At 45.6% G+C, this 288,358-nt stretch overlaps 1 protein-coding gene across 3 annotated transcripts; it reads left to right on the forward strand.

The window, feature by feature from the left end:
* The first annotated feature begins 4,730 nt into the window (after nt 1-4,730).
* On the forward strand, nt 4,731-236,541 carry FGF12 (fibroblast growth factor 12). Of its 3 annotated transcripts, XM_075157091.1 has the most exons (6): nt 4,731-4,838; nt 4,941-5,099; nt 153,033-153,143; nt 161,201-161,304; nt 225,938-226,136; nt 236,050-236,541. In XM_075157091.1, exons 2-6 carry the CDS (start codon nt 5,087-5,089, stop codon nt 236,166-236,168), a joined length of 546 nt encoding a protein of 181 aa, XP_075013192.1. In that variant the 5' UTR covers nt 4,731-4,838; nt 4,941-5,086; the 3' UTR covers nt 236,169-236,541. The 3 variants fall into 3 exon arrangements, with proteins under 3 accessions (XP_075013192.1, XP_075013191.1, XP_075013190.1); XM_075157090.1 differs by having other exon boundaries at nt 4,731-5,099; XM_075157089.1 differs by lacking the exons at nt 4,731-4,838; nt 4,941-5,099 and adding an exon at nt 130,027-131,413.
* The last annotated feature ends 51,817 nt before the right edge of the window (nt 236,542-288,358 follow it).

Consider the following 288,358-nt stretch of genomic DNA (forward strand, 5'->3'; position numbering starts at 1 on the left):
TTGGGTTGACAGTTGGACTCGACAATCTTGGAGGTCTTTTCCAACCTTAATGATTCTATGATTCTAGGTCCCCTGGCCCTTGAGATAGTGCCTCTGTGCCTGGGTTTATTGCTGTTTTGGATGGTCATCACCAGAAACTGGCACTAAGCAGATGAAATCCCACCACTGGTGGGATTGCTCCCTCCTGGCACATCCAGCCTCACGCAGAAGTGCCCCATAAGGACGTGGCAGCATGTGCATGGCTACATGCATGACCTTGCAGGCTGGCTGGTGCCTCTGCCCTCATGAACGGAGGCTCCCTCTAGAGAAGGAGGCACTGTGCCAGGGTAGCAGATGGGCAGGAGCAGCAGCAGCTGGGAGACCATGTATGATCATCACGTGGGCTTACTGTCTGCAGCAATGCCAAAATGGCCACTTGGCTTTATCATGTCTGTGCTCAGGTTGCTCCTAAGCCAGCTGCTTCCAGAGGCAGGGTGCAGAAAGGGGGCAGGAAACACTGACTGCCGCAGGCAGTGGGCTCTGCCCGGCATCCACTATCAATGGGGGAAGCAGGAGGTTCCTCAGGGGCTGGAGGTGTGGACAGTATTTCCAGCTCTGTCTGGAGCACCATCTGAGAGCAGCCAAGCTGAGCCCTTGCTGTTCCCTCTCACTTGTCCAGGCTGAGCTCTTCTCTGCCAAGTAGAAGCCTTACCTCCTGTGCTGGTTTTGGCTGGGATAGAGTTAATTTTCTTCCTAGCAGCTAGTATGGGGCTATGTTTTGGATTTGTGCTGAAAACAGTGTTGACAATACAGGGATGTTTTAGTTCCTGCTGAGCAGTGCTTACGCACAGTCAAGGCCTTTTCTGCTCCTCACCCCACCCCACCAGCGAGCAGGCTGGGGGTGCACAAGAAGTTGGGAGGGGACGCAGCTGGGACAGCTGACCCCAACTGACCAAAGGGATATTCCATATCATACGATGTCATGCTCAGCATATAAAGCTGGGGGAAGAAGGAAGGTACGGGGGGAATGTTCGGAGTGGTGGTGTTTGTCTTCCCAAGTAACCGTTATGCGTGATGGAGCCCTGCTTTCCTGGAGATGGCTGAACACCTGCCTGCCGATGGGAAGTAGTGAATGAATTCCTTGTTTTGCTTTGTTTACGTGTGCGGCTTTTGCTTTACCTATTAAACTGTCTTTATCTCAACCTACGAGTTTTCTCACTTTTACTCTTCCAATTCTCTTCCCGTCCCACCGGGGAGGGAGTGAGCGAGCGGCTGTGTGGGGTGCAGTTGCTGGCTGGGGTTAAACCACGACACCTCCATACATGCCATCCTGTTCCTGCTGGGGAGAGGGGGTAGCTCTAGGGACTGCTGCTCACAAGTGAGTTGGTCTGGTGGGGTGGGTGGGTCTCCAGTTGCGCTGGCTGCCCAAGAGCCCTGCTGATAAAACAACGGTGCAGGCAGCCCTGAAGAAGCCCTGTGTTTGCAGCCCCTCGAAACCACTCAGGACTAACATCAAGGATGAATAACTCTGCCTTTCACAAATGGCGATCTCCCTGCCATGACTGGAGCCAAGGACACACTGAAGCATTAAGAAGGTCTGCATAGGGTGGTTTGTGCTTGGACTGAGCCATCTCTTTATTTGTACCATGATTCCAGCTTACTTCAAAAGCTTGAATGTGCGAGGAAAACAGCTGACGAGTGAGGGAAGCCCTGCTGGCAACCCTGTGGACATGGTACAGGAGAGCGGTGCTTCAGAAGCTCTCCTTCCACTTTGGCTCAAAAGGTGTGGGTGGGAGGGAGTCCAGGCTCAGCACATCTGCATCTCCCAGGTGCTGCAATGCTTTGTCTTACTGTGGTTTGGAGAACAACTTGATGCATTACATGCATTAATGGCATCTCAGTATCTTTATTTGATGCTTGTTACTTGCAAAGCCACAGTAGACACAGATCTGACTTTCTGGAGGGGCTAGAGGAGAAACAGTGATTTAACTCGAGCTGATCCAGCTTGCTTGATACTTTAATGCAGGATGCACAATTGAAATGTAGAGTACAGCACTGGCAATACTATATTCCTTTCTACTGCTAAGTAGTTTGAAAGGTGACCTGTGATTGGAAGGGGAGGGAAAATACCCACTGGATTTGTTCCCTTGAATTTCCTGCTTTGTATTGAGGAGAGAAGGCTTGAACAACTCATCTGTGTTCTGCATAGGGAGGGGCTTCTCTCTTCAAGCTGGCTTCTTATTTTAAGAACATGGATCTTAAGACCTTGTGATGGTTTCATGAACTGGAAGGGAGATTGTGATGTCCCAGATGTGACTCGGAAAGAGATCTGATAAACTGTGATTGAAAATGAATGTGTGGATTAGTGAGTTCGGGTGTTTTGCTTGAGTTCTGTTCATACCTGCTGTTACCTCAAAGGAAGAAATGCTTCAGAGTGCAAAAGCAAAACAAAAAATATCAGAAATGTTTCTTTTGCCTTGCTCCCCAAGGGTGAGCCCTCTGAACTCCTAATTCATGTCCTTCTCCATTGAGAGGACCTCCACAAAGAAAACAAACCCTAAGAAGAAAGCAACCTACCTTTACTAATGGGGAGCATGTTATGGCTGTCCCTTTCAGGACATTGGAAAAGTATATCTCCTATGTTTGAGAAACTTGGTTCTCATATATTCCCTTGGCAGTGGGGTACAGCCTGATGCTTGCAGGTAGGAACTGTTGCCCAGTTTTTCCTGTGAAGCTGAATTATTGATGGCTGTTGGCTTTCCAGGGAGTGCACAACTTTGAAAAGAGTCTCTTGGTTCCTTGGTCCAGTACCTGATAGTACAAATGGTGCCTCAGATCACGATGTTGGTAACTAGCCCAGCTGTACCTTAAAAGTTAGGGTGTTTCTTTGCCCTTGCTTCTTTCTGTTGAAAGTTGTTCTTGAACTTGGATGCCAGGAACCGTAATGTCCTCTGAGGGCTTGCCTGGTTTTAATCTGTTGGAGTTCATAACTTGAGTCCAAGAGTTTTAAAAGAACTGGCTGAGGAGTTATTGAGCACTCTGGTGAATATTCTGACTGTGTTTTGGAACATTAGTAAGGACTGATAGGCCTTGAAAGAGCTATTGTTTCATTGCTTTTCAGAAAAAGCACACAGGTGGACCCCAGAAGTGTAGTCTGGTAAGTCTGGCATTGAAGATTGGTAAAGATGCAGCAATGGGGAAATAGGATCCCACCAGTTAATGAAAGAAGCAGAAGAAACAATAGAAATTTAATTTGACCTTCTAGTCAAATCATGAAGTCTGTCTGCTTTGTCAGTTCTCTGTAGTGCATTTTGACTCAAAGTTCACCTACAATACCTGAATATTGAGTCCTGAAATAAAACTAATGTTATTCTTCATGATAATGTAGGACTTAGTAAATGGGTTAGGAGCCAGTTAATATGTGAATTTTACATGGTGGGTCTTCATCCAGCTGGGCTGTTTCTAGTTGATTTTCAGGGGCATGTTCTTGCACTAATATGCCATCTCTAACTTATGTGCCCTGCCACCTTCTGGGGTGGTAGCTGAGATTGGAGCAGGTGTTGTTCAGAACTGCCTGGACCATGTACTAAGGTGGGATCCTGTGCACGATGTTCACTTCCATAACCAAATTCAGGGTTGTGCTTTGGGATAGGGAAGCCTGTAGGCAGTGCCTGCAGGATGGCTTACAGTAGCTTGAATGAGGAGCGTGAGAGCCTATGTAACCAGTGACTGGTTGGCCAGTACTGGGCTGCAGGTGAGAAGGTGAATATAAACACCAGGATGTATGAAGAAACAGTGGGAGAGAGGAATTACTGTTCCTGTATTTAAAACTTAATGTAGTGCTGGAGCCATCTATCCTCTACACGTGCAGCTCCCAGCACAGTGGATGCCTTGAGCTGCTTTTTCAGTAACACAAATCATAAAAATAAGCACAGAACTGGGTTTTACCATCCCCATCATACCAAAGTTGAAAAATCTGGAGAAACTTAAGGGCTACAGAAATAATTCCAGTGTGGAGAAACTTCCTTACAGGGCCGAACTTAAGGAGCTCAATCTATGTTCTCCGAAGAAGTGACTTGGTATGAATGTTTTATCAACTTCTTGTTAGCAGGAGACTGCTTATTTTATTAAGCAAAGGGAGAACAAAATCCAGAGGCTGGATGCAAAAGCAGAAAAGCACAAACTAGCCATGGGGTGGATGTTTTATGAATCGGCATAATTAATCTTGAAACAACATATCCAGAGAAGGCCTGAACCTGAGACTGGGCATCTCCTAAGATCTTCTCCGTGTTGGCAGGTGTTGTGGGCTCAGTCTGGTTTATATGATACAGGGAGGCTAGGGTGAGTGGGGTGATCCCTCTGACCTGACCACTTTGAGTGTTGTGGCTGGGGGTTTGCCTCAGACCGTGTGCAATGCACGCATCACCTGTGGAAATCAGCCGGTGTGTATGCAGCAGCCGGGATGTGTTTTGTATTGTGCTGCACAGATGCCATCTCCGTGTACCCAGGAGATGATTTATGTGCCCAGCTCGGCAAGGAGGACTCCAGCAGGACTCCCACAATAAATAAGGGGCTGCTTGTGCCCACGTTGCATAACCCAGTGCTCCCGCTTGCTGGGCGGCGGGGCGCAGCCCCCCGGGGGAGCGGGGACGGGGCTGGCCCAGCCCAGCCGAGCGGGCGCTCCTCCTCCGCGGCCCGCGGAGCCCGCAGCCGGGGGCCCGGCGGTGCCGCGGTGCGGGCCGCGGAGGCGGGGCGCGGGCGGGGCGCGCATGCGGGCGGCGCCAGGCAGCGCGGCGGGCCGCGGAGCCACTCGCCCCCGCAGCACCGCTCGGCCAGGGACAGCTCCCGCCGGCGCCCAGGTAACGCGCTCCCCCCGCGGCCGCGCTCCGCTCCGCGCCGCTTCCCCCGCGGCGGGGCTGTGGGGGGCTCGGCGGCTCACGCCGGTGGTTGCTTGCTTGCAGCTCCGAGGCTGTGACGGCGCCGTCCCCACCGCGGAGCAGGCAGCGGCGGCCGGCTCTGCCCGCCGCGTCTCGGGGCTTTCGGCTGAGGAGGGAGCGCGTCTTCCGGCAACTTCCCGGCAACTTCCCGGCGCTCGCAAGGCTCCGCGATGGAAGGGAAAGGTGGGTCGGGGCGCGGGGGGGAGGCGGCGGCGCAGGGACCGCAGTGGCCGGGCTGGGAGCGCGGCACGGGGCCGGGAGCAGCCGAGCCGAGCCGTGCCGCTGTGGCGGGTACATTGCAGCACCGGCAGGGAAGCGGGCTCGGGAGGCGCGTCCCTTCCCGCTCCAGCGGGTGGTATTCAGCCAGTTGCGTAGTGGAGTGTGGTGAAGGGTGGGTTTTGGTTTTTTTTTAAATTTATTTATTTTCCTTTAGGGTGAAACAGATGTTAGTTAGTGATTTGTTTTCTTAATGCTAAGGATTTGCATAATAAATACGAGGTCTGTCCCATGTTTTTTAGTCAGTCGGCAATAGGGAGGTTTTTAAGAGATGAAAAGCATTTCATAATTAGAACGGTTTTTAAAAAATCTCATTTTTTTTTTCTGAAATAAGAACAACAGAGCTATAGAGCTCTGTCCTCATTACGTTGCATATTTAACACATCAGAACATCCTGATAGATCGGGTGAAATGCGATGTGTATTGTGCTATTGAACTATCCACCTTAGAAAGAGGAAATCATTAAATATTGCCTGCTAGCTTGTGTGTTTGCATACAAAGAGACATATATCTAATCCAAATATATCCCTTCGTGTTGGCATATCTATTTTGTTTCCATACATAGTGATGTAGTCCTGCACATTATTTACCTGTCTACCTCTACAATTGCATCAGACATCACACATTCAACTGGTACATGAACTCAAAATCTGTAAATGTTAATTGCCAATGAAATATTGATGGTAAGTCAGTCCATGCAGTAGAAAGGCTAGTTGCCATTCCCACCTAACCCTAGCTGCCAGCTCTCCTGTATAACGCAAATCTGGTAGCTATTTAATTGATAGCGATCAAGGCAGTGGGAGAATATGGACTATATTAATTCAAGGAAAATGATGGTAGACTTGTATAACACAATACTACATACCTTCCAGGGAGCCGAGCAGGCTATATTTAAACCTCAGGTTTATTTTTGTAACTATCTTGTCAATCAGGGCTATAGTTCTCCTGTGTGGGAATATCTGATTATATGCTGATTAAGGAAGGAAGCTATTTCAATCATATGGAGGCAGTATGTGCTATAACGTACAGTTTTTTGTGGACAGTGATCAATAGAATTACCAGGACTTGAGGACAGGTAAGTACCTTTTTAAAAAAGTGTATCTGCAAAGACTTGACTTAGATTAAAAGCTCACAGCAGTCATGTTAGCCTTGATTTTTTTTTTTTTGGCTATCCACACTGTTTTCACAGTTAATCTGACATGGGACACCTTTACCTCTTTGTATGTCCTATTGGTACATGTTTTGATGCAAACAAATAGACGCTGACTTTAGCATAACACATGATGTGCCTTGTCATGCGCTACACAAGCAGGCGAAAGGCTTTCCGTGGAACTTCTGATGGAGCTCATGGAGCTTGAGGAGTTGTGTGAGGTGCAGAAAGGTAACATCTGCAATAAAATAAAAGAAAAAGGGTCCAGCTAGCTGGTGGCGAAAGCAGCACCTGAGAGAGCGTCACCCAGTTCCTATCCTGCGCAAACAGATAGCGACTGCTACGATGCCGTCGCTGTCTGAGTTGGCAATGAGCAGCTGAACAAGGCAGCCTTTCGGGCCACTGGTACTTGTGCTTATTAGTTGCAAGACAGGCTCCACAGCAGTCCCTGTTCCCCTGCTCTTGGCTTTGGTGGAAGGGTTATCAGGGGGTGAGACAATCCCAAGAGTCACTGCTCTGTAATCTTCTGCAAAAAATTCTCAGCAGTTTGCTCTGACTAGAGACTTTCCTTGATGGGGTGGAGGTGGGGAACAAATACTTTCTGCGTTTCATCTATCTATGCAGAAAAAGGGCTGTTCAGAGCAAACCAGCAGAAATCAAAGTACTAGAATGGGACAGGTCCAAAATAGAGATGACCTTAAAGGGAATACACAAGCAACTTTGGTATCTCAGTGGGAAAATGAGAAGGCAGATGAAATCTGCTAACGGCAGGGATCCAGTTGTGTTGGCACTAAAGTAATTCTTGAAATTCACTTAATGTTGGAGTAGCATGACAAGGCCTATGGTGCACGGATCTAACAGACTAATTCTGTGTATATGTATAGTGAGGGACAATGCAGGATGTCTCCCCTGGCAGGTATGAGCCAGCCCAAACCCTTCACATTTTCAGCTTTTGTGACTAATCCTAGATGGACTTGCAGCTGCATTGCCTTACTAGGGACTTGTTTACATTTTATTTCCATTACTAACCAAGACTCTGAATTGCAAGTCCTGTGTTAAGAGATTGCTGCGTGTATACGGTGTTTCTCTGAAGTCATCCTTATGTTTTTAAATGCTTCCTCCTGCAGCCCTTCTCCCACCCCCCCTCTGGTCTTCCTCGGTGCAAATCTTAGAACATTTCAAACTCAGCGTTATGCAGATACTGGGGAAGAGCGTGTGCTATATTAAGCAACATAAAATCTGTTTAAGAAAACCTACCTTCTGGTCCCTGAATTCATCTGTCCCTAGTGACTGCTGTGGATGTTTCTGCTAGGATTTGCCATCCCTGGACAACTTGGTGGTTTGAATGTGGCTGATGCTTTGCAAAGCCTGCAGTCCTGTGTAGAAAAAGGACTCATCTCTGGTGCAGCTCAGAGCAGCTGTAACTGATTGCACTGATTGGACTCATTCATGAGAATGAGGGGAGAAGGACATATCCTAGTTTCTGTGCAGTGGGGTGCAGGACTAAGGACTTCACTGTTCGGACTGTTGCAGTAAGAGTGCAGGCAGGAGCATCCTGGTGTGGGCTGAGGAGGAGGAGGTGGTGGTGCAGCCTGTGCCTCCTTCCAACAGTCAAACCTGGCTAGAGACGAACATCTCTATCTCTGTGCTCCCGACTCCTAAAAGATAAATAATTGTAGCACTCTGTGGATCTGCAATGTTACCAACACATCTTGGTGGTCTAAAAGTAACATTTGGCCTTGTCTAATTTTCAGATTCTTCAACTTCCTCTGTTCTGCACATTCACTGTCTCCAAACCTTTTCCAGCAGTGAGAAGCTTAAAAGTTGTAGCTGTTCCCAAAGCTCATTAAGGCAATAGGGGAAGGGAGGCCATTGTGGGCGAGAACTCTGTTTTGCATCTGCTACCTGATCCCTGTTCTCTGAATCTCGCCACTACAGCAGTTCCTGTAGGCTGCAGCAGTAAGCGATACCACTCCAGGCATCCCAGGAGCTGGGCTTTGCCAAAGCTAACAATAGTTAATGTGGAGGTTAAAATACCTGGTCATTTGCCAGATTCTTCAGTCACAGTCAGAAAGATGCTTAGCAGGGGAAGGAACGTCACAGTGATGTTCAGACTCGGAGGCTGGGAAAGAAATCGGCCAAGCAAGAGTCAAGCTGCACAGTGGGGAACGTATCCCTGGGCTTCTGGACGGAGCGGAGAGGGACTGCAGGCTAGCCTTGCTGCAGGGAGAGCTCCTGTCTTCCGAAGGTGCTATACCCTTTCCTGTAGCCCTGAAGACACAGGGAAATCCCTTTCTGGCAGTGAAAAAGACATATTACTACTTTTACCTTGTCTGAGGAGGAGGGTGGGGACTTGTTGTGTCAATGTTGCATGGGAGCAGGGCCATGCTGCCTGGTGGGCTCTTCTGCAAGGGCCCAGCCAGTTCTTGGTGCTCTCTGTTCTCCCTGGAGGTCAGTGGTGGGCACTGATGGCCCTGGTGAGGTTTCACCACCTGGGTGCGGGGCAGGCTGCTGACAGCACAGGATGCATGCTGTTAGCTGGGAAATACAGCAAGACTTGTTCTGGCCAGCTGGTCTACTGGGACAGCAAAGCTAAAGCACATTGCTGGCTACCCCATTGAGGTCTGGAGGTGCTCTTGTCAGTCCTCTGAGCATGGTCCTGCCCTGTTGGATAGTAGTGTCAGGTTGGAGAGACATCTTCCATGCAGTGGGTCTTCCCTCTGGAACACCATCCCCTGTGCTCAGAGGCTGGGGTGGTAGGAGCCAGGAGATCTGGCTGTACAGCTAGAGACCCCCAAAGCAGCAGGGCTTTGAGGAGATGTCTGCAGAGGACACCTCTGCAGAGTGACTGTCCCAGACCATCCCAGGCAGATGCTGCCACAGAGGTGTTATCTGAGTCATGTTCTCTTTCTAGTCACAAATGCTGGGAGCAGGCTTTTGCTTTTGCAGGAAAGGCACAATGCTGTTGTTCATAGACATGCTATGTTCAGGCGTTTAAGTGAGGTCCTGTAAAACAGTAGTAAGATCCTGTTTATCTTGGGCACAGAGTTGCCCTTCCTGGGACTGGCAAACAGGTCTGAGCTCTTTGCATCCTGCTGTTTTGTGGATATGTGGATGGACAGGGTGGTTTGATCCATCTCTCCCCTTCAGATTGCTCTGAAGCCTCCTTGGCCAGACCCAATGTTGTGGGCCAGTTTTCTCTGCGTAGCTCTGTGTGTGCTATGTCTGTAAAGGACAGAATCTTCACCTTGAAGAACTTGTGATCAAAACCCAACAAGAGCTGATGAATGCTAGGATTGCAGATAGGCTTTGTGGACAAGGTGAGAGAGGGTGGCAAGTGAGAACATACAGTTCTGGAGATCGCTGTGCACTGTTCCCACCTTAGTGGTTTTCTTCAATGATCAAAGAAAAGATCTTATTGATCCCAGTTGTAGTTCATGTCCTGAAGCTGTTTGGGACGCTCACATCAAAACCTACCTTGTCATGCACCTTCCTGACATGTTGTGTATTTGTTAGAGGTGAGTCTGCAGCACATATTACCTGCTTAAAAACATTTGTGTGTTGAAGTAACGCAGATTGCTTTGGTAAAGACTGTGTCACACAAGTCGTCTTGGTTACTTCTTTGTAATGGAAACCAAGTAGTGGCACAGTCACTTCTGTTATGAAACTGTTCCTTTCTTTGGGAACATTTGCATCTCTGTCAAGATGGTCAGAGGCTTCTCCAAGAAGCTCATTTTCCATGGAGAACGTAGCTGCATGCTCTCTGCGATTCACAGTGATGTGCTGTGTGAGATCAGGACGTGTTACTGAGGCCAACAGTTCTCAAACCGGCTGCTTGAAGTCTGACACAGGGAGGCCTGTTTGGAGATGTAAATAAATGGCCTGATTTCTTTAGAATCTCCCCTGTGCCCTAGGCTGTGCATTTCAATATGGGTACCAGCTTTCTGTATAGCAGGGGAACGCTTTGGTTGCCTGACCTTAACACCTTATCCCTGAGGCTGCAGTGGGGTGCTGTGAAGATTGCTTTGCTCCTGTGCGCCTCAGACTCAATCTCCGCTGAAAGATGCGGGAGGGGAGTGTAAAGCACTAAGCTAGCACCGCATGCATGCTTTTCTTTAATGCATTTCAGACAGCAAGTGAAATGTCCGTTCTTCTTACATTAGGAATCACATTAAACACAACACAAATATGACTGTGTCCTGGGAAGGCTCAAAGATGGTGAGAGCAAAGGTTGCTGTGTGGGACTAGCAAATGAGCCAACCTTGGCTACGTGCTGCCACCTAGAAGAGCAGATAACAGCTAATACCTTTATTGACCATCGGTTGGTAGGTGCTGAAATATGGTGGAGAAGCATCTGCAACTCCTGGATGAGAGGATGACCCAAGCCTATCTGATGCTGGGGGAAGTAGACATGGTACCCCAGAAAGCATCTGTGCTCTAATGGGCCCCATAACGAGGAGGGAAAGGTGGCCGTGCTTGTATTCCTTCATACCTACAAACCCACCATATTATTAAAACAAAGGGGAAAGAGGACCCTAGTAATAGGATTAAATGCTATAAAAATGAGAGGAGGACTTATTCATCTGGCTATTATTAAAATACCCAAGAAGCAGACAGATTCCTCCACCCCACTTCCACGAGTTACGTGGGAGCTGTGGAAATTGCATTTAGCCTGAATGAAATGCTGGAGTAATTAAAATGATTTTTTAATGCATTAAGTTGTTCTGATGTACCACTTGTATGTATAGTGGCTGGAAGCATAATCTGTGGATACTTTGAGTAATGACCTGCATACAACTGTTTCATGCTTCGTTCATTTAGGGTGCAGAAATTAAAAAAAGGGACTTGATTTTTTTAAGTAGCTTACCGCAAGATTTTTCTGCTCTTATCTTTCCCTCTCTATCTACTCAGATATTCAAATCTTGTCTGAATTACATTCATTTCTAATGTGCCATAAAAATTGATATGCAAAAGCTAGTTATTTAGGGAGAAATGCAGAAACTATTTTAGTCTGTGTCTTTTGACCTATAAATGAGATAACATGATTAATTTTTACATGGAAAGCTTGGTGTTTATTAGCATGGTAAAAAGCAATTTGACAATGAAAAATATTACTGATGGGCATAATAATTAAAGCTTTCACTCGAAGTATAAAGATCTTAATAGTGCTGTTATACTAAAATGATTGAAGAAAGAGTTTACTATTTTTCTGTCAGTGATACAAGGAAGTTCCTTTTTTATTTCTCCTATATCCCTGCTTTTTCTAAGTGTTCTTTATACTCAATAAGAGTAGAAATCATCACGCTAATTCATTGAGTTTCTTCTCCTGGGTCCCAGGTTTGGATGAACCTTATGATTTGATATTTATGCAGGCTAAACATTGAAAGCTACGGCTTTTTTCTTCAGTTTGAATTAAACTATTTACAGTGTCGTCATGTTTCAGTAGAGATCTTGTGGCTTGAGATGATGGCTCTTTGCTGAATAGAGTGTGGAGGGAGCAATACTGCGGTGTGCCTTGAACCACGTGGCCGAGGGAGGGCTGTGTATGCATCAGGATGTGTACTTTCAGAAGTAAGGCGTTTTACTTGCTATTTTTAATAGCATGTGCAAAGTGAGAAATCAGGGAAGTATGGAATAGCATTTCTAATTTGGAAAATTGTTTTTCTTGAGCTGTGATTCTTCCTCTTGTGTTTCATCCCTCTGTTGGAAGCTGATTTAGACTGGCTTTATCCGCCATCAGGCTTCAATAGGTAAGGTTAATTTACTGAACGTAGCTACTTGGAGGATTTAGGAAGAAAAGCCAGAAGTGCTGAATGTTTTATTGGTATAATGAGGGAAAGTTGCCTTGCTTCTCAGTCACTGAGAATGTATTATTAATGCAAAAACACTTCCCTTGAATTTAATGCTATTTCCAAAAGAGGCTGATGAGCTTCAGGAAGATTGAAGCATCTGGTCACTAAATCTCTTATGCCATGCTTATTCCAACATAAAGTGCTATCACTGATTTTTATTTTTATTTCCAAGTCCAGCCAGCCAAGGGTTATTGGTAGGATGGTTGTGCTCAAGTGTTGTGAAAGTTCCTACTCAAGCAAATGTTGGGCTAGAGACCTTGAGGTCTCTTCCAGCTGACATTGGTTTCTGACATAATCCTACTGAGGAACTTGAAGTCTAAATCTGGTTCTGAATCCTGTATCCTGCCTCTTCCTCCTCCCATTCACATGCTGGTCTGTACCCCCTTCTCATATCTGAGTGTTTATCATTACTGGGGCATTGAAGAGCTGGATCCAGATGTTGTGGCTGGAATCTGGCTGTGGTTTACTGGGGGAATGGGGAGGAAATTACAGGTGGCTATGCAGTTTGAAAGATCCAACTTTTATGAAATTCAGCAGTGGAATAAACTTCTGCCTTGAAGACCTTGGAGCTTCATCCTTTATTGATGTGCAGTCCTCAATGTGTATTTTGGGGGAGAGCTTTAGTGAGTATAAAACTTGTCCAGCCTTCAGTTAAGAGTATCTTGCAGCAATGGCTCTAGGATGGTAAGAAACAAATACAAAACACCAAAATATTCCAGATGTCCAGAATTATTCAATTTCATTATAGGCGATATTATTTTGAGATTCAGCTTAGTTTTCTGAAACTTTGTCTAGGAAAAGACGTACTGTATGAATTCATTCTTTACTTGAGAATCCTTGCACACACTGTGCTTGCTACGATGCAAAAGTATCCATTTCACTGCCACTTTAGAATAACCCCAAATTCAGTCTTATAAATGCTGGTGGCCCCAACATACTGTAAGCGAGAGGGAAACAGCAGTAATGCCAACAAAATGAGGAAACGTAGAATCCAGCACCTTCTAGCATATGGAGAAAAAAATTTCTTGTACATAAAGGAAGACTTGGATTTCCTAATTTGATACTAACAAGCCGTTGCAGCATAACTGGGTTGACAGTAGAATAAGCTTCCTCAGCAAGACCTGCTTTCTGTAATATTTCCAGCATATTTGATCTCTTTGAAGGCTGAATCTGAGCTTTTGAGATATCTTCTAGCCTTGAATTCATATTCCCTTTTAACATTGACCAGTGTTCCTGGTATTCTGAGATTGCCTGTTAACCAATGCCATACATTATCAAATGATGGCATTGATGAAGTCAGCTGTTAATTTTTCACCTTTTTACTCTTCTCAGTGTGTCCTAGTGGAGAAATTACATACTAAGTCGTAGCCATTTTGTTGCCATATGAGAAGTGAGGGAGAAATCAGCAGAGAAGTTTAAAAATGACTGTCCTGAGTCTCCTCTTCTAGTCAAGATTTTAAATAAAGCCTGTAGAGCTACTCTGGATTTGCACTTGTGTAGGTAAATGCATCATTTGGTCAGTAGGCAAAGGCCGGGTCTTTAATGCCTTACCTAACTGAAAACACAATGGAAATAATACTGATTATATGCTGTAAGACCTATTTAAGTGCCTTTAGACCTTAATTATTAACTACTTAAGAAGTAGTAAAGGTTTGATGAAGTCATTTTATATTTGTTTGAGGAAATGTTAAAATAATAAACAGTTGTGGCTTGTTTACCTTTGACTTTCTTCCTGCCACTTTGAAGGCAGTTTACTTTATTGGTACAAATTATATAGCTTTGAGGCTTTTGTGTTAGCAACTGCTATTAAAATTGCTATATAGTATCTTCAAAAGTCAGAATATCCACCCCATCTTAAAAATTACTATTAAGTACACTTATAACAAGTGGCTCCCAGCTGAGACATGTCTCTGCCGTTACCACCGAACATAGTACCAGGTATCTAGAATTACCTGTCAATTTTATTTGCATGATTCATGTCTTGGTAACATGTGTTTCAGGCTTTCCTACCAAAATTGTATTTATAGTGCATTCCCCTCCCAAAAAATCAACATCTAGGAATAGCATGCCTTTGGTGTGGTTTTTTTTTTTAAAAAAAAAAAAAGCCAGGGTTGAATTTTCCACCTCCTTTCATTAGAAGATTCCCAGAAATAGTGAGGACAAGCCTGACATACTGAAGCAATGCAAGCATGCAGCCGTGGGCAGTATGCAGAGACAAAGAACAGAATGTATTTAAAATCTTAATTATTTATAGAAAGAAAATACTGGTTTTGATTAAGTTGTCCCTTCTGTGGTACCACCCAAAAGTTGACAACAGCAGAACTGAGTGTAGAATTTAGCGTCATGTTCTGCTGTCTGTGGAATTGAGAACAAGGTATTGGGGCTGATGCTGAGCTTTGCATGCACAGGGATCTTCTAGTGCAAGCAATGCTCTGTGCTGTGCAAGTCAGTCAAACGATAGGAATTTTTGGATTGATGGCCTGTTATAGACATACTGCTATACATGCAAAGACACAGGCAGTTTCTTTTTTATTTAAAGGCTTTCAGGAACAGTGAGTCCAGAAGAGTCTCGCTGAATCTCAGCACCGTTAAAGTTGGCATCGCCACCACTGAAATGGGTTTATGTTCATATGGAGCATGAGTTCATACTCGGTAATCTCAAAGGCAAGGCTGGCGTACAGCTACTTTATTGCTTCTGTCTTCCTGAAGTCATTTTTATTACCCAGAAGCTGCACAGCAGCTTGGTCATCCAAACCAAACTGAGTTTCTGAATGCAGCTTTCCATCTTATCTTGAAAGTGGCTGTGGTGGCTTGGAGAATATTAGGAAGGACCGTGTAGGTGGACATGTCACACTTCTGTCCCTCCCCTGTACCTTCATATCAATTCTGTATGTTGGACTTTGGCTTGAAGCCTGGGTGGGGCATCCAGGAGGTGTGTTTAGTGCCTTGCTCTTCTCCCTGGCTTCTCAGATGTGTGAAGGCGTCTTCTGCAGTTTCCCTGCCTGTGGGCAGTCCCTCTTCTTAGTGTCAGGGACTTCTGTTCAGCCTTAGGGGTAGTCAGTGGTCTAGCAAAGGATAATATATGACACTTCTGGGCTGTCCTCTGCCTGTCAGGAACACTGAAGTAAGCATCTGCCTCTTCTTCCTCCTATATGCAAAGGAGCTGCCTAAAAAGCAGGTCTTCTATTTTGCAGAAAATCCCATTTCCTGAAGTTTCTGTGCTGAATTGGATTGAACCCAATATTCTTATCCTTTAGGCCAGTCAAGGGCTTCCTGGACTCTGCGCTTACTGATGGGTTCTGCCTTAGATCCATGAGAGTTTGTCCACACCTGTGGTATTATGAACAACAGAACTGAGGTTAGAGACTCATGTTTGTCAGCTAAACAAATTTCCTATGTGCTGTTTTTGTAAGGAGGTATCACAATAGCCAACTCTTACTGATCTCTGAGGGACTGTGGATTTCATGGGATGCTTTTAAGGCCTTTGCCAGTGGAGGTACATATGGACCATAAAGCCTTATCTTGTATTATTTCCCTAGTCAACCTTATAGCTCTTCTATCTCCTGAAGTATGGAGGTTGAGTTGATGGGAAAAATGGTTGTTTCCAGCTTTCCATTTTAACTTCCTTTGTAAAAGAGAAACAGTACTGTTTGCCAGGAAAGGAGAGCCACATAGTCGGAAAAGCCTGTATATTCTTTTCTTCAAAAATACTGTATTTCAGTCCTAAATAACATGTTTTAGTTTGAAATAATTTTGAAATTATTTCCTTTGGGGGGAAAAAAATATAGAACAAAAACCATTTTAAACAGAACAAACTAATGTTTCATTTAAAACTTTACAATTTATATTTTTTTCATGAATTCCCCAGGGCAGTTCAACAGAAATGATCATGAAATTGTAAGTGTTACAATTGACTATATCAAGTATTTCTGTGCAGATGATGCCAGCTGCAAATGTTCTGCCCATGCTTTGCCAATGGTTACTGGCTCAAATGCCTTGCAAGGCCATGTGAAATTCTTCAGTTCCATGAAGATGGCTGATCTGGCCTCACCTGGATGGATTATCCTGTAGCTTTACCAAAAAAGCATCACTCAAACCAGATTGCGTTGTCTTGGTTTGAACTACATCGTTTTCACCCCATGAACCAGAACAGCCCCAGTTGGCACCAATAGCTATGAACTATGTATATTTATAGTGATGCTGCAGGGTACCAGAAATAGTGACCAAGGTGGTTATCGGCCGATGGCTGCTGAATGCCCTGAGTCTAATGAATTGAAAAGCTCATGTACCTCCTTGAGGGGAAAATTCAATCAGATTGTCTTTAATTATGACCCCAAATGATGACAGAACAATCCAGGAATAGCAAAGCATGGGCAGTGAACTCCCTTGATATAAGACAATCCTGGATGGGTCTGGTATTGGATCCTTCTTTTTCACTGAAAGACCTATTGGACTGTCAGTTCTGTTCCTGGAGGGGCTAGTTAAAACTACATGAGGCAATAAATCAGTTCCTGCTCCTCTGGAAAAGAAACTTCTTGGCTTTCTGCTCAGCCCCTGCTGGCAAAAAAGTGTGGGGATGGAGAGCCAGAGTTTGACAGAGCTGTGCCAAGTCCAAGACACCAGCTTGTAAATCACCTGGGTTCAGCCCCTTATGTCTGTACTCTACAGTGGAAAAATGGCTACAGAAACCCAATGTGATTTTAGTGTCTTACCCTGCTGATCTGAGATCTTGCTTGGGTAGCATTTGCAATTCAGGAGTGGTTGGATCCAGATCCTGATGTTGTGTGGTTGGCTAGAGGGCTTAGGGGGCTTTGGGAGGAGGTCTTGTGGTGATAAGGAAGTGGAAGGTACAGAGCAGCAGGACTCCTGGGTTAAAATCCTACCTCTGAATTTTCATGTGTTGAAATCGCTTTTAAACCCCCTCTGTGCTGCTGCTGCTGAATGGTATGAAGATTGGTAAGGTAACGCAGCCCTGAAACCAGGGTACCGGTGTCTTGTTTTCTCCTGCCGTTTCAGGTTTTGAGCCATTTTACCACTAAAACATCTGTTTAGCCTAGTGGGGTGCTGTTAGCTTCCCTCTCTTCCTTTTTCTGAAGTTCATAGCTCAAAGGTGCTCTCTGAAACATCTCAGATGAGTTTAACTGAAGAGATGCATCCCCTGCTACTTGCCATCCTACCTAGCGAAGTTAGTTTGCCAGTTATTTATTCTTTGGACGATGGATCCTAACAGTTTTTCAGCACTTCAGCAATAAATAGAGCAGCAGTGTTTAATAAAAGAAGGTAAGAGCAGAGTGTCAGGCCTGGAGGCGTGCATTAGTGCTGCAGCATCCTAAATGGTGGTCAAAGATTGTAGAAGGATGAAAGCACATCTGATCTGTTTGGCAGGATAGGTAAGGACATTAGAAACAGAACATCTGTTCTGTTCTTTTTTCCTCTTCCAGGTGATTGATATTGTAATATGTTGTTTTGTTCTGTGTTTTTTCCTCGTAGCTGTAGTCAGGCTTGTATGTTTAGGCAGTAGTCCGATGTGGATATGATATGGTAATGTCGCTCCTGTGCCTCAGACAAAGGCCCTGATCTTCTCCCTAGTAAAGATGGTGAGGCAGAAAGCTCTGGAAAAAATAGAGGTCTGAGAACTGTTTCTGTAAGTGTGCTGTATCCCAGAGGGACATCCTTACAGAAACAATGCATGGGCTGAAGTTGCAGTCCACATAACTGTCACTTTTTTGTTACAATTACTAATCATCTGGCATTTCATAACGTCTTTTTCTCCTCCTGTGCTGTCAACTCCAATATCTGCTTTACAATCTCACATTCGTTGGGATGGCGGAAGATTGGGATCCCATAACTGCTTGATAGTTGGTTTGCCGTGAGACCCAGTAGATGGAAATTACCTTGAATGGTAAATGAAGTTACAAGTGCATGTGATCGAATGCCAGTGTGCATCATTGCCCTCTTCGTATTTGTACTGCATGTGTAACTTTTCTATTAGCTGTAACTGAAGGACTTGTTCATTTGTTTGCACCATTTTGCAGGATATGCTAGACTGCTGTCTAAAAGATAATCCTGAGATTTTTTTCTACTGAAAAGGCCTGATTGATATGTACTTTCTGGTGGGATCTAAATCCTTCAGTAAAGAGACATTTCACTTACATAAAACATTTTATACTTTTAAATATCAGAGAATCTTTATAGAGCTATGAAAATGTTATTAATATCACATATAATCTGACTCTTAATTTTAAAATCTACAGATGTTTTATAAAATTATTATAGTAACCTTATTTTATTAAGTTTAAAATAGTGTAGCTGGTTTGAAGTAACAGTCTGTAAAGTTTCCATGCACAGTAAATCTCAATTTTTCAGGCAGGAAAAAAAATCTTCGAAGACAAATATTTGCAGTAATAGAAAAGGCAACATGGAGAAATGGTGTCAAAGAACATTATTCTTCATATAATTGTTTCCTTTCTATTCCTTATGGATCTTTGCTGGAGGAAAATAGCCAGGGCTGTGTGTGGATGTGTGTGTCTCTAACAGGTGGCTAGTTTTAATCACCTCTCTATGAGGGGAGAGGATTGGGAATTTTGAATGACGGGGTAGAGCCCCAGGAAATGAAAAGCCTTTTCTGAAAATGTTCCATTTTGTCCTGTTGCAAATCCCAGCCAGGAACAAGCAGTGTCAGCGCCTTATGGTGTTAGAGCGCTTTTGGGGTAACGTGGCTCACCTTGTATGTTCAGCAACTGTCCCAGCAGTCAATTAAAAATATTGGCAAAGGCAAAGCCTTTCAGGCCTTGTATAGACTTGAATAACTTTTGGAAGACCCATCTCCTGGAGAGTTCAAGAGTTTCAATATTAACTTTTGCCCAGACTAAGAAAAAATGGAATGGGAAATTTGTGGCACATGAAAGAAGTCAGTTCAGCAATATTGAATTGCTTTGTTTTGATACTTCTGTTCAAAACCAGCTCAACATCTCAAGGATGTTCAGGTGACATGTGTCATATGACATATGTCATTTAATCTTTTGCCAAAAGAGCCCAAAAACTTCATTCTCATTTTCTCCTAATGACATATGGCTTCTGGAGCCGAGTCAGGCAGCTGGACTCTACTCTTTCCTCCCCTCAAGTCAGTCTGCCTGGTGAAACACCAGCCTTTGTCATGTACAACACAAGTTGTAAGTTGCTGGATAGCTCTGCATTCATGGGTATCAGTGCTTCAAAAAGGAAGCCAAGAGCTTTATTGGTGTTACAGAGGAAAATGAGGCACAGAGTAGAAGCAACTTGCTCAAGGTCACCCTCTAAAATGCTAGGATAACTCTCATTCTACCACAGTTAGCAATAAAACACCTTTTTCATGATACTGTGAGCTAGAACATCAGAAAATTCATATCCTTAATAAAAGACAGGGAGACTCCTCATTGCAATGTGGAAGATGTAATTCTCCAGGGACTTTCCCTCAATAAGAGAAAGGGGGGGATGAGCTACAAGTTTGAAGCACTGTGTTAGCAGGGAAAGGCAGCTGAATTTATTAAAAATATTCTTCAACTATTTTGGGTTATTTGAACATGGCAGAACATTCTTATTTGGCCCCGTATGATACTTCACTGCAGTTACCTTGAGAGACTATCTCAGTGTTGAAAATGCAGGTTTTTTCCTTGCATAACGGGTCAAAAAAAAATCCAACAGACAATTCTCAATGGTGGTAATGAAGGAAGCCTGGGGGCTTGTTGAGGAAGCATGTGTGGATCTGGTTCATAAGCAGATGACTTCTCTCTGAGTGAGGATGACATTTTGCCCTCCTCAGCATATTGACTATTGTAGGAAGGTCAGCCTGGAACAGCAGTAAGTCAGCACAGCATTTATGCCCACTTCTAGCACTTATGATTCCTGAGGTTTAGGGGCTTTGAGGAAGTGGGGTGTTTCCTGTTATTGACCCAGGTATGTACGTATCTCTGTACATATAAAGAGATTAGAGGATGCAGTTCTTAGTCTTAAATGAAGATTTTTGCGGAGTTAAGAGAAAGCTAGGTCTCTAAGGTGTTCACTTTCTTGCTCCACCTTCCAGCATCCTGACCATCCTCGCAGGAGTACTGTGGTCCTTATAAACCGGAGTTCAGTGCCCTACATGCGAGCTTTTGACTGCCTCCAAACAGCAGCCTCCCCAAAGGAGTAACACTGACACAGAAGCGGAGTGCGCTGAGGACAGTGATGCCTTTGTTCGGGGTGGCGAGTGGGGGGGTTGTGCTCTCGGAGGTATAACCCAGCCTTCAAAGCCAGCCTTTGAATTGCAACTTCAAAAACAAGTTACCTGCTGGAAAATCAGGGAGTCCAGGGGAACAGTTACATAATGCAAACTTAAATGTGTATTTTTCCTAGAGATGGGTGTGAGCCGCTCGGCGATTTAGAGGTGAGTGCATGTTCTTTAGGATGTGTCTTTCAGTAGGTAGGACCTGGGGTCCCAAGAAATTAATAGAAATGGAAGCATACAGAAGTATCTATACAGAGGGTGACACCGCTATCTGTTATGGAAAAGGATATATCAAAATATATAGTGTTTATTTCTGTAGCCTACACATACAAGGATATACGTTGTAAAAAGATAATACAGCTTTCCTGGTCCCCCAGTTTTTATGAAGTGTAGCAATTTAGTAATTTGTTAGAAAGCCTAGACTACCTCCATTCAGAAAATAACAGATACATCTGGGCAGTTTTGGTTTTTGCATTTACTCTGAATTCAAACTGTTCACTCCCAGCAGTTCAATGTCTCATGGCTGATTGCTCTGTATGGAAGATGGATATTTCTCAAAGATCTTTGCATATTGTTCACAATATCAGCTGCTGTCTAATCTCTGCTCAGATAGTGTTGAAAAGCAACAAACAAGTGGGAAGACACTTCTCAACAGTTGAAGAAAAAGACTCAAGATAAGGACTGTTTTATAGTGTGTACTTTCTTCAAAAAGTAATGTATGCCAGAAGAAAGGATTTGTGTAAATCTGTCCTGCTGGCTGGTTATCTTCAGGCAACGTACCCAGGTGACAGGCTGTTTCTTGTATAAGTCCAAAAACCTGGTTAAGTGTTAAATTCCACCTGGAAACCAGTCAGAAGCCCAGGGTGGACATGAGAACGTGTACTGTAGTATATTCCCTGCATGAACTGTTGCTTGGTAGGTTGGTAGGACCATGGTGTATTAATTTAAGCTCTGGATGCTTTCTTTGTGGTGGTATCTTAAAAGCAAAGGGCAGTGTTCCATCCTGGGTGTGGGTGGTGGTCCTGGCTCCATAGGGACAGATGAAAACAAGCAGGTTTATCCTGGGCTACAAACTGAGCTACCTGAATGAGTGCAGAGCTCCAGGATGCTCCTGCTGCTGCAGAACTAGTCATACTTTATGACATGGTCTCAAAACTGGTGCAATCTCACTTTTTTTGAGGCTTGTGCTTGCCTTTTCCCAGGTCAGAGTCTTGTGAAACAGTGGTCTGTGCTTAGCTGCTGTGGAGATGTATTGCACTGTGGCAGCCCCCTGTTGCTGGTGGGAGAACCCGGTTGGGAGCCTCTCCAGCAAAGGTTGGGGTGTGCAGATGGAGACTGGGATGCTGGCTGGGTTTTGGAGTTGTCTAGCTCTTGGCTGGGGGAGAGTGCTGGATCCAGGGCCATGCTGTGAGAGCTTGCCTCCTCCCAGGTCTGCAGTCCTGGTGAGATGTACCGTGGCCGCTGCGCGGAGCAGTGGGAGAAGAGCTGTCAAAAGTGTCAGCTCTGATGTGTGCTGTGGTGCAGTGGGGTCCTGCTCCCACTGCTGTCTTGCCCCGTGCCAGCACTACTGCTGGAAAGCTATTTAACCAGGTAGGGATTTACTTAATCTCCTGCCCCATGTGAACAAGAGAAAAGAGGGTGCTAGCGCTCACAACTACTGGGCACCAGCATTACAGATTAGCTTGCCTTTGCACTTCGTCCTTGTGCTTATTTTTGAATATGAAATAGCTGTTCATAGATTTGCCAGGCCTTTTCTGAAGCTTAACCAACAACACATTGGATGTTTCTGTCATCAAGAAATCCCTTCCTCTGGTTACTTGAGTTTATTGATTTATTTTGAACCACTGCTTATTAGCATGTTACATGGAATTATTATGTTGAGAAGCATCTGGTAGATCTAGAGGTTCCTTCCTTTCAGTCTTTGTATAGTCATTTGAGGAAAAAAGCATGACAACCCCAACCTTCACTCATCTGTAGGCCATCCTGCTTGCTAGCATGCCAGGCAATAGCAGGGATGCCCAGTGGGATGGTGACACAGAGACACTTGGTATCCCTATCTGTCCAGTCCAAGAAGGTTTCTTCCCAACTCATGCTTCATCAAGGTGTGGCAACAGCTTGGCTTGTTTTGGGAGAGCCAGAACCCTTTGGATGTTCCAGAGGGAACAGAAAGTTACTGACCAAAACCAAGCTGAGTTGAGGGTTGTAACCAGCAGGAAAAAAGGGGCATTTCCTTCCAGTGTGTACGAGAACCTGCAGCCCCTCACAGAGCAGCAGTGCTCATAAGGTCTCTGTATGTGTGACTTTCCTTCTCTGTCTCTGCCTAAGAAAAGAAACCCCAGCAGATACATCTGAGTGTCCTGAGGCGTTTCCAGTGAGCTGTTGTTAAAATGTACTTGGGTTTGGATGCACAGAGAAGAGGGGTCAAGGTTTGGTTGCAAGGGACAGAAATGGCTGCAGTTTTTATTGCAGAGATTTGAGGGCGAGAAGGTCAAGCAGATTGGATTTAATGGCACAAAAGTCATTGCAGTTAATGGTAGGCTGGACAAATTAAAAAACATGTATTTGATGCTGTGCAGCTTGAGCAGCTCATGAGTTGCTCTCAGATGCGTTTGGCCAGCGGAGTTTTAGCAATGACTTTCTGGCCATTCTTGAGGTAACCAGAGAAAGAACAGGGCCAAATCCCTACCCTGGGTGTGTATTACCCATAAGTCTTGTACGGACACATCTCAAATCCTTCTCGGGTGCCTTAGAGGAGCTAAATGAATAATGTACAGCCTTGAGGAGAGTGGGGCTAATTGTTTAGGAATAACCCTTGCTAAGGCAAATATATTTTGAGAGTGTCAAATGTCTGCCTCAGAAAGCAGCTTGCCTAAGACACCCTGATAGGCAGGTGCTGAGCTCCAGTAATTCTTTTGTGTGAATATAATGAGACTGCTTAGGTCTGCTGTAATACGCAATAGGGTGCGGTCAAAGAAATTACAAAATCATTGTTTGTCCTACAGAATATGGATCTGTGAAAGCCTATTTTCCAGCTAGGCACTTTGGAGAAGTTTTAATGGATCTGAACACTGTCTTGGCATTGTATGTGTGTTTATGCTTTTGCACCCCACAGATTCTCATTTGCCAAATAGATTAGTGTCTCACAGGTGACTCTTTGGAAAGTGAAGTCATCCCTGAGTGGTCAAAACCAGCTAAAGATGCCCTGAAATAGGAGAAATCTGTCCTCATCTTTCTTGGATACTTCTGAGTTTCTTCCCCTCAAACCTTGTTTTGTGCTCTTCTGGAAAGTCCCAGAGATTAGGGTACAGCATTATTGATGGTGACAGCTTGCCCCTTTTCAGAAAAAGGGAAAATAATATTTTAATTGATTTGTTAATTGCAGATCAGGGTCAGGCACTGTTTGTGGAAAAGCAATTGGCTTATCTTGATCTGATTCCATATTGGACAAGTGTCTCTTCCAGCATTCATTAGCTGCTGGTACCCCTGTGCTACGCAATGAGACTGTGGCGTTGGGGAACGAAACAGGCTGGGAGGGGGGCACGGGCAGCGCCTATTGCTGATGGAGCACATGGTACCTGCCCCGGCGAGAGGGGTGGACGTCAGTCTCGGGTGGCTGCTGCTCAGACAGGCTTTGCCAGCACAGGATTCACACGTTCCGAAGGTGTTGTTTAGAGGAGGTTGATTCCCAGGGATAGGTGTTGCTAAGCCTGTGCAGCTCTGATTTTAACAGCTGATGTCAGGACCGGTGGTCACTGTGTAGCTGTAGAGAAGAATAGAGGAGGGGGATGGGGAAAGGTGATCAACTGATTCCCTGGTTTGAACTCCCCAAATAAGCCTGAAATCTACTTTATTCTGCTCTGAGAGAATATTCTCCTTGCCTGGGAATTAACATGGTTGTGATGCTACTCCAGCACCTCAGGTGGGATCAAGGCTGTGATGTTCTGTGTCCTGGAGAGTCACTGCCTCAGAAATCTGCTGGGGCTCTGCAGTTGCATCCACATTGTATCGAGATCCTTGGCCTCATCACTGTTTCAGTTCGAAGCAGCATGGGCTTTTGATCGTAAACCGTTTTACTTTCAGGACAGCATGAAGGAAACTGCATTATGCTTTGCTTGGAGGAGCGGAGGGAGAGGACTGTGGCTTTGTGTGTATTTTTGCAGCACACTGAGCCCAGACCTTCTAACTTAATGGGACAGATTTGCAAATTCACACCTGCAAATTCTGCCTTCCCAGGGTTTTTGTACGCAAGCTTTTTATTCATGCTCCAGAGAGCAGCCTGCACCTGCTTCATCTTGCCTGTGAGACAGGCCGCTCAGATCAAGTGACAGTTTGCTCTCGCTGGTAATAAATGCCTCATCCTGCAGCACTGACCCCCTTTAGGGGGTAGTGAGGCTTGCCCAGGTGAGCAAGGGCCAGAAACACAGCCCTGCCCATCCATACACTTACTGCAAATACAGCACAAGTGCAATAGAACATGTATAAGGCCCTGCTGCTGTCTAAGCTCACAGATCTCCAAGCTGTCAAGAATGGCTTTTTTTTTTTTTTGGCTAGTGCCTGCATGTAAAACATCAAGGAGCTGTAGTACACAGCTGCCCATAAGTCTGGCCTTGTTTCTGCTGCTTCCTAACAGTGGCTCGTGCATTGCATTTTTCCTAAGATGGGAAGCTCAGGCTCCCATAACCATGGAAACCTGGTTTGTCTTCCCTAATAGCTTCAGCTGTACTCAACATCTGTTTCTCTGGGAAAAAGGAAGGCTGCAAGCTACAGGTTAGTTGTGTGCACCTCTGGGGATGCTAAAACTCTGGAGCACCTCCAGCAGGATCCTGGCCCACCAGAATGAAGCAGCAATGCTGAGATAATGCTTGAGGGGCTTATAAAAGATATGCCAGGCAGGAGGGGAAAGTAAGGGAGGGAAGGAAGGCTCTCCAGAGGCAGGAAGGCGTTATGAAGCTGAATAAGAAAATGCTGCATTTTGGTTGTCTTGCTCTGTGTGTGTTGGCTTGACATGCTGGGCGTGTGGAGCTTTCTGTTGTGACTTTAATGCTTTAAAAAAGCCATTTTCCATTTTAAGTTAGCAACCCTTTAAACAGCTTGTAGCAGAGAAGGAAATCTGGGTATAAGCTGGTGAGCATAAAATAAGCTTTGTGATGTGGTAGTGCCTCTCTTTGGTAACTGCATGTCTCCATATAGCCCCTCACTTAGTTATTGGAAGAATGGTTGCTGATAATGTGTCTCATGGCTCTGATTTGGTGCTAGCAGTGTTGCCAGACTGGTTAACATGGGGAAAAGTGGGGAGAAGTGTTTTAAAAAGAGGCTTAAAAACTAGTTCAAGGGGGTTCTTTCTGCTGCATTTCTGCAAAAACGTGCATGCATCTCCTACAGGCTGCAACTGAAACTTTCCTCTTTGACTTTGAAAGCTAGATACGTCAAATAAAAGCTAGGCATAGTTACAGCCCTGGACTCCAGGCTTCTAGGAGAAGCCCTGCAGACCACCAGTCTCTCAGAAAGGCATCACAGGAGCTGGCAAAGCTGTGCTCCTTTCCTGATGTGCTGACTCCCATGCCTCTGTTAAATGCAGGAGCAGGCCTGGTGCAAGCTTTTGGAAATGTGTGGGGAAGAAGTGCTTTCCTGCACCAGGGAGGTGTTTGGTGCAGTGACCTGTGCCAGGGCGCTCTGTAAACTGGCGGCAGAAGCAGAAATAGAAGCAACCTTGTCCATTGGCAATTCACAACCTCGGTGTGTCCATCTGTGAAATGGAGGTGGTAATATTTCACTGTGGATACTTTAAGACTTAGTGTTTATGAAATGTTCTGAACTTTTGGATGGTACCTGCTGTAGAGGGCACTTACGGTCCCCAAATGTCTTTGTTGACCTAGCAGGCACATGAAAACACTGCATCGTCCTAGCATAGAGTATACAGTGATGCTGGAATTGCTCACAAGTTAAAATCAAATGTTTCTAAAAGAAACCTATAATATTAATATGACAGCTATCACCTGGAGATGTCATGAGCATGAAGAAAAGGAAAATAGTAGCAGGTAAAATCCAGGGTTAGTGCCTGAACAATAAAAGCTGTTTGGGAAATGCTTTGTACCTCTGCTTAATATAGCTGTTGACGTACTAGATTTCAGCACAGCCACTGGTCTGTGTGATGTGTCCACATTTCTTCATAGACATGACAAGCATAAATCTCTGCTTTCTCCACAGCAGCCTGGTGGGAGGGTTTTCATGCCAGTTGCTGCAGTGTTAGATTGGACCAAATCAGGGAGCCAGTACTCTAAGCTCGCCCTCTCAGTAGGGATTCTGGCCAGCACTGCCGTGCAAGATGTAGCCTCGTAATAACAATATGCTTCACAGAAACAGTTTTTAGTTTTCTGGCTCCTTGAGTGTTTGGTGAGCAGAGAAACAAATGCCTGCCTCTCGTCTGCAAAATCCAAGTAAAGATCTTGGGAATTGATCCTGCCTGTGTGCATCCACGTACACAGCAACTGCTGTAGGTTATTTTACTGGCAGTTAGAAGTCAATGTTTTTTCTCCCACAGCTTTTTTGGTATTATAGATGCTTTCTCACTCCTTGTTTACACAGAGTGAAATGATCTTTGATCAGGATACCTGGATCCCCATCTGTTCAGAGTACTAGTCTCTATTTCCAACCTGGACCTGAGGAACCTTTTCCTCAAGTAAATTTAATCAAGATTGCTCCTTCTAATTAAGCTTCAATTAAAAGGCATTTTATGACCAAAAAACCCTTTTTTGTTAATGCAAGAGCCAGCTGGGAGCACTTTTTCCCTGTAGGAGCTCCTGGGAGCCAGCAATTCCAGCTGTTGGCTGTGTCAGATGTCAGAAGTGCACCAGAAGTGCACTGAGCTGTTTCAGTGTTCGACACCACTGTTGGAAGGTACCCTGAATTGCTTCAGGTTTGTAATTATTTTGTCTTCTTGTAATAGGGATTTCTCTGGTAGTACCAAACAGCAGCTTTATTTGTTCAGTGACTATGGACTAGAATATACATACTCTGCATTTTTTTGTGGGTGTGTGTATACATATATACAAAAAAATACATATGCTTTATTAACTTTGCTATAACAGCAGCCATTTACCACACTAGCCATGCAGCTGATGGGATGTAGTGATGGCAAATGTTACTTGAACTATCTCTGGTAGCAAATTAGCTTAATTAGAGCAATATTGCAAATAGTGCTGCTCTTGCTCTAAGCTGACTCTGGCATTTATAATGTAACACAAGTAAGTTCAAAGCTAATCTCTGTATCAATACTTCAGAGTTCAGATTGCAGCTCTAACAATATTCAGTTGATCTAGCATAGATGTCAGGTGTGTGTGTGAGAGAAATAACCCCAGCCTGAAGCGGACACAAAGTTGGACCTTCTCCAAGTTGTGCTAGAAAATAGCTATTCTTGTGAGTCCGTCTGTACTTAAGTCAAGATTTGTACAATGACTTTGAGTTGGGTCTTAATAATGGAGATGAGATAATGAAGGAAGTGCATTCATGATGAACAAGTCAGCATCAGGAACTGGGCAGGTGATTCTTGTAGATCCATTGAAGTTGCCAGGGGTGACTCTGGTTTGCTAGTGCTAGGTGCTGCTCCTCTCTGCTGAATTGCATTTTCCTGGGGACCTGTTTCTTGCTGACCCAAGTCCATTTATGGATCAAATGGTGAATGAGTGACTACTGTTGGGCTACATTTGTGGACCTGAGGAGCCCAAATGAATGCGATGCAGAAGTGACAAATCCATCCCATAGTTGCTGAGGAGAATATCTGATCATGACTGCAGCTGTGGTGCAGGCTCCACTTATTGATGCAAAAATGTTAACAGTAAGATAGGTCTGCAAAAAAGTGACAGTTAAGTGTCAAGTTCAGCAGGTTGGCAACTGAGCAGGGAAGGAGAAAGTTGCTGGGATGGTTTCAGGACACCCTGGTAATAATCTTGCCTCTCCACTTATTTGCTCTGTGACCTTAGTCAGGTCTTGGCCCTTTACCGTGCTTTTCATGTGCAGTCAGTTTTTTTTATTTACCTGTTGAGACTGTAAATGCTTGACAGGCACTCTCCCTTTTTGTCTGTGTATGATACTTAGTGCTTTCAGTCCAGATTCCAATCATTCCTTAAGGGTATTACTGAGCTGGAAATGGTCTAGTAGCAGTTATGATATATAAAGGAGCTGAATGTGACTGTCTAGGGAAAGTATCCCCCCCCTTCAGGGGACATGTCTTTAGAGAGTTTGTTAATGGTTTACATGTTTCTGTAATGTCTAGTAACAAGCTCTCTAAAGCTGAGGGAAATCTGGAGGCAGTGGGCTGATCTTATTAATGCATGAAAGAAGGGAGAATGGAAAACAATGAGGAACTGGGCAAAGCTGGACACCTCTAGCTTCCAGAACTAATGCAAGGCTCAGACCTCTTCACTCCGATAGCCTGAGGCCAGTTAGAGGTGGCTGTGGCTCATTCAAAGCAGCTCCAAGCAGTAGCGGTTTGTAAGGCTCCGCACGGGGCTCAGCTCTCTGCCGGAGTCAACTTAGAGCAAAAAAGCGGCAGAAGTGCTGCCCCCCTTCAGTGACTTCAGAGCTGCAGCACGCAATTACGCTGTGGCAGCCTGAACTGGCTGGTCAAATATTATTGGCTATCTTGAATTACTGCCTCTTAATTCATACTAAGAAATTACGGTGTAGTTACAGATGCTAAAGCAGATGTGTGGCATCTGAGCCTAAAGCATGCAGATGGAGCCACATGCAGAAAGGTGTAAACCTGATATTGTCCCCATTAGAGAGTGAGGACTGCAGTGAGCTAAGCAGCTATGTAGCTTGCTTGTGCAAAAGTCAGTGCTGATCTCAGACTAATGGGATCAAAACACAGTTTTTCTTAAATATTTATGGTTCAGAGATGCTGCACTCTTAATTAAAAAAATAAGACCATTGGCCTATGCTCTGCAGTGCAGACTAAACCACATTACTACAGTGACTTCTTTTGGACTCAAGCTAAGAAGTGATATGGGTTGTTTTTTGGTGTGTCGTAGGCTTTCTTGCTAGAGGAGGGTGTGTGCAGGTACATACTACGTCAACATCCTATGTTAAAGGAGCATTCTTGAGTTGCGAGGAGACCTTTAGTTGGATTCCTGTTCTGGTTTTCCAAATAATAATCCGTCTCAACTTGAAAAGATCCAGTGACAGACAGCTTAGCTTGTACAACACACAAGGCAGGGAGAAAAATGTGAGAGCTTCTCTGCTTTTGCTCTCGGCTCTCAGTTCCTGCAGAGTTTGGAGGTCGGCTGGGTCTGAAGCTGCACTTCTCCCAGGAGAAGGGGTGCATGGCTCCTGCGGCATGGTAAGGTCACATGTGCCATAGGGCCTGTGCTCAGCAGATGCAAAAAGCTGCTTCTCTGGGCAGAGGAAGTCAGGGCGGGAACCAAATGGATCTGAGTTGCAATGCCAAACTTCTGGCTGTTCTGAGGTTTCAGTTTTGGGTTCGGTTCCAAATGTAGAGATGCTTTCTTAAAAAGCAAGTCTGAAAAGTCTGAACTACCCTGTTTTTAAAGCTACCATGCATGTCTCCATAGGGTTACTGCAGTCATTGCTGCCCTGTGTGACCTGGGTGTGAAAACATACAGTGAAAACGTGGCAAGGTATGGGCAGAATTTTCTAGTGGTTGGGGGCTGTAGTGCCTCTTTTTTGAAACGAAGTTGAAGATGCTTTGAAAGGTAACAGATTTGACAAATGATTGCATACTATTTTAAATGCAATTAAAAGCCATATGAAGTCTCAATTTAAGGCATCCTCAATCACCAGTCACTTATGGAAAGTAAGTAATGTTTCATCTCATTAGCAGTGCATACAGAGCTAGAGCTATATAACTGAGCCTGGAAAAGGACCTGATACAAATCCCTTAATCACTCCCTCCCCAAATCCAAAAAGGGTCAGAAAAATGCCTCTAATAAAAAGGTTCTTCAGCTGGCCGGTTGCTTGCATGTTCTTTAGAAGAACAGGTTCTTTCCATCTCTTCCTCTGACAAATCTCCCAACACATGCTGTCAGTACCTCCCTTGCTTTACTTGCTAAGATGCTTAATATTGGAGCACCAAAAACCCATTTTTCTGTTCGAGAAGGCTCCTACAGAAGCTGAAATAAATAAGTGAAGAGGATGTAAACTTAAGCCCATAGAGCTTCCACAGCTGAGTAAAAGCTTAGGGTCCATGAATTTTAAAGTATATTTTGTCAATGTGTTTTGATCTCGTAGTAGTTACACCGCACAAAGCGAAACAGAGCCTGAAAGCCCTGGATTTCCATGGTTAATGTGGAGGCTTCTGCTCAGACCAGCACCTAGAGGTGACAAGCATCCCTTGCAGGAAGGAGATCTGTTTCATGTTCTGTCCAGCCCTGTGGGATGTGATAAGCTGTTGCAGACCTGCATGGATCTCAGAATCAGTAGAGGGTAGAGTGGGCTCCAGACTGCAGCCGTGCCGATTCAGAGCCTCATGTCTTTAACTGGAGTTATTTCTTCAGGCCAGGTTGGGACTAGGAGTTGTTGGTTACTCCAAACTAGAGGGAAAAGGATCAGCTCCAGCTGATCCAACACAGCTGCCTTCTTCCATGAAGAGCTTGAGGGTTGTGCTGTTTCAGATGACTAACAGGCTCACATGGACTGACTGCAGAAGCTGAAGCTCGTGAGCATCCAGTGAGGATGCTCCAGTTTTGTTTCTAGTTATTTATGTCTGCTGGTGCTTGGAAACATCTTTGTGGGTCTCAGCTACTATGGAGCCTTATCAAGGAGACAGATTTAAGTCTAAAAATTCAAGGGCTCTAGAGACTGAAGTCAACCTCTAAGGGAAATGCAGTTTTCCTCAGCTTAAAATAACTTTATTTATAACGTGCTTCACTCTCCAAGGTCTCTTTCAAGGCTCTGCCTGGGTTGCATTTTGACTTGTGCAGAGCAAAGCTCCTGTGAGGAAGGAGGGTCAGGAAATTCAGGGAAGGCAGTTTGGGGCAGGCAGGGGAAGGGAAGGGGAAAATGCTGAGAAGGGTGACGAACAGTTTCACCTTCAGGAGTGATGAACTGTGGGAGAGTTGGCTGCGTTGAGGGTCTGGCACAGCTTCAGCATGCGCACGTGGGGATGGATCAGCTGAGAGAAATGACTGCATTTATTCAATGAATTTACATGAGGTGCCTGCGTTGCCAGAAAGGGATGGGCTCCCTCCCCCTCCAAAACATCAGCAGCTCTGTGCAGGAACAGCAGGAGTGGAGCAGCAGGCTCAGCAGAGGGACTGGACTGGGAATTTTTCAACAGAGCCTCTCCTGTGAAGGCTGCTGCATCAGGCACCCACACGCTGCGTGCGGTTCAACCTCCCCCCTGCTGTTCCTGGGGTCTGGCTCTTATAAACTGAATTAATAAATGGTTACCCATAATCAGCCTGCTGTTGGCCGCTCTATAGGCTGTTTCTGCCTCTAGCCAAACTCCCTCTCCCCTTCTTCTCCAGGCCCCCATCTCTAGAAATCCCCCAGCAGCTTCTTGCACGTTTGATTTGAGGTATCAGCTTCTGCTCTGAAGTTGTGTTTTTCTTAAAAACAGTGCCTATATGCAGGGTGTAGGGCAGGAAGCATTGATTTGCAGTAAGTGTAAGGGACAGAAGAGGAGGAATAGGTCTGTACTATAAGGTTGGAGCCACAAATGCTTTCATAGCATGTGGTGAGAGAACTGGGGCTTGAGGTGGGGGGTCCCAAGGCACCTCATGCATCCTTCAGGCTCCCTCAAAGTATACCACGCTCTGCAAAACAAACTCCACTTGCTTCTGTGCTCTTATTCCTGGCCCTGAGGAAATGTCCTGCCGCAAACCTATAGCATACAGGAGATTTTGTTAGGAAAACATGCTGAAGAGGTTAAATTACTTATTTCTTAATCCTGCTGGGTTGTTAACAAGGTGACTGTTAAATAGGCTGCCCAGGCCTGTGATTGGGATGCATTTATCCTAAAGGCTCCCCCAGGGGCTGTTCTCAGTACAACCTATTGGGCCAGAAACAACTGGCCCACATTGGGAACTAGTGGGGGTCCTGCAGCTGATGCTCTGCTCCCTCAGCTTCCAGAGCCAAAGAGCATTTGCAGGAAAGCTATCTCCCCCAATCCTTCTAAAAGAAATTGAATAATACACAATGAACAATGAATATTTAATCTAAAAATGGGATTTCTTTAAATAAGGATTGGATTCTTCACTTTATGCCTGGTTATAGCTGTGCCTTGCTGCATGGTCCAGGGTCCTGCAGGATGTGAGCTGAAGCTCCACGGGGTTTGGGCTCCATGTGAATGTGCATGTTCTACCCCCAGTAATCACGTTTTGTCGGAGATGCTGAGGGATGAGGTACTGTGATAAATACTAGTTTGGCAGGGGAATGCTGGCCCGCCCATGGTACATCAGAGATGCTTCAGTCTTAAACTTTCATTCCTGAGAGCTGCCAGAATGACAGAGCCTGTCCCCAGTGGCACACCACAGTCCCCACGTCGGAGCAATGCTCCCGCTGTAGGGGCCTCGTGGGACACGCAGAGCTGCTCATGCAAAGTCTGTGCTAAAATAATTCCCTGGCTGCTCTGAATTAATTCCTTTTTTAGCTAGAAAGCTGCATCTGAGTAGGAAAAAAAAAAATCATCCCATCATGTTTTTAACGTGTGATGGAGAATCCATGACAGCTTTTACTGTCCTGCATTCAGCCTTACTGACAGGTATCAGTAGTAATACTGTCAACATTAGCATTAGCTGATAGAGTTAACCATCACAAATATGTATTGTTTCGGGCCCGAGTTTGTCTGGGTTTGTATTGCCTCTTGTAAGACTGAATTTGCTAAAGGACAGAGCTCTTTGATCAAATTTCTGTTCCTTACGTAGGTACTTGCAAACTGTGATCAGATCGTCCTATTAACCTTCTCCCTTTGTTAAGGAGAACAGATGGTACTTCTGGAGCCTTTCTCTAGGCTGAGCTTTTGGTCCTCTAATCATCCTCTTGGTGGTTCTTTGCACTAGATCCAGTTTTTCGATATCCGTCTTGAATTGCAAGCATTAAAACTTATAATTTTGATAGTGTTAATGTCAAATGACACACACAGATTTTTTTTTTTTCATTTGAGCATCCCCCATCCAAAGCCTCTCTGAGCTCTCTTGACCACAGGACCATTCCAGCACAGTGTGCTCAGCTGCTATTTTTCCATGTTGACCAGGAAGTTCCTGCCAAAATCAATGGCTTCGCAGGATGCTGTTCCCATCACTTGTGTTGCGGTGTGTGTGGCAGTACTGAAGTCTATACTGTATTCTTTGGTGCAGCTTATTTAGCCATGCAGATCTGTTGGTTTCTTCTCAGTTATTTAGCAGTCCCACATGTTGTCATCTTCAGGCTTGATAAGTAATGATTTCAGGCTGTCTTCACTCATTAACATACGTGTTTATGCCATAGGGCCAAGGACCAGCCTCTGCCAAGTCCTCAGTAGGAACGTGCATGTATACCTGTGGCTATTTAGTCACCACTGCATGAGATTCTTTTCATCTATTAATACATGTCATATTATTTCCTCATCTTAATCAAATAATCATGTAGTGTGAAGCTAAAATGTATGGAAAATCAACAATGTCATTTTAATGACAAAAGAGTAAAATCATGTTAAGTAAAAGTTTGTTATTTTATCTTTTTTTTAAAGTCAATAATACTAGATAACTCCCTGTTCTGGAGAATTTCCAGTTTATACAGATTAATTCTATTGCTCTTAGTGGAGATCATTGTTAGGAATTTCTACTTACCTTTTAAAATTCTTAGCACATCAGCAGGTTTTGTTCCAGCCATTGCAACTTCCATGTGCCCAAGATGTGTTTAAAACTGATATCAATAATACAGAGTGTTTCAGGATGCTCTTTTAAAACTGTGGTGCAAGTCATCCAAACCTGCTGAATTTAGGTTCTACTTAATTAGCTGCAGTTTAAGGTTCTGCGTAGTTGGTAGTAGAATAAGGAGCGCAGAACTGATGATACAACATACGCATACACCACCTAACTACTGTCCCCATGCAATGAAAAGTGTAACTTTTTTACCCCCACTGTGTGGAAATGATTGAAATAGCATTGGAGTAATCTTTAATTGTCTCAAAACCCACCTATATGGTTCTTAATTTTATTAGCTAAATTCACCCCTGTGCCTTTATTTAGTAACTTACAGTTCCTAGCTTTTGGCTCCTTGTCATCACCTTCCCCTTTCTCCAGGGTGATGTGTGTTTAATCCTGTGCTTCTAAGTGGCTTAGTGTTGGACACAGCACTTTTGAGTTAGTACGTTGTCATCTGGATGGTGGTGTTAACATTTGGAGGGCATTTCGGTAACAGCCATGTGGGGCCTCCCGTTTTTCCGTGCTGAAATCCACTGCGATATCACAGTTTTTATTGTTATCCATTTTCAGTGATGGTTAAAGAACAAGAGTAAAATCTCAACTTTATCTTTTTCTGAGCTATCATTGACTCAACGACAGGAAATATTAAGAGTCACTTAGTTTCTTCTCTACTTACCATGCCCATATTCCTGTTGTGTGACTGTCTGCCAGGATGCAGCACTGAGTAGTGGAGTTTTCAGAAATGAGCAGTCCTGGCTCCTCTGATGTGTTGTAGTCCCACTTCTGCTGTGTAGACAGATAAAGCAAATTAACCTAATAGGAGACATGCAGAGAAGAAAAAAATCCTCAGGTTTATTTGCTTCAGTTTTTTTCCTTGGGTATCAATGTTTTGCTATTGGTTTCTCACTTGTCTGGCCAAACCCAGAAGAAAATATCTTTCCTTTGCTAAGAGATACATCCCACTTCTGAATCTTCATGGAGCATTATTGCACAAAGTCAATGTCCTCTGTGCCCCACAGGGTCCCTGGTTCAGCACTTGTGAGCTGAGAAAGATACTTTTGAAGAACAGTGAGGAGTTCTCTTCCAGTGAATTGCTCAGACGCAGCTGTATGCAGTGAAGCACTGCTATTAGTCCCTTAGAATATTTGCCAGCCAACTTCAGAAGCCCTGAAATTTGCATCTTGTCTTGGATCTGGGAGGACAGCAGGCCCATCCAGTTGTTCTCTTGCCTCCCTGAGGAACACTTTCCATCCAAGTTTCAAAAGCTGTCAGTGTAGAGGACTTGTGGGGATGAAAATGCATCCCAAATCCATCCCCCATGAAATCACCATTCATAGTTAATAGCTAAAACCAGAATTTTTAACACTTTCACAAGGACAGAGTAGTGTATTCTTCCCAATAGCTTGACAGCTTGAGCTCACCTGTATGTGTAAGTTAGTGTGGTGCAAAAATCAGCTAACCCAGAGCACGTACCAAGTGCGCAGCCTTTGGGGCAGAGGAGCAAATGCAAGGCAATTCGGGCAAGCTCAGCCATCTTTCACTGAAAGCTGAACTGATTCGAGTTGTCTCCTATTGGGCTTGAGCTCAGGGTTTCCTCAGCTCAGTGTAAGCAGGGTTCCTTGATTATCTTGCTGCCTTGTGCCTTATTTGTCTCAGTCTTATTCTTTGAGAAGAGAGGGAATTCTTTGATGGTTTGTGTGGCACTCAATCAGTGGGATTTTTATAACAAGAATCAGCTGATTTGTAGAAACAAACAGAGAAAATATTTTTTAAAGGCTTCCTTTGAGAAAACAGTGTCTGAGTGTTATGAGTGACCTTGATATCAAAACAACAGATACAGCACACAACTTCTAAGTTAGCCTTTCTGAAATCTCATCTGTACTCTGCATTTGAAGTAGTTCTTTTAAGGATTATCTCCTCCACCCTCAGCCTCTCTCCTTCATAATTGAAAGTTTATACAGCAGACATGTGATTTCAATATGGGGAGTTGGCGAATGTGACATCTTTAATTCTCTCCCTATGCTGTGACGTGGTGGGAATGAAGATGTGTGTTGTTACACCGGATAATAACTGTGCAAAGACTGTTAATGTGGAACAGTGGTGTTGCCAGATGAAACAAGTGTTCAAAGTTGCATGGAATTTTTCCCTATTGTTTTGACCCTCCCACCTGAATTGGGCAGAATTGAGATAAGATGAGCTCAGTAATTAGGTGTATCTGCTTTAACCTGCTTGGTGTTGCAGAAGGCTAGCTGTAAGTCTGAACGTCCCAGGCTTGGAAATTTGAGCACTCGCATGTGACAACTGGCAGGTCTCTGTGGGGTTAGTTCTGTATTATTGGCATGTATGCTTTCAACCTGCGCTCTGCTGTATTGTAGCTTTTAATCAGTGAATATATATGGAATGAAATATGGCCTTTGTCAATGCTGCTAGTAAGGTGCACTTGCAAGTCGGAATCCTTGAGAATAACTGCAGGTGTCTCCAAGCACATGCTGTACCTGCAAAAGGGAAGATGTCCTCTGCAAAACAGAGTCTCAGATTATGGGTGGTTAGGAACTGATGCTTTAAATCGTAGTCTACTGGAGATGGGAGTTACAAACAGCATTTTTCTCTCCTTTGCTTTTTACTGTTTTTTCTGTGCTGTAAGCGTGCTTCATCTGAATGTGCTCTAACCCTCCAAAGCAGTATCGGAGAGGGTAGCTACAACCATTCTGTCTCCTAGCCATGGACTGGAGATACTGAATCTTTATTAATTAGAGCAGTGTGGCAGGATCTCTTTCCCTGAACAGTAGCATCCACAGTAGTATGCCGTTGGAATTTTTTCTTCTACCAAAGACATAGTTGCAAGCTTTAAACTTAATGTAGCAAATCCAAGACTTCAAAGATTTCTTGGAGGTCTCATTTGTTGTTGAAGATGCCGCCTCTGGTGTATGATGATTTCTGAGAGCTGGCTACAGTCTGCTTTGGAGAAAGTGCCCTGTGCCCATGGGCAAGTCTATCTCCGACACCCTGTTAGCAGTGGGGTGTGAATTCATTGCAGGGTAGATGTTATTTGAATCATCTCAGAAATGACTTATGGTAAATCATCTTGACTCAAGATCGCCTTCAAGGGCTGTGTTTTTGCCATGCTTAATGCTATGTTTGAGATCAGATTTTTCAGATGTTTTCTGCTGGAGCTGAGAGCTGCCCCGTGAGGAGGGTGGAGGCTGAGTGGTGTGCACAGGACGTGCCCGGGGGCCAGTCAGCCCCAGCTGGCACGGGGCTGCTGCCTGCCTTCAGCAGGGAGCGGGAATGGTTGTTCCTGGGGTTCAGTCTCAAAGCTCCTGTGCTTGGTGTCACAAAGCTGCCCAACGTGAGGTCCAAAAGACTGTCATTGGAGCAGGTATCAGCTCCAAGGACATGTGTTCTGTCAGCAGAGCAGCTGACTTTGGGCGTGACGCAGGTTTGTAATCCCCTGGATAGAGCTGGTGCCTCTGAGCATCACCAGGGCTCTTGCTGCAGACCTGTGCTGACCATGGCCAGGAAGCTTCACTCCTGCATCCCCTGATTCCACTGTGCTTCTAAATTGATACTACAGGGTGATGTTGGAGCTGAGATCCTGGCCTGAGATTGTTCTGGGAAGTGGCTCAGGAAGGAAATTCAGGTGCACCTGAGCTCTTCGGCAGAGGGAGGAGGCCATGTGGTGTTGGCCACATCTGTCCCAGGACAGCTGCGCTTGTCAAGGGAGGTGTGGATGGGGTCAATGAACACTGTGGATCCCTGAATTCCCTGAGTGTTGTTCAGTAGAAATCATCGGTTCAGGAAATGCTGAAAAGTGGAAAATGATCAGTGAACATGAGAATATTAGGGGCAAGTAGCTAATATGTATGGTGTGTACCTAGATACCTTTTCCTGGCTCTCTGCTAATACCCTCTAGGAGATGGATACTGGTCTATGCAGCCCTTTATGTTGAGAATGGAGAAATCTAAACAAACTGGAGTTGTTTATGACAATTCACACTCTGTTAAACTTCATGTTCCTCAAGTGGTAATCATTAAATGAAATACCCTGATGCCAGCTCTGTATTTTTAAGTATACCAGTATCTCAGTTCCTTCTTAATGCCTCTCCTGTTTTGTTCAGAAAGACAGTTCTTGGTATAAAAGATAAAATGTATTTGTTCTCATTGTTAATAAACATCTCGTTACGTTCAATGACAGGACAATGAATCGGTGCAGCAACACGCTGAATATGCTGAGGCCACTTCTCAGATACGTGATGCTGCAGTTCACTGTGGACTGAGCATGAGTTCCTTATGGGTGTATTGTTTTCTGCTGTCCAGCTCAGTGAAAATTAATTACAGAAGAAGATAAAGGGAACTTTTTTGCAAGCTACACATGCTGTGAGCAAAGATGAATGGCAAAAGGGTTTTGAAAATACCTGAGTCCTCATTTTGGAAAAGGTGGAAAAACGATGTTGGTTAATTCATCCCTGGTGGGATTCTGCTGCTACGGAGTTAATCACAAGACAAATTTGTCCTTACAGGGTGATATTTCTGTAACAGCACAAACTTGCTTATTTAGTGGATAGAAAAGGTTTTACAGCTTAACTATGAAAGAGGTGAGAACCAACCTGGCTGCACTTTGGAAGAGATGTGCTAATGTGATTTCAATGTGAAATGGTCCCAGACACTGTTCCACGAAAATATTTTCATGTTTTGCAACAGTTTCTAGTTTTAGGATTTGGGAGGAGAAGGTGAGATTTTTTCACCTAGATTCCCCTTTGGACTAGACTGTAGCAGAAATTAAACCGTTTTGCTTGAATTGACAAAGAGGCAAATCACTCTTCCATATTGTAATAGACTTTTTCTTGTTGTTTGGAGTAATTACATGGATTTATTTTTGTCTCCAGGCTAAGAATATTCTCTTGCCCTCATTGCTGTAGAGGAACGTAGGTCCTGGAGTCTGTGTCTGTTTTTCAGATTTTTCCCTATGGGCAGACTTAGCATCAATAGGGCTTTCTTCCCCTGTGCTACTCTGATCCACACACAGGTAATGATGTCTAGGGCTCACCTCCCTTACACACTGGAGCTTCTCTCTTCACAGAGAAGAATCCAAAGAATTACTTGTAGTAGGGAAATAAATTCAGTGTGGAGTTTCATGTCTGATTTCTTTTCATCTGTGCAAATTGTTATCCTAGCAAAATTGAACTGTATATAATTTGTCCTTAAAAACAATTACTTTAATTATTTTTTGCTATGCTGCACTGTGCTGATGGCATATGTGGCCAGTGGGACTTATTTTAAATATGTATGCTCTTAATATCAGCTCATAAAAAAAGGTATCTCAGCTGGAAAAAATTAATGTAATGTAAAAAATTAGATTATTTTTTCCATCTGACCTTGCCTCTATTTAGTTATCTCTGCTTTTGATGTTGAAATTTACAGATTAATAATTGTAGCTGCTTGAGCAAAGTCAGGGCAGAGAACAATTACCGACCGCAAGCAAATCCCTCTTCTGCTTTGCCTTTCCCTCGGTTGGAGCGCAGAGTCTACAGCACTGTTGTAACTGTACACACGATTACTCATGTTCCTAATAACTCGGGGAAAACTAATTACCTTTTCAGGGCTGTTTGCTGCCAAAGGAGGGTTTTCCGTTACCTGGTGTAGCTGAGGTCTGCAGAGTATGTCTACACTGCATCATCATGATGTCAGGCCCCAGTTTATTGTACCAGAGGTGCCCCCGGTGGCAGCAGCAGCCCAGCCCAGGCAGCGCAGAGGTCTGGTTAGGGCTACGCAGGGTTTTCAGGCTGTTTTTGCAGTATGTGCTGAATTTTACTCAGTCCTTGCTAACCTGCTGTCCATCCCTAGCTCAGTGCTTTGAAGCTAGCTTGTCTCGCTCTGATAGATCGCAGTTGGGCTTTCAGTGCTGTGCGAGCGCACGTCCTTGCTCTGTGCTATACAGCATGCTGTGACAATACCGGTGACGCCAAGCCTGCTTTATCCTTGGAGGTGTGTGCTTTGTTGTCATCGAGCTCTCAACTCATCCTCCCCTGGGCTAAGTTTGGCAAATACTCGTGTATCTGCTTGATTCAGGAACACTGACTATAAGATGGTCCGGTTTGTATGAGTAAGAGTCACTGTTGCAGGTGCTGGCATGCTGTGGCCGAGCTACACTTTGGGTACTGCATAGATGATGTTTAGAGATTGAAGTCCAGAGATGCTGCAATTATTGAGGCCATGTACCGAGCTATAAAGGTCAAGTCCGTCAGACCCGTAAGAGCTGATTGCATGTGACTGTAGGCGTGACTTCTTGAAAGTGCTGTTGCAGACAGACCTTGCAGTGTGCAGCATGTTTCCAGAGTACATGCTGTTCTTGGAAACTAGATCTGAAACTGGCTTTGCCTTTAGGGTTTTGTGGTGGAACAGCCTGTTACCTGAAATTTGGACTTGGAAAGGCTCTTAATCATCTCATAAGTCTAATCAGTGCTGTAATTTTCTGAAAATTCAGGGTTCAGTTTGGAGCTGAAGCCAAGTGTTCTTGGAGAAGATCTAAATCTGTTGAAGAAGGCGAATCCTTGAGCTAGAAGAGTGATACAGAAGAGACACCTGTCCTCACTGTTGCTGACAAATTGAAGAGCTGTCCCTCATGCTAAGCTGTTTTTAGTTTGCATCTGTAGGCTTGAGGGTGCTTTTAACCCAGAGCACTGCTCACCAGATCAAAAGCATGATTGGGAAATCAGCTGTTTAATTATTGCCCCATTAGATATATGGGGACCTGTTGTACAGAGCCTCCCTCCTCTGCCCCCCAAGTTGTTTCTAAAGATCAAACCTTTAAATACAGGGGTCTTCTGGCCACTTAAGGCATTTCTTAGCATTAAAGACCACCTGATTTGCCTGTGCAATTTGCAGCCCAGCTCTCTGTTCAAGGCTAGTGGAGTTTGAGAGCTGACTTCGTGCTCTATCCAAGCAGGAGTGAAACCCCTCTCTGAATAAGAGACTTGAGTCTTTCATGCCTGCCTTGCTTCATATCTCCCTGGATTTCTGCGAGTGTGAAATGACTGATAAATTGTGGAGTTGTGAAGGTATAGGTGCAAATAACTGCAGTGCTCTTTGAGAAGCTTTCCTGTGAAGTGGTAGTGAAAAGCAGTAAATGGCTATTGCTCCTTTGCGCACACCAGATACAATTACCATGACACCAGCCATAGCTGCAGTGCTGCTATAATTAGCTGATGGCATGGTGAGTGCTGGTGAAATAAACTTTCCTTGGGCGTGCACCAGCTACATACCCTAACACATATTGCCTTTTAAAAAGACATCATAAAAGAGGCTTACTCAGTCACAAGTAGCACTATTTTACATGCTCTGTATGTGAAAGGATTTCCATTTTCTAATTTAGTGATATATCCAACTAACCACCTCACTAATAGAGCAGAAGGGAGTTAAAGCAGTGAATTTAAAATAGCCTTTAAAATGAATTTTTTCTGATCAGTCATTCCAGGAGCTGGATTTTGCCATATGCCCATGTTCCTGTTCCTACCAGCAGCCTGTTGGATCTCACATAGATGCGGTTTTGCATCCTGTCATATCCTGTCACAACATATGACCCTTCTCTCTACCCAGTCCTATCATTGACTTCAGCGTTGCTTATTCTTCATACACGTGTGAATGGCTCAATACGGAGGAAGTCTTGGAGATGGGGACAAAGCCTGAACAGAAGGATGCCCCCTCTCCTCAGCTACTGCCAGCCAAGCCATTAGAGGAGATACAACCATTTTTCTTTGCCCCACTATTTGCTCTGAGTTTGCCTGCAAGATTTCGGTGCAGCTGATCCCTGTGCAGAGCATGCAGCCCTGTCCTGCCTGCATCCTACCTCGTGCTGTTGGCTGTGCAGGGTTTTGGGGCTGTGGAAATGACCAAGCTTTGATGCTGGAGGGAGGCATAGGTGCTGGCACAGGGGACTGTACATCCGTGGTGGAAGGCTGCTCGTTCAGGTGGATAGAAAGGCAATGTCAGCCCTGAGCATCACAGCACTATGCTCTGCAGGGCCTGGGAGGATTCCCCATAGTCCTGCACTGTCCCACTTGTTCTGAAATGGGCCCTGGGCACGGGCAGCAGGAGCTCTGCCTGCCCCTCGCCTGGGTCTCTGAGCGCAGAAGTGAGCTTGGGCACAGGACTTGGGTGGGAAGTCCCAGAAGTGCTCAGGGCAGTTAGCACAGCTACCTGCACTCAAAAAATACTTGGTATTTGCTTTGACCTATTTCAAAGGGTGCTTCTTACTGAAGAGATGAACATGTGAAAAACATCACCATCCTGGTCAGAGGTCCCTTATCACATGCAATCAGGAAATAACACTACAAGTAGGGATCAAATCCCATCTCTGGGAACTGCTCAGTTTTCAGGTCTGTATTACAAGCCCCTGTTTCTGTAGCTTCTGCAAGCCCCAGCAGAGGCAGGAACTGCGGGATGCAGAGGTGCTTGTGTTGGCAGGCTGGTAAAACACTTGAGTAAACACTTCCTTCTTCGTATGGTCTGCATTTAAATGCAGAAAAGATGTTAATGAAGCGAACCTAGCAGCCTCATTTACCCATATGAAATCATTACCAGTGGATAATTCATTCTCCTGGAAAATACAATAATAGTAATGTAATATACAGAACACAATACTACCCTCTAATAAGTCTGACAGGCAGATTGCAGTGTCTATTTAGACTGTATTAGCCAGCCAGCAATTTCAAATGCTTTTATGTGCAGACCCTTGTTGCTCAACTTCTGCTCTTTGCTGGTTGAGCTAAACTAATTGAAGAAAAATGTACTATAGCTGGGAAGTCCAAAAAAGCTAAAAACAACCTTTCTAAAGAAAATAACCCTCCCAAATGAACAGCTTTCAGTTCTTTTTGCAGAAATGAAAGTTGCTTTGTTTTTCTTCAGGAATGGACAGGGCAATTATGCTATGTTTAATAATTTCTTCAGGATCTTGGGTTCATAAACCTCTATTGCAGTCTGCAGGCACTCAGAAAGACTTGTATTACCTGGCTCTTTTGCTCTTGCAACATGAGATGACAGTTCTGTTAAGACAAATGCTACTAGCCATTGTTTAGTGTGTGATATATGGACTGTAGCCTCTGAACACCAGCACTTCTGATGTATGTTTAAGGCTCATTGTGGCTGAAGCTTGCAGTGCCTGGGGGCTGCCTCGACAGACTTCTTAGAGCATGTAACCTGCTAAGGGCTCTCCTGTTTCTCCTTTGTGCATGCAAAACGCTGCCCCTCTGCTTAGGCTGATGCCAGCTGCCAGGCAGAGGACATCTGTGTCCTTGATGGCTGTGGTGGGAATATCTCCCATTTCAGGTGCTGGAGTGCTGCTCAGGATCTGCTTTGCTCCAGGCCAACAAACATGTTAAGGGCTTTTGCGAGGAGTGCGTTGCCAGTAGAAGGTAATGCCAGTTGTTGGAGAGCTGTATTTACAGGCTGCCAATCAGCTGAAGGCTTTACGAGTATGGGAGATAAACTAGTTGTAGAGGATGTCCCCTCCTCACTCGCACAGCTGCCCATGGAGCAAATATGGGCCAGGAGCACAGGTGGAGGTGGGATCTGTACTGAATTGCTCAGCAGAAGTACTGTCCTGATCAACCTATTTGTGAAAGATGGTGATGATCTCACATACCTACAGGAGTCCTCTCTGCACCCTGTGCCAGTCTCCAAGTCAGAAGAGAAACCAAAAATCCTAATGTCATCTATTTATATGAAGACTGCTTGTTTCCTTTTTGGATATCTTGATCTGAAGAGCGCTTTATCTTTCTGCAACAGTGAACTCGTGCTTTTGTGTCTCTGGATTGCAAACACTGCATGTAGCTAGGACTGTCCTGATGCATTCACTGTTCATCTGGGTTAAAGCATCGCAGAGAGACTTGGGCAGGTTCAGGCTTTCCCTCAGTCTGTTTGAATTTTACTTGAGTAGCCTGTTCTGATCATCTCAATGGTGAAAATTGCTCCAGAGCAGGAAAACTTTTTGTCTATGAATGTAATGTAGAGCCAGTAACTGGTTACTATCTTGAGCAGTGCTTGAAGTCGAACTTCAGAAGCTGCAGCGTTCAGCCTGTTCACTCTGCAGCCTGAGTTTAAGATGCGTACCCGTTTGGCGTTCGAAGAAATACTGGCACAATGTACTGTTGAATGCTGGCCCACTTCAATTACTGACGGAAAGATAAAACACGTTTTGCTCTTGGCTGGCTTCCTCACTTGCTGATGCTAATAACATCACGAGCTCAGCGTTTCAGGGGTCATCTTGAAAGAAGCAGAGACCTGAACCCCCCACCCCCCCCGGGTCCTGCCTTCCTGCTGCCATTGCTGCTGCAGGGAAACATTGCCGGCTTGGAGACCAGCGTTTGCACTTCAGCAAAGCCAGTTCCAGGTGACCGCAAGGGCTGCTGCGGAACGGGAGGCATGATCCAAAGTAGGGTGGTGGTGGTTCTCCTTCTGACTGGCAGGTTTCTCCATGCACATCTTATGTTTTATTTTGCGCTTGTCCGAAGGTCAGTTTGAAAACCTGCAGAACTGCAGCTTTCACAGCCACCTCTATAGGATACATGGCTGAGGAATACATGGTCGTGTATGCGTATGTACATTTTTCTTGTCCTCTAGGAAGTTTTGTAGTCTTTTCATAGCACCCCAGGGAGCTTCTCTGTCTCTGCCAATTAATTTACTGTGGTTATTTCAATTTTGTTCACAACCTGCTTGACAAAAACTCTTTAAAGCTAGACTCTTCACGTGGAGGGGGAAAAACATGAAGCTGATCTGGATCACCAGTAACAGTAGGAGATATAATGCTTAGCCATAAAACTGCATACATGCCTATAAGCTGACACATGGAAAATTCAAGTGCTTCCTCAGCTGCCTGCCACTATGAATGATAAAGATGATAGAAATAAACTTTAACTTGTTCATTAGTGTGAACATCAAACAACTGCAAGGCCAGCTTTTACTACATTTCTCTTTGTAAGAGTGGTTTTGGTACAACTACTTAATGCCAGTTACTTCTCTGCATGTTGTTGCCCCACCTGGAGAAGTGAGGTGCTTTCTTCTAGTCCAGCAGTGGGATCTTGTGCTTTTAGCGCTGGTGATGGAGACTTTGGTTTTGCCTGGACACCCAAGCAAGATTGTGGAGAAAGGGCAACACATGTGGTGTCACCAGTGGGAAGTGTTCGTTCCTGCTGAAGTAAGGTGATAATTTTGAAAACATTTCATTGTGAAATAAACACACGAAGTAGTGTCTAAATGTCGAGCTAGGTATGTCCAATCTCCCTTTTGTCCCTGAAAGAGGAATATTGAAAGAATTGTTCAGGAATTCAATGTCTATGCTCTTCTAGCTGCTCTTTAGCAAACTGCACGAGCCCACAGGTAGCAGGGGGCAAGAGCTGCTGCGCAGTGCTTGGCTTACCTGGGGGACGCTGCTTCATCTCTCCCTGGTCACACTGTCAGGCAGGCTTTGACTCATGGATGTTAATTAACCCAAAATCGTTTTTCAGCCTCCACTGTGGAATTTGTCTTTCTCAGCACTCGGACTTGTGTGTGGAGTTGGTTTGTTTATCCCATGTCCCCCCAGAGTGGAGAATTTTAATTTTTTTAAGTACTAAATGTCTCTTCCCCCCCCCGCCATGGCATTTTATTAGCCTGCTGCTATAGATCAGTAATTAGCTACACAAGTAATGTTTGCAATCGTATTTTCTACCTGGGGGAGTTATGGTAGGCACAGGATGGCAGCGATTAAGCAAGTCCATATACAAACATCGTATCACCAGCTCTGCTCCTGCTAATGCTCTCTCCTGGCAACTTCCTTTAAGGGTGCTGCATAATTGCTCTGCTGGAAACATTTTCATTAATAATGGGATTTAACTTCATAACATGCTATTAACTAGATTTCCTTTTTTTTTTTTTAGGTTGACACTAATTGTGGTGGTTCATAGGCTTTTTTGTGTGCACACAAATGTAATTGTGTGCTGAACTTGGTCCTGTCACTTGGGGTGATGGTTCCCAGGGCCCTCAGTGAACTTTGTTGGCTGATCTGAGGCGAGGCACTTGGAACCTGCAAATCTGACTTCTGCAAAAAGATTTCATGTTGTTGAACTTAAAAGTGTTAAAAAGGCTGCTCTGAGAAAGGGTGAATGTCCTGTGTCTCAGTTTCCTCTAGTAATTTTAGTCCAGCTGATAAAATAACCTCAGTCATCTGGAAGTTTTGATGCTTCAAGCTAGTCATAGTGATTTAAAAATTTAAAATTGTATCACCTCAGTTGAGGATTTACTACCATTCAAAGATCAGCAAGCTCATCTCCCACCACGAAGAGCTGGCTTGATAAAGTTTTCCTTTGCAGACCCGAGGAATGGTGAGGATGACCTGTGAATCCAACGGGACCTCATGTCCCTTCCTGGGAGAGCAGCAATAGGTGGCTGTCCATGTCTCATCTCCCCTAAGGGAGTCAGTGTTCCTTAGCGAGCTAAAAGCCATGTCAGCTATGCTTATCAGAGAAGGGATTTTGACTGTTTTTAAGTTCCTTAAATTTATTCAAATCTGTTTTCTTTCTCCTGGTTATAAATTAAGGCAGTGCTTTCAAGACTCCTTAATTTGGGCTGTAACAAGGCTCATCATATCTGGCAATGATGAATAAAGAGTTTGACTAGAGCATATGTTAATGCACAGAAAACAATGACACTTAAAATAAATGCCCCCAAAGTGCCATATTTGGCAGCGGCTGCAGGAGATATGTAGCAAATGATGCAGTGCGGCTGCTGTGCTTATGAGGGACAACAGCAGCTTCTGGCTGGTTCGAGGATTTAATTCCACTGAGCTCCAGCAGTCGTGCGGGCAGTGACCTGCAATGAGTGTCTTGCAGCCAGGTTTTCAAAAGTAGCCATTGGTTTGAGCTGTGTAAGAGGTTTGTTGCAAATCTCCCTGCAAAAGGCTGTGAATGCAAGGCACTTCCAGCACCAGATGCCGGGACTTTGGGGCTCTGGGGGCTCAGTGGGTTTGAAACCTGGGCTGGAATTTGACTATTTTGTTGAGGTTTCTAGGCTGAACATGGTCAAGATGCTGAGTGTCTATAGTTGCAATACAGATCTTCTCCCTGCCTCTGCTGCAGGATACCACCTACCAAAAAGTGTCCCTGCAGATTTATTTGCATGTCTGCTGTGTAGCTTATATCATTTGGGTAGAAGAGCAAAGTGCCACTTGCACTAAGACACAGCTTTTGCAGTAGCCTGGTGTTTGTACCACAAGCAGAGCTATTTAAGCATAGCAAATGACACTTTCCTTTGCAAGATTGCTCTTTTTCCTCTCTTTTGCTCTTATATTTTCTGCCTTAAGGCGTAACTGAAACAAAAAACTTATTTGCCACTTGCAAGGTTTTGGTAGTAGCGGTGTGATGCCCCTGGAAAGGCACATGTAGTAAAAGCTTGGGGGGGTTGTATGCTTTTTGATTAGTAAAAGACTTATTTCTCTGCTGTGTAACAAAACTTTTGTGCCCACATCAACGCATTAATCAGCTTAAAGGAAGCCAACAAAGTTTGCTAGCAAGCATAGTGCTATTTTGAAATGAAACGAGGTCGGGGGATGCACAGACAATTAATTTATGTAGTAGGCAGCCTGTAAACTTCGCCAAAAGGCTTGTGTCTCCTAGCACTGCACCCATTTTAGGGGACAGAAAAAAACCCAACCTGAAAGCACAGGTAAAGTCTGTAACCTCATGTTTCCAGAAAGGGGTTAGCGCAGAGGATGGGGCAGCATAAGGTAGAGAGAAGGGCTGATTCAAGGGGTCACCTTCTGCTTGAGAGGCTGGAGCCACGCTGGCCTTACAGGCTTCCCGGCTAGTGCATCTGGAGACACAAATCTGGGCGCTCGAGCTGCGGGGCTGGAAGCTGAGCGGGGTGAGGGGAAAGGGAGGGGGCTGCACTGGACGTGCCGTGGGGGTCCGTGCTACGCAACGGCTCCATCACGGTCGTTTTGCCATTGCATAATCGTGTGTCTGCGCTTGCAGCATTACCGAGGCATGTGTCGGGCTGGACACGGGCAGGCCGCTCTGCTGTGGCGTTGGAGCAGCTCCAGCATGCCTATGGGAAATGGCATATGGGACAGCATGTTGTTGGATGCTCTCACACAGGGTACCGTGGCTGGGCCGGGGTCCCATCCTCCCAGGGAAATAAACATTGCAAACTGCGTGCTGCGGCTTAAACCCAGCCTGCTCGGAGCCTGTGCTTGGTGGTGTATTCAAGCTTTTAACCAGACTGTGCATGGGCATGCAGGACAGTGCTGAGAGCCAGCCACTTCTCTCAAGTGAGCATGTCCAAGCCCTGTGGCAGGAGGAAAAAGCGTGGCAATATTTCTTCACTCTGACAAAGCGAGGCTGTTGCAGATGCTACGGAGAAGATCAGTGTTAAACAGCTTGCAGCAACCCCCTTGCCATGGCCAGAAGTGGGCTGTCGAAAGCTGAGTGGGAGAAATATATGCATGCCTGTGCCCCTGGGGAGCCCTTTTGCTTAAAGGAGTCGGGGTGAATTTTTACCTGAAATAGCTACAGATATAAATTTACATGGTTACAGAAAAAATTTGTATCGTTACCCTAAAGAACTGCTATGGTGTGGTGGAGAGTAAAGGGAATTTAGGATACTGTGAATAATAAGGGGGGGGGGGGGATATATATACTTGGCTGGTAGAGGGATTTCTGGTTCCAAACCTCAGTTGGGTGCCTTTGCACCGTGTTTCTTGTTGCTCCATGTTCTGGAAGGTCTTATTAAACCAGCACAGTGCTGCAGGAGGTCTGGCAGACGGGTCAGATCTTCCTGGGCTTGTTAACTCAGGCCAAAAGTCATGACAGAGGTGACAAACCCTGCCAGACCTAGCTGGCTTCCATCAGAGGTGCTGGTGGTGTTGATCTGCAGCCTGGGGAGCCTGCCCGTGGCAGTGGCTGGGTTTCTCTAGCATAGCTGTACAAGCATGTACAAACACCAAGGAGACAGAGGCTGCTACTTAAGATGAAAAAAGAGACTTTTCTCCTCTTTTCTGAAAATAGATCTTCCCTAAACAAACTCTCAGTACTTCAAAGAACACCTGACAACCAGCCTGGCTTTTGCAGCACACTGGGGTTTAATGCTTGGTTCACTGTGAGTAGTTGTTTTCTCGGTAAGATTGTGCTAGTGAAATGCATTGTCAGTTCAGCAGAGAGAGAAATTAGACTAATCCTCTGGGAATTTTCCCATTTTTACTCCAAGATATTGCTTTATTAACGAAAGAGAAGAAAATAGAGGATTTCAGAATTTCTTTTACGGAAACACTGATAAAATGAGCTTGTAACAACTTTTACTTTGAATGAAGAACTGATACGAATTAACCAAAATATTTGTTCAATAGTCTTGATTTTTGATCTGTGTGGGAAAGGTAACAAGTACAGACCTATCTCAAGACTAGAGACCTGAGCTGGAAAATCACCTTTAAGAGAAAACCGATTTGTTCCCCCAGTTGCAGCTTCCAACCCACCAAAGCTAATTAATGGCAGAAACATGAATACGTGTTTGTACTTGCCCACCCAGATGCCCCTCATCTGTAGGTATGACATCTGCCCCCAGACAGTCGCTGTAAGCTAAAATCTCTGGTTTTCCTCGTGCTGTTTCTAGCGCGTAGCTCTAAGCAGGCTTCACTGGCGACTTGCATGTTTAAAAGCTTTTGCTGTAACTTATCTTCAGTTGTATTAATTGATAAAGTTCTTTGATTCTTGCTAGTGTTTCACTGAGCCTGGGCTGCATGAGAAGGAAATAAATGTCACTGTCTTCTCTAGGACAGCAGGACTTTGCGAGCTTGCAGTTGAACTGAGACATCCCTTGGGATTGCCTTACGGGCAGAAAAAGTCCTACAGACTGCATATTAAACTTCCTATTTTTAACTTTATGTCAGGTTTAGAGAGCATAGCAAGGCAACCCGATTTTCCCCTGAGGATTCAAGTAGAAATATCAGTCTGTCATTTCAGTTCGCTACTTGGGGATAATTAATTACCGCTGAGGGCAATTAATCATTTTAAAGAATTTGTTTCTTGAGAAGGACAACTACAAGATAAAAGTCTCTGGCTGACCCCATGTGAGGCCAAGCCAAGGCACTGTGATATGTTAAATATAATGGTTATTTGCTGCCCTGAGCCTTGGTGATTCAGAGTGGCTTTAGTGATGTTTGGGTTCCTTGGTCCTGTCCTTGATGGGTGGAACTGTAACTCAGTTGGGATGGACAGTTTCTGACCAGTTTGTTCTGTAGTGGTTCCTGATTTCGGGTGACTCTGGAGAAAGCTCAGCCTGTGGCAAGAGCCAGAAGGGCTCCAAACCATATGACTGACTTGTCCCTGATGTGCTGTGTGGCCAGTTGAGGATGAAAGGGCCTCCTGCTTTCTTCTCCGTCAGGCCAGCACCATGAGCGCATCTAGGAGGAGGTGTGACAGCAGCTGAGGTTGGCTGGATGGCCTTTGCTGTAGGTGTGATTGGCTCTGGACTGAAAGATCTCCGAGTGCTCAAACCTGTCTGCTATCAGCTGCTGCTCTCCTACCTGTCATCCCATCTCACACCGATTGCTAGATGCTCTGTGCGTTGCAGAGCCAGCCTCCTGATGACATGGTAGAAAGGAGCTTGATATGAACTGCTTTTCCCCAAGTTCAGCTGTGTTCTCTCTGTGGTCTTGGCAGGCCTCACTGCCATGGTGTTTATCCCCAACTTTATGAAAACTAGGGAGTCGAGTGATTCTTTTCCCAGGGCTCTCAGCCATGCCATAGACTTGCTGGAAGTAGACACCAACCTTCAGAGACCCTGCCCTCTTCCCCGCACCACATCTGAATGTATGTTTGATCTTGGCAAAAGCATCTTTCCACTGGTGCTACTGGTACAAGTTTGGTGCAGGTTTGTGGTGACCCACTCATAATCTGATGGTAGTTCTGAGCCCCAGCAATCCTCCCAGATGTCACATCTGACACTTCTAGGCTGTGTTGGCAGAGGGCACACTGATAAACCAGAGGGAGCACATGTTCTTATCTTCAGGGATTTCCCTCTGAGCTCAGGACCACCTGCTCAGATCGTGATGGTAATGGAGTCTGTGGAAGTTTTTGCTATTGCTCTTGCAAATATCTGCCAGAGGTTTCTGAATATACTTGCCATTGCTTCTTCACTTGGGTGAAGGTCAGCCAGTGCTAAGCAATTTTACATTTTCAGTGGTAGTGAGCACAGGTTTCACCCTGGTGCCTTTAGTTTGGGGTGGCTGCTGGAGGCTAGGGCAGTTTGGAGAAGTTGGCTGGGAGGAGGAGAAGCAAGTGTCCATTCCTGATGCAGCCAATGAGACATTTGTGTTGCAAGAGGTAAAAGGAGAAATGGATGGAAAACTTTCCTGAAACTCTGGTGGCTCTGGCTCTCTAGCAGGATGCTAGAAGGCATCTATTTTCCTGTTTAATTATTGCATAGCCTCTGTTTCCCCTCTTACAAGCCCATGAAATCCATGAAAGCATTTTGGAGTTTCTCAAGCTCTGTTTCACAAAACCCCGTAACCACCAGAGGTTGCACAGTTGGCTCTTGGGGACTGCTCATGGGGCATCCTTCTCTGTCGGGAAGTGCAGGGAGCAGCAAGCACCAGCACTGCTGGTGAGCCTGAGGATGAGGAAGGCGGGGAGGCAGACAGCCTCCTAGCGTGCCCGCAGAGGCTTGTCAGGGTCTGATACTGCCCTTCAGTCATCATGGTGCATGTCCTAGGCAATCTCACTGGTTTAATGGAGGATTTACCCAAGGGTGATGTAAAACCATATTTTTTTTTTTTCCTCATTGTATATCCATCTTCTCTGACCTGCTTGCTCCTGGAGTATCAAGAGCTACAGTATAGACACAGGACAATGGGGAAAAGCAAAGGGTCACTGAAGCCAATAGTATAAAGACTTGTCTTGTAAAAGTAATATTATCATTTATATAATTTTTAGACCATTGGCCCAGTTTGAGCACTGGTCTGATCCAGTAGTGCATCCACAGCATTTCAGTGCATGGCCCAGCCCATCGCTCCCAGCCATCCATGTTGTGAGCTCATCCCAGGTCTCCTACTGGGGAAAAACGTCATGCCCCTCAAGTGGGAGAAACTGGTGGTACTTACCCAACAGGCCTGTCATGCCTGTGGTTGCTTCTCTTTCCCTTCTTAGGCCATGCTGCAGGTGTTAACTTAAAAGCGCAAATCTCTTGATGAGTGTAATAACAGGACTTCCACAGGTATGTACAGGGCAATTATTACATGTATTGATTTCCAATAAACAGATGTCTCAGAGCTAAGTGGAACATATTTTGGAAACATGTAAGATCAAGTACACTTTATAAATAAATCATAGCTGTGATATGAGATTATCTTATGAATAAGTTTGCCTGGGGTCAAGCATGCTTTCTTTAGGTCATCATAAATGTGACAGAGAAAAGCCAGTTTTCTGTCTATACTGTAACTTGTCTAGGAAAGCGGGGCAGGCTCTACGGTGGGAAGGAGCACCAGCAAGTTTCTAGTTATAAAGGAAATAATCAGATAATGTTGCCCTGATATTTTTCAGAGAAATTTCTCTCTGCACTTAATAGACAATACTTGAGTTTCTCAGTAGAAGTCCCACAAGCTATGTCAGTGGTCAAATAAACTTCTCTCTTAGTTCACTCTGTCCCCAGTTAACCTTGTCTCGTCTCAGTCTGGCTTCTCTTAAGGAGAATCATGATGCAGCTGTCAGCTGGTTTAAATATTCTGCAATAGCAATTGCAATGAATAATTGGTATTCTGAGATCCAGGTGTTTGGAATTGTTTCCTGAGGAAGCACAGAGAATAAATATAGTGTGAAAGGGTGTCTCCAAGCGGAAGTTCCCTCATCTTGTAAGCACTTAAGTAGAAAATATGACCGCCTGTGTGCCCAGACATCTGTCATGTACCCTGCAGCTGGTGTCCTCTCTCTCCTGGGCAGTTCTTGCTGGACCAAAGTGGTGCTTTAGCATCTGACCTGAGTTAGAGGTGAAGTGCTCCGTGGGCAAGGACAGTGTCAGAGCTGGGTCTTTGCTTCATTCATGCAGCAAAAGGCTGGTACATCTCTTCTTACTGCAGATGACTTCCTTAGCCATGGCTGCTTTGCTGCTGGCTGTATTTTGCTCAGGGCCTACAAATACTGTTAACTGATGCAGTGGCATTTTTTTTTCCTGCACAGGATTGAGGACAGCTGAGCTTTTACATAAGTAAAGTTTACTCCTACATGCATACATGCAAGCCCCAGTGCTGGCTCTTACTTGAAGCCGGCAGGTTTTGGCTCTAGCCCTCCATTAATCAAATTCCTCAGTTCCTAGTTTGTTCTTTTTCCTGTCAAACCTTCACTGAGCTGAGTGGGCATTTAGCAAGAGTAAACCCTAATAAAGAACAGCTGTTATTATCTTGAGAGAAATATCAATGTGAATTTTCCCTCAAGATATTTGTTTCAAAACAGAGAGAAAATGTTTAGACAGCAGCTGGCCCATAGGTGGGAAACCGAAGTGTGTTTGGGGAGAGGGGACTGATTAAAATCCTCCTCTGCCTTGGCAACCTGCCATTGCAGCAGACAAGGAGCGGCAGAGACCTCCCAGGCCAGCTGGCCTGGCTTCCTCCCATTGCTGAAAACCACAGCGTACACCGCATTCATGAGCTCCAAGTGCCCTTTTAAAAGCCGTATTTCTGCCGGGGAAACTGTTTCAGAGCCTCCCTGTGCTGATCAAACCTTTCCAATTTCTAGGTTATGTGTATTCTTGGCCATATTTATTTGCACTGGGCTCCAACGCTGTCCTATAAATACCTCGGGGATGATCATATTCCCTCTTGCATTTGGTTTTGCTAGGTTTAAATGGGCCAAGCTGCTTTAGTCTTTGTCGCGCACAGCTCCCTTCGTCGGCTGATCCTGCTGACCCTCCTCTGTACCTGTTCCAGATGGACTTCATCTCACTCGAACACTGTAACGCAAGCAAGCCATTTTCTTTAAATATAAAAGTCTTACAGGTTGACAAGCTTAAAGATCAACATCTTGTCTGGCATAAGGCTGGAGTCTGCAAATTCAGCATTTGGACTTAAATAGTTTTTCATTTTTCACACATTTAAAAAAAAGGAATGCACACACTAAGCAGATGATGCTCAGCAGGGCATTGTATAAGCTGCTTTCTGTTGTGTATTGCTCACAGTGATGGATGAAATTAGGCTTCAAGAGTCACTGGCAACCTTTCTTCTGGATGTTGTGTATCCAGATCTATAGCAGGGGATGTTTTTTGGTGATTTCATTCTCAACTCTTGTGCCAGCACTTCTTAAAGTGCCTGTTTAGCTCTGCCAACCTCCAGAGAGGCTGAGGAATGTAGAAACATTTGGATCCAAATACCTTGAAGGGTTTATGAAGTTCAGATCCAGATATGAGCCTGGCAAGCGCCAACCAATGGAAACTATCACACTAGCTAAGACTTATGGTTGGTTTTGTCCATGATTTCTCTGACAGTGTCTAAGGGCCAGTGCTTCACAGGGACCTCTCGCAAAGCAGCAGCAGATCAACGCTTCTATAGGAAAGGCGTTTTCCCAGCCTCCAATATTTGGCTTATTCTCTGAAGCAGGAGTGTTATATTCCTCATAAAATGTGTTAGCCAGTACCTGTGGATGTTTTTTTCTTATAAGTAGATGATCCTTTGTGGATTTGTGCCAGTCTTTTCCAATATAAGGCACCATTACAGTGAGTTTCAAAGGTTTTTATAGATGAATTGTGCAAGGTGAAAATATTATGAATTTTGGAAATGCTGGGATCCAGTTATAAGTCAGGCTTCTTTGCATTTATCAATTGCATGGAAAACATAGAACTGTGCAACACATTCAGTGAAGGCTGAGACTTTTGTAATAGAAGTTTTTCTCTGGTCTTTATTAGGAATTACATGAATTTATTGAGGCTTGTATTAATATTCTTAGTTCCACTTTGTTACTGAACCTTAAATTAAGCTCAATGAATTGGTAGAATAAAAGATTACCAGGAACATGGGAGTTAAATTATTTCTGATACTTTTCTGGAATGAGTGTGGATGTGAATGAAGCAGCAGAGCAGCAGTTTTGAGGTGACTGCTTCCTGAAGCTGGTGTAAGCATGCTCTTAATTAACATTTTTGCAGCACTTTGAAAATTTAAATTGCTCCAGGAATGTTAAGTATCATTATTATGGCAGTGCTGAAAAGTAACAACTTAATCTATGAAACTATGAGTCCGTTCTTCAGAATTACAAGTGGGACCATGATGTGGCTGCTAGAGCAGCAAACTGCAATTCAGGACACTGGGTTCAGCTCTTGGGGCTTTTTAGTGGGGTCTGTTTGAGGTCAGCTCGTGGCTGTTTGCTGCTTAACGATAAGTGACTGGAAAAAAGGGAAAAGAATATGAGGACAGATCATTTGAGAGCCATCAAGTTGTTTGGTGAATTTGCACAAGCAAACGGTATGTAAAGTGTTACATATAAAAGCAGGTATTTGGGTACAGAGGATTGAGGGGGTGGGCTATTTCTGAGAAGCAGCAAGTCTGGAAAGGTGCAGGGCCACTGACCAGCCACTGAACCAGAGCTCTCAGGATTTAATGTGAGCACTCCCTGTTCCCATCCCTCGTGTCTGCACTTACGGGTGCAGTAGGGGCGCGACTGCTTCCCCAGCAGGGCAGATTCAGCCTGGGGAGCTCCTTGCTGGTAACTGACTACAGGCAAATGCTGTCTGTGGGAGGGCAGACACAGAAATTTGGAGAAGGAGTAAGGTGATCACGTTTTCTCTGAAATTAGCACCAGTGTGATCTCTTGTAAAATAACCGAGGCAGTTTCTGATACCTGTAATCAAAAAAGGATACTGGGGGGGGCAGGGAGAATATCAGAATAGGATGAGAATGACTGGAAAACATGACTTATAATGAGAGACTCCAGGAATGTGATTAATTCAGCTTATCGAAGAGTGATTTGATCTGTCTGGTATCTAGATGGAGAACAGCTCTTTAACGTACAGCAAGATCTAGTGGCTGGAAATAAAAGGTGGGCACATTCTGACCAGAAATAAATTGAAGTTTAACTGTGAAGGTAATTAGCCATGGGAACAGTATCTGATACTGAGGATTATGGTGAACTCTCTATCACTAGAAATGTTAAAATCAAGATTGAATGCTTTTCCGCTCCACTTTTCATAGAAATTGATTCAGGATTATCTCTTGGTCTGTGTTATGCAGAATACCCAAACCGATAATAATAGTGGCCCTTATTTATCCATTCACTGTGTGGCTTTGGGCAGGGTTAGTGGGGACGTTGTACTATCAATGAAGTCCCAGCTCTAGGGGAGTTCAAAGGCAAAATTACAACTGAATTTGTCAGGGCCAAGATTTCCATTCCAAAGTCTATTCATTTCAACTGGAGTTTGCTGTGAAAATATAGCAGGCAGCTGGGAAAATCAGTGTCCCCAGAACTGGGGGGGGCAAGAGGAGCCACTTCAAATTTTGCTTTATCCTTGCTGTGAGGATGAGTTTAGCTTCCTGTGAAACAGGAGTGAATATTGACTATTATCTCCCAAGGACGTGTACGTGACCTAATGAGCGTTTGGAGCAAGTCTCACAGAAAGGTGCGTGCAGTTAAACCTGTCCCCCGGCGCTGCCAGGCGTCTGACGCTCACTGAGCTGCCTGACGCAGAGCGGCTGAGCTGACCGGCTGTCTGGCCAGAAAACACGAGGTCTGTCTTGCACACACAAAAAAAAAGTAGAGGTCAGGATTTGGTGTGTGTTATCTGTATCGGAAACTTTTCAAACTCTCTTGTGTAAAACCCTGAGGAGAGGCTGTGCGGGTGATGCATCCGAGCGCTGCTCCGAGCTGGGCAGGGCAGGACTCTCAACAGGCGGTGCTGCGGGAGGGAGCTTGAGCTTCCACACCTCTCCCTGGTTTTTGTTGGGTTTTTTTTGTGTGGTGGTGTTCTTTTTGTCTGGGTAGTTTTTTGGAGTTTTTTTGTCTGGTGTGGTGGGGTTTTTTTTTGTTTAAACTGTAAGCTCCATTTTTAACAGCAATTCCATTGAAACAGTTTAGTTTGAATGAGTTGGTGTTTTCCAACAGTGGTATTTTTACCTAAGCAGTTCTTGGTAACAGCAGAATGGTCCCTGGCCAAGGAGACCCTTTGAGGTGTGTTGCCTCTCACAGGGATGGAGATGGTTTGAGGCAGGCCAGCTGGGCAGGGATGGGAAGGTTGTTCCTTGCATTAGTGTGCACGTTCCCCAGTGCAGAGTGAGAGGATAAAGGGGATTTGTGTTCTTAAGGTTTCCTTGGTTTGCCTGAATTCATCTCTGTCATCAGGGTATCTGCTAAGTGAGGGATGTTGCCGTTACTGCTCTCTGGTGGGGTTCAGCAGACAAAGAACTAGTTGTCACCAGAAGATGACAATATCAAAACGAGACCCCCTGTGCACAAAATGTTTATATTTGCATACAAACTGCCTACCCCGTTATTAGTGGATACATCTTGCATATATGGGGAACCTAAGCATGGGCAGTCACTCCAAATGAACAGGCATCAAAATTTGACCTATGCAAAGTCACACATTGAAGCAGGAAGCAAAAGCCAAGAATAGATTCAGGGTCTTGAACTTCCCCAACCTCTAGAATGGGAGCCAAATTTCATCTCTCATTTGTAATTATGGTCAAAGCCTGGGCTGGAAATGAGAAGCACTGATTTCTGTTTCTGCTCTGCAATAGATTTACTGTATGACCTTGGAGGAAAATGTGTCCTTCTGTGTCTCAGTTTACCTCCCCACTAATGGAGATAATTGTACTAGTATGCAGTAACCTTTAATGGACTTTGTTCCTGCACCTACTGAAGTTAATGGCTCTCCTTGCAATGGGAAGACGACCAGATGCACCATTTGTAGAGTGTCTGGATGAAAGGCTGTTGCAGAAGTGAGACAGATATTTGTTTTAACATATGGGCCCAGATAATAGCCACATATGCTTGAGAGGTGATTGCTCACATGGATAGCACGGGATAACGATTCAGTCTTGAGAACAACAGCTGCCTTGACCCTCCTTGCACTGCTGCTGTGTGCACACGTGGTCTCACCTGGCCTGCTACTGGGAGGCTTGCGGGGGGATTTCTAAGGAATCTAAGACTCAAATCTGTCAATAATTCACTGAGCCAGGTGAGTGCTACACCTTGATGCTAATGCATGGTTGTAGTGAACAAATACAGCGTGTAGAGAGTTCCTGGCTGAGCAGGCCTTTGCCTTGTGCCTTATTTTCCTCATTAGGAAAATCAGCCCATGCATTCCTCCAAGCTAGTTGTTTTTCAAGTATACAGAAATGGGACAACTACTTGCAATGATAAAGCTGACACTGACTCACCACGGTTCATAATGCTGAGCTAGAAAAGTTAGCAGTCCCAGCACCACGGAAAGGAGTGCAGCATCGTTTGTTGCTCTGCATTCCCTCCTGTGCATTGCAGTGATCCGGGTGGCTCTTCCACAAAACTAAGCTAATGTTGCGAAGTGCATCTGATGTGTTTCCTGGTAGTTGGTGTCACCAAGCTGAATATTTCTGGCAAGTGGAACAGCTTTTCTCTGTTCTCCTGTTAGATGAGGTCTAAGCATTACTATCAGTTTACACCTTTTGTGCTGATTCTTTGTTTCCTAGGCCAAGGGGAAATAAATCATCATTCAATCTGCTGACCAACCAAAGTCTGTTCAGGGAAAGTATCCCACAAAGACTCTTTCTGTGCATTTTACTTTGAAGTTTTTCAGAACCTGATTAAGAAGTCCCTATTTTGAAATATCTAGGTTGGTCAGGTTTCAGTGTGTTAATATTTCCTCAATGCTAGCACTGGGGATCCCTGGAGCGATCACTTACTGATGAATACTTGGTTTCCCTGCACAGCATGGGACTGTGGTTGCCTGATGGAGACATGCAGCTACATCCAAACCTGTGTTACTGCTCTAGTTTGTCAGTAACTGCAATAGGTTCCTCTGAGATTTTACTGGGTGAACAATTGTATGCTAAAGACAGCCTCCATCCTAAAAAGCTTATAACCTGGAGAAGACAAAGGGAGCTTTAAGTCTCCAAAGTTCCTGTTGTCAGGTTGCAGTCACAGCACTCTCCATTCCTCCTATCCAGGAGGAAGGACAGGATCATTTGCTTGCCATTATGAAGCTTTACACATTTTCATACACCCTCACCATCACTTTTTTTGATTCTAAAATGATTTTCTCATAAAGTTGCCCTTGATCTCCAGCCTGGGACTCTGATGAATATTTATAACCCTTCCTCTGCACTTTCTTGTCACTTGACTTTACCAAATCCCAGTCCTTGTCTGAGTTGATGATCTAAAGCACAAGCTGCAGCCCAAGTGGGGATGAGGGCTGGAAGGACTCTCTTGCTTTGCCTTTACTCTGTTCTACTTTGACCTCCAGATGTGTAAGGGGACACCATTTTGCTGCCTGCAAATGAAGACATCCAGTGGGATGTAACCTGTGCTTAGCCAAATCCCTCCAACTCCAAGACATCTGGTTGACTTCCACTGCACAGCTAGCTGAGGTCCTCCGTGGGCAAGCAATAAGTGGCAAAATCCCCCAAGAGAGTCCTTCTGCCCCCAGATCCTTTCCAGGTATATAACCCTACGACACTGCAAAGCAGAGGCCAACTCTTAGCTGGTGTTAATTGTCACAGCTTCACCACCTGATTCAGTTTGCCCTCACAAAGGGCTCATGCCTTGCTGTTCAGCAACAGCCAAGAGAAAATCGGGATTTGTCAGACAGCTCCCAGTCTCGGGAGCCACACCGGGGAAATCGGGCATCAGAAATCTCGCACCTCAGCCCAAGCGGTGCGCGAAGCCCGCATCCCAGCCAGGCAGCCTCCGAGGCTCGGGCCGCGGTGGTGAGGGTGCTGACAGCCTCGCAGCTGGTTTCCTCTGAAAGGGTCCCTCGTTTCCCTGAGAAGCAGAGCACAAAGCAGGACAGCATTGCATCGCCAAGCTCTGGGGGTTATAATTCTGCAATTCAGTGCACCATGCACCGTAATCCCAGGGACTTAAGACAGCGCAGCAAGCTGGGGGAGAGGCTGTTGGGAAGAGCTGTAAAACGGCAGCATGTTTTACACTCTGTCCTTGGATGTGAGTCATGGAGATCTCCATATGCTGAGGGTAATGAGCATTTGTATTCAGATGGTTTCCCAAGCTGCCTATTGTTGAATGCTGGGGAAGAAAAAGCGTTTACTGTTGTTTTTCCAGGCACGGACAAAGTGCAAGGTGGTCTGTGGAGCTGCTTTCTGAAAGCTGCTCTTAGAGATGCATTTATTGGGCTCTTTTGCTTGTTCTCTGCTTGCACAGAGACAGTCAGAGCTCTCTGTGCTTTCTTCTACCCGCTGTTGGTGCGAGACAAAACATGATTCTCTGCGCAGATCTTAGCAAAAGGCCTTGTTACGGTTGGACAGGTGGGTTCCTACCTGCTGGTCTTCATAACATAGATACTTTTGGTGCCTGCTAGACATGAAGCATATTCAGACAGAGAAACACTACCTGCCTTCAAGAATTTTGTTTTTTGGTTTTTGTTTTTTTTTTTTTAAACTGCAAAATATTTTTTGCTATGGCTTGGACAGGGGCATGACTTGTCCTTTGCTATTTGACCTGTAAATGTCAGGGCCCTAGCATCCTGTCTTCTGGGGAGGAAAGAAAAATGTCTTTCATGAGCTGTGCTGCAGAGCTGTCAGCCAGGATTTGCTGCATGGGTGTCCTCTCCTCCACTTCTTTGCGTTGCACTGTGATGGTGCCCCAGCAGAGCTTCTCTTGCTGGCAAGCTTTCTCAAGGGGTGCTGAAAAAGAGGGGAGGTCTCTGAAGTCATGGAAGGCCCTTTGTGTCGTAGGCTTTATCCATTGACACAACACCTTTTGATGATGCAGTGACAATTCAGGACTGGTGCTGAATGGGATGCTCCAGTTGGTGCCTTGGGTCAGCTGTTGACTGCTGGCTGAGAGCACAGCTAAGGCCACCCCACTGAATTCACCAGCTGTGTTAGTTAAATGCTTTATCAGAAGCTGCTGTTTTTGAAAGCCATAGAAGCTATCATCTCCACTGGGAAGACTATTTCTGAGCTTTTCCTGTAGAGCAGGTGTGAATTTTAAAGAAGTGGGGTCATCTTTAGTTAAGTGCCCTCAGCATCAATCAGTTACCAATATTTCAGCTCCCTTCCCTGGTGCTTTTGGAGGCATCCAACATCCATCAAATAAAGCAGCCTCCAGATGGCCCCAACATATGGTCCATGTCTCGGAATAGCTGAAATCTAAATGCTTGCCTCCTTGGGAAGCTGCGGCCCCTTGCTGAGTCTCGGCATCCAAGGGAGATGCCTGCTGCTTTAATCAATGTGTGTTCTGTTTTTTTCTGCTTTGTCATAGTCATAATAATAAGCAAGTCTCGCTTCGGCATTCCTAGCTGCAAGAACCTTTCTGTGCTTGAAATACTAAATGCCTGTCAGTCCCTTTATTTCCTCTTGGCTTTTCCCTCGTCACTAGGACCCTACTGATCTTCTCAATCCTGACAGCGCTAATTACCCTTCTCTTCCCTCCTGCTATTGCTGCCTTTCCTTCCTTCTTTTAATCTCTTATTTGTATAAATCACCAAGGGTGAAGGAAGAGTAAATATCAATAAAGCAATTCAGGCTGCTTGTGATGTTTCTAAGTACTGCCCAAGCTCCCACCTGGGGAATGGCAATTAGTGATGGCAGCTATTGGTCTGTCCCACTTTGCACCAAATTTTGTCTCTGTCATCTCTTCCTTCCTTCACCCTTGCTCTGCTTTGTATTGTGAAATGGCAGGGCAATTTCTGAGCCTCCTGGAATATGCTTCAAAACTTGTGCTTCCTTAAGTCTTCTACCTGCTGTTGATGCTGTAGTCCGACCGTGCCTAGGAGTGACACGGCATAGTGCTAGGAGCTGGGCAGTACCCATGGAAAAGCAATTTTGCAGCCTTTAGTCACCATTTTCCTTGGCTCTGTTGAAACCCGTCTGGAGGGAAAGTCTCCAGAGGATGATGTGCTTCTGTAACTCCTGCTCCCTGTCAAAGTAGCAAGTTATTTAAAAATAATTTTTAAAAATAAGTTAAATTATCGAAGCTGGATGGAAAAAAGTGCCTGCACAAAAACTTCAGATGGAAACCTTCCACTAATTCTGTAAATACAAGATGAAAACATGGTGTTCCTTTACAAGAGGCACATGTGACTAAGCATGTGATGGTGTTGCCACATTTAGGATATGTATGTAATTATGATTTGTACCTATTTGCTTTGTGTGCAGATGTATTTGGCCAAGACTTACCTAAATCAAAATTTCAGTTAAAATTTCCATTGATGAAAAGGCCTGTCTCTGCGAATACAAAAACTGAGAAGGAGTTGTTCCTGCAGCAGTAGATCTCTGTCATTCTGTAAGGTTTATAAACTTTATAAAGTTTACCTTGTGAGCCATGTAACTTTGTGTTGCAGATGTCAGAGGCTGAACAACTTGCCTGGGACTCCAGCGGCCAGGTCCCTAATGGCCTTGACCCTCTGAGCTTTGCACGGGATCATTATTGAAGAGCTGCATTCACGCACCCTCCAGACTCTGAGATTGCCATTCAAATGGTGCAATCTACTGGTATGACACCTAGCCTTGTGTGCTCATCTGTGTAATCTGTGGCTCAGTAATTTAGCCTGTGGCATCCACTCAGAAGACCACTGCTTTTTATTTAGCTTGGTGGTAGTTCTCTGCCCCGTGTTTGAAAATTAAGGCAGATGCTCTCCAAACTGTAGCTTTGATTTTAAGTTTTTGAAAGGGGAGATGAAGGTGAGATCTGCAATGCAGGAAGGAGTTACTGGTACCACGGTTTCTCTTTCACTTTCCGTGAGCCTCCATGCTTTGCAGAGCCCAAAATACGAAGAAAGAACAGTCTCACTTTCTCCAGCCCAGGCTAGTCTTGCCTGCGAAGAGGTGTGGATTGACAGTCCTGGGGCCTCATGTCCCAGCACTGTGACACAGGTCTGAGAGGGGGTGATGTGCAGCCTGCGTCTGGGCTGTCTCTTGGGATGAGACCTCTCTTTAATCTGCCTGTTTGCTGATGCTTGTCCTCTCTGTTGCGCCTGCCGGCAGGGATTCCTGTTAGCACTCACTGCTTTAGTAGATTAAATCAGATATATCAAGTTTATGTTACCTAAGTTACCAAAGAGCCATCACACAGCAACAGCTTCCCAGTGTGACCTTACAGCGGCCCCACCTCACCCTCTCCCTTCCCCAGAGGCAGCAGCAGGTACGTGTGTGCTGTAGAGCAGTTCCTTTGTGTGCAGATGGCAGCATATTCATGTCTCCTGTAAATAATTTATAAGTCTTGATGTGTATGGGCAGGAGGTGTAGGGCCTCGTATTGTGCCAGTATTGGGATTACATTAATAAATTTAGGCTTGAAGATAGAAAAAAGTTTGTGATGAGGAAAAGGGCAACATTCTGGAACAGCTTCCCACAGGAGCAGTAACCTGCTTGGGTTTTTCCAGATGGTTTTTAAGTGTTTATGGTGAGCCTATATGAAGTGATGATCCATGCTAGCTAAATATGGGTGTGTGGGACGGGGCATTTGACGTTTTGGGGCCATAGCAGTTGTCTGTGGGCCTCATTCAACATCATATGTACAATGGCCTCACTTAGTTTCTCTTTCCAAAATGAAACTGCAGTAATCTGGATTATTTGTGATCACTTTATCCAGCTCGCAGAGTAACCGCGCCTCAGGTGCTGTCACTGGGGTGGCTCTGTGCGGAGCAGCAGGGCTAGAGCCCGGCATGGTGCTGTGCAGCCATGGCCATTGGGCTTTGGAGATGTTTTTGTACCTGGAAGCATCCCAGTGACACTTGTGTGAGCATGAGGCACTAAGCTCCCGTGGGTCTGCACTGACGGTTACCTTTGTGCTGTAGACACCTGGGCAGGTTTGGCTTCAAGGAGCCCTTCCTTGGCTGTGCGGGGCAGGCTGCTGAAGCAGGTCAGGAAAGCGTCTGGGGTGTCTCTGCATCTCAAATCCCATATTTTCCCTGTACCTGCATCCCCCCTCACCTTCCCCCTGTGCTCCCAGATACTCCATCCCTTCTCTTCCCCCCCTTCTCTTGCAGCCCAGTCACGCCTCTCTACTCTGCACCTCGTTGCCAGCAGCAGAGTTGCATAAGTAACTCCTTTAAAATGTGCTGGTGCCCTCTCATCAGCGAGCTGGTGGGAGCTGCCGTAAGCACGGGCAGCCTGATGCCTTCCTTGCACCTCATCATACCGTTTCCAGTTCTCTGTCGCTGAAGGCAGATGCCTTTTATAATTGATGCTGATAATGGTTGTAAGATACGTCGTTTACAAGATGTGAGGTGGTAGCTAGCAGAGGGAGAGAAAAATCTTTCTAACCATATGGTTGTATCAGCACAGTTTGATGCCAAGGTTGGCTCTTGGTTAAATTGCGACCCCACTTTGCATGCTTATGTCTGGAGGAAAAAAAAGTTTGTGTTGGGGCCATAAAACTATTAACTTTTTTCATAGTGTTATTTCTATGCTCTCTTCCTATATGCAAAGCATACAGCATAAAAAACATTTCTAAGTGTAATATTCTGGGCTGACTGTGGTACTATACTAAGACAAGTCAATTCATTCTGTCTCCACTGAGAAGTAGAAAGAAAATCTCCATAGCTGTCATGCTCCATCAGCTTTCCTAATCACTTTGAACATGTATTTCTGAAGATGCCATCCCCATTGTCTCACACACCAAATAATTTATACTGTGAAGACAACTGATGGAGTACGGGTATAAAGGAGAGTGCTACATCTCCAGAAGGCACTCAGGAAGGTTTCAAGGGTGGCAAACTCATTATTTCTGTGGTTATTTTCTGTGCATTTATAGATAGGTAGATGGGAATGAATAAAAGCCTGTGGTTTTTCATTGAGACCACGTTGGGTCTGTTCATGAAAATGATGCATGATGAAAGAGTAGCTTTTGTTCTTCTAAATTCACCCTTGAATAAAAAAAAACAAAAAAGTTGTTGCTTGTACAAGCAGATACTGGAAGAGATAATGTTCTGGGAAACCTCATGAAATAAAACTGGGACCTGGGGAGGAACGGCGGTGGGAGGTGTGGAGGGACTTTTGGCACAGTTTATTCGCATAGGTGTGGGGTCTGGGACCGACTTCCCTGTGAACACAGTGCAACCAGGAGGTGCTTTTCCATGGATGCTCTGGGTTGGTTTTATGCCCACCACGTGGTGTGCCATGACTGGCTCAGTATTCCTGGGCGGTCAGAGGTTAAACTGTAATTCACGTTTTGAGTGATGCAGAGCCTTTTGCCTGTGTTTCAGACTGTGTTAAGCTGTATAGATGTAGCCAGTGTGTTTTATTCTAAAATTTTGGATTTAGGTCTTTTTCTGCCCCACTTTCTCTTTAAAATCTTCATTTACAAAGCTTCATATCGCAGTTTTTACCAGTTGGAAAGTTATATTAAAATCAGCTAGAAAACGAAGAGGCTGTGAACTCTCAGCACATCTGAGATGGGATATGCTAGGGATACTGATCAATTTATGACGAAAAGGTTTTAAATGCATTAGAAGAACTCTTTGGGTGTGATCTGTCTCAGCCTGTGGCTTCTCCACTGCATCATGTGAATGCACTGAGGGCTGGTGTTGAAAGCATGCTCACAGCATGGTTTTATTGTGGAACCTGGAGTCATTGCACACTAAACTCGGTACATAGATAGAATTATGAATTGGATTTTTTTCCTTATGGTGTTCTATATCTTCATTAAAAATACATACATTTGCCATTTGGGGATATTAGGTATGTATGAATCAGAAGCTTACAGATATCACATTTTGAGGATACTCCATTTCTTATGCAGCAATTAATCTGAAATACTGTAAGAAAATCTGTATTATCGCCTCTCTGAGAATTTGCAAGTAGGGCTTTGAACCAAAATAGAGCTTTAGTGGAGGCAAGTATCAGTTCTCCAGGTAATCTGACAATCCTTTCCTGTTATGCCACATGCTCTGCAAATGCTCTTTTCCCACACAGTTTTTCTTAGTGGGAAATGTGAACTTTTTTCCTCAGTCAGCCAAAGTACTGTACTTCTTCAAAGCTGGGAAAAAGTCAGGCACCATGGCATTTTTTCTAGAGAATGTCATAACAAGCTGTTTGCAGAGAAAAAAAATTATTCAGCCTGCACTTGCCCGCAGGTATGGCAGAGTGCAGACTGGGCACACGTCCTTATTCCTGGGCTTGTGTAGCCCCCAGACAGGCATCCTGGATCTCCAGCCCTGAGACATGGGCTGTGTTCTTCTCTATGTGGATACCAGCCAGACCATGTGGAAATGCTGGACTATTAATGATTATGCAAATGAGCTCACTCTCCGAGAAGCTGTATTTCAGGCATTGCAAGGTCCCTATCAGTGTTGCTATTTTTGTGCAGACAGAACAATTGAGAGAGAACTGCAATGTTTTAGGGCAAGTGCTGAGTCTTGAGCAGTACCTGGCAGTCGTTATTCCACATCATCTCATCTGGCATGTGTCCGACTCATTTCAGGGAAGGTGTTGGAATGGATGGGGCAGAGAACAGGCAACACGTTTCTGAGGTGATGCTCTTAGAGACATTTGGGGCTGGGCTAAGAACTGATATAGCAATTTACTGTTCAGCCTGACACGAGGTTTTTAGCAGGAGCGGAAGCATTTGCTGACAATGCTGGCAAAACCGTTCAAGTAGTGTGTTGTCTGAATAAAGGTGAAAACAGGCCTGTTGAGAAAGACTTCATGGGCGAAGTTCAGTTGCTGAACACCAGTGTCAAGTGCTATTTCAGTCTCCCCAAGAAGCCCGAGATGTGCACATTAGTGCAGGCAGATGTGGCACCAGTGCAGGCAGAGCTAGTACAGCCTGCAGGCCAGGCAGGACACCCTATGGCTCCTTAAGTGGCACTGGGTACATATGTTAGGTGATACAGGCGATTGATTCCTCTTCTGTGTGTGTGCCGCTCTGTGAGGGTACATCTGAATTTGCTTCCTAATGTGGTCTGCCCTGGGATTGAGAGAGTAACTTGTGATGCCTGACAAGGCTCTCGGCCACAAGAGGAAACAGAGGTGAGCAACTGAATGAATGAAGCAGAAACCTCAAAGCTCTGGGTAGACAGGAGCGCATTTTTGGTGCCTGTGGAAGCCCACCAGCAACATCTACACAGCTATGATAGGAGCCAGAGGGACCAAATGGGTAAAATCCCACCGAGCTGTGTAAACACAGCGCTTTGTGCTTATGTACCGACCTCTCCCCAAAAAGGTCTGTAAGGCATGCGTGGCACTATCCAGTTCTCTTGATGCACTCACAAGGTCGCCTTATGTGGTCCCTAAAGCGGGGGGTGGGGTGTGTCTGTGAACACTAGCAATGGAAAACACCTCTCGGGAGAGGAAGGCTCTTGTCCAGTTTCAACTCCCAGTTAATCTCTGCACCACACACTGCTCAGTGGGTGAGAAACAAACCCTGTCTTTCCTGGATAGCTCTCTGGGGCCAAATGTCCAATGAACTGAAAACTCATTGAAACCACATAGTTTTGCTTTGTTTTTCCTTGAACCATAACTGAATCTGAACCACTGTGTGGTCTGCAACAACATGACTAAAAACTGATTCTAAAACTGGGGCGAGATATTAAGCAGGTGGTAAGAGTTTTACTTTGAGAATCTTTTAGTACAGTGATGCAAAGGTGCAAAGACTAAAAGAATTGAATGGGCTCTCTTCTTGCTATGTGTTGTTGTGGTGGTGTGGGGTTTTTTGTTGTTTTGTTTTGTTTTCCTGATAGGATAACTTCCATTATGATGGGATCTCAGAACTTTTACAGGAGAGGATAACAAGAGCTTACAGTGTAAGGCTCCAGCCCTCAGGCCTTGTCCGTACCTGGCCTATGTGGGCTAAGCTGCTTCATCTCGGGATTTGGCTCTGGGAGTCACGGTTTCCAGGCCGGGGTCTAAGGGCTGAATGGGGAAGATACGATATGTTGTCTAGGCAGTGCTGTGTGTCTTATCACAGTCATTTTTTCTAGACTAAGGCTTCTTCTAAACCCTCTTTGTCCAAAATCTTGCAGTCTGAGCCACCCAGGCAGGCTCCATGTGAACATGTGCTAACCACTGTTAGCAAGCTTTTGCTTTTATTAGCCTTTGGTCCAGATCTCATACAGTTCTCACTTATTCAGATCTGAAAATGATGCCTTTGTCTTCCCACAGCACTTTTGTGCTTCTTCTGTCTATGTAAACTTGGTTTTAATTCCTCTTTCTGATGATTTGATCATCTTTCCTGCACTGCCTTGATCTATATTTGCCTACTATTGATTTTCCACTTTGAATTTGCAAGAACTAAAAGGAGTTTAGGAAAAAAATAGGCTCCTAGAGTGGATGTTTCTTGAGCGAGAAGCTAACTGTGTTTATTAGGACATCATGAATATCCTAGGCAAGGGGTAGCCTCATCTCTCTGTGCCCCTAGAAAGCTAATATGTCCAAGCTTAAGCTATAAAATTGTCAGTCAGTTGTGCAACAACACTCTTGATCCTCTATAGAAAGGGAGTGTTTTGCCAAGCGAGGGCATCTGCTGGGCAAGAAGGACGTATTAATGTACAAGCACCTTCTGGCCTCTGTCCCTGCCTTCAGGGCTTGACGCAATGTCCTGCAGAAGTCAGTAGCAGCAAGGCTGGAAAAAGGCTCTGGACCTCCTGGCTAGGTTTCTTGTTTCCTGAGCTAAATGTCAGGCTCCTTTCCATCACTGTTGTAATTCTATGTTTGTGCAGACATGTCAGCGTGGGGAAGGTCGTTACCTTAATGGCTTTCAATTGTTACATAAAAGACTGACAATGAGGAGCTATAACTACTCAGAAGTTTTAATTATGGCCTGACATGATGTTATTGTCCTGGCCTTGCACACCTCTGTGGGTGTATTTCTGAAGGAGGTGGTTTTTGTTGCTTCAAGCTGACTCCTCCTCCCGAGAAGTCGTTCTCTCCATCAAGGTGACATTCAGGAATGACAGTGCGACACGTCACCGAGAAGGAGGAGAAGTGCTTGACAGGGAACTGTGACTTCGATGTGATGTTTTCCCATATTGCCACAGTCTTTTCCAAAGGGGATATTAGTGATCCTCCAGTTTTTCCTGTGGCACCATTCCCAATAATACTCCTCTTGATTATGAAGAGAAGTTGGATCCTCCTAAGCCACTTTGTGAGCAGCCATAAAAATGGGTCATTTGCAGCTTTCTTATTGCAGGTGCGTTACCAATCTAGGGCTCCCAGAGTCCAGGGAAACTGAACTGCATCCATAAACACCTGAACTGTGAAGAGGATGGACGAGAGCCTGAGAACGGCACATGGAGCCTTGTGCTTTGGTTAGCTGGTAGCAGCTATCTCTGTCCTCTTTCCCCTCACCAAATAGAGGTCCAAATCACATCTACTGGAGATGCAAAGTAGTATCTGCCCTATCTTGAACTCCCCAGTCTCTCAGATCTTATAAGTCGGGACATTCTTCCCAGAAATTGCACAGAGCTGCTGTCTGTATTCACACAATAACTTTAACTGGGCTCCCCAGTAGAAGGTTAAGAGATGGGTTGAACCCCTCAAGTTAAGACATGTTGGCAGGAGTACTACAGACTGTGTTGTGACAAGACAGTAGCCAGGAGTGGACTTTGAGGGGTGCCCATCATACTCTTTGCCCATCTTTCAGAAAAAGGAAAAATTTTATTTGTCCTTTTTGCAAGCTGGAGAAGAGATAGTGTACTTGATTTGGTGTAGCAAAAATCAAAGAGGTTGTAGCTTCCCACTGGAGGGGCAGTGCCAGTGACAAGAATGCTGGCAGTGAGATAAATGCAGTGTGACTGTCATGCAGGTGTGTAGCAATGAAATGCAGCCCTCCTTTTCTAAACAGGTTCTGCAGCTTGTTTTTCCAAGTATTTGTTATGTTTGGGACTGTCAACAGCTTGTGTGTTATGAAACACACAAAGATTACTGGGGCAAAAATGAAGAAAAGGAGTGATTTTAGTAGTTGGAAATGTGCACACCCAACAGTTAGATTGAGGAAGGGTCTGTTTTAGCTCACTGTCTTGTCCCAGAATATCTCAGACTGAAGGTCAGGTAGAACTTGGTTGAGTGGTTTGTAATAACAGATTAATTTATATTAAACATCCAGATATATTGGGGGGACCAGGGTGGGGAAATCTCAAACTGAGATGCCCATGCCCTGACTATCCTAGCAGGGATGCTCAGTGCTTCCAAAATATATTGTCCCTTTGAGGTGTCCTCACCTCAGCCACAAGAAAAAGATAACACCCTTATATATTGAATACTTTCTTTAAAAAAAGTCCATAAATGGATCTTGCCCAGAGTGTGCTCTTGCACTGTGTGCTGCTTCACATTTGTGATTCATGCAGAAGATGTAATGGAGGAGTAAGCTGCTAGACTGGATTTAGATGATGCTAGAGATTTTTCATAGCGCTACAAGAAGGTGGTGCTGCTTATGTCTTTAGCTTTGGTGTCTGCTTCAGGGAGCTTGTGAGTAAATATCTCTACTGTTGCTGGGGCAGGACTAATAATCAAGTTCTCTACAGGGAGAGAACCTTTTCTGTAGAATTGGAGGTCTGCAAGAGCCTTTCCTCTACCTCCCATTGCTTCCTGACAATGTGGCAAAGGGCTGATCCTCAGGTGTGGCACAGCACCTGGGTAGAGCAAGTAGGATACTCCAATTTGGGGTACAGTTTGCGGAAAATGTATTTAATGACTTCCATCCATCTGTAATAGGCACTGAAGGCAGCTGCACTGAACAGCTATAACTTGACAATCAGTGCAAAGTGTCAGCTGCACTACAGCGTTAGCCTATTAGGTGAGACATACCTGTATTAAACAAATAGGATAGACAAGGGAAGGTTAGTTTGTCTTATTTTTTAGCAATGGGTAGATATGAAAGAATTTCTGATTTAGGGGCTTGAGGGTTTATTTGAGCTTAGGTCTAAGTGAACGGAAATTTTCAACTCTGCAAATGCAGCTGGATGAATAATTTGTAGTGAATAATATATCTGATGGCTTTCACTGCATTTGGAATTGACAGCAAACACATCACAATTTTAATTATAGGGAATGATTTACTGAAATATTCAGGAGCTATTTTTGGTTCCTGCAGACTGTGCATGAAAAAGTTAGCTATTTAAAAGCCAGACTCATTTTTTTTCTGAGCTCCTGGCCGGTCTCCTTGCTTCATACAAGCTTTTCTGTTACCCTCTTTGGAGCTCTGTTGTATTCTGGCTTAAATAATCCTGGTAAGAATTTCATATACAGGAACTTTTTTTTTTAAAAAAAAACGTTACTGCAAGTCTTCCTACGGTAACAGCAGAAAGCATCCGAGAGGGATCAGGACACGGTTGGTTCACTGGCTTCTTGAGGCACTTGCAGGGATGAGGATTTCTGCATAACTTGGTTGGGAATCTGCAAGGTGGAGAATGGAGACTTCTGGAGAGGTGGGGAAAGTGTTACAAAAGTGATATGTCTGTCTCTCTCTCCTGTACTTTTCACAGCTTTGAGAAAGTCAAGACCTCAGGACTGGCCATCAACAATTCAGCCTGGGTGTTATTTGAATGCTGCATAAGCAAGACTGTTGGGGTAATCCTGACTCCCAATGTAGGGAGTTAATGATGCAGCCGGTTTCCCAAACTGGTGGAAATCGCTCTTTGCCCTCCTGCCCCTCTTCCCCTCCTCACACCTCCCCATCGTGTGGTACCGTACCATTGTACCATCATGCCATCCCAGTATGATGTTGCACGCTGCCTACTGCTGCAGGGGGGAGTTGGCCAGGGGGGTGATGCAGACACTATGAAGAAAATCACGGAGAAACAAACTTCTTCCCAAAGAGCAGGGCAGGAATAATGAGAAATATAAATTTTCCTTCTCATCTGCAAAGAAATAAAGGCAGCATTTTGAAAAAGGAATGGATAGGGATGAACAAAAATGTTACTTTCCTGAAGAAGTGAAATAGCAACCAGAAAGTAAGGAGGGAGATGCAGGTACAGATCGGGCTGCTTTGCCTGGGCTTCTGTTAGCTGCTCTCTAAAATGTTCTGCTACCCTCTGGTGGCTTTCTGAGGATTTGTGCAGTATAGCTTTCATTCCTTGTACAATCCTCTGCCAACTTTTTGAGACGGGTTGAGAAACCCAGATCCTGCCGATGGAGGTTTTTATTTTCTGATCCCAAAGCAGCAGTACCATAATAATGGAAAGGCAGCTTTGGGTTTGTTTGGTGTTTTTTTTCTTTTTCCTTTTGTTCATATCCAGTCTCTTTTGGTCTAGAGTTATAATCACAAAGGCAGGTCGGTTGGGAGAAAAAATGAAATGAAAGAATAACTTTGTACCTAGGTTGGCTGTGTAGTGGGACTGTTCAGTGTTTGGGAAAGACACAGGCTTCGCAACCCTGCAGAATGCAAACCCGTGTCCTCTACTTATCTGCAGAGGACACAAAGCGAGTACCAGTGAAGTCAATAATAGCAAAACTCCCATGATCTCCAGGAGCCCAGAATAGGTCCTATTCAGCCTGGTGCAGGGGCAGTGCTCAAACCTCTGTCTTCCTTTCACTGTGCCTCGGTCTCCATTATTCAGTAACTTCTTGTTTTTTCCCTTTTCCATCGTCCCTGCTCTTTAATTGATTCTTTGTTGTGGCTTCATAGCAGAGGAGTTGTAGGTAGGGATTTAAAGGGCAGTGGTTTGACAGATTTTACAAGAAACTCCTCCCAGGCATTAATTCCTGGGTTATGGGGTCAGAGAGGCTGTTGTGATCTTCTCAGTCTGACCTCCTGCAGAGAGCAAGTCACAGGACTGCCCTCAATTGACTCCTGCTTGAAGTGCAGCATTGAATATAGAAAGCATCCCCTCTCGGTTTAAAATTTTCCAGTGATGGAAGATTCACCTTGTTAAATTGTTCCAGTGCTTTATCACCTTCAACGTTAAATACTTCCGCACTTTACTTTGTTTAGTTTCAGCTTCCAGCCTTGGGTTTTCTTGTTACTTTGAGTTTGAGAAGCCGTGTGTTGCCGAAACTGTGTCCTGTCCTCATGGGCTTGATCGTGTTGCCAAGCAGGTGGAGCTCTGAGAGGCATCTTGGTTGTAACAAATGAAAAGCTGTTAATGTTCTTGATTGAGACGTTGTGGGGTGTGATGTGAAAGCACAAACTCATGGCACAGAAGGCACAAAAAAAGCAATACGATGGCACTGCTGGGGGGTGTGTGCACTTTCCCAGTCTGCACTGGGTATTTCTAGGGTTCACATACTTAAAACATACAGTTAGTAACGGAGGATTTATACAGGTTTTCAAATGAGATCTAATTGCAAAAGCCCTGCAGAGACTGAATTTCACAAGAGATGAAATATAAAAGCACTTGTTGTTTTGGGTGCGTTTTTTTTGTAAATCGGCTGTGCTGAGGTCCTTTGGGATGTAGGCTACTACATTCAGCAGAATGATTGTTGTTAGCTTCTTATGCTGTTCAATTCATGGTACATTTTAAAACCAGCTCCATCCATCTCACAACCTGGCAGACATTTGGAGTGGAGAGCAGCCAGTGCCTTTTGGGCTGGATTAACCTACAAAAGCCCTGAGAGAGAATAAGACCGCAAGCCTGGTGGGGCAGTAAGCCCAGCTAGAAGGCTACCTTAAAGGAAAAAACAGGTTTTTGTGGTTCAGGCAGGGGAAAGGGATGCAGTAGATTTGGGTTACCTCAACCACAGAATATGCTGTGACAGCAGATGACCCAACTCCTTCTGTGGTTTGACCTCCATCAGGCCAAACTTGCTGGTTTTAAAGCCACTCGAAACCCCACAGATGATGGAAAGGCAGTTAGTGTGGAGGTGTGGGACGTGCTTTTAGGTTTCAAAGTCTTGTTTCTTCTTGGCAGGGTGTCTGAGCCCAGCACGTGGGACGACCAGCAGTCTTGAGTGCAAAGCACCTTTCATGGTCTTGTGGGCTGCTTGTGTGAGGCTCCAGGAGCTGCTTACTTCAGTCCTGCTGCGATATCCCTGCTTGTGAAGAGGGGACAGAAATGCCACCTCAGCATCTCTGCCAAGGCGAACTGTCAGGATTTGTTAATATTGTACACAGCTGTTGTGGGAACAGCTCTGCTGTTGATGTTCAGCATCCCCAATCCATCTTCTGGCATGGATGCTTTCTAAACCAAAGAAGTGTTTTGAGCTGATGCCAGTAGTCATGGGTACGTCTTACACGATCTTTTGCAGCCAGATGCAAACTTGTTTGGGCTGTGTTTTGGGCTGGCTGGACTCAGTCTGGTTCAGGACTGCAGGCTGTCTAATTGCCTGGGTGCCTGAGCTGATAAATCCAGTCTCTCACAGACATAAATAGTTAAGTGTAGTGCTTTGCTGACGTGGTTACAAGGCTTTGGGACTGGAGACGTTTTACATCCATCCCTCTCGGGGAAGCTTCTCACCTGCCAATAACAGAGAGCATAGACCCTTCTGAAAAGAGAGCACATGCACCAGCCTTTGAAACCCCCGTGCTCTCTTCCTAGGCCCAGTGACCGAGTGGATGGCAGAGTTAAAACTGAGAAAAGGCCTCAACTGAGATATTTTACACTTTAAAATAACTCTTTACTTCCAACCTCCACCTCAATCCTTTCAGACCACAGCTAGTTCTGGAGGAAGACAATATGCAGACTGATGGCTCCAAAGTAAGGCACTAAAGTTGATGTCAGGGATGTGGGTGAGCACCTTGGCAGTGGGAAACTGGGACTGCTGCACTCCTGTCTGTGTGGTAACAGGAGAATATTTTTCTGCAGAAATCGGGAGGATTTTGGGAAATTGGGATTCCTGCAGGATCAGCAGGAAAGCACTTTGCCACTTGGGGATGAGGGTCTATTTGTGATCAGTGGGAATTCCTGGAAGCTATTGCATTGCCATGCAGAGAGACCCTTTTTGTGCAAGGTAACCTCTTCCCCAGCAGCATATGTAAGAGGCTGTCAAAAACAGGTGTGAAAAACCAGAAAAAGCAGTGTTGCATCACCTACTGCTCCAAAAGGAGAGGGAAAGAGACAAAGAAAGGGAAAAGAGGGCTCTATGACTTTAAAAGCCACTCTTTCCCATCAGTTTTGGAAACAAAACTGACAATGGTTAGGAAAGAACAATCCCATCTAAAAGCTTCACCAGTGGTGTTTGGCAGCTCAGTACTGAGGGAAAAAATGCACTCTTGAAGCTATGCTCCTCCCTGCTTTCCAGGGGACTGCACCCTCAGTCTGCGAGTGCATCAGACAACTTTCCCAAAAAGGCACTTTGGGGATGTAGCCTACATCTCTGGAAGGAACTGAATGGGGAACATGTCTCTGCTAATGAAAGCTGCAGCCAGAAATAAGAGTTCTGGAGGTTGAAAACTAGGTTAAAAGCAGCCAGCGACAGAAAGCAGCTGAAGACGGAGTGGGTTAAAGAGCTCTCCAGCATTAGACAGTGGAGGATTTGCTTCACTCCAACTCCTGGGTAGTGCAGTCCTGGCAGACTGACAGGGCTTCTGGGGTGAGTTGTCACAAGATGCTGCAGCTTGGTTTTTTTCCCTTAGTTTTTTATTTTTAGTTGAATTCTCCCACTTAACACACACTACAGTGACCCCTACTGCTGCCAGCAGTAAAGGACCTATCTCAGTGCAATTATTAAACTATGGGAAAGTATTACCTGTAGTCTTATAAACAGATAGTATCATTTATAACCCTTAACTATGCAGAAAGTCTGCCGCTCAACCCTACACCACTAAAGGAGAAAACTTCTGTAAACCCTTTTGATGCTTAAGCTGTGGTCATAGTGTCTGTGTAAAGAATAAGAATCAGCCAAATACTTCACAACAACCCTTTTCTCTTTCCAAGTAAGACTGGAGAGGACATGCTGACCAGTTGGATCTCCCACACTGTAAAACTCCTGTACTGCATCACACACAGGAACAGCATCCTTGTTGCTCCTGCCTGGCCCCTCCACCAGGGCCCTCTCCCATCTTTCAAGAGCAGTTGTAGGGTGGGAAGATCCTGACAGCAGTACTAGCATGAAAGGACATTCAACGCTACTGCCCTTGCAAAAGTAGATGGCAGCTATTCTACCTTCTGTAACTTCTTGTGATGTGTTAAGGGAAAAGCTTTATACTGGGCTGTGTGCAGCATTTTGTGTCTGTGTTAACTAACCTGACCCTGGGCTGAACCATCACCTGCTTATTTAATCTCACTCTTTTCAGCATGATTTTTCTGGCGGTGAGTGAGTTCTTAACAGGGACATGGAATTACAAAGAGATCGTGACGGGATATGAAACGTGCAATGTGGAATAGAAGGAAGTTGGGATATTAAATCTAAATAGCAGGGTCTGGGTGAAGTGCAGTGCAAACACAGCTGCTGTGCGGCAGGCTGGCCGAGCCACCACGTGCCCATCTCCATCAACCCTAGTCAGTGTAAACACCCCTGAGAGAAATGGTAACTGTCCTCAGCAGGCATCCTGCATTAAACATCCCTTGGTGACAATGGCACTGAGGAAGAAATCATGGGATACCAGAGACATGACCCAACAGTTTCTACAGGATGAGAACCTAACTGGGAAAGCAAGCTGGGAAAGAGCAGAAGGAAAAAACTTTAAAATGAGATTATCCAGGCACTGCTGCCTGCATCCCTGACAGACCAGTGCAGGCTTTTCCCTATGGCTTGTTCCCCAGGAATTGCTTTGTTCTAGTTTTAGCTGCTCAGAGAGTATCCCACAGGCTGGAGCAGACGTCAGCTCAGAGATTGTTCCCGATTATTAATTTACTCTGTCTTAATGAAAGCCCATTACCAGGCGCTTCCCCCAGTGGTGTGCAAGTAAAGGTGGTGTCTGTTCTGCCTCTCATCAGAGGCAGCTGCATGTTTTACTTGGAGGGGGGGCTGTCACGTTTTCTGTGCCTGCTGAGAAATGTCCCCACTTCTTCTGGTCCGGATAAATGGGCAAAGAGGCACACCGGTGCCCTCCTGCCTGAGCCCAGACGTGCTCTGCCAATGGTCACGAGGGTGGCTGAGCACTGGGAGGCATCCCTGGGTCTCCCCAGGAGCGGTACCTGCGCCTCTGCATGGACAGCCTGCCTCCCAGCCGTGCTGTATCTGGCAAAGGTCTGTGGACTCTGGCAGGAAACCCACTTCTCCCCTGCTGCCCAGGTTAGGGATGGCTCGGGTCTGGGGAAGGGCAGCTTGACGGAGGTCCTAGAGTCCCAGTTAGATCCTTCAGAAGTTATCTTGGACAGTCTGTCCCCTGAGAGCATCATCCTGAGAACGATCCTTCTGCTTTTGCCTGCTTTCCTCCATGTAGTTTGGTGTTGGCATGAACCATTTTGGACATTTGTGGTCTTGCCTGGCAGCTCTCGCTGTAAGCGGGGGGGTGACTGAGGCAGCAGGGTGAGGAGCAAGGCTTGTCTCTGCCATGCCTTGCTCTCGCTTGCCATCGCTGCAGTTCAGGGAGTGCAGCAAATAAAACTGAAGAGCCAGGCTCTCGGTATCAGACTCTTCTCCTTCCTGCAACACTGCACACTACACAATCCAGCTCTGCAGAGTTGGACCAGAGTGCTTTTGTACACTGCTGAGTGATGCTGGATTCCTTATGGTTTCATTATGGCTTGACACTAAACACAAGGGAATAAAAAAACAAGATGATGTGACTGTGACACTTGCTGTAACTCAGCAGGGGAAAAGGAAAGACATCCCCCTGGGAACATGCCTTTCCATTCCTCACACCCTCAAATGTCATGTGCTGCCTTGTAGTGTGCTTGGCACTGCTCTCAGGAGCTTGTGGCTCTGTCGTCATGAAAAGCAAAGAACTAAACTTGTGTTTTGCAACAAGCTAGTCCAGTGAGACTTAAGCAAGGATGAGCTGGGACTGTGACAGAGAGAAGCAGCAGGAGCTGTGGCTCGGGCAAGAGGTCCCCTGCTGTAGGTGTGTTTTTCCTCACAAACCAACCATTGCTTCCCTCTCCCTAGCACAGCAGCCCCAATCCAGACTGGTGATGACCTTCTGGAGATAGGCAGTGATCGCTCTATAGCAGGAGAACATTGAGCTGGCATTCCCTAGGTCTGAGTCATCCTGCTACATCTGTGCACAGCAGCTGGGTGAGAAGGGGAATTGGGGGGTGGTGATCCCTTATGGGAGTCAGGATAACAGTGAAGGAACCAAAGTGGTGGAGAAAGGGCCAGTCAAGCCTGAGTGATGGGTTCTGAATGTGTGGCTGGCCTTCCAAATAACTAGGTAGAGCAAAGGGAGGCCTCATGGCTCCTTCCACTGCTCCCAGGGAGGTATGTAATATCTAAGGAGGGTGTATGTGAACCCCAGTACTGCATAGCTTCAGATTGCCTCTGTGTTGGGGGTTAAGCAAACGCCAGGTGGAAGGAAATAATTTTGGCAGCAGTCTGGGAATGGATACATGACATGCAAGAGCTTGCTCAGAATATTTTTACTTTAATTGGCTATTGTTCCCTATTGTAACTACTGTTTTGCTGCTGAATTGTAGGAGGCAGCTCTTTGGGAATGGGGAGTGATGGCTGTGGTTCCACTTGCTTGTGAGCCCAGTATACCCGGTAGGACCACTTGTGCAGGGACAGAAATGGCGTGTGGGGCCAGGCACACTGAGGATTTGGGATGACTGACGTCTGTGCTTGTGTTTTTTGATTCTGCAGGGGCTTTCTAATCTAAGGGTTGCAAAGCACTGGACAGACTTCCTAAAATTTATGCTGCCATTGTGTGGCACTTGTTTGGACAATGTCTGTGGCTGTCCTAATGTAGACAGGCAGGACTGGCTGGAGGTCAAACATGTCGTGCAGCAGAGTCGATGCGGTGGCTCTGCCAATAGCCTAAGCAGATAACATGCTGTGGTGACTTTTCTCGAGTAGCCGGAGAAGGTGCATTGGCCACATGCCATTCACAAGCTAAGGTGAGAATTAGAAAAGGTGTGTTTTAGTGACTCATAAATAGCTTTAGCACATGCTGACAGGGTAGCAGCTCAGGTTTATCATTCCAGCTTTGAATCCCTAAAGTGCCTGTAAAAAAAACCAAACCAAAAAAACAGTGCCTGAAATGTATGGGCTAAATTCAGACCTCATGGAGCAGTGTCTGTTTATAGCAGATCTGAATCTGGCCCCAGCTCTCTAGTGTTATTGGTAAATCCTCTGCAGCCACCTCTCTCTCCTCCAACCCTTCCTTGGTCCATTCTGCTGCTGCAGTTACAGCTTTAGCTTGTGCTGAGCTGCATTACGTGCTGTGCCAGGTCCATCACGTGTGCCTTGTGTATGGTTCAGGTTTTGAACTTTGCTTGCGGGAAGTGGACAACCACTGCAGTGATTGACCTTAAAGGCCTTTGGTAACGCCTTGCGCATGTTTCCCTGCTGACAAAGGAATGTCTTGCTGGTTTATCTGCTCGTACAGAATTATTTGCCTCCCATATTTTATTTCCCTCTTGAAATTCCACCCGTTGGTCATTCATCTTTTGTGATTTCCTTTCTTGCTGTGCTCTGCAGCAGTCTTCATAGAATGATGCTTCATCTTTCACTTGAACACTTTTCATTCCTCCCCAATTTTGCTAGATTATGCATGTTTTGAGATGGGACTCACTGGAATTTTTCTTCCAGCATAAGTGAAATATCTTCAGCTGCTGAGGAAAGGAGGATTTTTACCTTCTTACAGGGGAGCAGAACTTCCCAGGGGCTGATAATCAGTCTGAGCTGGCACCGCTCTGTTTTCAGCAGAAACAGAGTAAGGCCATTACCGAGCATGTCACAAGTCAGCAATGATTCCTGTCTCTAGGAGCCAGCCATGTTACCTGTCACGATGTGATTGTTGCAAACTGGTGTTGCTAACTCTTAGAAGATTTGGAGCCTGTCCTAAATCCCCAAGCCGTTATGTAAGAATCACAACATTGGCATATTTAGATATTTTCTGGTTCTAATGGCTGCAGAGAAAAGTTAACAACAGAAACCTTAAAAGACCCTAAACCTTGAGTCAAATGCAAGAACGAACCCCAAGTATGTTACTTAGATTTGTTTTTACTCTCATAGCAGAGGATGGAGGAGGGGGTCTGCCTTGTAGCTGGCAATGTCGGAGCCTGGTAGTATCAACTGCCTTCACCATTTGTCCTGAAACTATGAACAGCAAAAAATCTCCTCTGTCCTGTGAAGCCAGTTTGATACACCGTATCTGTGGTACCGTGTCACTGTGCACGGGGCCAGGGCTGCAGCAGCAGTGTGGAAGTTATGGCTTAATGGGGTGGGAGTTAAGTTCTTCCCTGTTCACACCAGTGTCAGCCAAACCCTCCTGGGTATTCCTCAATTGTCAAATTTTGTTTGAGAAACTTATGGAAGTGTTTCATTCTGATAAGGTCAAAACCTTTCCTGGCAACTTTATTTTCATAATATTGTCAAAATATTTCAGCAAAGTTGAAATACTTCAGAAAATGTCATTTTAAGGAAAAAACGTGTGTTGATTTTTTTAACTTCTTTGGAGCATCTGCCCAAAAGCAACAGTGTTCCCTGAGAAAGAAAATCTGAATATCTTTTTCTTTCTTAACTCTCTTGCATTCTAGTGATGACTACACTGTGCGAGATGGTCTCAGAAAAGGAATTTTCCCAGACAAAAAGTCCTCTTAACTAAGTTCACCTGGAAAAAATGTATCCAGTAGGAAGTCCTGTCCTAAGAGGCCGGGATTTCAAGGTTGGCTCTTATAAAGGTCTTGTAAATCCAGCCTTCAATTCTCTTGAAACATGAACTTTCCTTTACATATATAGCCACACTATAACTAGTCTGTAATATTATTATTTAATGCCTAGCTTTTGTCATTTTCTGGCCTTCAGAACCAACAGGGACAAACCTGTGTGTGGGTCTGGTAAAGACCCTGCTGCTGTAGCGATGCTATGCTGGAGGAGCTGGGAGTTGCAGGCTCCAGAATAGCAGTCTTGGCAGTGCAGTCTGTGTTTCAAACACATCTTCAGGTGCTCTTCAGCCACAGTGGCCAGTTAATGAGGGTCTGAACCGTAGTGCCCTGGTAGTGGCTTTACTGTGATCAGAGAAACTGTGAATTGGAGCAGAAAGCGTTTCTTGTACTGTCATTCCCCAGGCAGGGATTTAGGCAGGCAAGTACTTGCTTGTCTTGGTGAGACTGTGCCACACATGTTGTATTAGTGTGCCAGAATAAATATGCTTCAGATCTGGACGACAGTAAAAGGCTCTGTAAGTGTCACTGGAAGGAGGCAGATGGGGAGGTTTGTACTTCCACGGATGCTGCTCCCGACCTCAGATGCACTCCTGAACAGTAGGAGTGAGTTTGCTGGAAGGGAAGGGGAGTTGGCTTCTTCTAGAGGTGGTTTATCATACTTGCCCTCAGACAATCTCCTTTATTAAGCCTCCCAACTTTTCCCTGTGAGATGGATGGATTAATTGCACTGTTAGATGAGGAAAGCCAGTTGTTCACGTTTCATGCAGTGAATCGGGGGGAAGTCAAGAGCACGTCCTGGTCAAATTTGGAAGACGTACCTGTTCCAGCGTTGGCTTTGCCTTGGCGGCTGCCTGCTGAAAGCAGAGGAGCCAAGGTGCTGTCTGATGGACAGAGCCCCCGGTGGCCCCGCCAGCCAGTGAGCTCGCTTGCCTGCCCACCTCAAAAGCCTGGAACAACTGCGAGCTGTTGCCCTCTAAACTTGGGTCATGCCTCTGGCAAAGTCATCGTTGCCTACCATGGATTAATAACCTCAATTCCTAGGGTGCTGTGGGTCAGATCTTCCCCCTCACCGGCTGCATAACGGCCCTTTAATCTGCTTTTCTCTCTCATGACCTCTGAGCCTGGAGGGATTGGTGGATGGGGGAGATCTTCTGCATGGTTTTACCTTGTGAGGGTCTGCCGAGACTGATCGGATGTAAAACAGCAAGCAGAGCTGGCGAAGGAATCGCACTCACCGCCCAGAGGTGCCTCTGCAAGGTGCTTCTGCCACTCTTGGGTGCAAGGGACAAATGTGGCAACATCTGGGGGTTTTGCCCTGAAATTCAGCCACCTGCAAAAAATCACAGTCCCCCACCCCACGGGGGTCTGGCAGTCAGGTTTGGCCATCTGGGGAAGCTCTTACAGGGGAGATCATGCCTCCCAAATCTCTTGGTATCCCCTGAGCATCTGAGTAAAGGTGATGCAGATGAGGTCATGCACTTGAATTTCTAAAATGCTTCCCTCACTGCGTGTTTCCTTTAAAGAAAAAAGGTCAGGTCTTGTAAGTGGGGAAATTGCCAGTGGAAAGGGACAGGACTGTGCAGTCCAGCCTGCTCCTAAATGATCTTGAACAGCGAGGGGATGGAGAGGAGATAGAGTTTGCTGAGCAGAACAGTCATTTGGAATAAGAAAACCAGAAGTGGACAGGAAAGGGTTGCAGAAGAATCTCCTGATACCGAGCGTCTGGTAAACTAATGGCAGTATAAACTGAGGAGTGCAAGGTAAGGCACCCATGGATAAAAACCGAAAAAATACATATTTATGGTCACTCAAAGTAAGGGGTGCTACTGGGGCCATTTCCTCTCTGGATAAAGGCCTCAGAGACAGTGTGGATCTCTCTGAAAGTGGTAGCTCAGCAGAGGCAAGCAGAAATTATTGGGAAAGGTGCAGAGAGCAAATAGGACCCATCATCCCGCCATGCTAGAAATCCCTGGTGCACCCACACCTTGAGCACTGTGTGCAGCTCTAGTTCTCCTGTCTCAAAAAAGATGCGATAGAACTAGAAAGACACGGGAACCAGCGACAAGGTCAGCGGAGCATGCAGAATAGCTGCTGCCCGGGGAGCGATGGAACAGATTAGGAATTTTCGGGTGTCTTCAGAAATGAAACAATTGAGGAGGGAAATACGACAGAGGCGTATAAAACCATGACTGTCATGGAGAACATAAAATTACCATTTCACAGTCTAACCACTAAGGTGAGCATTAAATGGAACCACCGAGAAGCATTTTTAAACTAATAAAAGTTTTTCCCAGCACATGATTAACCTGTAGAATTTCTTGCCAAAAGACAGTGAGGAGACCAACAGTATTACTGGCTTCAAAAACCAGTTATACAAATTTGTTGCAGAGAAACCATCAAGAGTTCTTAAACATACTGCGAGACATCCTGTGGATGAGGAAATTGCAAAGCTGCAGGGCACTGGAAGCGGGTGGAAGGAGCAATGTATGGCTGCCCCTTTTTCCAGAGCATCTGTTCTGAGCCTGCTGGTACTACTATCAAAATGGGTTTGGAGAAGTCCTAGAAGTTCCAGCTTCTGAGGAAGTGTCACTGTGCTGAAAAATATCCAGAACAACCACTTCTCACTAATTCAGATTGGAGATATTTGATACAAAAAGCCTTCCTTACATGTAATACTAGATTTCTTAATGTCTGGAAATGCAACTACTAAGCACTCATTACTATGAGCTTTTTATGTGTTTGAGGATAAACCTATTAAACGATCAAGGCTATGGGACATCTTTTTCTCCTGAATCTGCTTTGGTGAGCTGAGAGGAGACTGAGATTTTACCAAGTCAGTCTTTCCACCGGGAGCTGGAGTAGGTGGTTTCTGTTCCCTCTTGTTCATATGATAGCACTGCTTTTTGACCACAGAAAAGCAACCAAATAATTGGTCTTTCTCGTCTGATGTACAAAATCAAGCTATGTTTTTGTTTTTTTTTTTTTCTGTCTCATCTTCCACTTGCTGTCAGAAGGTGTGTGGTATACTTTTTCCATGGTAGAGTTTCCAGCAGAATAGCTGCAATCTTTGCCTTATAATGAGTGCAATTTTATACTCATCAGGAAGAGGCTAATCCTCTCATTAAATCACCAGAATGAGGACTGACAGATGATTCCCTACTTGGCCACAAATTTATTGTGTGACCTTCAGCAAACCCCTGAACTTTGTGCTGCAGCTCCCACTGGCCGTGGTGTGAGTGTCTGTGCTTTGGTGGAGCTGGATGCAGTAGCAGCTATACGTGGTTAGGATGTCTCTGAAGCAGACCCTGCCATCCCTCCTTGTCAGCAGTGCTCTGCGTCACAAAGAAGGGGCAAAGTGTAAGCAGAAATACTCAGAGAGCACAGTGATGACAGTGGGGTAAGTACTTGTTTGCACTGAAAAGGGCTGTGGTTTTTGGCCCATTCCAGGGTAGATTTTGCTCAAATGGCTCCTGTAAAGAAAGGTGCTGAGAAGTGGTTATCTGCCATCACTGAGGATTATACCATCACTGATCACAAATAGATCCATGGAGTGAGTGTCAAAAAATGAGCAGCAAGTGCTCCCGTAGGAGTTTTGTAAATTTACAAAGAGGGACAAGGTCTGAGATCTGCATCAGAACCAGCTTCAACAAAGCTGTTGAGGCTAATGGGTCATTTCTCTCCGTATCCGACTGTATTTGGCCGGAAAATACAACAAGGGCAAAGACTTGCGAAAAAACACCAACCCACCTGCACAGCTTGTTTATCTGTGTACCAGTTGCAATGTTCAAAGAACTACAGATAGGCAATATGGGTGAAAACAGAAGCAGAATGGACCCAGCACCTTGAAAGATTATTGCCTACTTTTGTATGAATACAAGGAAATTACCTTTCCTGACTAGTCTCTTCTTTGAGCTTTTGTAGATTTTCTTTCTTTTTTGGTTTTTGTGACTGATGAACTCATGCACATTATGCTATTTTAATAACTAGCAAAGAGCCTTGTCTGCTAAATCACCTTATTTTTCTCTGATCAGAGCACAGTGCATTCCTCTTTTTAGTAGAAGGTATTAATTTAAATTCCATAATCCCAAACATATTCTCATTTCTGTTCTGTGCTTCAGAAGGCCAATGGCATTTTAATTTAATAAGGGAGAAAGACACATGACACTGTGTTCCCTGTAACTGTCTTCTGACCTCAATGAGTCTTTCACAGCTTGCTTTGTGTTCCAGCAAATGCAATCTCTGCTTTTATTCAAGAACACTATCATTTCTAATACCCATGTTCTACCAATGGACAAAAATTTAAATATCTGTAGCATTTTCACAGTAACTTTTGAGATGTTATTTGCATTATTATTTAGTAGTGCAAGCCCATCAATGGAGCCATAGCAAGATTTATGCGCCACTTATGTCCCATTGAAATATTGTTTGGGTACATGCTGTCCCTTTGCAGAGAAATGAATTTTATTTTGGTTTACCTTGTTTTTGGATTAAAATGAGTTAACTCATCTAAGAATATCTTGATTTATGTCAACTCCATTTATCTTTCCAAGTTCCATAAGCTTTGTTTACTGGGTTAAGATTTACCTAATTGGGTACATGATATTACTGAGTATTTTGTGGCATGTAAACACTTGAGTCATATGCATCACAGTTCCTAAAGAATCATCCTTTGCCATTTTCATGCTTCCATTTTGCTGTTTAAACTTACTTAAACCTACTCAGTTTGAAAGAACATGTGCTTGTTGCAGTCCTCATGGCCCTTCTTTGGAAATGTCAAGTAACACTCATTCATTCTTTTAACTGGTTTGATTCTGCTGCTCTTTACTCTGATGTAAATCAGGAACTGACCCTTGGAGCCTGCCCTGCAAAGGCAGAAGTCCTGTCAAGCCTGGATCATCAGCCTTGCTGGAAGGTGATGGAAACCCCCCCAAAGAAACGCGGGTTATTTTATTAGTGGTTTTGTGGGTTATTCTGAGCAGATTTTCCAAGAACAACTGTGTTAGTTTAATGAACAGAGGTCTCAAACTTCAGCTACCTGTTGCATTCTCATTTTTTTCTTCTTACAAACATCTGTATCGTGTCTGATACACTTGTCCTTGCATGTCCAAGTGAGAATGCCTGCCTGTTCCCATGCTAGCTTAATATGTGTAACATCTAAGTGCACATCTTTCCTGGTACCTGGTGCTGTACTTCAGTACAGGCATCTTTAAATCAGAGCCCCCTCATTTACAGCTCCCTGTTGGCTGCTAAGCAAGGGGGGCACCTTGACTTCAGATCTCACTGTATTGTCCTTGATCTGCCAGATCCAGAACTGTTCTCATCTCAAACATGCTACTGATGTATTTGCAGAAAGAGGACTGTTATTTTTTGTGCTATTACAGAAGTACCCAAGAACCACCAGTTGTGTTTTAGGGCTTCACTGTACAAACTACTTCTGGCCTTGTTCCAGATGGGCTACAGGCTTGCTTGCTGATCCGATATAGCGGAGAACTGAAGGACAACTGTGGGTGAAGGGGAGAGGTAACAGCTGTAGTCTCAGTTTGGTATCTGTCCTAACATGGCACGGTAGTGTTTCGTGATTGCTGTAGAGCAGGTATTGCTAAGGAGTGTAGCTGGAACAATGATCTTAGGTAAGTGAGGACATGTAGAGAGGAGGGAGAAGGGCAGTTTCATTTAGCTTTTTGCTGTGCCTTGGTGCATGTGCAAGGTCCTGGGTAAAATAGCTTATGAATTAAGATATAGAGAGTGATGATTTTCAGCACGAGTCACAGCAGACAACAAAAACTGAGTTTAGCATGGATCTCAGGGATTAGTTATTAATACCTTGCATCCTTTTAACAGTCTTTACTGCATGCTACTGGCTCTGCTTCTAGCTAAGTGCTGTTTTCAGTGTATGAAGTAGGGTTGACTGGAAAATAAGAGCTTCCATTTCATGAAACATTTAGCATTTTAACTGTTTTTCTTTTTTTTTCCCTATTCTAGAGAAAAACTGAAACTGTAGGTTGTTTACTGAGGCCATGAAAGACTCCAGGTTCTCTCACAAATACTGGTTTTGCCACAAATCCTCAATAGATTCTCTCACTAGAACAGCATTTCTTTTGCTATACCTCGTTTATGTGCCTTGGTACTCTGATCTCCATGTATTTTATAGCGTTTACTGTTCCATCCTAATGGGATTGCCAGTGAGCAAACCAGTGTTGCACCCCATATCATGCTGACTGTGCCTCATTCTTTTCGTTTGGACTTGAGAGACATCCTAGCAAGTGGTAAGAACAAAGTCTGTATCCCCACTCTCACGTCCCTGCAGAGTGTTGGCCAAAAGCCTGTTGCATCCTAGAGTGCACTCTCTAGAAAAACTGGTCAGAGAAACCTGGCCACTTCTGCCAGGTGCCAGGCGAAACAAAAAAGCAGCGAAGGCTTTGAACGGTGGTGCATGAGTAGGTAACCCTGCTTGAGCACAAGGTAATCCAGGTAAAAATTCACCTTGTGCAAGGTTCAGATTTGTCCCAGAGGCAGCTGCTTTTTAGTGGAGTATTGGAGTCTACTCAGGTGAAAGAGTTCATTTGAGAGGTTTTTGTATATACTAACACTATTTCCTCTGAGGAGCTTTCTGTGCTCCTGTGCTTTCCAGCCTTGTGTTGTGGGATTTGCACCGTTTAATTTCGTGACTGAAGACAGGTCTAAGGAGAGCATCTTTCCCCAACCTTCCTTGCATATGAAATATGGGCCCTACCTTTCTCTGTGCAGCGCAAAAACTGAGCCTGGTCTCAAGTCTGCAACCCTGTAATGGTGATAGTTTAGAAATGGGTAAAAAGGAGTGAACCTTCAGTTTCAGTGGAGTGACCTTTGCAAGAAGCAGTCGCCTTCGGGTCTGTAAGTGTAAATAAGGAGCCTTACAGGAACACCCCTGCTTCTCGGCACACGCTCCCACTGGTGATTTAAGAGGCGTGTCTTCTTCCCAGCCACGTTGCAGGTCCCGTGGTTTCTGCCAGGCAGGGAGCCCCGGCCGGGCCGTGCCCAGTGCCCCCTGCACGTGGTGCCTCCTCCCGCTGGGAACACCGCGGCGCTCCGAGCCTGCCTGGCCCCGCAGAGCAGCCCCGGCGCCTGCGGGCGCGGGCGGCAGGGACGCGGGGCCGCCTCCCTCCCTCCCTCCGCGCCGGGACTCGGACAACTTCAGCGCGGCGCAGCCGTGTGCGGCGGCGGGACCAGGCTCTCCGCGGCGGCGGAGGGAGCTGCAGGGGGAAGGCGAGAGCCTGCGCCCGCCTCCCGGCCAGCGGAGCAGAGCGGCCGAGCCTGCCGGCAGCGGCGGGGGGGTCCCAGCGGCGGCTCCCCGCCCCGGCGGGGGCTGTGCCGGCAGGGGGCAGGGCTGGGAGCCGGCCGCTCGTGTTTCTAGGGCTTGACGTCCTTCCAGCTAGCCCGCCCCCCTTCCCGGCAAAGCCTGCCCTCCCCAGCGGAGAAGTCCCGAGAAGTGGCGGCGGGGTCCCCCACCCTCCCCCGGGCGCGGCGGGGCCGCGGCGATGGGCCGGGAAGTTTGGCGGCGAGGGGGGCCGGCGCCCCGCCGCTGAGAGCCGGCCGCTCCGGGGCCGGTCCCTTTTCCGAAGAGCGGGAGGGCGCCACAAAGTGAAATCCATGAGGATTCTCGGGCTTCTCCTGGAGAAAGGCTCGCATATGCTGCAGTGTCTCTGTGGAAGGCGCCTGAGATCCAGCCACAGCCCAGGTGGGGAGCGCGCGTCCTTGTCCCCGCCGCCCTCGCCTCCCCGCCCGGGCGCCGCTCGGCCCGGGCTGGCCCCGTTTCCTCGCCTTCCTCCCTCCGCCTCCGCCTCGCCGGCGCCGCGCACAGGTGGCCGGGATGGACCGGGCGCTGTCCGCGGTGCTGACCCCACCGGGCATCCCCGATCCCGGGTGCCCCTCAACCCGCGATCCCCCAAAACAGGTTCCCGTCCGCCCCCAGGTTCCCCACCCGCGGCACCATCCCCAACCCAGATCCCCATCCACCCGAGGCCTCCACCCCACCTGTGTCCCCCGTGCTTAAGCAAATTCCACACCCTACCTGCAGCCCCCACCCAAACAGAACCCACACCCGGCTCCTTCTTCCCCGCACGGATCCCTACCTCACACATGACCCTCACTAGTGTCCCCCATTCCATGTGCAGCCCACACCCACACAGGTCCCTCTTCTCCACATGGGATCTCTGTATCTCCCATCCCACCTGGGACCCCCAACCATGGCCTCCATTACCACCTAGTCAGGATAGGGATAACCTCCCCCAGAGCGCCTATGGCCCCACGCAACTCTAGGGTTGGGCCCACTGTAAGAGCTCCCTATACCTTGTGTTTGTAGTAGCGATGTTGCAATGTTTTTCTGGTCGAGGGCGTTGAATGCGTTTTTGAGCAGGGATGCCCCTAGAAGCAAAAGGGAAATCCCCGGCCGCTCCTGAGGGGGGGCCGGGAGATGCCCAGCACCTCTCTCGGCTCCCAGCCTGTTGGGGAGGGAGCATTGCATCCGGATGGGGACAGCAGTGGGGTGAAGGGCTGAAGGATATGCTTGATCTTGAGCTGTACCTGAGCGCTTTTTGAAGAGGGGAATAAGCGCACAAGTGCCTTGATTTGATGTGGCACTACCCCTGAGTTTTAGGGTGATCTTGTTGAAGCTTTTTAAGTGGTGTCTCTGCAATTTCTTTGGTGCTACATGTGTCTCATGAGTCTGACTTTCCCTTTCTACAATGCTGGGTAAATGCCTGTGGAAAGAAACCTCATGTTATTTTAAGATCTCCAGAAGTTACAGCACTAACCCTACTGCTTTGAGCTTAACTGGGTTTCAGTTCCTACTTGACTTTTGAGTAGATCTGCTTATCAAACCCTGACCATTGTAATCTTCGGGCACCGGATGCTTACAAGGATGTCTTTTAAAGTATTGCTTACTAACTCTTGTGCTGTGTGATCTTGGTCCTAGAGGAGAAAAATTTCCATGCCTCCTGCGTAAATGCTTGGTGTTGTCCATTGAAGAGAAAGGCGGTGCTTGGGGGAACACTGTTGCTGAGGTAGCTGGATTCCCTTTTGGCCTTGCTAAGGAAAATTTGTTAATGGTTATAGCCACCTGTTTATGCCTCAGTATCCCCTTCCCTCCCACGAGACTCGTGTGTGCAAGTTGTTGTCTGTGACTGGCTCATGGCAATAGCGGATGTGCTGGAAATCTTTGAGAGAGTAGGCTTGGCTGTTTGAAAGTATTTTGAAGAATGATATGATAAATAAATAGAATAAATTGTGGCTGTGCTTGGAAACATTACACGCATTGTTCTCTTTTCAGTGAAAGAATATACTGGAGTTTTCTTCATAGTGCTATGCACGAATGTTTGTTTTGTGTCCTTTGGAAACCCGCGGCAGTAAAGAGTACAATAACCTGGTAAAAATGGGGCGGTGCTCAGGCCATAGGGCATGCTAGGCTGTAACTTCAGTGAACCAGAAGCTGATGATAGTGTCCTAATAGTTGCCCTGCTGAGCTGGTTTGGCTTTACTGTGGATCCTGTACTGAAGCATGTTTGATGTATATGTGCTGACTGAATCTTTCCTTATGTCTCCCGCTCTGACGGAGTGATACCGAACATTGCATAGTCTTTGTATTTCATGATGTTGTGTTACAAGGAGGCAGTCCATGGGAATGATCGCCCATCGTTATCTCCAACTGACCTTGTTCCCCGGGTGCTAGCCCCATGCCACCATGAGCCTGAGCACTCCAGATGTGGTCTGTTGCTTTGAATCAGGCTGCTAAAATACGTTCTCTCTTCTTGGCTGCGTTTGTTCCTTTTCCATTAAGATAGGGCTTTATGTTCTTGAAAAATGTCCAGTAAAAATAAAAGCTTCCACCTATAAAGGGGTCACTGTGGGCTGGGCCTGCTGGAGGGGAGATCTCCTTGCTACTTCTTCAAAAGGTGAGCCTCCCTCAGGAGATAGGTCTATCCTCCTGCAGTAGCCCTAAAGGTGTAGTGCTGTGACACTGTGGGGCCTATGCCAGTCAGAGATGTAAACCAACAGAAGGATTATAAATCACAGGAGAGGAAGGACCATGGAAACGTGGACTACAACAGCGCTGGCATAGAGTGCTGTGAGCTACTTACATGCCCTTGATCCTCTGAACTGAAGAGTTATCCTGATAGTATGTGATTTATGACAAACTCTTTGGCACTTTGTGCCCTTAAGTTGAATGACAGATTGACCAAGCCATTTTCCCCTCCTCCTATCTATGTTTTCTTTAATGCAAACAAGTCATAAAGATGTAAGCACGTTTAAAGTCAGATTCATACTTGTGTATTGTGCTGTGCTGACTCAGAGCCTTAGACCACTCCTGATTTTGACAGAAACCAATGCATGATACTTCAAAGAAAACTAGTGAAATACTGAAGGTAGTTGTAGAGTACTGTGCAGCTCTGTTGTGATGCTAGCAAAAATATTAGCAAGATTTTTGATACTGTTATGCTAAGACCTCCCACCTTTTTACTCTTAGCTAAGTCTAGCCTGTTGTTTTCTTATGCTCCACTTCTGACGTCTGCAGACACTTGTCTTAGTCTGTGCAGGGGCAGGCTTCTTTGGTTGTTTGAGCAGCACCTTGCAAAATGGGGCTTAATGGGTCTCCAAAGCACCACAAAAGTGCGAGTAATTCGTAGCAATACAGAGCAAGAGATTTATTCCTAGTTCTTTGTGTATTTCTTTGCAAGTATTTTAGCACAGCAATGTCTGGTATAATCTTTCAGGTACTTCACTTGTTATCTTAGTTTCAGAATTTGTAAGCTGACTGATTGTATTGCATGTGCAGAGGTATTTCCCTTCTTGATGGTGCAATCATAATTAATTTTGTTAAGTATTTTTTAGTTAATTTATTTTCTCTGCTAACACCTTTTTCCCCTTTGCTTGGGAGGTGTGGTTTGCCAGTCCAGAATTTTTCCTAGTCAACATTATGAAATAGATAGCTACTACGTTGTTAAGTTTGAGGTAAACATCAGATAATGATCATATTGTTGATATAACTGCAAATGGAGTTGTGAAAAAACATTTCAGGTGACCTGTATGTGGTTTACAGCCACTTTGATGCAAAAGGCCCTGTACTCGTAGACTACGTTAATAGCAGCATGGAGATTTCTGCTAGTGAGTGTTTCGGTCCTCCTCCATCAGGACTTCTTATTTGGCTGTATGAGTGATTCTGTCTCATGCCTGTTCTACCCTTGGCTCCTGTACAGACTCTCCTGTGGGATGCATCATTGCTAAAACCACAGATACTTCTCACATCATCATATCAACTAGCAGCAACACTTAGCAGCAATGCATTTTCAGCTTTGTTTTCAGTAGTAGAGGCCTGGTAGTATCCAGAGACTAATCTATTCCCAAACATTCAGGTAAGAATACTTCTCAGTTTAAATCCCTATTCTGCAAATTGATGCCTTCGGTAGAAATTAAGCTTATATTAAAATTAAACCCTGAATTTGGCTTCCCTGGGACTCTCACACTGGTAAAATCTGGAGATGCTCCTGGAAATATGCTGATTGATGCTGGCTTTATGGCAAATTAAAACGATGTTTGGCACAGTAGGTCTTCATATTTATGTAGGCATCACAACACTGAGTTTGATATTTGGGGCAATAGGAACAAGCATTGTGTCTAAGCAGGCAGGGTCAGATTGTGGCTCTGCTATGCTAAGCCTGTCTGTTACTGCCAATACACATCTTTGCATTTGTCCTGAGACTATTTGGGGCACTGCCATAACGTGTCTGCAGTGTCTGCACGTGCAAGACGTCTCATCTGCAGATGCAAATGGAATCACACACATAAGAGGTACAATTGCATATTCAAGATTAGCATTTGGCTTATGAGCAGAACAGTCATTCCTTGTTTTGCTTGTGCAGTGGTCTATTCGTTCACGTACACTTCACTTGCATACACTCGTTCTAGAAAATTTTCCTACTGCTGTTTATTCGAGTAGGCAGTGGGTTATAGTGCATAGCAAATACTGTGCAGTCAGCTTCAAATTAATGGAAGCAATAGCTCTGCGTATGTAAGTGACAGACAGTAAAACTTGCAATTCCTTGCTGAGTTTAGGGAGCACTGAGAGCCCTTCTGGTCTGCGGCAGTTCAGTGTGGTATGTGCGTTACTGGTGGGAGATGGGAAAGGTGGCTTAATGCCACCGAACTGGAGATGGGAGTGGGTTGCAAGGCTGAGAAGCAGTGGTGTTGCACTGGGGGTCATCAGCGCTTTTTCCTTCCTGCACCAGGTCCCTTGCCTGCCATTCTCTGCCACTGCTCAGAGTGTGTCGGTGTTCCTGCGTACATTTTGCTCAGGCTCCTTCTTCCTGTTGTGTGTCTTTGGAAAAGTAACGCTTGCTGACCAGTGGAAATGAAGTACCTGTGCTGTTCGAGGATGATGCCTATTGTTGACACTCATATGCTAGTGGAAAGAATACTTTTGTCTGATTTAGTTTACTTCACCTGGGAAATGAATTAAGCAAAACTCTGAAAAATCTTTTTTATTTTGTAATAGGAGCACTCCTCTAGGGTATTATTCAAGAATAGCTATAGTATTTTAAATCCACACTTTCTTTTATTCTGAAGTAACCCTCTCATGTAGACATATGCTAAGCATCTCTCCTGGAACCCCATAGTGCTTGTGCATCTTTCTAAAAAAATCTATTCTGGCTGAGCTAGAAATGATGGCTTTAATAGAGATTTTATTTGGTGAAATTGCTTGGTTTCTATCATACAGAAGTTCAGAGATATAGATTACAATAAACTTAAAGTTATAAGCATGTATCTTTTTTAAGTGCTCACAGCCAGTTCTGTGTAGTTATATGAAGGAAAGTCTTTGATATTATGCAGGATTTTATTGTTCAGTTTGCAATACAATATTTCATAAATCTTCAAAAGCAAATGCGGGTCTGGGGACTCCCTGGCTGTAAGGTGCTTTGGCAATGTATAGCTGTCAGCCAGCTGTCTGGGCTTACAGAGCTGGGCGTCTGGAATTGCTGGATCTTCACCCAGTCTTCTGAGTCTTGAAACTTGTCTGGGTCCTACCAGAGCGTCACTGATATCGAATCATATTTGTGAAATGCTTTACTTTCAGTGAATGAGCAAATTCAGGCAAAATAAGCTTCATCTGAATTTTCTTAAGTAGCTGTAACCAGGACGATAAACAGTACTCTGAAGCAGAGGTTGGCTGGTTTTATGGCACTTCTCACCTGGAGGTTTACATGGTTTTGCAAAGCAATAAAGCTTAACTTCCTTCACTTCCCAAACTAAACTAAGGAAAGAGGAAGAGTTTGTCTCAGTTTAAACACCATGTGCAATTGTGACGTTATAAACTGTAAGTCTGAGTGGGAAATGTTAACCATGAATTTAATGAAAGATTTTTCCAGCTTTTCCATTGGTTTTCCTGAATAATTGTATACACAAAATACTGTCTTCTGTGTTCCTGTTTTTCCAATTGAAAAGTAACAAAAGAATCCAGGTTCATAAGCAGATATTTAAAGCTGATGACTTTCAGAGCAAATGCTTTCAGCTTAAGAGCTGTGTGAGGATCGTTAGGTCACGTCCACTCAAAGACCAAGGCGCATTTCCGGAGGTAGGTCTCAGTTCAGCGAACCGTCTAAGTGCACATTTAACTCTACACACGCACCTAGTCCCATTTTAAGATGATCACGTGCTTGAATACTTACCAGAATCATTGTTTTAGATGAGTGGCTTTCAACCTTTTTTAACATGTATCATCCCTAAAATTCTTCCTGTTTTCCCTGTCCAACAGGTCATTGATGGTACGCTTGTTTTCTGTTTCCAACAGACCCCTCCGGAGGTATTCGCAGCCATCAGTTCCCAGTTGAAAAGCCCTGTTCGTTAAAGAAACTCAAATCCTACTGCTTTGTTCGTGAGAATGATCTACTTCTGGCTTACTGAACTTTATCTCCAAACCAGTCCATTTCTCTTCCCACAGCCCTTTTTGCCGCTTTCCAAAAGTAACCTCTTCCTTTTTTACCAAATTGGTGCTAGCTGTAAACATCTTAAGCCAGGTGGTACAGATATCATCAAAAGTTCAGCAGGCTCTGAAAGCTAGATGAGATTGCTTATGCGATGGTAGTGCACAAAGCTTTCAATTGTATGAATAGATGTTTGGTTAAAAGGCCTTTAAATAGATTCTTGCCCTTGGAGGAGAAGAGATGTTTCATAATAAAAATAGCGTTTCTTCCCATAGCCTGAAATGGCATGGAAGGAGGTAATCATGTTTTGTATGGCAAAGCATTTTTCTAAATGGCATGTTTATGCTTTTCTAGTATTGTGGCTGCGATTGGCTGCTGGGCCTATTTGCATGTGCTAAATTGCAGTCCTGGAGATCTGTGAAAACACAACCCAGCAAAGCCAATCTCAGCTGGGAGCATGGAAGCTGCTGCTAATTTTGTGATGAGCCACCCACAGGCCCAGCGTGAGTCATTATCATTGTTTTGTTTTCCAGAAGTCGGCACTGAATGCTTCCAGGATCCAAAGTGTGGATTATCTCTGGAATTGTATTTATTCCCTCATAGCTTTGTTTGCTCCAGATAAGAGGAAAGAGTAGGAGAAAATCCGTTCTAAAAAACATGAAATAATTAATTGTTTCCTTATTAGTGTCCTCTTCCTGCTTTAATGTGCATCCACAGCCATTTGTTCACTTGAAAACTCACTTGTGCGTAGCCCGGCAATCGCGCTGCTCAGTCCTAATCAGCTTGCTTTGTGCCGCTGAGGGGATGGGTGGGCAACAGTAAGTACAGTGAGATGAAGCGACTTGACTGAAGTCATTGCTTGGCTCTGGCAGAGCTGAGATGGGGAGTTTCTGCTCTCTGTTCCTGTATGTGTCCCGCTAGTTTCTCAGCGAGTCTTTTCATAAAGCCACAGCTGTGCACAGGACCAGCTGGGGCATCCATTTGCTGTAGGTCAGGAGTCTTTCGTCTGAGAAATGCACTGGCCTTATCTCCAGGGTAGTAGGTCTGATACCCACTTGCTGAGGTTGCTTGTCCTCCTGGAGATAGCCCAAGGGGTTGAGAGAACAAGAAAATCCCGTGCCCTGTGCTGGGATTGTGACAAACATAGTCAATTTGGTCCCAGTTCCTAGCCCTTCTTCCAGGGTGTCTTCTCAAACAGACTTCTTTGGTGTGCCACTGACCGTGCCAGTGTACCTGCAGGGACCGTGGGCAGGATGCAGAGGAAATGCTGGGTCCTTCAGGGGAGAGGTCCAGGAGTAGGAAAATGCATGTGTGTGGGCATACAGAAGGACAGAGAAGTGTTTTAAATGCAAAACTTGGACACATGGTGGGTAGAGAAGACATGGACAGTGTGGGAGGGCTGCATCAGCATGGGAGTGCGATAAGGAGCTGAGAGCACTGAGGAAGAGGGATGGAGAAGGGGAGACTTTTAATGAAACTGGCTTAAAAAATGTAACAAGACCTGCTGTGCTTTCTTTGTGAATCAAAGTACCCAACACAGTGCTCCCTGCTCTGCTGAGTCTAGTGGCTTTTCAGGATGGGGAAGTCTGCTGGGAGGACCCAAGGTATGCTAGGAGGGAGGCACAGGCCATAGCAGTCTTCTTTACAGGGCTTGAGTTGGAGCTGGGCGTACTTAAACAGAGTATTCAAACTGGAAAAGCACAAGGATCAAAAGTGTCTGTGACACTCTCACAGTGGCAATACTCAAGCGTCCCTGTGATGTTGGTGTGTCTACAGATGCCCACTGGAAAGGTATTGCCAAGTCCTCCATGCTGCAAATTCCTTCTCAAGTTCTGGATTTCATCTTTTGTCGCAATGTGAAATGAAAACCAAACCAACCAAAATTATAATGATTATACTGCTGGTGGGACCGGGCAGCCAACGTGCTGCCACTGCTTTTCTGAGTTCCTGTGACTTACTGTTGCCATTGCTTATCCTGTTCCGTGGTGTTTTTTTGCTGGTGGAGATAGCAGCTTTTCATTTTATGCGTGGATAGCCCTGAAACAACGGGCTCTGGTCTCTCGTGGGAGCATGCAGACCGTGGACATTTATAAACAAAATCAAGTAGCAGTCAGGGCGTGTTTAAGTGCAGCTGACCCTACGTGGAATCGCAGCAGTGAAATTCAAGCGCAGACCCTGCCAGTCTGGGGACGCCTTCCTCTGCCCCGGTGCACGGTGCTCCCCTTGCTCCCAGCTCGGTGTGCCCCAGCCCTTTACTTACCTGCTTCTTGAGTTTAGAAACAGCTTAGGGGTATTCCAGTGGTGTGTTGGTGAGGCTGGAGGGACTCTTAGGTGTTGCTTTTGAGAGGCTGATTTCCCCAGGTATTTATGTTCTGTGTAAGCAGGGTATAACCTTTGTAAATATTTGGTTGGTTGATCAGACAAATACGTATATAAACATTCACGTATGGCTCAACGTTCTGTGGCTGTGCTCGGGTGTTCCTCTCTGATAACTGGGATTTACCTTTTATGGAATAGATAAAGAAACTCGGTTTGCTTTTTCCTCTGTTTCTGCGTTTGCTGGAGCTTCTGTGATGAATCCTTTACCGCTCTCACCCTTAACCTGAAGAGGCAGTTCTGGGGATATAATTCATGTCTCCACGCCGCTTGCAGGCTGCTCAGCAAGTGAAATGCACCTTCCCTGCCCCCACTTCACCTGGTAAATGGCTGACACACATCTTGCAACATTTTGCTGGAGATCTGTTACTGCCCTCCAGCTCATTCACAGCACCTCGGCCAAGAAGGTGACGTGGCTTTGTTTTTTTAGGGTTGGTTTGGGGCTTTTTTTTTGAGATTAGAAAAGGTGAATTAGAACAATCAAATTTCTTCAGATGGTATGTGAAGCATGAATAAGAAGCACAGTTGAGTGGGAGCATGTCCTTTTCTGAGGAAACACTTTAGTGAATGAATTTCGCACCTGTTTGGCGTCCCTGGCAAGTGGTGGGTCTTGCTGAGAGTGCTCCCATGAGAGCTTCTCTCCTGCCCATCCACAGCTCGTGCCCTTCGGGTCGATACTTCTCTGTCTAACGCGCTGGCTGCAAGGCAAGCTCTCCCCTCAGCAAGGGATGCTTCAATCTCCCAGAGAAGGTCAGGAAACACAGTTTCTATATGATAGTCTGCTAAATAGAAAAATACTCAAAACAGAGGTTTTTCTTTGTCAGTAGTGGGGAAAAAAAAAAAGCAAACTGGAAGAAAGATCCAGACAGGCACACTGCTTTGCGGAATAGCCAAGGGTGCCTCTTGGGGACTGTGCTAGGGGCTGTACCCACACAGGGTGGCCCCTGCGCTGTGGGGAGAGCTCATTGCCTATGTACATGTCCACTGAGAGAAAAAAGTTTTAGTAAGAAAATCCTGTTTTGACAAGGGCCTCGCAGGGTGCAGAGAGAGAGATGCAGAGCCCTGAAGTGTGCTGGAAAGGCCGGTGTGGGTCTGACTCCCACCCAGAGCAGAGAGGAAGGGCTGGGTGCATCCCCCTTGCTCAGCCTGGAGGGGTCACTTCTCTTTCTCTCCTGTCCCCCGGCTCTCTCGGGTGAGCTCCAAACTCCGTGCAAGTCTCAAGCTCACTAGCCTGTCCCCGCTGCTTCATTGCTACTAGGCTGTAGAAGGGGAGGACAGCACAGTGCTGGGGAGGAGAGAAAGGCATTGCGCCTCTATTATTTATGGGAATGTTCGTTTGGCTGGTGAAACACTGCTGGGATTAAACATTAGAGAGGAAAGATGTGCTTGTTACTCAGTGAGCACGTGTTGCCCCACTAACTGCCAAGGGATGGTCTTCTGTTTTAGCACTTTTATAATCTCTCTTTAAGCCTTGAGACCAGGAGCTAGTGTGTCTTACGCCCTATTTCAGCTTCACTTTTTCCACAGCACTGTTGTGTTACAGAGCCAGATCTTCACTGGGTTTAATATCGACTGGAGAGCATTATTTGGCAAAAAAGAAGCCTCTGTGGAAAAAGTCACCGAAAAAAAGACCTATGGAGGCAGCATCAATTAACAGAAAAATATGACAGCAATTAAACTGGGCCAGAATAAAGTGTCCATCTAGCCCAATATTCTTTCTCCATCCACATTAAACATATAGAAAAAAGTAAGAAAACAGCAATATGATGTGTCCCCCAAATGCTCTTGCAGCTGCTACCCATTTTCAGCTTAGGAAATTTTTGGAGTCAGCCATGGTTCAATGCACTTAGAAATTCTCAGTGGATTTCTCTTCCATGTACTTGACCAGACTCCCCTTGAATTCGCGTACATTTTTAGCATCATGGAAAGGATTTCCCCAGACCTGTTGCATGAAGAAGCTCCTTCTTTCCTTTGTTTTGAACTTGGTCCCTGCTAGCTTCTGTTGATACTTTCCTGAGACCTAGTACAGAGCGAGCTGGTAAAGAACTGATCCTGCCCTCCTTTCCTGCACTTTCGATTTTGCGGACCTCAACCATACCCCTCCTAAGCTGTCTCTCTCACAGTCTAAAGAGTCTTTGATCTTCTCTGCCTTTCTCTAAACGATTCCCACTTCTAGCAAGTGCTTGTTGCAATGAGAGGAGCGCAACAGCACGCACAAACTATAGCTTGAACATTGGAGAGCTAAATGGGAAAAATTAACTGAAACCTCCTCTTGTGCATCTTTCTAAATTTTTTTGCCCTTAAATGATTTTCTGATTCTTGTGCATGGAAGGGAAGTACTCCTGGGTTTACTGGTGGCTCAGATTTGCTGTTGATATTCTTCCCTGTGATTTCTCCCCTCTGTGGCTGTCAGCTGCATGCCCAGCTCTCCAACAGAGGCTGAACTAGAGCTGAAGGGGAAAGTGGTTGCGCTGTCAAACAGCCCATCTCTGCATTACACTTCCGTCAAAAAGCTCAAGGAGATATCTCACACAAACCAGTTTGCCATGGAGGAGAAATGAATCCTAGATAAATCCAAGTCCCCACAATTGCCCAAGTTCAGTGTGTCCTCCAGAACAAGAAGTCTCTTTTTGAAGAGCAGGAGGACCTGAGCCAGACTGGCCTCCATGGCATGCCATGTGCAGTGGCACTCCCCATCCTCACCTGGCAGGGCCTGCTGACAAAAGCAGCTCTTCCATTCGTTTCCTGGGGCCGTAGGCAGGTATCTCACTCCTTCATTCCTTCACTTGCCTCAAGCACCAAGAAAACCAAGGTAAGACATCTATTTGCTTTGCTTTCATTTACGATGGACTGGATGGGACCCTGCTCCCATCCACAGGGGATCACAAACAGTGGGGTCAGTTCAGCTGGAGAGGTGGTAGTTGTCTTGTGGGGTGCAGAAAGGAGAGCAGGCTGGTGAATGGGCTGTTACGGCCAAACGATGAGTTTCTGTATGTGTCAGTCCCTGCAAGCCTGTGATTAACCTGGTATCTCAAGCCGTGTGTGGACACAGCCTCAGTCAGCCGTTTAGCCGCGTCGGGAGATGAGGATGGCCGTGCCGAAAGCTGTGTGTGTGACGAAGCGTGAGAGATCACCTTGAGACATGGTTTCATCTTTTGGGTGCTTTGCACTCCATTCTGCCTGGCGAGCTGCGGTGGCGGTCGGCTGCCCGCAGACCAGCTCCGGGGAGCCAGTTCCGTGCTGACGCGAGATGGCGGGGCGAGGGGCGAGATGCTGCCCCTCCTGTGCAGATCTCTGCAGCTGACCTGGGCTTGCCCCACAGCCAGAGGAGAGGAACCAGAGTATCTGGGGTACAACTGAGCTCCTTTGTAGTACGCATCTCCTGCATGGTGAGATGAGCTGCAGCTTAAACCCCATTGATTGCATTGACCGGGTGTAGGGGAAGCCAGGGAGAGTTGCTCAGTCTGGAATTTAGGCTGTGGGTGTCTGCACGTAACTCCACCTCCACAACTCCTTCTGCCTCGTTGCCCCTGTACAATGGAGACGGTACTGCCTTCTTTGCAAGGGAGCTGTGGGACTAACCCAGGACCTGTACGGACCACTGAAGAACTGTAAGTTTCCAAGTAGTTTACTATTACTCTGTCTGGACACTGGAACTGGGGGAATGGGTTAGGATTTTAGGTATTTAGCAGAAGATGCGCTGTGAGAATTTTAAAGTACAGTTGAGATTCCTCATCTGTGCTTTAAGAGGTGTTGGAGACTCCCAGCCGTTCAGTAAGCTCCCATTAAAAGCCCATGCATTATAAATTTCTCACGTAAAAGTATTTAAAGTTCGGTAGGAGCGCAGCTTGCCAGGGAGAATATGTTGGCTGCCTGTTAAGAGAAACAGATGAAGGCAATTGCTTTCTGAGGGTTGTGTGTGACCTATAAGCCAAGGCCTGCAGGGTTAGCAAGTGGCCAGCCAGCAGCTGGGATAGCGCAGTGACGGACGTGTGGATAACAAATGCCCCGTCCTTCCGTCCCTTCAAAGAGAGCCTTGCTCAGTGAAGGTTTCCAACACTGAATCAGTGACAGCACTGATTTTAAAGTGCTCAGAGTTATGGCTTCCGCACACTACATGTTAATGGAGATGTCTCAGGAGGTAGATTTCGGAGAAAACAGTTTTCTCTGTTGTTTGGGGCTTGCTTATCCTCTTTACATCACCTGCAGTAGCGTGCTAACGCATAGGCAAAGTGGGCTGTGACCTCAATCAGCTAGTTAATTTTAAGCCCGTGCTTAAGTGATTTGCTAAAACTGTGCTTATTCAGAGAAGGAAAGCAGACTGTATTTTCAGTGCTCAAGTTAGGTGAATTATAACATGTTGAGTGATTTTAATGATGAAAGGGTAAATTACGCTTTGAAACAATTATTTAAATTTCCATAAAGAATATTAGTAGCAGTCAGGATGTCAGATGGTAGATAGTCATGTTTATACTTCGATAATAGCCCTTCAAAGTTACTTGAAACATTCTATTGTGCATTTACATTTTTATCTCTGTATTTTTAAGATGAGAGGAGCTCATTAAACCAAAGTCCCTTTATGACTTGTGTCAATAGAAAATGTTCTTTTAAATGTTCTTTTAAATATTCAGAAGGAATTGGTTACAGAAGCGTGGGAAAGATAGGGAAGAGATTGTTTTCCTTTCGTGTTCAGTATATTCTTCATCCTTTTGCTTTTTGATGACTAAACTGTTCTGTATTTGCAATTGAAAACTGTTGATTGGAAACTCTTGCGAGAGTAACACAAATGGGGCTTGATTTTGAAAAATGCGTTCATGATTGTTTGCCTAATTTGTGTGTGCAATTAGCATGATTGCCACTGGAAATGGCCATCTGAGAACAGACTTTTGGAGATTTCTCTCTTTTCTGATCTGTTTTCTCTCTCTTCTTCTTAAGGTGCCAGCTTCTATGATGTCTAAATATTACCTATGGAAATTTAACTTGGTAATATGTTTATTGATCTCCTTTCATCTCTTACCTGTCCACTTTCAGATGTTTGTTAAAAGCCTGAGGGTGGTTATTCCCTTCTGCGTCCTTCTCCAGTCCACTTGACGCAAAGTAAGAGAGGTTCTTTCATCTAAGTGGTTGACCTTGCAGTTTAGAGAGTCGGATCCCATTGGGGTCTCTATAGATTCTTAAATGGCTATAGTAGTATTTAAGCAGTTTCCAGGCACGCATAAAGGATTATGGCTGTCATCTGTCAAGCCTCTTACTCCCTCCTGAGGAGACCTGTGCATGCAGGGGACATTTACTGGTGACAAGGTGGGATTTTTTTGTTTTGTTTTGTTTTAAATATGTGATGAATTAAAAAGGTAAGATAGATGAGTCTCTAGAGTATTCTCTTCAGGGAGGCTGAGAAACCTGGTTCAGGTGAGGGATTTGCAGGACACGTTCAATCTTTGAGCTGACTTAGAGGCTGTTCTTGTGGGAGCATGGTACCTCAATGGCTTCACTGCTGTGTAAGAGAGGGGGACGAGCCTGCGCTCCCATCATCTGTGGGCACATACCCTTATTCCCTCCCTATGCTGATGCTAGTGCTGGGTGGTAAGCCAGAGCAGGAAACTAACCTTTTTTTTTTTTAAAAAAAAAAATTATTTTTGGTAAGGTTAATTTTCAATCAAATCAGCCTTACCTGAATCATTATGTGGCCACACAAGCTGTCGGGAGGGAAGCAGCAGGAAAGGTGTAGCGGGAGGCAGGGAGAGGAATGGGTGGAATTGCTCCTGTTAGCAGCTACCCACGCCTATCTGGGTTTGAAGCGATGGGTTACTGTCCCCCTCCTGGTGACATTCACATCGCATTCATTGCTCCTGAAATTTTCTCCATCCCGAGATACAACTAAGTAAAATCTAAAGATTAGGTGCCCCTCCCGTTTTGGGATGTGACTCAGACCTATAGCTGCAGAGGGCAATGGCAGTGCTGCAGAAGACCAATATCCCCTGGGTCATTAATGACGGGATGGAGAGCAGACTGGCTGATTGCTTATTGGCTGTGGTCTTTCATTAAGAGTAAACTCAATTTTCCCAGTATTGACAGCTGCCTGATGGAGGGGCCGTGCTATGTGGCAGGCACTGAAGTGCCGAAAGCAAACACCCAGATATAGCCACATGTCAAGAATGATACCAGCAGTGTATTTCCTTCTTTTCTTCTGTGCTCTCTCTCCTTGTTGAGAAGAAACAACTTCTAGGGATGAGACGTTAAATATGCCAATCCTGGCCTGTCTGCTAGCTAGGAAATGCTGGGACGTTAATGTACTTTAAGTGGGGAAGCTGGTTCTTTTGTCCTTGCTCATTCCTGGCCTGCGTTGGGACTGATTTAATTACAGAAATGTTGTACCATTGCCAAAAAGTCCCCCAAGCCAAACAAAACCTTTGTTTTCTTCTTGCCCAGTCTTTCTGATCCTCCCCAAAGCACAAACATTTATTGTGCTGTGAGGAAGAACTTTGGAAAGAAATAAGCAGAGCATATTTTGGCAGAAAGCATCAGTTTCTGCTGGCCCCAGCACTGCTTTCCCCCTGCCCTGTCCAACTAAGGGCCCTCTCCATCAGCACAGCTTGCTCGAGCATCTTTCCTCCTCATTCTGACAGCTGCTCCAGCCCTTTCCAAACGTGTAATTATAGACATGAAAAAAATAAACTTGTTCTTATTCAGCACCCGATAAAATGGTGACTCAGGCATTTTCATTTTGCATTGGAAATGCAAGTTCTCACGCGTTCAGAGTGCTCACCAGCATGCCGTCTGAATCTTAAAAGGAGCTGTGTCTGCCCACTGGAAAGGCAAAATGGTTACAAATGCAGAAGACCATGTGGAGGCTTTCGTAAGTAACTTCATTGGGCCACATGATGAAGCAAACCAAGGTCACTTACCTGTCTCTGCACTTACCCTTGCAATGTAGTTATCTCGGCAAGACCCTGACCTGCACCTAGCAGTGGGCTGTGGAGATTTTATCTGTTCCTGATAGTGAGGATAAATATCCTGCCCTTGATATCAGACAGCCTGCAGTGGGTTTTGCCAGGCAGACCCCTGCTAAGGGGATCTATGTTCTGCCAGCTACGCAGGAAAGCAAAGCAACTCGGTGAGTGCAGGGAAACACAGCAGAAGTTGGTACTCGCAGCCCCTTGCTGTACCCACTAGACAGCACTTGTGCAGCCCCATTGCCTCGGCAGGAGGGAGCGCAGCCTCAGGCACGCGAGGTCTAAAGAGATCTGCACTCCTGGGTGATCTTCTGGGCAGTGGGACCCCTAACACTGCAGTGTCATGCTTCAAAGAAAGATGTCACATAAAGCAGAAGAGCAGGAAGGAGAAGTCTTGGAGAAGGCAATTCCTGGCTTGTCCCCACGGCAATTCCTGGCTTGTCCCTGCAGACAGCTTCACCCAGGCTTCCGGAGGATTTACTTAAGCCAAACCTGCACACAATCCATGGGGCTTCATATAGGACTGCCCATGTGCAGCTGTGTGACCTTTTGATGCATTGGCAATCAGGTTAAACACACAGGAACGAGTGAGAGGATTGAACCAAGCCAGCCTGGCAGCTAGGACCTCTCTGGCCACTGGGGCTGCAGGTTCAGCCCGGCGTTTGAGACAAATAGTGGAGCAAAGACACCTGACCAGGTTTAGGATGGCCCTTGTGAACAGGGTGATGACACCCTGTTCCTAAAATAAAGATGTTTCTATGCTGTGTCAGGAGATCGCTGGTATAAAGGCTGGAAGCAAGGTACTTGCTGAAAGGCATAAATCTTTCTAACCCGCTTCAGTTGGGTTATTTTTAAGCTTAGGGCAGGCAGTGCTATGAATCCCATCCCATTAGGGCTAGAGGAGTGTCATCCAGCAAGGTGGGCTCTCTGGAGCATGAGTCCCCTCTTCCTCTTGCCCACGTGCCCTGTGCCATGCAGAGAAAGTCCCTGGGCTGTGACAAGCCTGAAAGGATAACGGGGGCAGCAACTGAAGCAGCTGTGCCCTATCTCTGCCAGGCTTTGTGAGGGAGGGCTCGAAAGTCCTCCTGGTAACCTGCGTAAGTACAGCATGTTGTTTGATTTTGTTTTAGAATTAATTAATTAAATGGTATTTTATTGTGTGCCTCTAGAGCAACCAGAGTTGTAGGATAAATATTTATATAGAACAGGTGCTGGGTTAAGAAAAGATGCAACAGATGTACAAATATATGGTTTTGCCCTTGCTTCTACCTGAAGGTCCCTGAGGACTTGACTCGATGATCGTTATGGGTCCCTTCCAACTCAAAATATTCTATGATTCTATGACTTTGCTGGAATCAATTATTTCTTATACCCTTTCTGGACATGAGGCTTTTTTATGTTTTCATATAATTCAGGAAAAAAATGCATCCATGAGGCAAAAACCGAGTCCATACCTGCTTCTCCTCCATCTTGTGCCCAACCTGTGCCCAACCTGTGCCCAAGCCCAGCACTTCCTGGCAGCTTTTCACAAGAATATACTGAACCAAACCCAAACTCGTGGCTAGTCCCTCTTTCTCCAAGCATTTACACTTGCATCAAACACTGATGTAGCTGAGTAAACAGGACCCCTCATGGGAAGGACTGTAACATCTCTGAACATGAGCCAAAATCCTTTAATCATAAAGAGATAATCCACTAAGTAATTTGAGCCCAGCAGTCTGCAGGGCATGGGGGATGCTTTCTGGCTTTGCTCCCAAAGATTCAAGAAGTTCTCTAGGAAGTGCTGCCCTAGTGAAGGAAACAGAGGGGAGAGCCAGTAGAAGAAGACATTTGGATTTGGGGTTTTGTTTTTTCCCATGGTAACGTAACTTGCTAAGTAAAAGAATAAAAAAATCTTGCTTTGTTCTTTTTTTTTTAGTCTGTTGGGGAAAGATTGACATTTCTTGTAGAAAGAAGGATCTTTCCACAGGGTATTTCCTACATCTGATTATCCTCTGACAAAATGTGGGTGCATTTTTACTGATGAAAAAGTCTTTCCCTAAATGTTCACGGATGTGGAAGCAGTGGTGCTTTACAAATCACACCCTGTCATGAAATAGCAGGTGAGCGTCTGTGTATTTGCGCATGGGTTCCCACTGCCTGCAGCGCCTGGGGTGAGCGCTCACTGGCTGTGAGCCCAGTAGCATTAGCAGAAATGGCTCCCCAGCTCGGGCCGGGGGGGGATATGTTCTGGAAGGGCAGGAGCCCGGGGTATCCATCGTGTGGTCCAGTCCAGGTTAACGGCATGCAGGGGATCCGTCACCGTGGCTCGTGTGATACGGAGCTGCAATAACTCCGTTGCTTTGGCTCTGGTGATCAAACACAGAGTTTCCTCCTTGTTTCTGGGAAGTTGGATGGGGCTCACAGTGCATGATCCAGCAGCGGGTGGGAAGTCCCTGGTCTCTCTACAGACGTCTCAGGTGGTCATGTGGGCCTGTCCTACACAGCAGTTCAAAGGAGGTTTCTGCCTCTTGCAGGGCCTAGAAGGACATTTGCAGGCAGCCTTGCAGGAGAACGACATTGCAGCAGGACAGCCGAGTCCTTTGGAGGCGTACAGGGCGGAGGAGAAGTTTGTCAGTGGCCCAGCAGCAGGATGTTGGTCAGACCCACAGTTCTTGGCAACCCCCTGGAGTCCTTTAAACCGCTGACAAGAGGCTGATAATGGGAGAAGGGATAGAGACTTGGCATGGTGCTGTGGTGGGGTGGGGCCTCCCTTGACCCTGAGCGATGCTGCAGTCCCGTTAGGAGAGCAGGGACGTTTGTCAGCAGGGACCCAAGGGCTACTGGGAGTAATCGCGCCTCTTGGTACGAGAGGGTCCTTGCTGTTCCCCTCTGTCAGAGGGGTGGAGGCAACTGTGGCGGTTGTACCTCTCTCTGTTGAAGGCTTTCTGTGTTATGCTGCTTTGGGTATCTTAGCTCAGCAGAGACAGCCTCCTTGGAGGCTCTGTCCTTGAGACCCAACCAGCCCCTCATGATGCAGAGCTGGGACCGCCAGCCTAGGACTCTGCGTCACCTCTGTCCCCTCCTTGGGCAAGTCGCTTTTGTGAGTAACATCTTACGATGATGCTGTCTCCTGGAGTGTCCATTAGCAACCGCTGGTCTTGTACGTCTCCCCATCTTTCTTGTAGTAGGAGTCCCTTTTTTTTTTCCTTGAGGATGTTTGCACTGAATTTGGGGATGTGCAGAACAGAGATTTGCATAATTTGCTTTAATCTAGCTAGGTCCAGCAGCAATAGCGGTGTTGATGTGTTCATCGCATACGCACATATCCAGAGCAGCCAGTGTGCTGGTATAAATTATGCTGCAGCTCAAGCATTTTATTTTTTCTGCTGTTTTTATTATCCAGGATAAATAGATTATAGTTAGATGTGCCTACCAATAGCTCAAATACACCTTCAGTTCAATTCAGTAACACTCCACCTCTGACCCATCCTCCATGCGACTTTTCGGTCAAACTTACATCCCATAGGAAGCACCAGGATTACTCGTCTAACCATAGTTAGTATTCTTCCAGTTAATGTGATCATCCCCAGAACAGAAAAATTTTAAGCAACCAGCTATTTTCAGCCAAGCCCCTGATGTGCCCAGCTTCTACCACTTGAAGGGAATGTCAGATATTGTCACTTCTTTGACAGAAAAGCGTGGCCAAATTATTTTCTAAAAAATATTCTTAACTTTGTGGCTACTGTTTCTTCTGTACTGGATTTCAATTTCTACTTATTCTTGAAACTAGCAAGAGATACATATCCAAATCTGCTAGATAGTTTTTCAAACTATAACCTAGTTGAGATGCATGTATGTACCTTTTATTTTAATGATAGCCCTCGGCAAGCTTGAAAATTAGTGATAGGGACTGATAGCTATTCCTGCAGGCATCCGTAGCCTTAAAATATCAGCCCATGTTTCTGTCTTTTATTTCCTTGTTGTTTTTTGTCTGTACTGTAATATTCATAGTGAAGCAAAATAAGGAATCGAAAAGGGCATTTTTATGTAATTTGTGATACCTGTTAAAGTGCTGTGCATACTTATCTGAACGAATCAGTTGTGCAAAATTCTGTGCTCTTTCTGCTTTTTCTGACATTGTGCAAATATCTACCTAATCAGTGTAGGGAACCAAAGTAAGTACAATATGGGGAGCAGAGATGCAGATGGGGAATATCCGCTGTGAATTCCTGTGATGGTCAGGAAAGAGGAGCCCATCAAGCCGGTTTTGAAGAATGTCCTGTCAGAGCCGGACTGAACTTGAATGTGTCCTGGTACATTTCCATAACGAAGCAAAAAATCCCGCAGCAAGGCAGGCGGATCGAACCCTGCCGACGGCTCACTCAGCCCGCGCAGGAGCAGCCTCCGCACCTCCCGTCTGCAAACTGGGTCTGAACAGGGTGGGAGCAGCCGCGGCTTTGAAATGTTCCTTGCCGTATGTTATAGTGCTACTTGTGCTCGGCAGCCTAACCTGCAGCTGTGCGTGACACAAACAAAATCCAAGTCCAAAAGATGCCGGGCAGAACATGGGATCCTTTTCTGCCTGCTCTCCAAAACACTCGCCGTGCTTTTTGCCTCCGTTAGTTTCCACTTTTTCATCACCTGCAAGTCACTGGTATTTTCTAAAGGCCGGAAAGAAAAAAAAAAACACAACAGCCTTCTGATTGCTGCCCGTGCTGTGGCTGCCAGCAGCAGGCAGGCCCCTGTGGGCATTAAGGCCAATGTCACCCACACCGTTACCCAGCCGGGAGGCAGCTGCTGGCAGGGGGAGCCGCTTTCTGCGGAAGCAGGGAAGGGCTGCGGCTTCTCAGTGCACAGATGCTTTCCACCAACATATGCTTAATTAAGAGGCAAACTCGCTGCCTGCTCTGCAGCATGGGTATCTAGGCTCCTTTCAGACAGGTATTTGCTTTGCCGGGCGCTTATGCTTTTTAAAGGGTCTGAAAGCGCTGGTGGTTGTGTTTGTGCAGCTGCGCTTCAAACCCCACGCGTCAGGTGCTGTTAGCATGCAGAGCTGCCAGCTTCATTAAGGTAATTGTGCCCAAGGCCTTTCCTGCCTTCTCCTGGTTTAATGAGGAGCTGGAGCATCCCCTTGATGCCTCCCTGTGGCTGCTCGGCCGCATGGCTTCAGGGAGCTGCAGGTGGGTGGGAGCTGGAGCGGGTTTGCCCTCTGCCCCTACAGCCGCTGGGGCTGGGGAGGGTGCTGCTGCCATCACCTACAAAGCCCAGCACTGGGAAGGGGAAGGTGAGCTCCTAAAAGCATATTTTGCTGCTTAAACAAGTATCTTGGCTTCTAAAGATGCAAAGAAATTTGTCGCTCCCTTTTGAACTCTCACCCCTCTTAGGAAGCTGCGCAGGTTTGGAACCCCTCGTCAGCCCTTCCCTAAGCCTCCATCTCTCAATCAGTGGCCAAATCCCCGGCGGAGCTGGCAGCGTTGCGGCAGCCCGGCAGGGATAAATGGGCCATGCACTCTGCAGCGCGTTGGTGGCACGGCGGCAGGGACAGATTAACCCTCTTTTGCAGAACCAGTGCAGTGATGGCAGCTGGCGGGTGGCTGAGAGCCCCCTCGCCCTGGGGGGGGACAGCCTAAAATGGGCACGTGGCTCGGGGAGCTCCAAATACCCACGCTTAAACAGAAGTCGCTTAATGTATCTGCCAAGCCGGGCCTGTTTTCCTTCTCTCCACTGTTCTCTTTGCACCTGTCACAGGAATGCCTTTTCCACAGGGAAATGCATTTTCTGTGCCCAGTTTGTGATGCAAGTGACATCTTTAGTGAAAATGAACATTTCTCCTACAGCATTTTCAGGTTTCTGGATCCCAAGACGAGATAATGAACAGGGATTTCAACCCGCAGCCCCAGGATCTCTCACTAGGGAGTTCAGGGAACACCTGCAGAAACGCACATCTGTGCCCCGATCACGGAGCCGTGTTCTTGTGCCCAGCAGGTTTCCAGCCTTTTCATTCATTAAAGATGATCCAGGATGAGGACAATTAATTATTCACTAAGAGTCATTTTGAATTTTCGCTGGCTGCAGGAAGGCGCCTGTGGGACCACAGGAAAACAAGCATGGCAGTGAGACATGGGCTTGCTCCATGCTGGGACACCGGGTCAGAGCCCCCCGAGAGCCTGCCAGACCGGCAGCTCCTGCCTGGCCAGTACCCCGCTCCCCAAGGGGCGGGCAGGCATGGGGGGGCTGAAGCAGCGTGCCAGCTCACAGAGGCAATGACAGCAGAGCCTGAACACTCCAGGGACCCCAGGAGCCTACTTGGGTTGCTGTGCTGTGTTGCAAAAAGCAAAGCTGTCCCGGAGCCACGTTTTTCCAGCTGTGCAGACACAAAGAGGAACCAGGGGCTTATTGCACTGCAGGACACATTTTTCCCTGCTGTGAGACAGAAACGACCAGCTCAGGTACCGTAAGGTGAGAGGAGGAGAGGGAAGCCCACAGCCAGCTTGTATTAAAGGATGTTATAAAGATACCACTGTGGTTTGTAGCTGAACGAGTTTTAGGCAAGCTGGTTTGTGTACCGTCCGCAGTCCAGCTGCTGAGGACGATACCAGCCCGTGAGGCTATGCTGAGCTGCAGGCTGCGTGCCGGCGTTGTCACCGGCACCCCAGCGCGCACGCAGTAGCGTGCGGCACTGTGTCAACAGCATGAGAAATGTGAGCGGGGGTCGGCTTGCTCCTGGCAGCCCCTCTGTAAGTCCAGGGTGACTCTCCAGATTTCAGCATAAGTAGGGGCGGCATTTGCGCCTCCTTCGCTTTTGGTGGGGCATCGTGTGCCTGAGCCAGGGTCCTGCTCAAGCAAAAATGGCTGCACTTACTGCTGTTCATGTTGGTGTAACAGGCATTGGCTGGGAAGTCTTTGTAATTACTTAGCACCAAGAAAACTGGAAGAATCTTGTAAAATGAAACTATCTCATAGAAACCCTAATTACTTCCCCTAGCATAAAGCTAACAAGGTAGAGCACTAGCTGTGTTCTTTTCAGGTCATTTTATTCCAAATGGAGTTCATCTTATACCTGTGCTGTGCCCAGGGCTGTGCTGCAGGTACACAGGAGGCTGTTCTGGCTGTTCTTACACCTTGTTCAAAACAAAATCTACTGGAAAAATTGCTAAGAGGAGAGCTCAGTGTTGGCCTACTGAGACTTTGCAGCATCCTGCGTGTACTTATTATTTGCTGTGATCAATGACACTGCAAAGGCTGTGTCCCAGAGTAGGAAATGCTTAATTGTATAAACAGGCTATACTGGGAAGGAAAATAGTACCCAGGAGAGAAAGCAGTGGTGCATTAGAAATAATAGGCTCTATCAGTGTGATTTTGTTGGGCAAGGTAACCTCAAAGATTTATCAAAATAGGCCAGAATGTGAGTGACTGCTACATTCTCACTTTGTAATACGTTTGCCAGTCAGAGAGCAGCTAGAAGTAACGCCACTGCTTTTTGCAGCGTAAGTTCATTTAAACCATGGCTCTGTAGTACTTGTTCTATGGTGAGCTAAAGCAATATCCAACACATTTCTCTGTGTAGGAGAAATGGGTATTCAGACAGAAATAGCTGCATTTGTGGCTTTTTTCTATTCATTTTCTGCAAATTCTGAAGATCTCCTGAAGAACAAATATTGAATAGATCTGTTTCCTGAGAAAAAAAAACTTAGATGATCTGCCCCTGTGATCTATTGTCAGTTCTTGCTGTGGAATCAGGATGTGGGACCAAGACGAGTGTGGAAATTTCCTTTTCCCAGGCAAGCAACTAGCCAGTACAGCACAAATCCATTTTATTCCGTTGAAATGGAATATAGTTCTTGACATTAATGCTGCGGTGGAAAGCTGCATGCAGCCTCTTTCCTATGTTAATTTCCTATTTTATAGGACAAATTACAAATGTTAGGCTTGCATGACTGGCAGAGCAAGAACTGCTCAAGGCAACATAAACAAATAGCTATGAATAACAGAGCAAGTGGGGACTTCCACAACTCGCAGACAAATGAACAAGCAATACAGCTAAGGCCAAGCTAATTAGCTAATGTTTTTCTTTGTAATCTGTGCACCTACATTACCCTGCAGGTTGCAATATCCAGAGCTGATGTGGCAGTACAGCTGTGTGAGTGGTGTCCCTTATTGCTTGGCGGCATACCCAGAGGCACTCATCAGATTTTGCTGGACGTATATTCAGACAGCTAAAGTGCAGAATCTAAGCTTCCCAGTTCTTGCCATTTGTATAGGATGACTATGCTAAAACGGATGGTAAAGGGGCAAAAGCTGCCTCCCTTATTGTAAATTTTGTGTATGAAACAACTGCAGGTCCAGGTTTGGGAAGCTGCCTCCTGCTTCTGAGTGAGTCCTGGCTTGCAGCCATCAGGACCAGGCAGGAGGGAAGGAGCATGTAAGAAATTGTTGCATACCCCTTATGCAGTAGAAAAAAGCACTGAAACCCATATGGCCTCTCTGATTAGCTGTAAAACAAGGCCAACGTGTTTAATGATGCCTGCGCTGAGGCTCTGGTCAGCTTCTGACTTGGCTGCCAAAGGCTTGCTCGAAAATCCCTGTCTCCTCCGCTGTGCCGGTGTCTCCGGTCCCCTGGCCGGTCTGGCAGGGACATTGCAGGGTGTTGCTCTGCACTGTTAAAAGGGTGATTTGTTCCACCCTGTTGCTAGTTGCATTTTCAGCGGGGAGTGAAGGTGACCTTGGTACGTACTCAGTTTTCTGGAGTCCATAAAGCAGAGCAAGATCTGTGGAGGTGAGTAGGCATTTCCAGTGTCAGTTATAGACCTTTGCATTTAGCAGCAAGCAATTCTAGCTTAGAATTTGCACTCGGATTTGCTAGGTATGGAGCACAAGGGCTGCGTGCTGCGAAGGGGAGAGGCAGTGCTGGGGGAACAACAGATCTGGAGTTTCGTGCAGTGCCAAAAAGTTTGGAGGGAAAGAGCGAGATTTGAAACACTTAGTCCAAAACTCCCACAGAAAGAAACACACTTTGTTTCTAACTTGTTAAAAATACTTAGAATAAAGCACCTTGAATAAAAGAATAGGCAAGTGTTTGACTTGCAGAGAAAAACATTTTCCTTCCTTTCAGTTCTTCCAAGTTTTTTTTCAAACTAGCACTGTGAAATGGCACAAATTCACCAAATATTCTGGTCAAACCACATGCAGATGTCTTTTTTAAAACGTGGATGTGATGAGACAGATCATTTCATTGACCTGTCACCTGCAGCACAGGGCACCTGCGCCTCTGTCGCAGAGCTGCCAAGAGCGCAGAGGCTCGAGAGCTGCTTGTTACCTGCAGGGAAAAGCCCCGCTAAGAACGACACAAAGCTGTAACGCTTCAGCAGGAGCAGGTGGTGGCCCCGGGCAGGCAGAAGAGCCACGGTATTACTGGAGAAACTCTTGCACTAGAAAATGGCCTAGGATAGATAGGTCCATCTGGGCAAGGTCCGGTGTGGGTTGCAGATGCGTTGCTGGGCCGCTGCTGAACATGGGTGAGTGTGAGCGAGCGTGTCCCTGCGAGCACCAGGTGGCAGTGCCGCCGCGGGGAGAGCCGCTGCGGGGGCGGCAGGGCCCCGGGCTCCCCGCTGCCCCCGGGCGCTTGCCGGGTGCTGGGGCGCTGGAGAATGTCCTGCTCGGGGAGCGGCCCGGCTTCCCCCGGCAGAGTCCCTCAGCCCCCGCCTTTGCAGGTGCTGAGTATCTCTCTCTCCTTTCACTGATTTCCAGGGCACGCGTATTTTCCAAGTTTGAGCCGAAACTGTTTAAGTTTCTGTTCAACAGAAAGCCCTCAGCTTGCAGGGCGTGAGTCTGACAAGTTTTGTCTGGGATGTGGCGAAGGTTCTGATTTGCTCTATGCAGCGAACCGGGGTTGCAAATTCTGCCTGGTGGGAAGCGGGGTGGCGAGCTGCCCAAGCTCTGCCCCGGCTGGCCGTGTGGGGCTGGAGTGGATCCCTCATTTCCCTCTCTCCTCTGGAACGCAGGTGTTTAGAGGAACATTTCCCTCCAGCTGACCCTACAGCAAGTCCTGGCCCCTGGTAAAATCTCCTGGGGCAGCAGCTGCCTGCATGACACCCAGCTCCTTGCTGCAGGGCAAGCAGACAGCGGAGGGGTGCCCGGGCCCAGCAGCTACGCTAGGGCATTGCTCAAAAGGTGGACGCTGTCCAGCTCCCAGTCTGGCTTGTGGGGTGTGGGTGTGCAGAAGTCCCGGTTTAAATGAATAAAGGTCTTTCAGATAGTTGTAAAAAACCTTTCTCTGCATTTATACTCTAGGTTTTTTCTTCTTTTTTTCCTTTCTCTCTTTTTTCCCTCTTCTCTCTTCTCTTTTCCTTTTCTCTTCTTTTGTCATTTCTCTTTTCTTTTTCTCTTCTTTTGTCTCTCTTTTCTCCCCTCTCTCTTTTCTCTTCTTGCTCTTCTCGCTCTTCTATTTTTTTTCTCTTTTTTCTCTTTTTTCTCTTTTTTCTCTTTTTTCTCTTTTTTCTCTTTTTTCTCTTTTTTCTCTTTTTTCTCTTTTTTCTCTTTTTTTCTCTTTTTTCTCTTTTTTCTCTTTTTTCTCTTTTTTCTCTTTTTTTCTCTTTTTTCTCTTTTTTATTTTTTCTTTTTTCTTTTTTCTTTTTTTTCTTATTTCTCTTTTATCTTTTATCTTTTTTCTCGTCTCTTTTTTCCTCATTCCTCTTTCTTTCTTTTTTCTTTCTTCTTTCTTCTTTCTTTTTTCCTTTTTTCCCCTTTTTTCTTTTTTTTCCTTTTCCCCCCTTTTTTCCCCTCTCTTCCCTCCCCCCCCCCTTTTTTTTTCCCCTTTTTGCCCTCCCTTTTCCCTTGACTCGGGGGGGGGTGGAGGTGGGGCGCAGGCGACTCCGCGAGCCGGGATGCTCCTCTTCGGGGGTCGGCGGTACCTGCGCGGCTGCGGAGCGGCAGTGGCGACCAGCGGCGGCTTAGCCGCCGCTGGGCGGCACTGCCGCTCCGCAGCCGCCCGGCCTCTGTGCTTGGTAGCTTTTTTATCTACTGTTTATATATGCTGTTTGATAACTGGTGCATTTTTTGCAAGCCCTTGCAGGCGTTAAAAACGATGGAACGAAGGAAAGGATGGGAGAGGGATACTTCAAAAAGGGCGTAGTTTAAGATTAAAATCATTAGTGGTGTCCTTCCCGTGTAAATTTAGGGATGCATGCACCTATCTGGGCTGATGTAAATAGGCGGTGATTTTTTATCATCATTTTCTTAAATCTGTGTGGGTTTGAGTGGCCCCTCAACGTCTCTTGCAGCATAAAGAGCGCATGCTACTGCTTAGGGCACAGGAGTGGTCTGCTGCCAGGTAGCGGGCTTTTTGTGTCTCTTGGTGCAGTGGAGGTACGTGGTACGTGGTCAGCCCCAGGGGGACAGTGCTGTAGCTTGGTGAAAAGAAACTCAAACTTGTTTTTTTCCTCGTTTGGTTGGTGATTCTTGTGTTTTTGCTCAGTTTGGGCAGCAGTGCTGGTGTGGTCGGTTCACGTTGCATGGCAGGCTTTCTCCCTTTCCAGCTCCCATATCTGGCTGCCTTCCTCTCTGTTACGTGTCAGTCTGTGGATCCTCATGCCCTGGGATCGTCCACCTTCATTATAAAAGGGATTAATTGAGCCCCTTCAAATCTCAATTAAAAATACCTGAATCGGACTATTCCATATGGAAAAAGAAAAAAATAGCCTTGCTGTAACCCACAGACCATTGGAAACAAAACTGGGAAAGGTTTGGCTTAGATGCAGGGGTGACCATGGTGCCTCCAAAACAAAAACCAATGTTGGATTTAGAGGCAAAATGAGATCTCTTCCCAATTTTAGTAAAAATGCATAAAATCATAACCTGGGAAGCTTTACTTTGTTCCAAATCATTATCTAATTGCACTTCAAATTTTTTCATGAGAGACAAATTCCAAGATATTTTGCAATCTACCCTCCCCGCCAAAAAAAAAAAAAGACATTGGAGTCTAAAAAGTTTTGTGTTTTCCTCAAAATTAACCTTTTAAGGGTTAAATAATGTGGAAAAGAAATAAGATTAATTTCAAGCAAAATAAAATAGTTCTGTGGACCCAATATTGTTTTCCAGAATTTTTTAAATTCATTGTAGGAAAAAAAGATGACTCAATGCAATGCTATGTATTTTTCTTATTTTTCACTCTCCCCACATGCTCAAAAAAAAACGGTGAAAAATTTCTGAAATTGCCCATGCTGAGAGCTTTAATCCTACAGCCGTTTGGGGCGCAGTCGCTCTTGCTGTGCTGCTGTATTCAGATCCCTCAGTTGTTTATGCAGGATGAAAAAGGATCTTTCTGAGTGGGAAACATCTCTGTGAAGCCCTGCTGCTTCCCAGGGGCTGGATGGAGGCTGCAGGTCTGACCGCCCTTTCAGTCTGCTGGAAGGACGGGGTTTTTCCGATACCCATGGGGAGGGTCTCTTACTAGTCAGAATGATTTTGTTGGTGCAACCTTGAGCCCTGCGAGGGTCTGGGTGGGATAACTGGGTCACCGCTGCTTGCCTGGTGGCTGTTTGGGCACAGGGTCAAGTGTGCCCCAGCCTTGGTTGGCACCTCCATCTTCTTCCCCTGCTTCTGGGCTGCCGAGCTGGTGTGTCATTGTACTGGGTGCAGAGGGACTCTGGGGCTAAAAAACGAAGTCCTGGTGAAGGGAGGTGGCCACCTTGTCATTTATAGCAGTGTCACAGAAATCCTGTGGGCTGTAAATATGCTGGAAGAGCTGGTGAGGGGGGAGAGCACGGCCGGTGGGGCGGGGGCTCCTCTGCACCAGCGGTGCCAAGCCCTCTCCTTACGCCTTGCAGCAAGAGGTAAGATGTGGCAGAGTCTCGGCTCATGGTGGAGAGGAGCTGAGCTGGATGCCGAGGGGATGTTATGAAAGGTGTCAGCTGAAGAGCGTGTCGGTCCTTTCAAAAGGGGGGGCCCTTCCTGACAGCTCCATCTGTGTGAGCGTGGGGGAAGTGGGGGCTCCTCCGTTGGCACCCTTGCCTGCATTGCTTGAAAAATCCCACCCTGAAATCCATCTGACGCCCCAGGAAAGTATCTTTGCAAGCTTTCCTGTGGTGAAGGCTCACAAAAGCAGTATCACCGCCTTCATTTTATGGATGGGAGGAATTTGAAGTGTGGGGAGGAGGGGACGCACCTGTGGTCACTCTGCGGGTTGGTGGCGGACGTGGGAGTGAAAGTGAAGCCTGTCAACTTGGTGCTTTGCTCTTGGCATTGAGGATGATCTGCAATGTTTGTGTCTCAAATGCTTCAAAGCTGTGCTTGTGAATCAGGCAGAAAGACTGCTTTAAAAGCAGGCAGTCTAGTTTTAGAGCTGGCGTAATCATAATTCCTATGTCACTCGGAGCAGGGGGGGAGGAGCAGATAAAAATCAGAAAATTAGAATTTATTACAATAAAAGCCAAAGTGCTAGAAGCCAGAACTGTCATTGTAATGCAAGCTCTATTTTGATAGTGTCCTATTACATCGTGTAAGAGGTTGAACGCGCGTAAGAATATCTTGGTTGTAATTATCTGATTTGTGATATGTAGCTAATGTGTATTTGTTGTTCTGCTGTACATTATGCAGCAGCAATTCATTTCTAAACAACATTAACTGGCAATATAGCAGTTCAGTGCAGAAATTACAGGCATAAACATAAGTTTTACTTAGGCTGAGTAGTAGCTAAGTTGAGAGACCAGCAATCCTGGTCAGGGGAGATCGTCTGGGGTGAAGAGCTGAAGGTATGTCTCTTCCTAACTCACCCTGCCAACAGAATACCCCCCCACCACCAGATGATACTGGGTATCCCCAAAGTATCCGGCGAGCAGAAAAGACATATGCAGACACAGGTGGGTACCAGCTGGCCAGGGGACCCCACAGGTGGGAGCTGACAGTTTCCCTATTCTAGAAGGAGTTTGTAGAAAGTGGTGTCTCTGCAGACTGCACCAATCAATAGCAAAGATCTATAGGAGTGGCTTTCAAATTAGATAAGCTTTGGAGCTGATGTCTGAATGATAGTAACAATATAAACACTTGACTGAATGCCCTCCTGTCATTGCATCCCTAACAACACTTACATAAGACCATTTGTCTTTTATGGGATCTTATTTTCTTTTGCTTTATTTAACGACGCCACTAAATAAAAACACTCAATAATTGCTGTTGCTTACTTTAATTCATCAATTAAATGAGCAAGGCTATTAGGATAGATATATTTTAAGATGGAACAATTAGAAAAGGTTAAAGGGACAGTGCTCATTAAAAAAACCTACTGAGTGCGCATCACATGTCTCCCCATTCTTTTAAAGACCAAAAGTATTGGTGCTACAGATGAGAGAAAGGGTCTTTTCATGGTGCCCACTGGTCCTGTTGGAAGTGTCTTACTCCTCTGATGGCTAGAAACCATGTCTAATTTCTAGTCTAAATTTATTCTTGGCCAGTTTCTACCCGTTCTGCTGGCTCTTGTGCCAGCATTGTCCTTCAGCTTCTCTGTCCTCTGGCTGCTGTAATTTATGCCCTGTTTACATTTCTTTCTGCCTGGGCAATGAAGATCTATGAAACATGTCCGTTCTGCTTTAGTTTGTAGCCAGTTTCACTTCCTTAATTGCTCCGATGGTGGGGTTTCAAGCAACACGAGGGAGCATCCTTTGTTTAAAAAGAAAAGCTTTCATTCAAGCTGGACAATATTGTGGGCCTATTTTCTGTTTGATTGAAGGTTTATGAATGCTCCTTTTTCACCACCACCACCACCCCCCCACACACACAGAGACACAAAATTGAGAAGCCAGGCCAAATTCAAGCTGACAGAGTCCATGTGAAATGGTTAAATAAATAACAACAGAAAGACGACTTTTCAGACCCTACATTAGTTGCTGGAGCCATCCAAGTGCAAATAATAAGGCTGGGAGTAGCATGTAGCCTTTTCTAGAACGAATGCCTCGTACCTGCCTCCTTACGTCAACTATTTTTTTTTGAAGGGGAACTTTGCAGGAGTCAGTCTGGCATGTTTAACTGGGGCGAGACTGGTGCATGCTGTGCAGGGATCTCTCGCACACCCCTCGTTCAGCACAGAGCATTGGTAGCGCAAGGGGCTGAGGCTGGAGCTTGCAGGGGGATCCCTGGAGCATCAGTGAGATCTGGAAGTCTAGCTCATTTATGTCCATTTTGATAAACTCAGCCCACGTTTTTTGGCTCATGATAGTTAAGACTTGCTGATGAATAAGCAAGGACCTGAAAGTTGTTGAAGGTAATGAAGTGCCTATGAAATATGTTCCTTCACAAGGACATGTTTGTGTTGCGTATGTTCCTTTTACTGCTACTGTCTTCAAGCTTCTTTACCTGCATCTTTAATGAGGAGGCAGGCACTGCCCTGGTGGATACAGATCTTCATACTTAATTTTCTAAGTGCCCGAGTTTGTCATGAGGAAGTTGCTCTATTTCTGGGTTACTTTGTTGTCATATCAGTCTTTTCATGTGAGGGCACCTTCTTGTACCCCGCATTTTACAGCATTTGAGGAGGGCTGGAGTGGGTATTAGAGACACCAGTTCCTAGAACTGATATAAGAAGAAGAAGAAATAATATATTTGCTTCTTAACACTGAGAAGGGAGCATGTGTTATTGGCTTTCTTTAAGAAATTGAAAGATCCCAAAAGCCAAGCAAATGGGAGACAAAGCTTGCATGAGGCTTATGAAAACAAGTCAGGGAAGAGAGAGCAAGCATCCTTGGAGCCAGGTCACAGCTAACCTGCCCACGCCACTGACGGGAGGCATAAGCCAACCCTCCTCAAGGCTGGAACTGCCCAGCACATTTTGCTTCAGTTCCTTTGGATGGGGAGGTTTTCCAGGAATTCAGGGCCTCTGGAGCTGCTGAAAACAGAGGCACCAGCAGACCCACCTCTGCTGAGGAAGAGGGACCTTGAGAGCTAGGTTGCTTCATAAAAATAATTTTGTTCATCCTGTTCCCTGGTGTAGAGGGTCTGAGACTGTGAGGCAATCAGGATTTCGGCTCCTCTATTGCCCTGGCCTTTTTTCAGCTCTGAAGGATGCTCTTTCGGCAGAAAATCCCAACATGCCTCTGCAGCGAATGGATAGCTGGTCATCTCTGTGTGGAGTGCTGATGATCTCTGTTGCCATATTGCCACCTGTACCCAGCACAAAGACATGTTCTCCTTAATTACTGACAAAAATGTCTCTTCAGAAGCCTCCCAATAATTACTCAAGTACCCACTTAAGTGGCTTTTAATTTAGGCTCCCCACCCCCACACTCGTACATTTTCCAATTGCCAAGCACAGCTAGTCTTATGGATAAGCTTCTGCCAAAAGAAAATGCAAATAACTTGCCCCCTGGTTTATACTACCTTGCATGAACTTCTCTGAGCCCATAGCATCTCAGAAGATGGTATTTTCAACAGGCTAGAGGAGGAGCATTCAATCATAATGAAAGATGAAGGCTCTTACTGTGAGTTTCCCTGCATCCGACAAAACTTGGCAATGCTACAGCACCTTTTGTCAGAGTGCTGCTGGCTGCCTTGCCAGCTCGTCTCATTACCAGAGGCTGCCCCTTGCCCCTGCGCTGGGGCGGGAGTGTCGCACAGCAGACAGCTGCCCTAGGAGTGCCCATGGGCTCCTGTAAATGCCATGGGGCAAGTGGCAAGGATGAGCCATGGCCATTGTGCTGGGTGCCAGAGGAGGGGCAGCTGACGCTGTCCCTGGGGCGGGGGTGAGGGACCGTTCCCAGCTTTGCAGCCTTCTTTGTCGGGGTAGAAAGGGAAACCCAGGGGATCCTGTCCTGTCATCCGGAAGGACCTGGCTGCATTCGAAAGGGAATGCTTTAGGATGTGACTTTGATGGATAAGCAGGGTCCATGCCTGATAGAAGGCATTGCTCTCTCCACTTATTTCTACTGTTTTACAGGGGTAGTCTCTGGATACTGAATTCAATCAATGACTTGTCTGTAGCAGGCTCCAACAACCCTTTAACTGAATAATGGTTTTTGTGCTACGTGATGGAATAAGACCAAAGAGACACTAACTCTTTCCCTGAAGTGGGAAAAGAAACATGCATATGAAGGGAGAGGGCAGGCAAGCATGGCCAGAGAGGAGGAAAGAAATCACACTGCACAGGAATTCCTTGTGCAAGACAAGAGCTGTAGAGAGGTCATGAATAAAGGAAGCAAGGAAACAGGGTTGCCCATGTCCAAAAGCTGTTTTTGGAAAGCCCAAGAAGAGTCCTACAAAGTGGTTGGAACAGCTATTGCAGCTTCTGCTTTAAGCACTTCTGGAGTTCAGCAGTCTGAGGGCAGAAAAGGCCAAAACTGTAATTCGTGTCAGGGAGACATGTATGAGTGATACAAGTCGGGAAGCTGTGATGGATGCCTATAGAAGGAGCAGCCGAACAGTTGGTAGTGGTGCTTTTTTCCTTTGAAAAATGCCACTTTATCAAAACTATGGGAGGGAGAAAGGAAATAGTCATTTCAGAGGAGCCTGTTGCAACAGGGATTTAAAGACCCAGTTTCATGCCCCTGCTCTGCCTAGTGCAAAAGCAGAGACTTGAGTCTTGGTCTTGAAAGTGGTGAGACCAACAGTTCTACCACAGCAGTGTGCTTTCTTGCTCTTCTGGCATTTCATAGTGAGCTCCGAAAGGTCTCATTTTCATTCCTCATGGGGAAGAAACATAACTTTGAGCCCAAGATTTTCTGCAAAGTGAGTTTCTGTTCATATTAGCTCTATTACTCACTGACGCCGGGTGAGTCTCAGAAGTCAGGCGGAAGGGACTATCTGTGACTGCTCAGTCTGGTTTCCTGCTTCACTCAAGTCAGGACTGCACAGAACAAGCCCAGTAAGTCCTCTGTGACAGGCATATCCATAGGGCAAGAAACTTCTAGATAAGTGGGATTTGGACTAGATGTTAGGAAGAGCCTTTCTCAGCGGAGGGTGGTGCAGAGCCGCATTCCCAAGGGAGCTGTGGGATTTCCACTGCTGCAGGTCCCTAAGCAGGGATCCGACCAACCTTGTCAGCGATGATGAAGGTAGGTACTGCTGGCACAGTACAGGGGTGACCTCTCCAGGGTCCTTTGTACCCCGTGTGCTATGATATCAGCTCATCTATTTTTGAAAGAGGTTGGCTCTTAGGGTGAAGTGATAGAGAATCCATCACAACTCTTGCCATATCATTCTCTTGATGAATTACCTTTGCTATTAACAATAAACATGAGCCTTGCCTTGACTTATAGCCTCCAGATCTCATTCTGACTTTGCTGGATTGAAAGAGCTCCTCCTTTCGAAAATGTTCTTACTGAGAAGTGAGAGATTTATCAGTCAGGGTTAAGACTTCTCCGTCATTCTCTTGGATACAGAGGATCTCAACCATTTTTCTTCTGTGGCCAGATTTTCAGCAACCGCAAACTATCAGTGACCACAGTACTAAGAGGCTAAATACAGCTGAGTACCAAGAGCATTTTCACAGGGTGGCCCCGTGTGAATACCCTGTAGATGTGCTTATTACTGCAACAAAGAGACTGAACTGCTCGAGTCTCTCACTATATCCATATTCTTTGTAGACCTCAGACCCTCTTGGAGCTATGTTCTGACCCCTGCCACTTCTGAAGTGTGGCAAGCAGACTTTGTGACTTGTGTGATACCGGTGTTTGCGGCACTGGGTACAAATGCGACAGAGCATTTCTGCTTCTGTGCTCCCTGTTGCTCCATGCGTGCACCCATGGGTTTGGGCTCTCCTAGCTGCAGTTCTGTGGAGAAAGCTCCTGTTCAGCTGTATCTCTCTCATGGTTCCCAATTCCCAGAGTCACTGCTTTCTGGGAAGAAAAAAGTGCCCAATCTTGAAGTAATACAGACTGCACAATTTATCCCCAGAGGTTTGATCTGGCTGCGTTAAAATGAAACTTGTTTCTGTGAACTCAGTTTCCACGTCAGTTCAGTTTAGTCTCTTCACCAGACCTGCTGTGATCATTAATTACTACTGCATTAGTCTTTGTACCCTTGGCAAACTTAGATTTACTTCCAGGCCACTGATATCTTTATTGGTGTCTGGATTGCAGTAGCTGTGAGAGTCTGGGGAGAGAGGACATGGGATTTCATTTTACGGGGGAGATAGAAAAAATAATTTATTGCTGGGGAGGGAAATAAATTACAATGCAAATAGCAAGAAGTGTTTGGAGGCCAGGGGTATGTGAGGGAAGTGATGTATTCACCCAGATCCTTTTTACCCAGCACTTTAGGTCAGCAGGGGATGAGGGAGTCTTCAAACCTTGTCCTAGCTGTATGACAGCTGTAATCTCATATTTACGTTTAGTGTTGAGTATGCCCTTGCAGTATGCGGGAGGAATAAGCAGGTTCGGTTAAATAAGATGCAATCTCGGTGCATGTAACTTCAGAGGCATCCTGAGGGCAGGATTAATGTTCCAGCACTCCTGTTCTGCAGAGCTTGATGACAGTGGGAGTACCAGGTTTTGTCAGAGTCACTGCATTTCCTGCGAGCTCTCCGAACTGCAGGGAGCCTTTGCTGAGTGACAGAGCAATGGGCTGCCCCTTTGAAGCATTGCTTTTCTGACCCAGCAGGATTTGGGATATGACCTGGCTCAGGCTGCAAGTGCTGGGCTGCTTAGGGATTTGGATGTTGGATGAAGGGACCAGCGAAGTTTGCGGTCAGGGAACTTTCCAAGGCCTTTTTAGGTCTGGCAGAATCTATTATATGCAGATAGAGAGATTTATGGGTCTGGAGGGAGTTTGTTATTTCTCCTTGACAGCTTCTCTCCCTTCCTCCCCTCTTGGCCTATGCCCGTGCAACATCCGTGCATTAAGGAGGCTGATGTCTCCAATCTCCAAGCCTTGACTTGCTGTGGAGCAGACGGTCCCACAGCCCTGCTGGAGGAACACGATAGCAGTTTTGTTCTCCCTCCCTTCTTTTTATCGTTCTCAATCACATAATCGGGCTGTTTTGCCTCAGCCAAGATCTAATCAGGAAGGATCTGTTTGACTTTCAGCAAAGTCAACTTGATGGAAACTTTAAATTAAAAGGCTTTTTCCGACATGCTTGAAAACACTTTTGGTTGGAATCAGTGTCTGGCTGCATGGTTACAACATGAGGAGGTTTCACAGCTTGAGCAGCTTTCCTTCCTCCCAGGGAGGGGGGAAAAGCATGGGCAGCCCCTTAGACCTCCTGAGCCCAGGGGTTTGGAAGCCCTGGGCCTGAAACTGTACTGTGGGGTCACACTCCCCTCTCCACCCAGACCACATCACCATCAAGCAGGTGAGATGTAAAGCCAGACACAACCAGGTTCAATGTCCATGGGAATTGGGCACCTCTTGCGTTATTGAAACTGTAGGCCAAAATGGGCTACAGGCTGTCATCAAATAGGATTCAAAGAGAACGATGGGGATGGCTGACCTCTCCTAGGGAGGAGAAAGTTGTAGGAGTTGTCTTGTTCATGAAAGTGCTGCTACCCTGAGGTCTGAGGACTAGGTGTCTGCTTCAGACAGAGAAGGGCATGATGCATGTGTATTCAGTCTCAGGCTCACAACTGGGGTTGTTCTCTGGTGGCTATTTCTTGTATTTCAGCCTCAAGCTCCTGCTTTGCATTAAAAGCACAAGGGATGTGGTCTTTTCCTCTTTCTTGCCTGCTGTGAATGCAGACATAGAGCTGGGACGAAATCTCAAGTCCACGCTCTCTCTCCCCTTCCAGTTCCTTGCAGTTCCTGTGGCTTAGGGCTATTAGATGGGTGGCCACGGGTGAAAAAGTCCCTAAGGGGGCAGATGCTGGGAGAAGCCCAGTGAGGAAGAGGAGGCAGAGGGAGGAAGGAAGGGAGAAGGCTGTCTGTCCTGTCTTTTAAATTCAGCAGCTATAGTACAGACAAGAAGATACTTGAGTTTTCTTTCCATATGTTTAGGTGGGTGCTTCTAAGCCTGGAGCAGCTGGTTGGCTGTGTGTCCCTTGCTCAGGAAGAGAGGGCAGTTTTTCATGCCCTGATCCCATTGGGGAAGGCAACGGCAGAACGGCAGGACTGTTGGGCTGGGGTAGTAACAGCAGCTTTGAGATGAGCACGTCTTGAACAAGCCCCAGGTCTTGCTCTGGCATGTGGGACAGGCGCTGAGCTGTCTGCAGGGAGGTCTCTCTTTAGATGTGGGAACGGTTTGGAGACAAAGTCTATTCAGCCATACAGAGGCTTCTTGAAGAGAAATGCATCATGGCATTTTCATTCCTAGACAGCCACAGTTGCCTTCAGCGAAGCGAAGCTTTCTTGTGTTCCCCTGCCTCCAGCTGGTGTAGGCAACAAGTCACTGAGGAGAAATAAAACCTTCTGTTAAGTAGAAATCCTCTCTTTAAAGGAAAAAATATATATGAACATAGAAAATCCAAGTAGAATTATTTCTTTTTCTGGGCTCCAGTTGGTTTTGTTGCGTTGGTGCTGCTTGTGGCCTGTTTTTTGCAGCAGTGGTTTCATTCTGCAATCTGTGTAACTGCTTACCTGCCACTTGCTTTAAGACGCAGACAAGCCCAACTTCTCCCCAGGCTAGAGCTGTTTTTAAAGACACTGGGTAGGCTAATGAATGCTCCTCATGATGAGTTGCAAATTCTGTTTTAATTGAATCTTTGAAGCCAAAAAAGGGGGTGAGGGGCCCATTAAATATATTATTTTAATATAGCAATCAAATGATGCAGGCTCTTCAGTGTTTATTAAAAGGCCTAGTCAGCTCAGAGCTCAGCTGTGCGAGAAAAGCCCAGAAAGCCAGCCAGTTTTCGTACTCCGCTGCTGTTTTAGTGCCAGATCTCTCTCCCCGAACAGCATATTTTTAAGTGGCCATGTGAATTCTTATTAGGCATCCAAACATAGATATAAAACCATGCATTGTAAACAGAATTACCCTGCACATAAAACGAGCAAAATAGTGAAAGGTCTTTTCTTTTCTTTATCAGGTTACCCAGGCATGTTTTTTTTAAAAAAGTCCACCCACACAGTGAGACTAGGGAATGCCAAAGCCGTATGAATTTTAATTATGCTAGACATGCAACAAGGGGCTACCTTGTAAAGAATAAAGTTAATAAAACATGGATATGGGCTTAATTCTACTTAATAAGCAGCCCTGGCAAAGCACATTTTACATGTAATTTACACAGTGTGGAAATTGGGTACAGTTCTTAAAGAGGTGTCTGCATGCAGACTTTCAAACTCAACAGTGCCTTCCTATTGGAAGAGATTTGTTGCTATGCTGCTGTAATATGGTGAATTAGGCCATTCATAATTACTGGCCAGAGATGGGCATCTTTCTTTTCCCCATTCAACTACAGCAATATGCATATACATTTTAAAGTGGTATAAAATTTAAATCTCTTCTTTAACTTTCATGCGTGCATTTTCAGTAGCTATGCAGATAAAACAGCAAAAAACCTGCATACACTTCTAGCTGTAGTTAGCTCTGTGTGTACAGAATTAGTAAAGCAGAGATATGCCTAATGACTGAATCTACAGAACATAGCCCATGGCTTTTGAAGGCTCTATGAAAAATAAACAGGATATTCTGTTAGCAACCCTGCGGGAATTATTGCAGTTCGCTAAGGAAGGATGCCAATAACCTCCGTTTTGACCTAGATAGATCATTCTGTTTAGGAAGGTAAGGGAATGCAATTCTAGATCTCTTCTCTGTTCAAGCCACCAAAGCCCTTCTGAAATTCAGCCAGGCCTTCATTTTAAACCTCAGCGCTGAGGACAGAAGAGTTTATTTATCAAGTGAACAAAACCTCAGAAATGACAGCGTCTTGAAACGTGTATATTGGCCTCCTTCCATAGCAAGTGCCTAATGCATAGGCTCCTGTATGCTTAGGGTGGGGTGGGGATGTTTAATAAGCATTGTGAGTCTGATTCTCCAACAGCTATGGGGAGTCTGACCCTCTGCCTGCTCCTGTGTGCAGGATTGGGGCCTTTCTCCACAAACTGCGGGAGGAGTATTGGCATCTCCCTCCAGCGTGATCAAAACACTGTCTTGCTTTTTCATTTTATGAATCAGTGCTATTCTCTCCTTCCCTCTTCATGGTGTGCGCTGTGCAGCTTTCCAGACTGGGACTGGAGGTGAGGAGGGAGCCCGGGGCAGAATAGGCAGGGGAGAAAAATTACCTTAATAATTATATAATATAGATATTATTATATTACATTATATTATAGTATATTACATTATAGTATATTATAGTATAGTATATTATATTAAATATAGGTAGATAAATATATAAAAACAAAATATGTGCCTTAAGGAAAAATGCCATATTGGCCCAGTTTGATCAAACAATTCAGCTTCCAGTGGTGGTAATGAGGAATGCAGCCCCTGGATTCAGCAGGGGCTAGTTGGGATGGAACAGCGTAGGCTGCACTACCTTCAAAGCGGAGTAGCTGATACAGATGAAAATGGGAGATGTTTTGAGCCCTGTTTACCCAAACGTAAGTTGAAGGAGAGAACTTGTATTGGCAGAGACCAAAGCACATGGAGGCTTTTCTGTTTCACTTGGCAGCCCACCAAAGGTAACGTTTCACCTACAGGAATGACAGTGCAGGAGCAGAATGAGGTTGGCCTTCAATTCTCCAGCTCAAGACCACTCTGGGCTTGCTTGGTGTTTATAAAAGCATGGGCTTTTCAGAAAATGTTGTGAAGTTGGGGCATGATCCCGAGTGGTGCAGACCAGATGCGCATACCAGTAATGTCACCAGGAGTCCATGGCACTGTGCCCGCGTTCAGAACCAAACCCCATGGACTCCTTGGCCATCCATAAATAAAGACAGACCTGCGTGTTAGCAAATGCAACATTATATTCAGTTTCACAAGCTCTGCTTTAATTTGATTCCATCACTGCAGAAGCAGAGAGACCTAGGAGAAGCATTTCTTCTTAGAGTTGCAGCAGCTGTCTTTTCAGATCCACAAATCACCGGAAAAAAAAATACTGTGACGAACTTTATCACTGATTAGGATCATTTTTAAGTGCAGAGCTGCTGCTCCTAGTTTACAGCTACACAAGAAAACAAATTAGTCGCATGTCAAAATAACTGAAATTTATCTAATATGGGGGGGATAAAACAGCATTCTTTCACCAGAGATTTGAAGACTACAGGCAAAAAAGTATCTTTATATATAGATGGAAAACCTCTTTCTTGGGAAGACATCAGATTTGCTCACATCCTTTGAAGATGAAGCTTTGGGTAATTCACTGGCAGTTCAGACAGTGATTCTCTGATTGCAAACAGCTTTCTTTAGGCCATGCCTGTACCTTGTACTGCAACATTCTTTGATGTCAAGTGAAATAATCTGGCAGAGAAAATTAAAATACGAAGCATTTTAGTTACAGGAAAGGGAAGAAAAATCTTTATTGATTGGGACAGTGAAATCTGCTCAAACAAGTTGGCAGCAGTTAAAAAGAGATCAACAGCCAAACATTTATATCTCCCAAATGGTTTTGAATATCTTCCTCCCCTGTTCTCTCCTGGAGAACCTGATTCTACCTTGTTTTGGCATGCATAGGGATTAAGAGTGAAAATCAGGAAGTAATGCCAGAGTTTAGTTAATCTTTATGGACTTTATAGTGGGTGGTTGTTCCAGTTGCCTTTTTTCCCAATACCTTAAAATAGTTTAGAGCTGAAGTTCCTGCAACAAAGTAGTTACAAAGATTACTTTGCTGAAGTTGATAATTCTCAGGAGGTGTCACCAACTGGTTAAAGTGCCCTCTTCAGCTGGGTACATGCTTCACCCCCACACCTCCAGAACTGGATTAGTCTCGTCCTGCCACTGGTTCTCACCAAAGTGTAGCTGGGGCAGGTCTCCCAGCCGAAATCCCTTCTCCCTCCACCCTGCCCGCTGTGCGCTCCCCCAAGCATCTTGCTCATCACCTCCTGCACGTACACTCGTTAGCTGATACTTGAACCTGAAATCTGGAGAGCTCCGTTCTTATGGCAGCAACAGCAGTTACTTATCTGGATAACCAGAGACCTATTTCTGCACTTTACATTTTGTTCGGTGCAGTTTTATGGCTGGAGATACGAGGGAGCCCGCCCAGCTCCTGCGGCTTGGCCCGAGCAGAGCACCTGCTGACAGACTGGTGGTCTGCCTTGGGACGGCTCTAACCAGAGGAGCCTGGTAGTGCCTACCGCTGCAGCCGGCTCGCACGCCCCCCAGAAGGCACCGACCCACCCGGGAGCGCAGCCCTTGGGGCGCCGGGGGCCGTCGCCCTGTCTCTGCTTGCGCGGAGAAGCAGGGAAAGCCGTGGAGATGCTCGGCTGCTGAGGCTGGGTGCTCGGGCACCTGCAGCAATGGCCGCGGAGGTGCCCGGGGTGGCTGCACGAGTCGCAGGCGGCGCCCTCGGAGGGGGCGGGCGGGGCTGCGGCTCCGGGGAAGCCCGGCTCCCCGCGGGGCTGCCCGGGCGGAGAGGCAGAGCCGCCGCGGAGCTGCAGTTGCCTCGCTCTGCCTGCGCGATTTTTCTCATCCAAACCTCGATCACGTAGGATTGCGTAGAGGAGAGCGAGCGGGAGCAGCTGCAATTCTCCCCGAGCCCGGACCCAGCTCCCGGCCGGCACCGACCCGACCCGACCTGCCCGGCCGCCGCGGGGCTGCGGGGCTCCCCGCCGCCTTGGCAGCAGCCCCGCGCGGCGTGGGCGTTCGGGGGGGCTTCCCCGGCCCCTCCCTCTCCTCTCTCCGCCTCGCCTCGTCCTCCCCCCCTCCTCCCGGCTCCCGGGCCGGGCCCGAGGATGCGGGCGGGCAGCGGGCGCGGCTCGGCTCTTCCGCGCCCCGCCGCCGTCGGGCGGCACCGCGGAGCATCCTGAGCCCCGCACGAAGCAGCAGCAGCGGCAGCCGCACCCCCCCGCCCTCCTCCTCCCCCTCCACCTCCTCCCCGCCTCGCATCGCTCCTCCCGCCGCCGTCCCCGCCGCGGCAGCCGGGCCCGGGGCCGCCCCGGTACCGAGCGCTCCGCGGCCTCCCGCCGGGCCGGACGATGTGGGTTGCTGCCGTCGGGGAGAGTCGCTGCCGGGGCAGAGGCGGCGAGCAGGGCTGGGGGAGCTGCGCCCGCCATGGCGCTGTGAGCCCGGGGCGCCGAGCTGCGGCGATGTGAGCCCGCACCCGCGGCCGGGGCGCTTCTTTTTTTTTTTTTTTTTTTTTTTTAATTTAATTTTATGGTATCGCCTTTTTTTTGTTTGTTTGCTGCCCTGGTGCTTTTTCCCGTGGCTGCTTTTTCCTTCCCCTCCCGCCCTCTGTGCGAGCGGAGTGGGGAGGGGGGGAAAAGAGGAAGAGGAGGAGTGCAAACAGAAATGCAGCGCGGCTCGCCCTGAGCCCGGCCGCGGGAGCGGAGCGGAGCCGCGGGACGCGTCCATGTGCGCGCACTGCCGCGCCGCACCTCGGAGCCACCGCGCTGGGGCCGGGGCCGGCCGCGGGCCGGGGGGGCTCTGACTCATCCCACGGCCCCTCGCCGAAGGGCGGCCGGCGGAGGAAGCGCCCTCGCCTGCGCCCGGGCGGAGCGGCGCCGCGCCGCAGGGACCCGCGGATCCTCCGCGCACCCCCCCCCTCGGACACAGCTGCCGCCGGCGGACCTTTGCAAGCGGGGCAGCCGCCTCCCGGATTTACAAGAAGCGGGGGCGCTGCCAGCCCGGCCGGGGGTCTCGCCGGCGGCCGCCCGCGCCGGGATTTGCGCTCCCCGGGGACAGACCTATGGGCGGCGGGGTCCAGCGGCCAGCCATGGTTGTTAGCCCTGGCGCCCTGCTCCGCCTGGCCGGCTGAGCTCTCCCCGGCGCCGGGACTCAGGGCTGCAGCGCGTTAAGCGGGGTGTCCCCGTCCCCGCGGGGCGCGGCGGCGGCTCGGCCCCAGCGCGCCCGGGCGGCGCCCCCCGGAGCGGCGCGGAGCGGCGCGGGGGGCCCATGAGCGGCGATGGCAGCGGCTATCGCCAGCTCGTTGATCCGGCAGAAGCGGCAGGCGAGGGAGTCCAACAGCGACCGGGTGTCCGCCTCCAAGCGCCGCTCCAGCCCCAGCAAGGATGGGCGCTCCCTCTGCGAGAGGCACGTCCTGGGGGTCTTCAGCAAAGTGCGCTTCTGCAGCGGCAGGAAAAGGCCGGTGAGGAGGAGACCGGGTGAGTACGGCGGGCCGGGGCCGTGGGGACCCGCTCCGCGGGGTGGGGCAGCCCCGAACCTGCCGGGATGGCTGCTCGGTGCGGGGCGGCCGGCCCCGGGGCTCCCCCGGCACCGCCGGGTGCCGTCTGGGGACAGGCTGGCTCCGCGCTCAACTTTGGCCCGGGTCCTGGCGGGTCTCCTTCCCCAGGCTGGTGGGATGGGTGGGCACATCCAGCAGCCAGCATCCCTCCGGCGCTGCCCGAAGCGTGAGCAAAGTGGGTCCTCCGGCAGGAGAGACCCTGCGGCTTAATCCGTGCTAGCTTAACCCAGAATTGTATTTTTCCCTCTTCCTGTAGGTACACTTTTGAAACAATCTTATCTTATTTTCTGCATAGTGACAAAGAAATCGATAAACTGAGGATCGATTGGAATTGTGGTTATTTGATAACTAGATCTATCAAGTGCTATTTCTCAAGCAGAGTTGCATAGGGAATTTTATTAGCTCAGAAAGCTTTCTAGATGGCAGCTGCACGTCTGTTGCGCCTAACAATGCGCTTGCAAGGACCTAGAAATGCATCTTAGGGTAGTCTTCTTTTCCTTTCTTTCCTTTATTTTCTTCCGTGTGTGCTCAGTCTTGGTTCCTTGTGGAAAACTTCAGCCCTGGTGTACGTGTTGCTCACATTTGCACGATGAAGTCCCACCACCCACAGTTTCAGTTCTGAGCAGTGCTTTATGCTCTCAGCTGTCCTTGGTAGGCTCGAGAACTCAATACCTGGCAAGAGTAGGCCCTCTGTGATTTCTCAGTAGAATTATTATTTTCTTCTTCCTTTATTTTTTCACTGCTATAAATCACCACTAAGGTAAGAAAACAGCGACTGGTTTGAGAAGCTGCTGTGAACATGTACTTTTCTCAGATGTCTGTTAGTATCACGGTTAAAAAAGAGTGATACTTGTTTACTCAGCTCTTTGGGAGGTACTATCAACCTGTGTAATCCTCCCGTGTTTTCCATATACATTAATATTTTGTTTGTTGATTAGTCTCTTCATGAAGCCCCTTCTCCACATCTGAAGTCTGTCAGTTATGACTCTACAGCAAGGTGTCAGAGCTAGCTGAGGGCTGCTCTTCTGGCAGCCCTGTAGATTGAGGTACGTGGCCTTTACTTAAGTGAGGAACAAAAAGAAATAGGGGGAAAGCCTCTCAGTATAGAAGGCCACTTACTGTTGTCAGCAAAGGGGAAAGAATAATTACTCTGGGTTGCTGTCAGCACCCCCGATTCACAGGCTGTGGGGCAGGGACTATGTTTAACTAGCAAAATACTTCAAGACTTGCAATGCATGGGTTAGGCTGTGAAAACCAGACTCTTTAATGGTCTGTTTTAAAGCAGTTACCAAAAGAGGATGCAAAATATCTGAAATATAGCATGACTTGAAATACTAGAAGAGAAAAAAGTTGCTTCTTTTTTTTTTCCCTTAAGTTATGATGAGTGGTAGCTTGCTGGACCGTCCTATATATTAGTTAACCTGTGCGCCCAAACCAAAAGATGGCCTTTGCCCAAAAAGTGTGGTCATTTTGTCTCAGGAATCACGCTTTGTAGGATCAAGAGTGGGACCTGGGAGTCTCACTGATGAAATCTTTTCCCATTCCTTTTTGCTCCTCATCTCCATCTGCTGTTGAATGAGGTCCCCCAAGGACTAAAAGGGGTGGGAAGTCTAGACTTGTTACCTAGATTTCAAGATGCTTCGTCACATTAAAGTTTGAGTGACTTTTACAGCAGGGTGTGGTTGGTGAGCCTTTATTGGTCCTACCACAATGCTCCCAGCTGCACAGGTCCAATTCTGCTTCCTTTGGACTCACTAAATACCTGTGAAGAATTCATGAATTCTAAGAGTTCCCTCAACTTGCATGGACTTTCATGCTGAGGAAGGTGTTCAATAACTTACAGACCAAAATGATTTAAGGAAGACTTTTTATTGACTTAGAATAAGGATCAATGGTACTTAGTGCTGTAAAAATAGAGCTGTTCAGTCTTTAGAGCTGTCAGTCGATGGCTCGTAACCGGTACTGTATTCATTTTATAAAATTAAAGTAGAGGAATTAAGTTGCTTTAAAAAAAATTCAAGTGTCCTTTTCTAGGCTATGGATTGTGTCTGCTTTAGTTCCCTATATCCATCTTTTAAATAGAGATTTGTTTCAGTGGTACGTCCTATTCCTGGACTCTGGTGCGCTGCTCAAAAGGCAGCATGCCACTCGGTTTGCTGCTACTTGGATTGTTTATTCAGAGAGTGTATTGTGCCCAGATAACTTATTCATTGCAGAGTCGCACTTCTGTATAGAAGATGACATGCAAATGAATTGAAACTGGTTTAAAGAAACGTGCATACATTGTGCAGTGACCCACAACCCCAGTGATTATGTGTACTTAATGATGTGCTGGCTCAGTAGTTTGCAAGTCAGTGAAAGGAACGTGAGAACATCCATGTTCAAAAGGGGTACAACCCCATTTGGAAATGGTACAGTGCTAGGGCAACTATCCTTACCTTTTTAAACGTGACCTCATTTTATGGCTGTGGGGAGTAACTGTCAAAATACTTAACATTTACAGAATGATTTTCATCTGTAGTACTGAACAAGCTCTACCAAATGGAGAGGATTCTTCCCATTTTACAGAGGGCGAGACCAAGGCACGGAGCGGTTACCTGACACAGAGACCTAGTTCCGGATGCTCGCTCCAGCACGCCGCGCTTTGGGCCCTGCGCTGCCAGTGAGGTTACAACGCGGCAGTGGTGGAGCTGTAGCAGCTTGCACCATTACAGAAATATATTCTGCTGGTGGTTCACGTTCCCTTTGCTTTTGTAAAAGTAACTGTGTGAGCTTATGTCAATTAAGTGTATTTTAATATGCGACTCAGTGCTGTAACTGAAATATTCAGTAAAGACATGTAAAGTAAAGAGCAGAGTTACATTTTGCACTGGTTGGCACCTTGTGCTTCATTTCGCAGCTTGTGTGAAGCGGCAGTGAAATACTCTTGCTCTTGTATGGGAAGGGAGAATTCGCACCCGGTAGAAGTTCAGGCTCGCTCGGCGGTGGACATGAGTAGTCACAGATTTTGGCAAGCTACAGGGAACCAGGTCCGCGCAGGGACATCTTGTATAATCAAAGCTATCAGGGAAAACAGACTGCAGAAACATCTCATTTGTCGGTTGCAATAAGCACCATGTTACAAAATGAGCGCTTGTTTCGTCTGCCTTTTTGATGGGCAAAAGCAGCTCTCTCACATGCACGCTCTATGTTCTTTTATATATCTTGCATGCGTTTGGCTCCAAGATATGATTTATCAGTTTAAGATAGGCTCAAATAAGGACGTTGAGTGCTGTGGACTAAGCTGAAAATTTGGACACATGGGCTTAATCCCATTATCGTGAATTGATACAGGTCATTGGCCACAATTGTGCAGGTACCAAGCAAAATATGTGTATGTTGAACAGCACGTGTACAATTATATGTATAAAGTACAGTTAGAAAAGATTAAATTACATATTTTGCTCTGACCATAGTAACTTGAAAAAGGATTCAAAAGAAATTGCTGTATGGCGTGGCTTTGTGGTGCAGGTTCAAGAGATGGCTCCTTCATCAGAGAATGATAGATCTAAGAGGTGAATGCAGAAGACTAGAGAAAGCAGCTTTCTCTACATGCCAACAAATGGTTAAATGAAATAGTTTTATCCCTTTTGCGGTTCTTCATCCCTTCTTCAGCTGTTTTGTGACAGGCTGGAAGCCCTGGGATGGTGGGTCCAGCTTGTTTGTGAAAGCTGTGGCTCTTGCTTCACCGACCATCTTCTCAGGCAGAGCTCACCTGGAGAGCTGGGCTGGAGTTGGCCTTCCGTCATGCCGTGGCCACTGAAGGGCTAAGCTGAGGAGTTTGGGGGCCTTGCATGAAGGGAAACAGGCTGGAGCATCAGGCACAGCATCTGTGGGGGTTGGTAGGAATTTTACCTGTGTGAAGCCTGCTGAAAGGGTGTCGTTACTTGGGGAAATCATATTTGAATTCAGACGGCTGTGGGTCAGGCAGTGCCAGGCATTGTGTAGCATCGTCTCCAGCCCTTCAGGCGTTGCTTCTGTAGGAGAGTTTCCAGCTCAGAATGCGGATTTTGGTCTCAAACGGGTTTTTTACCCCAAGAAAAAGAAAAAAATTCTGCATTGGTTTTTTTTTTTTCCTTTTTTTTTCCCTCTGTCTGATATATATTTTGTGCTCCTCCGGGGAAAGGATGCTTTTCCTTAAGGAGATCTAAAGGCTTCTTCCAAAGTGAAGGAAATGGTTCACACACAGAAAAAAAAGCAGTAACTTAAAACATGTTTTCTCTTTGTGGTATTTCTCATTTTGAATAATAAATGGAGACTTGGAATTTAAAATATAAGTATGTAGATATTTTTGCAGCAGTGTAAGTAAAATATGAGAGCAACTTTAGTTGAAGGACACAGAAGGAGTTTGTTCATTTGGAAATTCATTTAAAACATTTGAGAAGTCTGTCATCTCTGTAAGCTGTTAAATTCCCTGAGTTAAATTCTAAAGTCCTTTCTGATTTCATGCAGGGTGAAAACGATGATGGAAGAAAATACCTTTTTAGCTCCCCGTTAAATTTGTTGTAGTCCTTGCCTGCTTTTACGGAGTAGTTCATGTCAGAACAGCTGTAATATCTGCCTAACCTGTGGAATTTGGTCCCACTGTTGCTACAGTGTCCTGATGCCGGCTACGTTATCTCAGCACATAGCTGCTGTCTGCAGTAGGATTCGGGCTGGATCCCCGCGCTTTTCCACAGCGTGTGTATGCGTATCTGGGTGTGCGCCCAGCCAAGGGGGGTCCGTCACATTCTGCTGCCTGCTCCTCTGCAGAATTTGGTGCTGTGCCCCATCTCTGAGTGGCTGGGGGGAATGGAAATGCCTGGAAATCCTGGCATCGCCTGGCCAGCAAGACCCCTTGGAAGTACTAGCTGAGATGAGGGCATGTATGCCAAGTGGCCGGCCAAGCACGGACCTAGATAGCGTCAAGGGGAAGGGGCACAGCCTGGAGGGCCTGCGCCCTTCTTCTTTGGGGCAGTCTGTCGGTGAGGTCTGCCGTTGGTGCTGTAAGCTCCTTCTGCACCCGCTCGTGCTAATGAATGCTGAAATAATCAGGAGTGGGGAAAAAGCTTCCTCCTGCTCGTGACAGCTCGGCAGATGGGTTTCATTTTATCAAATTGATCCCCGGGGGTGGTATCGCACATGTTCGTGACTTGCAGATGTGGTGACTGTCATGGTGTGTGTCTGTGCTTGGTTACTGGGGGGGGTCAGATAGCAACCCCGAGCTCTCCAGCTCTAAAATCTGGGGAAGAACTGCAGGCTCCTGGCTTACTCCAGAGCACGGAAGACTCAGCGGCCAGCCCACTTTGCAACACAGCTTGCGGGTGAGCATGTCAGTCAGTAAGCCACTTCGTACTAGTTCTGGACTGGATATGGTTGATGCCAAGAAAATCCATGGAAGTCATCCAAGCTCCTAGAGGGATGGATATCTTCTCTCCCCATGGCCTCAGGGCTAGCTATACTTGTGGGAGCCGTGAAAATCATTAGCCAGCAGAGGAAGTTCACCATTAGAGCGACACAAATGATTGATTTCTCCGTCACCAGCCAAATGGAAAACTCAGGGCAAAAAGAGGTTCATGAGTGATTATTTTCCTTCCCCATAAAATAAAATATCCATATAAATCAGTTTGTCATTGACTGATATAACTCTTTGTTGGGGAGGGGGGAAAGGTGCAATTTCATTTAGAGAATTTTTATATGTGTATTTTTCTTTAACTTTCAGGTATACTTCTAAATGGAATGTTGCTTTGAAATAAAAAAACAAAAGCTTGAGTTCCAAAAATACCGAAATGAAGACAAGATTTTCTTCCTCTCTTCCTCTCTTCCTCTCTTCCTCTCTTCCTCTCTTCCTCTCTTCCTCTCTTCCTCTCTTCCTCTCTTCCTTGCTTTGCTGAATGAAGCATGAATTTAGAATAATTTCAGTAGGCCAAATACTGCATATTTTAACAGATAAGATATCTATTACAAAAAAATTTCAACAGCTTGACTCGGGCAGTGTGGAGAGCAGAGCTGCCACAGGAGCTGAAGAGATTGTAAGAATCTCGCTCCTGTGAGAGACAAACATGATCATGAGTCTCACTATGTCAGGAGCAAGTGCAAACTCACTTGGGCTTATCTTCCTTCTTTTCCCTCCCCAAATGGGCACACCATGAACTGGCAGATAGCACGGTGGCCAGGTAGGCGTTTGTTCCATCCCTCTGGCATTCATTCCATTTGATCCATCCCTCTGAAGTCATGTGCAGATTATTTCTGGGAGTTTCCTACTCCCGCACAGTTGAAGCCAAGCTGTGATTTATTATTATTAAAATCAAAGCAAGAATTTTAACAAGCAAAACATGTAAGAGATTGACATCCCTTTCATTTTTGCAAGCTGCGTGGCTTGGCAGGAGAAGGTGACCAAGAAAGCAGTTCAGGGAAAGCAGCTCAAGAGAACTAACCTTTAAATACGCATACACTTCAGTGTGCTCCGTGTTCCCGTGTTCTGTCCTAGTATCATTGCATAGCTGCATTACTGTTGTGCCTTAATCTTTGAAGTCCCTTGTGAAGTGACCTGTACCAAAATCATCTACTCTCTACCTGGGCTGCACACACTGCAGTCTGTCAGGGAACAGTACCTTTGTACTCTGTTTTTGTCTTTAATACACGGTTCGTTTCTATTCCATAGCTAACACAATATTCTTCATATTAATACGTTATCCTTTCTGAGCATAAAGCAAACTACTACATCTATTGTTTTACCTTTGCCCTGTTCTGACATGTAGCAGAATCCTGAAATAACTTGGCCTTTCCGGAGGCTGGTTTTACTTTGCATCTCTATTAAAAGCTGTAGTAGAGCCACGGACACACTTTGTGCCCCTCACCCAGGGAACACCGCTAGCGGGGGCTCCCGGAATAAATTATTTTTAAAGGGAGGGGTTGTGCTCTGAGGGGAGTCAACGTGGACACTGAATTTTTGCAGCATGGTAGCAGGGCTGTAGGACTACAGCTTCCTGACAGCACTGACTCTGAAAATAGGAGCTGCAACACATATTTTAAAATGGTAAGCCAGAAGCAGCTTTCTAGAGAGCTGTGGAACACGACTCTGGTATTCACTGTTCAAGCAGACCACGCTGGCTTTTCCAGCACCAACGCTGCAGCATAGGCAGATATCTGCATGCTTGTTCCAGGTATTGAATTGGGGCTTTTTGAAACCCTGATGGAGCTTACGTGGCTGCTGAGAAAACTCAGCTGGATGCGTCCTGAAACCTGTCAACACCTCTGCTGTCCTGTGCTCATTCCAGCATGTCCTGGCTAAAGATGGTAGAGGAACAAAGCCACGGGCTTGGAGGCAGGGTGATGGCACAGGGCAGCCAACTCCAGAGAGCCCTTAGTGTCCTCAGGTATGAGCTGCTGGCAGGTTCCTGGCTTGAGGGCTGGGACGATGGGGAAGGCTGGCTCCATGCAGCACCTCCGGGCATTTCTGCTCTCTGCCCTTTCCCCATGGAGCGGGCTGGGCTGCGAGATGGGGGTTAATGCTGGAAACAACATCATCTGCTGAATGGGGCTTCGCAGCTCTGTTCCTGCATCTGCTCTGTGGCTTTGGGTTTGTCCCTTTCCCTGGTATCACGGGGAGGTGACTGCACTGCTGTGCCTGGGGTCCCTCTAAGGAGATGCCGTACGGGGTTGTGCTGCTCCTGGCAGAGCTCTAAGTTCGGAAGAGCGTCGAGCTCTTGTGCAGACCCTGTCTTGGGTCGGGGCAAGGGGAGGTAGCAATAGCAGCTCCTCTCTTTTCTCAGCAGCGTGTGCATCTGTTGTACCTGAAGTTGTATGTGGGAGGAAGGGGGGATTTTGTCCAAGGGACACCTCCTTCAGAGTCTGCCTTGCATCGGCGCCCCCTTCTCATTCAGCGTTACCGAGCACAAGGATGAACTCTGTTTTGGATGGTCCTTGGCACTATCATGTTCCCAAAGAGGAACCCTCAGCTGGGGACCTGTGGCACTTCTCTGGCCAGAAGGAGGGCAGCTGTGGTGAGAGGGGGGGCACGGTTATGCTGCTGCCTGCCCACGCTCCCCATCTTTCTTTCTGGGGCCTTTTCAGTGCAGTAGTTCATGTCTGGAGTGCTTGGCGCCACTGGTAGATGTCAGAAAAGGGGAGATGGGAAATGGCTGGTTGCCTTCAATGGCAGGGGGCTGGATTTGAGGATGAAGATCTAGGGCTAGATACAACTGTTACGATGATGGAGAGCAGAGAGCCTCTCCCTCATCACACAGCAGCATCCATGGAGCGCACTGTGCCGAGCTCTCTCCCCCTGGCACTCCTGTCTCACTCTCCCTCCAGCAGCGTGCTCTGTTAAGGGGATGTGTTACCTCCAGTGAACGGCTACATGCTGTGAACTGGCAAAATATCCACAGAGAAGCAATATAATTCTGTTACTTGTTCCTCTTTCCCAGCTAAAAGCTGATTATGGTCATGATAAAGATGAAAAAAACCCAAAATGTTCCTTTCTTGAAATATTTAAGCATTTTGGATTGAAATGAAGGAAGAAAAGAGCTAGGTCTTGGGGTTAATAGAACATGCTCACTTAATTGATACGTATCTAGAACAGCACAGTTTGCAGTCCCCTCTCCTGGCTGGCCGCACAGATAGTTTCTTTGCTTAGCAGTTGCCACCCGTATTGCCTGAACTGCCAAATAAATTTCCTTCATTCCCCAAAGCAAAACTGTTTGCAAAAGGTCAAGCAGTATGGGACTGCTGCAAGTGAAGCCAGGCTGCAAAGAGCCAGTCCACATCTTCCAGAAAATTGAAAAACAGGGAGAAATTAGCAAAAAGACACAGCGGTTTCGGCTTCCAGGGACTGGCTTCGGGTTGGGAAGCACATGGCGGTTGCTGAAGGATGCTCCCTGGGGACTTGGGAGCCGCTGGGCTGCAGGAGATGCAGGGATCACACATTGGCAGGCCAGGGGCTTGGAGCGTCCACCCGCTCCCGAGCCGGTCCTTTCCCTGGCACAGCTCCTGTAACCAGATCCGGCTCAGAATTGCTGGCTGCCTGCACCCTCCGCCGCAGTTATCGATCTGCAGCCCTTCGTGCGGGCATCCTCTGGTGACCGACGTCATGGTCTTGTGGGGATTTTCTGGGACGGTGGCTGAAAGGGCTGGCAGAGCGTGCAGTATAACTACCAGTGCTCTGCTGGCTTTTTATAGTTTGGTTTTATGCTCTTCAGTACAGGGTCTGCCTGCTGGGTCTGCCCGCTGGCTAACACAAGTCTTCGTTACTGAAAAATTTATAAACATTTGTTTTGGCTTTTATTTCATCTCCTTCTGTGCCACTCCTACCTTCTCCGCTTCCTTAAACATTTATTCTACTGTTCTTCTTTCTGTTTCTTCAAAAACACAGCTCTACTTGCTATTAAATAAATTTCAGGTTTTAGAGCTAGAGCCCAATAGTGGCTCCTGAATGATTAGAAACCACCAGGTGATGTTTCAGAGCTCCTGAACCCTGAGCCCTCCGGCGGTGAGTGGCTCCTGGGCAGCTGGGGGAGCAGGAGCTGTGTTCGGAGACCTGTTGGAGAGGCAGATTTTCCGTTTTCGCTCCATCTGCGCTGTGTCATCCTGAGCACACGCATCCCTGGGCAGGGAGCTCGCTGCTTACAGCTCTCGTCTGAGACGGCAACAGGGCGACCGGTGAACCTGCCTGTCTCGCTGGAGTCCTTGGGGCCACCCGACATTGGGAACGAGGTGTTTGTAGTGAGATACAAACGTGAAACACCATCCTTATTTAAAACAGAGCTTTAGGTGGAATGATGGCTTTCTTACACTGCGAGTGTTTTTATTAGGTTGAAGGAAACCTCTGGCTCAGATGGAAAATTAAAATCATTCTGCAGGTAAAAAAAGGTCTATTTTCACAAAGCAAAAGGGAAGAAGAAAGAACTTTGAGTCACGTGGTGGGTTTTGGCCATTTTTAGCATGATCTTGCTCTGTGAAGTGTAATGTTGTTTCAAACCAGAGTGGCACAAGCAGCACATTTTCTTTATGAATTTGGATGTTGTGTAAGATTTGTCGAAGTTTAGTGACGTCATAATTTTGGGTCAAAAAATGCTTGCAAATTGCTATGGGAAGGCTTAAGCTGCATTAGTGCAATAAGCAAAAAAATTCTTATAGTATAACCCAGCTGATTCAAGCTTTAAGTTTTCCACATCACAGGCTCATTACCTGTTAAAGAAAGAAGTCTCACACCTCTCATCCCTTTGGAAAAATGCTGAGGGAGTGCATGAGGGAGACTAGCAAAAGGGGACGTTATTGCCTGGTGTTATTGAATGCTTGCAGAGTGACACTGTGACCCAAATTGTACCCTGAGTTGCCATCCAGTGATTACCCAGGGCTCTTCTGTGTGCTGCTGTTGGTAGGACCAGGTACCCTCCCCAAGACCGATAGCATCTTAAGTGATAAATTTCTGCTCAGTGCGTGTTGATAGCATGTTCTGTCCATTTTCTATTTTAATAAATTTACTTTTCTACGCATGCGGAGCGGGGTGGAAGAATGATGTAGTCATTTCTATAGTGTGTTTTGTTTGTGTGAGGGACTTCTCGGTGTTTCTGCAGTATTTCAGGCCTGTTGGATTGATGGGGGGAAGCGGAGAGATTTAGCGTCTGAGAATAGCACAAATCACAGCGCCGTGGCAGGCGTGAACAGCAGGGATGGCGTCTGCTCTGCTCGTGTGAGGACTATTAGTGATCTAGTGCCTTGTGTGGGGCACTTCAAGGTGAGGGGAGCTGGGCACTCTGTCGTGGAGCCCTTCAACAAACTTGGGGTGCAGAAGTGTGATAATGTCACCAAGTCGTGGTCTCCTAGAAGCAAGGCTGAAGGGACCCTCAAGGTTGAGTAGTCCAACCGCAGCCCTGCACTGACACCAGACGTACATTCCCCAGACAGATGGTTTTTAACCTGTTTTTTACATGCTCCTATGGAGCAAATTCTAGGTAGAAAGAATTTCGTAATATCCAAAGCAAATCTTTGTAGGAAACCAAGAAGAAATCTGCTTAATTGGTAGTGAAGAAGTTTTATGTTGCACATTAGAGTCAACAAAACAAACCACAGCCTTTCTAACTGTACAAGCGGCAAAGCACTGCTGCAAGACTGCCCAGGACTTCTGACCCATCAAACAACTCCTTAGGACACGTCTGGGTGACACATGGCCCTGTAGGAAACCCTCTCCCCCTCTATCCCCGTTTGTAGGGTGAGAGGTGCTGCAGGCATTGGGGAGAGGGCAGAGCTGGTTTTCCCTTTGTCCCTCCTGCCAGCTCCAGGCAGCAAAGCCCAGCAAGCAGCACCTCCAGGCATCATCCTCCAAGCCTGCCTTCCCACCTCCCTTGGGAACAGCATAGCTGTGGCCCCTTCTTTGCTGGTATGAGCTCAATCATCCTTCAACCCAAAGGCTCCGCAGGGCAAGGTACCTGTTTGCTAAATCTTTGTTCAGCACTCGAGCTCTCAGCGCCGTGGGGAAGGTGTAGATTTTACTCCTGATGTTTCCCCTTTGTGGGCACCCGCTCAGGAGCTGGTGCAGCCCATGGGGACCAGGGAGAAGCCCCCGTGAAAGGGGAACACGCTCAGTTGGTTCATGGAGTCACATTTGCACCCAAGTGAAATGCGCTCTGTGATTGTGGGCTCACACATAATATTTATGCTATCCCCTGTTTCACTCTGGGTGAATATGCTGTAATTTTGGCTAATTACACAATACATCAGGAATAATTGCAGGGTGTTCCTCAAAGTAAATAATATATCTTGCGTGCTTTGCTATCCATACTTATGAGCGTGCTTTAACCTTCAGTAACCAAGGCATTGACTGTGCTGGAAGATGACAGCTTAGGAGCTGTAGCTACAACTTCTTTTCCATTAAACTTCTCGTTTTTCTTAATTCCCTTATCTGAAAAAGCTCACCCTGCATAACTTCTGGAACAGCTGTATGTCTCTCCTTTATGCTTTCTGTTCCTGTCAGGCTTTGGTTTTCTCCTCATTGGAGCTCAAGTCAATAGAGGTGTAGAAGTTTGCTCTTTAAAGGGAAATGTTTTGAAATTTTGGCTGCTGGTAAAACACACTGGATCAACAGAGCAACACAAACCGTGTCCTGGGGGAGGCAAAGACAAACCCAGGGGCGTAGCTGTATGAAGAATTGATTTTTTAGTTCTCTGGTTAAATAAAAGAAGGTTGTGGGGAGGAGGGGATTCAGATCCAATGCAATATTTCATGCTACTTAAAATGAAACTTCGGCTTTCATCTCCAACTCTTCTAACATCTTCTTTTTTCATTAAATTTAAAAAAAAAACAGTCTCAAAAGAAAAAATCAAAACTTTTACCCCTTTCAGATCTCCTTTTTTTCCCCCATTAATGAGATGGAGTTTGTGTACAGCTTCAGCTGCTCTTACTCTGAATTTTTTTTGACAATAAAAATACTGAGCTGGACAATTTCACCCAGAGGTAGTCAGCAATTCTATGCCAAAATAACTGGTGGCCATCAGTTGTCTTCCATTTGCCATCCCATTGCTTTCACCTGTGGTGATCTTCAGGGGCCTCTTTTGGCCCTGCAGTGCTGGAGAGGGCTGTCTCGTCCTTAGCTTGTGTGCAGGGGCTGCTCAGAGCGAGTAGCTCATGTATCATGTACGTTAGTTTGGCATTTACCTTCTAGGAAAACCCATCCAAGACTTTGGACCCCTTTGTCCTTGAGCCGTGGACCTTAGGTGGCTGTCACACAGGGTAGGGAGCTTGGAGAGCAAGTGAGCTGCAGGGTGATTTCTCCAAGTCCTAACATCCATAGGCTCCTAGGAAAAGGGTGGTCTGGGAGAGACATGTGGCAGTGGCCCCATGTTGCACCCCCCGTTTTCAATGCTTTATATGACTCCTTTCTCTGCCCCTTACCTCGGACTTGTATTAACATCTGTGTAAACCTGATTCCCTGGGTATGGGAGGGCCTGCGTAAATGCCAGTGCCGTGCAACCACATCCTTTCCACCTACTCTACAAGTGAGAAATAGGCTTCCCTGGAGGGACTCATCTTTGTAAGAGCAAAGCAGGCGTAGTGCAGAGCTTTGCACATGTCTGCTCCTTGGTAGAGGGGTGCAGGCAGGCAGCTGTGCTCAGTGCTGGAGGGCTAATTACTATTCCTCCTTGCAGGCATCAGCACAGAAAAGGAAATCACTTCTCTGGATGCTCTTTTTGCCTGCAAGGTGCCATTCTGCTCTAGTGACTCACTGATGGTGACAGGAGGCGATTGCTTTGATGGGTGCTGTCATCGGCTTGAGCCCATCATCCCTCTGAGTTAGGGAAATGTCATTTTCGGAAGCTTGTCCTTCAAACGCAGAGGCCATCCCTCTCAGCACAGCCTGTTATTCCGTGTAATGCATCCTGGAAACACCAGTTGTCTCTGTCTAGTTATTAGCCCTGGGTGGACATATTCGCACTTGAGACGAGTAAATACACAAGTGTGCCGTGCAGCCCTGTTGTCCCAGAGTCATTTTCGTCTCAAAATAAATTCCCTGTAATTGGAGGGTGACACTAACCCTGTAATCACATTCAACTGGAGATGGGGATGGCATTTATTCTGCATCATCGGGAGAGGAGTTGGGATCAAATGTTTGGTGCCTCCGGAGTCATAGACCTCGGGAATAAATTTCTTAGCATCAGTCAGTCAGTCTGTTTACATCCCTCCATCCTACTCACAGGCTGGGTGATGTGCCCATATGTTAAGCTGAATGGTTGTATCTAAACAAAGGATTCGTGGCAGCTTTGCAAGGTGGGGCTGGATGCCCGGCTTTGCTACGGAGCCCCTCCTGATGCTTGGGCAGCTGCCGTTGCCCCCTGTGATGTGACCTCTGTGCAGGCAGCCTGAGGAGGTGTCCAAATGCAAGTACTCACCAATGCTCCTTGCCTCCTTCGGCTCTGCAGCACATGCATTCATTTGCCCTCTCCCTGCATGTTCCTTGGGATGCTACAGGCTGCATAGCCCAGTCCCTCCAGCCACCTACTTGTGGGCTTCCTCCAGGCAAAGCGTGTCCTTCTGCTCCAAACAATTTTGCTTAGTTTAGCCATGGAAGCCACGGAAAACATTTTGTGGGACTGGGAAATGTCCTCCTTGCCTCTGCCTGTGTGCTTTTCTGTACTCAGTGACTCTTGTGGGAGCTGAAAATGCTCAGCACTTTGCAGCAGGATTTCCTACCTCTGCACCCAAGTGACACAGTTGAAGTGTCCTCCAGGATCCCTGCGTGTGGCTCAGGAGGCTTCGACCTGCTTCGTGCATGACTCACTGCAGGTGCAGTCGCAGACACTCATGCGCAGTGTCTGCTAAAGGCTCACGTTCTGCCGTGGTCACAGCTTGGAAGAGTTGGGCAAGGTGTTCGGCTGGGGGAGATGCACCCTGGTCTTCAAGGGCAGCAGCTCCTGTTGCAGCTGCAAGTGCTGTTATTCCTGAGGTTCCCAGTTTGTGTGGATTCAGTGAATCAGCATAGTGAGTTGAGCTATTAAACTTATGCTGACAGTGATGCATTTAATTGGAGACAGCCACTTACTTCATCTTAACTCCAAACACCCTGGAGAACTTAGCAGCTCCGGGATGGGGAAAAACCCCAACATTTTTCTCCCTCAGTTTTTCATTGTCTCTTTCTCCCCCAGTTCTGTGCTGATGCCTCTCACCATAGTAATCTGCATGGAGTTCACTGATGCATTTTCGTGCCGAGTTAATACAAGCCTTCATTAATACTGTACTTCCAAAGGAGGGATTTTGGTGCCCTTCTCTGTCTGCATGTGTTTTCAGTATTTGGCTTATCGAGTATTCTGGAACCCATCCTTTTCAGGGGAGGGGAACTGCAGTTTCTATGATGCCACTTTAAACATGAAGTTAATATAAGTAAATTAGGAGCAGTTTACGCTCTGACTTGAATGCTGGTTTTGGTGCGTTAAGGATTTGAGTGCTGGTTGGGCGAGTCATAAATCAACCTCCCATTATGACAGCCGCAGCCTGAATGGGGGAAAATAAGAATAATGGAATGTGTAAATTCCAGGCTAAAATGTTTAATTACAATAAACAAATATTTAAAGAACATTTAGGTGAAATATACTCCTGAGATGTATTATAGGTCCCCGTTTGCAGTCACATCCTCAGCAAAACAGTTGCACAGGCACAGGAGAGAGTCAGCGGTGTGCCCAGCCATGGTTCAGATCAGGGCTGGAGATGCTTTCTCCTTTTGTCAGACCAATGTCCTGAAAGGTACCAGAGGGGCTGTTTTGGGAGCCTGCCGCTGGCATCTCTGACAGCCCTGCTGTGCTAAGACCAGGCAGAGGTGTTGAGTCAGAGCATGTCCTGCTGCAGAAAAAGAGAGCAAACAAACAGGCAAGTCTCCTGTCGAAATTACGCAGTAGGTATCTTCCTTCTACCTCATTGCAGGTTGCTGAATATAAAATGGCTGCTTGCCATCTGAGCTAGCGGAGTCCTCTGTTGTTTGACAGCTCACTGAGCGGAGAACAGTAACCCCAAGAGCTTCAGAGTTTATGCCATAACCAACAGAGAATATCGCTGGCACCCAGCACAGTAAGTTCTGGAGTGGATTTAAAAGCAATTCTGCACCAGCAACCTCAGGTAGAGGCCTGCCTGCCAACCGGAGCATCCCTATGAGTTGCAAGAATCCTTGGAGCCAGTGGCTCAAATCCCTGAAAGGTCGCTAAGCCCTTCATCTGTTCAAGAGATCATTGCAAAGCAGCCCTTCTGAGATCCCTACCATTAGCTCGGAGAGTTCAGATTAAGGTGTGAGCAGGGTCTTGTCGAGATTTCCCCGCCCAAGGCAAAGTGAGGTCTGGCTTGCTGCACCCTCAGGGGATCATATTGCTGTAATGAGAGGTATTCTCTGAATTGCAAAAAATGAGGCCGTGGCAGACTGCCTTCCACGATGGAGTCTCAGCTGGAAATCCATGTTGTGCCCTACTCCTTGGTCCTCCAGAGCGCAAGGTTTGGATTGGATTGAGCCACCCTACAGCGCTTGATAGAGTAGGGCACCGTGGGTTCCTCACCGTGAGGTTTATGCTGCTGCGCGTGGCCAGATCGTGTTTGTGCTGCTGCTTTGCTGATGGGAATAAGCAAGAGTTAGTGTCCTCAGTGGGGCTTTGCTAAATGCAGCGTTGGTGCATAACCTCATAGGTCCTCTCTGCCTTAAGGGGAGTTATCCTGCTTGTGTGTTCTCCATTTTCCAGTTAATGGGATGAGTTCCGTATTCACTTTAAATAGCAGAACTAAAAGAAAAGGTCATTAAAGAGCCAGTGATATTTCTGATAGGAAGCATTTCTGCTAGTGTCCCTGCCAGAGCTCTTGCTCGTTTCCCCATAAGCACACAGTGAATATCTTCAGCAATGCCTGTTGTTTGAGGGATGTGACTCTGTGGGGTTGCTGATTTGGGCATGATCCCCTGGCCTTCTGTGAGTGTGTCCCTGGAGATCAGACAAAGTATGTGTGAGCACCTTGCACTTATCATGTCCTTGGCAAGCCCTAGGAGAGTGAAAATCACTGTATAGCTGTACACTAAGGCAGGAAGCCCAGCAGCTGATGGTGAACTGAGATGACTTTAAGGCTCAGCAGCAGGACAGCTGAAATGAATAATGGCAGCATCACATTACCATTTAAGTAGAGACAAGGAGATTAGCAATCAGATCATGATTTAGTTAGCCTCAGCTGTGTCAAAGGGCTCAGAAAGTTAAAAGCAGGGCAGGCAGAGCTGGTGGGTTTGGCCTGTGAAAAGGGGAACAATGGGATGCCCTTCAGTGGATGTGCAGTGAGCTGGTCTCTGGATGGCTGCTCTAAGAAGGGTTATTAGCTGAGGACCCTGTCTTCGCCCTAGGGAAGAACCCCCAGCCTGGCAGACGCTGCAGACCAGGAACAGAGCCATGGCTTAGCTCTTGCTCTTATTGGTCTGTTCTGCACTGTGACTGTGCCCATTGGGGATGCTTCCTGGGATGATCTCCTCCATCTTCTGGGAGCACCACCTTTGAAGGATTTAAGATCACTGCATCAGCATAAGGAGAGGGTCTGCTGAGCTTTCTCCAGCACCCTCCAGCCCTGAACAGCTGTGTATGAGCAACCAGAATAGGATCTTTAAAGTAAGCATTCTAAAGCATAACAGTATTGCTTATAAAATAAGGGTAAAAATATCCCTTTGCGTATATTGCATGGGAATCCTAACAGCATGGGGTCTGCACTGGGAATACGCACTGCGTGGAAATCTCTTGTGTTTAGTTGGTACTTTGGGATCAAGGCAGTCATAACTTCTTTCTTAAGTCCCTTCTGAAATACTTGACTTTGTATTTAGGGAGACGCTAAGTTGGTGCTGAAGTCTTGTCCGCATTAGTCCAGTTCTTTTTCTGCAGGGAAAGCTGCTCCTACAGCAAAATAGAAGAGTGTATGGAGGAGCCTGAGTGGGAGGAATAGGTTTATCCCAAGTGCGTTATGCAGTGTTGCTCCTTTAAAAGCAAGAGGATCTGAGTCCCCCTTGCTGTGCCAGAATGAGGTTAGAGAGTAGGTTTGAGTTTGATTCCTGGTAAATTCTGTGAGTTATAGAAATGCTCATGGCAGGGTTTGTGCTTATCTGCGCTGCATTTTTTTTTTCTTTGTTATGGTTTGCTTCTTTCTCTTGCTGGTTATAGCCTGGAGCAGTATCATTGAAGGAACTTAGACAAATAAAAGTATCAAGGTTGTGAGGTTTTATTTTAATTTTTTTCCCCCCAGTGCTCCAATAAGCACTGGGAATATTGCCTGCTGGGAAGGGTTTCTCTTCCTTTTTTTATTGCAAAACTGTGAAAAGTTCTCAGTCTATTTCATTGTCTTTCTGCCTTCTGTTCTGACTTATCAGGGTGTCCCACCATCCTTAATTGACAAGGAGACCCGCTGGTTTTGAGATTTTTCTACAAACTGAGGTTTTCAGCATGATTGCTGCAGCATGAGGGATAGCAATGCTGGAAGACTGTGATAAAATTGCTTTGTAGGTGGAAAGAAGTGATGTTAAAATACATGATACAACAAAAGTAGGGAGTCTCTTAAAAGTCATGTGCAGAGTTTTGCCTCTGGGCTAGCAGGAAAAGTCCTGTCCTGTGATTATACAGTTCCCTCTTCAGGTAATAACTCTGTAGTGAGTTTTGGGGAGAAAGCTGGGTAAATCCGTGTTCCTTGTTGGAAGCTGCCTTCACTTCAAATTTTGTCTGTAGGCCTCCCAGCCACATTGTTTGCTATATGAATGACAAATCCCACTATCTCACTTTATGCCCAGACATGAGACAGGAGATTCCCTGGTAGGAAGCAGCTCTTCTGCCAGCTGTTGTCACTGGTGTAGATGTTTCTGTTCGAGCTGGTCCCTCTACAATCAGTGGAGAGATACAGGTGGCTTCAAGACCCTATGGGCCTGGCCTGGCTTGCCTGTTGATTTTTGGGATGCAAAGGGAGCCCAGTTCAGGTGTAGGCATGGCTGTACCAGGTGAGATAAATCAACTATTGCTGAGACAACTCCTTAACCCTCCTGGGCTGTGCTCTGTGTTAGAGGAGGGAACTTGGTGCTGGCTGCGCATGTCTCTATGCTGCTTTTGTATTTAGTTGAGGTAGGCACCCAAAGGTGCAGCTGCTCACCAGCACTTCTCCCCCGTAGAAAGACACCCAAGGAAATACAGAAACCAAGGAAGGAGAGATCTGTATGTCTCCAAAGTGCTTTCTGATTTTTTGGTGTCTGGAAAAGGCGTTCATTTGTGGTGCTGCTTCCTAAATGAATCTGGGGAGCAGGGGTGCTCATGCAGAAAAGGATCTGTGCAGTGCGGAGAGACGGGAACACTGCTGCTGTCAGACCGTGTTAGGGCCAGGAGGAACATGGTGGTTTTATGTATGGCTTAGAGCTCTCTGCTTCACTCCCCTTGAGTTTTATTTTGAGTTTGGGTGTGAGCCTCAAACTTCAGCAAAACCAGGTGAGGTCAGAAGAAAAAGCACATGTAAAATAAGATTTTTCCTTCAACCTGTCCCAAGGCAGGCATTGACTCAGAAAAGCTTGGGATTATGAAAAGAGCAGTTGTTAAAGCTTGAATCAGACCTGACTGTGTGTTTGTTAGATCAGTAACAAAAAGGGGTGCTGGGGCTTTACCCTGTGTTTACTGTGGTGACACTTAGCCTTCTGGTGCAGCAGCATTTGCATCTGTAGCATAGATGCAGGGGGACCTCAGGGGATCTTTGGTGCTGTTTGGCTAAACTCTAAAAATGACATGAAGCTACTAATGATGAGCAGATTTGCTCTATATTTCACTCAATAGGCTATTTAGTAAAATTAGGAGAGGTTTTCATGTCCTTCCAAAATCATTTGCATGACTGAAGTATAGTTTGCACCCTGAAAAGAAGGAAAGGGCATTCTATCCTGTAGCCAAATCATCTTCCCAAGAAACGGGAAAAAGTCAGGCTTGTTTTTTATCTCCACTTATCTCCACTACTCTTATCCTTGAGGAGCTTTAAGACAAGATCTCCCCCCTTCCCCACCACACAGAAAGCCTCAGGCTGCAGGAGCATCTTCTAAATCTCTCCTGCTGGGAGCTCTTCCATTTTGTGCAAAGTACTTAAACATTAAAATTTAACCAGAGAGTAAAAACGAGGCTAAGACTCATTCAGGGATTCAAATGTAGGTTTGTCATATCAGAGAGTGCCTATTAGTGCCTTTACTATTGTGGTATTAGATAAAAGGGAGGAAGGGGACAGGCTTGAGGAGGGTGGTGCAGTCATCTGTGCCTGAGAATACAGCTTTTCATTTCCTCTAGCTTTGATGTGCTTGTTAGAAAAGCAAGTTAAATCAAGCTTCTGTGTTCAACAAAACAGATATTTCATTTTGGTAAGAAGAAAGCAAAACACTTAGCTCAATCTAAGTCTCAATTTGACATACTGGGTTGACTGATGTTAGCTCTTAGTAGATGGCTAGTACAATTGTACTTATTTACTGTCCTGGAGTTGTCTTGCTGGGAGAAAGCCTGCCTGCAGTCTACAACACTTTGGTTGCTATGAAATCACTTTTTTAAGGCAGCATAGAAACCAGCTGATACTGATTTATTCAGCAGCTTTTGTAGCTATGAAATAGTACCTGACTCTCCCCTGGCTGGTCGAGGGGTTGCCGAAGCTGGAATCCTTTGCACCTGCAACCTGTCTGCATCCAAGGTCCCTGCCTGTCAGGAGCGCGGGCTGAGGGTGCCATCCTCACAGGGAATTGTACAGCGCGGTGCAAAATCGTTAGAGACGAGGGCTCCTAATGGAAACACTTAACGCACAACGTGACCGGAGTTATATAACGACTGTGGCTTATTAAACAGCCTCACTAAAGGCACGAAAGATGGGAGGCTGATGAAATTTTAGTACGCTACGCTGGATTTTTTCATGTCTATTGGGCCAGCAATAACTAGGTCTTAGTTACTTTTGGTGTGGTCACATAAAACTAAAAGCTCCTGTCACCTAAGGAAGATCTCTGCCATCCAGCTAGTGTGTCTGTTCACGTGTAGCCAGCTAGCTTGCTTTCTAGAAGCGATGCCTGTGACAAATTTTAAGACTTGCTTGATTAAAATTGAATTTATTTTTGACCGCTTAATTTGTGTTTGGTCGGTTGGACAGCAGGGAGGCAGGCAGTAATGCTGCAGACCTCTGTCGTGTGAGTTCAAATTGTTTCTGCTTTGTTCGTATTTTCCTTCTCCTCTTCAGCACAGGTATAAAGTGTTGCCGAGGCAATAGGGAAGCCTCTAGCCAGTCCATGGCTGGTTCACGATGTACAGGGGCTGGGAAAGGACCCTGCTAGAGGCAAAGAGTGATTCTCATCTACCAGAGTATGTGGCATGTGTTTTGGGAGCGAGAAACATGAGGGATTTTAAAACAGAGGCGTTTTAAGGTGCCCATAAATGCTTCAGAGGTCATTTTTGGAGGTGTCTTGCATCTGTTCCTTTCAGGATTTTTGCTTGCCGAGTCCCACACAGTTGGACTCTTGCAGCCTGATTCAGCACTCGGTTACTTTGGTTTTACACCACTATAATACCATTGATTTAAACAGATTTTCATTGGCATAAAACTAGAACTGCACAATAGTGAATCAACCATACAGAAAGCAAGGTAGTTGGCTTCACAGGCAGCATAAGAAACAATAAGCAAATTTTTTGCAACACTGCTAGCAAATATTCTTCTGAATGAGTGGCATATTTAGAATACATAGCTGTCTAAAGACTTTCATTTGGTAGGTAACTTTCAGCTAAGTGATGTTCCATAAATCTGTTACTTTCTGCTGCACCAACTATGCATTGCATTTTACCTGCTCATCTGATCTCCATTTTATTCGCCTGTACGTCTATGTATCTATGAATATTTTACAACCACGCTTGAAAGGTATCGCAGAAAGCTGTCTTAGCTGCCAAGCACTTCTACATTTACTCAGGGCTTAATGGGGGCCAAGCAAATTGGGTCTCTTGCTACTTGCTGCATGTTTGGTGTATCTAATAATAATTATTATTTCTTTGCAGAACCCCAGCTGAAAGGAATTGTGACAAGGTTATTCAGCCAGCAGGAATACTTCCTGCAGATGCACCCAGATGGTACAATTGATGGGACCAAGGACGAAAACAGTGACTACAGTAAGAAAAATTAGCCTGTTTTGCAATCCAATTACAATCAAATACATCACCTAGTGGGTCTCACTTGCACAGCTTATTTTTGAAAAGATCAAATTAGGAAGAAGCCAGCTGTTTTCTGCACATTTTTCCTATCTATCCTTCCCCTTTAAATCTTGCCTGTACAATTTCATATGTTTCCTCTCCGATCTTCTTCCCTCCCGCCCTGATTCTGTAACAGCCATCTGGGTGGGGTGGAGAATAAAACCCATGATTTGAATTGCTGCCAGAAGAGAAAGGAGATTATATTTATACACATGCCATGTGGGTAAAGGATACGGGGAATTCTCTCTCCAAGGAGAAGAGGAGAAAATTGTTTTCACTATTTCATCCTGAAAAATTCAGCAAGCATAAGGAATTTCCAGGCTTGGAGAAAACCAGCTGTTCACTAAAGTCTAGTGGTTTGAGGCTAGTGTCAAGGCTGAGGGTATCAAATGACCTTTCCAAAGGAGGTCATCATCCAAAATCCTGTTCAAAGAGGTTGGGTTCATGTGCAAAGTGCAGCAGAGCCATGTAGGTTTAAAAATGATGCTCATGTGCAGGAGCATAACAAATGCAAAACAGTAGCCAATATTTCTTTTGCAAAATAGAATACCAAAGCTCCTCAAAAGGTTAAAAAAGGTGCAGGATATTTTCTACAGCATCTCTTTGTTTCATATGCCTCAGATTGATGCTTCTGAGAGGGCAGTAATAAGCTCAGATCCTTGATGCCACAAACTGCATCAACAGATTAGGACTCAAGTCTTAATTTGGGTCATGCTATGCTGGCTTGAAGCTCCCTGTGCTGCTGCTGGAGGGACATCATATCTAGCCTGTCCAGCATGGAAGGTATCTTCCCAGTCATTACTAGAGATGAACAGAAGTTGATCCGTATGGTAGGATTGATGGAAGCAAACTTCATGTACTTTGTGAAAGGTGGAACCTACTGAATTTGGGGACAAATCTTGTTCTAACTCCAAGAGCTCCTAGCTGGATCGAAGGCATTGTTCCTTCAGGAAGGCAGGGCCTAGGCTGCAGGTGAGAGGTGTCTGCAGTGGTGCAGCGCACGTAGCAGGGCATGGACGTTGTCCTGTGAAGGTGCGCTTGGACAAGGGTGCAAGGTGGCTGCAGACCCACATCCGTGGTGCTTGCCCCAACCCCAAGAAGCTGGCAGAGTGCTGTGGTGGGAACGTTGTGTGTGATGGGGCTGCTCTGCTGCAGCCAGCTCAGGACTGTGCACAAGAGGAGCTTTGAGAAGATGGCAACTAAAATTGTGGGAGGCTGGCAAAGCCCTTGTGAAATGACCAAAGAGGCTGCATTCACCAGAAACTTGGCCTGTAGCAGATGCAAGTGTCAGGTTTTAGTCCCCTTTTTCATATGCTGGTGTTGAACAAATGAAATACCACAAATTGCAATGACACAACTTCTAATTTACATTGGAGCAGGAGAACCTGTGGCCCTCCCCATACACACTTTTACTCCATGAGAGACTGAGCAGGTCTTTTCCTATAAGAAGAATCTGGCCTTGTGATTTTCTCAGGCAGACACCAACACGTGATGAGTTCAGTGGGCTTTAGTGGGTGAGTAATGACCCAGTGTTGGGTTGTATTAGCTGTTTTTTCTTCAAGAAAGAAGACATAGGGTGTGTTCAATCTGCAGAAAATCCCATTGGAGGCCTATTTGTCAACGACATGGGAAGAGCTGCTAGAGATGACAGGAATTCATTACCCTCATTTATCAGTGAGGACTGAACAACAAAGTAATGGGCTTAAATGGAAGCAGAGATGAATTTAGGTAAACAGCAGAGGAGAATAAAATGTACGAGCAGTTCTGCAATATTTCAGGCTGGCAGGGGAGACGAGGGAAGCTGCTGCTGGATGCACCTCGGTGGGTGCAGGGGAACCTCCTCAGTCCCTGTGACTGAGGTGGGGCCCCAGTCGCCCAAACAGCTTGTTTAAGTATCCCATTGGAAGTGTTGGAGATCAGTTTGGCAAGGTGCGGAGTCCTTGTGAGCCACTTCCACCCAGTCGTCTTAATTGGAAATAGATGGGCTGAAGGGCATTTCTAGAGCGTAAATTTATGTGGTGAGATGGCAGCCCTGCCTTGGCAGCTTGGTGGGACAGGAGGCATCTAGTTGAAGTGTGCCAAGCCCCTTGCTCAAAGTCATGGGCTATGTTGGAAAGTTTAGTGAAGTTTTTGAGAGAAGATAGAAGCCAAAGAATTCCCCACCCCCTGATTGCAGGGGGTATCAAAAGAGAAAAAATCCAACCTGATAATATTTGGCTCCTGAAAATAAAATGAAGAATGTGCACTATTCAGTTTTGTTTAACTTTTTACCACAGACTGTCTTTTATAAATCTTCAGTTTGAGTCAACATTTTATATTATATGAAACTTCCAGTTATAGCTTCAAAACAAAATCACATTTTTCACTTTGGCAATGCCAAAATAAAGCACACTGACTATTTTTTCCTTTTCTATTCCTCCAAACATCTCAATTTTTGATCAGAAAAGTCAAAATTCACTTGTCTAAGTGAACAGCTTACAGATTTATTTCACTGATATTTTCTGTTTTAAAATATTTCTCCAGAAGATGCCTGACCAGCCAGTCAGCAGTATGTGCAGTATTTCTGTGCAAGGGCAAAACTCATCAAAAACTATATAAATAATATTTCCCTATCCCTGGAGAAGGGTTGGTTAACTCACATCCACTGGCAGAGAAGGGTAGTCTTGATGGCCACAGCAGAATCCTTCCCACTCTGGATGACTGTCTATTCTCCATGCAGAAGCCATCTTAGCACAGTTCAATACACAGTGAACACCATGTTCCATACATTGGCTCTGCATTCTGTAGCCCCGCACTGATTATTCAAATTAGCATTATGAAAGGAAGCTTAATTTTCATGGAATACATTAGGTTGGTTTACTCTGGCAAAATAAACGTTTAAAATGAGGCACGACATGTCCCTCAGATACATCTGATGCAATTAAAAGTTCTAATAAAAATCCAGTTATTTATATAAGAGGAACTGCTAATATTTAAGCAATTTTTAAATTAATTATCTGGTGCCCGTTTTATGTGTGTTCTTGGGAGGCTGATGGCATTTATTTTCCTCCTCCTCTCACTTAAAGAAAAAGAAAAAAAAAAACCCAGAAGCCAAGTTCTAATGGCATTTGAATGGGCATCCAGCCAGCTTCCCGCAAAACAGCGCTTGGGACATCTGTTCCTTATACCATGCAGTTAAAGGCATGCCATCTTAATGTAAGCAAGAAGACAGATTTTCTGCTTACTTGCATTGGGATGTATGAAGAATTTTGTTTTAATCGGAGCACGGTTTCATGGTGTACGAGGCCATTGTTTGTGTTCTTAGTAATGTTATATATGAACTTGAATTTGGGGCAGTATCTTTTCCTTCCAGTTCTGGTGATCTCAAATGGTCTTTCAGGGCTGACTGTTGCTGTCAGTGCTTGCATCATTATTGCTCTTTCTTGGGCTGAGCAGGGTAATGCCCCTTCTTCATGAGAGCAACTGGACTTCATTTGCCAGCGTAATCCTGCTGGACATCTGAAAAGCTTCAGCAAATGGACAGTACATAAAGGATAGGTCAACTGTACTATCAGGTGGAAACAGCCCAGCATATCTAGGATATTGTTTGGGGCTTTCCAGCAATAGAAAGAGACATAAAAAGATAAGACCGGGGAAGCCTCTGGAGGTCTCCAGTCCAGCATCCAACTTGGAGCTGGATTGTCTTCAGCTGCACAGAGCCTTGTCTAGTTGTTTCAAATGTCGCCAGGAGTTGGCTATTCCATATCTTCATAACCTCTCTGGTTCCAGTGCTGTGCTGTTCTCATTGTGGAGAATTTTCTTTATATCCAGTCATAATTTTTCTGAGGCTTTTGTCTGGTGCCTCTTGTCCTTTCATTGTGTTCCCCTGAGAAGACTCGGTCTCTGGCTTTCCCTTCTTTGAGCTAAGCAAACCCAGTTCCCTCAGTTTCTTCTCTCATATATGTTGCATCACAGTCTCTTGATCATCTTAGCAGCTTTCCTCACTCCCCTCAGGATCTTAAACTTCCTCATCTCATGGTGCACCAAGACTGCTGTTGCCTATGGTATCCTCCATTAGTTATTTCTTATGTGCAGCAAAAATGTCCTGCTCCACAACACATCACCTGGTATAAATTAGTTTAGCTCCTCTGACTTACTACTGTTTAAATCAGCTGAGTGTATGGACCACATCTTCTATATGGCATGTCTCGCTTTACTCTTCCATTTCTGTAAATAAGTTAGCCCAGACTTATAGCTAAGTGTGCGTTCAGATTTTAAAAACATGTTATGCAGCTGATAAACCGCCATAACGGTACAAGGAACAACGTACTCATGGCCAAAGGGTTTAGGACTGGAGCATGCTAAAAGTAGTATCATCAATAAGCAGGGTCAGGTGTAAATTTACTGATAGTTGAAAATGGTAAAATGTAATGAAAGAAAATACGCAGAAATATTCAATGTCTTAATTTTTTTTTTCTTTTCTGCTTGTAAATTAAAAGAGCATGCCCGTTCCATGCAGTTGCAGATGGCATAGAAAATTTACCATTTGCAGTGGAGAAAGAGTTTTAAAAGCATTTGTTAAATTTTCTCTTTTTCACATTAGGACACCCTGTGGCTAGTCCTACTCTACCACAGCTAGTCCTCTTCCCCATCTCTAAATCTGCTGTTTCACGTTAACCAGGTTTTTTTTTCCCTGACAAAAAATGAGACATCTTGCTTTTGAGGTTGGTTGAGGGTTTCCCCCCCACACTTTTTTACATTCTTCCAATAAAACTTCGAAATCTGTTCCAAAACAAGATGAAATATTCATTTGGAAACATGATAACAAAAGGCTTGAACTTCTTCAAAGATATTTCTAGATTTAAGTGCAGAACAGCTCTGAGAATTTACAAAGTTTTGATCGACCCAAACCACTTTTTTAGTAGAGGAAGACATTTGCTTCCTAAAATGTCTTTGGCTGTCAGTTACCTATGTCAGATGCACGTCCTCCTGCTTGCCTGCCTGCTTGCTCCCCTGCTCTGCAGTGTGTTGCAGGAGATGCTCTGCCATGCCTAAAAGCCATGACTGTGGGTGTTGCTACCGTGGTCTGCAGCAGGGTCCCAGGGAGTTTGGGAACCCACACCGGTCTTGCTACTGTAGCACAGAGGACAACAGGGTTGTTCCTGTGCTCTCTTAGCATGTATAGGTGGAAAGAGAGATTTGGAGACACGTGGGTGCTTCCAGCTGGAACTTCTCACCCGCTAATTCTACGTATTATCACCTTGCTGCCTAATGAATGCTTTGAATGGTCTATGCAAGACAAATTGGCTGTAGGGAATGAATGATGATTCCCATTCTGTTTCATTATTAGCAGTAATATGCTCCATTTTTCAGTGGGGGGAAAAATTAGGGAAGGGGAATTGCTTATAAATAGACTTGTTAATTGCAGAGGGTTTTAGACCTTCATGGTAGTGAGAAAGTGATAGAAATATAAGCTTGCTTTGGCTAGTGAGCTTTTAAACAGTAGAACTGCGCTATAACGCAGGTCTTTAATGCTGAGTAGCTACATTGGGATGTGTGTGTTTCATCTGGAGACAGTATCAGAGTAGCACCATCTTTGACTCAAAAAGATGTTTGTGTTGTTCACAAACCGATACCCAGGCTGGACTTCATTTGCCGTATACATCTATTGACGTCCTCCCACTGGATCACTTAGATACAGGCACTGGCTTTGGTGGGAGTTCAGCACACACTCTGATATATTACTGAATAGGGTGCATAAAGGCTTGAAAAGGGGCTGGGGGTAGGTTTCTTTTCACCAAACTCGGGGTGCCTTTAGGCATCTCACCAAGGGGAGTCATCCAGCCTTCCTTGGGAATTGAGTGAGAAAGAAGGGCATTCATTTACAAATGGGATTCATGAATCTCTTTTCGGTGAAACCAGCTCAGCCAGGGCACCTGTTAGATATCTTGAGCAAAGTGGTTTTCTGTCTCCTGTGCTTTTTTCAGGTTTTACTTCTGAAAAGGTATCCACCTCTGACCTTTAACCAAATCCACCAGGAGCTCAGGTTGAACGTAACCGGTTTCCCATGACATTTCACACACCCTTTGGGCTCTGCTTTTTCTCTTAGAAATTGCGCGACTCCTGGGACTTTGGTTCAGGCTCTCTAGTCTGAACCACTAGCTGCAAGGAAAGAATCAAGCCACAGTTTCAGTTCTGTTTTTTTTTTCCCCCTCCTTTCTTTCCATGTTGGCTATAAATTTTTTTTTTCTTTGGAAAGGAATTGAAACACACTTCTGTCTCTTCCTCTCTGTAATAATTCACAGGCTGTACATGGGGAGGTTCTTGGGAAGCATCTTGTGGTTGAGTTAAATCCATGCATTACCTGGCATGTGCACATGTAACAAGTCTCCTCAGGATGGTGGGTTGATGTTGACTCTATTCCCTCCTGTTATACCACTAGCCTGGCCTGAGGAGCTATGGCATTTTGAATAGGCCATTTCAGCAAAACCGGCTTTATCCTCCAGGGCTAATGTTAAATCAGCAGTGGTCCATCTCCCAGGGAAGGAGAGGCTGGGAGATGGCACAGTGGGAAGGAGGACTGTTTCTTCTACAACCATAATGTGAAGACCCCTTTGTGCTGTGCTTGCTCCAATGTGATGTGTCAGGCATAAAACCTCATAAATGGTCTATAAAATGAATCGGCTAGAGGATGATGTCCTTAACGGTCAGCTGGAAAATGGGAATGCTTCACTGCATGCTCTGTCACTCAGTCTTTCCTCTGCACTCTGCCCGTTAACAGGTCTCCCCTGGGCTAACTTGAACACCCCAAAGCTCTTGAGAAGTTTTAAGCAGGCTTTTGCAAATAAGTAATTGTGTTAAAAAGCCATAATAAATGCTTCATGAATGTGGAAGGGGCAGTCTGACCTCATGACTAGGGAACCAGAAAAAATACTCTTGTTTCAGGGCAGTTGTGCGGGAAGAGACCTTGTGTGAAATATTTCCGTTGTGTTTGTGCTCACGTTTCTGCTCAACCCTGTTTCTGCTCATCTTCCCATAGCCTGAGCTCCCTGGGACAGGGTCTAGTTAGCTTTTTGTAAGCTGGAGCACAAGGGGTCCTACAACACCTGAGTACTCTTGTCTTATAAATCTCGGTGGAAACAAAGCCATGCTAATGCCTCAGTGCTCAGTCTGTCAACAGTGACAGTCCTCTCCTCTTTGGGCTCATTCTGTTAGAAATGTAGCAAAAGCCTGACTGTACATTAATGGGTGTGCTCACAGGAAGGGTCTTTCAATGAGATACAGGGTCTACTTGGAATCAAACAATAAAGTAATTGGGAGGAAGCGGTTGCAATGCTTTAATCAATAAGATTGCAGTAAAATTGAGTATTGAAAGATCTCACCCTCTTCCGTCCTGTCTAGTGCTGCTTCTGAATGAGGAGCAGTGCTCTGGGCCTGGAGTGGAGCAGTATCTCTTCCTGAGTTTCTTCATTCCCTTGACAGCAGGGATCACAGGGGCAGACACACAGTCAAGTTAATTTGCATCCTTCTGGCCATGGTCTGTGTACTCTTTTAGCATATGGCAAATGCAAGAAAGCGTGACTAGGCTGAAATCTGTTTCGGGGGAACTAAACTAAGTTGTGTTGTTGTGTTTGCTACGGGCAAAAACGTGTACATGTGCAGTTACCACAGCTCAGCTGGCCCATGGAAAGCTGTTGAGATGCGCTAGCTTGAGTGCACGTATGAGCCCTTGGCATTGCAAAGGCAGCGATCAGACAGACTGATGGGTGTGTTAAGGCTTCTGGGAGGCAGCCAAATTCAATACTTTTAAAAACTTGATTTCAACGCTGGCCCCACGGCTGCAGACCTTTCCTGTAGCTGGAAGCAGGACTTTTGATTCTAGTTCAGTATCTTTTGTTAAGAGTCAGGTGTGGGGTGGGCTGGCCCTGGGACAAAAAGCAGCAGCAGCCACACAGGGTGATGTTTCCATAACCTTTGCTTTCCTTTTCCTTCCGCAGCCCTTTTCAATCTAATTCCTGTGGGTCTTCGTGTGGTGGCAATTCAAGGGGTGAAGGCAGGTCTGTATGTTGCCATGAACGCTGAGGGATATCTCTACAGCTCAGTAAGTACTTGGCACTGTTGGGGTCCTGGAGTGGCTTGGTTTTGTAGGCGGGAGGGAGGAGACTGCATTGGGACTTGCGGCTTTTTCTGAAAATGGTCACGTATCAGCAAACCTTTAAATGCAGGAACAGGGGAAGCTGCTGCAAGGCCATGCAATATTCACTTTAAAGTGTCTCCACGGAGATTCGTGGCAATATTTCCTGACTCGTGAAGATACACTTTGTGTTCCTTTGAGTAGTTACTTAATGTAGGTCATGTTGTAGATGAGGTTGTGTGGTTGGCTGGTTATATTCCAGTTTCACATTTGTGAAATGGCATGGACTGAATGGAATTGCTTCTGAATTGTGCCTGGATAACTGATCGTAGGTGGTGCCCCAATGGGTCATACTCTGCTTTTGACTGCAGTGTAAATCCACAGCAATACACTGACTTCATTAAAATGGTTCTGGACTATTCTGTTGGTGGAGTGCTTCAGCGGAGCAGAATTTCCCTGTATTTGTGTGGTCTTTCTAATGCACATAAAAGATAAGTGAGGCATTTTTTACTGACTAATTCCCCTATAACTTTCTTAGATGGCATGAAAGGGCATGAGGTTATTCATAAGATTTTCATTTGAAGTAAGTAATTGATTTTCACAGTGAATAATTGATTCAGTGATTTATTAAATATGGCAGCCCTTTGCCAGAATTTTTTATGCTTCAAATAACTTTGCTCTAGTTCTACATAGTAAAAAGTGATAGTTAATAATACACTTCTCATTTCTGTAGCTATGATATCTTTAAAGTGCATAGCTGATATTCTAATCTCATCTGCCTTTGTGTAAATTTACAGTGCAGTGATTCTGCTCTTGTCTAGGCATTTACTTTGCTTTAAAAGTGTACGTGAGATTGGAGATAGGACCACTGAAAGGACAACAGTCCGAGTTGCTCCTACACAATGTTTCCTAACTCTTACAATCCATCTTCATTCCTGGTCAGTTTTAAAGTGCTCACATGGTTGGGATTTCCCCCTTTCCTTTGGGAGGCAACAAAGCTCTGTCTCCCCAGTGGCTCAGGGTAGAAAACTGCAAGTGGATGTGTTAATATGCCTGGCGAAAGAGGTCTCAAAACTGGCTGCTTGTCAAGAAGAGACAGAGATCAATCTGGATCTCTGTGGATGCCAGACGCTTCCTGTTCTTTCATAGCCCAGTAAACATAAATGACTGCTTCTAAATAAATTACATCGGTTTACTAACAATGAAAACCTCTTCTTTTTGTAAAGCTATCGGAGTCCTAAAGGTAATACCAAGCATGGTGTGGTACTGCATTATCGTGCGTGTTTCCATTTAGGCACATAGTCGGGGAGTCAGGACTGATGTTTTGCCCTGCGTTTGTGCAGCACTGGGCATAAAGGGGTCCTGGCCTGGCATAGGGACTCCTCGTACCACTGGTGCCCCGTAATGAGGACTGCAGGAAAGCAGCATGTGTCACAGAGCCACATCCAGCCTGGGTGGGTCGTCTTGGAGCAATGAAGGGTAGCATTTTTCTGAACAAATAGTGCAAGGGAGGGGAAGGTGTGGGGCTCAGGCAAAAGAAATGGAGAGTTGGAAACATGATGTTTAACAGCTGAGAGATTAGAGACGATGCAGAGGAAAAGGATCTCTTGCTAGCAATAGTGACACAATGCAGAGGGTGGGAGGGACATACCAAGAGATGGTGGACAGCAGGAATACGACGTGTCCAGGAAACACCTCTGCTAGTCACATGAAGTTTCCTAAAAGGCACCAGATCATGCATGTATTCAAACGAGGGTGGTTTAGTGAGGCCTGCTTGTTCCCAGCAAGTGTGCCTATCTTAAGTAGGAAGGTTAATCAGGGAAGGCTAAGGATGCAGCATGATGGCCAGTGGTTGATGAAGTGGACCACGTTACATGCCATAGCTTGGTGGCATTCAGCTCTGTCTGAACTAATCAGAGTGTTAAACTGTTCATTTCGTGAACGTGATGCAATGTTCTGCTTGCAGTAAATGGATGCTACTGGCCCATCTCTAAACCAGGGAGGTGGAGCTTGCTGGACCCAAATTTCTTTTTGTATTGACTGGTGGCTCTGTGTCTGTCTTACAGCAGTAAATCAATGAATTCACTGTGCTTTGGAGCAGACCCCAAGGCAAGAAAAAAGAAAATTTGTGATAAAGCCTGTTAGAAGCAGGGAGTGTGGGTCAGGTCACTCATAGCATCAAAGACAAGGGATGAGACCAGGGTCCTATAAGAGAACTGGATAAGACTGAGAAAAGCTCAACCTGTTCAAGCAGTCTCTTTTGGATTCTGCAGTTTTCTCTGTGGGGCCGGGATCCCACTCCAAGCCAGCATTTGGCATGGCTGTGTCAGTCTCAAAGACTGTGCTGGAGAATTGCTTTGGCAGGACTTGACAGGCTGTTCTTCTCTGGGGCAAGCAGGGCCCCTGGCTGTGCCGCCTGGACCTGATTGCTGCCCACACCAAAGGACACATCGTCCCTGTTCCTTTGCTTAGCAGACCCTAAACTACAGCTTTGCTTTGTCTCAGGCCAGTTTTCTTTGATGTTGTGCGTGTACCTATTTTTTCCACTTGCTTTTTCTGAGGGATTTCTGAAAAAAATGGGTCAATATTCCCCATAGATATTGTTCACTCATGCAGATCCATTGATAAATGAACTTTTTCTGCTGGTTGGCTGCCTCCCTTGCTGTCTGTCCCAGGCCTAGCCCTGCTAGGACTTCTTGTAACACCCTGAAGCCCAGGACTGCTTTCAGGTAAAATGCAACTGTCCAGGGAAATGGGTTTTTGTGTGTTTTTTTTTTTTCCCTCCTCTTGAGCCCAGATTGTGGCTGTAACTGAACACATCATCACTGTGGGTTTGTTTTGGTTTTGTTTGGTGGTGGGTTTTTTGGTGATACTTAATCTGTGTGTGTCAGCTGAGACCTTGGCTGACATCCTCTGCCCTGGATCAAACCAGAGACTATTATCAGCCTGGTCTCAGAGTTGGTTTGTGCCAGCTCCTTCTGAGTTTGGGCCAATGGGCTCTTGAATGAATGGGTTTAGAATAACCAGCCCTTGGAAAAAGTCTTCCTGGTGCCAGTCAACACAAAAGCAGGGCTAAGTGGGATTCTCTAAAGCCAAACTTGTGAGAGGCTCTTTGCAGAAACATGCAAGACCCTCCTATGTGCTCGGCCACATTGATACCTTCCCTCCTATGTGCTCGGCCACATTGATACCTTTAGCAATGAGTTTCCTCATCTCTTCTGTTCAGTTAGGGATGGATAGGGACAGCATGGGGTTGGATTGCTGGGTTGAAGCCAACCATAGATCTTTAGCCAGCTTCAGAGGCCTAAATGCATTAGATGCCAAAGCCTCTTTGCCTGGGAAGCAGCTGTTTATGACTTTTGTGCATCGTTTACTTATAAATGATTTCCCCCCCCCCCCCCCCCCCCAGACTAGCTTATTGCTACCTCTGAGGTCTGCTAGGGAATTAGGTGCTTAGTAGGTAAGAAAATCAGATCTTGGTCTGAGGCACCTGGCTTTGCAGACAGTAGGATGCAAAACACTCTCTTCATAGTAAGCTTGCAGAGTCATTGGTGTGTTCCCATTTGATTTCTTGTAATGTAGAGCAGCTGTAAATTCCCTGATGGTGCATGAAGGTTTTTATCAGCACCTGTTCTGTGGAGTGACATGACTCTCCTGAGGATCCACTGTTAGCATTTTATGCCGAAGTAAAAATATGCAGAATGAATGAAGGGCAGCAGGTAGTACTTGTACTGTCTTAGTCCTTGGGAAGCTGAGACCAAAGGCTGGTTGTTGCAGAGGAGAGGGGAACACAGAATAAAGAGGTACGTCCTGCTCCAATGAGTTTACAGCCTAATCCTAATGGGAGAAGACACAGAACATGCTCTCCTGTCTCTGTCTGGAGTTAATAGTTCCACCACCAAATTAATTCCTACTCCTGTATAACCTTTTCCTGTGAAGTTTCTCTCTTTGGCATCCAGCTTTCTCTCCGTTACCTGTGCCGCAACAACTGTCAGGGCATTGGGGAGGGGAGCACCTGCGAAATGTTGTGCCTGAGAGGCAAACCTCGTTCTCCTGGAGCAGATGCTCATCATGGGGCTGTAGAGCCTCCACAGGCCCACCCAATCACTCCAAGTACACTGAAATTGCAGCTCTCAATAGGATGACATGTATAATTCAGTGGTGTTACAGCTGGGATTGGTTTTGCCCCAAGTGCATAACACTTCTCTTCTAAAATGTACTGCTCTCAGATATTCCTTGTTGTTTAACTCAGAGTTCTAATTATTTTTGAAATGGCAAATCGTGATACATAATTTATTGGAAAGACTGAGAAAACCCTAGCAGAGATGCAGAATGCAGAGGAAAAAAATGGGTTGCTTATGAGAGCTCAGGATGGTTTTACAATATAAACCTGTGAGTTTGAAATGTTGAAATTAGAGCTTGAATCACTTCAAAGATTCCTGCTAATAAGGCAATGATTATGCACAATAAAAAAAAAAAATCTAAACAGCATTGAAAAAAACCGAAGTCATGTTAAGAGCTCAGTGTGTCTTAACATTTTCCTTTTCTCTGCTTTTTTTTTCTGCTCTATCATTTTGCATAATAAACAAGTCTTGCATAATAATAAACAAGTGTCTGGGGAAGTATGTATATTAACTGTATTTTTTTAATCTGCTTGCAATGCTATAACTATTTTGCTACAACTCCTCTAGGGTTGCTGCACTCCTATTTACATCATTTCAAGGTCAGGGGCTGGAGTCAATAATGCTGCATTGTGCCCCCTAATAGGCTTGGGGTGTTAAACCTGCTCCTGTCAATGCCATTTCTTTAATTCCTATTTGACCTCCAGTGGTGCTAGTTGATTTGGTCAGAAGTACAGATAGGCCAGGCAGGTATCTTGGACATCTCCCTTTTGCAAACTTTGCAAGCAAGCGCACTTGCTGGGGGGGGTCCCTAGTTTACATGCCTCATTAGGGAGCCAGGTCAGTGGAGAGAGAGAAATGTCTCCAAAGGCAAAGCACAGCAGGAGCCTAATGTAATGTGCTTTTAATTTCCCTCCAGAGTATCTACTCTTCTTCATTGGCTCTTTAAAGGGGCTTGCTGAATGAAGGCATTAACTGGGAGATGTAAAACTCCTCCTGTCCCCTGGCTTATTCATAAATACGGAGGGAACGAAATGGATGCTCAGGGAAAAAGCTGTGCTGAGGAGAGCCAGCCCCTGGGAGCAGATTCCTGCCTTGCATCGAATGTTCCTAAAATACAGCTTCTGGCGGGCACCCTGGCATGCACCCTTGTAGCATGGAAACTTGTAAACACAGCTATCAATAGCAAAGTGGTCCCTCTTCCCTCAGTGAGGTGCTGTCACCCACATTGCTCTGCTTGGCTCTCAGGAGCTCTTCAATGGTCCAGCTTCCCTTTCACCCCAGCAGTGCGAGCTCATCTGTCCCGTGTGCAACTGGTGGAAGTCGGGCAGGACCAGTGCTGGCCCACGCAGGCTCAGGGATTGTTTAGGATGCTGTAAGAGCCAGAAATGGGTATGACCTCACTTGGCAGGACCACCTGGACTGCTCGTCAGATGAGGAGAGCTGGGACAGTGCAATACTGTGGCTTTTTTTAGGGCAGGCTTCCCATCTGGCATCCTGCTGAGGGACCTGTATTCCCTGAACCTTCATAGCACAGCACTACGGCGAGGCTCCCGCGGGGAGGGTGCTGCTCTGCACCTTGTATCGATGTCTGGGATGAGTTAGGTCAGACTTAGCTTTTGCCTATTCAAGCAAGAGACTGTTCAGAGGACAAAATCAGTAACAGCAGGACCTAATCCTGTTTTCCTAGCTAGCTGTTCCTTGTCTTATATGATAGCAGTGCAAATTATAAAGAATAAGTATGCTTCAATAAGAAGTGCCTTCTCTTAGCCTTGGTTGTGCAGGGTATTTAGGAATGTGTTGTGTTCCACCTAATGCCAGCTGGAGGAGCGGGGATGAGACGCTCCCTTTTGTGAGCAGTGGTCTGTCAGTATTGGGATGCATTATGATCTTTTGCTGAAATTTCATTTTGGAAAATGCTCCAGTGGTGCTGACTCATCTCATTTTGACACTTCCCCAAAGAAACGTTACAGATTCCCATTTTGAAAGAACTTCAGTGTGTTTTATATTGCTTTACCGTTCCTAATAAAATCAGAACAAAATGTTTAGATTTTGATTGAGCATTTTGATCCCACATGATTTCCTTGAAGTGTGGAAGAGGGAGGAGAGTAGAACACCAGCAGGGAGGGGTTGCTCTAAATTGTAAGGAAGGCAAGAGTAGAAATTGCAGAGATGAATCAGTCGTAGCTGCCATTTTCAGCATTCCTTCTGCTGATTTCCTTGAGGCCAAAAGTACAGGTCTAACCTTAGATAAGCAGGCAGATGCAGTGTTTGGAGCAGGTACTAAGCAGCAGTAGCATTGCATAGAGCTTGCCGATTTTTTTTCTCGTGCATTGTGTGTGATCAATTAACCACTGTAGGGGAAATGGTGAGGTTAAAGCAGAATGGTTGATGGCAATACAATGTTTGAGTTGGATTTTGGAAGGAAACTCTAGGAAATGTCTAGACTGAGGATGGGACAGTGTGCAGGGAAACCCCTAGTTAGCAGAGATGACACGTGAGTGGATCACTCATCCCAGCGAACAGGAACCAAAAGCTGACTGTCACGATGTTGCTCTGGAGAGGCAGTCGCAGCAGAAGTCTGTTTCATTGCCTTCCCTTTGCATCCTGCTGGCTGGGGGGATGCAGGAGGGGCCAGTGACCGAGCTCTTCTCCCTGGGCTAACCTTTTGCTTTTCCTCAAACTCTCCAGCCTGCTTTGCTTGTTTTTAATGCTGTTTATCAAGTGTCTTGTCCATAAATAATGTTATTGTCTGTTTTCCACACGTGAAATCTAGACTAAACTCCAGTACATCGGGGTGACAGTGGCATTATTAACATTTTATTTTGTGGTGGCGGGAGGACAAATATTGTCCTTCCTGGGTCCAGGACTCTGTTTGATATGAAAAGAAAGGAGGAAAGTTTTGAGCGAGGACGTGTTTGGGTTGTTCAGCCTTGAGAAGAGAAGGCTCCGGGGAGACCTTATAGCAGCCTTCCAGTACCTGAAGGGGGCCTACAACAAAGCTGGAGAGGGACTTTTTACAAGGGCATGTAGTGATAGGACAAGGGGTAATGGCTTTAAACTGAAAGAGGGTAGATTTAGATTAGATATAAGAAAGAAATTCCTCACTATGAGGGTGGTGAGGCACTGGAACAGGTTGCCCAGAGAAGCTGTGGATGCCCCATCCCTGGAAGTGTTCAAGGTCAGGTTGGATAGGGCTTTGAGCAACCTAGTCTAGTAGAAGGTGTCCCTGCCCATGGCAGGTTGGAACTAATGATCTTTAAGGTCCCATCCAACCCAAACCATTCTGTGATTATGATTCTATGTTTGGCTGAGGTCAGGTATGTGTTAATGAAGTGATTCGGATCTCCTTTCTGATAACACCAAAGTCAAATATAGAATGGATAAAACTAGTGAATGGCGTGCCTCTGCCAAACAGTGACTAATGGCTCTGGAGGCGAAAGCAGGAGATACAAGAGTCATAGGCTGAAAAACCCGAGAAGAAACCTTACTGACTGTGTGCATGTAATTATAACTGGGAGCCAAGTGATAGAAAACTTTCAAAATGAGGAACATTGTTGGACTGTAATGCAGTTTTCCAGGGGAAAGGGAGAGATGTTCAAAATACCTGGGCTATTTCAAGCCAGACTGGCTGAATCAGTGGGGAATGTAGCTATAGCGGAAAGGCCTGGATGGAAGCCTGAACCATCCCTACCCTGCTTTTGCTGTGAAAGGGTACTATCCTGACTAAGCACTTGCAAAGCAGAAATAATTTTCTTGAAGTCTCTGAATCATGGGAGCTGAGTTCAGGTCCCATATCTTTTAGTTCCCATGAGTTCCAAGATACAGGGCTGGCTTTTGGCACCTATAGTTGCATGGTACGGTGCTTCACAGGAGCCTCCTGAAATTGGTGGAGTCAACGTGCTCGATCGGAGTTATGAACCTGGCTGAGGAGCTGAAATGTCCTTATACAAGATCCAGTTCAGCAAAGCACTGAAACTGCACCTTGATGCTTTGCTGAATCCGTGCTCCCCGGTCTCCCCTGCTGCAGGGACGCGGGCCCTGGGGATTACCAGCCGCTTTCGGTTCCTCTTCTGGAAGAGCCACTCCTTACTGCAAGGAAAGCTCCACATCTACCCAACTTCTCTCGCCGTGAATTCATCTGTGAAGCCGCGAGCAGGGTAGAAAGGATCTGTACTACTGGCAGCCAGTCGCTGCTGAGATGTGTTGCATGCTCAGCTCTGCAGAGCGCGTGGGATGGCCGGCGTGCTTCTGCCAGGGAGCCTGCAATCTGTGCGCGAGCGGGGAGGAGCGGGGGGGCACCTTGCCAGCAGCACTGCCTGAAGGCATCCCGGCAGCAGAGCAGGCGGGCAGGCAGGACATGGCTTTGGACCGGCTCCAGCCCCTCCTGAACCATGCCTGGTCCTTGCGTATGGCCTCGTGGTACGAGGTGCACCAGAGAGGCCCTGCAAGGTCTGTCCCCTGTACGTGCTGGCCGAGGCTGAGCCCGGTTCTGGCCTTGTGACAGTGGGGTAGAGGGCAGCCGAAAAGCAGGGTGCAGAGGCAGAGTCCACCCTTCCCCACCCACTGCGTCCGCTGACACGGGCTGAGTTTGTTTTAAAAACATGCCTGGCCCTCATGGAGGGCTGAAAATGTCGGCCCTGAGGGCAAATGGCTGAGTTTTTTAGATCTGCTGGTTGTTTATTACTGGAGTATTTAATTATATTATCCAACTTGTAAATTTTGAATGAATGAATAAACTGGGCAGAATCTGGACTTAAAATAGCTCTTTAAAAATATTCTGCACTAAGACCTTTTTTTTTTTTCCTTGTTAGTTTTTTCTCGAGAATGGTGGAGGAGGCTCTAGGATGGGGCCTGCGCAGTTTTGAGGTGCTGCCACCCAGCACCCTGGGGACAGGCAGGTTCTGCAGGGGTCCTCGGCAGGACGGTGACGTGACATCCTTGTTGTTACAATCAAAACTTCCTTTTAACCCAGACCCTCTGCAGACAGCAGGTCGGTTTAACAAACATCTGAAAGCCTCTGCAGAGCGGGTCGCTTTACACATTAACCATAACTTGAGCTCAAATGCGCGCACAAGGCTCACTCGGTGCTTGGGGTCGGCGGCCGGGAGGGGTGTGGGGTGGTCCCTGGCCGGGGGGCTCATGGCCCTGCCTCACGGGAGCCACCGCCTCCCGCCGCGCAACTGGCTGCCGCGCGGGGTTACAGGCAGGGTGCCGCGTGCGCTTACGCATCCTTGTTCCACGATGGCGGTGATTCCGATTGTCCCGCGTGCCCGGGACCCCTTTAAAGGAGAAGTGGCTATGTGACCAGGCCGCCACGGCTAGTGGCCGCCTGCCCCACAAAATGGCGCTGCGGGGGTGCGAGTAGGGGGCACAGTCACAGATGCAGCATTATGGGAAAATGGGAGATTCTGAAAATTCCGGTAGTAAAGTCGTCTGTGCTGTGAATAGGAGGAGGAAATCCTCCCTTTGCTGGAGGCTGAGCCCGTACAGGATGGTTCAGAGCAGAGTTTGGACTCGTGGCCTGGCCCTTATTTTCCAAGCTTAAATGAAGGTTCCTCTGCTGCACCAGCAATTGTCCGTAGACTTCTCATAGGACTAGAAAACCAGGTAATCGCGCTGGGAATGGTACCCATTAGTCCCTTTATGGTGTATCATCGCCTTTCTGCCAGCAATTAGGTTACAGGCTTTGATCTTTTGTGACTAATTTCACTTGCTTGCAGTTTTGCTGTTCTTTAGTTACACCTTTCAACAGCTTCTGCTATTGCCTTGTTGCTGTCATCTTTTTCCTTTTCCTTAACCCCTTTTTATTAGTCTTAATATCTTAACATCAACATACCCAGACCAAAAGATCCATCTCAGTGGGTGGACACCACGTAGACTTATGCCTGTGGCCTCCCCTACAGCTTTTGCTTGATTGAAAAGGGGACCTTCTTCCCTGCTGATGCACTACAGATTGCATCCTTTCTTGTAAGGAGGTGGCTACTCTTCTGCGGAAAAGCCTGACGAGCCCTGAAACTTTTAAACAAAACTAAATTAATTGTCCCTCTCTGAAATCAATCAATCCCTCGCACACACACATGGGTCACAGGTTAATTTGGTGGTTTGACATCTCAGCCATCAAGAAGGCAGTAAAGAGACTATGAGAGTGTCCTGCCACCTCTGACATACCAATGCCACCTGAGGTGCAGAGGAGCTGTGCTTTGGGGAGCAATGGTAGCCTTTCATGCTGCTCTTTTTTATAAGTTAGCTGAATCCCAGAAAGTTAAAGGTATTTTAATATTCACAATGTGCTCTCAAATCCCCCAAATACATACCTAGGCACCAGCCTCACGCTAAAAGCTTTCTGAAATGTGAACACCCTCTTGACATAAATAAGACATGGCATGAAGATGGTAACTCCTCCTATCTTCTCACCACTTCCTCCTGAGAAGACTGAAGGATTGACTTCTCTTTATAAGAAGCTTCCTTGGTCAGCTGCTCTGAAGGCTGCACATCAAATGCATTATTGATAACAGCACTTGGGAATTGCATACACACATGCACACGTTACAGACTCCCAGATGCTGTCTGGAGCACTGCAGAGGAATTAACTGCAGCTGGACAAAGATTGTCTGCTTCTCTCTAAAGCCTCTGAGATAGAAATCAGCACCAATCTCCTGCATAGCCTTTTCCACCATTAAATCATCGTAAGCATGAAGTACAGGAGAGGAAAATAGAACCTCAGGGATTTTGAACAAGGCTGTTAGGCGAGGAGGCACTGAAGAAAGGTAACATCCAACTTTCTAGGCACGTGCAAAGTGAGATGAGGAGCAAGATTCTGACATTCCCACCAGTGCAGGTGGCCATGCTGGGCTATTGCTTCCCCCAGCAGAAATCTCTCCAAAGCAAGCAGGGGTCAAGAAGGGCAGTTCTTGGTATCCCTGCTGCAATGTTCAAAGCTCGTGCACTCGTGCCAGACATTGTGTGCCTTTTAAAGTGACTGTTTCCTGCTCCTGGTGGGTTGAGGAGTCACCACATTGTCCCATATTGCTCTAAGTTGGTTCATGTGTACTGGAAAGAGGTTCCCCCCTTCCTCCTGACACTGGATAACTGCTGTTGGCGGAGCTGATGGGTTTTGGGTTTTGGACTGTACTCAGTGCCAAGGAGAACCACCACCATCTGCAGTTGGTGAATACTAACAATTTCATGCAGCCTCCTCTCTTCTGCACTGTGCCTGTTCCCATGTCAGGTCGGTGGCTGCAGAGGCCCTTGCTTTCCAGGAGAACAGAGCGGACTGGCTGGAGGAAGGACCTTTGACAGGGATCCAGCCAGCTCAGGAGAAGGGTGCTGTGCAGGTCTGCAACCAGACCACTCCAATTTGGATCCATAATGTTGGTTGTTGCCTTCCTAGTTCTTAGAGGAAAAAGGCTCACAGCTGTTTTACTGGCTTGTCCAAAGCAAATTCCATCTTCTTGCATCTCGTACTACTACTATGGGCATTTTGGCTGGGCAAAACCCTTCCTTTTCCTCCTTGCCTCTCCTGGTGTGCTCTGGGAGCTGTAGCTGAACAGCAGTAGCTGTGCTCTCTTGAGTGATGCTCTGTGTCTTTCTTAGCTCCTGCCCACCGATCTGTACCTGCACAGAGGCTCAGCACAATCTTGTCCACAGGGGATGTCTATGGATGTCCTGTAGACACCTGGTGTGATAGGAAGGCATCTAAAATGCCACTGCCGTTCAATGCTTCTCAACTTGTAGAGTTGAGAACTGTCTGGGAACTGACATGCCCTTTCTCTGGCTTTGCATGGAAAAAACCTGGAGACCTTCCCTTCCTCCCCATTTTCCCAGTCTTCAAGTGCAATGCAGTGCTCTGCCCTAGCAAGCAGTTTGGAGGCATTGAACCTAAAGGCAGACGTGGTCTCTCCAGCTGGAGAAGGTTGAGGATCTCTGCAGGAGTCACATCTATGAGCTTTTGTTTAGGGAAAAAAAAAAATATAAAGCACCTCTAAGAGCAGATCGCAGCTTGGCCAACCCTGTCATGATGCTCATGGTCCTGTTGCACTCGAGATTGTTTCCAGTTTAAACCACGTCACCTTGTTTATGATTCACATTTACTGCCTGTAGCACAATTTCCCCGTGGATGCCTGGGAATCCCACTGTACACTGTGGTGATCAGGAAGGGAACAGAGCAAAGGGAAGGACTCTACAAGCACTTGAGGAGAAATCAGAAGCAGGGTAGTCTGGTGATAACTGCCAGTGTTGGACTAGGAGGAGGAGGAGGAGGGTGAGTTCATGCTGAACACCAGCTTTTGATGGGAGGCCAGGTCAGAGAGGTGCTGTGTCACTTCGGTCTCTGATGGGAGCACCACACAAATACTGTCAGCATAATGCAGGTCCCAACCTGTGGCTCTCACATGTCTGGTAGATATAGAGCTGTTAAAATGCAATTCTTTTGCCTAAAGCTGTATCCCATGATTGACCTTCAGGGATGTGCTGGTCTGAGGGTGTCTGGATCATCTGGATCATTGGCAGTGGGAGGAATTAACTTAGCTGGGGCTGCAGAGGTCAATGGTGTGGGCCCCGAGAAGAATCTGTTATCACTTAGCTGTGAGTTGCTCCTAGGCTCTCCCACGCTCTCAGATAATTTTCCACTCATGCTGGGAAGCTTCATCACATAATTAAGGAAACTGAGCATACAGGAGTGATGTGACATGCCCAAGGTCATGCGTGGAGACTGGATTAGGCCTTCTGTTCTTCCTGATCCTAATTCTTTGCCTTAATCACAAGCTTTCTTTTGTATCACTGTGATTATTCAGGGAACTGGTGCATCAGCAGCAGCACAACTTGTTTGTGTAGTATCTTGTGTCTGAGAAATCAGTTTGCTTTGAAAGCTGTGTGCTGTGTAGGCAAGGCTCACTTCTCCCTCTCTGTCTTCCCATTTCACTTCTTTTCTGGCTCCTCAGCATTTATGTCCCTAGCAATCTTCATTGAGGATAATGGGAGCAGGCAAAAGAACCACAGGAGAGTCGTACTCTGCCAGCCATCTTCCCTTGCACGTCTTAATACCATATGTCAAGTGCAGTTGCTCAGGGCTCCACAGATATCTCTTTTTCAGCCACCCAAGGAGCTGGGGCTGTTTACGGTGTTGGCTTCATAAGATGGCAGGTGGAGAATTGGAAACAGCTCCTGAGAAGCTCAGGATTGCAGCAGTGCTCTGGAAAGAAGCACTTGTAATGTGCTGATGCCCCCAGGAGCTGAACAGCCAGGTCTTGCAAGAAAACCATTTGCAGTAACAAAGTCAGGCATGGATTTTCAGACAATTTAAAGCCCTGCTTTCAGAGGTGTTGGGCACCCAGTACATCCCCTTGCCTTCGCTGAGATGAACATAAGTGTGGCCCTTGTGGGTGCATTTAACTTGGTGTCCAGCTCCAGTAGGTGCCACTCATAGTGATAGCTAGGAGAAACCAGTAACAGAGACAGTAGCTTAGTGAACTATCTGACCACTGAGAAAACGTCTCCTTAGGCCGTGCAGAAATACCTGTTTTTTCAGAGCTAGGTTGGGTACCAGAAACCATCCGGGTGGATTGCTGGGCAGTCTGTCCAGTGTTCACGGAGCTTCAGTAGTGCTTTATAGCCCTGGTATGGTGCCATGCACTGCGTCGTCCTCTCTCCAGGGCATCTTGTGCCATCCAGGCATGACCAAGGACTTAATGAGAGCTGTGGGCCAAACTCTACGCGGGTGGTTTTGCTTGGAGGTGGACTGGGTGTGACTCAACAGAAAATGTTGTTCCGTGTTTTTTTTTAGTGGCCATAAAGCATCACATAGCAATGGTAGAAGGCAATGGTAGAAGGAACAGTACAATTTCATCATGTCTTTCTGTGAAGTCACAGCAAGACCTGCTTTTCTACCAGAAAGCTCAAAGTGGTTTCCAGAAAAAGGAGAGAATTTTCCACTTTCTTACACAAGAAAACAGAGGTGTAGAAAAGAGAAGGATGCCTATTGGTCACACTTCTCTTTGGTTTGTATCTCCTCATTTGCAAAAGCAGGCAAAGCACCCAGATTCCCATAGCCTCAGTTTTTTCCATGACACTGGCTAATTTCAAGCGTTTTTTCAAATTTTTCTGCACCCCCATGAAATTGTTGGCCACTGGATTCCAAGTGCGAATGTCTCAAACTTTTTACTCTGCAAAAACCTCTATTTTTGTAAGGAGCTCTGAGAGATGATTTATTAAGGTATTTTAATTACAGTTTCTTGCATCTCCAGGAGTTTCTTGCAAAGAAGTTCTTTGTGAAAGTTTATTATACAAATTTGGAGGGATGGAAGGAAATCAATTTCCTCCTTCAAAACTACTTTTTTTCACCTACTCTATTCGCATATCACTCTCTGCCTTGCCAGGATTATTTTAATCAGATTTCACGTATAAAAAAATAATAACATAAAAATAATTCTCCTCTTTCAAGTATTTGGGAGGCTTAAGTAGATTAAGACATTGATCAGATTCTGCTTACTGTTGTAGCTGTGAATGCAATGGAGGGTACCTGGTGTGGCTGGGGAAAAAATTGTGCCTGGTATGTGTCTTTTATTTTCGGAGAGAGGCCAGAAGGGAGGATTGAAACCAGCCTCATCCCTGGGGGTTGTTTGGTTAAACCTGTGTTTGTGGGTGGAGCTGGGATGTAGACCTGCAAGGCCTGTGGTCACAACCCAAACCAACGGGGGCAAATGGTAGAGAAGAGATGCTTGCGTGGCTGCAGGGTGCACTGCAGGAAGCTGCTTTAGCAACCAGACCTGCCAGGGTGGTGCTTCGCCACCACCTCTTTCACTGAGCTGTTTCAAAGGGGAACCAAATGTCCGAATTGCTCGAGTGGTTCTGCAAATCTGTCCTCAGCCTAATGCACCAAAATAACAGCCTGCAGCAAGGCCAGCACAGCTTCTCTGCATACAGCTTATTTCTGATTTGGCGGCTGTTGGAGAACTTCTTTGCTGTACATGTGAAGACTGATAGTGCTCCTATGGGGGATATGACCTTGACCATCCTTTCATTCTTCCTCAGTAAGCTCATTACAAGCTTCTAAATCGTCATCAGGGTTTTGCCATGAGCTAAAATGAAAGTGTCTTTCTGTAAATACTGCCACAAGGAGGTAGCTTCACCTTCCAGCGTGAGGTCTGGGCTTCTGGACATACCGGAGGAAGGCCACGCTGATACTGATTCTGGCTCCTTGTCTTACAGTCTGTTTCTACTGAGTTGGACAGAAAATAACTCTGTATTCCATAGGTAGAATCTTCTTGATAGTGGCGGAAAGATGATATGGATGTGTGTTCATACTCAGCCAGGAAAAAAGACAGTACAGAGGCTTCTGACAGCAGTAGTTACTCTGGAGGTCCCAGGCACGTGAAACTTGGCTTTAGTAATAGTACAGGCCTGCAGTCAAAATATGAATAAAAGGTTGTGTCTCTCTTTGCAGACGGAAGGCAATTCTTCTGTTTAAGGTGCTAGCAGGGCAGTTCGTAGGGTTCAGCTTCCTGCTCTGCCACAAATGCCTTGCCTTGTTGCAGGATTCAATTCAGTTGCCTAAACCTAGACATTCATCTCCCTCTGCAGTGTGCCAGCATATCCTGCCTGGCCTCCAGAAGACCATGGATCTCCCTTAGGTCCTGTGTCCCACCTGCCAGCCCTGTGCATGTCTTGCATGCCCCAGGACATCTTAGATGGCACTAGAAACTCATGTTTAGGTAACTAGATCAAGCCCTTAATTTCTCTGCCTCAGCTGCTCATCTATGTGGTGGAGATAAGATTTCTTTCCTACTCTTACAGAGACAGCGTGGAGATAAGTGCATTGGTGATTGACATGCACCTATGCTGTGTTGAGGGCACTGTGTAAGAGCTTGAATAGATAAAAAAGTGACTACATGACAGCATGAGGTTTTTTTGCTTTGTTTTTTACCTCAAAAGATTTTCTCCTTCACATGTCCTTTTCCTCTCAGGATGTTAGTGCTGTGAAAGAGAGATGAGCTCACATGAGCCTCTCACACCTGAAGCCTTCCCGGGTTGACATTGCTCCAGATCTAGCTGCGTTTCTCTCTGAGTCCAGCCATCCTGGCCCTGTTTGACCTATTTGCCCCATGTTAGTCAACCACAGAAGTGTGCGTATGCCTCAGCAGCATTTGGAGGCAGCTTCCATGTGGGATATCTCTATTACTCATTAAAAAAAAGAAAAGGCAAAAGGAGGCTCTTGGTTTTCAGGTCTGCTAAGTTGGAATGGTGCAGGGAAGTAGGGAAATCACTGTTTGACTTCAAAATGGAATAAATTGACCTGGCACCACCTGAGAGAATAAACCCAGAACATAGCTATCTTATTTTTCAGCTAAATCACTGTTCTGGCATCTAGTTACTTCATTGCCAGTGGTGCTGTAAATACTTGCAGCTCCCTGTGGTTTCAGCAGGATTTCAAAGTAATCACCATCCCTGCAGTTCTTTCCCCTTTTATTTACAGACTTCAAAAGCTCAGTTTTATGCTCATCATTTAGGATTCTGTTTCCTGACATCCGTTTGGAGACTGTCTGAAGAAATTTTCTATAGCCAAGAGATCTTTTCAAAGTTTCCTCTAAGGGAACTGAATACTGGAAGTCTCTGGGGCATAAGAGACCAAACTAGCACTTTAGATAGTCACAGCTATAGACCCCGTTGAAATCTAGGGCAGGGTATTAGGTCATCTCCTTCCTTAGGTCTCCCCTGAAAAAATCAAACCGTTCTTCTCTGCAGCAGAGGACTCCCACGTGCAGTGGGAGTGGTGGGTGCATTGAGGGCAGCAAGAGGAAGCTCTGAAGACCTCCGCGCTCTGCAGCACAAGCTTTAGCCATACAACTGTCAGAGAAGAAACTGAGTAACCATGTACATTTTTCCAAAGACCCTGTGAGAGAGTCTGCAGCATGCATTTTTTAGGTCATTATGTCCTTTTATTTATCTTCACTTTCACAGTGTCCCCTTTCTCTGTGCCTGTAGTCATCAATCATATGTTCAAATACTTGGGTATAATCTGCTCTCAGTAGTGTCACTTCAAATTGTAAAATTCTTTGCAGTTAACAGTTTCTCAGTTTCTGTGAATAGTACATTCATGTAATTATCAACAACGTACTTCCCCTCCTGCAACTCTTGAATCTCGAGTCATTGAAACCTCCAGAAAGTGAGCAAAAGCCAACAGAGGCCTTCTGAGTGTATTTGTAAGTCACTGGCATTGCATAGATTCTCCATTCACTTTTATCCTTTGGGTTTTTACTGAAAACACTCTTAAGAGAAGGCCGTGGTGGCCATTGCTGCAATTCCTCCCATACATTGCTAGCACTTGGAGTTCTTCATCGCCACTCAATTCTTGCTGGATATTTCTCTTGCTGGTTCAGTGGCCTTGTACAGTAGTTAAGTCATGAAGGACACGAGCACATCCTTAATTCAATAGGAAAACTCTTGTGTCTCCGGTTACTTTTCTGCTCAAGTACTTGGTGAACTGAGGAACTATTTTCCTCCAGAAGATCCTGGGGGACTACCTTTTGATCTAGACCTCAGGGCACCTCTTGTGCCCTGCAAAACTTGGCAGCATCCATCTGGTGAAAATATCCCTCCCTGCATCTTTCTAACTCATCTCTCTGTAGGAGCCATCTGTCTGTCTAATCTTCCCAAGCACTAATGGATGGCTGTGCTTAAGAGTTTGACCATCCAAATAGTGTACTCTAATGATGAAGCCAACGATGCAATGATTGCTAGTGCATGGTGAGCTCTGTGCAGGCTTTCTACAGCTGCTTTCTTGCTTTCTTTCACCACTCAAATCTGCAGTGTAATTTTAAAAATTAACATCCCATTTGCCCCTAATCTCGTGATTATAATGCAAATATTGACCACTTTTCCTTTGAAAAAATTGTGGAGGAAGGAAGGAGGAATGCCTCAGTGGAACTACATTGTCAGCTATACAAAGCTAAATCCACATTCACTAGGACAAAGATGAATTTACATACTCAGAATGGGTAATTGCATAGCAAAGAACACATTGTGCATGCTAGGTAGGTAAATTATAATACTCTGAGGCTGTTGTAACGATAATGTTGAGGGGACAAACCAGATTTACATATTTGAAAAAGAGGGCTTACATATGATTCTTGTTCATTTAGATAAATCAGCTAATGTATTGGCTTAATACATGGCAGAGATAATAGTCTGACTCCTCAAATATATATATTCAGAGAAAAATAAAGATTTAGAAACAATTCTTTCAGTAAATAGGGGGATTATCCACAAATCCAATAAAAATCTGCAGTTTTTATTTCCCCTGTTACAGTATTTTCTGGATTGAAAGCATTTGAAATGATGCCATTTCCTGATTAGATACCTTTTAAGAATTCCCTATCAGCCATTTTCTTTTTTTTTTTTTTAGGTAATAAAAGCCATTGAATAGTTCTTTAGTGTGTGACTGTGGAGTCAGCAGAAAATAACTGTCCACACTGCAAAGGAGAACTGATTTAACCTGGTCTTTAGATTACGGTGAATAAATGAGAAGGAGAAATTTGTTCCTGGACGTTTTCAGCCTTCAACAATTTAATAACTGTGCCCTTTTCAACCTCAACTGTCTGAAATATACACTCATAAGAAAGTTCTGCCATTAAATTGTTTTCATGTTTGGGTTTTTTTTTAAAAGATCTTCATTGCCCAGAACAATAGCATCTCAGTAACTTTGTGAGTCTATCCCTTTTCTGCCTAGGACATCCCATCACCTTTGGTGTTGGAATACCTGCAGATTTCTTTGAGAAAGTAGTTGTAAGTAGAAAGTGTGACTGAACCGGCCAGTTTGGCTTCCTGTGGAAAGTAAGCTGTGAGGCCTCTGTCAAACTTGGTTGAATCATATTTACCTGGAGCAATATTTTAATGAAGCATCTGGGCCAGGACTGGAGGGTTTTCATCTATCCTGTAAGGATAGATGAGTGACTGCTTGTGCTCTCGCAGCAGTTTGGAAGGTGCCTGGAAAGTTTCATGTGATGTGGCAAAGCAGAGCAAATAGGAGACTAATTAGATGTAGGCACTAATTAGTGCGGCAAAGCAGGTCCTAGAGTCAGTGAAAGTGGCCTGTATGTTTGTGTGCAGAAAAGAGAAAGAGGAAGGAGAAAGAATCAAGCCTAGAGGTGAGGCCTTGGAAACGCAGCCCCACTGAGAGTTTCAGAGAAGGGCGAGACTCATTCTCTGAGCATCCCTGCCAACATTTTCCAGGAGAACGTTAGCAAGTTTAAAACAGAGAAAAAGAATATTCTTCACGTAATATGTAATGGCTGTTAAAGACAAGGATACCACAGATTGCTGGAGGTTCAGGGCTGTAGACCGTGTTCCTACACTCTTTACTAGTACATCCAGTACCAGTCCCTGCAAGCAACAAAATACTCATCTAGATGGACCTGTGGCAGAAGGACCTTGCATTCAAGAGGGTCTAGGAGCAAGGGGATAGAAAAGGATGCCCTGAATGAACCTAGTCATCAGCCTTTTTGTCAGAGACAGCTTTGCTGATACCCCTCAAAACTAGCAATGGGGTATCAGCAAGCTGCCTCTGGCAAAAAGGGTGATGACTAGGCCCATTTGAAAGCAGGACAGCAGGGTTAGAGAAGTTCATGCAAGTCCACCAATGGCATGTGGGATGTCTGTGGAAGACCTGAGTATTTTTTTAGAATCATGATGAAAATTCATCAGTGTCCTGCATTAATTATTGGACTCTTCTTCCTCTCTTGCTCATCTTGTTTCATACAATCTTTTCTCTCAACGTCATGTATGCTGAGGGCATTAGCCAGATGGCTCTGGAGATGGTTTGAAGATTCAGCTGAAGTAGCTTCCTGGCTGTGGAAGCTAACCAGGGACCACAGAGTAGAATAAGCCTATGGAATATCTTTAGATGGCTTTAAAGTGCAAATGCAAATATGTTGCCAAGATTAGACCCAATGAAACAAATGCAGCAGCAGAGCAACCTGCTGCAATAAGCTACTGCATAAATATCCCAGCAGAAAGGTTCAGAGCCATCTGCAAAGACCACTAAAACTTACTGGGGAAGCCAGAAATCAAAGAGAGAGGTAATAATCAGTCTTCAGTGTCTCAGAAGCATACGGGCCTCTCTCCGCATTATGCTATATGAATGTCTTTTGTATTGCAGTATCAGCCTTTAGGTGATAAAAAAAAGAGGGAGGCGCAGCAGTTTTAATAGAGAGCTCAGATATAGACTGAAGCTATTAACTTGCTGAAAGACCTGGTTGTTTTGAAGGAGCAATCTGGTTACCATTAAAAAAGCAACAATAAAAAAACTCCCTCCCCAAAAAATTTTGCATGTTTGCATTTGTGGTATTAGTTTCCTTCTTCTGCTCTGTAACATGCCTTTTTTCCAAGAGATAAGAAAAAAGTGACAGGAAGGACACGTTGACAGGAATGGTAGAGAAGACTTAGGTGAGGGAAGGTGGGTGGTGGAGGAGATTCATCATGTAATGCGAAACCTATCACCTCCGTGTCCAGATTCCTCTCTGTCCAACTCAATATCACCCTAATAAATCTCCACTTCTTGGCTAGTGTCCACATCCAGGCCATATCATTAGTCACTTGTGACAATTACTATTAGTCATTATTGCCAGTATAGAAATTCAGTCTGAACAGACTGGCTGGGACTGGAGAGAAACCAGTCTCTCTGTGCTAAGAAAGTTTGCTGCCAGCGATGCGTGGTCTAGGAGTTGGTACAGCTGACTTGCTGAACGCTATCCGTGCTGCATTTCCATTTCTTGGACAATACGTGCTGTTCTTGTGTTACCAAGTTTTAATGAATAGTGTGTTGGTATGTGTGTTGCTTCACTCAGTGTGCACCAGCCCTCCTCCCAGACACTCCAGAAGCTCTGAGATGATCCTGCAATCATTGGTAATAAAAATGTTGCCACTTAATTTGCACTCTCATTTCAGAAGGAGGAGATAACATTCCCAATGATCTGCCTTTAAAGGGAGCTTATTTGTTGCTGTTACTCAGCGAGAATCCAGGGGGATTATCTTGTTCCGTTTGGAAACTGCAGTGTTAATTAAAAGGTCTCCAGAAACCATCTGTGAGTTTTTATTACAATTTGAGATTTGTTCCCACTGATTCCTGTAGTGGGGGGAGAGCAGGGGTTACACGCTGATGGCTTGTAATTGCTTCCACATTTGTGTATTGATCACTGCGGGCACATTCACAGCGGAAGTTATTAAGGTCAGTAGTGCCGTCTCGCTGTTTTCCCTCTATGGCATTTTCCCCCAGTCACCCAAGTTCTCCCTGTAAGGATGTTTTCTGCCGTTATGTATCTGACATTTCTGTGACTGTGAGTTTATTCAGCAAAATTCCTCCAGACGTGCTGTCATGGATTGTTCCAAGCCACAATCCAAAAGGACAGAAGGTGCCTGAGTTAACTTCAGCAGTGAAATTATACAGCAGAAGGCATTATTAAAAGTGGATCTTTAGTCCAATAAATCCTTCTTTATGAGTCAGAGGTTGGAAGGAATTCAGAGAAGGGCAACAGTAACAGTTACCAGGCTGAGGGTTGGGTTAGAGGGGATGTGTTAAGAGAGGGAAGGGTATCAGCATTTGATAAGGGAAAAAATTGAGCATGTAATGTGCTGTACTGAGTAAGAATGGGGATGTTTTCAGGAAACCAGCAATGAACATAAAACATTGCAACAGTTGCATAAGAAGTTCCAGCCTGGTGATTGGAGTTCAGAGTTTTTATCTCTGCAAAATGGAGGTTTCCAGATGTGTAGTGAATATAAATACAGGTATGTGATTTAAATCACTGTCTTTGCACTGCTACGGATGTGTCCTTTGACTTGGCCCATAACCAAGGGTGGGAAAGGCAGGGGTTACTACTACCCTTCCCTTTTGATACTTGTGTGCAAGGGACATTTTTGTTCCAAAAGAAGAAAAATCCCTCTCATTTGCAAAGGATAACAAGTAATTTGGGAGCTGAAGAAAGCTTTTCTCTTCCAATGAGTGTGTCTTAATTAACTGTCTGTCTCACAAATGAACTATTAGTAGAAGGTGCTTAAGTGAAATGCCCTGAAGCTGCCACTTTGCTGCTTAACCATCTTCTCTGGAAAAAGATGTTGGGATCTGCTGTGAAGCCCAGTCACAGAACTGAGGAGAGCCTGCAGCAATCCTCCTGCAAGAAGGATGCTGGCAGCATTTCCATTCTAGCTCTGTTAGATCTCTTGGCAGCTTTTCATTTCAGCGATGACAGTATTCTTTTAACCCACCTTTTATATGTGTTGGGTTTTCCTGGAAGCACCTTCTCTGGTTTGCTCTGCATGTATTCTGGGCTGCTGGATTTTGGATTCATTGTGCGTGTCTAGTATAGGTGCACCTGATCTTAAAAACTGCTAGTTAAAGGAGTTTCTAGACTTCTGGCTCTGAGGTGATGCTGATGTTTTCCCAGCTCATTAGGGGAACAGCACATGCCATCATCCTGACTTTTGACTATTGGGCTCCAGCGTGGCAGGGAGGGAAACGTGGCTGTTTTCCGTTTGCTCTATTTGTGGCTGAAGGTCGCGAGCGTTTCCTTGTGCCCGCTCTGGGTGCTGGCTCTGTGGCCTCCATTTATGACTTTGCATTAGGATTTTTTACTCTTCTCTTCAGTTACTGCCTGCTATTTACCTCCTGTGCCACTTTTTTTCTTGTGGAAGCATCGTGATGACTAAGGCAGTGGGGACTGCTCTGCGAACACCCCCCTGCTTCCCTTTGGGGGACAGGGCCTCTCTGTTTAGGGCACATGGGAAACCTGAAAAAAGCAGCAGGGATGCGGGCACGAATTTGTCCCAGCTTGTCAGCTACCCATCAGAACAGATGCAAGCAGCGTGTTTCAGTCTGATGCCTCGGCACCTCCTTTCTTCATCTCCCGGGGAAGGTAGAAAGGACAACTCCAGCTCTGTTTTCACCAGGGGAAAGTGAGAATTACTCACCGCAGCACTGTGCGAGTCAGTCTGGATTTATATCAGCATTAATGAAGTGGGCTCATAATAACATTGGGGGAGAAGGAGAGTCCGAATTGCTTTGCTTCCAGCATAGGGTGGCCGTGCCGTGGAGCAGGTGTCCTCGCCCTGAGCCTCAGAGCGGATTTCCATCAGCAGCAGGAGCAGACAGGGATTTCTGACAGACGGCACGGGGTGGGCACCTCTCCCTTTGCTCCTAGCAGGACTGTTTGGTTCCCAGTGTTAGCAGTTGAAGGCACCAATAATACTACTGCATACAGAACTTTGCTAGGGCACAATGGCTTGCACAATTTAATTATTTTAATTGGAATTAACAGGGAAAATAATTCCCTCTTTGAGCAGGAATAAGCAGGATATGGACTGTCAGAATCTTTTCAAATGAGCTATGTGGAAGGCAGAGGTGCAGAGATAACGTAGTCAGCCTGCTTTAATGAGATTTGACTGTAATTTTGTGATGAAATTATTCTAGGTTAAACTCAATCACAAAAAAAATGTGTTTCATTGTATTAAGGCATATTTGAGACTCAAAAATCTCATTCATATTATTAGTGAGATAAAAACTATTAGAAATTATGTCATTTTGAGAGATATTCATTCCCCAAATAGATGTTGGAGAACAAATACTGCCCGTAATGCTGGGCCCAGATATACCAGGATGTGATAATTCATGGATTTCTTTTCCAAATAGTTATTGAACTAAGAAAAAACAATGAGATTTGCAAAATACTGAGATTATTAAAGAAGACTGAGACATAAAAAGCGACCTTCAGCTGAGAGATCATGAGTTGTTTCAATTTAAATTAAATGGAAGGCTAAACATTTAACTGTAACTAAGATTTATTATTTCATAAAAGTGAAGGAAACTAGTTATTGAGGCAAACTAGGCTGTAGAGCTCAGGACTTGAATGCAAAAGTGGCTTGGATTTTTTTTTTCTCCTTGAGAGAGGGAAAAAAATGTAGAATTAATATACCAGACAAAGGAAAAATCTGGTAGGGAAAGACACTTAGTCTAACAGTTAAAAAAAAAAAACAAAAAACAAACCACCAAGAAAACTAAAAAAGGGATATTTGATGCAGGCAGGAAGTCCACAAAAATGCAAAATGTGATTCAGCGAAGAAAGCTATTGCTCTCTGATCAGAAAGCATAGGGGAGAAATGAGGATTACAAATATGAAGAGGACTTAGACTACCAGAAAAAAAAAAAAACACACAAAACAAAGCGGGAGGAAAAAGAAAAAAAAAAGAAAACAAATAGTAAAACACTGTTTAGCCATTAAAACCAAAGGAATAAAGGAGAAGTGGACCTGATTTGCGGTGAGGAGCCAGCAGAGAAGGTGATTTAAAGGGATCCCCAAATACATGAACAGAAGGAATAGTGCTCTTCATTGCTTAGCAGGGAGGGTGTTGCCAGAGGGGTTGGAGAGAGCGAGTATCTAGGAAGAAGCATGAAGCAACTGCATCTGAGGAGGAAACAGTGCCCCAGACTGCTGAAGGATCTAACTTACCAAATTGCGAGTCTGTTGACATACGGTTTTATGAAGGCTATGTGGAAATGTGCTTCATACTGGGGAGTGCAGGAATTTTATTCAAGAATCAGCAAAATAAACATTATGGGCATATCTTTTTTACTTCATTGTTATGCAAAAAGGGAAGAATCATTTAAAACGATGGAGATAATGAGATAAAATGTAACCTGAGTTTAATAAAGGTAGATTGTGCAGATTACTCTGTTACTGGTCTTTGTAAAATAACTGACTTTCTAGATAGAGGGAATGCAATAAATCTGATTTATCTGGATGTCAGTAGAGCGTTTGCTACCATGTCACGTGTTACTAGTCCAGTTGAGAAGGTGTCCTGGTTTTGGCTGGGATAGGGTTAAATTTCTTCCTAGTGCTGTGTTTTGGATTTAGTATGAGGAGAATGTTGATAACACACTGATGTTTTCAGTTGTTGCTAAGTGCCCTCCTAGTCCAAGGACAGCTCCCATGCCTACTGACTGAGCTAGGTACACGAGATGGGAGGGAACATAATCAGGACAGCCAGCCCAGCTGGCCAATGGGGTATTCCATACCATGTGACGTCATGCTCAGTATATGAACGGTAGGCGTGATCCTGGAAGTAGCGATTGCTACTTGGTTATCGGTCAGCGCGGGTGGTGAGCAATTGCATTGTGCATCACTCATTTTGTATATTCTATCATTATTATTATTATTATTTTCCCTTTTCTGTTCTATTAAACTGTCTTTATCTCAACCCACGAGTTTTTCTCACTCTTACCCTTCCGATTCTCTCCCCATCCCACCCTGGGGGCGGGGGGAGTGAGCGAGCGGCTGCGTGGTATTTGGCTGCCTGCCAGGTTAAACCACGACAGAAGGGCAGGATTAGCAGAAGAGGGGATTGCAAAGGGAGTGAGGATCCCTGCAGTGGAGATGACAAGTAGTTGTGCTGCAAGGGTGGGTCTGGCCTGGCTGGAAAGCTGCTGAAGTTTGGATGAGGGAAGCGCGTGGTGAAGCTGGATCTGGGAGATGCTGTCACTGCAATGGGCAGCTGGAATGTTGCATAGGAAGAACAAGGTAATTCTAGGGGACTGGAGTTATAGAAACATCAGTTACACAAAAAGTTGTCATATTAAGTGGATATTAGAGAATTTGGCCTAATAATAAGAATTTGCGCTCTGAGTTACTACGTTTGCTGGAAACAACAGCTTAAACCTTGGCTGTATTATTTAGATCAGGCAACTGTGAAGCATTAGTGAAACGCAACTCAGAAAATGCCAAATGACGGTGCAAGTTGTAATAGGCACAGATTACCTGTAGAGAGCTCAGCGCATACTGGAATGCTAAAGACATCATCACGGAGACCCAGTCTAACTTGTGCATGCATTTCTGATTAATTACATTTAAAAAAATTGAGCAGAGCAAGTTCAGAGGAGGTCTTTTCATATGATCTGCACTCAACTGATTTGTTTATTCCCCAGCAAAATGGAAGATGAAAACGCATTATAATTACTGTGTAAATTAACACCAGGGGGTAAATACCAGCAATGTTTATGCTGAAGGCCAAAGCTGGCACAAGAACAAATGGTCACTGCCTGGCAGTGAATCCAACCCAATAACCCATTTAAAAGTGAAACTTGATGGACTTATGAAAGGGATGATGAGATATTGCCAGGAACTGGACAGTGTGAACTAGGAGGATACTTTCTCTCTAGTAATTTCCTCTGTCTTGGAACAGCCATTTTTTATAGCTAAAAGTCCAATTATGGTGAGATTGTTTTTTTAAATGGAAGTAATTTATAAACGACATTGAGGAACAAATTATAAATGGCGAAAGCCCTGTAAGTATTGCCTTGGAAAATAGCAAAAGTGCTTGTAGATACACCTTTGCAGGATGTTGCCTGTGAATTGGAACATGCAAAAGGAAGGAAATTATAAAACATGGGTCATAGTGCTACCAAAGGATGTTGCAATGTAAGCCTGTGTGAATGGCCAAAGTCGTTTTCCTGTTGTTAAACGTATGTATCACTGAGGGACTTTTCCCAGCCATGCCCCGGCTGTCTCTGTTGTGCAGGACACGCCTGGGTGCCCAGCAAGTGCCTGTCATGCCCACGGCATAGCCTTTGCCAAGAGCAATGGCTGGCAGTCTCGGTCCATCAGCCATGTCCACAGCTATGGGAAAGGGCTTGTAAATCCTGCCTTGGTCTGTTATGTGGGAGAGGTTTCTTCTTGTGAGCTGAAGGCAAAGTGGAGTCCTGTGGCCTGCCGGTCTGTTCTCTGGTATCTGAACCCAATCGATTTGTTAGAGCTCCTCAGCAAGAAACCTGCAAGACCTCTTACATGCACCAGACCTTTTATCCGTATGGCAACAGGGGCTTAGAAGGGGAGATGCTCTTGGCTGAGAGCTGCGCTGGTAATTCCACCTGAACGCTATGTTAGAAAACTGTTAATTTTTCCGATAGCTAAATGAAGTTAATCACCTGTTCATCTTTTTGCATCTAGTGTGATTCCCTTGCTCTTTGCTGAGAGATACAGATGTTTATAATGTTTTCATCTCACTTGTGGCTCGGTGATTAATATTCTGCAAGTTGCTGAGCAATGGATACCAGCGATTTCCTGCTCTACTTAAGGTACTTAAGTCAGCCTAGTTTGTTTTTCTTCCTCTTGCTAATATCCACCTGGTGAGTTAATTGTGTAGGAAAGCAGCCGGTGAAGACAGAACATGCAGAAAACATGACATCAAGCTCATCTAGGAGTATTCTGCAGTTCAGACGTACGTGCGCTAGAGAAGGGAGTATGTAAGAGGCTGGATGGCAAAGTTTGCTGTGCCAGAGGAAGCTGTTTCTGGTGATGTTCCCTTGGTACTGTCCTGAATCGTGAGCAGGAGTGGTGGGCTCTGCCCTGAGCTGTCCTGGTTTGACTGCAGGGAAGGGCAAGCCATGTGTGGATTGTGCTCTTCTCCCCAGAAGCTTGTATAAGGGCTGGGTGTCGTTTTTGAAGGTGAATAGTTATAAATATTAATGTAAAAATTTCGTCCCCCTCTTCCTCAATATCTATTTGCTGTTCTGAGAATAGATGGGAATTCCGGCTGTGTTCCCTGATTACCCGAGATGGAAAAAGATTTTACAAAACTAGATTAAACCAAAAATGCTGCAGGAGAAGCATGTGGCAGTGTTCACTTCTTGTTGGGTAACTCATTATCGGGGTAAGGGAGACCCTCATCTACTGAGAGCATTGAGGCTTGCATCTCCAAGCAGATCAGGTGAAACAGCAGCAATTGGGAGGCCTGGACCTGGTACTTTGGTTGCACACTTCCACTTTGTGTAAGTAGATATCTAGTGGATCAGGGTTTTGAACAAAGGCCTCAGGACTTGCAGAGGAGAGTGGTGTAACCACCAGGCAGTATGATGTATCGAGGCTGGGCTGTTTTGCTGTCTCCTGGGGGAAGTGTTCCACTTCATAGAAAGCATCAGGGGTTGGACTAAGAGAGACAGTGGTCTTCCTTTCCAGCCCAGCCCTGCTTTCCTCCTGGTCTGGTTTCTTTCTTCCTAACAGTCTCTGTACTAATTCTTTCTTTGTCTTACCCTCTGAAATTGGATAATCTCAGTAGCTCCCTTTATTGATCCCTGCCCAGTCAGTCCCAGTTTACCTCTCGCCTTCCTCATTTTCCCACATTTCCCTTTGTCTCTCTTTCTGGTTCCTGGTCCAACTTTCTCTCGGTTGTATTCAAATTGGCCAACTCCTCCATTTTGTCAGGATCCAGCAGAGAAGATAGATGAAAAGAAATCTCTCTGCTGTCAATTCAGAGCAGTCCTGGCACAGCCTGTAACCATCCAGAGTTGAAATTGCCAGGAATTTGTTCACTGGAATGCATTCAGTTTGGACAGAATCAGTAGGAAATAACAGCTCTTGAACTATAGCACATCTCCCCTGTACTCATGTGTGAACTGCTCATTTTCACAGATCATCAGCTTAGCTAAAGCTTGGTGAATATTCTTTACTCCGAAGGATGCGGATAAGGGATGTTTCTGCAAGAAAACTTCACCAGAATTAGCATTTTTTTTCTTTCTTTTTCTCCTGGAAATGTATGAGCTGTCATGGCTGAAAGTTTCCAGGTGAATTCATCTTGAAATAGTTGAAAATATCAGTCAAACAGTTAAAACTTGCCAAAGTTATAAGCATCTGACAACAGGGGGTTATCATGGGATTTGTCAGACAACCTTAATAATAGTTTCACCTACAGCAAAATTCAGTAATGCAATGTAATTCTGAGGCATCAGCACTGCATGGGTGAACACCATTAGATAAATGGGACCTAAGAGAGTGCAAAACACTAGTACCCCGGCACTTAAGGCTGTGGTTCTACTTTTATATTTGTAAGGGTTATGAGCATAATAACAAAGTGGAAAACAGCTTGTTACTCCTAAAATGTGAGCGTAGCAAAACCCATGCTGCAGGTAGTCCCCAGCACTGTGTCACACCTTAGCCTCTTTGCCTCTCCCACATTTCCATCTCGCAGCTCAGGTTTGAGGGAGATTTGTGGCAGTGCCAAACTGATGGATCGCCATCCCATTTTCTATAGTGCCCTCCCTGACAGTATGGGCTGTGCCAACAAATCTAACTGAGAAAGTCCAGGGTAGCAACTCTGGGCCATTTATCAATTCAATTTGAGACTTACAAGGTAGAATTTCTAACTTCTTCCAGTGTCAGTACCAGGAGTACCAGATATCCATCCCCAGCAGGTTTCTTCCTTCTGTACCTCTCTCCTCTGCTCAAGTGTAATGAACAGATTAATCCTGGGGCCTGTGTGTCAGCTTAGCCTATCTTTGCTGAACAGACAGAAGAGAAAAAGTATGGGACAAATGGAGTATATGCCTCCTAGTTGGGCTCTCCCTCTCTTGCTCGGTTTCTTGACAGTTTATTTTGTTGCCCTCGGTCTGTCCTGTTACAGATAACATTGACTTAATACAAGTTAGGTTTCTGCGTTCCAACAGGGTGCGTCTAAAAATGTGAAAGTAGAAAAGTGAGGGTGACTCTAGCAAAGAAAAAGGACTTCATGAATTTTTACCAGCGGGGGAGCTGCCCGGGGCTGTAGGGAGGATGTTTGAGACTCTTCTGCAGGTTTGTCAAGTCCAGTTTCTGCTTATGAGCTGAACTAAGAAAGACCTGCTTTGTGGACTACTCAGTGCCATGTAGCAAGATACTATGAAAGTGCTTTGAGCTTTAAGGCGTTCTCTAACGGCTAGAGATCAGGATGAGGCCAAATACAGGGTACTTCCCTTTCCGATTGCTGTCAGAGACCTTGGACCTGGCCAGCTCCCATATTTTCCAAAATGTTTTGCAAGGAGGAGATTCCTTGAGTCATCCTGGTCATGGCGATGAGCCGAGCCTGCACGAAAGTGTTGGAACTGCTTTGCTGTGACATTAGCTTATGACTTTCTTCTTGCCGCAGGGAACCAGAGCTGCAGTGGGATAACATTAGTGGGAAATGCAGGGTTGTTTCCACTCATTAAATGGGCTGAATTGTGCAGTGCGGTTCGGGGAGTTCAGCCCAGGCTCTCCTTCAGCCGGTCTCCTCTTTAGAAACATTGCTGCCTAGACAACCAGACAGCTTCTGCATATGTCTGATAGTTTGGGCAGGCAGGCAGTTGTCATGGTTATGGATGCTGCATAAGAACCAAAATAGATGTATAGAAAGACGGTGATAGAAGTTGGCGCAGATCCTGTCTTTTCTGTACGTGAGCTGACAGGATGTAGCACAGAGGAACCACCTGTGTCCTGGTTCCCTCCTGCTCCTTCAAAGACAGGACTAGCCATGTGGTTGGCCTTGACGGCTGCAGACGGCAAAAGAAGCTGAGCTGTCTGAAAAAGGAGAAGTCATCGAAGTGAAAATTTTTGGCGAGAAAATAGACAAGTGATGATGTTAATTTGTTAGAAAAAACACGTTTCTTGAGTTTTAGATTGCAGGGAATGAAAAATATCAGTGCCTAAGAGTGTCAAACTTCCTCTTTCCTTCAGTTATTTCTCTTCTTCCTCTTGGAGGGAAATAGCAAGACATAACACTGCCTTTTCTCCTCTCAAACTGGTTTGCTATTTGTTTTTAGCAATATCTTTTTTACTGTTTCTCATAATCACAAAACACTTCCTTGGGCTTTTCTATACAAATGCATCAAAACTCAAAGGCTTGGGGAGTTCCACTGAAGACACAGTGAGCTGCTCCTCAGTGGATGGCTGCTTCAGGCGGCCAGCGAGTGCAGGGGGGAAGCAGAGCAGCTCCTTGGCTCCTGCTGCAATGGTCCATCAAGCCCCCGGAGAAGCCAGCCCAGCCTGTGCAGCTGCACCACTTTGTGAATCATGCGTAAACCACTGCAGGCCGTGAATCTCAGTCCCAAGCCCCTGAGAACTACTGGGCAGAGCAGTTCGTCTTTGCAGCAGGCAGGTAGGGAAGCAGTCGAGGGGTTGCATGAGTCCGTCTTCTCCTCCGGGTTTGCAATTGCACCTGGCGGGCAAGGGAAGTCAGAAGACAGAAAGCAAAGGCACTGGGAGGAGGTGGTGGAGAGCTTTAGTCAAGGGTGGTGCGGGGTTTTGGACAGAGCCTTGGCTGAACTCTACACCCAGGTCCTCACAGGATCCCAAACAACAAGAATTTTGGTTGAATTCAAGCTGCTGGCATCAGGTCCTGCTGTATCGTGCCTTACTTCAGTACTTTTCCTCTGTCCTCTTTCTGCTACAAAGCCTAAAACTACACGGGCATTTGCTTGTAACATCACAGATAAAGGATAGAAGCAGAGGGGTTATGCTGAATGCTTTTTAACCCAGTTCTCCCTTTTGAAAGCCTCTTATAGTAGGATTTTAAATTGGTTTAGGGACAGAGCCTGAATGTGATAAGATGTTAGTTAACACGATGGGATAATCAAGTCACTTTGATTTCTCCCCAGGCAAACCTCTCTGCAGTCTATTAAAATGAAATATGATGCCACTGCCATTTCCCTCAGTTGTAGTCAAGGAGATATTTGTTTTAATTCAGCACAAGATTGCCCCACAGGCTCCGATTTCTACTATCCATATTGATGTTTGTAATTTATTGCCCTTTTACAATACACACTGAAAGGATGTTGTATTTGCCAGGCTGGCTTTTGAGAACTTCATCTCCGAATCAGTCTGTATAGGATACACTGGAATTGTTCTCTGTCTATTGTTAATGTACTCTGTCATACAATATTAACACAGGCTCCATTCGTTTTTGAGGCAGCCTTGGGTTTAGTAAGGGACACAAATAGAATATAGCATATTCACAGAATGTAGTCATATTATCCTGGGTATGATTAAAAAAGAGGGGCCCTCTTGCCCCAGCTTGTATAACTGTTCAACGTGTTTCTGATTAGCTGGCACTTCGCCTTCAAATATAAATGACCCGAGAAGGTACGAGGAACCAGACCATAGTACGTGTTACTGTCATGTTTCATCCAGCAGGGATGCATTTCATTAAAAGGTGTATAATTTATGAGGCATGTTGGGATGAAAGATGCTGCAAAAGTGCAAAACCCTGTTTTAAACTCCCAGTTTAAGCAAGCCCATGAGAACTGGAACTATCTGGAAGTTAAAGGCACCGATGCCATGTGAAGCCGTCATGCTCAGCGTAATCCACAGGTCAGAGTAGGTGATGCAGGCAGCTACTTCCACTCTTTCATCTAAAACATTTTCTAGTTGGCAAATCTGAGTTTCAGAGAACTAGACTTTTTCAAAGGGAGAATGACAAATTGATGAGATGTTATAATTTTTCAATTAGATTAATTGAAACAAAAAAATCATTTTGGCATTGATATGTCATAACATTATGATTTGATTGAAAATGTCCTTTCTGCTGTGACTGATTCCGCTTTCATCTCTCCCTTTCCTGATTTTTTTTTGACTGGTTAATGCATCAATACCTTGCCCTGCTTTAAATCAAGAACGTTCCAGACATTCCCAGAAAAAGAAACTTTTCCTAGCAAGGCTGGTGGTTCACTCCCACTGCAATGTACGCCTGAGATGTGAGGCCCTGCAACCCCGTGCTGTGTTATATTCTTACATAACTCACCATTTTGTTTCATTTTGGAGAGCAAAACAGTGGCAAAATTTGGCCCCACCACATCCTTGGAACCAAAGTATTATTGCGACTAAATCTTGTGCAGCATTTTATATTTCTTAAGGCTAAAGAGTAAAGTGAAAGAAAGGTAAAAGCAAAATTGTTGGATGGAAAAAGAGCTGTCAAACTAATTCAGATCAGATTCCTTTGAGAGACATGGCTGAGGATTTATAGTTGGATCTCATTGTATCTCTGTTTGAAATACTTTAGTGAAGCATTGACGAGATGCATAAAACGCCTTCATCTTTCCTATCCATCTGCTCTTACTCTTGCCCACCTCAAAGACTTGGCTTATTAGAAAAATACGATAAAAGACTAATTGCAAAGAATGGGGGATTTTAATGACTTCATTTACATATAGAAAATTAGTCTAAAATCAATATTAGGCTGTCAGAAAGGAGAATTAGCTGAATGTTTTTTTATGAGTTTTCATGTCAAGGAAATGTAAGTTTAAGCAATGCAGTCTGGAATACTCTTTGGGATTACTTTCCTCTTCCTTCCCTAGCAGCTCATCTTCATTCATTTCCAGACTCTTTTTTTTTCCTATGAAAATTCAAGTATAAAGGGAACTTTTCATGTTTTCTTTGTACTTGTGGCAAAAAGCTGGCCAGTTTTATCTGCAGATCCAGTTGTCAGATGGTGTCAGGAAGGGATAGTGCTTGTGTACTGAGAGCCTAAAGTCAAGGCTAAGAAGGAAACACTGAAAAATGTTGACTTCTGGAGAAACAAGGTTGTCTTCCCTAGATGTGGCCATTGCTGGTGTCTAGAGAGGCAGAGAGACAGACACATCCTGAAGACTGGCCTCAATAAAACTGTTGCAGTTATTCTTTCATCACCCTGTGAGCAGTACCTGGCTTAAGTTTCCAAGCAGAGCACCAGTGAAGTGACCCACCGGTTTGCAAAAGTTACACATTATTTTATCTTTCTTTATTGCAAAAGCTGTTGCAATAGACTTGTCTCTCATCAGCATGGGGCTCCGTGGTAAAACTAAGAGGTAGAGTGAAGTGCTGTCCCAGCTGCAGGACACTTGTCAAGTCCTGATGTGGTGGGCTGGCCATGCCTTTTGTGTGCAGCGAGCGTCGGAAAGGGCCTACACCACCCCATCGGTCCTTCTTGCTGAGCCTGGAGGGGCCAGCTCCCCTCCCTGCCTCAGCGCAGGATGAACCACAGTTCGGGTCTGGTGTCTCTTTGTACATACATGCTAATGCCAGTGCCTAAATAACAATAACTTCCTGTAATTTCCATAGAGGTCTCAGGAGGCTTTTTACTGCTCCTGGAAGCGGCTGCTGCAGTCCCCGTGCTTAGTGCCCATGATTGAGCCTCTGAGATGGGACGTGCGTTTGCTCCCCGCTTTGCCATCTTAGCAGCCCCTCTGGTTGCTCCATTCCTTCTCATCCACTGCTAGCTGAGAATCCCAATTCTCCATTAAAACTACTTTGCTATTTAAAATGCAAGATTAAAAAGGAGTCATAAAGAGCCTAGAACTCCCACTTGGTCAGATGCAGTGGAAATGGAAGTTATTTTATGTAAAACATTAAAGTGAACGGACAAAATGGAAGGGAAAAAAGCCTCGATGACCTCGAATGGGTAACAGAAGTCACTTTGGATGATCAGTGATTTGATTTTCTTCCTGAGGCTTGATACAGCCCCTGGATTTAGAGTCTCCTTGTTTGGGGAGAGCAGAGGGAGTGGATCAGACTGTTACAGACTTTCGGATGAAGGGGTGCAAGGAGCTTGTTTCAGTTTAGGTGATATGTGGAAAAAATCTTACCAAGTACCCCAAATGGGCTTACTAAGGATCCACAATATCTGTCCTCCTGCTGTCCTTCCTTGCCTACTCCACTTGCCCTTCACACAGCCTCTGTCCCCCAGTGTGGTGGTGTGGTGGCCTCCCGTGGGACTGCTGTGTTTTTGGCAAGTGCTTCAGGTGGGAAGAGCCCTCCAGCTTCTCCGTGCAACGTGAGTTTCACCTGCACTTCTGAGAGATGGGAATTCACACTTCACTGGGCCACCCTTCGACACCTTTCAGAACTCAAGCCGCTGTGTTTCATGCATCCATTTGTACTCAGTTCATGCTCCTGGATGTGAAATATCCAGGCGGGGGGGGGGGAAGTGAAAGCTGAGGTTTTGGTGAATGCGAAGGCCATTTAAAGAGTTGCCATTCCATTATAGTGATATTGATCTGGTCTAAACTGAGAGAGGTGTTGTGGTTCTGCAGAGCTGTCACTATACAGAGCTTGTATTGCCCTCATTTGTAGAATGTGAACATGGACCCAGATGCTGAACCCCCAGATTTCTGCAGCACTTTGGCCCACAGCTGTGCCATGCCTGTTTTTGCAGGTCCCTCTTGCAGCCACTGCTGAAGTTCTGTCGATTTGAGATAGACAATGTTGATTTAGATTCATCGTGCATTTCAAGAATGTTTTCCAATCCTGGTACACTCTGGGTTGGTTTTAAATTACCCAAGCTTAAAGACATAAAGAAAAGAAAAAATGTTTTAAACCCAAAGATACTTAGTTGCACATCAGAAGAATAGTTTTTCATCCTGTGTTAAGATTTCTCCCGATACATACATAATAAAGCTCAGCAAAACAAAACAGTATCTCTTTTCATGTGCGCTAAGGCTGATTCATCACTGACATGAACATTGTTCCCCTTCCTACCGAGGGAGGAGATGGCTCAGTCTTTGATCTGCAGAGTGACTGGAGATGGAAAAGCCCTCAGAAGTCCATAATCTCTCTTTTTTTCAGCCTTATCTGCATTGAGAGAAAGGTCCTGCAGGTTTTTCTATATCAAACTGCCTGTTAAGCTTGGTCGAAGGTTTTGATTACTGTACCTCTTCTAGAGGTCTTCCTACTCTGTGGTGGATCTACATGTATCTGGACATGGGTGTTAGTGTTCCATGTCAGGATGAAAACTGACATATGTAGATTCTTCAAGAATGATAACCACAAATCTAAGAAGAGTCACCTGATTCCCCTTGTGACCTCTTGACCTGGCCTACAGCTCCTATGGTTGACTGTGGATTACCCACTAACCACCATAGTGGTTTAGCCAGGCAGAAGTGAATAAGACATCTTGAACATCTAGGAACAGGAGCATGGCTTATCTCAAACTTGGGAATACGGACATAAGGCGCTTCACTGTCACCTCTGATGAGGTATCAGTGTCCTATAAAGAAAGGTGGGGGAGAGTATACACCATGTTCCTCATATCTGCTCTTCTACAATTACAGATAACTATGTAACTGACTTTAACTGGATACAGATTCACAGAATATCCACCCTGAGTCCCACAAAATGCTTCTCTAAAAAGATCAGACTTAAAGGACATAATAGAAAGTGCCAAAGGCCACAATAGCATTGTTAATTTTATGACTACAGAGGATGGAAATGAGACATCACGTTCAAACTTTGCATAAAGAAATAATATTTTTCTATAAATGCAAACCAAAGCTTGGAACATTTTGACGGAATATTATTTAGTGTCTCTTGTTCTCTCCCAAACAGGATGTTCCAAACACAGACAGATCCTTTAGCTAGAAGAATATATCCATCAGAGGATCCACTCGCCCACCTCTTCTGTTCATAAAATATGTAATTCCTCAGTCATCATTCACACGTACTATTACATTGATTTCCTTCTCTGCAGTTGAGGAAAATGGTTCCATTCAGGCTAACTTTGAGCGGAGGAGCAAGGATAGGCATGTGAGGGGGAACAGAACTGAGGTCATATAGTGAGCCATAAACCACATTAATGCCCAGAATTTTCTAGCAATACAGCTAAACTACATATATATGGACCAAAATGATGCTAATAGTTTAGTTATTTAAACCATTTCCAGCCTCCTGTTGTTATAATACCTATTAATCCTTAATACTAAAATAGCTGAATGTACCCAGACACTGCAAACACCTTTATGAATTGTGAATTAATTAACCCTCAACCCATCCTATATAGCTAGAGGGAAATTACCACTTCATCTATTCTATATCACCCATGTTCTGAGTCCTGGTCCTCTGCACTGTCAGTGGACAGGATATCATTCATTACCTGTTGCTGACAGGTTTATGGGTAGAACATGAAAGCATAAGTAAAACTGGTATGTTTTGTACTGGGAAAGCCTCTTAATAGGTATTCCCAGCAGCTATTTGCTAGACGGAAAAAAGAATAAGGAATAGTAACCAAAAATATCTTCTTAACACTTTGTGTTGAAGAGGAGCTGTGTGGTACGTGGGGACAATCCTTTGGGATTAACTGATGTCCAGTGGTTACTCTCGTGGTCAGGACTGTTTTTGTCTCTGTTTTTCTTGCCTCATTTCCCAGGCAGTACGTCAGGTTAAGGCTTTGCCTGGAGCATCTCTGCTATCCGAAATCTCCTTGTGTGGGCTCTTCCTGCTTGTCATGGAGCCGCTTTCCAGACTTCAATGAGCAAAGTGATAAGGGGCGGCTGGAAAATCATTCTCTTCCATGGAGCTCTCGGTGCTGCACAAGCATGAGAGCTTGGGAACGGTTTGGGGAGAGTGGATGAGATCAGGGTGCCCGCTCTCCACTGGAGCACCCAAAGCCAGGGAGGGCACGGAGGCGCAGACCCACACCTCAGTTCCTCCCACTGGAACTCTGTGCAAGGCACAGATACTTTGATTTTGATGAAGCACTTTTCAATGGAAAAAGTTTCTTTTAAGCTTTGGGGTCTTTTTATGCAATAATATGCTTTGCTTATTTGTCATTCATTAGCTCCACCGAACAAGAGCCTGAGCAAATGAGATGTGTATGTACTCTGGAGATCCTGAAGTCAGTCATACAACCCCCTTTCTCGGGCAGGCAGGGCTGGCTGTAGCCGTGGTGGGGATGGAGAAGGGGTGATGGTGCACGGGAGAGGAGTGTGCACCACAGGGGCTTGCCACGTGCAACCTCCCTCCTTGCCACGTTAATCCAGCCCTGCTGTCTCCAACCTGGAGAGCACGTCTGGGGAGCTACCCCTTGGCCTGTCCTTACCAGCGGATGGAAAGACTGAAAAGGGAGGGAGGATCCTCCTTCCAAAGCCCCAGTGCAACTCTGGGGTGGGGCAGAGGAGAGGGTTTAAGGCATTGGGAAGTAACAAGGTGCCCTGCCAGCACGTGAGGGTGTTCTCCTGGCAGGATTTGGGAAGATCTTCCATAGGTGACAACCAGCCACCTGTGCAGGCTGCGGTTCTCAAACCCTTCCTCTCAGCCCTCAGACGGGCGAGATCACAGCCAGTTCATTTGATGTTTGAATCAAATGAGGCTACATTTAATAAAGCCAATCCAGGGAGCGTTGCAGGCCCCCTTCTGCTGCTGCTGCTGCCTGTGGGTTTGTTGTCAAGGTTCTTTAACAACCTTGACAAATGTTCTTAATAAGTGACAGGCTGCCTTGGCAGGGTTTCCGTGCGCATCAAACGTGCTGCTCGAGGTTAATCCAGCCGTCCCGCTGCCGCTCGGGAGGGACAGGAGGAACTCCTCAGGCAGAGCCTCATGTTTTGTGGGATTGGGGCCACCCTGCAGTGGAGATGTCCACATGGAGCCAAGGAAGTCATGATCCCATGGACAGAAATGGCAGGTCTGATGCGATGGTAACATTTCTTTGCTTATTTATTTTTTTTTATCCTTGCTGCTGCGATGTGTCAGGGCAGACCTGCCAGTGTCATTTTCTGTCCTTGGTCAGTGTGTGATTTTTTTTATGATGGCCCTTTACAGGCCACATTATCTTCCCTTCTATTACTTAAAAATCTATTACCTTTTTATGCATCAGTTCAATCTGCTTTTCTGCAATGAACTGCTTTGTGATAGGACATGGAGGTTCAAAAATGCTGCGGCCGTGGATTTGGCTTCCCCAGGAGCTGGACTGATGCAATAAATTTTTATTTAAGCCAACCTTTAAATTTTGAGGCTACCGAGGAAATTTTCCTTGAGGCAAGTTATGCCATTAATGCCACGGTGGGAGCACTTGCACGCTCTCTGAAGCAGGTTGTGCTGCTTGTGCTGCTTCAGAGAGGGGATGTTTTATTGGACACCCTTATCCTTATCTGATGTGGCAACTCCTACATATAGTAAGAGAACTTGCATGGAAAAAATAAAATCTGTGGATGGAGTTGTCTGCGTCCAATACAGATATTAACTGGGACTCAGTGATGGGAAATAAAAATGGGGAAATACAGTCTGAAGACGTATGGTTTTGACAGTTTGTGCCCTTTTAGACATGAAAAAGATTTTCTAGTCTGTCAGGATCAATATTGAGCTGAGCTCTGCACAACTGGTCGCACCATCGTTCATTAGCACAGCACCCAGAGGCAGTGACTTGAAATTACCATGTCGCTAGATTTTTGCAAGTATTTTTTCCTTCCTCCCCTGCCCTTGGTTCAGTAACCAATATCCTCTTGGTCTCAACAGAGCCCAAACATTAGTTGCAGATAATGGTAAAAATCATCAAAAGCTCAAAGGGCATGCTTTTCCCTCTGTTCTGCCCTGACAGTTGGTGTCTGGCATTAGACACTATTGTCCCAGCTGAAGGCTGAGACTGCTGGAGGATGAGAAACAGGATCCCTGTTCTCCTCTCTCATTGCAGAGCCCTCAGATTGCAGCTCTGCGGTCTTATGTTTAAGAATATAATTTATCTACTATTTAAGTCTGCAAGACTTATGCTGAACAGAGGCATTGTAGTATGTATTTGCCTGTGCAAGTATACATTTTCATGCACTTACAGGTTACGTTTTTAGTGGTTGAAGTTGGTATAATCATTTCATTGGATTTACAGCCCTCATGACTAGTAGATAGCTGTCACTGTGTGAGTGCCAGTGTAGCACATGTGTGTATCCATATATGTTTCCCTGGCTCATGTGGAGCCTGACCACTCGTATGCCAGGGATAGTTCCTATTTCGATCTCAAACGAGGATTTAGCAGCCATGGTAGAATAGCAGTGAGGATTCCTGTTACTGAGAATTAAATTACTTTTCAGAGTAAGCTGCAGTGGAATGGTCCCCAGCACCCTGTGAAGTAGTGGCATGCATAATTAAAAACCAAACTACTCATGTCAAGTAAATGAACAGAGCATGTCTTGTCAGCTTCCTCCTTTGCCTTTTTATTTTTTGTTATTCTGTGTCAACCCTTGCTTTGGAGTTCGCAAAACTCAGTCATTTGTGGTGCCTCTCGCATCATTAGTATGGCAAACACAGCAAGAATCAGCTTTCTTGTGATAAGAAAAAAACAAAGCACAGCAACTGCCAGACTAGGTCAACCCTGTATTCCCATCTCATCCTGTAGCTTGCCCATTCAGAGCAGACAAAAAAAAATTCTCCAGCAGATAGGATTGAGATAATGTGCCAACCCTACCCCATTTGTGTGCCTTCAGGTAATTTAGCTCTCCATTGTGCTTCCTGGCCCAGTTTCTCCAGTTATTCACACTGAATGGATGGCAGCTCGCTTCCAAGCTCTTTTTTGGAGTGAACCACCTGGTTCCTCCAGGGTTGTGGGAGTAGCAACCATTCCCTGGGAGGAGGAGGAGAGCAGTCCAGGTTTGGTTTCTTCCAATCCTTGTGCAGTCCTCCAAAATTATCCTGGCAGGTCTTGTATCCTCTTACATTCCCACAAGCTGGAACCTAGGGCAGGCAATGCTCGGTCCCGTGCTCTAAAACCATCACCACTGGGCTTCAGCATGACCCTCTCATTATTTCAAGGACTTTGAACTGAAGGAACAGATAATAATGATGGTGTGACAGAGCCACAGGAGAATCTTGTACAGCCCAGATCTGTGGGCCAGGTGCTATGCAGACACAGCAGCATGCCTTTGCAGGGGATTGCCACAGCAATTTGGACACGAGCCCATCTCTAAAGATCTGGGTGGACTGGGTCCATGTAGCATCCTGCCTGTTGCCTGGGCTTGAATGCTCACCCAGATTTCTCTTACATAGCTCTCAAGAACGTGGCATCTCTCTCCTGTCTCCAGTCCTTCTTCTCACCACATGTGTGTCATCAGCCCTGGAAAAAGGTGAAACTTGAGCCCAGGAGAGAGAAAAACGCAAATGGAGGAATCTTAGGTGCTGGGTGGGGGAGAATCCAAACTGATCAGCGGTCCCCTAAAATTGCTCAGAATCTCACAGAAATTTCTCTTATCCTGAAAATCAATAAAAGCCAATTAACTAGAGGTTAGAAAGGGTCCTTGCTGATAAGCCAAATAGACACTTGGCTTCTTCCATTCACCTGCCAGGCTCATTAACAAAATCTGAACCGGTTCCAGGGACCTGCTTGCTGCTTTCTCTCGGGGCTTGCCCTTCCTTCCAGCTCTCATAGCCCACCTCTGTCAAACAGAGCACTTTGGGCAAATCACTTAGCTAGGCAGCTTTCAAACCCTCTCTCAAAGGAGAGCTGGGTTGGGAAGATTTAACTGAAGACGGGTTAGAAACAAAAAGAGAAAGCAAGGACACGGAGGGGGTGTTCCAAGGGGAAATAGTTATTAAGCAGTTGGAGAATACAACAAAGAAAGCTCTGTACAAAGAATTAGCTTCATGAAAGTCCATCCACTTTTTATAGACTTACCTTGATTTTTTCACGCTCTGTTATTAACTGCCTGAACCCATATTTCTGAACAGGAAAGATTTATGTATCGAAAAAGCATAGAAATTTGAGAAACCCAGGCCTTACTCCGCTCTCAGCCCCATTGCATCTACCCAGTGACTGCAGTTAGGACACAAGGGTGAGAAGCTCTGCTTGCTTCTTCCAGGGCTGTGATCTTGCATTAGTGTAAAGCACATGAGATGCTACAGCAGATCATTTCAAACCAGTGCAGCTGCCTTCTTTGGCAGAGCAGCTAACTGACCTACCAGACAAAAGGGAAGGAATGGGGATGTGATGCACTACGATATTAGTAAGCCTTTTGAGAACTCCCCACAAGGAACTTCGATCTGGGCAAAAGGTGGGCTGGATTAAATTGTGGGAGGTGGGAGGACACATACTTGCAAAAATCACCCTCAGTGCGTAGCAGTGTGTTGCAGTTAAATGTGGAACAGACTCTGAAGAGTCCTGAGCAGTTTGTTGTGAGTCTAGTTCAAGCCAATATTTTCAATAATGGTGCATGTGATAGGAGACCGTACTCCTAGAGAAATGTGTGGATTGTGCCAAATTGGGATTCACTTTGACGGATGTAGTCAGAATTCAAGTATCACCTTGATACATTGGAGAAGTAGTCCAAAATCAATAGAGCAGAATTCAGTAAAAATGAGTTTCTCATAAGTTACGCTCTAGAAAGAAAACTTAAGTGCACAGATAGAGAATGAAAAATATTGAAGGCAGCAAAGAAGGCAGGAAAGAAACAGGAACTTAGAGCAGACCACAAATTGAACATGAGTCAAGATTGCATGGGAAGCTTATAAAAAAAGCACCTTTCATTCTGGCTCTGAATAGATGCCTTTGGGAAGGGGTTGTTATTCTGCTCCTCAGGTGGAGGACTGGAGCCAGTTCTGGGCACTGTGCTTGAGAAAACCGCAAGAAGACTGGAAAAAAAGAAGGCAAGTAGGAAAAAAGAAGTCCAGAGAAAAACAGTAAGATTTAGAGGGAAAAAAAAAAAATATTGGGAGGATGGAGTGCGTTTATTTTGTTTTTTCTTAGAAGAGAGGTGGTCAAGTATGGCACAGAGGCATGAAGGATGACAGACAGGCATGAGAGCAGCATTCACAGACACAGAAATTGTTCTTAGGATGCTTGTGACCAATTGTTCTGTGTGACCATTGTGGGAATGGCAAAAAAACAACAGGTTTAACTCTCAGCAACAAAGGAAGGAAGAACTTCACTAGCTAGGGGAGCACTGGACCAAGTAGTTAGGGATATTGTGCATGTTTAAGACAATGTTAGGCAAATATCTGTAAGGATTGCTTTTGGTATATTTGCTCCTGCTTCAGAGCAGATAGGCAGACTGGAGGTCTCTAGAGATACTTCCTGGCCCCTGAAGTCAGTGATTTATGTGACAGCAGTATTTTCACATTAAAATGATGCTTGACTGCTCGAGTGTCTTCTAAGCAAAGACTTTTGGAATCATATTCTGTCCTCATCTGTACATCTGCAGTCACTGAATTAATTTCTGTATATGCATAGCAGGCTGTAGGCACAGGCACGTCGCTGACCTGGGGTGATGGGCTGTAGGCAGTCTGTGTATTTTAACTCTATTCAATTCCTCCTCTTCCACATTTTGAGACCTGTTTGGTTACCAATGGCATTACAAGTCATTGAGCACTGTTAATTACCCCAGTTCATCACAGAAGCAGATATCCCCTTGAAAGAGTTCAAATGGTGAAAGCGAGCACAGCCAAGTTTAATGCCTCCACTGCAGAGATGATGTGCTCCCGGTCCTGGCTGCCGGGCTTGGCTGCAGGGCTCTCAGGACCAGGCGAAAAAGAGCTACAAATGCTTAGTGCCTCTACGAGATGTCCCTTCTGTACTCTGCCTGGTTGCTCAGATGAGGCTGAAGGTTTTCATATGGTTTTGGACCAAGAAAATAATTATGATCCAGTTTTGCACACAGAAATTTGTTTACTGTGTATTTTTTGTTGCATTAGAATTCAAGCCTCGTCCCACATCCTGTTATTATTAGAGCCCTGTGTATATAACATATCATAGCTACTTATAGGTCTTTAATAGCACTAACAGATTACTTATAGATCTTCACGCGTCTTCTGCTTCATCTGCATTACAACACAGATTTCCAGTAGTATTTGGATGTGGAAAGATGCTTACGGAAGCTTTGTGGGATTTATAGACGTGCTTAAATGACTTAGGTGCCTAATTCCCTTTGACGCTCAGTGGGAGCTAGGTGCCAAAGCTGTTTCATAACCTCAGTAAGTAAATGAACTACATGTCAGAACTGCTAAATATCTGCTCTGGGAGACGGGCATCCAAGCATGTACTGTACTCCGGTACAGTCTGTCTGTGGCAGTAATTAAAGTAGGAAAGACTGATGCTTTTAGGTCTAAAAATCCAGGGCCAGATTTCCACTTGTGGCCATCCACTGTGATATTACATATACAGATCTGAAGCCATTAAATCATTATTACTGAACTGATGACAAAATTCAAGGAACCACTCAAAATCAATTAATTTTAATGCCAAGGGCCTCTGACCCTCAAACCTGAATCCACATCTGGCACAGAAAAGGGCATGGATTGGTTCCAGGCCAAACTTAGAAAGGTATGAGCTGCTCTGCAAAGTAGCTGTGGAGCAAAGTGGAGCAAAAAAGGAAAATATTATGTAAAAAACGAGGTGATTAATATTCATGCAGGTGCTAAGGAGTGACATTTTGATTCCCTAACACCAGTATTAGCATTTTGCTTTTTGTCAGCAAACCTGAATTGATTTTTGGCTCAGTTTTTGCCCTTTGAGGTAAATCCATGGTAATAAAGTTGTACTTTCACAGCTTACTGAGTGTGCATGCATGCGTTAGAAAAAGGTGGCTGTTTTGATGTAAAATGAGAGTCTGTATAAAAAGTAATGTAGCAAGAAACCTTTTAGTAATGACCATTTCTGTTAGCCACTGCTTTGTATTTTCATGGTAGCTACATAGCCTGGGGCCAGGAATATGCAGGGTAAAGAAAAGTCCATCTTCCCAAATTCAGATGGAAACTCGAACAGGTAGAGGGACCACGGAAAGCAGCTGGAAGGACCAGCGGGATGCTCAGGCAGGCAGCGCCGGGCTCCGTTACAGCTCCGTCCTGCAGGAAAAGCCAGCTGCAGGGGCTGTGCCTGGAGGGGGGCTGTCATGTCACAGAGGTCCCCGGAGTAATTACTGGGGAGCCACAGTTGTGAGAGGTTATTTGCCCTGCTGTTGAGGTTATTTACCTCAGTTTAAAGACCTGCACAGTGAAAATATCGTTATTGGCAAAAGATCTCAAAAGAATGAGTGTCTTGCAGTGCAGTTGAGCGTTCACAGCCTGCTGATCAGTTGTGGGACCTTTACGCTCTGATTAGAAGCTGAGTGTGACACTTCTTGTTTTCAGAAACTCCCAATTTAAATTAATCAAGTGCAGAAGCACACTCTGGCTCACTCAGGAAATCAGCTGGGAGCCAGGGTGATATCTCCAGCTCTCATCTTGTTTCACTCTTATTGCCACTGCTTGGTGACTCTTGATTTGAAAAATATTGGCTTAGCAGAAATGGGCTTGTCACCTGTCCAAATAGCCAATCTCCGATATTCTGAATGTCTAAAGGATTTTCACTAGGCGTGACTGAAGGGTTCATCAATAACACAGAAACAGCATTTAAAATACAGAGGAAAGTTTTGTCAAGGGATCTTCAAGGTCAGGGGAGATCAGAAAAGTTTTACCCATCTCTAGGTAGTTTATTTGTCTTCTTTGAAGGCACAGAAAATTGCAATTAATATTATACCTGTATTGACGGAACAGCAGGGAAATCCTGCTGTCAGCCACAGCCAGCCACAACCTATCCCCTCCCTGGAAGAAGTAGAAACCTTCCAAGAACAACCTCTGATGTCTTCACCTAACACCAAAATGGTTGCAACTTCGCATAGGCACCATCAGACCAAGGTGAACGTTCAGAATCTTGATGAGGTCCTTCATGCTTCCTTCCAAGATGGAGACAATGCATGTCAATGTTTTTTCCAGTCTCCACAACATCAACAAAATATTCAGACTTTGGGAATCATTGCCCTAAGTACTCCCTTACTTACAAGAGGGATGACTCTGACATCATAAATTCCCTGGAGAGTCTGGTCCCTGGTTTCTGTACCCCCAAGTGATGAGGAGACACACACACTGCAATGAAATCCTCGCCGACAGACCAAACTGCAACACCACTTTCATTTTCTCAACGAGTGTGTGAATTGGGACAAAATCAAACCTAAAAAGCACAAACCATGTAACCCTCTGGCACGAAATTTGCTGTTTGTGTAGAAAGCCTCTATTAAAAATGTGCCTTTCTCCTGGAGCTGTTGGGTCCCCTGCATTGTCACAGAGCCACCCTGGTGTGACAGGACATGGAGGCTGTGGCTCTGCCAGCCACACTCCTTCCTCTGTCGCCTTTTCCATCCATACTAGGCCCTGCCCAGATTATTTTTTAAGATTTCTTTTTTTTTTTTTTTTGTGGCACATGGCTGTATCAGTTTTAATAAAGAGAGGAGAGATGGGAAGCAAGGACCTGAATGCATCTGCTGGACCCTGAGCTGGGTTAGGAGTTTGCTTTCTCTCACCAGTGGCGACGTTGCCTTTGCTGAGGCCAAGGTCTAGTCTCAGCGTGGTTGTCCTGGGAAGACTGTTGTTTGGATAAGTTAGGAATTGATGAGCAAGAGTTACTGAAATTCTCTCTAGTGACCTGCTCTTAAATACAGGGATAAACTGAAGAGAGGAGATGCCTCTGCCTGCTTGCAGTGGTCCAGGCACGTTTTGCACATCTGTTGTTGTATTTTTAGGCTAAAGACATGATGGACCCAGTAGCTGGGGGGGGGATGATTATATGAAAGCAATTTCCTACTAAGAAAAAAGTGCTTTTGCTACTCCATGTGTGCTGGTGCTGTGGGGTGGTGGATATAAGTCCACACTGCCAAATCAATGGGATTATCTTTTTTTTGAGGGGGGGTCGCTGTTTTTGAGGTTGATTTGTGTTTCAATTTCCGATTATCTTTTCTATGTGAGCAGGGGCTGCGCGCAGTGCACTCCCAGCTCTGGGATTGCCATCAGTGCGTGCTGCAGAGGAGAGCAGCCAGGCCATAGCAAGTGAGCTCTGCCCTCCTGCTCCTTCCTCCTAAGGGCGCTGACAGCCTCCTTGCACTGGGGCCCTTATGTGCAAACTCCATTCAGTCCTGGCGATGCACTCAGGGTCTGAATTTCTGAGTACGGTTGCTCCTGACTGTCGATCACTGCACGCTGCCTTTAACTCTTTCCTTCCTTGGAAACAGCTTTTTCATGGAAATTAACCTGTTTGGCCAAAGATTCTTGCTGTTGCCGTTTGGATTATTTTCAACAGAGTGAGTTGACAGCAAGAGCAATGAACTGTCATGTGTTTGGGCAGGAGCCACATCTCTGTACCACTTACCAACTGCTGCGACGGTTGCGTGTGCTGTGGAGGAGTTGGGGGCTAGACCCGGGGGTTCCTGACTGCAGAAGTGCAGCAGCAGGTCAGGGCGCTGCTTTTCCACACCAAAATTTCCTCCAGGCAGAAGCAGAGAGGTTTGGCCATTGCTGAGGTTTCATCCAGGGTAGCAAATCTCCAGAAATCCCACGCAAGCAGCCACTGCACATATGTAGGTGGCACAATATATACAAGTCAGCCTGGTGTACCGAGAATGCAGCATGTGTTGAACTCATCCAACCTTTTTATGCAGCACCTGTACAGTACTGATGCACTAGGACATGCTGAATATATATGTTTGCTGTGTATATCTGTATTTCCCACAGGGAAGTGACGGGAATGGATAAGCCTTAGCACAGTGTGGCAAGCACTCCCACGTCCCGCGAGACAGTAGGGGTGGCCCAGCTGCAGAGCTGCCCTGCTCGCCTGCGGGTGGGTCAGGGCTGCAGAAGGTGCCCCAGAAGGATTCCGGTTGGCTCTCAGGGTGGTTTGAGAAGTGCAGAGCCTGAATATCTGCTTCTTCAGAGGCTCTTTCCCAAATTCGTGCCCATAGAACTAAGGGGAGGTGATGAGGGCTGCTCATGTACCAAGGACTGCAAGTGTGAGAGCAAGGCGGGGGACAGAAAACCCCTGTGCCATCCCATGGTGCCCTCTTAGCCCAGGGCCGGTTCACAGCTCCTAGCTCCAGTGTTGTCCCATGTGATTAGGCTGCCAGGCAGGGGGCTTCTGTCTGTCACTGCTCCGCGCCGTGATGCAGGATTGCAGGAGAGAGGGTAAGAGATGTGCTGAAATCAGTTGCATGAAACTTATTTCACCTGTGAAGCACTTGGACATTTCTTGTTGACTGCCGGCGCTGAGGCTCTTTGTGTTGGGACGAGACGTTGGCAGTGACCCTGGTCCCATTACTTTCTTGGTCCATCATGCCAGCGAAGTTTCCCATGGGAGAACAATATGTCTCTTTCTCGTCACACTTAAAAAGCCTGTCTCGCATTTCTGTATGATGGAAGTGGCCAAAGAGAAGTGGCTTCTTACAGTCAATTGAAGTTGAAACAGAAGGGGGTTTGTGTCTAGATGTTTTTAGAGTATGGCATAGCATGACCTGTGCCTGAAGGACACAGCAGAGCAGATGAATTTCTGGGTGATTTCATTTGCGTACAACTGTGGCTCAGAAGCTTGCTGTCGTGAAATAGAGAGTAGAGAAGCAGGAATCAGAAGTGGAAAAAAGATAATGTAAGTTATGAGTGAAAGGAAGGGGAAGAAGTCGGTATGATGTGGCATTGCCCATATAGCGAGACTGAAAAGAGCCAAGTTGTTTGGGGATTTTAGAGCAAACTGGTATCTGGAAAAGCATGGGAGAGAGCACATCCCTTTCCCAGTCCAAACACTGCTAAGAAGAAACACCCTGCAGGGCCATCCCCCATCCCATATTGTCAGATATGATAAAGATGAAAGTCACTGTGCTTCCCTGCTGTCCCCAGCACATTTCTCCCAAAAGTGCAGTCAGTGCAGTTGTTCTGCATGACCTGTGAATGCCGACACATCTCCCCAGTGTCCTGTCCCTGAGTGCACACCTTTAGCTTTCAAGTGGCTTCTGGAGCTGCGGGATTGCCTGCCACACCTCAGGTATCCCAGGCTGCTCTGTGGTCATCAGATTTTCATAAGTTGTCTGATTTCAGCAATTCCCCTTGTAAACACTCCTGAGTATCTTGCCACAAATTTTCCTAACCCCACAATATTCTAGTCACTGTCTGCACATATTTGTCCTTTGTCCCAGCATTGCATAGGGGTGTGGAGCAGCTAAGACAGGGGGAATTCACTGTGTGAATTATTCATGCTGGGATGATCCTCATCCTGTTCAGTTCAAAATGAACAGCAAGAAACGGCACAATTAGAACTGGGACAGGAAGAGGCCCTTGAAGCACTGTGACCATCCTGCATTGCCTGTCATTGCTTTCTCTCGTTTCTGTCTTCACATGGAGCCAAGGGATGTCACAGCACCTCATCTTGGGGCCTTTTGAGGAGCCACAGCTTAGAGGGATTGTGCTGGTAAAGCTGTGAGCTGCATCCAGCTCTGTTTTGGCTTTTGATCACTGGGAGATGCATGTGTCGAAGTGCAGCAGCAAGAATGACAGTGCGCTTCGTTCTCTTGCCTACAGGGACAGCAGCCCACTGCTTGAAGCACATGGTGTTCAGGAGCTTGCCACATTGATTAAGGGAAGGCATATCAGGCTTTGACAAGTTACACTGGAGGCTGAACGTTGTCGGCTGTAGAGTACATGCTACCACATATACCGCATACGTAAAAAGCTATTTATCTTTGCAAAGGGAGAGGCTGCTGCTGCTGATAGGGAATTCATTTCCATGGACCTTTTGGGGCTTTTTCATGTGCGGGTGCTTGGCATCGCTGCTGAATGACTTTATGTTTCCCAAACATTGATGCTATTACTGCTAGAGTCAGAAGAAAGAGATGGGCCACAGCAGTGTTGTGCCTCAGTGCCGGGCTCTTGGGCTCAGAAGGGGGTGTAGGGTGGAGCTTTCCTGCAGACTGGACGTTAAGAGCAGCGTTTTCTGGCTGCAGTAGATCCTGCTCTGTCTGGCATGCCAGTGCCTTCCCATGCTGGTCTGAATGGGCAGAGAAAAGCTTTTACACTGAAAACATTGGGCTGGGATTCAGAAAATCCAGATTCTGATTCTGACACAGCCTTTCCAAGGATCTTATGCAATGGCCCTCGTTTCTCTGTGTCCTTTACCTCCTCACTGTGGTGGGACTTTCTCCATCCCTCGTAGGACCCTTGTGTGAGTGAGGTAAATGAAAATATTCAGTTGCTCTGCTGGTAGGCACCATTTGTTTCCCTAAAGGGACAAACCTGCACCCTTACTTGTGGCATTATGGGGTTGATCCTGCTTCTGTCCCACAGAGCTGCCTGTGTAAGTGTGAGTCTGGCATGACGCAGACAAGTATCATGATGGTCAAAACTGCATTTGGCAATTTCTTTTCTCCCTAAAATATTACATTCCCTTTTATCACTTCCTCTTACCCACCCCAAAATCTAATGGGACGCAGGTGAATTCTCCATGGGCTGAGACCTGACAGAGGCGCAGCCTCCCCTGAGCTGGGCAGCAAAGTGCCATCCTGGAGCTGCTTTTCCAAACTGAGCCCCATCAGGAAACCTCCCTCCCATCACGTTTCCCTGAAGCTTCTCCTGGCTCAGACCCTTCTTGCCTCTCCTCAGGGAGGTACCTCAGCTCCTGCACCCTGCTCTGAACACACAACGCCCGCTACGCCTGGGCAATCCCACGGGAATCCGGATGCTTTCCCTGAGCAACAGGGCACTGTCACTGGATCCAGCAGGCACAAGCTCCCCGCTGCTGGGAGCAAGGAGGAGCTTTCACTACAAGTTTGCTCTGGTTTTATACCTTTCCCTCGGCGCTGCTGCTGGCCACTGCCAGACTGCTGGTCTGGCTCAGTACAGCTCTTCTTAAGTCAGTTTTAATAAGCATGTTGGAAACAGAGACGAGTCGCTGGAGAAGTTGGTATCCTCAGGAACGCCACCCCGTCACACAGCGTGCCTGTCGTGAGCGTATGTCTGGTGTCGGGATGAAACCCACAGCGCTGGCTGTGAGGCTGCAGCACGGAGAAGGTTGCCAGCTGCCCGCGAAAAGCAGCTGATGGATCAGTGTTGCCAGCAGACGTCCCCTGCATCATGGCCAGTAATTGGTACATGGGGCTGCGCTGTCCTTTTGTAATAATCTCTTCTTTTATTGCCCTCTTCAAAGGTGGCTTTGCATACAAGACCAAGAGCAAAACCATAGCTCATTACTTGATTGCATAATTACATTCTGCTACAGTGTAATTTGGTTATGGAGATAATTAAATGGATCAAGGTCAGCAGCAGGGTTCAGGACACAAGTGGGGGGAAAAAAGGTGGAGAGCATTTTAGTGCAGAATACCACCTTGTTGGTGTCTTTTGCAGGTTAGTTTTTGTGGCCCTGCTGCTTTTCCTCTGGCCTCACAGGCAAGATGTGATGCATGGCTTTTCCCGTGGTCGTGAGGTGGCCCACAGCAGCACCGTGCTAGGCTGGCTGGTGGGGTGCAGACAGTCGGTTTGTTTGAAAAACCCACTTGCCTTCCTTGCAGAGCCTTTCCACAGGAGTCCCTTGAGATCCCTGAACTTGACGCCTGTGTCACTGGGGGCTTTGGGCTAGATTTTGGCTGGGAAGCAGAAGATTTGTAGCTCTTGGAGCAGTTGGCTTCCGAAAGAGCTTTGTAGTATGAGTTGTGGGGGAAAGAAATCAGAGGGTTATAAATGGAGCTTTGTTGAGAACTGGTGGTGTGCCGTAGCAAGGACTGGATCAAATAATTCAGGGAGCCTCTTCCAACTGCACACTCTGTCCTGCTGCGTTGGAGCATGGGCTGTGCTGCACCACGGCAGCTGCTTCCTGGATGTGGACATTACTGGGTGCACAGACTTTTTTTTCGCCACTCACAAAATTGGGGGAAAGAAGGAACAAAAGGCTTTAGTGTACATCAAGACTTGTAAAAATGAATGTACATCCCTCAGAATGGTAGCTGAAAGTAAGTCATGCAACAAAGTTTATGAGAGTTGAGCCCTTCAGCACAACCTAGTCTTTCTACAGGCTTCCAGAGCCTGATATGAATAAATAATTTAATGGCTATTAATGTGAATGCTGCTGATTTTGAATCTCAGTTCCTACCATATTAAACCCCACAGCCAGCTCTGCCCTTAAGGAACATTCTTTCTGCAAGGGCTTTGTGTCCATGCAAATGTTATCTGCACCCTCTGAAGAGGCTAGAGCTAAAATACGGCTTTTGAAAATGTGTAGCGCCAGGATTATCACGCCTCGTTTTTTATCAAATTTACGCTAACGAAAAAAACAAAAGAACAAAACCCAAGACTTTTCAATATCGAAGTTAAATTTAGAAAGCGGACTTTTTAAAGCATCCCTGTCAGTTGAAAGCTTATTTTTTTCATGACGAGCTTAAAAAGCAAAATCTTACAGCTCTCATTATTTTTCTTTTGCGCCTCACGTGCCTCATATTTTTTTACTGCCCTCTTCAAAATAAAATGATCCCCATGGTGCTCTTAGTTTCTGTGTGTCCTCTAAGTGCACAGGCTTGTTGCATGTATTTCTGTGTGTATTAGCAGTTTGCTAATATGCTTTGGTTAGGTCAGTAGAGAGGCAGTAGTGTAAAATTAGTAAATAAAATCCAATGATTTTATAAGCATTCTGCCACTTGCCTGATTGAATTTCAGTTTCACAGGTTTTCACCTTCCAAATGCTTTCGTGTTGTGAAATCTGCTGACAGTCGTTCATTGCCCTCTCTGGCAAATTTGGACAGGGTAGGACACTGCGTGCCTGTTGCTGACCCCAACACCATAGACTATAGGGGCAGAAATGACTGTTCAGGTCCATTTGTATGCATACATCATCAGATAACAGAGTTTTGCTAAATCATTCTGCTTGCATGAAGTCCCTGCCTTTGGTTGAGTTAAATCAGACACTTTGGGACAGGTTATCTTTGTGTCTTTTTCTCTTCGCACTAGAGGTTATGGTCCCACAGGACTTCTAATCTTCTCCTTCATTTCCCTTCTTATGAAAGTGATCATATCCATTTTAATTGAAACATTCATGAATCAGTGTTTATTCCTTGAACAGAATGTGTAGTCTAGCTTTAATGATTCTTAGAGGATCCAATTCTGCTCTTGTTGCTGCACTAATGATTCAGGACTTAGCATTGATGAAAACATATGAAAACTATCAAGTATTGTGCATAGTAAGAAAGGACTGTTATGCCCATGAGCAAATGGTTTCTCTTTTGTGGTTTTTTTTTTTGGTTCATTCTTCCCCCCCCCCCCCCCCCCCCCTCCCCGTTCTGCAGTAGCACAAAAGAAAGCAGTAATGACACGTTCCTTCTTTGGTGATATAGTCAGGACAACCCTGAGGTTTCCTTCCCCCTCTCAACGTGTTTGCTAGAACACATGAACAAGGTTTCTTTAAAATTTATCATGCTAAGAAAAATCTTTTCAGACCTCTGTAGGATCCACCTGTGACACATAGTAAACTCCAGGCTTTCTGCAAGCAAGGTAGTGAGCCTCAGATGGGCAGGCTTAACAACTGACCTTTTGTGTTATTATTGCTAATGTAGCTGTTTCTCTTTGTGGATGTTGGTGGTAAGTGCTTTTTGGAAGGCTTCTTGTTCCTGTATCAGTGTGGCTGTGAGGCATTTCAGATCATAAGGGAACAATCTGAAGTGCACACCCCACACGGCAGAAGAGGACCTTGTCCACAGCCCCCACCCAGGTTACAGCATTGCTGCCCACATCCCTGTTTTCTGGTGTGTGTGTAGATCAGTGCACACAGGGCCCTCCGCTCCTTTTAAGGATCACCGATGTGCAGTAGGTCGCTGACATTTCACATCCATCACATGCCTGCTTTATTATACGCCATTGCAGTAAGCCAGCTATCCCAGCCATCTCACAGGGATTAGTGTTTTAGTTCAGACCAGGACTGCACTTTTGGAGCAATTCCTCCTGTCACCCTCACATACAGCTCTTCGGTTTGTACCACGGAGTGATCTTAGGCTGTGCACACTAGATTCCTTGTGGATGAAGCTAAACTGAAGGGTGCCCTCCGGGAGTGCCCCTAAAGTGCCAGATATTCAGACCATGGGACCAGGTGGCAGCTAGACCAGGCTGAACCCATCCTGAAATGTGTACAGTGAGAGTGTCCGGCCCTTGCCACCAACAGCGTCACTCTATGCATTGTAGACACAGCCTCTGTAAAACAAAATCAAATGTCTACAGATCTGATTGTAAACCCTGGATCTTACTAAGGCTGCATGCTGCAATAAGTAGCTACAAATAGGAAACAGCAATTTTTAACTCTGGATTGCTTTGTTGATGTATTTTGGGTCATATAATTTAAAGGCAGTTGCACAGCCTTCTGTATACTAGTAACACAATAAAATGGTCTCTTGCTTTACTGTGTATTGTGCCAAATAGAGTTAGTGTATTATATTACTCTCTCTAGAGTGACTTTATTATCTTAGATTGGAAGTTGCAGTCATTAGTTGGCTTCTGAACAGGATCAGATGCCAAAGCTAATCTGAGTTCTCTAGCAAAGTGTGCAACAGAGTGAAAAATTTCGCTATAGCCACTACTGCAAAATCCCTGATGATATACTTCCATCTGTCTGATTCTTGGGAAGCAAAGCGTCAACTACGATGGGTCACTTGGCTGCATACGCTGGAACAGTCAGATCTAAGCTGTGGCATAGTTTGTAGCATTCAAAATGTTTGTGCATTGTCCGTGGGTTATTTCACATCAAAAGGAAACTAATAGAAAAAGAACAAGTCAGGTTGTCAGCCCATACATATCATGGAAATCCATTCAAGGTATAAATAAGCCCAGTCTTCTCTGTGAAGTTGTTTTGGGCTGTGAGATTTGTCAGCTCTTTCAGGCTATGCAGAAATACTGTGGATGGGACTTCTATGACAGCAGAGTTGGCTGATTTTCTGAATTCCCAGAAAATAAATGAACAAAGGGCTGTCTGCACCTCATACCAAACACTTTCTTTCTCCTCTCTTTCTCTCCCAAAAATGTTCTAAGGAGCTGGAGGCTCATTCATTCCTCAGGCTGAATATCCCTCTATTGTCTACAACCAATGACAGGCTTTTCATACACAATGAGCAATTTAAAGAATATTAGGTGGGACGCTAGCCCAAAGTGTCTGGCTCAAGGACACGGAGCCTGGAGGAGTCCGGACCACCCGGACCAGCGGAGTTGCCTGCTCTCAGGAATTAAAATCCAATGCCTCAGTTACGTGACAGGTGTGCACCAACAAGCTCTCTCCACTGGCAGTAAATGATGCTCAGAAATGTGCCTGCAGCTCCTCTTCCATGTTCACTGGTGGTTGGGATGATGAGCAGAGGGATTTGAAGTGTTGGGCATGTGGTTTGCTTGGCTGCAGTAAAGCAGCCCCCAGCAGAGCGGGGCAGATACCTCAGGGTCACGCTGGCCCATTTCAGGGAAGCACCATTGACCTTTTGTGCTGGCTTTGTCAGCAGAAACGTTGTTGGGACCCAGGCTTTGAGGCACAGATCTCGGTGGGTTCCCTTTGGCTTTCCCACTGGGCAGCAGAGCTGGCCTCCTCCCAAGAATATGCAATGAACCTTTCCTTTTCTCTGCGTAGGCACCGCAGCAGCTGGTACAGGGGGGAGGGAAAAGCCACATAAATTGTCACACTTCGTAACATTTCGCCTTGGTTGTAAGATCCTGCCTGTCCAACAGCAGCTCACCCCCGCCTCAGTTGATGCTTTAGACCGCAGGGCTTGCTGTTAATTGGCCAGTTGTAGCCAACCTGTCAGTAAGCTGTCAAAATATTAATAATCTAGCACCACTCATTTTCAGGATGGAAGTTTTAGTAGCAAAGAAATTGAATTTCCAGCCCTGGTCATGACAGCTCTGAAATTGGTTTAGCGCAGGAGAGATCTTTCCAGCATTAGGAAGGATAGGAAGAGTGTTGGAGATGGTGTGTTTCCACCGAGCCTCGCGGTTTGGATTGAAGAGTCAAAGCAAAGAGGCTATCTCAGTACATCAGCAGCTTATGGTTGTAATAGGCCTGGTGAGCTCCTTGGCAAGTCCTCTTATCTTCTGCCCACGTGACACCTTACTTCAAAAAATGAACTACACAGAAAATTGGGCTAAAGCCATTTTCTCTCTTCAGACCTGCACTCCGTGCAGAGCTGTACCATCAGCTTTTGTCTGTGTGCTAAAACACCGTCCACCGGCCCCTCTGCCGTACAAGGACTGGGACTCGCTCGCAGTCCCCTTCTTCCTGACATTGCTGTAACTGCATTATTTCATTTATATCAGAAAGAGAGGGCTTTTGCCTAAGAAACTGAACTGAAACCCGAGGGAAATAAGTTTCTCTACTAGCTTTGACACCTCTTGTTTTACAGAACACCCAGCAAGCCGGTTAGTCTTGTGGTGCTCAGGTTCTTAGCACAAAACTGTAGAAAGTAAGAGGTGTTCCCTGTACTCCTGTCATGGTGAGGGCATTTTTATTAAATGCCCAAAGCATTCGTACTCTGGTTTGGGTTTTTGAGGATAATTGTGATATAAATAATAACATGATAAATCTAATACTCATCACTAATTTTCCACTAAGAGGTTTCTTTTGACTCTCAGAAGAAAATAGCGTCGTGTTTATAAATACATAATCATTATTTTAGTTTATGCATTGTTGTTATTATTATCAACCGTAATAAAAATAGCAATATCGCAAAAGTAACCAAAGGCCACAAATCAATTTATTGTGCCCTGTGCTCAGGCTCAAATTGATGCCAAGAAACTCTCTCTGGCCCCATAGAGAGATCACAGATTCAAAGCATCCCATCTGGCTGTGTTTCTAGAGTTCTTACATCATTATTTTTCTTCATAGTTATTTCAGGCTTTAGCAGATGAGGCAGTACGATGCTAATTTAGGAAATCTGTTTTTCTTGTGTGCAACTAACATATCTTCATCTTGTCCCATCTTGTCTCATGATTATTATCTCTGAACGCAAAGATGTATTTCTGGGTACTGTTTTGGAGTAAGCAGAGTTGATAACATTGTTACCAATGTCAGACACTTTGTCAGAAAAACAGAATGTAGAGAAGACAATGGATGACTTGGGATTCCCAGGTTAGAAATTATCCTGGGGTTTCACCAGATCCCCAGGCTGCCAGGAATGCAATGCCACAGACAGTGCTGTCAGAAAATCCCCTTCGTAGGAAGCAGTTGCTTTCCTAGAAGAGTGATGCTGAACTGGATGGGCCAAGTGCCATGTGAATGAGCTATGCTGCCATCACTTCTCCAGTTCATAACAGCTCCAAGTTTTGAAAGGCTTTAAAATTCCAGCTTGAAATAAGATCCAAAATTAAAGAACAAATCAATCAATTAAAGTCCAAATATACCTTATATTTTAAAAAGAAGGCATGAAGATTTATTCCATCCAAGTATTAATTCAAAGTTGGGGTCCATCATTAAGAAAAACTGAAGCAAAAGACAAAATATGTCACTTGCTCTGTGTGCCCCATCGGTGACTCGCTCGATGCGCAGCCTTCCCCAGATAACCCCGTGCACAGAGCTGCGCAATTGTTGGTACCCAGATCTTACTCCCAGAGCCTGTTCTCTCACACAGCCCACCCAGGCTCTCCAGGGAGGTATGGAAGTGAGCAGCCCGGCTTGAAGAGTCGTCCCGAGTCATGTTCTTGTCAGCACTCATTAAGTTGAAAGCTGCGTTCCTATCAGGATTGCATGAGCAGCTCGCTAAAGGCCAATGCAGTGACTTTGGGCATTTTTATCTTTATGAAGTATTTGGTAAAAAGGTGCCTGCCCGGTGGACAGGTCGAGAGCTGAAAGCAGAAGAACACAGTACTGAGGTATGGTGGGATGGACAGATCTGAATTTGTATCCCCAAAACTCACTGGGTTCATCTGCTTTGTAGCCAAACGTGAGACCATAGCTCGTGTGGATCTGTACGAGCTTGTTTTCATCTAGGTGACCAGTTAGCCAGGGCAGAATGGAGCTCAGCGTGTCCTGCAGAACTTACCACAGATTTTGTCAATACTCTGCTGTGTGCCCGGGCAGATGTCCTTGCTGCTGCAGGGTTACCTTGGGCACGTCCATGCTGCAATCACACCTTTGTCTCCAGCATTCACAAACTTCCTCTGTGGTCACATGGATAATTTAATCAGTCCTTGAACACGGAAAGGTGCTTTGGGACAGCTTGTGTCCACATATAAAGATCTGCAGCTTAATTACGGAGGCTCGTCCAGCACTTGATTTTTTTGCCTGTCCAGGAATATTTGGTCAGCTTGCAAGACTTGCAGACCTGCACTCCACCTCTTGCTTGGGTGTTTTAAAATGAAGCCAACTGAACAAATATGTACTTTGAGTGCAGAGAGTTCCCACAGAAGTGGGGGCAGATAGCCCTCTAGTTATATTTTTCCGAGGCAGTAAGTTGGATTGCTTGTTAATGCTGCTTCTCATCTCCCAGAGCTGGGGAACAGACCTTCATGGATGGTGATTTATTTGAAAACGTGCTCCTTCCAACCCACAGATGGTCCAGGCGGAGTCAGAATACTTGCAGATACCATATTGTCTCGTCAAGTGAATCTCTGCTTTCCAGCAGGGCTGTACACTCCCATGTAGCAGCTTGTTATTTTAAAACGTATCTGCTCTCTCCTACTTCTAAAAGGCCAGCAAGAAGACTTGTCACCAATCTCTATGGAGCTAGAAGGGGGAGGAAAAGTGGAGTGTGAACAGTAGAATATCACCTGCCATCTGGACAAAGATGTGATGAGATGTAAAGTTTGGATGCACATTTGCGGTTCTTGATCACATGCCAAGAGAGAGCTCAGCTACAATTATTTTAAAGCATTTCCAGACAGATGCAACCCTAGGTCATGGAAGAAGGTACACTGAGGCAGGAGGATGCTGAACTTGATCAGGCTGTGCACAAGGCATCATTGCCGGTGGGAGTGCTGCTGTGGTCTGCATGGGCTTGTCCTGTGAACAGGACCTACGTGGTTCAAGACCTGGGAATAAGACTATGCCAGGATCGAGTGCTATGGCATGAGATTTGTGGTCACAAATTCTTAGGTATTCAAAGACATGTTTAGTCTCTGAACTTCCACAGGTTTAAATGGGGGTTGGGCATTTGCATTTCATCTGGAAGCCCAAATGTCTTCGAGAATCTGATCACACAGGTCTATGAACATTGACACCAATGTTGAACTTCTCGGTGCTGTTGGCATCAGAGGGGTGTTGATCAAACCCTGCTGTGGCTGAGGTCAGTGGGGAATGTAGAATGGGCTTTACTGGGTAAAGAGCACCATAAAGCAGATGCTTTTCCCCTGGGATGGAGCAGCACTTATACAGACATAGTGAACACGATCCAGTTGTTCCATGGTCTGCCTCCGCAACCACAATGAAATGCCACTGCTGATAGCTGTGATGATATTTATGATTCCTGCTTAATATGTTTTAAATTACTTGATGAGCTCTAAGTATTAACACAAACATTAGTAAGTATCCTGAGCCAGATTCTCTGGGAGGAAAGCCTTGCCGTGCCATAGACTTTGGTGCAGTTTAGTGCTTTTATCCCATCTGAAGATCTGGCTCAGTAATTGTGCAGAACATAAAAGAGAAACCCATAAGTGCTGTAAACAAAGGAAAACTGTTACTCTGGGAGTGTGTTAGTTAGATATTTCAACACTTATAATTAACATCCCTTTCCTAAACCGTGGCACAAACTACTCGCAGAATGGGCTTTTTCTTTTATTGCTGCTAGTTTCAGTGACTAAATTTATTAAGTCATTAGATTTGCGTGTGGATGTGTATATTTGCTATTCTCCTTTGGGTTATAACAAAAGGAGATCTTTAGGGGAAAAGAAAAAAGAAAGAGATCTTTATTTATCTGGCAATTTTGAGAATGTTTGTAGGGAAATGGCAAGCAATTCAAAGAAGTGGCCCAGTCCAGGGGGACGCTGAGTGAGCAGCTGGGTTTGAATACAAAGCTGGTGACAGTCTTCTGCTGGCTTCCTGGCTGTCCCTGAGCATTGCACATGGAAACCTGTCACCATTTCTGCCATGGTCTGGGGACATCAGGGGCTTCTGTGCCAGTTAGAGCTTGGTCTAAAGAAACAAGGGAGCAAATTGCTCGCTCTTCCGATCAGTACCCCGGAGCACCACGCTGTTGCTTATGGTGGGACCCTTTCTTTGCACCTCCTGGCTGAGGATGCTCGGGGTGCGAGTGGCAGTCATGCTCCCAGCCTGGTACAGGCAGGGGCTGGCACTGCTCTCTCTTGCTCGGAGCAGCACCAGGGCTGTCTGCTGCCCTGGCAGTGCTATGCCCGCACCGGAGCTGTGACACCATTGGATCAGCACTTTTTGAAGGAGCTGAGACATCCGAGGGTGGCAGTGCATTCCCTGAATACCTTGCAGCCTCACGTCCACAGGTTGGACAGCGATGCTTCTCCACCGACGTCTGTGGAGCTTCTCCAGCTTTACGGATGAGCAAAGGAGAGTCCAATCAAACTTATTATGTTCAAGGCCAAGAGGCTGGGTTAGATTTACCTGACCAGTGCAGGTGAAAGCTGAGGTAGATTAGAAAAAAAAATCTGTCCTCTCACAAATCACCCCCAGCCTGTGCTGTGGGGAGGGGGCAGATGGGGCCAGGCATTCCCAACACCTCCCTGAAGGACCAGACTGGCCCAGGTGATACAGAGATTGGCTTGTGCCTGGAAGTCCCGTCCACATTTCCATCTACAGATGGCAGGAGACGCTACTGGGATCAAGGATAAATGAAACACCTTGTTTTCCTAAACCAGAAACAGCTTTTGGGGCAATCCATGGTGCCTTATACACCCCATGAGCAGGTCTGACACACTGAAACCCCCCCAAATGGCAGTTGCATCCATTTAGCTCCCTTCTTTGATTCCAAGTGTCATTGAATGTGGTCTCCCTAATTTTCTGTGTGATAGCTACCATTTCATTTTTTTTCTAGACTGTGCAATTTCCAATAAAACTAGAGTTAGCACAAACCAGACCTATGTTTGTTTTTCAAAGCAAATTGAATTACTCTTCTTACTGGAATTACCTTTTGTTCAAAGGATTGGATTGAGATACAGAAAACAAGTTGAAGGCAGATGCTAATCATTTTGCATGTAAATTACTAACATTTCTTTCACAAATATTTCATGCAGGTTTTTAGTTTAACAATTAAAAAAAAGATCTGCTTTTTCAAATCGCTTTTAGTAATATCTATAGACATTTAACAAAATACTTCAGACTCTAAATCTCCAAATAGTAAACAAATAAATGTATTTATTTACTTTGTATGTGAAAATAATTTAGTCAAAGACACATATTTCACATGAAGATAAAAACAGACAAATTTCCTTTATTTTCTCCGAATCACAAGCATAGTTTTTAATGAGGAGAACTGGTGGGGTTTCTGAGTGAGCTGAGTTCATGATGGTGCTGACAGGGGACTGAGAGCTCTGTGGAGTTTGTACAGAAAATAGAGTCACGATTTATTTCTTTGTTTAAAGACTGAAAAAGACCGGTGATTAAAAGATGAAGCCATCTGTCCTCTCACTGTGTTGTACCTGGTCATGCTATTTCTGTCAAGGAGAGAGTTGGGAAAATAATTGAGTGGGGTTCGTTTTAAGCCTGTTTCAAAAGGTTCCTGCACCAAGTGAGAGTGTGAAGTGGGTGCTCTTGACCCCAGGGTTTACCACACCATTACCTCTGGAGGAGGACGTCCTTATGTCCCATCAGAAGCACGTGGGGGACACAGCCTGAGGATCCCTTTGCTGTTTTTACCCGCTCTGTATCTGTGGGATGAAGAGAAAGTATTGGACTCCAGGTCTGCCCATCTAGCACATTTCATCAACTCTGAATTCATCCTAAAAACGAAAACAAACAAACAAAAAAGCTTGCATGCCCCAGAGGTCTGGCCAATAGCTCAGTGATTTTCCAAAAATACCTTCAGTTATCTCAGATTTCAGTCTGTGCAGCAGTGGCTGCTAAGAACTGCTTTATTAGTGTGAAGCCAGTTAAGCTCACCTGCACTTTCCTTTTTCTTCCCAGCTCTTCTCAGCCCAAGACAACTGAAACAGCAGTTCCCATCTGATTCGACATAATTGCCACAATTAATTTTGACAGTAAAGCTTGTAGAGAGGTTCTGCCATTAATATCCCAATAGCCTTTTGTTACTGGTAGCCCCAAAGCCATCAGCAAGAGGCATATGCAGATACTAAGTGACATGATGTAGCTGAAGGCTTGACGTTGGCCACCAAAAATGTCAATGAAGGAAAACATAAGAGTTTGCACGTTAAATAGATTTAGAGGACACTCCAAAATCCCCAGGCGGTGCTTGGGAGAGTGGCCTGTGTGTCTTGTCTGTCCCATCTCCTTTCTGGTCAACTGGTTTTTCCTTCTCCATCTGCTTGCTCTTTGTGTCACGTCTGCATGTGGTAGTGCCCACACCAAAGATTTCTGGTGCTCAAGCCCGTGAAGACCCTGCGGCGGGTCAATTTGGTGGTAGGATGAATGGCATCCTGGTGTGTGTTTGTCGCTACATGGCACAGTGGGACACTAGCTGTTGCTGATGACGTGATATACATAAGAAGAAGGATAATAATAATGAATTAAAAAGGCATTATTTAACTAGAACTTAGCTGTCAAATCTGTGGATTTTCTAAACTGCGGAATGGACAGAGCTGGGATGTTTCTTGGTGGTGTTGCCATGGTTAGCGTCCCAAAGTGCTGTATCAACTGAATTGTGGGGGATGAGGAATCAACCAGCCAACTCACAAAAACAACGGGACAGTTTTGTTTGCTTGTGAGGGAGCTTAAACATTTAAAGAAAACCACTATTTTTTCTTTATTTTTCTTAAATCTTTGTTAAGTTGATATTTTTAAATACATCTGCTTTAAAATAACATAATTTTGCTGCTTTATTGGTACAAGTGGATATACGATCTGCTTTTATGAACTACTGCTGCATGTCATCAAATATTATACTGCGGTAATTTAAAAATAGATATTTATCTGAAAACTTGAATTTAAATAAGGTTTTTAAAAATCTGGATTTTTTTTTTCTTTCTGAAACAACATTTTCAAAATGCATTAGCTTTTATATTTCTGCTTCATTGAAAATAAAAGATAGTCTTTGTTCCATGCTGAAATTAAAAGAGACGTTGAAAATCCAGATATCTCATGCACAGTAAATTCCATGTTTTGGTCAAGTTGGTAGCTACCCCTCACAGCCTACCAACTTTTCAGTCCTCCTAAGAGGAATTTTCTCGATAAGTTTTTATTGATGGGGTAACCAAGGCATGGGAAAGGGGATTGAGTTGTCCAGTTTGGTTTTAGAGATGCTCTCTGTCGCGGGCTTTGCTGCCGGCTGGGCCCGATGCCAAGCAGAGCCCCCGAGCCAGCCGGTCGCAGGCAGCCGCTGCAAACTGCCCGGCTCCCCGGGGAGCTGCGTCTTCCGAGGCAAGACAAAGCCTGGAGATAAAGAGCAGATTTAAGGAGCGCTTAAACACTGGTCTTTTGGGAAGCTACTTCAAACACTATTTTATAGTGCTCTAAGTCATCTGGATCTCTCTTAACTTCACTTTCTTCCTAAAATAATTATTTCTCCAGCAAGGAAGACTCCTTCAGATAGGGCAAAATGACCCTTTGGGGTGACGGTGTTTTTATCTGTGTGGCACTAATGATTGATGCAAACATCACATGTTGCAGCACAGCTCCGCACTTTCTGCTGCGCTTTATCTTCTGTGGCTTCAAGCCTGCCTGGCTCCGTAGGTCTGTTACACACTGGATTTATTGTCAGACCAGCAACACTTTACATAACCCCCAAAGCGCTTGGGAACACATACCTGAGTGTTGCTGAATGTTTAAAATGTTCACCCTTAAATGAGGTCTGCAGTAAATATGTGGCATTACTCCAGATGCTTTGCTTAGATGTTGGTCATGGGTTTTCTGTTAGCAAGGTTGGAGAAGCTCCCAAAGACTTCTGAGTGGCAAGGGCTTGGGAGAGAGCATCGCTCGCCTGTAGCAGCACCTGCCTTCATGCACAGGGCTCTGAGATACCTTGTCTGGGGGTCCTGGAAAAAGGGATTTTTTTTGTAAAAACAGTTTTTCTTCAGAAAATGCATATTCATTGTGACTTGAGCTCTTTTTGCAAGAATGTCATAGTTTTAAGGAACCCAGTGGGAGAATTTGTTTGGCTAGGGTGAATTTTCTGTTCAAAATCAAAGTCTGGGAAAAAAAACAACCCACCAACAACCACATCTGCCTCAGTGAAGGCTTGGGAGCCCACTGCCACAGAGTCCCATGGCCAGCCAGCTCTTTTAAAAGAGGTTTAGTATTTCCCTATTGTTAAAAATCTTGAAAAGTTACTGGGACGTGACAGGTTTTGGTCCATAGTTGAGTGTAGTTTCCTTCTTGAGACTTTATGCAAAACCAGCGCAAGTGGCAAAGGCACAGCCACCCCACAGCCAGCCCAGGCGCAGGGGATGTCTCGGACAGGCCCATGTGTCCTCTGTTCCCGGGCAGGTGTGGGACCAGTTCTCAGTACCTGAAGAAATACTTGTGTCAGAAATCTTCCTCTTCATTGAAAGATTTCCAGGCTTAGTGCCAGCATTTCCTCCCATCGCTTTTGAAAATAAATAAAGTTTACTTGCTTTTGTATTCCCGTTTCTCCGAATCCACTTAAATGCCCCTGATAAACTGCCTTTTGCCCATAAGAATAATAATTTGCCCCATTAATGTTTTAGACAACAGCCATTGCACATTTCTTGCCCGTCACAGGGAAGGTAAGAGCACAGCTGGGGCAAGGCATTGGGAGCAGCAGATGAGCAGCAAGGCTGTCTCTTTGCTTCTTGGCTCTCTTTTTTTCTTTTTGCTTAGTATCTCAGCCTAAATCCTGACAAATTCCTGACTTTTCCTGCACATTTTTCAAGCCTGTTCACTGTTTTGCAAACGACAGCTCTGCCAGGGAAGGAGAGCCTTCCCTTTCAGTGGGGAGTTTTCTGGATGTGTGTTATTGCTGGGAGCCAGTATTGCTGATGCCTGTTGTTTTCTATTGCTAAAGTAACTGCAACGCGTGACTGTCGTGTATCACTCAGGGATGCCTAATTTAGGAGATCAGTGATTAATTCCTTCCATTGCTTTTTCTTCTCGCTCTCTCACTGCAGGATGTTTTCACACCAGAGTGCAAATTTAAGGAATCTGTCTTTGAAAACTACTACGTTATTTATTCTTCCACGCTGTACCGGCAGCAAGAATCCGGACGAGCGTGGTTCCTGGGACTCAATAAAGAAGGTCAAATTATGAAGGGAAACCGAGTGAAAAAAACCAAACCCTCATCACATTTTGTACCCAAACCCATTGAAGGTATGGAATCTGCCCGCTCCCTCCATCAGTGGGGTATGGGGAGGGGGGATTTTGCAACTGCAGATTTGGGGCTTCCTGGATGGGGGTGTTGGGCTGCAAGACCAGAAAGCAAGGACAATGTTTGTAACATTTCAGGAAGGTGCTGGGCTGCACTGTTAGCATTTCATCTGCTTTCCTTCCCATATAATAAACTTTGTACGTCACCCAAAGGGGTTTCTCAGCTTTGGGTTGCTAAAGGATGAATTTAAAAGCCCAGCAACATGAGAAGTTAGTGGGAAAGGAAAGCAGCCCTCGAGCGGCCAGCAGTTCAAAAGGAATCCAAACCAGCAGTGACCAGAATGTGGGGGTCTCTGTGATGGTTTTCCCAACGCATTCAGTGGGTTTCCAGTCCCATGCAGAGTCAGTAGAGATAGGATTTATCTCGTTTTAGACTTTGAGACTCTGTTTATAGTAACAGGAGAGAAATGGGTCCTACCAGCACAGCTGTGGATGTACTTTATATCTCTACCCTAAGATGACTTAAATCTGTTTTTTTCTCATTTGTAAAGACATCCTAGTTAGTCACTGAGGGTAGAGAAACCTCTACCATAGGTATCCAAAGTTAGATGAGATGCTCTCGTGCCATATGTCTTCATCAGAGCATGAGTGAAAGTCATGGAGTTGAAGTTTTGCCCTCCGGCTGCTGACTGTACACTGCTGAAGAGTGCCACAGGCTCGTGCCAGGGCGTTTTGCTTTTTATGAGCTGGCCCCTGACAATGGAGAGATGAAGTGTGATGAGCCTAGTACTTAACAGGTACTAGCATGATTCTGGAAAGAAGGAGACCTCTTTTTTTCTCTGGCTTGGAAAAAGCACTACTTTTCGATCCCCAAACTAGGTACGCCTTTCTCACCCCATCTCGGACCTGCCAGTGGCCACCTCAGGGACACAGCAGCCTGGGGCTGGCCTCAGCTGCACAGGTCCACGCCCCCTCTCGCTACCCCCATGTTGGCTGTGGGACCAGGGCTGGACACATGGAGAGAAGGAATGAACTGATGCTTTCCTGACAGGTACCACTCACAAGCGGTGGAGGCCACAGCTAAGTCATGCACTAGTAGCTGTTTGAACAGCTTCCCAGCTAAGGCGCAGGGGCAGACGAATGTGTGCGTGTGAGTGAAAGGCCAGTTCAGGAAGGCAGGCTGAAATCATCTGTTGGACCACTGAAGCAAAGCACGATGAGAGAAATTCAGTTCGGCATTCCCAGAGTATCTGTGGCCTTTGGACAGGAGATGGAGATGTGGGAAGAGCAGAGAACAGCCTGGAGCCTCTTGTCCCATGCTTATTTTCGACAGCTTTTCTGTAGCTGGGAGCCTTTTCCTGTTTATCTGAGGCATTAATGGGATTGGTGTCCTAAGCCCTCATTGAGGTTTGCTAAGGCCCTGTTCCTTAGCAAAAAACTCAGGCATGGCGTCGGTCACCAGCTTCTCTTGTCTCCTCCTCTCCTGCCTTGGCTGGGAGGACAGTCTTTTGCAAGCGCTAGCTTTCACAGCTGGGTTTCCAGCTCCTTCTGGTATTTCTTTGCTGCCTGGCTGGGTGTTGGCACTGATCAGTGGGTTCCTTTGAATCTGGGCTTCTTTTTTGATGTAGCCTGTGTGGCGTCTGCTAAGTGGCTCAATAGTTGTCTTCTGCATGCATTAAACTAGGCCATTCCTGTGGCTCTCCTTGTGGAAAGCCTTGCCTTAATAGAGGTGCCTGACCCACAGCGGAGTTCTCATTGCAGCAAATGCCGCTCTGGCTTTCATTTTGAAAAACCCAGCCCAGCCCGAGAGCTTCCCTTTCCTGCAGTTGCATCCTCCCACGCTTGCTTCAATCACAGCTGTCACATAACCTCCCGAGCGAGTGAGCGCTTTGGAAGTTGGCAGCCAAATTAAGGGCTCCTCCACCCCTTCCCTCCTCCACAGGCTTTGCAGTCAGCCTCTGTGAGCGCTGCTGCATCAAAGAGCTGGCAGCCTCCCAAGCCCAGGCACGTGTCAGCTTCCCAGAGCATTCAGCTGTCTGGGACTGTGACTCCAGACGGAGGACTCTGTTCCCAAGCCTAAGATGCATTGTAGGTAGCAGAGGCTTGTGGGGAGGGTTGGAGTAAAACGCGCTCAGCTCCACGTGACTTCTCTGTGCTGCATCCATCAAAGTCGCTGCGAGCAGAGCTGGCAAGCAGAGAAAAGGGGCAATTCCTTCCCTGTTTTAACGGCTTCTTTCTCTTTGTCATGACTCTAAGAAGTATCCAAAGCACTCCCCTGCTATATTTGCATGTCCCTTCTGCTGAATGCTGTGGCATGCTCCAGCGTGTGGGCTTTGCTGCTTATTCAAGCCAGTACTTTGCAGCTTCCATCTGCAGTAACGCGCCCAGGTTTCCTTTTGCTCCGGTACCAGCACCAGCATTAGCCCTGCCACATGATGGCTGACGCAGAAATGAATGCAAGGAGGAGTCTGGTCCCCTGGGAAGGAGAAATGTTACATACATTGCTAGGAATCACTTCACCCATGACTTCAATGGCAATTATCACTGAGATGAAACTTCCCAGTTGTTTGCTGTGTGCAGAAAAATTATGCAGCAGCTTAGTGAAGAGAGCGTGCACAGGGAAAGGCAACACAAAAAAGCCCGGATTGCTCCCGGAGCTCATTTGACTCCCGTTGCTTCATACTGCTTTCTGAATTCAGAAGTCCTCTCCTCAAAGTTGCAAATGGGCAGTAAACTAATGAATCAATATGAAATATCCTCCCAGGTTATTTCTAAGGACTACATATGTGTACATGTGCATCTATATGCAGTGGTATCTGTGTATGTATGTGTGTTATCTGTGGCTTTTAGCAGCTACAGCTTTATGCTGTGCTAATCCCACAGAGTGTTTTGACTCCTGTAGATTGTCAGGATGCTGGAGGTGTTCTGTGCGAAAGTCACTAGATAACAACTGGAAAAGTTTTGGGTTTTGGTTGGTAGGAGGGGTTTTTTGGTTTAGTGTGGGTAGGATTTGTTTGTTTTTGGAAATAGCATTAAGCTTAATCAATATGAAAGCACAAAAAACTTACAGGGGAAACGTTAAGTTCCTCTCCCATCTGTGCACAGGCAAAGCCAAGGCAAGCAGCCTGGCAGGCAGCAGTTAATGTACTGTGTGGTGCCAGTTTTGGTTAAAAACATACATATGTAACACATTTCTTTTGATATTTTTATTTCTGATCACTGATCATTTGAGCTAAATGATCCCTTAAAGTGCCCACATATAGATTGAACCAGACTGCACAAGAAATTAGCCTGAGTGTAATTGTCACTTGGACACCAAGCAATCTTTTAAAGCAATTTCAGTCTCTTTAAGTGTCTGTAGCGATTAGTGCTGGACAAACACTACTGTCCACAGTGCCTTTTGTTCTTTGAAGTGTCCAATCCCATCTCAAACAATGGGAGACTTTTCCAGTCACTTAAGTGAGAATTTTATTAGATGCTTATTGTGGATGTGCTCTGTTATTTCTATTTCCTTCTCCTTGAAGACATCATTTCCAGATTGCGCTCCCAAAAGAGCTACATTTCATCTCTCACCCGGCCCAAGCCGTGACACGTTTGGGGTGGCAAATCTGGTCACAGAAAGAAGACGACAACTCTTCCTCCATCTGAGTCATCAGAGCTGCCCCTACCTCCAAACTCATGGTGCTTCAGCCCTCATGACATGAACGCGTATCAGGTGTGAAGGTGACCTGTTAATGACTGGTCTGATCCATTTATTGCCACTGATGAATATCCATGTGCAAGGAGCAGCAGCCAGATCTTTCCCAGTGTGTTTTCCCAGGGATGCAACATCCCAATTTTGTTAAAGCGGAATCCTCAGACGTTACAAAGAAGTACAAGACACTGTTGAGTAGGAAGATGTGGTAGGCCTAGTGAAAATGCTTCAAAGGTATCACCTTAATCCACAAAACATCCTAAAAAGTGTCCTTTAAAAAAAAAAGACAAACCCCACACTCTATCAGTCTTTGTTAACACAGCTCCTCTTTTGGAGCTGTCTGTCTTTCAAGTGGGCAGATTTTGGTATGTTTTCAATCCCACAGTCACTCACTTGTTCATCTATCAAACTCCTAATCATCATCTTAGATGGCAAATGCAATGTATTTTAACCATGCTTTGCTTGGCTTTTTGTCATTCTGTGCTGCATTTCTTACCTGAACAAACTGTGATTCCATCTGGCAGCGTCCTGCACATTTAGCCGCCAGATAGACGCGAGCTCAAATGCCTCTGAAATGCATCAGCTGGGACCGGGTTTAGAACACAGTAATTAGAGGCAGAAAACGAGGGTGCATAATCACTTGCTCCCTCCTGCCCCTAGCTGCTGCTCAGACAATTTATTCCCTCCACTGAAGCATTAGCTAATGCAGCCGCTACTGCAGATCCTGACACCACGAGCTGTGGCTTCCATCAAGGGAAAGAGCCCGTCTCCTGGGCTGCCTGCCAAAGGATGCGTGCCCAGCCCAGCCCAGCCACTGGTCCAGGCTGCCGTCGGGGCGTGTTGCGATCCTGCCGGGCTCACGACCTGCCTACCTGCTAAACGGCAGCTTGGGAAAAATTTGGTTCCTCCTAACTTGCTAGGGTCTGGGGCAGGGAAAGCCAGGAGTGAAGCTGGATCGATGGGATATATCTAAGATCCTTTAATAAGCTCTTCCCCTATTCTAGAGAAAGAAAATGGAGTTTCTTGCATCCCCTGAACCTCCTCAACTTGCAGTGATGCCAAGTGAGAAATGCTAGGATCTGGACACAAAATCATAGAATCATAGAATCACAGAATAGTTAGGGTTGGAAGGGACCTTTAAAGGTCACCTAATCCAACGCCCCTGCAAGAAGCAGGGACATCTTCAACTAGATCAGGTTGCTCAGAGCCCCATCCAACCTGACCTTGAATGTTTCCAAGGATGGGACATCTACCACCTCTCTGGGCAACCTGTTCCAGTTTTTCACCACCCTCGTAAAAAATTTCTTCCTTATATCTAGTCTAAACCTACTCTCTTTTAGTTTAAAACCATTCCCCCTTCTCCTGTCGCAACAGGCCCTGCTAAAAAGTTTGCTGCCATCTTTCTTATAAGCCCTCTTCAAGTACTGAGAGGCTGCAATAAGGTCTCCCCGAAGCCGCCTCTTCTCCAGGCTGAACAACTCCAACTCTCTCAGTCCTTCTTCATAGGAGAGGTGTTCCATCCTCCTGATCATTTTCATGGCCTTCTCTGGACCCGGTCCAACAGGTCCATGTCTGTCTTGTGCTGAGCACTCCAGAGCTGGACGCAGTACTGCAGGTGGGGTCTCACCAGAGCAGAGCAGAGGGGCAGGATCACCTCCCTCGACCTGCTGGCCACGCTTCTTTTGATGCAGCCCAGGATACAGTTGGCCTTCTGGGCTGCGAGCGCACATTGCCGGCTCATGTCCAGCTTTTCAAGCACCAGGACCCCCAAGTCCTTCTCAGCTCAATCCCTTCATCCCCCAGCCTGTATTGATACCGGCTGTTGCCCCGACCCAGGTGCAGGACCTTGCACTTGGCCTTGTTGCACCTCATGAGGTTCACAGGGGCCCACTTCTCGAGCTTGCCCAGGTCCCTCTGGATGGCATGCCATCTCACACTCAGCTTGGTGTCCTACGCAAACTTGCTGAGGGTGCACTCGCTCCCACTGTCTACGTCATTGATGAAGATATTAAACAGTACCAGTCCCAATACGGACCCCTGCAGGACACCACTCGTCACTGATCTCCATCTGGACATTGGGCTGTTGACCACTACCCTCTGGATGCGACGATCCAAGCAATTCCTCACCCACCGGACAGTCCACCCATCAAATCCATACCTCTCCAGTTTAGAGAGAAGGATGTTGTGGGGGACTGTGTCAAAGGCCTTACAGAGGTCCAGATAGATGACATCGGTAGCCCTTCCCATGTCCACTGGTGTAGTCACTCCATCATAGAAGGCCACTAGGTTGGTCAGGCAGAACTTGCCCTTGGTGAAGCCATGCTGGCTGTCTTGAATCGCCTCCCTGTCCTCCCTGTGCCTTAGCATAGCTTCCAGGAGGAGGTGGTATGTGCTTCCCAAGCTCAGGCAGTCCCTGACGCCCAGGGAAGCCACACAGGGTGATTTCGGTTTCACCGTGTGGCTGGTGTGTCGGCGCCATGCCTGGGAAGCAGAAATGAGGCTGGGGTCCTGTGCCAGAGCATAGGCGAGACATGGAGCTGTTCCTGGGTGACAGGCAGCCCCCTCCATGCCTTCGCCTTTGGGAAGGATGCTCCTCGCCGCCTCCTTCCCCCTTGCTTGTACCCCCAAGCTTGTATCTCCTTCCTGCCTAATTTGCGAGTTGTTTCTTTGTGCAAAATCGTTTCCTTGAGCATGTGAACGGTAGGCACTGCTGGCTAGCAGGGAGCAGGGAATCGAAAGCCGCAAGAACCAGACATCGGCACAGCTCCACTGCCGCTCACCCCCTTCCATTTATGCCTGTGGCTCTTTAGCAGATCAGGCTAACAACACTTTCCAATTAAAGCATGAATATGGATGTGTTGATTAGAATCTGGGACATAGGAGCTGATTATTTGATTGAAGCTCCAAAGCATTAGCTTGGTTTCCAGACATTAAGGGCTGTATTTGACTTGTTGTGTGGGTGTGGGTGGGTGGGAGAAGCAAGGCAAAGCAGGGAGGGGACTCTTGTTCTAGCCAGATTGCTCATCCTTCCAAAGCTGCCTTGTGCTGTGTGCATCAGCAGACCTCCCAAGCATCTGGGCATGTCACACTGCTGCTAGTTTACCTTGATGCAGGTGACAGGGACAGTGTGTCTCCACACACACATGCACACACAGGGACCGCAAACAGACCTGTCAGAGAGCGCTGGTCCTGAACCACAGAGCTTTAGTTTAAAGCCGGGAAGATCTGGGCACTCACAACAGTCCATTTGCGAACATCCCCCTCCCTGGTCCATGACTAACATCTCCGCGCGTGAGTCACCCTCAAGCTTCCTCAGTACAAGGAGTAACAAACTGCAATCCAAGAGCTGGTGTTGCACAACATGTCACACTGTCCTTAAAACCCCACGCGTGAGCGGCTGTGTGCACTGTGTGCATACACACCCGTGTGTCTGTGCACACACACCTGCGTCTTGCGGTGCACGTGGGTTTGCAGCCGCTGCTGAGCGATGCCCATAGCTCAGCACACGCACACAAGCCTCTTGTGTAGGAGAACGTCCAGGCACTATCTTGTGCGTGATGCCATATAAATACTGCATACACTGATAGTGTAGGTGTATTTACCTACTGAAAATACACTTGTCCTATGCTGCTACAGATTTTCTTGCATGGTGTGTTGGCCCGTCTGGTACAGAGTATCTTTGACAGCTCTGTCCGAAAAGCACAATGTGAGCAGCCTCCAGCCATGCCCCATGTCAATACTTGTATCATGCACTAGACTGGAAGACTTAAAATTCCTGCCCTATTTGCTTGCTAGGTTCAGGGTTTCCTTAATTTTTAGCTGCAAATGTTGTTTACTTTTGTAGCCTGATTTATATTCATTACTCTGTGGGCCTTGTTAGCAGTTCAATGTTTTTGCCCAAAGGCCGTGGTGAGAGGCAGGGAGCTGAAGAAAGGCAGCGTGCCATGGTGCTGCTGCTGTGGGCTTGGCTCAGGCTCAGCCCTTGTAGTTAAGCATCTGGCCCAGCCTGATGGGGTATGGGGGATGCAGGTAAGATGAGCTTAGTACGAGCAGCTGCCTGGAGGAAGAGCTCACGGAGGTCCCTCCAGCTCCAGCTTGGGACCAGAGAGGTCAGGGTGAAGACAACACTGCACTTGAGACAGAACTTCGTGTATGGGACGTCAGGGGTACTGGGGCAATGCCGGCACAAATACCCAACTCTGCTGGGCAAACATCACATCAGAGAATAAGGTCGGTCACAGAAGTGATGTGCATCCTCAGGGTCATCAAAAGGCTCTGCAACTCAGGCTAAGAAATCACGAGGGCACAGGTTTTCCTCAGTTGTAAACCTTTTCATGCTGTTTTTTGAGATTTTGTTAGGTACTTCATCACAGCAGGCCAATTCACCATCACCGCATTGTTGAGTGACACTCACCAAGGTATGAGGGGCAGCTCAGCAGCTGAAAGGGGATGTGAGATCCCTTCTACTTCTGCTGCCACCGTGCTACACACTTCCCTTGCAGCATGCAGGCAGCACTGATAGTCTAGGCAGCTGACAGGCAGTCCTGGCATTGCTCATCCTGGCCCAGACCCATGGGACAAGTAATTCATTTTCTTTTTTTTTTTCTCGTTTTCATCAAAAAAATGGCTCCGGTAGCAAGAACAGTTTGCAGAGCAGACCTGCCTTGCAGCCACACTGGGAGGCCCGGCTAGAGTGTGTGTTTAAACTGCTTTGAAAGCGTTGCATGAAGAATGCTCTATGGAAAAAGTAATATTTTTTTTCACTGCTCATATATTCAATGCAATATCCCTCCTATTAATACACAGTTGACTGCACTTTATCTCTGTCCTGTATTGTTGCACACTGCTATAACTGTTTATCTAGCTAGGAGTAAAATGCAGAGCAATAATGTCATTTGCAGCCTGCCTCTAATTGCCAGGATTTATTTGCAAATCAGGGGAGGTTATAAATATAAGCACTTACATTGCCTTTTTATACATGGGGTATTTTTTTCATTTCTTCAGATAATTTTTGAAAGTTTGTTCTTGTTCATTACCCGGAACCAAAACCTGATGGGCTCTATCCCCTGTGTTTAAGCTCTGTGCCTTTGCTTGTGATGTGACAGCTTTACAAAACGAAGCAGTACACAATCATTTCTTTCTATCCTAATTTTTGCAAAGATCCGGGGATGACATTTGCAGTCTGGAATTACCTCGAGTTCTCAACTCCAGTGTGCCTGCCCTTGAGATGCCTCACTATTTCAATCACATCTACACCCCACCACATTTGTGATGAGCTCATGAGCGATGCTCCCCGAGCCGCTCAGCGTGTGCCCTTGCTCTGGCACACCTCACATGGCACGAGGCCAGCCGTGAGGACTTAGTCCACATGGTGAGTTGGATAAATGCTTTGTGCTGCACAGGACATGGGGATGTGCCATGTCTTGGGCAGATGTTGCCTTCTCAGGCTGTCTAGGCTCCAGCAAGTACATTTTTATAGGACATACATTGCTTAGCCTGGGTCTGGAGAGAAGGTATCCTCCATCCACCCTGTTCTCAGGTACTGCCAGGTGACCACGCAGAGCTGAGATGGCTCCTGGCTTGTTGTCACTGAACTCATCCCCATGTGGCTGCTCACGGCCTTGGCCTTGGCTGGCTGTCTTGATTTAGAGGGGAAAAAAATAAGTGCTGAGAGCAGACCTCAGCTCTTGGCTGAAGGAGCCAAATGGGCTTGAGTCACCACTTCCAGATCCAGAGCTTAACACCCGGAAGGCTTGGATGGCTCAGATGCAAACGTAGTTTTGATTCAAGACTCTGAAGACCTTCTTGTTGGAGGGGACCGGGCAATTCTTGGGCCTGTTATTAGATGATAATCAGCATCTCGAGACAATACATGGTGCTGTGAACTGGAATGTTTATTTTATGTATATGAATATAACATGAAAAAACAGTAAAGCACAGAAAACCTAGAAAGACACTTCTGTGAGAAAGAAGACCCCTGTTTCTATCTGTGCCTTTGGAAGGATCCAGAGACAGAAGGAGGACCTGACTGGCAGCGAGGGCAGGTAACAGATCCTGCTTGGTAACAGGATCTATTGCTTGGTCACTGAGGTTTCTGTAAGAGTGTGTGTGTTTGTATTGGGGCTGGAATTTCAGGCTCACATGCAAAGAAATAATTCATTATGGTCACTAATGTCTGTCTGTGACTTCAGGGCTGTTAATGGGTGTCTTTTCTGTTCGCAGTGTGCATGTACAGAGAGCCATCGCTGCATGAAATTGGAGAAAAACAAGGACGCTCAAGAAAAAGTTCAGGGACGCCAACCATGAATGGAGGCAAAGTTGTTAACCAAGACTCGACATAGCTGACAAATACCCTCCCTTCTTCCAACTCCTCCCCTCCCACCCACCTACCCACCCCACCTGGCGAAACCACACTGAGACGACGAGAGCTGAGCAAGGCAGGACCTACCGGTAGTGGCTAGGAGTCCGAACTCCAGAATCTTTCTTTGTGTAGGACGAGGAAATCGAACCCCAGATCTTGCCTCTTGCAACGTTTTAAAAAACAAAAACAACAAAAAAAAAGTGAAGAAAAAATGTTTTAAATCAGGACTCCATTAACATTTTCAAAAGCAAACTGTTTGCTCTGTGATCAAAGGGGGAAAAAAAAAATCTCATCTCTGCATAATAATAATGATTACAACTAATAAATATAATAATAATAATAATAATAATAAAGATGTTACCTTTAAAAATAAAACAGAGCTTTTGGAAAATTGAACTTAGCATATGATGTGCGAGAAACACGTGGGAAACACAGCCTGGGACTGTTCTTTCTGTCTTATACTTTCACCTCACGTTCACACCACTGTTTTTTTCCATCCCTGCTTCCCTGGGGATGGATGGGATTTTTCACTAAAGCAGGAAAGGTAGGGATGGATTATGACTGTGTTTGCTCTGCTATCAATAAAATATGGCCTGTCCGAATTAGGAGTCTGACAGTTATGGGCAACAAACTGGCTGCTCTGTATTCAGCTTTTTCCATTTACATTCAAACACTGTGTAGTTATTTGTTGCTAGTGTCACTGTGTGAGTATGTTTGACCCAAGTCTGGCATTTTATGCCTTTTTATGATAATTATTTATATTTATAGGCTTGTTTTACTGTATTAGTTGTCAGGGGAATTTCAGAAATGGGTTTTCAGGTCTCGCAGGATGGAGTGATCATATTTATTAGGGAAGAGATAGAAGATAAAGGGAAGGAGGGATGGCTGCTTGCTTTAAAATACAAAATGGAGCAAGAAACGTTACTGAAATCCTTGCTGTCAGTTGGAAACGATGAGGCATGTGCTATGTGAGGGGGTGGCAGGGATTTCAGCGATGGGAAGAGGGGTGTGGGGAGTAGGTTGGGTGTGCAGAGGAGGAGGCAGCTGCAGGGGAACATGGGTGGTTGTGCACGTCCAGCTGTGCCAGGGCGAGGAGATGCTGCCGTTTCCTTTTAGCAGCCGGGCTCTCCCTATGTGTTAAGGCTCCACACATATCTCATTTTACACGTGTTCAAAGCCGAGACTACAAACCCCTCTAATCCAAAGCCTTACTGCCACCAAGCCTGTTATGGGATGAGAACCCCCCAAGATGTTGCAACAACCTGGGTATGGGTGGGGGTACGTGTCTCACGAGTGCCAGGGCTGCAGATGCTGCAGAAGCCCTTCAGAGGGAACAAATTCACAGATAGGGAACGGCAAGGAAGAGGCTGATGGGGTAAAGGATGCTCAGCGCTGAGCCCACCCGCAGCAAATAGGGCGTTAGTGGGGATTTGCAAGTCTCTCCCTGTCTGGCACTTTCTCTCCTTGTAGTTTGAGGGTCAGTGGTGAACCACACAGCCTTGCTCCCATGGGTGGTACTGAAACAGGGCGATACGGGCACATGCCCTTTCTCTGCCCACACACATTAACTTCAGTCTCTGACCTCTTTTGGCACCCAGAGCCTGCAGGCAGGAGCAGCACCTCGCAGAGGCGATACAGTTGCTGTTACAAAAAACAGACGCTGCCCTGGCTGAGGTGCCTGGAAAGTTTTTGCTGTTGAGGCTGTGGTTATATTTCCTGTGAGAGGTGAAAAGCAAAAGCCCAAGGGTCTGGAGAGGGGTAACAGGTCAGAACGGCTCGTTATAAGACAGGAAACAGCTTAAAGCCTTGCTGTTACAAGCCAGGCGGGAGTGTTTGTGTCATTCATAAATTATGGGCATATATGGAATACCAGCGACTACCCTAATTCTTGAGGCTTCTTTGCTATCACGGCCAATGCCTCAGCTGGCCAGCGGCTACACGCTGCGAAGCTGCTGTGGCTGCGGGAGCCAGGGAGTGTCTGGGCTGGCTGCGATGCTCCCTGCGAAGCGGCTGCTGACCCGGGCGCCTCCAGCCCCGCGGCACGTGCCGGCGCCGGTGCGCGGCAGGGCGCGGTGAGCGGCTCCATGCAGGCACAGAGCGAGCGGGGAAAGCTAAGGAGAGCGCCAAATTTCAAGGTTATGGAAGACTCCCAGGATCAGCATGAAGGAATGAATTTCAAGCATGTCCTTCTGTGTTTGGAAAAGCTGAAACCTTGAAATAAAGAGCCTCTTACCAGGCTCTGCCGCCTAATGCTGCACTTACGGGCAGCCCCTCCACGCTATAGGGTCGCAGATGGCACCGGCGCCTGTGTGCCAACAGCAAGCACCAAGGAGGTTTATCTGGGGCTCCCAGTCATGTCGGAGTGACTCCTGCCCTCCTCAGAGCCCCCCAGTCCCACAGCACTGGCGGAAGGTCACCAATACACATTCATGTTTGGGAACATACCCCACGCCCCATCTGATACAATCCATTGCCTACATTTCAGCTCCCTCACAAACTAAAGAGCATCCCAAATTAAGGGGGGTGGGGGGGCTGCTTACTGGAGAGATGTATGTTCAAAGAAACAGAGCCTTAAGACCAACATGTTGAGCTAGCAGGTCTCTGAACTAACCAAGCCACCAAACACCCAGGCCGTGGTTTAGGCACTGAGCCACGACCTTTCTCAGCTGCCCTTCTGGAGGGAAAGCCCAGCACCTACCGCAGAAGAGAGCATCCGTGGCACACCTTGGTACCACAAGCCTCTTCTGGCCCCAGCCATGGGCAACTTGCCACGGTCACTGATGTCATCTAAAGCAGATCCAGCATGAGACCTTTCCCCTAAGGCCCCAAAAAGCCGTGGGCAACAGCAGATCCAGTCCTGCCATGTGCTTATTTTTCCATTGTGTGTCTCACTTATCACTTCCCACGCTGGGCTTTTGCCTTGATAATTTTCTTTGGCCAAATAATTGCAAGAGTCCCTGGAAATGCCACATTCAGGCCTAAATGTCAAAATAATCTGCTCCTTTGGTCCACTGTGTTTGAGCTAATAACGCTCAAACATGCGACATTTACTGAGCCGGCCCATAATGAGAGCTAATCAATCCTGCTCACACCCAGCGTCTGCACTACCTCGGAGCAGGTCTTCTGCCATGTGTTGTAAGTGCTGGCTTTCCTTGCTGCCTGCTTAGCCCTGGCAAACTGTGAGCCACATATGGTGGCATAAACCATGATAAAACCCTCCCACACACCTTAGGAAATACTATGTGCTTCTTGACCTCTAAGGAAGCTGCAAAAATCAGCTCGTGGTATAATGCAGGGACTCCTGACATCAGGATAGCCCGAAAACCAGTGAGGCTGCACAGCCCAGCTCCACAGTGTCCACCTGCACCAGCTCCTGACCGGGAGCTGCTCAGCTCCGGGTGCCGCAACGCCCTCCAGATGCCTGGGATAACCAGGGAGATCCACAGCTTTCTTTTCTTTTTACTCAAGTGCCTTGCAAGCTTTCTCCCAAGCCATATCTCAAGGAGGTGCTATGGGTTTTGTTGATTATCCATCTGCCACTTCCCAATCTGCAGGGAAAAGAGGAGGCCACAAAGATTTTTCCTGCTTTGAGGTTCCTACAGTCTCTTCATTGCTTCTCTCTGTTATCGCTCAGTGTCAAAGTCCTGATGAGTGATATTTCTTTTGTTTCTTTCTTTAGCCACACATGCCACAACCATTTAGGGAGCTTTGTGACTCAGTTTAACATTATAGTGACTACAACTCTTGTCTGGCCTATATGTGATACTAGCAAGACAAAGTCCCTTCCTAACTATACTGGCATGGCATTGGGCAAACATCTAGCACAGAAAATGGCCAAGAAAAGTAAACGATGAAAAAGAAGGATGTTTTCATCTCACCTAGCCCATGGTAACTGTTAACTCTGCTAGGTCTGCAGCAAACCTTTGCCCTCTGAATAACAGCTGCTGCTATGGAAGAACTTGGACATTAGAAGTCCAGCAGCAGAAAACACTTCACAGCACAGAAATATGGGTACATTTAAAGCATTCATTTTGTTTCACCCTAGTTTGGTTTTTAGTTGTGATGTCGGCACTGTTCTGGCAGTACATGCTCTGGCAGTACATGTAGCAACACAGCTCCTCTCACCTAGGGGCAAAACCTGATAACATGGCTCCAGTTTGGATCATCAGGAATTTACTAGGAAAAAAAAATGCAGAAAAAGATACCAGCATGACAAGCATGCCATACTGCGCCAGCAAGTTATGCCACAAGTGTCAGCACTGGCATGTGACAATGTGCTATAAAGCAAAGTTGACACTCAACAAAGCAATTTATGAAAGTTGTCTGTCAACAACTGTTTTTTGTTTGCGCTCATATAGGATCTGGCTGATAGACCCCCATGCAATCCTTCAAGCTGTCATGGGCCTCACTTTACACGTTTACATCTTAAACTGCACTGATTGTGCACCATGAGCGTTACCGCCCCAGAAAGACATCATTGCCACACTCTCTGAGCAAAGCTGAAGCAAGTGGTGGTGTAAGCTCCCCAGGCTGATTAGAGCTAGCAGGGAAAGAAGTGTGCCATCCTTCCTGGTTTCATGCCAGCAAAGCTGCAGCATATATGTATGGTAGACATTAAAAAACCCTGTCTTTTTGAGGACTACAGTTCCTAAAAAAAAGAAGATTTAGAATTATCATTAGTTACAGCAAACAAAACCAACCTTTGCTAATGGGCATACACTAAAATCCACTACTTTTAACATGGGGGGGACATTGGCCCCAAAACATGTCCAACACTAGACCTCCACTAACTGTGGCATAGCTTAGCCCTGGTCCTAGATGGCAGGGCTTGGTTTGTATGTCACTTTGCATCAAGGGAAGGGGAAAAAAAAAAAAAGACAAGAAAAGACAAAAGTGAGTGTCTTCAGGGCCAGATTCCTCTCCCAAAACTGGAACAAAATCTTTAATTGCTGCTATGGGATGACCCACTGCAAGCACTTATGAGTAAAATAAAAGAAACACCACTGCACTTCCTCAGTGAAGCAGAGAGGTTTCCATGGCATTCATCTTTTCTCTCTCCCACCATCAATGCTTCAGCCTTCAGGGTGATTGAAAGCTGTTTCCATAGAATAAAAGGCAGCAAGGCTTACATCCTCCTCACCAGCATGGAGTAAAACGACTACTCTGCTTCAACTGCTGAGCAACAATCATGGCATCAACGGATTACCACATGTTCTTCTTAGACACCTTGATTAAGGACCAAAAAAAAAATCCCATAGCCAGGCTGAGAGATTTTTAACATCACATTTAAGCTTATCAGCATCTCAAACCTGCTCAAACCTTTGTGGCCACAAAGTTAAAGCTAAGTAACTACCATTTCGGGACAGAGCATTTCTTTTCATGATACTTGCATAACTAACTGCTGCATGCACAGAAAGTTGGACGTCTTCCCAGCCTGCCTCCCTCTCGGACTTCAGGCACCTTCTCTTCGGCAAAGGAGGTCTAGGTCAGCATGGCTCCAGGGCTCATTTCACCAGTGCAACTACTACAGATCATTGTTATGGTGCAAGGAGCTCACACAGGCTCCAGAGCATTCCCACCAGCGCAAGTGAAGGATCAGTGCAGAAAGGTTTGACCTTTTATGGATTTCTGGAAAGGACAAGATCTCTGGTCAAACAGCTGCTTGGAAAGAGAAAAGGGGTGTTGTTTAATTCAAACCACATTCTGGTGCAGGCATGGGGATAATTAATCTTTGGGAAATACCATTAATATTTACTAAGCAATACAAACGGATCTAGGCTCTCAAAAACAACAAAAAAAGGCATTACCAATTACAAAAAAAAAGTGTCTGCGTACTGGATCTGAGGAGAAGCAGAGGATAACCCTCCCAAGAGTCTATTAAGAATGGGTTATATATTGTTCCATTTTCCATGCTCATTACAATCACTGCCCCAATAATAGCTGCACGCTGTGCCTTTTTCTATTCTAGTACAATTTTCCCCATGGGAACTAAATATCTCAGTTTAAATACTGAGCAGAGCTGGTAGAAGAAGGCAGGATGCTTCTGCTGTGCTAACCTTGTGTGTAATCTGCATCTTAGGTAGCTGGTTACTACCCTTCTTTCTCATTGCTTGATACAAAAATAAGGGGGCAGCACAGGGGAGGAGGACAATATTGGTGAGACAGCCAAACTAAATGACATTTTGAAGGTCAAAGTACATCAGACTTAATGTCTTTCAGAAATTAAGGCTTTGGTGAATTTTAATTCCTTGAGCTCTGAGAAAAATTGCAGGGAGGAAAGAAATCAGTGGCTCCATCTTAGCTCCAGTCCCTAAACTAGGACTTTGGTGACATTTAAGTCTTTATACCGAGCTTGGATCAGCTCCTGCATGCAGTGATGCTTTCTTTTCTCAGGGGTCAGAGTTGCCCTGGGAGCTTGTCCTTGCTGAGTCCTCGGGGCATCCTGGTCCAAACAAGGCAGAGCAGGTTCTGTTTGGGCAGCAGTGGGATCTGAAGCCAAGTACCCTGCTCAGGCTTTCAGCTGATGGCCCAACCCAGAGGGGCTCCTCACAGGGTCCTCCCCATGGCACCACACACCTCCTCCAGACATGCCAGGAAAGACAACAAAACAAGGCTCAATGTCCTGGACAATTCTGCTTCCAAGGACCCTGATTTGTGCAGACTCCATAGTGAGAACCCCAAAATCTGAGACACGGAGATGTCAGCCCTCCTGTTACGCTGTTTCTAGTCTGTGCCCATGGTGCCCGAAGTCTCCAACCGCCGGCAGACAGCCCTGCCGCAGGGATGTCATGAGGCTCACAATGTTCTGGTTTATGAAGTGGCCTGATCATATGATAATGGGACCCTGCAAAGGCAAAGAGCTTCCAATTCGACTGTGCCTCGGAGGGGTCACTTACACGCTGTGACTCTGACACTGCCTTTTATTAATTTTATTTTCCAACTTACTGCACAAGCTGGCAAGTGAAATAGTTCCATTCAATTCACTGTTAAACAAAGAGGCAAGCCAGTGCATAGAGCACAAGCTTTGCTTGACATTAACTCAATTTGAAGATCAAAAAGAGGTGTGTTTATCTTTGCATTATCTTCATTTTTAATTTCCACTATTTTCTATGCTTCCTGCTATCAGACAGAACAGAAAGCAGAACTAATAGGGAGCAACACATTGGGAAAACATTGACTTCTGATGTGGAAGCGGGAAACATTATCTCACAAATAGATGGATACTCCAGTGATTCCCACCTTGGTCATACATCTACAGAAGTTCCTCTGGACTTCCGATGGGTGGTTTTCATCTGAGTATGTAACGAACTTTCACAAGGTCACTGCAAGGCTTCACCAGCAAGTTCAAGTGATTCTCCTAGCAGGGTCAATGTAGGACCTAAATCTGAATTCAAACTGTGCAGTCAGTGTGTGTAACCAGAGCTTCCCAGGGAAAGTTCTCCATGGGGACTCAGAGACCTAAATTTGCCATGGAAGAGAGTCTAGTTCAAATTCACCATCTTTGGATTCCCTTTCCATATTTTTCCCTATAAAACAAAACCCAACTTCTAAATCCTATGCTCGCCTCTCTTTTCTTGAATCTCCAAATACAAAAACTGGACTATTTCAGAATTGACTGGGCGTGTAGGATTGACTGGGCCTTTTATAAAGTGGTAGCATTTACAACAAGAAAAAAGTTAAGTATCGGATATATCTGATGGCCAAGGAGCACGATAAGCTAACTCTAGACGTGTCCAAACCTTAGAGTCCACATCCATGTAGAAATTTAACTTTGACGGTTGCAGCTTGAGCTGATCTATTATTAATTCAGTAAAACCATTTTTCTGTTCCTTGGGACATTCCTTGGGAGAAGTTTCTGCAAACACATCAGCAGGTGATGGCCCAGAGACCAAAGGGAGGCACTCCTGAGAGTCAAGGCTGGGGGTTCTTTAAATAGAAAGATAAGCTCACCAATGAAGTGAAATATTTCCAAAGGCAGCATGAGCTTGTTCCAGGTGAAGGCTTTACCTTTTCTTTGTAAAACAGCTGCCTGCTTCTGCAGATCTGCAGGAATAAGTTTTAAGTCATGGTAGCCTGTACTAAAACAATTGGAAAAAAAACCAAACAAAAAAGCCCCATCGGTTCCATATTGCCACCCACCTGGATTTTGCTTTGTTTTGGAAACTTTAAGGAGTTGAGAATCAAACACCCTCGGGGCAACTCCGATGAAAACAATGTGCAACCCTGGGAATTAATCTGGCCCAAGCCTCATTTTCTCTTTAACTGCAGAAGCCAAGGTCATTTTCCCATCTGGATTTTGTAGATGCCTCTGCACATACTGATGAGTTATATCTTTTATCAAACCTTGACCATCATTTTCAGAGCTAGAAAATGATTGCACAGTGTCAGAGAATCACAGGAAATAGCACGAAGGCTCTTGGTGTTAAAATCCAGACGCTATATTTGCTACACGCCACTTTTCCTGTGTTCCCCAAAGCTATATACGGTATCTTTCCACAGGGCAGTGTAGGACTTTGTCCTCCTTTGTCTTCAAAATCTCTCCCTTAATGCTGGATGACACTACTCATCTTCTATCTTAAGGGAAGCTCCTTTTTTCCACATCTGTAGGATTTATCTAACAGTGTGACCAGCATTTTTCTGCTGGTTGAAGGACTGAGAAGGACAAACTGCAAGCATAACTTTTTCTTTTTGGAAGGAGAGTTTGTCTGTCTGTCTGTCTGTCTATCTAGCTATCCATGCCTATAACCTTGTTCCCCTCTTATCTCCTCAGTAATACACCTTGTACCAGTACATGTGATGTCTGGATGGATCTGACCCTGTAGGAACCTCTGATGACAACAGAGCATCTTGCAGTCAGGCTGCCTTAGACCTTGACTTGGTCAGCACCTTAAAAACAGCTTTTGAGTAGTTGAGGGCAAAGACCTAGTGCGAGCATGCAATTAAGGCAATTATTCCAAGGTCAAAAAAAGTAGATGGATCAAAAAATGCAGCAGTCTGTGTCAGACATGCTGGCCAAGGCTCTACCTGATACATCCAGCAGTACCTAGCCCCATTACAGTAAAGAAGACATGCCATTCAAACATGGCAGTGACCATAAGTCAGTATATTGGAGAGAAAGGGTCTGCAAAAGCAATTGCTGCCTGGCAGCAGACTGCACAAGGCTATCTTGTGCAGCCCCTTTTACTCTAGGCTTGGTATGAGCATGTCATCTCCTCAGTCTATAGACTGGGGTGCTAAAGCACACAGGTGCCAGCTACAAAGTCATAACACTGGGAAATTTGTGGTTTGTGATATTTTAATATCCTGAGCAGAGGATTATTTGCTGTTTAGTGTGCTTTAAAATGTTCTCCTTCTGCTCAATTGATAGCTTTACTCGTCCTGGACAGAATAACAAACAGCTGTATTGTTAACATAAAAGAGATCCTTCGGATCCTCTCAGGGCAGCGTCTTGGCAGCCTTAGAGCCATGGTGACTTGTGGAAAGGGTGAGAGGTTGCGGGGCAGTTTTGCCAGCTGCAGGCACTTGCAGCTGCTTAGAGTTCATGTAAAAAAGATCTCATCGCAGATTGTTAAGGACAGAAAGGACAGTTGTAAATCATAGTCTTACTTTTTGTATAACAGAGGCTAGTGTCTTAGGACCAGAAGTCATAGATGAGCTTGACCAGAGGTACTCAGCTGGAATTTCACGCGCCAATGTTGTATTTACACGATGCAGCAGAGAGTTCTGCCAGAAGCTAGAGACCAGGTAATCAGGTTCTATACATGTTTACTTCTTCATTGTTTATTCAATAAGGATCACATCAAAAACCCACTGGAGGCAGTTGAGAGACTCCTCTTGACTTTGCAGCAGTCTGAATCAAACCTGAAGCGTTCAGAGTTTTAATTTGCACAACTGGAATTTTGTACCGATGCTTCCAAAGGTCTGTACCAAATTATGAGCTCCCTTTGGAGTAATGTGTTCATCACACATCTATACTTGCTGGAGGGTAACCTCTTATAACCTGTTCCAAATAGCTGTCCTGCCTGGATTGACACTTCCTCAGAAGAGATATGAACCAGGATCACCTACTAACCTCCTTCCATGCAAAAATGGTTTCTTGGCCCAGGTGAAGGAAAGCGTGGCTGGTGAGGCTGGCAGAAAAGACGGAGCTGCAGCTCAAGAGAGTTGGGAGCAGTTGGGGCAGAGCTGTAGGAAGGGCTCCAAATAGTTTTGTGTGAAGTTTCAGCTAATGTTGCCTGGTCCCCCTCTTCTGTTTCCCCTTCAAGTCAGGACACTGCAGGCACTCCTTCCTCCCCTTCTCCTGCACCCCCATTGCCCTCTGGCAACACCTGAACGCCGTCTTTTGCCACAGCTGCTGGGGTCCCTGCAGCGCACAGCAGAGCGGAGAAACAGCTCATACTGGTGAATTCCGAGGTAAAACCTTTCTGGGTCCAGCTCCACACAAGCCAAATAAAGATGTGAGCCCTGTAGCTGGCAACCCTTACTATGTTTAAAGGCACCAAAGGGAATGGTCTGTCAAGGTTTGGACATGTCAGATGTGGAGCCAGAACTGGTTATATTGTCTGTTGACCGGTTGATAATGCAGATCTTTTGCCCAGTCTATATAAGATTGAAAATGTAAGTAATATTTTTTTGGTGTAACAGTATTCTTCCAAGGAGAAGAAATACAGTCTCTGATTTGTATTCCTCTGACTCGAAATCATTCATTTTAAATGACTGTTTGTTCTAATTTAGAATCTGGGCAGGCATGGAAACAATTTATTTTGGGTTGTGAAAGGAGCTGAGCTTGAGTTTGTTAAGCGCATATATACTTTGTTACTTTGGGATGCAACGCAACTCCCTGCTAGAATAAGATTTCTTAAGTGGCAGGAGCTCCATAGTGAGCTCCGTGATGATACCCTCAACAGGGGACCTGTCCTTCACCTTCCCTGGGCTTTGGAGCAGACCCGGTGATAGCTGGGTCGGTATGGCTTGCCTTCGAGGAACAGCTCCATGCACCCTTTGTGGAAGGTGTGAGGGTGGGATTTGGCACTCTGGGGCACCCGATGAGGTGACAGGCTGTGACTAAAAGCGTGTGGCCGTGGTCCCCTGACTGCCACAGTGTCTGCAGCAGCACGGTATCACGTGCCCTAAATGCGTTGGCCAGGTGCAGCAGCCCAAGAGTAGAGACTGCTTTGTCCTCTCCCTCCCTGACACTCGCACAGCGTGTGGGCCCCACCAGCTGCTGAGACATCACATTTTGCCCTCACCCCTCCTCAAGCTGAAGCACCAGTTGGTGTCCGGTCAGAGGCTTCTTGCTGCAAGCCATTCCCTGCCGGCTCCAAGCCAGAGGCTCTGCAGCATTTCTCCCACCTTCCTGATTAACCTGCTCGAGGAAGGTAGATTGAAGGTCCCATCTGTTGCACCTCGCTTAGTCAGCTCTACCAGAGGAGTACACTTAATGTATTAAACCTTTTTCAGATGGCCAAAGTGACTTTCACACCCATCCCTACATGATGCAACCCAGACTGATGTTCACACAGGAGCCCAGTCCGACTTGGACCTCCTGGCTGAACTCCTCTTCTCAAATGGGGACGACTCATCTCCAAATCCCAGTGTGAGCTCTCCTCTCTACTGCAGTGGAGAAGTCCTCGCGCTTCTCACAGCCTCATTGGAAACTTAGAGTCTCGCTGCTGGAAACAGGAAAACTCTTTCAAAAAGCCTATTCGTGCAGATGCAGATAAAACAGAATTTTGACATCTCTAACAATGTTACTATCCCAGTAAATAAATTATCAGCATTCACTTATAATTACTTTTGTTACACTTGCTCCTGCCTCACAGCGAATTTCCCAAGACAAAGAGTTCTGATGTCTGTTAACTCTATTTTCCCTAATGTCTGAGCAAACCCGATTTTTTTGAAAAATGCTCCTTATTTTTTGAAGCAGAAAAGTAATTGGTATTGAACAAAATCTGGATAATACTGTCTTTCGTGATACGCTGAGCAATGACATGGACTACAGCAACGTTACATGAAGCGAGGATTTGTTTAAATAGCTTTCATTCTGGTTTGCCACTAAACCTCAGTAATAGTACATTAAATACATGTATTTCAGTAGCCCAGCACAGACATTTTGTTCTGTAACTCGGAATGTTTCATCTTACAGCTCTGAGGATTCTTGCCAGTTGGAAGCTTTGCACGTGTGCTAAATGGCTAAATTTTTAGCATTTACCCACTTATCTAGTTTGACACAGCATGCTTGCACAAGGCAGAGGGATTTGGGCCTGGGAATATGGGCACTGCACTTTCAGGGTTGTAGACACTTAAATTGGCACTCTGTCGTCAGATAGCACGGCAATGCGCCCCTTCCAATTAAACTGATAAAGAGCAAAATATGTTAGAAGCTGGATGAATTGAAACCGTGGCCACCTAACAGCAGAACGATTTGCAAGAGAGACTGCACTGTCAGGAAGAGTCATGAGCAAAACCTGCCTGATTTACTGCAGACAGCTCATCCCCTTTGAAACCAAAGAGCGAATTCATACCATGTCTTTGCACCTGCCACCCATGGGTTTGAAGTAGGGTTTGGTCCAAAACCAGCAAAGAGTTTGTCTCCATATCTTGGGTTCAGCTAAACCGGTTTGGCAATTCACTGCTGCCAAATTTGGGCTGGGGCTGTCCCTCGTGCTCACACCACCTCTCATCTGGCCCCTCTTCAGAGCTAGTCCAAAGCACTGAACCCAAAGAAAATTATTTGCTGGTTTAGCCCCTGAACAGACTCACCCCAGGGGCAGCCAAGGACCAGCGCTGGCACAAGGGACAGGGTGGGAGCATGTGGCCAGCATGAGGGTGACAGCTGGCAGCAGGTCTGCTGCTGTGGGGAGCAGATAGCCCTTCCATCATCTCTTCCGTAGTGTCAGGCCATGTCCTCAGCACATGCTGTCCTCACCGCGGACAGAACAGTCGGATCAGGAGACTGTGGAATATTTCTAGCCACTGTCAGATTAACGAGAGACTCACAGTCCTAGGTTGGCTTTTGCCTGAACCAGAGACTTTCCTTCCTTTGTTGACTGGAATCAGAAATGAGAATTAACAACAACCCATGAACACAAGCACATTAAAGCTATGCAGCTATTATGAATACACAGAGACAGAGTCATCTCACCACCGATGGCTGCCCAGAGTATTTCTAGCACCGTTTCTAACTAACCCTACCAGAGATAGCCGGGACCATGGCAGACCCTTGATCCCCCAGCCATGTGTCCACGGGTAGTCTGCAGAGAGAAATGCATGACGGCAGCCTACTGACAGCCTGCCTGGTTTTCATGACAGCAAATAAACTGCCTATACTTTGTAGCAGCGTTATGCCAAGCTGTCAGCTGCGCTCAGCTCTGGGTGCACCAGGGACCCTGTTCCAACCGTGCCTGTCCTGCCAGGTTGGCATCGGAGCAGGGAGCAAGTCTGCTTTGGAGAGCGGCCCTGAGTATCCAGTGCAGGCAGCACAGACTCAGCTGTCTTCCCAGGGAGAAAAATTGGCTTCTAGAGCCCCTTGCAAAAATAAATAAATAAATCAATCTCTTTATTCAACAGTGAGAGAGGCTTGTGGCCAAAATTTCATATTTTGCAGTATTTCAGAGAGGTCTAGTCTTTGTTCCGGGCTGAAACTCCAGCCCAGTTGGCCCAAGTCCATGGGTTTCAGGGCAGCTATGATTTCATTCTCTAACTTACACTGCCGAAAGCACTGGCTTATGAAAGGTGAACAGCTTCTAAGAAATGGGCTAGAGCCAGATCTGGCCTTCCTTATCACTGTTTCGCAGGGCTTTTAGTGCTAGTGGCTGGCAACTAGCTAGGAGTGAAGCGCATCCACAGTAATAGCAGAGCCCCAAGGACTGCTTCAGGCAAAAGCTCCAACCCATCTCCTAGGATAGTCCTGTCTGGGGTGCACAATAACATCACAGTGAGACTGCCCATAAGAAGCTTTATAGGGAAGGAGTTGAACTACACCTTTTCTACTGAGCTCTTCACCTTTGTGATAATCCCAGATAGTGAGTTTCGAAGGATTATTTATCCTCCATGCAAAATAGTCTTGCTGTTTCTCCCCATGGTAGATAACAGCACATTAATGACGTCAAATGAAATAGCAGTTCTTCCATTGTTTCAAGCACCTGAGGTGTACAAGGAAAAAAAACATTGCTAACGAGTCTGTTGTTCTGAATCTGCCCAGCCTGCAAGGGTTTGAATACTGGAATAAATGCCACCTAGCTCTGGGAGTCTGCTTCCACCAGCAGCGCCAGGTCTGCCTGCCCTCACCCTCAGCTCCCCACCCACCCTTAGGGGGGTGATTGGGTCTAGTGCCTGCTGTGTTGGCTCCAGACCAAGGCAAGCTGGGCTCTATTCCCAGACCTCCCTCTGCTTCCCAATGCTGTGCAGCTCAGATCTCCCCATCTGTAACAAAACAGTGAGCCATTGGTCTCTGTTTGAAAGCTCCAGGTGAGCAATGCAAAAGTAGAGAGAGGGAAGGATTGGGACTCTCTAAACTGCTGTTCTATATGCAATGGCCTGTGCTCAAGAGACGATGAGAACTGGGCTCCAGCTCTGGTTTTGGAACCGAACGTCCTCATTGCTGAGAATGCACAAATCTAAATCTCCTTCCTCCTGCACTCCTGCCTGTTTTTCTATGGCGCCTGTGAAAATTACAATTTTGTCATTTGAAAACAAAAGTGCTTAGCTGGCAAGAAAAAATCCATAAAGAAGGCAATGGAAGCTGTCACATCTGTACTGTCTGAACACCATCTGTCTCCCAAGTTTACTCTGAAAGAAAGCAAATCCCATCCAGTTCTCTTGCTATATATCAGTAAAATGCTTAGCAGTGGCACTTGGAGAAGGAATGAACACATTTCAATTAGACAATGGCATCATAAAACACCAGCTCAGTAAATAAAAACCTGGAGGTTAACATTTGTAGAGATTAAGAAGTCTGTTAAGTAAAGTTTACCATGGCATGTTAGGGTTTTTGTAATACATAGTTATATACACGTAGCATCCAAAACAGGTTCCTTAGCTTACTTTTCAGACTGCTATTTTTGCTTTAGGCATATGTGACTGCCTCTCAAGAGTTACCTGAGTTCCAGAGACTGGTTTGGAGCTGTAGACACCTGCAGAAACAGGAGTATCACTTTTGGTAGAGAAAGGAAGGACAGCAGAGTGATGGAGAGGGAAAGCAGAATCATAGAATGGTTTGGGTTGGAAGGAACCTTTAGAGATTAAAAAGGCAAATCTTATCTTTGCCTAAGGGGCTGGTAACGAATGCTGGAAACAGAAGGTAACTGCTGCAAGTGGGATAGTTACCATTCAGGAAAACCTAACTGCCAGGTTAGATGGGACTGAATGCTGGGATAACACCTTGCTGAGAGCCCTGAAGTATATGCATCACACTAATTTCCAAGTCTCTGCAACCACTATGGTTATGAGGTTGTAACTTACTGCTTTCCTCTCTGTAAATCTCAAAATAGCCTCCCAGATGTTTGGTCCTGGAAGGATGGAGTGACAACTGTATGCACTGCAAGCCTAAGCTAAGAGCAGGATCCGCTGTTCCTCAGCTGGTTTTGCAGGCAGCCCTTGCAGCCGAAGCAGAGTAAACCTGGGCAGGCTTCAACTTCTTCCAAACTTAGATAAATGTTTTTGGTTAAGATAAAGCAGTACAAATAGTCAAGAAAGGCTGCTCTTGCAGAGTGCTCCTGGGGTATAGCAGGTCCTTGTGTGCACGGACAGGGCACACAGTGCTTTTCAGAGAAGTAGTGTCCTGTGCCTGCTTCAAGAAGTGGCTGCTCAGGGCTGCGTCACTGTGCCCCTCCTGACTGACTTTATGAACAAGACTTGGGCCAGAATTTATTCAAAGCACCTCAGAAATCTTCAGTGTGAAAGTCACAGCACATTCGCACTGCAGTAAACTGGGCCTCACAAACAACCAAAAACATCGGTCCCATCTCATAGATGGGGAAACGAGTCTCAGACAAACACAAACTCTGTGACGATGTACCTTCCACTGCACTCCAGTAACAGCCGGACCAGATCTGCTTGGTGCGAGTGCTCCAAAGAGCTGCTGAAACCTGCCGGCTGCCGAAAGGCCCCTGCACTACAGCACTCCGGCTACTGTGCTGCCGATTCTCCTTCCTCGTCGCTTTTTCCTCCTGCTTCAGCATCACTTTTTTCCCCTCACATGAGCTGAAGGATTATCTCAATTATTCCAGCTGTTGTGCTACACCACACTGAACGTAATCAAAGCTAACAAAGCCTGCTTCGCTGGCTCCATTGTCATCCGGCACTGAAAGCTGAAGATCCTAAAAGAACAGTGCTTAAGCTGATGTCACACTTGAGGGAGTTCAGCAGGGGAGAAGGGGGAAAGAAAAAAGAAATAAAGCTGTGGATTTTACACAGCTTTTTTTGTGTTTTTTGTTTTTTTTTTTTTATTATCATTAGAAAACTTAAGAGAAGTATTGATAGGATGGGATGGGACGAAGCTGTGATTCTGGGGGTATATCAGTCTTGATATCTTTTTGAAATGCAGCCTTCTTAGACAAGTATCTCTAGGAATACCTTGGATTATGAATGCAGATTTACCTGGGACTGTGCTCATACAAATTCATTCACTTATGCAGATACAGGCGAGATGCAATCTTCCACTTTAAACACCATGATTAACACAGCGGCATCTTCAAGGCATCCATCTGAAACAAAATGAAAAGAAAAAGAAAGAAAAGACTGTAAAGTAGAGCCCACGTTATATTTACTTCCAGCTCATTTCCCTAAGCAGAGATCTTCAGACTCACTAGCACCAGGGTGGATGATAAATAAGGGCTATAGCCTTAGGCATCTGCTCACCCTGCTCCACCCAAGCTTGCAGCAGTCAGTGCACAAAGGCACTCCGAGTGGGAAAGAGGAATGGAAATAATTTGCCCAACGGTTGGTAGAGAGGGGACTGCCTCTGCCAGTGGGCTACAGGTATGTGGCCCCAGGCCACTTCTACATTTTGGGCTGCTGAGTCTCATTGCAAAAAACTAAGAATACACCACATGCCCATGAAATGGCACTGCGCTCCCATGGTTGTTTTTTCAGGTGCTATTGGGGTCCATGTCACACCAGCTGAGAGCAGCTCTCCGAGTGAGACACTTTAAAAGGCTGGCACCTTGGGGACCCTGAGGCCATCTCCAAGGAGTAAGAAAGCAACAATTTCCAAAACACAAATGATCAACACTCTTCACATCATGGCCCTGCTCTTACAGACTTCGAAGACATTTAGTCCTGTTTAAAAATTAAAGGTGACATTCATGGATCCTCTCCCAATGCTGGAAAGGCCAGAAACTTTGCAAGTTTTCATGTGATGCCATTTCAGCAGGCTGAGAAGCATTTCTTGGCTTCTCAGCGTGTGAACCACAGCAAACTCTTCTCCATTATCATCCTCTAGTATTGCACTCAGGGATGTACATTCCAGGGGCATTCAGAGCTTCATAGCAAACATGGAATAATCTCCCAAAATCCAGGCTCATGTTGCCCAGAATGAAAGAAGGGATCCCCTGTGTGTTGTAGAGCTACGGCACACAACTGAAGAGGCCAATCTCCATCTCATACAGAGCAGCATTAAACATATATAGAACAAGTTTTGTGGAAAATTCATATACCCCTCTGTAGGGCATCATGCAAAGGTGATACCCACATGCACACGCAGAGCTCTTTAACACCCAGTACCTGAAGTGTTAATATAGCTCAGCAGAAACGAGGTAATCTCTGAAATGAGGACAGTGCTCCAAGAACAGATCGATCCAGGGTTGCCCTTCAGTTCCCAGTTGCTGACAGACAGCAAATTGATCGCAGCGTGGTTTGAATTTCTCTCCTGACAATTCAGGCAGGCGAGGGCCAGGAGCTCTGTAAATGCATAATCTGCGCCTGGCACTCGCTCGCTGCGTACTGAACAACGATAAAACCGTTGGAGCAAGCTGTTTCTCCTCCAGTCAGTTAACATTTGTATCTAGCTGAACTCCTGGGGTGATAAGTACAGCAGACCTCCTCCTCTGAGGCAGATAAGTAAAACATACTGTAAAGAAAAGCACAGGGTATTGGCACGTCTCTCCTAAAGGGGCTGTCAGCAGCTGAGTGCCGCAGTCCCCGTGAATGCGAGGAAAGAGAGGGGTATTTTTTCCAGGGAGCCTCCGCTCACCCTCTGCCTTCCTCACTGGTAACTGATCCCTTTTTTTTGTTCCTCCTTCCCCCTGGCTTGGTGTGCATAGAGCCGTGTCCCGACACAGGCCACAGCAGCATCTTTGCTAATTCTCAAAGTGCCACCTACAGTTTGTGCGAGTGTATGTGTATGAGTGCACACATTCATAGTCAGAGATAGAGACGTGCTATAAATTCAGAGAGAGAGAGAGAGAGATGAGCACTGAAACATGATCAAACCAGCCTGTAGCTCACACATGAGAGGTTAGAAATAAGCCTGGAAATGCTTCTGCTCTTCTGGGGAGCAGGTCCTCTGCCTACAAGCAAATCAGGCATTGAGCACACAAACTCTGCAGGAGCACAAGCCTTGCAGGGAATGAAATAAGGTTGTTCTGACTGCACCTCATAGACTTTGTGAGTGGTCTCAGTCCCTAGCTCAGAAGTGCCACAAGCACAGAAAAGGGATCTGGTATCTATTTTCCTCTCTGGTCAAATACACCAGTGGATCTGGCTCCACCAGCTTTCCAGATAGGCCACAAAAATGGTGGCAAGTGGGAGCAAGTGCAGGAGTGGAGCAGTGCAGTGGCTTCAATAGTCACAGTGATTTAGCAACCACCAGCACCACCACCTCCATCCCACCTCTCCAGCGAAAGGGCCCTACACAGTGGAGAAGCTTTTTTAGGCAGTAGGGAAGGCAAACAGGGCAAAGAAAACGAATGCAACAGCTGAGAGGCTTGGGATTTAATCAGAGCTGGCTTTCTACTGCTTGCTTGCTTTCTTCACTTGTTTTCAAGGGAAAAAATCCATAACTATAGAAAATATAGAAGGTTTAAAAAAAAAACCAACCTATTCCCTGCTCCCTCTGTATAATTGAAATAGAAAAAAAAGGTGGGTTTTTTTTTAAAATTATTTTCTTGTAGAGATATTTTAAAAGAAATAAAAGAGGACTTCACTGGTCATATGTTGTCCTATAGCAGTCGGGTTAGCTGGGGTGCTCACAAAAGCCATCCCTAGATCCATGGGAAAAATAATGGCCAGACACTCTCAGGTAGAGGTCTTCCTTGGAGATTTGCCTCCCTCCCCTGGGTATTTCTACAGCTCTGTGCAATGGCTTTGTCTTTTCACCCAACCCATAGAAGGCTGTGATGAACCGACACCATCAGGGGGCTGCACTGACCACATTACAATCAGCGTATGTGCAGACCTCAAACAAGCCCCCCACGTTTGCTGAAGAGCCTGATCATGGCAGGAAAAACCACCCTTAGTCTTGAGCAGATGTTTGCAGGAGCAGACCCTGGGGAGGCTTGAGTGCTCTACTCTGGAGCTACTCATCCTTTCTGCTCCCTGCTCCAACCAGCCCCACAGAACCCAACAACACACTGTTTGGACATGGGCATGCTTGAAAATAGTTATTTACAATGATTTCACCTGGACTGACAAGAAAACAGGAGTACAGAATGGTTTTTAAATGCACCCTGTGGATAAAAGCCCGAAAGGAGCTGGCCTCTGGCCAGGCTATGAGAATGAACAATGATATTTTGGAGAGAGGCGGTGGTGAGCCCAGCTTCTTCCTGCTACTATTTGACTTTTTAAAATGTACCTTCGAGTGGAGAGGTTGCTAACTAATTGGGTGTCTTTCAGTTTGACTCTTAGCTTTGGCTCATGGTACAGTAGATTGCAAACAGCACATTCCCAATACGCCTTCAGTCATCAGTCATTTCTCTCACCCGTCAGTTTGTTTCCTTTTTTTTCTCTTTTTTAAATGTTTCTTTGCTGTAAGTTTAAGCCTTTTGTGGAAAAGAGAAGATGGAAGAAACTTTTTTCCTTTCTGTTCATGAGAAACACTTTTATTCTGCATGTTAACTGATTTCTTGGTTTTTGAAGAAGTAAACAAAATGTTAAAAAGTCAAAATCAAAGATGAAATATTGAGGTTGTCCTGACTCCTTGTTTCTTTTCCAAATCTGCCATGAACCATTTAAGATTTTAATTTCTGTTCCAAAACACCAAGCAAGAAAATAATTTACAAATCTTCAAAACTCCCACAGAAATGAGAAAAACATTCCCACTTAACCATCTGGACAACTACCACGTCTGCTCCAGCTCATGATTGTTGGGGGTCAGACCCCAGCCTCCTCACGGGTGAGGGCAGGAGCCAGCTCCATCCCGCAGGTGATGGCACCCCACTGACTCCTCCGGCGGGAAGTCCAGTTCCCGCAGGGCAGGTGGCTGCGGTGCCATGCAACGTGTCCTGCACCATCCCGTGCTGACACGGGACACAATGTCACTGAAGGATGACCCAACACCACCAGAAGTGGCACGGAAAACTCCTTCAGAGCAAGCCTGGCAGCATTTGGGGTTGGGTGAGCATTTAAATGGCTTCTTCTGGGATAGGCTCTCAGCACTTTTGAATAGTGTGAGAAAAACTAAACAGGACTTCGATTCTTTTTTTTTTTTAATCTGCAGGGGGTTACTTGTCTGGCAGATCTTTGCTACTCTCCTGGTCTTTCTCTGCTAGAGAGAGACATTCGGTGGGGGTGGAGGGAAGGAAAATTGAAAATGCAAAAGGAAAATTTGACCAGACTACTCCCACTCTTTGAAAACCCAAAATACATGCGTGCATGAGTGAGCTGGCTAGATAGGAGCTTAAATCCCAGATGTAGGTAGAGTCACCCAGCAATATCCTTATTTGTACCCTTCCTTCTTCCCTCTGTCTAATTCTGTTAATTTGCAGCCTTACAGCCATCCACCATGATAAGAACTCCAGAGAAAAGGGGAAGCCCTTGGTCAGGGAATTGGCTGGGGATGGTCCCGCAGGCTCACAACCACACACTTGTCTGAAGGAATCTGCTGTTGTCAGGTTTCAGAAGCTAAGCCAGCCTGTCCTGGGAGGTGCTGCAGATGAAAACAAACATATGTAGCTGAAGGTCCTCATATTTAACCACAAACAGGTGGGGAGAATTTGCTCAGCCGTTTGTTGCTGCAGGGCTGAAAGGCAGAAAGACAGAAAAACTATCTTGTGGCAAGCCCAGCTGCCCTCTTCCTGAGGAAAACACGGCTTTGGCAATCCCACTGCAATCCCGAGCCCTTCCGCTGAAGCCTGTGCCTTGTTTCAACCAAGCTGTTGGAGTGATAGAGGACAGGAGGGTAAGGGAGTTCCTATTGATTTTCTGAAAACAGGTATCTGGGTACAAGGGACCACAAAAGCCCTTCAAACAGGACTGCAGAGGTGTCAGAAAAGGGACACTGAGAGAGCCACGTGAAGCTCCAACAAGACAAAAAGCCAGTCAGATCTTTTTTTCTTAGAGATCACAGTCAGCCAACCACGGGAAACAAGGCCGTAGGAAACCAGACTTCATTAATTCCAACTTTTCACATGTTACTCTCTATGACAGGACTGAGACACCCCAGCAAAGGAGCGAATTCAGTGGGCGAGAAGGTAGGCTGAAGCTCAGGAATAACGTATGGGACCGTCACAACAGCTTGATTAAAAGGAAAACAGTGGTCCAGTGGCTTTCTTTAGCTGAGATTAGTCTCTTGATCTGCCCCACTCGTGGAAACGACTCTCTGTGTGCCCATGTCTGAGCAGCTAGCAGGATCAGGACCTTCTCCTCTGTCTCGTAAGACACCCACCTAACATGCCCTGGGGAGCTGTGCAGATAAACAATACATGAAAACCTATGTGCAAGGAGTGTGCAAGACTGAATACACAGGGGAAGAAGAAAGAAAAACATGAGAAACCAGACATCTAACAAAGAAGGAGGAAAAATGATCAGGCAAAGCAGTGAGATGAGAGAGGGTTTTTATTAGAGGCAAGAAGTGAAAAGAGGCAAATTAAACACTGGTTCAAACCAGAGTAAAAATAGCACAGGAGGAAAAGGAAAAAGAAAACGCCTGCAAAGGAACAAAACTGATGTTTTTCAGGAGGTGCTATCACACTCGCACATCTGCACTGCCAGCTCTGCAGGGGCGCGCACCCTGGAATTAACTGCAGGGCAGCGGGGAGTTCCAGGGACCATCCCTGGCTGTAGCCCACCCTGCCGAGCCCCCACGCTCTCCTGGTGGACCAAGTGAGATTACAAACTTGGGGACTGCTGCTGGGTCACTGCACTTAGTTATTTGCATCAAGTATTGAACAGTCACTGCAAAAAGACTGAGCTTTTTGGCTGCTTTTTGAGGCACCTGCACCTCCCCTCACCCACAGAAGATGATGAGATTTGGGCCACTGGGGCTAAATCCAGCTAAAAGCAAATATTAAATCCAGGTACATAATTAATTGGTGCAGAATTCTTCACATAGCAGTGTTAAGCAGGAGCATCACTATTAAGATAGCTCAGAAAGTTGTTTAAGACAGACTCAAGACCCATGTATTTATATTTGATTTGCATCTTGGTCACAAAATTAAAGCTAGGAATGAGACCAAGTTCAAAACTTAATCTTGGGACATGACCTCCCCATGTCTAGCTGGATTCACAACGACAAGCTGCATTAATCCCTGGGGACAGCAAAGAAAACTGAAAGCAAAGCAAAGCAGGAATTTATGTGTAAGTAAGAACCGTATGACACAGGCTGCAAAGCAATGATAATGCATCACTGCAAAAATCACAGATGATCAGATGCATCTTGGGGCTGTCTCCCTCGTCCCTTCCCAAAGAGGCACACTGAAATCAGCCAGGCTGCTAGTGACAGGCAAGGGTGATGGCTGTTGGTGCTGCCCAAAATGTTTTGGCATTCTCTGATGAGAGCGTGTCTCAAGAGAAGAGGTGTCATCATCCAGACCTGTCAGCATCTGCCACAGGGGTCACAACGGGTGGGAGGAGAGCAGCCTCAGGGCAGGCAATGCAAGGCAGCAGCCAGGGAGTTGGCTGGAAGGAGAACCCAAGGTGACTCTTTCCTTTGACTCCACAGAGAGATGAAGAACAGAAGAGGGTCTCGCTTCTGCTCCCCAACACATACCAAAAGCAAGCTCAGTGCCAAAGAGGCAGAGCATATTCACTCCTGAGCTGTCAGTGCCGCCATCGCAGCACTGGGAGCCTCTCCTCCCAGCACCAAGTGAGGCTGGATAGCTCTTTCCAAAACCTTGTATTTTCCTTCAAGAATGCCCTCTTTACCTGTTCTCCCTCCTGCCCTCTCTGCTGTCATTTCTCACCGTGATCCCTTTGGATCCCTCAGGAGCAGCTTTGAAATGAAACTTGAGGGGTTGCTTTGGCTTTGTCATCCTGGGTGCCCAAACTCAAAAACAAGTGTCACCTATACATATCCCAGGAATGCAGCTGGTACCACTCTTACCTCTGGCTGACACGGAGACATCCGTTAGCGTGAGGCACTGAAAGGGTAAAAGCGAGTCACAGCTCCATGCCTGTGCGCCTGCCCTCCTCAATCCTCACCCCCCACAAGATTAGTCTGGTGTGCAGGAATGTCTCTAAGGGTTTAAGAAAGCTGTCGTGCTCCCTTTTCTGCCTCCGGCTTTCCTGCCTGACCTTCACCAGGTGACTCTGCAGTTCAGCTCCCTCTCTGCAAAATCAGGATTATAGAACCACTCTGCCCCAAGACAGCATTGCAAGAATAAGTGCATTAACAGTTGTATTAGGCACAAGAGTAATGAGAGATTGGATGAATATGAAAGATTGCTGCACATTTGATTCTAACTTCACCTCCGATCAGAGTAACCGAGTAACCTGACTTTAGCAAAGTGCTGCTCATGCTGACAGCCTCTGGAGAGTCAAAGAGCTCCAGCACAGAGGCAGACAAGCCAGCCTCCTCTGAATACTCTTCTCAGGACCCGAATGGAAAGACCAGCCCTGGCCACTGTTTGGTTCTGCTGTCACTTCGCTTACAGCACTTCCTCGCATTTCCAGATGTACACACACATCTGGAGATCTGAGCAGAATGAAGTATCAAGAGAAAACAAAGCCCTAAAACATATTTACATGCAGTCATAAAAATACAGTTCTTGCTTTGATAGTATATTATCCTGACAATTTCTGGGTGCAAATACATGATACTCCAGCTAATCTTAGGTGAATCCAAATGTTAGTGCACCGGCTATTTGCTTTAACATGACCATAGGTCCTTGGGAAAAAGAGAAGCTGTGTTTGCATACCTGTGTGATAGACAAGCGAGTTGGATATTTACATGGGAGATGGAAACATCAACTAAACATTTTTGCGTTGTGGTTTTATAGCTATGGGCTTCTTGAAGAGTAATAGTTTTACTCCAAACCTGTCTTCCTCCCCTCTGTCCATCGCAGGCTGCGTTGCTGCTTTGCTTTGCGAGCTCTGTAACGCCGTATTTACTGATTCAGCTAACAGTTAAGGAAGGTCGAGCTGACCTTGTCGTGCACACGCTGTCTGGGTAGGGAGCCTACTGGGGACCGTATATGTCTGGCTAACACGGCCTCCCCGCACGGTAAGCCTGCTACTTGCTGGAGTTAATATTCACACCCACTCTGTGCAGGGGTTGCAAATACCCAAGGAACAATTAACCTGCCACAAATGCTTGTTTCATCATTTTTAATCCAAAGTGTTGACAGGAAAAATTATGTTTCTTCCTACTTGGCTTAGAATAAAAAGCAGTGAAGTCTACAGATTTACTGATGAAATGCTTCCTAAAAGAAATTCTCAAACAATGAACCCTCCAAACAGCCTCTCTTCACCCTCTAGTTTTCATGCAGCGAGGAATTTAAATTTCCCATTTCCCTGCTTTTGTGAGGGAAATGCCCTTTTAAAACATGCCAATGCCTACTGACTGATGCAGCTGCCTTGCACTTAGAAAGAAACAGTTAAAAGAAATACATTAAATCTCATGACAGAGCCAGACCTGCTGTCTCAATTCCTTTGAGTCAATCAGCACATTGCTGCTGCTGTAAATCAAAGGCAATTCTGCAGTACAGCACCATTTTATTAAGCAGGTACTGCCCTGCAAAGGTAAATGCATATGCATATTAACTATAAGAATTTATTCAAAGTTCATAACCAATGTTTTGTTTATAGTCTAAATATTCAAACACATTATTTTAACTGACATATCTTATATAAAAGAAATGCCAAAGACGTATATGTATAGGCATATACTACAGATGTATAGATACATCACACATACATATTTATTTCACTACACAAGATGATAGAATCATTGTTATATCTCATGTAAAGCTGGATGCTGTTTTCTGTAGATCATGATGACAAGTTCTGTTGGAAAACTACAGGATATTAGGCTCGGATACTCTGAATACATTCTCAGCTTTTTGAGGAGCTGCAAGAAAGCAACTTATATTCAAGTTAAAACTGTTCCTCAAGAAATATGCACATTCTGAATAATGTGGTTTTTCAGGCCAGTGTAACTAAAGACTGTGAAGCAGAGGAAATAAATGTGCAAAAGAAAAGACTGGAGAGCACCCGGCGAATATTTATATTGTTAATTAACAGATAGGAACAAAATGTTAGTGCATTTTACTATCACTGTATGCTTCAACGTTGTATCGAAAATGAAACAGGGCTTACGATTGCAGAAGGTTTCTTCTACAAACCAGTAGCTTACTATGAATTTGTCCACTGTAGTTCTTGCTCTTTAACTAGTAAAAGGGATGCTCAGCAGCAGACACATGGCTTTACTGAAAAGCCAGAGCATGGCTGAGGCACCTTTTCTGATTTAGGATTCCAATTGTTTGCAAAAACTACGTCCAACCCAGCTGCATCTCTCACTTTTCTGCAGTACAGGCATGTGAATGCTTTACTTGAAGCTCCAGTATGTACACTCTGAGCATCAGGAACCACAGAAATGCCTTGCAAAACCCAGCAGCAAGCACGAGATGCCTTACCCACACTGAAAGCAGGTTCAACTGCTTCTTTTTTGATGCAACAGCACAATCCACTGTATGTGGACTAGCAACTTTATCATCTATCAGATCCTTTATATATTGACGAACAGAAATAAGCACAGCTATACAAATGCTGTGATCAAGAGATGGCTCTCAGAGCACCTTTCACTGGATAAAGCAGTGGAGTTCAGCTATACGAGCCGAAGGCTTATGGCACAAAGAATAAAAGCAAGGGTATTTGCCAACTTTACCTTCAATCAGTGCCTCAGGTGCTGCACTGATTCCTTATACCTGTCACAGGAAGCACCTTGAATGCTGAAAACGGTGGGAGCCGAGCTAACGATAAATCTTTGTTACAGAGGCTAAGGCAATTAGTGAGTTTGTAAGTACTGACGCTTATATGTATGTGGTCTGTGCAACTGCACTGGGTATGCACATAAGCAGGGAATTCCATGCTAGAGGTTTATATAGACATGTATACGTTATATAAACACACAGACCCCAAAGATGTATTTTTCAATATAACCCACAGCCATCCAATATGACCTAGATAATTCAAGGGCAGGAAAGCTACATAACATAGTACCTTTGCTGATAACAAAGCAATAATCCCCTTTCTGTGAGGAAATGACAGGTTTGAAATTGCCTTGTGTTCCCAGGCTTTAAACTTGGCAACATGTCGGTTCTTGTAAATGTTTCACTCCAGAAGAGTCTGGCTATCCATTATTAGCAGCTAATTCACTGTCAAGCACGTGGGCAACAACATTTGGACACAAGCGATGAAGCACCAGCTGTTAGCCTGCTGCAACTCCCCACGTGTTAAAGATCAGGGGATTTTCTGACATAGGAACTTATTTTATGTATCATGGGTCACTCTTCTGGTGAGAACAGCAATTCAAACAAGGTCTGAGCTTTGCAGAGAATCTCTTTTCCCTGTCTAAGGCAAAGTGCCACTGTCCCCTGTCCCATGGACAGAGAGAAAGGAGCTTATTTTACAGTAAAAGAAACATGGTGAGAGGAGAAATCTGAGTGCTCAAAAATCATGTCATCCAGAAAATCATTGTTGTATTGGGTCTGATACCCAGGCAATCTTCCCCGGTAGACAACTTGACAGGGGCATTTTGGTTGACGTTAATTTCTGACAAACATATAGTTCAATACTTTCATAATGCTGTCTCTTTTTTAAACCAAGTAATTATCAGTAATGAACAATTAAAAATAGCTTTATAAATATTACCATGCTCTTAAACAGGAAATGACTAAATTCATTGTACAGCTTATCTGCCATAAAAAGATTCAGTCGGCTCTTCTATTTATAACAACATCTCCCTTAACTAATTAGCAGCATTAGCATTCACAGGCTGTTCACCAGTAGGAGCCAAAGACCCTCATCTCCTAGTCTGGCCCTGGCTATTTTGCATCATATTCCCATTAGCTCTGAGGGCTTTCTACTACCTGTGTCCTAAGTCAAAATTCTCTCACCTCTTGACCACATACTTTTGTCACAGCCAATGTATCATTCTGCCATGAAGTCACATCTCTGTATATACACACGGCATAACGACACATAACACAAAAATTCTGGCCAAACTCACCACAAGTCTTCAGTCCTATTGGCTGTATTACCTCTGATTCAGAGCTGTTCAGTGGGCATAATACTAGATCTTTGCCTATACCTGAGTTACAGAGAGAAAAGAAAAATCTTTCCAGAGTCGAGGGGGGAAGCCAAATTATTCTGAATATTTGCCAAGAGCAGAGGAATGCTTTGAAAAGAGGTTTTGACACCAGATTGAAGCAAAAGAAAGGAATGAGGAGGAGTAAGTCCAAAAATATTTCCCTTTGCTGGGTTGTCTGCCTTTTAGGAAATAACAGACTGAGGTTGCACTGGGAACCCAGGTCAGACTGCCAGGGAAAAAGTTGTGGAGCGAGTGAGGTTGGCTTGGGGAGAGAACAGAAACCATGTGGAGTTGGCAGTGATGAAGTAAAGGAGGGGTGGAAATCCCATCCCAGATTTGACACTCAGGGAACTGCAAAACTGTGCGTAGACTAGAAGTCAGGCAGCTCTTCAAAAACGGGTTGGGAAACCCAGAAAAGATACAAGCTGTGCTGGTAGTTGCTTATAAAGATAGGACCTCTGAGAAGAGGGCTGCTAGCATTTGCATTGCTGGGAAGTATGCAGAAAGCATTGCACTGTGCTCAGACTATTTACGTGGTGATTCTCCTGGCCTCAGGAAGTGTTCTGGCTGTCCCTCTGAGAAGCCCATTTTGTATTTATAAGGCTTTAGGAACTTGCAAAATCTTTCAGAAATCCTGATCTGTGCATAATTTCCCGTGCTTTTCTTCAAGTGCTGTTCCTCTCCATAAAAATGTGTTATTAACTTTCAAAATCTTACTGCATGACTGTTAAATTCAGGGGAGGCTTCAGAGCATTGAGACTCAATGTTGGAAATTGGTCCATTGGAACTGAAGGAAGAAAATGTTCTGGGAAACAAGAGAGGGCAGGAGGACTATAATCATTCTGCATACGAAGAAAAGAAAGTTGGAATTATTTAACATAGCAAGCACACAGCCTTGTGTTCCTCACTCACAGGAGGAAGGTACAGTGAAGCCAAAGATCCAAAAGGGAGAAAAAACCAATTTTTGGCCTCCTCTGAATTGTTCTTCATACTGCAGATTGGCTATTGCAAAACCCATTCATGCATGTTCTCCGGATATGTTGTTTCATGGCCAATATTTAATCTGCAGCCAAACAAATGCACACAAGCATCCAGACTTTCCCAGTATGTTGCTAAGCTCCTGGTGAGCAGATTTGTCACACATCACAAAATGCAGCCCACAAACCCATTTCCCAGCCAGCCCAGGTTTCAAAGATTTGTGGATGCCAAAGGTAGAACAAAGCATTCACATTCCCTGTGTAATACAGACCAGAGGATACCAGTTGGCACATCTTAGATCAGTAAAATAATTCTGATTAGTACCAGTTTATCCTAAGGAAAGTAATCCATTTGTAAGAGAAAAATCATAAGCAATGGAGAATCTACTCTCTCTCTTGTCTGTCTGTTCCAGTACTAATTCTCTTCTTGCTGAACATTTGAACTCTGCCTTTAGATACAATTTTTCTAGCTTTGGAAAATGTAGAAGTGCCCGGGTGAGATTCTCCAACATTTGTGATAGGAAGGAGTCGAGACTAGCTGATTATAACAGCATTTCTAGCTTGAACATCTCTGCATCTCTGAAAATACTATGAATTTTGACAGGTTTTCAATACATTTGTCCACCCACAGAGCTGATCTCACTTGCTGAAGGAAACTATAAAGGAGAGATTTCCTTTGGCTCAAGAGAGACGTCTGAGTAGTGGCAAAGTCTGTCCTTCCACAGGCATTTCAGCTAGCAGGGAATAGCTGGAGAATCCATGGGCTGTTATATTCAATCAGTGGCCAGAAACAATTAGAGAGCTCGGCTGGGTGTTTCTTCAGCCCGCCTCGCTCAGGCAGCTCGGCTACCGCTGGCGGTGAGAGCTAGAACTGCCTCTCTCCGAGATACATTATTAAAAAGCACCCTCTTCCCCTGACACAAGTTATCACTGGATGTGAGCGGGGTGACACGCCAGACCTAGTGATATGGAGGGGATGGGCACGCTAATAAAGTCCAGATCAGTCAAATAAGCCGTTCTCCAGCCACTCCACCACTGCCCATAACATACAGCTGGCCAGCTCAGGCACAGCCCTGTTCCCAACACCTTCTCCCCTCATCACATCTTCTCCTGTGCAATATATTCCCCGTGAAGGGGCACCCCCTGACCAAAGTAGCTCCAATGCCACGTGTGTCTGTCTGCAATGCGCGGGCTCTTATCTGTCACTTGTTGCACTGGGTGTTTTGCATACTCCTACGTCTCAAGACAGACTCCTGCCTTCATCCCTGCACTGGATCCCGTTGTGCTCCCCTGCAATTAGACTTTGTCACCTATATTAAAAAATATTGGGGCATCTCACTCTTCGTGACATTGCTTACGGAACAGGGGAGGAACCCCAGCACTGACCTGCACCTTGGGCATGCCACCAGACCTGGCCCCATGCTCCCAGGACCCGTGCTGGAGGGCATGTTCCCCAGGTCCCCCTGGTGCCACACAGCTCGCCCTTCCAGCCCTGTTTGGGAGGGAAAGGAACAAAGTGGGGAGGTCTGATTTTGATTTTCCTACCTGCAGCTTGGAAATATACGGGCTGTAAAACTAACCAGTGTTTTAAATCTTTTGGTGAAATTTTCCTCTGTCAGAGCCACAGCCAGTCAGATAAATGTGGAATAGGCATTAGAAAAAGATGGATGTGGCAGGTCTGATTAATCCAGGTGCTTTTCTTGAATAATGATAATTGGGGTTTAGCATGGCTATACGTATAAAATAAAATTTAATCAGTAATTGGACTGCCTCCAATCTTACTGCCAACCCACCCTCACATTTATCTAGGGCTACTGCTGTAATTTCATTGAAATTGGAGCTTTCACCCTGAAAATTCTTCTTTCACCTTTGATGACATTTTAATCCTTTCCTTTGCAGAATGCAGATTTGGACTTTCACTCCAAGAAGTGGAGCTGCATGCTCGTGTGCCTGGTCCTGTCAAGGGGCACGAAAGATCCGTGAACTTGCCCTCACCTGCGGCTGCAAGACTCTGCTAATCCACAGCTTAGAAAGAGAAAACAGCAGGGTAATGCACTGACTGTCAGCTGCGGCTGAATACCTGAGTATTCAAACTGGAGGAATAGACCACACCAGCTCAAGGAGCAGCCCTGTGATCTACTAACTGTAGTTAGCCTTTGTCTCTAGTGGCTTTCTCAGTTACAGTAGATGCAATACGGCTCGTTAGTACTGCAGCACATAGACATAAGTGTAATTGCAGTAATTACTTATCTCAACTATCCCAATCATAAGCACCTGAGCACCATCCCCTTGGATAGTCAGAGGACCTGAAAAAGAGTCTTGAAATGCATCCTGCTCTTGTGATGAGATGGAAGATCATCAGAGATTCTCCAAGTGGTTGTGAGGCAACTTCAAGGCACTCAATATTACCTTATTATTTGTTTACTTGATGTATGAGCTTGTGTGGATTAATAAGCAGCCTGCTGCCCCACCAAGTCAATGCAACCCAAACTGTGCTCCAAGAGAAGGATAAATTCAGCAAACCAGAGCTCAAACCTCCCTGGCCAACAATTGGTAGCTGTGACTTGACTCCAGCTCCTGGATCTGCTAGAAGACTCCTGGCATCCCTATATGCCTGGCTTGGCTCTGGCCTTTGGCTTGCCTGCAGACCACAGATAGAGTTTCTGACCTCCAGCCAATCTCTGGTTAATGGCCTCGATTGTCTGTCTGGGATCAAGGGGTCTTGATCCAAGCCCCACAGAAAAAGGAGCTATGCAAACAGCTACCCTCCACTGAGGAGCTTTAAATCAGGGAGCTGGTCCCACACCTTGCTGTGAGTGTGCTCCTTGCTTTTGGATCAGGCAAATGAAGCGAAGAGGCCTAGGAGGGGATAAAACAATCATATAGGAGATCTTGAAAAATAGCCACACCCTTATATTCATAACTCTATAATTCTGAGTAAAATTATGGGAAAAATATAAGTCAATGTACATATATACATTTCTCTTTACATAACTGTCATGCAACGTTTATTGCAGAATTCCCTGCTCTGGCTGTCCACACAGAAGTACATTAAGGTTTGCATACTGCATATTTTACTGAATCGATTTCACAGCAACATTTCTGCAGATTTTGATGTCTTTTTGAGGTTTGTCTAACAGCGGGCTGCTGTGGCGTGACCCTAAGTCCTGGGATCTGTTAGCGTTCTGGAAGGAAGCCAGTCCTACGATTTTCTGTCTAGGCATTTCCTTTGGGTTTGCCTCTCTGTTCTTTTTGGGTGTTTTGTAATTAATTTGTATTTTACTGCTTTACGAGGAGGTTTGCAAGTATTCTTTTTATAGCAAGATTGGCAAAAGCCAACTTGGGGGTAATAGCTCAGGAATCTCCTTGTATTTGTATTGGGGAGAAATTTGCTGCTGGTATTTCTTGGGTGATTAAGCTCTTAATTTACAGGCAATTCTTGTTCATAAATATTAAATGACCATCCAAATAACAAACTTCCCAGTGATGATTTGATTCTTAGTTTAAATAAGCCACTGACTCTTATACCAGTAAATCTGATCCAGTGTCTTAAGAAAACAAACAGAAACCCTTTACCTCACAGAAAGTGTCCTCAAAGGATTTATCTGGGTCTCTTGTACTGTCTCCTGATGCTTAGTTGCTCTCTTCTGCGTGAGCTATTGAACTTGGCTCCATTCAAGCCAGCATCTGAGTCAGCTGTTTCCTAGCTCAAGACACAGTTGGTCTCCTTTACCACCAGGTAACCTGGCTGGCATCATCAGTAGTGATATTTTAGACTATCCATGAGACTCTTCTAGTTGTTGCCTGCCAAGGGAAATGCTTATACATGTACATGTATATGATTAAACATGTACAAGCTGCTCCTCTCAGCTTGAATGAAGTGCTGGCTGGGGCCTGTGACTAAGCAACAGGGAGGGAGCTGGATGCAGTGGGAAAAACTAATAACAAGGATGGCTGGGGCAGTTTGCCTAGTCATTTCCATCAGGAAACAGGACAAGTGCCTGCACAGTCCTGGCAAGTGAGAACCAGGCTCCTGGCTTGTAAATCAGGAGCTGCGTTACAAGGGAGTTAATGGAGTTTGGTCGTTGTGCATTCTTACACATGTGGTGTTACTGAGGGAGTGGAAAACAAGCTGTGTATACGTTATACATGGGTGCTGAATTTCAGTGTAGCCCAGCTGTTTAAGCTCAGCCTTCTTTATCCTACGACGAGGCTTGGAGTGGCATCCCAGACTCCATCCCTCCTCTGTGGGCTCTGCTGCCTATGAGAGCTTAGCACAAATACCTAACAAGCCAAGTTTGGCTCCAGAAGGATGAAGCAAATAGGGAAAGCAGCCACTGCCCCAGGGGGATAAGATACATATGATGAGGATCATCAGTCCTGGTGGTACAGGGCACACATGCTCATTGGCCAGGATCCAAGCCAGATCACTCTTTTTTTCCTCCTCTTTCTTGCTGCCTTTCCAAGCAGGCTCTTCTTGACTGCTTCTGGGGTGAGCAAGGCCATAGGCAAAAAAAAAGAAATACATGCCCTGCCAGCTCCTGAACATTTGCCAGCAAACTTCAGCTTCTGAGATTTGCTGATCTCCAGCCATTCCTCAGTGGAGGTGAGGAATATGATGAGAAATACAAGACTGATAGCAGGAAAATCCCTGTCCTTAGTCCCCTTTGTGCATCACCTAGGACTAATCAGTCCTAGGGATCCCCAGGACCTGTGGACCAAAGTTTAATGACCACCACCCTAGGGTCACATCTCCTCTTACAGGTCTCTGCAAAACATTTTTAAGCTCCTCTGCTTTTTACAATATTTTCCAGCTTTATATAATAACAGGCTTTGTATTTGTCTGATTGTTAGCTATAGGGAAGGGATGATTCTCTACTGTCTTGCTTCCTTTCACTGGAATAAGTTGCTGATCTAAGGTGTCCATGTTCATCAGTCAGCCATCCAAGAGCTTTTTCTGTATTTCACAAGTCACTCTTAATTTCTGTTAACATTTATGGAGATAGATTTAGGAAAAAAGAAAAAGGATCAATATTTACAGCAACTGTTCAAGTGATATTTCTAATTATTTTAACAGAATTAGTTTCAAATCTCGCCATAGGTGAAATCAAAATAATCTGATATAGTCCCTTTTCTTCCAACTAGTGAAGAGCCCGAGAGCTGCTGTTGTTACACTGTTTTTTTGGAGCACATCCCAGTGGCCCTGGGGCCTGCTCCTCCGCTCTGCCTGACCTGCAGAGCGGCTGGCACAAGGGCTGATGGAGCACGTCCTACTCTTTCTCATTTTGAAAAGCTGCCTATAAAAAGCATGTGGATAGGGCTGCAGGAAACACATATTACATATGGCAGGCAATGGGTGGCACTCCCGAATGTTTACATTAGTTAATGAAAACAGATTTTTCCAAGGATAAAAACTTTTTTACCATGCAACATGGGAGCAGTTCTGCAGCAGGTACAGTAGGATGGTGACTGTGCACTACCATGGTAACACACCCTGATGTAGCACAGCTCTACCACTGCTTTGACGCAGGGAAAACTTGGTCCAAGCTAGCATTTCTATCCTTAATCAGGAATAATATCTCTTCTAGGAACTCAACCACCCACTTGAACAGGATATAAACATCCAACATAGATAAGGAAAAAAAAAAAGCAAGGTGTTCTTCAAGCTCACTGGAGACTAATTGTTTGAATCAAGTAGAGACTGAACACTTTTCCCCAGGGTTTACAATATTCACAGAACCATTTCCTTGTTTTATTACAAATTGCCCTGTATAATAATGCTAAGGATCAAACCACAAAATCTACATTTCCCCTTAAGCAAATCGCATTGCAATTCAGCAGCTGGAAAGCAGAGGAGAGCTGGCAGCACTAGATGGCTGTATCATTTCCTGATGCTTCTGCTGGGGGCTGCAATGTGTTTAGTGCTGGCTGTGTCGAAAGAGATTAACTTGTGCTGACAACACCCTACCTGGGGGGAAACACTGGAGGTTTGTGCTCTCCAGCGTGCTTTAACGCTAGAGATATCCTTTATCATCTGCACTCAAGGAAAACTTCTTTATCAGGTGCTTAAGGGTCTGGGTGAACCATGTGAGAGCAGAGGTGATGGCATTGCCCAAGACTGGAGTCACGTCCCCCATCAGGGAAAGGACGCCCTTCATGGAAATGCTACAGCCAGGCTGCTGGAAAATGTTACTTTGGGCTGGTTACATGGTCGTCTTTGCAAAGAGTGTCCTGAGCTAACCCCTGCCCATCTCCTGCCCTCTCTGCAGGCAGACTGCTCCTGCCCTCACCGCTATCAGGCAGCGGCAGCTGGTCCCAGGCAGCCTGGGGACCTGTGCTCCCCACTGGGCCCCGGGATGTCAGCTCTGAGTTACGCTATCTGCCTGGTGTGGTTAAAAATTAAACTGCCCTTGCTCATAGTGGATCTGCAGCTTGACAACAGACAGGGCTCACGCTCTGAGAGCCGATTTTGGCAATGCACTTAATGTTGCACCTCTTTGAACGAGGTCTGGCTATGAGAGGATTCCTCTGGATGCAGTTGGTGCCAAAGACTTAATCTCACCTCCAAGCACTGGGCATATGCCCGTGCTTCAACACCAATGGGTGATGCTCAACTCAGTCCAAGTTTAGAATTAACCCCTTAAGATTCAATTTATGAATTTAAGTGTAATACAAACAAAAGCATCTGGTGATGGTACAAGCAGATCCTGCTAAACAGCTAATAGAAACCAGGATAAAATGTTACTGCTTTGGTTACTAGGACAGACTGGTCCTGTCTGTGAGGCAGCTCAGTCACAGTAGGTGACACAGTAGTGCCACTTGATACTACTGTTAATTTTTGAACCTGAACTATAACTGGAAAAATAATAATTGAAGGAAAAACAGGCTTGAATGATGTATGTTCAGATGATAAAGTGCATCGTAGAAGGTAACAGGCATTTCTCTCTATCAAAATGCTTGTCCGTTTAGATGGAAGAAATTCATAAAACCACACATAACATCATTGCTGAAAGACTCCCCAAACACATTAAATGCAGCTGAAATTTGACATGATACTTGGAGCTCAGACCACTGCTTCTTCAGAACCACTTTGCAGAGCCTCTTTTTATTAATGGCTGGAGATACTGCATACCTCTACTTTTTTTCTTTTTTTTTTTTTTTTAATATATTAACAAAATCCCTGCCTTCCTGGATGAATGATGGGATGCCTGTGATTACAACAAGAAACATGCACCCTGGTAAAGACATACTTGTGAGGTGGAGGTCTAGAGGTACCCATCATACATTCAAGGGCCGCATTAACTTGCTCAGTATCACAAAGGGCGGCCAGTGGCAAGGCGAGCTCTTGTGATATGGCCCCTTCTCTCCTAGAAGTTATGCTAAGACTGAGAGAAAATCTCATGCAGACCCTGAAATTAATCTCTGAAGTTCACTTAAAATAACTAATTACCTGTGTTAAATTAGAACATTTGAAATGGTATAGCATTATAATCCTCCCTCAACTTGAGAATAAATATTCATCTTTCCAAGATCTACAGATCACTTCTCCAAGGGTGCTATCTCCGTCTTCCATCTTAAACTGCTGCAGAACACAGAACATTTATTTTCTATTAAAAAAATACAGATATTATGAAGGGAGACCCACAGGATAAATACTTTCTTCCTCAAGTCTGCAACAAAACTCTCCTGGGCTCAGGAGATCTTCTCCAGGCCTCATTTAATCATAAACCTGGACTTGTACAACCCTTATTAATTCCACAGTGGCAAAGGATATGTGATTATACCATCTTTATTTGATTATATTAGTTTGCTTTTTGGTGCCACAACGCTTAGCCATTATACAAGTAGACAGAGATAATTTATAATTAGCGACTTCAGGAAGGTTCTGAAGATCACTTGTAATTGGCAACAACAAAAAAAACCCTAATTAATTTAATTAGGCATGTGATGGATATTATGACTTGTAAAATGTATCTAAGCTTATTGATAAGGAATAATTACTAAAAGCAGCTCTGTTTACTAAAGGAGCGGTAGCAGATACATTGTTAAACACCGTGTTAGATCCGTAAGTCTCTGACTAGGATGGGTATTGTCATTTTTGCTCTCTTCTATTCTGCTGTAGTGCTTCAAAGGGTCTACAGCATGGCATTAAGGGTAACACAGTGTTTCTGCAGAGATTATGGGCTACTCATACAAGCACTGATGACAAATTAACTTAAGATCATGTCCAAAAGGGCTATTTTCAGACCTGTGCCAAAATAACACCTACATTCTGGAGAGATAAATTAATATTTGTAGGCCCTCAGAAGAGAGTTACTCCAAAATGCCAGGTATGATGACCTGAGCATTTCCATTTCAGGTTACTGGAGGATATTATCATTTGCACGAGGTCTGGAAATTGGTCTCACACTGTGTTTTTAATGACAAGGGAATATCATGATTTGGAAATCTAAGCAACTCATCAGGAGGCTGGGCTCTTAAATGACGTTTAAATTGAATGGTGGGTAAGATGTTCTCCAGAGCATCCTCTATCAGCTTTATGTTTTGAGTTTTGCCAATCTCAGGGTAAAAACTATAATTAATTTCTCCTTTTCGAACCTTTAAATTATAATTAAAGGCAACATACATAATAAGAAAGTTTTCTCTTGATATTACATGCAATGTTGGAGTTAATTATTATAATTTTAGCTCGGGGTTTTTATCACTCAGAATGTTAATCTCTCTGTTACTCTGAGAGATTGAAGAAAACTGGAAAAAAATTTGTAATTGGTTTTTCCCCCAAAAATGCTTCTGTGCACAACTTGAATGTAGCGTGCATCTAATTTTGACCAAAATACTTAATTGGCAATGACTGCAAAATAAACTTTGTTCTTGTTCTCAAGAGGTTTTCTCCCTGTAAGGACTACTTTTGGTAATTAAACAAAGGTGAAAGAATATCATGCACAAAATTGCATATGCTCATTAACGGGGATGTTGTACAGATTCAGCTGGATACAGCTTCTCTGGATTTTAGCCTTAATGGCTCATCTCTACAAGTGTTAATGCTCCCTCCGCAGTTTTGTACAAGGGAACAGTCCTGCTGAAGTCAGGGAGACTATTTGGGAGGCTCAAGTTAAACAAGTTTTTGAGTTTTGCAGGATTAGGGCCATGGTTTGTCTCTGGGAGCCGCTAAATCAATGTAATGCTGCACAGCACTTTTATTACCTGTGCTGTTTTCTATTGCTTTCAAAACTGTTCGGTGGACTGTTGCTAGCACCCTGGCAGAGGCTGCCTTACCAATAAAATGATTATGTTTAATGTTATGCTATCAAGCAGCTCAGGAGGGTTTGTAGTGCCACTGCTTATTGTGGGACTGGATCGAAGGCTTGGATTCAAATCTTGACTCTGTCATCAAGGCAATACATGACCACAAAGAAGCTCCTGAAAGTAAACTGCCCAGCCCGCTGCCCTCCCTTCTCCCCCCACTCCCAGAAGACAACCTGTATTTTGGTCCAGCACTGTAGGAGGGATGGTAGGATGCGTTAGAGCACCTGCAGCCTGCATTTTGTTCTGTATTTCTGGAGAGGTGACAGACACAGCTGCGATGCTGATGGGGCTGGAGGGGAGATGAAACAGCCTCACTCCTACTCTGCATTGGGAAACACAAATCCCACACTGGGTGGGTGTGCAACAGCCTCTTTCTCCCTTGTAAAGCCATGCATCTTGCTGATTGACCTGAATTGGCTCTGCCTGCACCAGAGGAGCCGTGAGCATGCACTGACTCAGACTTGACAGTGTGATAACACATCCCCACAGCTCTGGTCCAGGTTGACAGAGTAAACTCCTGTGTGCCAGCAAAGAGCAGGCAGAGGTACTCAGTGCTGCCAGCTGTACCAGGTAGCGCTCCTGCGCTTTTGTCAAGTCCAGTGGTGTTCACAGAGGAAATTATAAAAGCACGGGATAGTCACAACCCATCCTTGGAGGAACAGCTTGTTTCACAACACACAGTCATTTACAAGCCAGGAAACCTATCACCAAGCCAGGAAGGAATCCCATATGTATGTTTTATTCTAGCATAAAATATTTTTCAGCATAGCTTATTTCCCTTTCAATGCGAATACACCTTTGCCAGGAAAAACACTGTTGCAGTATTTACAGTGTAAATGTCCACACTAATGGGGGTAGCGGGAAGGAAGTTATACTGCTGCACAGTTTAAATTCACAACTCAGGGATCTATTTTTAAGTCCTTCTCGTGCAGAAAAGGTAAAGCTTGTCCAAGCAGAGGGAGAAACTTTTGCTACCATCGCGCTGGCCAAAACACAAGCAGCAAGGACTTAAATCTTCACACTGAAATATTATCTTGAAGACAAGAGAACAACAACTTGCAAATCAAACCAACTCTGATTACTTTTTCTAGCACTGAAGGTGAAAGTGGCTTTGCAGCCCACAACACTAAGTTGACTGACATAGTCTAGCGTTTCATGGACGTAACCAACTATAAATATACACAAATACACATACATACACATAGCTCTATTTCATCCTATCCAAAAAATCTTTTCACTAGAGAAGGAAAGAAGGAGCGCAGGAGTTCACAGCTGCTGTATATATTTACACCTTTGTTCCAAAAAAAATCCTGTCTGAACTGTACTGGGATTTATGCAGAAAAACAGGTTCTCTTAGTTTTTTGGACTGAGCATGTGCTTAGAGGAAAACTTATTCGTGGTCCTTGGCCACCTGCTGAGCCACCATCTAAACTACCTGTTAACCTGCCATTGCCGCACCAAAACTGAGGCTGTGGCACAGCAAACCTCAGTACATGACATAAGTTACTGAAAGAGATTTGCTGACAGGCTTTTTGGCTGCTGTTGGTCAAGCTGCTTCAGTGTTTGGGTCTCACACTGGCTGAATTATTTCAGCTGCAACAGGCTACAAGAGTTAACCAAGACAGCAGAGGTTAGCTGTGCCGCAAAGCTAATTCCCACCCAAACTTTCTCCACTAACGGAGGAGTTCTTAGTTCAGATTTTGCAGCATGGCCTTACATGCAGTTTGGCTCTTGGCCATCACCCTCGAAAAGCTCAGAAATATCAGGACACAGGATTTGAGCCTTTCTCTATTTTAAGTCTCACACAAATATTTCCTACCTGACCTTCCTCTGCTTATGCCATGAACAGTTAGACTGGCCCATCACTCAGCGCAGCCGTGCGTCCCACGGCAATGAATGGTCCACCAGAGGAGGGAAATAGAGCACAGGTTTAGCAAACAGATTATGCCCTTCGTGTGGGAGCACAGAACAGCCACCCCCCAGCCCCAGGCCAGCAAAGCCTGTCCCCCCTCAAACTCTGAAAATCCAAGTTTCCCTAAAACAAAAATTGCAGCCTTCCCTTCTAACCTGCTAAAGTAAACAAGCAGCTTCGGGGTCCTTCTACCTCCTTCAGCTCCCAGGATTGCACAGCCCACTCTTGACTCGGACTTTATGTAGCACATCCTCTGGCATACGTCCCTCTGAAGACAGAAGGAGCAGACCTTTCAGACCACCACTCGGTCACTTTAGGGGACAGTCCCTCTCCATAGCACCCTGGAGTGCCTTGTCTTTCCCTGAACTGAGCTTTCCATCTCCATGCACAACATTTATGAAGCATCCTGGTTTACCCGTCAGAGAAATAATGTTTGATGCAGTGCCTTCGAACTGAGTGATTTGTCAAGGTAACTGCAATGGGAGGACATAGCATCGCTAGAAGCTAATGTATTACTGTCCTGATAGATTCATGTTGTTAAATTGATGGCTGACATTGCTGGACCTCTCAGTGGAGAAACTGCCTGGGCCATCGAAAATGTCATGTTAAAAATACTAGTATTTATCACTTACAGGGTGCTTTATAGCCTTGGAGCTATTTACAAAAATTAATCAGCAGATCTCCTCCAGTTCTGTGGTGGGTAGTCCGCATAACTAACATCACTCTCTCTTACAGAAGGGGAAATTTGAAGACCTCATGAACTCAATTTCCAGCACTGGCTGAGTACTCGCAGATCCAGCTGAACACTAAGAGTAACAAAAGAAGTGCACCTGAGACGTAAACCTATAAACACTGGGCTACAATGAAAAGATTGGTCACAAACTACATTAAAATCTGTTCTCTCCCAAAGGAATATGGAAATATGCCCTTTGTTTTTAGAGATGTGATACCATATCTCTATATAAGGAACAAAGGAGGAATTCTGAATTGTTGAGGTTTCACCTGGTATCATAACCCAAATCCCATTTCTGATGTCCCATTAACCTCTCTGCTTATTAGTAGCAGATGTCGCAGCAATTCAGTCAGCTTTCCAGTAGGAAAAAAAATACAAGCAATGCAGTATCTAGGTGTTATTTAAAGTTCATTTTTTTGGTAACTTTTGTGTCAGTCCCAGAACTTTACAGCAGACCATGCGAGAAAATCCCTTCCTCCAGAAACCTCCCCATGACTATCAAGTTTGTAAGTAGCAAGCCTATTTTGAGAATAGATTAAAAACAAACATCCTGGCCCAACGTCCTTTGACTGCCCAGTGACTCCTTCTGTGCAGAAAAATGAAAAACGAGTTCTCCTTTGTAGGCTACCAAAACACCGGCAGCACTGCAAGGCTGTTTGTAAGTGTTCCTCTCCAATGCCTGATTGCAAAGCTGTGTTGTGCTCCTGGGAGCTCCCACACACCAATACAAGTGCTGTTTGTATTACTTAAAAAAATAAGGAGGTAATTTCTCCTTGGCCTTGTCCTTCCAGATGTCACTACTGCAAGCTTCTGACTGCAGAGGCCATTCCCTCCAGCCTCTGTGGTATTCCTCACTATTCACAGGTGCTACCAAAATAGCTCTGGGAGCTGACATTATCACTGCCTGGCATTTTCCTCTGCTGTTTTGCATTTTCAGATTGCTGTATTCCTAATAAAGGTGAGACTTTCAAAGGAGGCAAAGGGAACACTGTACTACAGTCTAAGAGTCTTCAAAATGGGAATTAAACACCTAAAACTCCGTCTATGCTTTTGATAAACCTCTGCTGCCCAAACGAAGATGAGCAGCGCAGTATTTTTGACATCTGCAAAGCAAACTACTCAATGACCCAATCTTCCCTACTTTTAATGTTAATACTGACTTCCCTTAATCCCCACTCTTGAAAAATGCATCAGGCATATGTCTCTGTTTGCAGAGAACAAAACCCAAACCAATCAGCCCAGAATAGCTTTGATCTTATTTATTGAAGTTGTCTTTGTAAAATATGTTCCTTTTAAAAGTCGGTTATTAGAAGTTCAGAATAATGAGACCATTAAAATAACTTAGCACAGGCTGGGATCAATTAAAATAAATGGGTAGGAATAAGGACTTTAAGAACAAGTTGCTTCATCAGGGAATTCAACGCTCAGCTGTGTCTACCTTGGCTTCAGTATATACCACATGTATATTCATAGCGTCTTGACTCAGAGTTATATACAGCTGAATACCACCATTATTGAATCAACTAAAATGTACTATATTTTTTTTTAAGGTAGAAAGATTGTTTTTGAAAAACACAATGTGTGCCAGTACACTGTCAATGAATCTTTAGTGGTCTTTTTTTTTTTTTACAGCCAGATGTAATTGCTGTACCAGTTCTCCAGGTATATAAGCCTATGCTTAAGTTTATTTTGATCCAGTAAATCAGGTATTTAAGGCTAGACTATCCACAGGGCTGAATGACTTTCAGTGGGATTCAGGGAATTTAACCTCCCTTTGTTGAAAATCGCAGCCAAAGTACTTAACTGAATAGGGACGAACAAGCTTAACTGGAGTTTTTTAGCTCACCAAATCTGCTGCTTTCTTCCCAGACTAGAACTAAATCTAAAGAAGGGGAGATGTTGCTGAATATACCTTGCATAAAGAGAAATTTTTCTGATGAGACATAAGCCTAGATATGAAAGCAGTTATCAGCCTGAAGAAGGGATCCAGAAAAAAATACAGCAGCAAGAGAAAAAACCTTGGAACAGGAAATTAGGTGCACAGCATCTCTCATGGCTTGAAAGTAGGTAGAAGTCCTTTCTTTCTTGTTTACATTAGAAATAGCAGAAAAACTTTGCAGGAGCACTTCAAGATCTGAATAATACTTTCATGTCTAAGACCTAGCATATCTTTCCAATCTAGAAAAGCAATCTAGAAAAATGAGGTTAAAGCACCATACGGGGACTCAGGAGAGCCCAGTAAGACTCGAGCTCAGCCCCTGATTTTCAGTGCAAGGGGTCAAGCCACCAGTCTGTTCCCCAGGTTCTTTTGTGTGTTTCATGTGACCTTTTTGTCTGTTCTTTGCTATAACCCTACTGTCCCATGGCTGCCTTTTCATGAAGTGATGAAGACAATGTATGTTATGGGAGAATGAAGTTTATTTCATGGTGTAGCTCCTGAAAGCAAAGAGGCAGCGCTGGGAACAGATGCTGAGTTTTAGACACCAATTTTCCCCCAGGTTGCCTGCCCAGACCTGCAGAGCGAACAGCCACCGGAGCAGGTCTGTCCACAGGTGCTGGAGCCTGGGCTGGCACAGCCTCCCCGGGACAAGCCCTTCTGCTTGGGATACGGGTCCATACTGGAGCTGGAGTCAGGCTCCAGCGATCCCAAAGAAAAGCCACAGTTACTTTACCTTGATGGAAAGGAGAAAAGACAAGTGGGAGGGCAAGAGCTGCCAGGAGTAGGGAAAACTAGAAAAATGTCGGGACACGGCATTTTCCTGTGCATTTTTAAGAAGGAACATTTGTTTTTAGTGTACTTCAGCTTAATCTTAGAAAGCCATTTCTTTCCACTGGTGTCCAGTTGTCCATCTATACCAGGTTTAGTTGAAAGGGCTTCCAATTTTATTAGTTTTCCTTCAGATTGTTTTCAGTAACTCTGTCTATGCATGAACGTCATCTGAGCAAGAACTTCGTATCATGAGAAATTGCATCTCAATAAAAAGCTTTCAGCAAGCAGCAGTTCTCCAAGGCAGGGAGTTATTAATGTATTTGAGCGTGCTAGTTAAGCAAGGTAATTAATATATCTCTGAACATTAGGTATGCATGGCCAACTCTGATAGCTGTCAGCAAAACATAATCTAGGTAATTTCTAGCATATAAATTGAATGTATTCTTGAAAAACAATTTCTAATTATGAAGACTAATTAATTTTGGGGAAAAGCCTGCTTTTGTTTAACTGGAACAATAAATTTAATTATGATAACAAACACTCAGTGGACAAACAGTTCTGAAGAACATCATCTCTGTCCACAATTAATCAGTTTTCTTTTATTTAAAACCTGATCCTGTTATGTTACCAAGAAAAAAACCACCTGCTTATTGCAAACACAAATATGATTTCCTGTGTTATATTTAGGGATACATCTGTCATTAAACACACTTGCAATGGTGCCAACTGAATACGCATATGCAGCTAGGTATCACAACCTGCCTGATGCTCAAAAGTGTGGGTGAGACATTCAATACCACAGGCAATTGATAAAAAAAAGTAGCTGGAACAGAAGGGGTTTTTTTATTATCATCTTCCAGCAGCCTGGGGAGTGAATAGAAAGCAGTGGAACAAAACCAGGGGAAAAAAGTTGAGCCAGGCATTCTTTTTCTCCTCAGGACAGCAATCACCCTTAAAAACTAGCAAGGTGAGAATCAGATCCTATCCTTCTTTGTCCCCGTTATATTCAGTAATGCTCTGTTCAGATGCACCCTTTCATGGCTGGGTCAAGGCAGGTATTTCGCTCGTCCCAGTGCCAGCCCCTTGAGCAGAAGTTGCTGGGGAGCCCATTTCAAATAAAGCTGAGAGTCTGTAACTGTCAGCCTCTCAGCTCTCCAGCACTTCCCAGCATTTCCTCTTTTCTCCTCTTCCCTGAGCAATAGACATGGACTCTTTGGAATAGGAGATTCCATCCTTCAGCATCACAACACACAGGCTTGCAAACAGCAAATATTCTGCTGAGGATGCGAAGACTGGGCTGTGCAGGCTAAGGGAGGAACGAGCACTGATGGGGAAGGCTGATGCAGAAAAACCTGCTTCCATGGTTGGGGAACAAGCTATGCGAGGGTCGTGGTGTCATCACGCACCCCTTGGCAAAACAGAAGAAACCCTTGCTCTGTGCAGGCATGCACGTGTGGTCTGAGGAAAGCAATGTGGCCAGCTGCCAGGGTCACCCTCCACTCCTGCAGCTGCCCTCGAGCTGATGCTGCCCAGCTGTGTCGTGCAGGACCATTGCCACCATAGGGGAGGGACCAGGCTCTCCTGCGCCTCCCATCATCAGTCCTCAAGCATGGGGAGGTGGCAGTGATTTCACATTGTCACCTCCGTGCAGCTGGATGTGCTGCCAGGGAAGGAAGATACTACCAGCCGGGTCATTTTTGCTCCTCACTTTCCTCCTTTCTGGAAGGTGCTTGCCACATGGCAGAGTTGCACTGTGATGGCCATAAGGCAGTTTTCAAAATATAATATCTGTCTTTTTCCCATGCCAGATAGCTGTTTTTATTTACTCTGAAGTGTTACACTCCACCCTAGTTCACATGGGATTTGAGATTAGAAAGTGAAGTTCAAGCAGCCAGTTAAAATTGCTGAGATCTGGAAAAGGAGCAACACAAGAAGCTCAGAGTCCCCTGAAGCAGGACAACAAGCCTTTGAAGTCTTTTTCCTTTGCTCAGCCATCTGACTTGTGTGCAATTCATGGCCCTTGAGGTTAAGATTTGCATCCCAAAAGAAAGACTTGAAAAGTAGCTGGTTTGAGGCACTCACACTTTCAATCCAGAGACTTCACAGGCTTCATGGATAGCTGCATCACATTTCTCCAAGGCCTCTATAACCTTGGTGCTAAGGAGTTACTCCTGTCAGAAACCCTTCATACAGCGCTGAGTCAGGTGAAACATCAGCAGGGAGGTGGCAAACTTGCTTACTCTTATTTTTCTTCATGATCATTGCTTTCCCCTGCTGAGTACCTGGCTTATCAGGACCAAGTTCTTCACAAAGGAGTGCTTTCAGCATCTGAGGCATGCACTCAGATGACATAGGGAAGGCCACAGAACTATTAAAATAAAATAAAGGGAAAGAGAAAAGGGGACTTGGGCTGTCTGAATCTCTGCTAAAGGCAGCTCGGAAGCACGTAAAACCTTTAAAAGACTTGGGATGAAATGCAACCTTGACTTTGAAGTACTGTGTATGTGAGCTAAGGAGCATCCTGATGGAAAGACAAATACATCCTTCTTCCTCCTTCAAAAGCTCTTTCTTCTTGCATTTGGTGTTTTATCTCCTGCTATATTAACCTCATCACAACTGGAAGTTTCTGAGCTGTATTCCCAGGAGTCACCACCTGTGAACTCAAGGAGAATTGCCTGGTTTGCTGTCCTCGTGCTCAGTTACAGAAATAAAGTAGGGATTGGATTTGGGAAGTGCCCATTACTCCTTCAGGGTCTCATTTGGTCTCAGGCAAGTCACCACAGATGGTACGTTCAGAAATCTCCCAGAAAATTCAGAGCCCGATTAAAATAAGAAGTGAAACAGAGCTGATCAAGCCAAGCAAAACTTGTTTGGTAAAAAGGAGAACGGGATCAGTACATGTCAAATCCAGCTGGGTAAGTCTGCTGCATCGTGGGGCTTCTGAAACCGTGACAAGTGAACCTGGGAAGACAGGCTGGGCAATTTAAGAGATAGCTGAGAAAAGACATGCATCGTCACAGAGCAGCCCCATTGTCAGACAAATCAGAGCATAGATAATTGCAGTATTAAGACATATCTAACAGAGAAACACATTTGGAAAGAACTGAGAGCAAATGGAAAGATAAAAAGAAAAAATCTGCAAACGCTTAGCATAAAACCTCATCATCCTGATACCACAAGCGAGCGCAACAGGAGTGAGCAAAATTTCCATCACTCTGCAGAATACAGTGCCCTGCAGCTACCAGCATTTCTCGTGGGAGAAGGGAATCCCTGCAGAGGCACGAATAGCAGCATCTGGCTCTGGGTTGAATTCCCAAGGTCACTTTTAAGCAGAGCAAGGATTTGGCTGCTGCCGAGACTTGAAATACTGCACAAAGCACTGTGTTGGGCTGGCAGAAGCATGTGGACGATGCCCATGCAGACCTCTGCTAGGGAGCAGCAGTACGAGGGGGAGGCACGTGCCACAGCCTTCTCTCTCCCCTCACTGAAGCACGATGGCACTGAACTGACTGCAAGGACCCTGTCCATCCAGGCAAGCACCCAAGTATACACTGGGGTGTGGAAGCAGCTGAAGATCTTATCATTAAGGCTGCAATTGCATTTAATTATCTCACATTATAACCAAAGCAACTGGCTCTCAGGTCATCTGGCCTGCAGAGGATCTGCTGTACAAGGAGTGCCAAGACTCGACTGCTTTTGACAAAAGGTCCCTGCAATTACAAGATTCCTGGAAAATGTCTGATTTCAAGAAAGCAGAATTTTCTGGTTGGAAGCACAATACAGGGCAATTCCAGCCAGCTGTAAATGCGATCTCCTTTCTGTAGAGCAGAAATCCAAGATATAGGAGGCAATTTTCACTAAGAGTTCACATCAAAACAAGTTGCAGAAGGAGAATCCTGACTGCAGTATTTGCTTCAGGTACACAAGGGCAATTCTCATCAGCAAGAAAGTAATTATTTAACATAATCTTTATCTTCTCCTTGGAGAGAGAATTGGTATGTGACCAAAGGTTTAGTTTCCCCACCCATCAGCCTGGCCCCAAAGCCATCTTAAATTTTCTCATTAGTTTTCCTATAGGACTCTCCCACCACAGGATTTGGATGCTTCACAAAAATCAATGAATTCATTTTGCCAGCAGCTCTATGATATCAGAAAGTATTACCCCCACTTCACATACTTTGAAGCTGCAGACAACACTACAGACTTGTTTTAGGTGCCCAATGTGAGATGTGTGAGCCTCGTGGGTTTCTAGGGTGCCTGATATATTTATGCTCTGAGAGCAACTCCCAGAGAATTCTGTTAAAGGCATGACCATGAAACTCTGGGAATACAGAAAAGGAAGATGTGATTTATCCTTATCCTATCCAACTTCAGCAACATAACAGAAACTAAATTAGGACTTTATTTGCTCTGACCTTCCTCTATAGTGCCTGAAAAGAAATAAAGCAACTTGTGTTCACATGGCTCTCCGATACCTTCCCTAGGTCTCTCTACAACTGTCTTCCTCTCGGGGGTGGCATGCATTTCCTCAAATGTAATGATGAGCATACTTCCAACAGATTGTCTAGTTCAGCTTCCTCTAGCTCAGCACTACTTCGTTGCCCTCATGGAGTCAACAGTCCTTCCAAATGGACTGGCTGCAATGCAGTGGTCCCCATTATTATTATTATGGTGCATTTGTATACCTTTGCTTTTGATATTGCACAAGCCTACAATAAAACGCCAGTCTGTGCTCCAATAGACTGATAATTATGAAGGACCTACTTATCCTCCTGATAAAAGAGCGATGAAGATAATCAGAAGGACCTGTCTCTGGTACTGTCCATTTATCACAAAGATGTTAATTAAATTTTGTTAAATCTTTGATGGTCTGGCTATTTGCAAAGGAGGGCTGTCACAGTTTCTGGCCATGAGTATAAAGTGGGGTCTCCAGCAAGGAGACAGGAGTACTTTTTTCCTGAACATGCATTTTTATAAGCCGCTAGATGTGTGTATACTGAGCCTTGGTTTGCAAAAGCACATGAGGGCAGCAAGTGCCTGTGTGACTGGAATCACGACCCAGGTTGCAGATGCAAGAAACTCAGCATGCAAAACGTATGCATCTAGCAGACCTCCCTTCTTCCCTGGAAAGGCAGGCCCAAGGAGCCACTTGCAAAATACATCCTTTGATCTTGAACTGCTGCCGTAGCTGCAGTCTGCAGGCTGAGGCTTTCAAAGTGCAATAAAAGTATAATTTGAACAGGAGGGAAAGAGTGTGATATGTGCTTTATAGCTAAATAATTAACAAAATGAATTGAAAGGACTGAAATATTCATAACTTTAAATATTTATAAATTAATTTTAAAAGTCACCATATAGTATTGAATTATCTTTAAAAGTCTGCCAATCTAGGCCCTCTCAGTTTCATTTCTGCTTGTTATTACAGTTATTAATGCTCCAAAAATGACAGGTGTTTGGCAAGAGAGATGAAACGCAGCTTCCAAAACAACAACAGTAGCTAATGCTTCTGCACTAGCGCAGGGTCAGCTACTCTGCCTTGAGACACTGGAGGAAACCCAGGCTCCTTTATTTCTCTCCTGAGTGGACACGTTCAGAGCTAGCTGTGCCACACTAAGCCATGCCAATAAACCCCCCCAAAGCACTGATTCCTGGCCCCATCAGTGTTAACAACAACTCTGGTGCTGAGTGTCTGATAAAGGAGCAAGTAACAACATCCCTCTGCCTGGGATCCTTGCTGGACCACTTAACAGATGTGGTGTGCTTCTGTAAAAGGCTATTGGTGATGAGAAAGACCAGTTTGACAAAGAATCCATTGGCTGAAGCTATATCTGATTCCTCCTTGTCCCCAGAATAGTCTGCACATTCTAGCAGGAGTTTTACCTGTCTTAATCTGTCCTAAGATAAATTAAAAATACGAATAATGTGGTTGGTGACATTCGATTCTGGCACCACATTACCATGCAAGAGGAGACCCATATCCACTTTCCTACCATCAATACCTGAAAACATTCACCATGAAACACAGTCATTTTGCTGGATATGCAATTAAATGCTTAGTTCCTTCATGCTCACGAACGCCACAGACACCAGAACATCTTGCGTTGCTCTTGTGTGCCCCCCTTGCAGACATGAGGCAACACTTGCACAAGAGCACCGATCCTTTTTCAATATCCTTGCATTACGTAGCTTCTTCACTTCCCTTTGATACTTATTTCTGATAAATACTCTGTATTCATGTAGCAGCAGGAGACCATTACCCTTTGACAAGAGTCTGTTTTCATTGACATAATCTCTAAATTATTCTCATTTGATGGGACTCAGATAGGTTACACCTAAAGAAGCTTACATGGCAGTGCTTAGAAGAACAACAGAAGTTGTTAGACTACTTTTTTTATATCAACTAAGGAAATCAAATCATTAGTTTAAAAAAAAAAAAGGAATTTCCATATTGCAATTGTATGAATAGCTAGAGCTTAAATCTTTCCAGAACAACAAGAATTAAAGGTCAGTTTATGACTTACAGAAGAAATAGTTTAATCTAATTTTCTTAGAAGGTTTAATAGTTTAATCCAGAGCATTGCTTTAATTGTGGCTTAGGCTTGTACCTCAAATAGGGCTGAATACCCTAAGATAACCACATATATGAAGAGAGCACTTCCAAAGGGGGACAGAATGAGATATAACCAGTAAATAGGATATAGTTTTGTAAAGATACTTCTCAAGCCAGGACATAATTCCTGGAAGGTCTTGAGCTCTTGTTGCGTCTGCTCCTGAGCAGTTCTGGTCCATCACAGCCCACGCCAAGGGGAGACAAGCACTTAAGAGATGCAGATCACCGCCTGTCTAGTGATGTAGATTACCTGAACTTCTCTGCTTTTCACTCACACTTTCTGGCAATTTCCTGTCTTGACTTAATCTTTAAAAATGAACTCATTTAAATAATGATCCTTCTCTGACAGTCAATTGCTTTCTCCAAGAGAGCTGATGTAAATCAAGTAGGTGGCTTGTCATCATACCACAGAAGCATCAGCGAGATGCAGCAAACTTCAGCAGGCTGCAATTAGTATTTTCAGAGCAATTTATGTGGTTCATTTGGTAGTGCCTCTGCTGGTTGCTCCCACCCAGTGAGGATTTCTTTTCATGATTACAGATGTTTCTCAAAGCAGTTTTAATACTTTTCTTCAGAATCACTCCATTTATGAGATTCTTTATTACACGTATGGGCACCCGAATAAATCAGAAATAATTTGGAAGGCAAAACATTACCCTTTTCCAGTTCAGAAAGTGTCTGTGTACAGAATGCCATCCTCTCAGACATGCTATGCAAAATTATTTGTTGACTTATTTCTAAGAATAACGACAGCCTTGCAGCTTGTTAGTGAGAAGTCTGTAGCAAGGACTTGGTATTTCAAGTCTGACCTTTGAAGGGGAAACAACAGTTGGAGTGGTTATTTCTTGGTTTTGCACGAATTAGAGTATTCCTTAGAGCTAGGATTGCAGTTTGGATTCTCAAGAAACTGAAAAGGCCTTTCTGCAAGTCTCCTCTTAAAGTTTTTACTGCAGCAAACACTGGTCCTGCATAATTGCCTGTAGTTATTTTTTAACGTTTGTTGCAATTGCGTGGAACCAGAAACGGGGCAGACGCTTTGTGGCAGACAGTCCCTATAGCAAACGGATATAGCAGACCGCCTCAGGAAGGCAGAGCACAGGCACAGACACCCTCCCGGTCCCAGCCAGCCCATCAGCGGCCGCACTGACAGCAAACACCTGGCTGGAACTCCCAGCATGAAGCCCCCACAAGCATTCTTGCCTCTCTTCCCCTCAAAGGCATCTCTGGGAGGATGATTTCTTCCCAGATTATGACTGAGGAGGTTTTGATGCAAGAATCAATCAAAGGAGATAGTTTAGAGGTTGGGAGGATAATCCCCATCTATCTGCTTTAAAAAGGAAAGTAAATAAAGATGCTCTCTTTAAATCACAGAGGCACGTGGGTTTATTTGGCTAAAAAGCACCGAGGCACTCGCTCCTTGATGTGAAAGCAGAGGGAAATTACAGTAGTAACCTGGGGGATAATAGGTACAACGAGGACTGGTAACATTAAAAAATGCAGTGCCAGCGTCCTTCCACTGCAAAACAAGCTCACACTTCAGATCCCGCCCTTTCCTCTACAGCGTTTCTAAACATTTCTACAGGTGACTTTTATGCTGAGGCTGGAGGACCACTGATCAATGTCTCAGATGTGAACATTTTACAGAGCAGAAACTGCTCAACAGGACCATTTACTAAAGACCATCTCATAAAATAGTCACCTAACACCATATATTAGCAAGCGGAACGTGTGACCATGGGCTATTTCATTTTGCTGAATACTCAGGTAAATTAGATTTGGGGTGAGGCACCCAACTGCATAATTAAAAGTCAAAGAAATAATAAGATCGAGTTGCTGCCACTGAAGAAAGACAAATTCAGACTGAAATGCGATGCAAATGTTTAAGAGTTCAGGAGAATAACCATGGGAACAGAGCATCTGGAGAGTCTGTGAGTGGGAACTGCACAGCATTATAAAAAACACAAGCTAGTTCAAACAAAAGTTTAGTTTAAAAAAAAAAAGGTTATGAGCTTGAGAAAGGTAAAAATAACCATAATGTTTCTCCTGCCTTTGTTTTGCAGCTCAGACCAGATGGTAAAAAAGGTTCCTTTCTTCGATATCAGTGATAGGAACGACCATTTTTACCATCTAGTCTGACCTTGGATTTCTTTGATGACAATGATATCCTTGGTTGGGATAAGGTGTTAGAGAAGTCATGTGTCGTAAGCGTGTTAGAGGCATCTCAGAGGATGAGACCT

The sequence above is a fragment of the Calonectris borealis genome, chromosome 9 (genome assembly GCF_964195595.1).
Source record: "Calonectris borealis chromosome 9, bCalBor7.hap1.2, whole genome shotgun sequence".
Taxonomy (NCBI): Eukaryota; Metazoa; Chordata; class Aves; order Procellariiformes; family Procellariidae; genus Calonectris; species Calonectris borealis.

What these genes read in the sequence shown, in the direction of transcription:
- FGF12 (XM_075157089.1), top strand. Translation starts at nt 131,215, where the DNA reads ATGGCAGCGGCTATCGCCAGCTCGTTGATCCGGCAGAAGCGGCAGGCG. An exon ending in GGACGAAAACAGTGACTACA is followed by an intron (nt 153,144 to 161,200) that starts GTAAGAAAAATT and finishes TTCCTTCCGCAG; the next exon opens with CCCTTTTCAATCTAATTCCT. An exon ending in AGGGATATCTCTACAGCTCA is followed by an intron (nt 161,305 to 225,937) that starts GTAAGTACTTGG and finishes CTCTCACTGCAG; the next exon opens with GATGTTTTCACACCAGAGTG.